The sequence below is a fragment of the Antechinus flavipes genome, chromosome 2 (assembly GCF_016432865.1).
Source record: "Antechinus flavipes isolate AdamAnt ecotype Samford, QLD, Australia chromosome 2, AdamAnt_v2, whole genome shotgun sequence".
Taxonomy (NCBI): Eukaryota; Metazoa; Chordata; class Mammalia; order Dasyuromorphia; family Dasyuridae; genus Antechinus; species Antechinus flavipes.
The window spans coordinates 76,369,245-76,657,602 of record NC_067399.1 but is presented as its reverse complement, the minus strand read 5'-3'; the positions used below and the strand labels follow the sequence as shown (position 1 = coordinate 76,657,602).

At 36.3% G+C, this 288,358-nt stretch overlaps 1 protein-coding gene across 1 annotated transcript; it reads right to left on the bottom strand.

Annotated features, from left to right (window-relative positions):
* Positions 1–70,272: 70,272 nt before the first annotated feature.
* Positions 70,273–200,187, bottom strand: ADAMTS18 (ADAM metallopeptidase with thrombospondin type 1 motif 18). Its single transcript, XM_051975103.1, is given in 20 exon segments — positions 70,273–70,800; positions 74,979–75,126; positions 88,624–88,836; positions 89,581–89,766; positions 93,099–93,303; positions 96,594–96,720; positions 98,454–98,595; positions 128,166–128,410; positions 131,402–131,525; positions 131,869–131,999; positions 143,313–143,485; positions 151,726–151,874; positions 158,379–158,474; positions 168,705–168,858; positions 172,294–172,431; positions 179,472–179,577; positions 185,469–185,628; positions 194,933–195,016; positions 196,967–197,160; positions 199,932–200,187. Coding segments are annotated over 20 exon segments (3,150 nt in total). The 3' UTR covers positions 70,273–70,681.
* Between the last annotated feature and the right edge of the window lie 88,171 nt (positions 200,188–288,358).

The following is a 288,358-nucleotide window of genomic DNA, read 5'->3' as shown; positions in this document are numbered from 1 at the left end:
TTGACCTACCAGCTAAGCTCTCTTTCTCCACCATGTGCAAATTGCAGGTTCTCCAAGTGGCTGTTTGTCCTTGTACAGGGAATTGCTTTCAGCCCCTCAGTTCCTGCCCGGTTTCCTCATCTTAGTCTGTAACTTAAAATTCAAGGTGATCACACAATGTTTCATAAGTTTATCAAGACTGGGTTACCCTCACACTATTAAAACACATAGCTCCTTTGCAATTTGGAGTTACTCAAAGAAACACACATTCATATTATTGATTCAAATATATTTATTGAATGGAATTAGAATTAAAAGGAAGAATGTACAGATATGAACTTCTTTAGCAATCCCTCCCATTTGGATCTGAGTTTTCAATTTCACTTTTGACAAGTGAGCAGACATTCCCAGAGGCCATTTGTAATACAGAAAAACTTCTCTTTACATCCAAATTACAACCATATAATGGCAAAAGGAACAGTTTCACTTATGGTGAGGGGTAATCCTAATATAACTCCTGTAGAGATGTCAGTCACTTTTGGGATAATCACTGGACAAACTGAAGTTCTCTGATAAATCAGTCAGTCAATAAGCATTTATTAAATATCTGTCCTATGCCAAGTGCTGGGAAACAAACAAAGAGACAAAAAAAAAGACAAAAGATAGACTCTGTTTTTAAGGAGTTCATAAGCTAATGGAGAAGAGGCCACAAGGAAACAAATATAAACAAGATGTATACAACAAATAAGACATAATTAACAGGAAAAAGGAGTAAATTTAAGAGGAATTGGGAAAGGCTTCTTAGTTTGGATTCGAAGGAAATTAAAGAAGTTAAGAGGGAGAGATGAGGAGAGCAGGACTCTTGACATGGGGAATAGTGAAACTGTGAAGATGAAGTGCCTTTTTCATGGAACACCCAGGAGGGCAGAATTACAGGCTCAGAGCATATAGGTAGAAAGGCTAGAAGGTATAAGAAGATTGGCAAGGTTCAGTGGGGATAGGGAGAGAGAAGATAGATTATGAAAGGATTTGAATGCCAAATAGGAGATTTTGTTTTTGATCCTGAAAAAGATAGGAGTCACTTGCATTTGTTGAGAATGGAAGGAAAAGGGCAAGAGGATCCCATGATTAGACTTGCTCTTTAGGGAAATCACTTTGGTGGCAGAACGGAGAATAAATTGGAGTGGGGAGAGAATTAGGCAATTTTTGTAGTCTATAATTGAGGGTCTGCACTAGAACAGTGCCAGTATCAGAGGAAAAAAGGACATATTTCAGAGATGTTGCAAAGGTGAAAATTGATAGGCCTTAGACACAGATTGGAGATGGGGAGTGAGAGAAAGGGAGCAGTTAGAGGATTCTACCTAGGCTGCAAATCTGGGAGAGCAGGAAGATAGTGGTAGGAGGAGAAAGGATTTACAAACTCATGCTACAATCTCCTTGTTCATGCTGCACCTCAAGCAGGATTGTAGTTTGTATGGCATGATTACCATAAAGCAATTTAATCTCTTTTCAAAATGTGCACTGATTAAGCAATGTCTGTTGGTCTTATATAAAATAATCTCTGGAGATTTAACGAGCCACAAATGTTTTCCTCCACTGTCCCAACATGTCATTGGATGGCAGGAAGAAATATTAGTCATATCCGCTCTTATTGAAGGGCACACAAACTTATCTTGTCCCCAGTCAACTCTTGTGTGGAGATACCTACTTGTCCACTGGATGCTGACACCTGTTTCCCCACCAGTGAATAGAGTGCCATGCTTGGAGTCAGGAATCTCTGAGTTCAAATATGATTTTAAACACTTACTGTGTGACCCTGAGCATAGTAATTTAACTCAATTTTCCTCAATTTTTCCATCTGTAAAAAGAACTAGAGAAGGAAATGTCAAACCATTTTAATAGCTTTGTCAAGAAAACTCCAAGTGCTTTTAGGAAGAGTTGGACATGACTAAAAAAACAACTGAAAATACGTTGATATTCAAAGACTTCAATGCAAAGGTGGGCAAGAACAAACTAGTGAAAAAATATATGATTCAGGATTAAGAATGAGAGGAAAATTGCAAAAATAGAGTTTATTTCTTTTTCTTTGTAGACAGTTTTCTATAGCAAGACCACATCTTCATAATTGCTTGAAAGGTGCAAAGAATGAAAAATCCCACTGTCATGACTTTTTGTAAATCACAAAAAGTATTTGGCTCAATAAAGTAAAATAATCCATATAGAGTCTTTTCCAACAAAGTTTTTTTTTTGCATTTATTAAGATTTCTGCCATCCTTCCCTTTGCCTACTTTGCATTGAAGTTATTGCATTTTAGATTATAAGTCAATTTGATTTGGCAGATTTTATCAAGATCTTTGTAGAGTTTCTTTACTACTCTAGGCCATAAATAATCAATTATCAGTCAATGACTGTGGAATCTTTGTCTAACGACTGATTAGTTGATGTTACTCCCAAAGAACTGAAGCATATAAGTATCAATCTTCTTAAATGAAACCAAAAAACAAGTCACAGCTCATGACTTCTTTTTGCACAGATAATTAAAGAGGATGATAACATGGTAGGCTTTACCATGTGCACAAAGTAACAAGAAACATCATTTCATACAGATACTGGTCAACTCTGCTCCCTTTCTTGATCTTCTGCAGCCCTATGGCACCCCTCCAACTCTCCTCATTTTTCCATCACTGGCAATGGTTTCAGCATCTTTTCCAGTTCTTTCAGTACTCTTGAAAGTACATTTAGATCTGATAACTTGAACTTGAGTATGTCAAAGTGTCTTTCACTTGCTTTATTAAATTTTCCATTTTTGCTCTGTAATTCCAAATGTAATGAGCATTCTCCTTAATTTTTGAAAGGGAAATGAAATAAAAGCTATGTAGTTTGCTTTTCTCACACTGTAACTACATGTCTCCCAAAGAGTAGACTGATCCCTACTTTGATCCTTCTTCTTTCTCCAAACCTGGCTAAAATCATTTCCTTTGGTTGTCCTTATCATCCATAGCCAGGGTCATTTAGGACTTTAGCTTTCCTGACAATGTTCTTACAAACTTTGTTAATTCTTCCATATAAATTCCATATAATTCTTCAGCTACTTGATGTTGTTTCACTTTTATATTCATGTCATTAAAAATCTGAGTTCTCTCTTCATACAAATGACTCTCTTTAGATGGTTCTCCTTTTCTTCTTCACTGAAAGTTTCTTTTTTTATATTTTCAGAATTTTGTTTTTGAAAATAAGTCATTCCTCTTTGGCCAACCTGTCCTATAGAAATTTTTAATATGCTAGCACTAACACTATGTTTAATATCTTTAGAGCATTTCCAGAGCTCTAACTTTCTTTGTTCCATTCTCAAAGGACCTTTAAAATTCTAGATCTTACATTCTGAGGGCTTATGCTCTAAGGTTCCAACTTCAAACTATATGCTCTAATATGTCTTCTGATTCTGACATTCTATGGTCTGTGTTTTAACATCCCTCTCATTTGAAATATGCTGTGATGCAATAATTCATTTCTTGTAGCACAAGGATACCCACTGGGAGTCTGCCTCAAAGCAAAATATATATTTTGGTTTCATTGTAACTTATTTCCAAGAGCATAGCACTTCCCACAGAGTTAGCTATGATAACAGCTCTGATGGGAAGCCAAAGTTGTAGGCTGGGTCTTTGCCCTCCAATGTCTAATTCAAGGGTGCCCTGTTGACCACACTGGAGGGAAGTATGTGGTTGAAAGCTGGCTAACATCTTGGTTCCACAGTTGGTTGCCTCAGTATGTAACTGTTTTCATAGACTAGGCTCTGCTGTAGGTCTCAGAATGATGGGAGCATTATTGTCCGTTGCTTCAAAGGAATCCCTGTGGTTTTCTAGCTTCTGGGCAAGGAGGAGACTGGCAAGAATAAGCTAGTTGGTGAGAAGAGGGAAAAGAGGCTATTCAGAGACAAAAAGCCAAGGGAATATGAATCCCTGGAGACAGGGAAATGTCAGTGATTAAAGGTATAATACAATACAAGTAACTTTTTGGTAAAAGAAGGTGTGGTACAAGTTGAAATCCTAATCAAACTTGGATTTGAAACCAGTCACTGACATTTATTAGCTTTTTGATCATGGGCAAATTGCTTGGCTTTTTTGATTGAATAGTTTTCGAGTACATAAAATGAGCGTGGTAATCCCTGTGGCAAATAAATCTAAGGGATTAAATTCCCATTATATATATATATATATATAAATTGCTTAGCAAACTTTCAAGTGCTCTATAATGCCAGTTACAATTATAAAAATGACCAAAAATATGGTTGATTATGGATTTCACTTAGGTTGTATATAAGTTAGACAGTGGGAAAATGCAAACTAAAATTTCTAAATATGAAAATTCTTATTCTAAAATCATAGGATCTCAGTATTAGAATATGTTTTAGATATAATATTATCTTCACCCATACATGATAAGAAATCTCTGTAAAATTCCTGAGAGATATTCATCTTTGTTTTTGCTTGTACACAATTAGAGTTGAAGAGCTTATTATTTTCCAGGACACTTCCATCCCACCTTTGTACTACTCTAATTATTAGGAAAGTTCTGCTTATTGAAGGTCTAAATCTGCCTTTCTGTTACTTTTATCCACTCCTCCCAGTTCACCCCTCTGGGAACAAATGGGATAAGCCTGCCCTTTCTTTCCCATGACATTCTTTCAAATACTTGAAGATAACTTTCATGTACTCCATAAATTTTTTCTCCAGGATGAATAATTCCAATCTTTCAAATCATTCTCATATGGTATGGATGTCAATTCTCTCATTATCCTTGGTTGCTTTCACTCTTGTCAATATTTTCCTTAAAATTTGGATCTCAGAATTGAACACAATCCTCCAGATGTAGTTGAGTAGGCCTATCATCTCCCTGAAGTTGGACACTGTTTCTCTTTTAATATAGCCCTAGAGGGACAGTGTGACCTAAAAGTGGAGAGTTTCAGGACTTGGGTTCAAGATCTGCCTTTAACCCATGTTAATTGTGTGACCATGGGCAAATCACTTCATCTCTTCCCGCCCCAGACAATGTTCTCAGATTATAAATTAGAGAGAAATTGCTATTTTGCATGTGTAGAAGTTCCCCATACTAATTAAAACCACAGGTTTAGATCTTTCAGTTCCCTGCTCCCCAAAGGATCACATTTACTTTTTTGATTGTCATATCACATTGTTAATTCTTTGTGAGCTTGCAGTCAATTAACCACCACCATCCCTCAATCTTTTTCATAGATATTGTGTAGTTTTGTTACATCCTTTATTTGTGATTTTAAATGCTTTTTTAAAAACCCAAGTGAAGGACTTTACATTTATACCAATTGTGATAGTACAAAAAAGACTTCTCTCTATCTCTATCCTTGTTTCTTTTCTCCTTTTAGTATGTTTCTGATTCTTTCTGTTTCTCTCCATTTCTGTCTCTCTCTCTTCCCTGCTTCCCATCTTTGAAGTCCATAAAAGTCCTGAGTGACAGGCTTTATCTGCTTTAACAGGTTCTGTTCTTCTCTTTAGCACCCTATCCTACTCCGCTGAAAATATCCATGATAGAAAGCTAGTACTAAAGTGCATATATATATATATACACACAGACACACACACACACACATATATATAGTATATTCAGTTGTATTTCATCAATCCTAATGCTTCCCAACCAGTAAGAACAGAGATGAGAACCAATCAGATCTGGCAGAATATGACTCTGGATAAGATGGAGAATAGGAAAGAGGGAAGAGAATAAGCTTTTATATAACAACTATTATGTGACAATAAAAGTGCTTTTTAAAGCACTTTTTACAACTATAATTTCATTTGATAATGAAGCCCCTTCCTATACAGACATTGGCCCTTTCCAATGTTGCTAAACAGTTCTGGTGTGGAAGATAGAATGCACTAATCCCTATATTGAACCAGGAGTAATGAGATCTTGCCATAACCTAGGGATGTCAAGTCCAGAGGCAGCCTCTTATAGGATCATTGATCTTATTCTTTTTTTTTGCAGGTTGAAGATCTTGTACCTGAGACCAAAAATGTTTTAGTGAATGAAATTTATATATGTTCTATGCTCTGAACCTTTCCCTGCTCCCTCATTCCACTGAGCGACTTAAGGTTTTCTTTGTGTTAGTCAAGATACATTCAAAGTCTTGTTGTTTTGAGCATTATTGAGCATTCACTTCTATAAAAGTCCAAGGTAGCTACAAGAACATGAAACATCTACTAAAGTGACATGACCACACCTGGATTTTAGGAAGATTGTTTCTGGCATCTTTGTTAAGGAAGGATGGAGAGTTGAGGCAGGGACTCATTTAGGAAGTGATTATATAAAACAGGGGAGAGGTTGATGAAGGGAGAAACTAGAATGATGGCAGTTTGAGATGAAAAGAGGAAATACATTATTAGATTCACTTTATTAATCCACTCTGCTGAACTCTTTGGATTCTGATTTTATTGTTCAAAGCAATAGTTATCCCTTTTTAGTGTTGTTTCATTTGCCAATTTCATGTCATCCAGTAGAATATAAACTCTTCAAGGGCAGGGGTTTGATTTTTCAGTCCTGTCTCACTGACCTGTTTGGAGTTTTCTTGGCAACCAATATTGAGTTGCTTTTCCATTTTCTTCTCTATCTCATTTTACAAATGCGGAACTGAGGCAAACAGAATTAAGTGATTTGTCCAGAGTTACATAGCTAAGAAGTGTTTAAGACTAGATTTGAACTCAGGAAGATGAGTTTTCCTGATTACAAGCCCAGCAATCTATCCCCTGTCCCATCTGGCTGCCCAGCTAGTTTTTCACTTTTATCAATGTCTGGAAAGTAATAGGTATTAAATCAGTTTGTTAAATCAAATTGAAGGTGCACTTTAATCTATCTAAGTCTTTTGATAGAAACATTGAATAGGAAAAAAAAATCCAAGTTTTTATCCCTGGGGATACTCTACTACAGCCCTCCTTCTAAGTTAACATTGAGTCCTTGGATTTGATTCTGAATGCACCTCTTGCCCATATATCTCCACCTATGTAATCCTAGTGATTCTATCTTGTCATAAATCATGGGACACTGTGATCTAAAATTAGAATTGACCTAAAGGACAATGGAAAGATGAATAGCTAGGTCAAGAAAGTTGCAACATGTTACTAATGATAACTTGTACATAAGAACTCCATTCTACTCAATAAAGATATACTACATGATTCCCATGTACAAGGCTCTGTAATCTGGATATTAGACATGTATATAGATGAATATAATAGATGGTAGATTGTGACGGAGCAAGCAAGAGTTATAGACAAATTTCTCTAAGAAAATATGAAGAAGGGAAGACCATGTTCAATTAGGCAGAACATGAGAGAAGACTTCATAGAAGGTGAGTCATCCTAGCTGAGGCTTGAAGGAAGAGAAATGTCTGGATGGGAAGAGATGAGAGGAAAATGCATTCCAGGAAGGGAGGACAGCCTGCAGGCTGGTACAAAGACAGTAGAGGGCAGAAGGAGATTGGGGAAGAATGAGTGATTCTGATTAGACTGCATTAAGAGAAATCATGTGAAATAAGGCTAGAAAATGAGTAGAAGTAAAGATTTAATGATAGAATAAAGAGTTTGTAGTTTGCCCTAGAGGCTTTTAATCAAGGTAGTGACATGACCACACCTGGGTTTTAGGAAGATTGTTTCTGGCATCTTTAAGAAGGAAGGATGGCAGAGAGGAGAGCTGGAGGCAGGGACCTATTTAGGATGTGATTATGTAATGTAGGTGAAAGGTTGATGAAGGGAGAAACTAGAATGATAGCAGTTTGAGAAGAGAAGAAGAAATGCATATCAGAGTTTCTATGAAGGTGGAAGGGACAAGACTGAGCAGCTGTTAGATGTATAGGATGAATGGGAGGGAAAAATGTAAGATGTCTGAACTTTTTGAACCTTTGTGACCTTGATTAACTCTAACTGGGAGAATGGTCATACTACCAATGGGAATACCAACATTGGAAGAGGTGGTAGACTTAACAATGAAGGTGATAAGTTTGATTTTGAATACCTGGAGTGAGGTACTTGTAAAACTTGTACCGATCCAGCCAGCAGTTAGAAATGAAGACCTGGGGCTCAAATGAGCTATTGGGACTTGCATGTAGATTTGGAAGTTATGTGTAGAGAGACAATAATTTAACCCAAAAAAGTGAATGAGAAAACCAAAAGAGGGATGGTAGAAAAAGAAGAGGGCCTAGAATGGAACAATGGTGGGGATGAGGGAGATGGGGTAATCAGCCTTAAAGGACAAAAAGAAGATAATGAACCAAGAAGGAACAGCAAAACAGGTAAATGGAGAGCTAGTGTTGATCAGTGTTTCTTGGAAACTAAGAGAGAGAATAGTGTGTGTGTGGGGGGGAGGGGTTGGAGAGAATACTGTTAAAGCAGTGAAGTGAAAAGGAGAAAGGGAAGAAGAAGCAGAAAGAGGAAGATGGTTGAGAAAAAGAATTTTTCTTTAAGAGTAGTTTCATTCTGATAGCATAGACTATTCTATAGGAATTTAATACTGAAAGAGAAAAAAAATATAGGATGCTTACTTGAGGGTAACTTGTTTTCCCTTCCCAGGTAGAACCTGGGAACTTCAGAATCTGTCACTATTCCAGCGATTCCCCAAAATTTCTCTCAAGGCCTTATTTAATCTACTTCATATTTATCTTTTATATACCTATTTTTCTACCTGTTGTCTCCCCCATTAGAATGTAAACACCTTGAGGTCAGGGACCTCTGTTTTTGTATGTCCAGTGCTCAGTGAGTACATGGCACAGAGTAAGGGTAATTTAATAAATGCTTGTGGACTGGTTGACCTGACAGGTGAAGAAAATGAGCTCTATACAAGATCTGTAGCTGGAGCCTACAAAAGTGGATTATTAGATTTTCAGTGTGAGCATTTATCTTTTTGGACAGATGGTCACTATTTACCAGCACACCACTGATAATAGCTAATATTCACATACACCTTAATATACTTCCCAAACTAACTCTTTGGTGCTCTTAAAAGTCCTCATCAAGAGGATACTGAGGTGACCTAGGATTACTGAAGGCCATGCTAGCAGACCTGGCAGGTTCTACTATGTAGCAAAGACTTGGAGAATGGTTCTGGTAACAGTATCTTCCTAGGACCAACATGGAGAGGCACATCCTTGATACCTAGGATAGTCTGGATACCTAGGAATGAAATTCTTTTGGCCATCGCAATGCATACAACAGGGAAAAATAAAAAACATCCTTCAATTCAGTTTTGGTTATTTGTGCACCCCATCTCACTTATACAATGGGGGTGAGAGAAGAAAAGGAAAGGAAGGGAATAAATATTTAAATAACATCTATTATGCACTAGGTACTGTCCTAAGCATCTTTTCCTTTTTTAAATAAATATTTTCTTATTTGATCCTCAAGAGTCCTGCAGAATAGATGTTATTATTATTCCCATTTTACAGTTGAAGAAACTGAAGCAAACAGCAGTTAAATCTATCCTGTCACCTGAAGAAGTTGGATTAGATTTTTATGGTCCCTTTCATCTTTAATGTTCTCAGTATTCTTTTCACATATATCAAGGAAATTCTATCTAATTCTTTCACTGATATGCTATGGAACTGACATTGGTTTTTAAAAATTTATGCCCATAGAGCAGTCAGGCAATAAGGATTAGTTTAAGCCCCTCCTATATGCTAGACCGTGCTAAGTACTAGAGCTGTAACATGCAAACAACCTAAAATATACAAAGTAGATAGAAGATTTTGAAAGAAATTGGAGTAGGGTGCAGATGGTGAAGAATGTTTCCATGCAGAAGACAAGAGCACAGAATTGGTAGCCAGGATCTATCAAGGTGGAAAATCTTTGATTTCAGGTCTGCTACTATCTCCCATACTTGTCAACTCCAATGAGTAAAGGTGTGAACACAAGCATTGTATCAATTAGTTCTACTTAGTATCTTGTTTCAGGTTTTGGCCCAAAACATCTTGTAAGATCAGATCAATAATCTATCAACTCTAATGAGTTAGGAGTTTGTAAAGATTCCAACATCTCCCCATTTCTTTTGTTTTAGAACATAGAGTGGTCATGACCTCCCTGACTTCTCAAGGAGGTGAGAATCCCCCCCCCAAAAAAAAAGGTGATCACACCTTCCCTGACACCTCAAGAAGGGAGATGAAAACACCAAAGGAAATAGGAAATCAAATCAGATTAGCGGGTTTCTGAAGGGGCTCACTTGAAACAGGTACACATTAATCCATCACTATGGGCCAGAACTTTGAAACAGATATACATGGTATACATAAATCTATCAATATGGGAGGCATTGCACATAATTTACATGAGCACATAATCAATATAACACAGGCTAGTAGTAATGTAACAAATAACATGAATCAACATGAAAATTTTAGTACTGCAATAGTCTCATCAACAATTTTTCATCTCAAGAAATCCAATGATTCTTGCAATTACATAAAATACATAAGCACATAACAATATAACACAGGCTAGTAGTAATGTAACAAATAACATGAATCATCCTGAAAATTTACACATGTCCATAAGTCCTAGAAATAGTCCATAAGGAATCCATTGTCCATTAGTTTATGTGCCAGGAATCTAATAATTCCTGTAAGCTCTGAAGTACTGCAAAAAGTCTCATTGTCAGCCATGCTCTTTCAATGGTGAGCACAATCAGCAACAGAACTACCCGATATTTCTTGGGTCTTCTCCTTTGTTTCAAGGGTCTGCTCCATCTCTTTGCAATGGACAAGGCGAATGCGGCTCATTGGCACCCCTCTGATTCCTTCTCCACATGTAGAGATGCAAGCAAACCCTCTCCCCCAAGCAGTTAGCCTATCTGGTCCCTTCCATTCACCACTTTCTGGATCTCTCCACATCACCTGGCAATTATCTAAAGATAGTGGAGCTGCTCGCACTGGACACTGCTCTTCTGATAGGTTATAAAACCTGTCTGCTGGAGCCAGTGCATCTTTATCAAAGATTAAAAAATTAATGGTATAGAGAACTAAATTTAGAAGTTCTATAGGGTTACTCATGGCTCCCCCTTTCTTTTGTTTTTGGAGGAGTGTCTTAATGTCCCTGTTTCTTCTTTCTATGATTGCTTGACCTTGAGGATTAAAGGGTATGCCAGTAGTGTATAAAATCTTATACTGTGCACAAAAGTGTGCAAAATGTCTGGAGGTATATGCTTTGTGAATCTCCTATACTTGTGAACTCCAATGAGTAAAGGTGTGAACACAAGCATTGTATCAATTAGTTCTACTTAGTACTTTGTTTCAGGTTCTGGCCCAAAACATCTTCTTGTAAGATCAGATCAATAATCTATCAACTCTAATGAGTTAGCAGTTTGTAAAGATTCCAACACTGCTGGATTATATGTTTATTGTGCACACTTTTGTTTATTTAAAAACATTATGGCATGGTAAAAAGCAAGCAAAAAAATTGCACATACATACTAAAGTTCCACCATACTCAATAGAGACAATGTCTCATGGAAAACTTTGTCTCCTATTCGTGTCCCTGCACAGGGTCGAGGCCATAAGATGGGTGGGCTTGGGCAGGCCTCTGCTCCCACTATTGTCACAGAAAGGCTGGTTTGATCTGATTGGAACTTTTCACCCAAAGTCCCTGCTTGCTTTTCACTGGGGGTGACCACAGGAATTTTTGAAATCATTTCCTAAGGTAAAGAGGGGTTGCAATGAGAATAATTGAATGAAGTTCTCACATCATAGTATCTTCTAAATGATCAACATGTAAATTTTATCACAATAGAGTTAAATTAATTTTATGAATGGCTGTTTCCTCATAATTTTAACTTGTACTAATGTAGCAATGAAGAGAATAATAGGTTAAGGGAGCATTATGCAGAGATGTTCCTAAAGACATTGGCTCGAAGAATCTGTCCCATAAGACAAATTTCACTGATTCCTAGAAATTTTTTTTTATTTCTAAATTACTAGTCTAAGTTTCAAGTTTTAAAATTTATGAGATTATGAAATTCCTTTTCCTTCTAGCCAGATTTCTATGAAGACTGAAATGTTTTCCTAATTTTCCTTAGTATTTAGTCCAATGTAAAAGAGGGATTAAAGCTAGAAGGAGTCTTAGAGGTCTTCTAAATCACATTTACTTGTTTTACAGATGGGTTAATTGAGGCTCAGAGAGAGAAAATGACCACGGTGCCCAAGGTTGTATGGATAAATGTGGCAGAGTAGGAATCTTAATTCATCTTCTGACTTCAAGTTCAGCCTTCCCTTTAGACATTTTCTGCTTAGTCTTGGCCAACATAACTAGGAGCCAGATAGGGAAGATGACTGAAGTAAGCATGGATAAATAGAAAGAAGCAACAAATAGGCAGATTTCAGTCCAACTTAAGGCAAAGTTTTCTGACAGTAAGCAATGATGGAATGGGCTGCCTTAAGAGTTCTTTTCTGAAGTTCTTCATGTGGATGCTATAGGAAAGATCCCTGTTTCCAGATAAATTGGACCAGAAGCCTTTCTTTAGAAGTTCCTTCCATCAGATTCCATAATGCTGTGTGGAAAAAATGGTTCTATGTGAATAGCTATTATGTTCCAAATAAAAATTTATATGATTTTAAAAAATCTTATTCAAAGCTTATAACTGAAAGGCAGCATGGTTTAGTGGAGGGAGTTAAATTTGCAATCAGAAGGATCTGAATTTAAGCCCTATCTCATATTTTACTATGTGACCATGGTCAAGTCAATTAACCTGAGTCTCAATTTCCTCATCTATAAAGTAGGGATTGTAATATTTATAAATCCTATCTCAGAGAATGTTGTGAAGCTTACATGAGATAATATATATGAGATAAGTGTGTTTAATGCATGTCAGCTTTTATTTTTATTATTTTCATCATAGGAAATAACCCAACCCTTCAAAGGATCTGCAGATTTTTGTGTATTCCCTCCATGCTTTTACAGTCTTTGTTAGTATTTTGGTGTTTTTTGTTTTTTGTTTTTAAATTATCCCTTGGTGGTCAACCATCTGGGAATTTTAAAGTTATTTTGGTGTGAGATGCCTTGACTACCAAGCCAAGATGGCAGCCAATGGAAAATTCCTTCTGTGGGAGTAGCTGGGAGATAGAGTCTGGGTATGCATGATGGTAAATAAGTTGTAGCTTCATAGAAATATCTCCCAAGTATAATCCAGGGAAAATGGATGCTGCTCTGTCCAGGAGAATGGAGAAGATGGATTCCTCCAGCTGTTTCTAGGAGATAGTTATGCGTCCTGGAGAAACTATTTAACCTTCTTAGGCCTTAGTTTCTACATATATATATATATATATATATAATGAGGATAATAATATTTGCATTATAGAAATGGGAGCTATTTCAGTACTACTACTACTATTACTATCTCTACCATATGGCTGTTGTTACTATCACTACTTCTCTTCTTCTTCCTTCTCCTGGAAATTTTTTAATTCATGAGTTAATTAACTTTTCCATGAAGCCTTCCCTGATATACTTATCCCCCCAAATCCCTTAGCCTTTCTATTCTTGGAATCTCTCTCTCTTCTCTCTCTGTCTCTCTGTCTCTGTCTCTGTCTCTGTCTCTGTCTCTCTGTCTCTCAGCATTCATCATCTGTCACTTTGCCTCTATAACATTTCTTCTCACATCATACTGATCTTGTTGTTGTTCAGTCACTTGATTTTTGCTATTGTTCATTTGTGTCTGACTCTACATGTGACGCATGTACCATACTGTCTATGGAGTTTTCATGACAAAGACACTGGAGTTGTTGGTCAATTCCTTTTCCACTGGATTAAGGCAAACAGAAATTGTGTCATACAGCTAGTAAATGTCTATGGCTGGATTTGAACTCAGCTCTTCCTGACTTCAGGCCCAGCATTCTGCTCACTGAGCCATCAAATTGCCCTTCAATTTCCAGCACACCATAAATGCTTACTAATATTAATGAAGTGAGAGTAGAAAGAGCACAGGACTCAGGGAACAGGTTTCAAATCTTGCCTCTAATTGTTTACTCCATGGGCTAATTACTTAACATTCTTAGAGCTCATTTTCCTCATTTGCAAAATAAAAGAGTTGGATTAGACAGTATCCAAAGTCTCTTCCATCTTTAGATCTTGATAGAAAGGAGAAGTGACTTGTCCATGTTCATACAGCTCAGTGTGGAGGTGAAGGTTGAACCTAGTTACTCTGATGCTAAATCCTGGATTCTTTTCCTGCAATATATTATCTCTGATACAAGTTGAATTAAACCCTAAATTCAGATGTGAGATATGGAATAAAGATGCAGATAAACTAGGCTGAACTCCTCAGGCATTAATCAGGCCAAGGGAAAATTGGAAAGAGAGGTCTGCTCGTGGAGACAGGGTAGGATAAATGACTCAGAGTGGATCAGGCTGACACAGACAGTATGTGGTGCCCATCTGAGTGAGTGGAAGTTCCACATTTATGGATCTGTCTGCCCTACTCCTTTGTAATGTGGGTATTCAGCTATGGGCATTCCTGTCCTAGAAAAACGTTGCCCATTCCCTAACTTCCTGAGTATACTCTATATTTAAGCTATGAAATATCTCCTTACAACATGATTACAGATTTCAATGGGTGCTGTCCAAAGAGACATAAATTCTAAAACCAACATCTAAAAGTTTTCCCTAATGTTGAAATAGTTATAATAAAAGATGCTTTAAAAAAACAGACAATAGAAAACACATGTCTTATTGGACAAAATTGATTGCACATGTTCCTTAATCGGTCTACAGGATCACTTAAAACCAATCAGTTCCATCCAATACCTTTCCTATTTCTTTCACGTATTGACCTTTTTTTCTTAAACTATGTATTTTATGGAGATTATTAGAATCTGGATCAGTTGAGGAAAGTGAAGCACCAAGAAGGGTGTATATGTTAGAGGCAGCAGAAATAACACTGGAATTGGAGCTGAGATCTGGGTTTGAATACTAGCTATGTGTGTCACTTACTATCTGTGTTATAGGGATAGCAATATTTGCATTTCCTACCTTGCAAGTGTAAGGAAATGCTTTGTTATTCTTATTATCATGACACGTTAAAGACAATTAGATGCTTCTCTTTCTAGTTAGTAGTAAGTTTGTGATTCAGAAGCAAGATCTCCATCAATAATCAAACATTTCTTATGTGACTTCTCTCATATTGTGCTCATACAGAGCAGGCTGTCTGCCTTCTGACTACATGGAAATTAATATAAAAATCTGTAGTTCAAGGAACTCGTCTACCAAATTAGCATCCCTTTGGCTCCTGTTTACTGAAGTAAAACTAGAATGTCAGGGAACTATTACAAAGAAATGCAGAAGGTTAATGGAGAGTTTTAAGGGAAACAGTTTTGACCACAAGGACATCTTGAAGATGAAGCATCCCTAGATCACACTCTTAGGGTGTTTATAGAGTCTTGATGGACAACTTGGTGGTCCAGAGGAAACTTGTGTTCATTTCTTCAATATTTTTTCAATAGGAGGGATGAAAGGCTTCAAATTTTGTGTCAGATGTAGAAAGTCTTTTCCAAAGTGTGTTAATCAAAGGACTAATGACTTCAAAGTTGTTGGAATACCAAAGCCTGACCCAAGAATTCAAAAGGTTGGCATTTGATAAAAAGGATATGTTAGTAACTCTCGCTAAGTGAACATCCCTTTCCTATCTAAAACTCAATCTATAGACACTTCTCAAATGAAAAGTTCATCTGTAAAGTCTGACTAATTGAGAAATAGACTGATAATTGAGGAGGACAATTGCAATGGATAGAGTGGAGCCTGGAGTCTGAAAAACTTGAGTTCAAATCCATCCTCTGACACATACTAACCGAGAGACCCTGAAGAAGTCACTAAATTAATATTTGTCTCAATTTGTTTATCTGAAAAATGGAGATAATAATAGCATCTTCCCCACGAGGTTGTTCTAAAGATCAAATGAGTTAAAATTTGTAAAGCACAGTGCCTGACACATAGTAGGAACTTAAATGCTTTCTCTTTCTTCATTCACAAATTCAAATTTTGAGGCTGAAGGCCAGAGGGCTTTAGAGCACCAAGGTGTTGTTAGCCATTTCTGTCCTGTCTGACTCTTTGTGACTCCATTTAGTCTTGGCAGAGATACTGGAGTGATTTTCCATTTTCTTTTCTAATTCATGAGATGAGGAAACTGAGGCAAGCAGGATAAAGTGTCTTGCTCAGGTTAAAGCATTTGGTAAATATCTGAGGCTGAATTTGAACTCAGGTCCTCCAGACCTTGCGTTCTAACCATTGTGCCACCTCACTGCCCCCAAGATTATTAAGTTACTCACTGTTGATTTTTTTTTTTAATTGTTTTTCCCAGTTTCATGTGAAAACTCTTTTTTTATCAAGCCATTCTCCAATTGATAAATGGTCAAAGGATATGAACAGACAATTTTCAGATGAAGAAATTGAAACTATTACCACTCACATGAAAGAGTGTTCCAAATCACTTTTGATCAGAGAAATGCAAATTAAGACAACTCTGAGATATCACTACACACCTGTCAGATTGGCTAAGATGACAGGAGAAAATAATGATGAATGTTGGAGGGGATGCGGGAAAACGGGGACACTGATGCATTGTTGGTGGAGTTGTGAACGAATCCAACCATTCTGGAGAGCAATCTGGAATTATGCCCAAAAAGTTATCAAACTGTGCATACCCTTTGATCCAGCAGTGTTTCTATTGGGCTTATACCCCAAAGAGATACTAAAAAAGGGAAGGGGACCTGTATGTGCCAAAATGTTTGTAGCAGCCCTGTTTGTAGTGGCTAGAAACTGGCAAATGAATGGATGCCCATCAATTGGAGAATGGCTGGATAAATTGTGGTATATGAATGTTATGGAATATTATTGCTCTGTAAGGAATGACCAGCAGGATGAATACAGAGAGGCTTGGAGAGACCTACATGGACTGATGCTAAGTGAGATGAGCAGAACCAGGAGATCATTATACACTTCGACAACGATATTGTATGAGGATGTATTCTGATGGAAGTGGACTTATCTGACAAAGAGACTTAACTGAGTTTCATTGGAGAAATGATGGACAGAAACAGCTACACCCAAAGAAGGAATACTGGGAAATGAATGTGAACTATTTGCATTTTTGATTTTCTTCCCGAGTTATTTCTCCCTTCTGAATCCAATTCTCCCTGTGCAGCAGGAGAACTGTTCGGTTCTGCAAATATGTATTGTATCTAGGATATACTGCAACATATTTAACATATATAGGACTGCTTGCCATCTTGGGGGGGGGAGGAGGGAGGGAGGGGAAAAAACGAAACATAAGTGATTGCAAGGGATAATGTCGTGTAAAAATTATCCTGGCATGGATTCTGTAAAAACAAAGTTATTATTAAATAAAATTAAATTAAAAAAAAAAAAGAAAAAGAAAACTCTTTTTTTTTTTTTGGTTATACATGTACATTCATTTTCTTACATATTTCTTTATGAATCATGTTGGGAGAGAAAAATCAGAACAAAAGAGGAAAACCACAAGAGAAAAAAAAGAAAAAGAAAAAAGTGAACACAGCCTGTGTTGATTTACATTCAATTTCTCTGGCTGTGGATGGCATTTCCATCCAAAGTTTATTAAGATTGCCTTGGATCACTGAACCATGTAGAAAAACCATGTCTTTCACAGTTGATCATTGGACAATCTTGCTGTTACTGTGTACAATGTATTCCTGGTCTTGCTTATCTCACTTGGCATCAGGTCATGTAAATCTTCCCAGGCCTTTCCAAAATCAACCTGTTTTTCATTTCTATGTTGACTTCTGAAGCTCCAAGAATTAGGATAGAATTATAGGTTATACACGTAGTCAGACAGACACCATTAAGAAAGTCAGTTAATGTATATTTGGGATGTAACCTTTACTTGTGATATTTCATATACCATAATTCTTCTGTATTTGTTCCTTGTGTGTGATGCTGTATATTATGAAATACACACCCCTCATGGATTTGCTCCCTGGGGTGCAATTTTGCTATATGTTCTTATATACTATATGTTTACATGCAATGAGTTGTTTTTTCCTATGCTTTATGTCTGATGCATGCAATTCCCATGTGAATTACATGTCTTAGTGACATGTATGACTGCTGTGCAGTCAGGATTTCATGCAAATCGGTCAATATAAAGTGTAGGTTTAAAGCTATTCTAATGTGCCTGATTTAATTTGCATCTACTTTACATTTTTCATTTAGGGGGCCTTAAAAGGTCAGGAATTCTGCATTCTCTTTAGGAACTTCATTTCCTAGAAATTGTGTGATATTCTAAAACATGGAAGTTTCCCCAACATGCAAAATGATGAGCGCTCCCAGAGTAGGAATTTTAAAAGCAGATGAAAAAAGCTAGTGGACAAGAGCCAGGCTGGAGAGAAAATAGCAGGGAGGAGGGGGAAAGATCAGGATCTGAGTCTAGCTCCCGCTGGTGCTGGAACATGAATTATTTTCTTGCATTAGTGTCTTGCTCCTACCATTTCTGGTATTGGGGTGGAAACATCAAAAGGAGGCATTTACACATAAATAGATGCACACCACACATGCAGACACAGCAGAGAATGCTTCTGAGGAGGAAGAAACAAGATCTTTGCAATGCTTTAAGGTTCAGTGTTCTGTTGGCAAGAAGCAGCACTTTGCAGGATTCTGAGGCTTGTTTTCATGCATTAAGAGGCGGTATCTCTCATAGACATTGAGACTTCAGTATGGATCTGATGGAAAATTTTTCCTGTTTCCTGGATTATTTCTTGTTGTTTGTCCTTTGTTCTCAATAAGGATTATGGCACCAGGGAGGAGATACCATGACATGTGAATTGGATTTAAATTGGGAAGGACTGGGCAAGGTCATCAGTCTCACTTTCCCCTCCAGAGCCTTCTGGGTTTAGTGGCCAGACAAAGATTAGGACAATTGGAGATGGCCCTGGATGTCAAGATTTTTAACAGGTCTCAGTTTGTCTGCGGCCCCGTCCATTCATTGATTAAGGCTAGTAGCAATTAAGGCAAAGAAAGACCTGTTTCACCTATTCAAAAATAAAAATAAAATAAAATAAAGAAATAAAGAAATCTGGGAGGGGAAGACTTAGGGTTTCTGTTTGCAGTAGTGTTTTGGAAAACAGAGCATAGAGATGAGTGAACTTGTAGCATCCAATCCCAAAATAGTTTAGGAGATGTTAATGTGGAGAAATGAGTGGGGAGAATGTCTGCTGCTTGATGTAACCCTTTGTTATTTACCTTGCTTAGTGTTTTAAGTACATTTATTTGGCTTTACTATGGTATTGAGTGCAACATTCTGCGTTGGTCTGGAAGATTCAGTGGGAAGGGGGGCTTTTGCTCTGTGGCCTGAGATAAGCCTTGGAGCTAGAAGTAACTGATAGGAGGTCACATCAGGTTGCTGCTACCTCCATTTCTGTCAGGCCAGCTATCACATGTGGTGGATAGGGAAAAGGGCCAGAATGAGGCTACTCCATAACTGAAACGCAGCCAGAAGATTCAATTAACACATAAAATTTCAGTTTGAAACACTTTCTCCTGATAGATTCCTGATTATTTCTGTACAATTTTGTGAAAGAAAATTTATGGTCTAACCCCATCAGAGGAGTCTTTTCATTCCTGTCCCTTCTGCAAAATGAAAGGGCTTACTCTGGATTCTAATATTTCAGCCCTCCCTGCACAGACTCTGGGAAGAACTCTGGGTAGCTGATAAACTATAATTGTTTTTAAAAGAATATCTAAAAGAAAAATGAAAACATGTCATGTGTTTGTGTGTATGTATGTAATTTATATGTGTATATTTATATACTTATATTTATGTAATATATTTAAATTTTATCCATATATTTAAATTAAAAGACTAAGGAAAGAGTTAAGATTAAAAACAACAACCAGATGAAGATGGCAGGACAAAATGGCTCAGTGGTACAATTTAAGATTAAGAGGTACACACTACTTAGTAAACTAATGAAAGCTCATTGTTAAATATAGGGTTAAAGTTAGGGTATGCATTTAGGATTAGGGTTAGGGTTTAAATTATACACATATATTTAAATTAGTACAAATATCTAGATTTAATTATATACATATATTTCATTTCCATGTAGTCAGGAGGCTTCAAAGCCTGCCCTTTATGAGCACATTTGAAGTAGGATTCACTGCTGAGGGAAGTGTAAGAACCCCATTACTGTTTCAGAGCTTAACCCAGTCCCTAGCACAGAGCAGGCACATAGGATATATTTATTCACTGACTGATTGTTGAGGATGATATCAAATCTGAATCACAAATTTACTGATGATGTTTCTCTTAAATCAAGAACTACTGAAAACATGGTGTTACTTTTAGCTCCTCTGGTGAGACTTCTCACTTATGTAATGTTTTAAGATTTGAAAAGTGCTTTATAGGTATTATCTCACTTGATCCTGTGAAGTAGGTATTATTATTATCTCCAACTTGCAGATGAGGGGAATAATACTAAGAGTGTTCAAGTAACTTGGTCAGACTTCCATAGTCTTTAAGGGTCTTAGGTAAGTTTTGAATTCCGGTCTTCCTGACTTCAAGTCCAATACAATTCAATGCGCCACCAAGACGCCATTAGATCATTCACAGTATAATTTTTTTTTCTCATAGGGACAGTTTTAAATTTCCTCATCATCTCCTCGACAATGGCAAAGGCTTTAATAACTGGTTTTTAGTCAGCTCCATCTAAAATTATTATTTCTGAGATGTTGGAATGTACCTGCATTTCAGGCTGTTTACACAATTACTTTTTCACTTTATCACTATATATTTAGTACTTAACATTTTCCCAAAATAGTAGCCTCAAGTAAAGTATTTTTTTTGTTATGAATTTGAAAAACATCAGCAAACATACATATATGTTTATATGTACATATACACACATATATACATATATATACAAAGAATAGAAAACGATAACTGTCATATAATTTCTATCATGTATAGTTCATTTGAAAAAGTATATGTTAAATTTAATAAGGTAGTATCAATATTAACAAGAAGTAGGAAATGTTTAAAGCTGTTAGCACCAATACAAGCTAGACTCAGCTCCCATTTTCCACTCCTCTCTTCCACTTTATAGCTTGATTCTTTTACATCACCAGCTTTTTAGAGGTCATCTCCAGTATTTTTGAAATTCCTACTCTGGGAGCATTTATTACTCAGTATGTTAGTGATTACTCCATATTATGGAGCCCCACAAAAGTTTTTGAGGAGTGATGTTCTTAATGAGAGCATGGAATTCCTATCTCTGTCTAAACATGTCCTTTATCTCCTTTTCTGTCCTTCCTTTCTTTTCCCTTTTGAGTATTTTTTTTTTTGGCTGAGGCAATTGGGGTTAAGTGACTTGCCCAGGATCACACAACTAGAAAGTCACACAGCTAGGAAGATGCTTTTGGGTTTTTTAAAGGTTTCATTGATTTTCTTTTTTCTTTTTTTTTTGGCATAATTATCACTGCCTTCCCAATTTCTGCCTCACTTTCTCCCAAACAATCCCCCACAATTTTTTAAAAAGCCTCTTTGTATTGAATGTGTATAATGAATCCAAAATATTTCTTGGTATTATCATTCTGGGGTTTCTTTCAGGAGGTGATCAGTGAATTCTTTTTATTTTTACTTTTTCTAATGATTCTAATAGTAATGGGCAATTTTCTTCTATGATTTCATGAAATACAGTCTCCAGGATTTTTCCTAGGTCATGATTTTTAGGGATTCTGATAATTCTTAAATCATTTCTTCTTAAATCTATTTTCCATGTCAGTTGTTTAGGATAGTGTGTAGAAGAAATCATTAGGATAGCTTTACATGTCCTTTTATTTTTTCAGGCCTTTGACTTCCACTTTTTAAAAAATTGTCTCAGACCATTCCTAGCAAAGGTTGTTCATGATTTCCTTACAATATTTTATGTTTTCTTCTGTTTGCTCATGTCTTCAAACTCTGTATCTGTATTGAGACTTTGTGCTAAGGACAGAATCCTCTTCCTGCTGTGTATGGGATGGCTTGGTCTTGTGCTACAATCCCTGTTTGTGGTGGTCCAAAGCATTGGTCTTTATCTTTTTCTCTTTGCACAGACCTTAACAGGGAATTGGTTCCAACTCTTGCTGTGGCCATGATAGATCCTAATTCTATGTTGGAGACTGAGTTAGTTTCTTTCCTTCTATAAAGTTCCACTTGCAAGTGTATCTGGTTTAGGGATTAGTTCTGGCTTCTAGTATTCCTAGCACAATTCTAAGGTCTGCTTCTATTCTTTGCTTCTGTTCCACTCCTCTGACTTCAGGCCCCTATTTTTGGAGCTTATTCTTGCTTTTATCTTACTTGGCACATCTTCACTCAGAGCATCCAACACTTCAGGCTCTGTGGGATCCGGTGAGGTTCAAGTCCCAATAAAAAATCCCCATTTGGAGAGGCTGCAGGTTTCAGGCTATTTGCTAGAGTTTGGGCTGGCTGCAACTTCCTCTGTTGTAAATTCTCTTCAAGTGCCTGCAGGCTTCTTGTGGCTCTTGGTTGCTCTTGATAATTCAAATAATATGATATAGTCTGATAGTTTTGTAATGCCATTCTTAACCATCATCTATGACATTTCAACACAAATTAAGATTAATATTGATTTTTAAATCAACTGTTGTATTCTACAAAAATCAGATCTGAAAACTTTGATAACCTTGTCCTTGATAGGACAAAAAATAAGAAAAATATCTTAAATGATCTCTTGATGAAGAAAATCCCAAATAAGTACCAATAACTTTAACCTAAATCACCTGAAAAACTCTACCTATTGTCCATAAAATTCAAAGAACAAGCATGAATAAATGAATAGGGAATCACTGAAAAAGCATCTATCAAGTATTTACTATGAGCTAAGCATTGTGCTAAGTGCTGGAGATACAAATAAAAACAAACCTGTACCTTTTCTCAAAAAAAGATCATACTCTAATGGGGGAAGACAACACATAAAACATGAAAAGACCTGAAAATCCTAAGGGCTCAGCAGTAGGGAGGAAGTCAAGATCTAGGTCTTTAAGTTATATAAATAGGTAAGATCACAGTGCCAAAAGACTATAGGGGATAAAGGTAAGGCTTTTGGAATGGATGGAGTTGTTGATTCTATTCTCATTTAAGCCTTCTGCAACACAGATGAAAGTGGAAGGATGTCCCCGGTGTTGGAGGCTTTTCCTATTGACTGGCTATTTTGGATGGGTTCTAGGATGGTCTGGAGTCAGGAGAGAGGGTAAACTAGGCTATTTTAATTTACTATTCACAGACTCCAAATTCCACCATATCTCCCCCAATTAAGACAGAATGAGAAAAATGACATGGATGAATAAATGAGAAAACATTTATTAAACACTTATTATGTGTAAAACATTTTTTGGGGGATGAGGCAATTGGGGTTAAGTTACTTGCTTAGGGCCACACAGTTGAGGCTGAATTTAAACTCAAGTCCTCTTGATTCTAGGGTTGATGCTCTATCCACTATATCTAGCTACACTCCCTGAACCCTGCCTTCAAACATTTTATAAAATACAAAAGCAAAGATAGTTCCTGACTTCAGGGAGCTTACATGCTAAAGGGGAAACCAGAACATACAGGTGACCAAGGTGGGACTTTGGAGGGAAAGTCTGGAGAACAAACAAAGAATATTTACAAAAAGCAAATAACAAAGATCTAAATCAAGCACCAAGCTTGACATCTCTATTTCCCAGTCTACCACCTCCTAAACTCTAAGAACTGGAAGCTACTACAAGTCCACTCTTTTTTTTTTCTATGTTGTTTCTCCCTAATCTAAAGGAGGAGAAAGGGCATTCGAAATGTCAATGCTAGAGTTTCCATGGCTGAAGGAGTTCCTTGTTGTAATACAAACACTGAACAATACAACTTCATAGTTCTTGCTTCTTAGTTTCAAACTGTGGGGTGAGATATGGGAGAAGAAATATCTTCTTTTACTGCTTTTTCAGGGAGTTCTAGCAAAAACACGAGTTTGAAATAACTGAGGGAAAATATTTTGTGCTGCTTGCACTGGCCTGATGTAGGGATTCCATTGTCATCATTCTGCTGTTTTTCTTTCCAGTTTGCCTACCATCCACTACCTTTACAACAACAACAAAATACTTATTTAGCACTTATTTTGTGCCAAAGACTGTGCTGAGCATTTTACAATTATTATTATTATTATTTTTGTGTGTGAGGTTATTGGGGTTAAGTGATTTGCCCAGAGTTACACACTAGTATTAAGTGTCTTATTTGAACTCCTGACTCCTGGACTGGTAATCTATTCACTAGATGCCATCTAACTGTCCTGTACTTTATAATTATAATTTCACTTAACCCTCATAATTACCCTGAAAGGTAATTGCTATTATTATCCCCATTTTCAGATGAGGAAACTGAGGCAAACTGAAATTAAGTGACTTGTTCAGGATCAAACAGATAGTAAGTTAGCGGAGGTTGGATATGAATCTGGGTTTTCTTGATTTCAGGTCAGTTCCATCCACTGTGTTATCTAGCTGCTCCACAAAATCCTTGCTCCAGATTTTAAAATTTTTCTGTTAGGAATTTTATTACCTTCAATTAGGGTAATATCTTCCAGTTCAGGGCTTACTTTACTTTACCATATACTTTCCGCAAGTCTCAGATCTGATTAGGATAATTATAGAAGGGAGTTGGGAAAGCTGTCAGGAATCAAGAGCACCAGCAGTTGGCAACATGGTTTGATACTAGAGTGAGAAAAGCATTTTATTATCTTTAAAAAGCTATAAAAACATGAGTGTTGTAAGCTTAGAAAAGTAAGAAAATTAAATTTTTTTAGTGAATTGAGATATTGTATTTTAGGAAAATCCATCTGATGCTTTGGGCAGATTGGGTTTGTTGGAGGGCAGGGATGGAGAATGAGGTCTGACATAGCATCTTCTAAATGTGATATCTTAGAGATTTTTGTCTCGTCTATGAGAAAATTGGGCAACTGAGAAGGGTATATGTCAAAAAACTTGAGTTCTGCTAGATTAATCTGTAAACTTTAAATCCTTTTTTTTTGAGACAGTTGGGGTTATATAAGGTCACACAGCTACTAAATATCTGAGACCACATTTGAACTCAGGTTCTCCTGATTCCAGACCTAGTGCTCTATCCACTGCTCTACTGAGCTGACCCATAAACCTCAAATTCTTTAAGCCAAATCTGACAGTAAGAAATGGATCTGAATATCTGTAGAGTAGAGTAATAGTCCACAATCAGTTTCTTTCAATCAGTCTAATTCTAGACAGACCATGGTATTTTTCCCCATGAACTGAACCATGATCTAAATATGATATGCTATCATTTTAATGGCTGTGGTTGAACTCTTGAATATAGTGATGAAAACCCCATGTCACGTGACAAATTGTCTATGGTCAAGGACTATATTGAGAACATGGCTAGAAATAGATTACACTAATTGGATCCAGGGTAATGTGGCATATGAAGTATTTCTGTCAAGTTCCCAGTTGTATTTACAGCATTCATCCAGAATGTAGTTTTTATGTGACATGGACTAAAGGGATTTATATTAATTTTCTAAGGTAATGACATAATTGACAGAAAAAATCAAGAGAAATTTATGTCAAGAGTGATGATAGCAACAGATGTATTCATAGATTAATAGAATTTAAAGCTGGAAGAAACCTTAGAACATAGTATGCTATAACATCGAACAACAACCAATCAATTAATCTCCTCTTCAGAACATCTATGACACAGCTGGAAAAGTGACATCCCTAAATGTAGGTCTGACTGTCATTTCTCTGCTTAGTAAACATCACTGGTTCTCCATTTCCTCTGTGACAAGCAAACTCCTTTGTTTGGCATTTAAATTGTGGTCTATTTATTCTTCACAACTTTGCATCAAGAGACCTTTCTAGATTTAATGTACATTACTCCAATTACTCCGTGAGAGACCAGACAGACTAGCTACCTGGTCTTCTTCACATATTCCATCGTCCTCCATGCCTAGAATGTAATCCCTTCTCACCTCCACCTTTTAGAATCTGTTGTTTCCTTTAAAGTTCAGCTCACCTACATGGGATCTTTCTTAATGCTCTTTGTCCTTAGTTTTTCTCACAAATTTTCTTGTGTTTATTTTTTCTATATTTATTTACATACATGCTGTCTCTCCTAATGGATTATAAATTCTTTGAAGATAGGAACTGTTTATATCCCCAGCATCTAGAACTATGTTTAAAACATATTAGGTGCTTAATATATTCTTCTGGATTGATTAGCCTAGCATCAATGAGTAAAAGTTGTAGAGAGGCAGATTATTTTTTCTTGATAAAAGGGTGAGGAGAATTTCCTAATGATTAGAGCTGTTCAGAATTGGAATGGACTAATTCAGTAGGTAATGAGTTTCTCATCAAACTCAGCAAGTAAAGTTAACAACCATTTATTAAATACCTAGCATGTTCCAGGCTCTATGCTAAGAGATAAGTCAAGCACTTAGATACCTAAGTGTTGGAAATGTTAAGGGGATCATTCTTATTCCATGCAAGATTAGGACTAGATTCACATTCAAATCCAAATTCAATAAATATTTATTAAACATCTACTGTTTGTAGAGTTTGATTGAGCTAGCAATTAAATGACCTCTGAGGTTTCTTCCAAATCAGAGTTTCTAGGACTGCATGATTCTGTTGCTATAGGTAATTATGATTAAATGTCTTGTCACTAGATTGATACTATGACATAAAGAAATTCTTGAGGAAAGAGGAAAGATAATGGATAGGAAGGACGATTTTCAGTTTTTATCAACAAATCATGACTTGCCATAGACAATGATTATGGACACAAAATAAGGATACATGCTCACCAAAGGTGTCGGCTATCTTTTAGAATGTCCTATGCAAAATCCAAATGTTATGATTCCTTATAGAGTAAGATGCTCCAGATGCTCCAGTTTTTATGTTACATTAGGCCAATCAATATTAGAAGTAAGAAATGAAAAAGATCAAAGGCTTGTAAACTATGCAGAAACCTCATACTTAGGAATCATGAATAATTTTTTAAGAAAAAAAACAGGAAGGTAATGAATATGGCAAAGACTAAAAAAAAAGTAACACACATCCAAATGAGATTGATTATATCTTAACAAACAAGAAACGATTTGCTTTGGTTTGCATTCCTGAGGCAGCTGAATGCTAAACCACCAATTTGGTAGCACACAGATCAAAATCAACACAGTGGGTGAAAAAATGATAAAAATGGGTGAAATTTGTGTAATTAAAACAGTTCCCATTTCATCTATGTAAACAAATTATTAACGAATAAAAAAATGGGATCTGGTAAGGAGAAAGGACATAGACACAGATGACAATAATTTCATAAGAAGTTTAACTGACATAAAACAAATGTATTAGCAGTAAGGCCAAAAGAGCCTCCAAGCCATCTATTCAGCAAACATTGACTAACTTGCCAAATAGGAAAATATGAAAGCTAACTTTAGAATATAAACTTGTTTGTAAAATCTTGTGGATAATTATAATGAAAGACTATATGCAATATAGTAAATAGAAAGATTATGTAAGACTATATATATATGTATATATATATATATATATACATATATATATAGTACATATGTATAGTAAAATACAATGAAACAGTGGAGTGTAAAGCCAATTTTAGGAAAGAGTGTAAAGACTCTAAGCAAAGTTATCCTTAAGCTTTTAAAAATTAAAATGGAAGGAGAATAATAATCAGGAAAAAACAGAAAAGATCTGCAAAGATTTTTATAACAAATTTTTTTTTCACCAATATGGACATAGACTAAGTCTCCAATGCAAGAACATTAACATTACAGTTCTAGATAAAAGATAGAGGAGACAGCATAGTCCTTAAAAAGAACAAAGGTGGTGAAAGCACTGGATTCTACCAATAAGAATTTTCTGGAAGCAATATATAATTAAGAAGAGGTTGAAAAGTCAATTCACAAGTTATCTAAAGGCATGGAAGAGGAAAAAAACGCTTCAGAAATTATATTAGTTTCAAAAATTGTTATTGAGACAATTTCTAACTTCTTTGTCTATTTAAAATCTACATAATTTTTATAAGAATAGTCTTCATAGGTGTTGAGGGATATTCTTAATGAAGTTATTATCAGAAAAGGGCAGGCTTTCAAACTGACATTCCATTGCTAACTATGTTTTCACTAAAAGATTAAGAATATAAGATTTCATTATGCTTATTTTTTTGTTGACTGCTGATTAATATCAAATCCTAGAATGTTTCAGGGCTTCCTCAATAAGTCCATAAGCACTCAAAATAATTACATGTAATTACATGTAAAGATAGTTTTGAACACTCATTTTAATAAGATTTTGAGCTCTGAATTTTTCTGCCTCTCTCCTTTCCTTTTCCCCTTCTCAAGACAGCAATTATCACTTATGTTAAACATATTGGCACATTAGTCATGTTGTAAATGAAGCATCAGAACAAAAGGGGAAAACCACAAGAAAGAAAAGAAACAAAAAAAGGGAAAGTAATATGTTTCGATCTGCATTCAGACTCCATAGTTCTTTCTCTAGATGTGGTCAGCATTTTCCATCATGAGTCTTTTGGAATTGTTTTGGATCATTGCGTTGCTGAGAAGAGTTGTCTACCATAGATGATCATAAGGCAAAGTTGCTATTACTATGTACAATGTTTTCCTGGTTCTGTTCACTTTGCTCAGCTCATGTAAATCTTTCTAGATTTTTCTGAAATTAGCAGTCTCATCATTTCTCCATTATGTTCTTATGTCACAATTTTTTCAACCATTCCCCCAATTGATGGGTATACCCTCAATTTTTAATTCTTTGCCCCCACAAAATATTAATATAATTATATATATTTATATGTTATTCATATATTGACATAATCAATACATTAATTATACAAAGTAATTACTTTACTATATTAATATAATTAACATAATTATACATTATATATATGAGGGTCCTTTTCACATTTTTATAGTCTAACAGGGGTCCTCAAACTAAGGCCCGCGGCCAGATACGGCAGCTAAGGATGATTATCCCCCTCACCCAGGGCTATGAAGTTTCTTTATTTAAAGGCCCACAAAACAAAGTTTTTGTTTTTACTATAGTCTGGCCCTCCAACAGTCTGAGGGACAGTGAACTGGCCCCCTATTTAAAAAGTTTGAGGACCCCTGGACTATGGTATACAGACCTGGCAATAGTATTGCTGAATCAAAGGGGATATGAGACTGACCTCAGCTGGATGAAAGAAAATAGTACATTTTATACGAGAAATGTAATAGTGGTAATAATAATAATAATAATGAGGAGGAGGAGGAAAAAGAGGAGGAGGAGGAGTCCATACATTTTTGTGGTTAAGTTTTATAAAAGACTTTTCTCACAAAATCCCCATGAAAAAGATAACATATGACTTATTATTTCCATTTTTTACACAGAGGAAGTCTCCTTTTACACAGGGAAACTGATGTTCAGAGAAATTTAACTCACATAGCTAGGAACTGGTTGAGCCTGGATTTGAACCCAAGCCACCTGAATTCCAGAGAGACCTTTCTACTACATCAGGCTGAAACTGGTCTGGCTGGAAAATGGTCCCAATTTTTCAATCAGGCTTCGTTAGAAAGAGGAAACTGAGCATTGTAGTGGCAAAGAGATCCCATTGCCAAGGTCAGATATTTCTCTGCCTGCAAAGCATGCAAATTGTGGAATGGAGTTTTTGAAATTGTACACATTCATAAATATTGATAGACTCACAAAGAATTTTAATTTTTAGATGTCTGCCTCTGATTATTCTGGATTGTGAACACCTTTTTGTTCTCCCCTCAGGCCAAAGATCAAACTTCTTCTGTCATCTACCAGATAAGGCACCTGGTTTTAGGATGTATCCTTGATTTAAAGGCATTTAGGCTCACAGAAATTAACCATTCCTCTGGCAAAGAAAGGAAAACTGAGCTTTGCATAGAGGAATGTCCCTGTTTCTTTCCTTGTTTGTGTTCCACAGCTATGGTGTCTAGAGAGCACTGTATTTTTCAAAGCATATTCACATCTCTAATTTCAGTTAGCCTTTACAAAGGTAGGCAAGGAAGGAATTATTAACCACACTTTATGCAACCATAATGGAAAGATCACCAAAGTTGGAATTGGAACTGAATTCAAGATCCTTTGCCCTTATTTACTTGCTGTAAAACTTTGAGGAAGGCATTTCCTCTTTCTGCTTCTAAGAGGACCATAGAAATAAGTGATGATTGATTTTTCTTTTCAGTATGAATAACAGTGACAACAGCTCACAACTAAACAGCATTTATGGTTATAAAACCCTTTGTCTTCTTTTGCTCCTTACAAGAACCTTGTGACTAGATAATACAAATATTAATTCCTCTTGATAAATAAGAAAACACAAAGAAATTATCCACTGTCAGTTATCCTCAAATATTACTTGCCACCGATACTTAAAGTCATCTCTGGTTACTTCCTCTCTCACATGCCATCAGTCAACTCATGTTGATACTATCTCTACAAGGATTCTTGTAATGGCCCCCTCTTTATCATCCCCTGACTGGATTCCTATCACCTCTTGCCCGGACTGTCATAGTGGCCAACTAATGGTTTTTTTCCTTCTATTTCCCCTAGTACATACATCAAATTAATTTCCCTGCAGCATGTGCTTTTCCCCAGCTCAAAAAATATTTCATGGCTTCCTTTTGCTGAGGATGAAGTTTGTAAACTCCCGTGTCTGTCTTTCAAGGCAGAACTCAGCCATTTCTGTATTTGAGGTCAGCGTTCTACATTGCCTCTCTCTGCCTTACATGGTTATGTCTTTAATGATATATTCTGAGGTATGCTGGTAAATGTTTAACAAACTCTCCTTTCCCCCTTCTCCCAAAAGGAACCATAACACATTTTTAAGTTTCATTTGCATTTCTAACATTTTCTTCATCACTTAAGTTTAGAAATAATACAATAAATCAATCCCTGATTTTTTGAATTTGCTGATTTCTGAAATATAAGTGTTCACACCAGCTGTGTGACCAGTTTTCTCAACCATAAAATAAAGAAAATAATATCACCTCTCTCAGGATTGTTTTGACTATCAAATTAGATAGTATTTATAAAGCTCTTAATATAGTGCTTGACACATAGCTCTACATAAATGCTAGTTATTATCATTATTATTTATTACATTGAAAATTTAACAATCATCTCTCATGAGTTGTTTCAAGCTGCCTCCACCACCCTCCAGGATATGCCCCTCATATTCCTACCTAGACTTTAAACTCTTTGAAGACATGGAACCATGTGTTCTATTTTAGCATCCTTCATAAGCCTAGCAGGATCATATTTGTGATTAATTTGTGTTCAACGAGAAGAATAATAGCTTAACAACCGTGTTATGCCCCTGATTTTAAAAAAAAAAAATCTTCTGAGATTCCCTATTGCCCAAGGATATAATATAAGTCCTTATATCTGACTTTCAAGATCCTCAGGCAGAAATTGCCCTTCCTCCTCCCCAGTTTATGAATAAAGTACCAAGTGCTACAGTGCTTAATAATCAAGTGTTTATTTGAATGGAAGTCCATAATTTTGAAACACTTACCATAGTGCTTTTTTTCACAACTATTCCTACAAGGGCTATGGTAGAAGTATTGGTAAGCCCATTTATGAAGGCAATGTCATACATCGAACCCAAATCTTGGTATTTTAGCTCAATTTCCAGGGCTCTTTCCAATTTACCATGGATATACATCAGCTACTTCGAATTTCCATTGTGGTAGAGTAGAAAATGAATTGGTTTTAGAGGCAGAGGCTGGGTTTAAATATTGCTTCTGCTACAGGAGCAAGTCATTTAACTTATCCAGATCTGTTTGCTCATTTGTGGAAGGAAATGAGTGGGCTAAGTGACCCTTATGGAGCCTTTCAGCTCTACATCTGGGATTTCCAAAGTGCTTTATATATTACTTGTTAATACCACAGATATGAAAGGGTTCTTTTCTTGATTCATTAATCTAGACTAGATTGATTCATCTATCTAGATTTGTTGATCTTATGACTAGAGTTGACTTCCTTAATGAACCATACAACATTTTATGCTAAACATAACTCATACTCAAACTTCACCTCAACATTATCAAAGCAATTGTTATGTCCCCAACATGGATTGTTGTTGTTTAATTATTTTAGTCACTTAAGATTTCTTTTCCCACTAAACTCCTCTAGCACTCTTCCCAGATCATTCATAATATTTTAAGGGTGGTTTCATTTATTTAGGGAACTCAGATGTGAAGAACCTCTCACTAAGACAGATTATCACCTTCTCTACAATTTATGATCTTAGAAATTTGCTAAGGGGATTTGGTATATGTCCAAACTACCCTAAAATGGAGGCATTCATGTGGGAAACGCCAGGAACCTGTTCTGAGAGATGGGAGAACTGGTTGATATTGATATTTTAAAACTTTTTCCCAATTATATGTAAAAACAATTTTAACATTATTTTTTTAATTTGCATTCCAAATTATCTCCCTCCCTTCCCCTATCCTTGGTAAGATAAACAATTTGCCATAGATTATACATGTGCTGTCACGCAAAACATATTTCCATATTTGTCAGGTTGTAAAAGAAAACACAGGTTAAAAAACACCAAGAAAAAAATTTTTTAAAGAAATTAAAGTTCTTTTTTAAAAATATGGTTTGATTTGCCTTCAAATTCTATTAGTTCATTTTCTGGAGGTAAATAGCATTTTTCATCATGAGTCCTTTGGAATTGTCTTAGATCATTGTATTGCTGAGAATAGCTAAGTCATTCACAGTTGATCAAGGAACAATATTGATTTTTCTGTATACAATGTTCTCCTGGTTCTGTTCACTTCACGTTCCAATAGTTCATGTAATCTTTTCAGGTTTTCCTGAAATTTTTCTGCTTTACACTATAGTATTCCATCACAATCATACTACAGCTTGTTTAGTCATTCCCCAAATAGTGGGCATTCCCTAAATTTTCAATTCTTTGCCAACACAAAAAAAGCTTTTATGTGAACAAAGTGAGCAGAATCAAAAGAGCATTGTATACAGTAATAACGAGAATATGTGACGATCAACTGTGATGGACTTGGTTCTTCTCAACAATGCGATGATTCAAGGCAATTCCAATAGACTTGGGATGGAAAATGCCATTCACATACAAAACTATGGAGACCGCATATGGATCAAAGCATAGTATTTTCACCTTTTTGTTTGTTTTTTTCTTTCTCATAGTTATTTTCCCTTTTGGTCTGATTTTTCTTATACAATATGACAAATATGGAAATAAGTTTAAAAGAACTACACATATTAAATCTATAACAAATTGCTTGCTATCTTGGGGAGAGGGAAGTAAGGGAGGGAGGGAGAAAATTTTGGAATATAAGTTTACAAAAATGAATGTTAAAATTTATCTTTACATGTATTTGGAAAAATGAAATATGATTTTAGAAGTTACTATAAATATTTTTGTATATATAGACACTTTTCCTTTTTTAAAAATGTCTTTGGCATACAAACTTAGTAGTGGTATTTCTGGGTCAAAGGATAAATATATAGTTCAAAATTATTTTCCAGAATTGTTAGATCAGTTCACAACTCTACCAGAAGTATATTAGTTTTTCATTTTTTTTACAATCCTTCTAACATTTATTGTTTTTCTTTTTTTTGTCATATCAGCAAATCTGATAGGTGTGAGGTGGTACCTCAGAATTCTCTCTCTCTCTCTCTCTCTCTCTCTCTCTCTCTCTCTCTCTCTCTCTCTCTCTCTCTCTCTCTCTCTCTCTCTCTCTCTCTCTCTCTCTCTCTCTCTCTCTCTCTCTCTCTCTCTCTCTTTTCCCTTCTAGTATCCGGGGGTGAAGGACTCAGAAACTCACAACAGATAAAATCTTTTGGTAACGGGAGACAGGGCTGAAAGGATCTGATAGTCACTACCCTCCCAGGTTACATATGTGTGCTTTTAGTTCTATATACATAGAAAGGAGTTCCTGCCATAGTACTTCCTTGGAATTCAGGAGTCTGGGCCCAATAGATGTTGCTGAGAAATTAGGGTTTCAAACAGAGTTGGGGGATGGAGTGTGATTGAATTTGAACTTGGTGCTATATAGGAAGTAGGTTAAACTATAATTCTAATATTTCTCCCCTTTCAGAGACTGGTATAAGGTAAGGAAGATTAGACTCAGCCCCAAGCTGTTAGGGAAAATATTTGTATGTTTAACCCTGTGATATTTTTGAAGCCAGTATAACTTTATAAAAATTAATCTATCAAATAGTTAAAGGGAATTGGGGTGTTTGGAACCTTAAAAGTGAAGGAACAAAATCAATAGGGGTTCTGGCCAATGGCAGAGAAGAGAGATCCCCTTCTAATTCCACTTTAGGTGTTGAAGAATCCTAGAGGAGGGGTAACACACTGGCTATTATGTAGTGGGGAGAGTAGAGAAAACATCTTATACTTAGATCACTAAGGGGCTAAGTGACTTGAGCAGTGTTACATACCTAATATAGTCAGAGGTGAGACTTGAAAACAGAACTTCCTGACCTAGAAGTTAGCTCTCTATCCATCATACCATTGCTCTGTTAATTAATGATAAGCAGTAGCATTGTAAGGTTGCAAAGTGCTATAAAATTAATGACATTATCTCATGTGAGCCTCACAACGATCCAGTGTAATAAATACTACAGAAGTTATTGTTTGTGAGGAAACTAAAATTGGGAACATTTAAATGACCCAGTGGTCACAGGGCTAACATCTAAGCCAGAACCTCTACACACTTCCTCTAACTTCCTCTCTAGGCAATTTACTACCACAACTGTCTCATTTCACACTAATTTTTCCACACTCATTTCTTATTTGAGCTTTTAGTGCCTCTATTAGGGTATTTGCAGAAATCAGAACCACAGATGACAATTATGTAGACTGGCTGATTTGGACTGCTACTTATCATCTCATTGATGTAATAAAGCTTTCTTAGATAGAAGCAGCTCCTTATTGTTATTTTTAAAAATTGGTTTTATTGATATTTTTGCAAGGAGGCATATTTCAGCTTGAAATAAGGAAAGACTTCCTCCCATTTAGAGCTGTCTGGAAGTGGAATGGCCTGCTTCAGGGAGCCAATGTATCTTCTCTAACTTCAAGGACATTGGAGGACTTTCCAGAAAAAGTTGTAGAGAACTCCTGCTGAACCAGGAGTTAAGACTGGATGGCATCTGAGCTGCCCCTTCATTCCAAGAAAATTTATTTCTGGAATAGTGGAAAAAAAGCACTCAGGACATGGGCTCCAATTCTGGCTCGGCCTCTCATAAGGAAATCTCTTGGGTCTTAATCTCTTTGGGTCTCAGTTTCATTATTTGTAAATGAGAAAATGGAATTATATGAATTTTAGGTCCCTTGCAGATTTAAAGGCAATATTATGTGCGTATGGGCTAGTAGGGGCATAAGAGTGTCTGTGCAATATGCTACATATTATATGTAAGGGTCTATGGATTGTCAGGAGGACTGGGGGGGCTTGCTGAGCTCTTTTCAGGCTGCTCACCTCTGTTGCCCACCCCTGCTGTCCACCTGTCTCCCACGTTTCACCTGTGGTTCCAAGAATCTGGAACAGACACCACAGACACATCCTGGTAGAAACCATCTCAGCAGACTGGCTAAACTAAGTTGAGGGTAACCAACAGACCAAAACCAGTCAATTTTTTTAGGGGGAATGTCTACACTAATCATGTGAAGGCTTCTCCTGGCAGAATGGGTGGATGAGAACAATTTGTTTCAGTGGCTGAAGCAGGTGCTGGGAAACACTTAGAACTTGTCAGACGTCATCTGTTGCATCCTGAGCCATCACCAGTCATCCTGGATTTTGTCTCACTGAAATCACTGGATTTCAATGACTCTGGAAGACAGAATGAGGCTGACAATTTTGTGCAACTCTACCTTACTTAAATCCAATTGCTGAGCAAGCAAAGAAATCATCCATGATATCATTAATCCTCATAGAAACAAAGGATGAACTCTCTCTCTCTCTCTCTCTCTCTCTCTCTCTCTCTCTCTCTCTCTCTCTCTCTCTCTCTCTCTCTCTCCATATATGTGTATATATAAAAATACACACACATAATACATACACGTGTGTCTGTATATACACACATATATATACATATACACATATATGTATGTTTCTATATGATAAGATATTAGAATAAATAGCATTTCATTTATGCTATCTCTGCCCTCTTCCCCCATTTGTGAGTTCTTCAAGAGCAAGGACTGTCTTACTTTTCTATTTGTGTATCCAATGCTTTTCGTGCTTCTTTGTACCTACTAAGCACTTAATACTTCATTTGCTTTATTTCTCATAGGAGATTATAGAATATAGAACCAAAAAAGAGATTATAGAATATAGAACCAAAAAAGATATGCTCACTGTTTGGTTTTGAGAAGTTCTACTGAGTGGAACTATCACAGTGGGTGAAAGTGCCTTTGTGTTGCTGCATGTAATTCAAGGCTAATTTTCCTCCCTGAACAATGGCTTTGGAGAGTCACTAACAACAGCTTCCATTTCTGTACAAAGTGCTTTCACCACCACATCCTGATGGTGGAGGGAGTGGAAGAATTATTATCCCCATTTTGCAGATGGGGAGACTCTCCCTTAGAAAGGTCATTCTCTTTTCCCAGATGGCTTTATTCCACTGATTTCCCACTTTTCAAATTGCTATTCCCCCACCCTCTTAAGCTGGCTTGTGTGAGGAGAAAAACAATCAAGCCATCACCAAGAGAGTGAATAATTAGAGGTCAGAGCCAGCAGGTTACAGCTCAGTGTGGTCTGGTTTATTATTACATTCAAGCCCCAGACTTATTTTACTGAGGAATAAGTAGTAAGCAATGAGGTCAGATCCCATCCATTATCCCAAACATGGCTGGTCTTGGCTCTGAGGGCTCCTCTTTATTATCTTTTCTTGCAGTAAGCTAATGAGGCCTCTGAAAAAAGGTCGGATAAGTGTGTTTGTGGAAGGCAAGAAAATTAAGCAAACTCTCCTTCTTCTCTCTCTCTCTCTCTTTCTCTCTCTCTCTTTCTCTCTCTCTGGGTGTCTGTCTCTCTCTTTCTCTCTCTCTCTCTCTCTCTCTCTCTCTCTCTCTCTCTCTCTCTCTCTCTCTCTCTCTCTCTCTCTCTCTCTCTCTCTCATTTCCCTCTCTCCAGTCAGACGCCTTTCCCATCCAAGCCTGGCTACATATTCTTACAGAGAAGCTGCCAACAGAGAGAGAATTTTTTTTTCTTAACCTCTTACTCTGTTGTTTTCCTTTTAGGTTTGGATGTAGTCAGGACCTTAATTGCACAGAACAAATGGACCCAAAAGACTTGGGGTTTGAGCTGATCATGATTCCATTGTGTCACCACCTCCTGGAACAAGGCTTTTTCATCTCTGGGGGAAGGTAGTCATAGGCTTTTTGGAAAGAAGCCACGCTTGGCTGGCCTTATTCCATTTAGGATTTTAAAGGAAGTTGGCAACCAGGTGATGAATTTGTTTCAGCTGAAGCGTGAGAAAGGCCACAAAATGTAGGAACATGGCTACATCTGGTATCAGAAGACCTCGATTAGAATCCACTTTCTACCATGTGTTAGCTGGGTGACACGGCCAAGTAGCTGTCTCTCTTGGAGCCTTAGTTTTCTCGTTGGTTAGATTAGATTCCCTCTAGCTCTAATATTTTGCAATATACTGTTTGGTATTGATTGATTGTAAACTCAGAAAGATTGTCTACAAGAGTCTAGGGTCATAGATTTAAAGCTTAAAGTGATCTCAGATTCTATCTGATCCAACTCTTTGATTTTGCAGAGAAGAAATCTGAGATTTAAGGAGGTTGTGATTTTCTTAAGTGTCAGAAGTGGACTCTTCATAGTGTGTGTGTATGTGTGTGCATGTGAAATTCCCTCACCCCCCACTCATAGGAGGATAGCAACTTTCACCTTACAAAGCACAACTCAGCCTCCCCTCTTCCCAACTACACAAAGTAGTATTATTTTTATTTTTACAGAGGACAGAACTAAACCCCTACGGCAAAAAGATCTGACAAAGACTTCATAGTTGGCAAGTATTAGCTAGAGCATTGGATCTAATCTAAGAAGATGAAATTTAGTAAAAAGCTCATAGGAACTTAATATATAAGGTCTTACACTTGTGTTCCAAAAATCAACTTCAAAAGTACAAGATATGGTCCATTTCTCTTTTTCCTCTAAACTATTTTGCTTGATGCTCTCATCCTCTCTTGTGGTTTGTTTCAGTTATCATCTCTGTGCTGAATGATTTCCCCAATGGATATATTCAGCCCTAAGCTCTCTCCTGAGCTCCATTTGTAAAGTATCAGTCTCGTAGTTGATACTCCATAGATATCTCAAACTCATGATGTCCAAAACTACTTCCTTTAGCCCACATTACTTCCTTCTTCCAAATTTCTCTGTCACTGTTGAGAGCACCACTATTTTCCCAGTCACCTGGGCATACAATTTCAGTGTTGTTCTCAACTTTTCTCACACTTGACACACACTCTCTCTCTCTCCTTCTCCCTCCCTTCCTCCCCCCTCTCTCTTTCTCTCTGTCTGTCTGTCTGTCTCTCTCTCTCATACACACACACACACACACACACACACACACCCCTACAGAGTTGTCAGTTCTCATTTTTGCTACTTCCATAGCATTTTTCTTATATATCCCCTTCTCTACATTCATAGTTGTCTCCCTGGTAGAGGCCCTTATCACATCATTCCTGGATTGTTGCCATATCCTTCTAATTGGTCACTTTTCCCAGCCTATTCTGATTCAAATCTATTCCCTACTGAGCTACAAAAGTAATTTTCTTAAAGCTCAAGTCTGACCATGTTTCTTTTCAGCTCTGTAAATCCCAGAGGCACTCTATTACCTCCAGGACCAAGTATTGAACCCTCTGTCTATCTTTTAAAGTCTCTCACAATTTTATCCTTCCCTATCTTTCCAGTCTTGGATTTTTTAAGACTACTTCTTAGTCCTTTTCAAGTACTCTACTGGCAATGACACTGGCCCCCTTTTCATCTCTTGAACTCAATACTCCATCTCCCAACTTCTGGCACTTTCATTGGCTGTCCAGCAAGCTTAGAATACTCTCCCAAGTTCCTTCCATATACTGGCTTGTTTGATTTCTTTCAAGACTCGGTATGGATGCTACTTTGTACAGATGTCCTTTCTCCACTGAATATGTCCCAATCACACACATATATCTGGTGCCTTCCCTCTGCCACTTTTCATCTGCTCTGTATAATCTTATTTGTGAATAGCTATTTGCCTAATATCTCTATTAGACCGTGAATTTCTTGAAGGAAGAGACTTTGTTTTGCTTTTTTTTAAATACCCCTAGCACTTAGCACTGTGTCTGGCATATAATAAGTGCTAATAAATGCTTGTTTATGAATTGAATGATAGGGGAAGTATAGTAACATAATCATATTTATCTGAAAAAAATCTAAGGATGTTAATGACCACTAAGTCCACGTATCACCTATGAATCAAATTAAGAAAACATTGTTGTACCCTATTCTGAACTCATCTGGGCTATTGTTTTCAGATCTGATTCACCACATTTTAGGAAAAACTCTGATAGAAAACATCCAGAGGAAGGTAAACAACACAGTGAAGGACTCACAATTAGAGATCACTGAAGTTCTGATTCTTATATCAACTGATACTAATTTGGACCAATTTATTCCACACTTTGAGCCTCAGTGGTGTAGCTAAGTGGTACAAGGGAGAGAGCACTGGACTTGGAATCAGGAGACTTCTTGACTTCAAATCCAATCTCATAAATGTATTAACTGTGTGACTCTGGGCAAGTCACTTAACCCTGTTTGCCTATTTTTGTAAAATCATCTGGAAAAAGAAATGGCAAACCACTCCAATATCTTTGTGAAGAAAACTCCGTGTCAGATACAACTGAAAAACGACTGAACAACATGAACCTTAGTCTCCTCTATAAAATTAGAGGCTCACGCTAGAGTCTCTAAGGGTCTAAATCTTTTAATCTGATGATTTTCATTTACTGTTCATGTGCTGTCAGGAAGCAGGGGAAGGAAGAGATCGGCCCATTCAATAGACAGAAATGGCAAATGACTTCCTCCCATTTTGTGATTTAACCAAGTATGTCTAGGAAAGCAGTCAGAGAGAGGTCATTGCATATGAGGCTCAATTGAAGGAACTGAAGATGATTAGCTCAAAAAAGAGTGACATGCTATTTTGAAGTAGTTGGAAGAGGTTATTCAGTTTGGCTCCAGAGGGCAGAACCAGGAGTAAAGCATGAAAATTATAAAAAAGAAATTGAGGCTTAATGTCAGGAAAAGTTTCCCAATAATTAGAATTACCCTAAAACGGAAGGGGCTACTTTGTAAATCAATGGGTTCTTTCCAGGGAAGTAGGTTAATCAATGTTTAACAAGCAGCTCCCTAACTACCACTTAGGAAAAAAATACTTTTTCAAAGTTTAATCTATATTATTTTTTCATAATTATAATTTTTTATTGACATAACCCATGCCAGGGTAATTTTTTACAACATTATCCCTTGCACTCACTTCTGTTTTGATTTTTCCCCTCCCTCCCTCCACCCCCTCCCTTAGATGGCAAGCAGTCTTATATATGTTAAATATGTCATAGTATATCCTAGATACAATATATGTGTGCAGAACCAAACAGTTCTCTTGTTGCACAGGAAGAATTAGGATTCAGAAGGTAAAAATAACCCAGGAAGAAAAACAAAAATGCAAATAATTTACATTCATTTCGCAGTGTTTTTCTTCGGGTGTAGCTGCTTCTGTCCATCCTTGAGCAATTGAAACTGAGTTAGATTTTCTCTTTGTCTAAGAAATCCACTTCCATCAGAGTACATCTTCATACAGTATTGTTGTTGAAGTACAAAATGATCTCCTGGTTCTGCTCATTTCACTTAGCATCAGTTCATGTAAGTCTTTCCAAGCCTCTCTGTATTCATCCTGCTGGTCATTTCTTACAGAACAATAGTATTCTATAACATTCATATACCACAAATTACCCATCCATTCTCCAATTAATGGGCATGCATTCAATTTCCAGCTTCTAGCCACTACAAAGAGGGCTGCCATAAACATTCATGCACATACAGGTCCCTTTTCCTTCTTTATTATCTCTTTGGGGTATAAGCCCAGTAGAAACACTTCTGGATCAAAGAATATGCACAGTTTGATAACTTTTTGAGCATAGTTCCAAATTGCTCTCCAGAATGGCTGGATGTGTTCACAATTCCACCAACAAGTATCAGTGTCCCTGTTTTCCCACATCCCCTCCAATATTCATCATTATCTTTCCCTGTCACTCTGGCCAATCTGACAGGTGTGTAGTGGTATCTCAGAGTTGTCTTAATTTGCATTTCTCTGATTAATAATGACTTGGAGCATCTTTTCATATGGCTAGAAATAGTTTCAATTTCTTCATCTGAGAATTCTCTGTTCATATCCTTTGACCATTTATCAATTGGAGAATGGCTTGATTTCTTATAAATTAGAGTCAATTCTCTATATTTTTTGGAAATGAGGCCTTTATCAGAACCTTTAACTGTAAAAATGTTTTCCCAGTTTATTGCTTCCCTTCTAATCTTGTCTGTATTTGTTAGTACAAAAACTTTTCAATTTGATATAATCAAAATTTTCTATTTTGTGATTAATAATGATCTCTAGTTCTTCTTTGGTCATAAATTCCTTCCTCTTCCACAGGTCTGAGGGGTAAACTATCCTATGCTCTTCCAATTTATTTATAATCTCATTTTTTATGCCTAGGTCATGAACCCATTTTGACCTTATCTTGGTGTACAGTGTTAGATGTAGGTTGATGTCTAGTTTCTTCCATACTAATTTCCAATTTTCCCAGCAATTTTTGTCGAATACTGTGTTCTTATCCCCAAAACTGGGGTCTTTGGGTTTGTCAAACACTAGATTATTAAAGTTATTGGCTGTTTTGTCCTTTGAATCTAACCTATTCCATTGATCAACTAGTCTATTTCTTAACCAATACCAAATGATTTTGGTGACCTAATATATATTCTTGATAATTTCTCCATCACTTTCTGAAATCTAAGTCAAAGCTTCTTAAACTATGGGTCCCATATGGGGTTGTGTAAATGAAAGTGGGGGTCATGAAATTATTATTTATTATCAGTAAATGTTTAATTTATATATCTATTTTATATACTAGTTTATCTGGGGTAGTGTAAAAATTTCTCAGGTAAAAAAGGGTCATTAATGGAAAAAGTTTAAGAACTTGGTCCAACCATGGTTTGTAGCATTTGATGATTTCCATTTCCAAATTCCAAAATTCCAAAATTCCAAAATTGATTCCAAAAATTGGAATACTGAAATTTTCAGTTGCCTTTCAGAAGCTTCTATGAACTGTCTCCAGAACAATACAGATTTTTTCCCTCATTTAAAATGCTAAGCAGAGGCTGAGTGAATCCATTGTCATATATCAATATTCTATCCATAGTAGGCACTTAAATGCCTATTGATGTATTGTTATTTGAGGGACATGGTTTGCTCTATTGGTCTCTGAGATTCCTTTCATCTTTGAGATGATACAATTCTGTGATCTAGGCCTGAGAGAAGAAGGAATCTCATACCTCTTCTTCCCAACATTTCCCCCCTCCACATCCATTTACTCCTTTCTGTAGAAAAGGGGTGTGTTGGAGTCACCTGTGACTGATTCACGAGCATCAATTGTTTGACTTTCAATATGAGTCTTTCTACCTTGAAAACCAGCAAATACTACACATCAGGGCTTGATTTAGCGTGCTGTTGACTGTCTAGACTTAAGAAAGTGATGAAGACAATTGAAATATTGCAGATTAAGATGAAAAATATATCTTGAGTACATTGTTTGGGGGAGGAGAGCTATTGTTAAATATTTATCAGTATAAATATATGCTGTGGGCATAAGATAGCCCATTTCTACTGAGTCATCTCTAAAGTTTTGACCCTTAGATGGACTCCAGATATGTCCAACATTATACCTGTCATAAAATTCTGGCTTTGCTTATTACTGCAATTATGTGACAATTTGAGTTAGTTTCTTTCCTTCTCTAAACCTCGGATTTCATTGCTAACAGAACAAGAGGATTACATGTGATGATCTATAAAAGTCCTTTTCAAAATAATGATGAATGTTGGAGGGGATGCGGGAAAACTGGGACACTGATGCATTGTTGGTAGAATTGTGAACGAATCCAACCATTCTGGAGAGCAATCTGGAATTGTGCCCCAAAAGTTATCAAACTGTGCATACCCTTTGATCCCGTAGTGCTACTACTGAGCTTATATTCCAAAGAGATCATAAAGAAGGGAAAGGGACCTGTAAGTGCATGAATATTTGTGGCAGCCCTGTTTGTAGTGGCTAGAAGCTGGAAAACGAATGGATGCCCATCAATTGGAGAATGGCTGGGTAAATTATGGTATACAAATGTTATAGAATATTATTGTTGTGTAAGAAATGACCAGAAAGATGAATACAGAGTGAAATGAGCAGAACCAGGAGATCATTATATATCTCAACAACGATACTATATGAGGATATATTCTGATGGAAGTGGATTTCTTTGACAAAGAGATCTAACTCAGTTTCAGTTGATTAATGATGGACAGAAGCAGCTACACCCAAAGAAAGAACACTGGGAAATGAATGTAAACTGTTTGCATTTTTGTTTTTCTTCCCGGGTTATTTCTACCTTCTGAATCCAATTCTTCCTGTGCAACAAGAGAACTGTTTGGTTCTGCAAACATATATTGTATCTAGGATATACCGCAACATATTTAACATATATAGGACTGCTTGCCATCTAGGGGAGGGGGTAGAGGGAGGGAGGGGAAAAATCAGAACAGAAGTGAGTGCAAGGGATAATGTTGTAAAAAATTACCCTGGCATGGATTCTGTCAATAAAAAGTTATTATTTAAAAAAAAGTCCTTTTCAGCTCTGACTCTTTCTTCCGAGGTGATTTCAGGTACTGATCATTTGCTGTCAGGAAGATGAGGAAGGGATGTATTGGCTCAGTCAATTGATGGAAGTGGCAGATGACTTCCTCCCATTTTGTAATTTACCCTGGAATGCCTCAGAAGGCAGTCAGAGGCAGGATCCAATTAATGCTGGTGTGGCCTGTTGCTTCCTATGTCTGTGCACAGAAGCAGAAAGGTAGAATAAGAGAAATTTCTGGACTGGAAATCAGGAGCCTTTAGTTATGGGCCTGGCGCTGCTCCTTATCAGCATTGAGACCTTCAGCAAGATGATGAATTTTGTACTCTTCCCCACTGCCTCAGTAGTACTAATTGACAGATAACAACTCCATAAAAGGAAGATGAACTCTTCTAAATGCTAATTGTGTTTCCTTCTTTTTGACCTTTCAGATGGCGACAGAAAATAACAGCCTTGTTGCTCATTAGTGAATAAGAAAACATTCTTTCATTGTTCTTGGGGACAGCTTTGTTATTTTCAAATATCTGAAGACTTGTCATGTGGAAGCAGGACTGGGCTTGTTTTGCTCCGAAGGGATGCCCATTTCAAGTCACAATTGGAACAGAATTACATGATAAAGTTCCTTGCCACTAGAGGTATCTAAGCAAAGTCTCCACTTGTCAAAATTTTTATGTGATAGTGAGTTCCCTGTCACTGGAGTTATTTGAGCAAGCAGAATTGCTACAGAAGGATTCTTGCATTGAACAGGGGTTTTATTCTTAACTACCGGATTCCATGATTAGCTTTTGAGCTCACTCTTACTTTTCTTCTTGTCCTTATTTGATTTGACAATTAAATCCTTAGGTTATCACAGTATGGCATAGTGCCATTTCAAATCTGGAAAGATCCTTAAAAATAATTGAGTCCAGCTCCCTAATTTTACAGATTACCTACCCAGGAAAAAAAGGAGTATGTTTATGGTCTTAGAATATTAGTAACAGGAAGTAGACACAAATCTAGTTCTCCAGCACTTTGGTCATGTTTGTCACCTACCCATCACAAATTAGAGGGACTTTCAGGGAGAGCATAAAGGTGGTCAGAAATGAATGTTTGTGACTAATAAATTATGATCAGTCTGTCAAAGCCATGAAGCTTCATTGATGCTATTGCTTCTTGCCCCCATGCAGAGGGGCTCCCTAGTCTCTTTTTCTAGTTGTAGAAGGTTCACATAATGTGCTGTGGCCTAAAACACACTAGCCTAGGAGCCAAACTTCTGCCAATAGAGAGAAAGAATACTAAAATGGCAAAGTGACTTTAGTAGGCCCTTCTACCTCTGATAAGATACCTTCTAATAGACTAGGTAAATATAATGGATGGAGAATTGGATGTGGAGTATGGAAGACCTAATTTCAAATCCAGTCTCAGAGACATACTAGCTAGCTATATGACCACAGGCAAATCCACTGTTTGCCTCACTTTCCCCATCTGTAAGACTAGAATAATAATAGCATCTACCTCCCACAGTTGGGAAGACCAACTGAATTAGTCATTGGAAAGCACTTAGTACAAGGCCAGGCACATAGTAAAATTCCATATAAATTTTAGTTATTATTATTTTTAATGTCACTCTTGATCACAAGGCTTTTCATACTTAGCTAGGCTTATTTTTTGTTTTGTTTTGTTGTTGAGGCAATTGGGGTTAAGTGACTTGCCCAGGGTCACACAGCTAGTAAGTGTTAAGTATCTGAGAGCAGATTTGAACTCAAATCCTCCTGACTTCAGGGCTGGTGCTCTATCCACTGTGCCACCTAGCTGACCCTTAGGCTTATTTTAAAATAATAGATATAGAACTTTTCAGAGTGAGAGGACATACCAAAAAAAAAAAAAGTTTTTTGGCAGAGCCAGTAGCTGTCTAACACCTTTAAGAGACCTTTATTTTTTTAGCACTATACCTCACTCCCTAAAATTATTTTCAATAAAAAATCATGAAATGAATAATATTAATAATAACCTAAAATCAGAATGTCATTTTAAATAAATAATTTATGTAACATATAAATGTTACATATTTATATATGTATAAATAATTTATATAAATAAATAAATATCAATTTAAATAAAAATATTTTAAATAAAATAATCATTATTACACAAGAGGAAAACAGTAATGGATTGAAGAATATTTTAATTTCAAAAAAGTTTCTTCACATGAAGCAATAGACATACCAGTAGGAAAAAATCTTAAACATAAAGATGTTTGACAGATTTATAAAAATTCCCTGTCATTTATGAATTTTAATAAAATTGAAATGTTGGCAAAAAGTACAATTTAGGCAACTATAAATGATACTAGTTAGGTAATCTTTTATCAGTTCTTTCACTTTAAAACAATAATTAAAAATAAATATCACTTTAAAGATTCCCACATTCAGCAAAGTATTTAATGTATAAACTAAAATTTGTGCTTATCAAATAAAAGTATCATACTTCCCACTTCATATTGTTTGTATTTTAAATTATAAATACAATTAAAAACTCCACGTGGTTGGTTATATAGAATGACAGAATTGAAATAATCCAAGTTTTCATTTCCAATCACTGTGCTATCTTTGTTTATTTTGAATCTACTTTTTAAACCTCAGAATATGTAATATCTTAGAGGTTGGAGACATCAAACTGTGTTCTAAGTGAGCTTGAATAGTCCTAAAGGTTTTGAATTTACTCTCCAAACAAAAGGTGTCTGAATATATGGAGACTAACTGTGTAACTGGAAGTTTTCTAAATTGAATTCCATCAGAATACAATGTTTATTAAAGGATGAGTAATAAAAATTGCTAATTTGCAGCTTATATGTATGTATGTATATATGTATGTGTGTATACATATATATATATATATTATTATTATTATTAAAACTCAAGAAGAATTACAGAAATACTTAGAACTTAGCCCAGCAAAAGATTTTTTGGGGGAAGACTATTTTATCACTGACATTGTTTAGAATAGTCAATGCATGGTGATAATAAAAAGCAGACCAAGTTTTAGTCGTTTTTATTATTGTTGTTCAATTCTCTAGACAATGCACCTCCTCATTTCCTTTGTAGAGATGGACCAACTGCCCCACCCATGGTACACCAGAATAATGAGCAGCATTCCATATATCATGCTTACCCTTCCCATGCTCTCCTTCCTTAGCTCTTGCAATCTACAGTTCCTTTCCAGGTTCCATTCAAGGGCCATTTCCTACATATCTTGGTACCCCCCCCCCTCAATTCATTCATGTTCTTCCCCTGAAATTACTTTGGATTCATTTTGTACTCATTTCTGTAAATGTTGTTAGCTCAGTGCCTGGAACATATCAGGAACTTATTGAATGCTCTTTGAATTGAATTGAGGAGTACTTTAGTGATGGTATAATTAAAAGAAAAGAATATTTTTTTGTTTTCAGTAATAATGATAATATGAGTTTATAATAGATTTAGAGCTGAAAGGGAACTTTGTCATCTGGTCCGCTCCCTTTTCCCTCACCTAGTTTTAAGGGAACTGAGGTCAAGGGATTTCCCTAAGGTCACATAGATAATAAAGAACAAAGCTGGGATCTGTACCAGATTATCTGATTCTAAATCCAGTTTTGTTGTTGTTATTATTTCTATTACACCAGACAGCTGCTTCAATGATGGAATCATTCTTTCTGTTGGCAATGCTTGGCTATCAATCATGAAGCTATAAAAGATTTTCTTCAAATTGTTTCCAACAGTGTGCCAAGGCCAATGGTAAATAGCAAGATTATATATGGAATTGGACTTTTTATATTATGAAGCACCCAGTAGGATGGTTCTACCTGTTGATTCTTGTAGTGGATGGAAAGGCAGAAGGCTTTAATTACCAAGCACCCAAGGGGAAAGAATCTCCTTGTAAGACAACTTGACAAATGGAAAGCTTTGAAAAATAGCCAGGCATAATATGTCCTAGGGATAGGTTATCACCTCAAGAGAAATGGCCAGTCAAATAGTCAGGATAATAGATGATAGATAAATAATCCTATTTCAAAGAGGACCATGACATTCAGAAAAGTGCTGCCATGACATGCAAGTGATTTGGATTGAAGCTAGGAGGGCTGTGCAAGGTCACCAGCCTCACTATTTTCTCCAGATCCACCTGAATCCAGTGGCCAGATGTAGATCAGGAAGATGGAGATGGCCCTGGATGCAGTGGGAGAACTTGGCTTTTATAAATTCAGGTCTTTAATAGGTGACTGAAGCCACATCTTGGTAATTAATCTCAGTCAATTAATTAATCTCAGTTTCTTCAGTAAAACGGAGAGATTGTGTTAAAAGTCCCTTTTAGCTCTGACATTGTGTGATCCCTTGCTTTCCTCAGCCAGTTCTAATTAGAAAGAAAAGTTGCCAATGTTTATTTATTTGTACAAATCCAATGTAGGAAAACCTATTAATTCTGGATTATGTTGGTCTGGCTGATGAAATGATAAAAGCAACCTTGCCTCTGGACTACTCTCAGGCTCATACTCAACCATGTGTGTGACAGTATAAAAGCAAATGGTATTTTTCTCTAAGCTTTCTATTTATAATTTAAACCAAATATGGGCCCTCTTCCCAAACCCTTTCTACCCATATGAATTTGGCTCAAGTAGTCACGCCCTTTACAATTGAGCAAAGAAATAAATATGAATAACATGTATTTCCAGAGCACTTCAGGGCTTACAAAGCACTTTCCTCTAACCATCTCTGTAGATCACACAAGTATTATCATTATTTTTTCAAGGAGAATGTATGATTCAGGAAAGGGGTATTACATGGGTCACACAACTAGTAAATGTCAGGAGCCATACCTTGAGCTGAGGTCTCTTGATTCTAAGATAAGCATTATTGCTCTCCTGTTCATTTCCTTGACACCTCTTGAAGGTAATTATTTCCTTACAAATGATTTGTTGCTCAATTGTTTATCATTATTGTTCTTACTTATGAATTTGCCCTCTCTCCCTATCTACATATATCAATGAAAAAAAATGTAGTAATTGACAAATTCTTGCTGGATATAATGGGCAGACATACAGGAAGAGGTTTTTATCTTTACAGAGATATTGTAGATACATCTCAGATTCTGAGAAATGAAGAAGGAATGGATATTGATCTTATAAGGAAATTCCACAAGCAAAAGAAGTATATTAATGTCATAACTTTAAGATAGTGTGGGTTTTGATAAACAAGAACACCTATAGAAAAAATTTTATTTATATAAATAACCACACAGACACAGACACAGACACAGACACAGACACACACACACACACACACACACACACACACATATATATGTAAGGGTGTATGTTTGTATAGGATGTGTGTTTGTATAGGGTTTTATCTCTAACAGAAATAATACTGAGAGCCAGAGAGAGTAGAGAGAAATGCTTAGAACACAAAGAACCTTTTTTAAAGAAAGTTTTTACAATTCTGTTATTTTTAGAGAACAGAAAATAACAATAGCAAAGTTTCCATGACACCTTAGGGTAAGTTTATAATCTTGGATTTCCTCATCTTAGTATATATACTTTTATAATATAGTTCTTTTAAAAATTATTGATATGTACTAAGATAATACATTATGACCAAGTGGAATTTATATCAGGAATGCACAGTTAGTTCAATAACAAGGAAAACTATCAGCATAATTGACTATATCAATAACCAAACTAACAGATAACACATGATTATCTCAATAGAAGAAGAAAAAGCACTGAACCAAATATAATACCAATTCATATTAAAAACTCTAAAGAACATAAGAATAAATGGAGTTTTCCTTAAAATGATAAGTAACATCTATCTAAAACCATTAGCAAACATCATATGTAATGAAAATAAGCTAGAAGGGATGAAATAATATTGCCCATCATCACCACTATAATTCACTATTGTACTAGAATGTTAGTGTTAGCAATAAGGAGGAAGAAAATGAAAGTAAGTAAAGTAGGCCATAAGGAAAAAAAAATTAGAGAATCAATTAAAAACTAATAAAAACAATTAACAATCAACTTTAGCAAAGTTTCAGGATATAAAATAAACTCACATAAATCATCAGCATGTCTATGTTACCAACAAAACCCAGCAACAAGATAGAAAGAGAAATTCCATTTAAAATAACTGTAGATGATACAAAATATTTGGGAGTCTACCTGCCAAAACAAAGCCAGGAACTATATGAAGACAATTACAAAACATTTCACAAAAAAAAAAATTAGGTCTAAACAATTGGAAGAATATTAAGTGCTTATGAATAGGCCAACCTAATACAATAATAAAAAATGACAATTCTACCTAAATTAATCTATTTATTCAGTGTCATACCAATCTACTTCATAGAACTAGGAAAATAATAACAAAATTCATCTGGAAGAACAAAAGATCGAGAATTTCAAAGGAATTAATTACAATAAAATTCAAAGGAAGGTGGCTTAGTTATACCAAACCTAAAACTATATTAAAAGTTGCAGTCATCAAAACTATTTGGTACTGTCTAAGAAATGGAGAATGGTAGATCAATAGAATAGAATAGTTAATAACAATAGTAATCTAGTATTTTAGGAACCCAAAGACTCCAATGGAATTAAAGTATTTGCCAGAAATTGTTGGGAGAACTAGGAAATATTATGGCAGAAATTAGGCAATGACCAATACCTAACATCCTATACCAAGATAAGCTCAAAATGGATTCATGATTTAGACATAAAGGGTGATACTACAAAAAAAATTGGAGAACAAGGAATAGTCTACCCCTTAGATCTGAAGAGAAAGGAATAATTTATGGCCAAAGAGGAACTAGAATAAATCATGAAATGCAAAACTGGATAAAATTGATTTTATTAAATTAAAAAGGTTTTGCACAAAACAAATGCAGCTAAGATTAGAAGGGAAACAGAAAGCTGAGAATTTTTTTAATAGCTAGTGTTTCTGATAAAGGCCTCATTTAAAAAAAATTAATAGCTTTTTATTTACAAGTTATATGGGTATTTTTATAGCATTGACAATTATTCCAATTTTTCCCGTCCTTCCCCTCACCCTCTCACCTAGATGGCAGGATTACCAATACATGTTAAATATATTAAAATATAAATTAAATACAAAATAAGTATACATGTCCAAACCGTTATTTTGCTCTACAAAAAGAATTGAACTTTGAAATAGGGTGCAATTAGCCTATGAAGGAAATAAAAAATGCAGGTGGACAAAAATAGAGGGATTAGGAATTCTATGTAATGGTTCTTAGTTATCTGCCAGAGTTCTTTTGCTGGGCGTAGCTGGTTCAGTTCATTACTGCTTCCTTAGAACCGATTTAGTTCATCTCACTGTTGAAGAGAGCCACATCCATCAGAATTGATCATCATATAGTATTATTGTTGAAGTATATAATGATCTCCTGGTCCTGCTCATTTCACTCAGCATCAGTTTGTGTAAGTCTCTCCAGGCCTTTCTGAAATCATCCTGTTGGTCATTTCTTACAGAACAATAATATTTCATAACATTCATATACCACAATTTATTCAGCCATTCTCCAATTGATGGGCATCTACTCATTTCCAGTTTCTGGCCACTACAAACAGGGCTGCCACAAACATTCTTGCACATACAGGTTCCTTTCCCTTCTTTAAGATCTCTTTGGGGTATAAGCCCAGTAGAAACACTTCTGGATCAAAGAATATGCACAGTTTGATAACTTTTTGAGCATAGTTCCAAATTGCTCTCCAGAATGGTTGGATGTATTCACAATTCCACCAACAATGTATTAGTGTCCCAGTTTTCCCACATTAAAGACCTCATTTCTAAAATATATAGAGAATTGGTGCAAATTTATAAGAATACAAACCATTTTCCAATTGATAAATGATCAAAGGATATGAACAGAAAATTTTCAATTGAAGAAATTAAAGCCATTTCTAATTATATGGAAAAATGGTCTAAATCACTATAGATTCCAGAAATGCAAATTTGGACAACACTGAGGAACCACTTCATACCTGTCAGATTAGCTAAGACTACAAGAAAAAATAATGATGAATGTTGGAGCGGATGTGGGAAAACCACATTATTAGTGGAGTTGTGATATGACCCAATTATTTTAGAGTGCAATTTGGAACTATGCCCAAGGGGCTATTAAACTGTGCATACCCTTTGATCCAGTAGTGTATCTACTGGGTCTGTATGCCAAGGCGATTATGAAAAAGGGAAAAGGATCCACATGTGTAAAAATGTTTGTAGCAACTCTTTTTATAGTGACAAGGACTGAAAAATTAAGTGGATGTCCATCATTTCAAGAATGGCTGGACAAATTATGACATATAAATGTAATGGATTATTGTTTCATAAGAAATGAGTATGCTGATTACAGAAAACTGGAAAGACTTACATGAACTGGTATTATTGAACTCACATTTATGTAAAACTTAGAGAGTTGAGAGGCATAATTCTGGTAAGGGAAAACCCCCCTTTGTTTAATTCTTGACTCAATCTAATCTCCTTTGTATTAGACAAAAGTTGAAAAGTAAAGTGTCTAAAACAGTCCTTGAACTGCCTCCTCAGCATTATCTCTAAAAATATTTTTTATTCTGACTTTAACATAAAAACCTCTAATCTGAGCATTTCTACTTACAAAAAAAGGATTGTATATGAAGCAATCTATTGCATACTGCTTTTTAAAAAGTATATAATAAATTCAACCTGTGACTTTCAAAAGTGTTCTGCTTGTCTCTAATTCCTTCTGAACTAAGTCTTAAACTATTTTATATTTACATTTCTGTATATACCACATATACCTCCCAGATCACTGCTAAAGCTATAGTGGAGCTTGTGAAGCTCAATGGAAATTATGGGTTATATCGTGCAGGGTTACCCAAGATAAAAAAGAGAGTTCTGACAAAAGCTCTTATCCACCAGAGAAGGAAATGGCAAATCACTCCAGTATGTTTGCCAAGGATATCCTTTCTGTAGATAACTTTCTCTGGACTATGGGGTCATGAAGAGTCAGATATAACTGAATGATTGAATAAAAATATTATATCATGTAACCCTCAATAGAACATCTTAGTTCAAATGCTACCTTCTGTATAAAGCCTTTGTTGGTCTTTGCTTACTGTCTCCCCCACTCTACTTCCCTTTGATATTATCTCCTATTTACCCCTGCAGTTATCTTCTTGTCATTTTCCACATTAGAATAAACTGTTTTTTTTTCCCCTATGTCCAGTGCTCAGCATAGTACCTTACATGTAGTAAACAATGAATGTTTGTTGATTTGACTTGATAGTAGGAACTTTTTTCATTTTTATCTTTAGATCCCAGTTGCTTTTCACAATGTCTTTGCTCATAATAGGCATCTAATAAAATTTTAATTAAATTAAATTGACTATTTTTTACTGGCCCTTGTTCATTATCCTCTATCCAGTAACTTGCTAATGAAGAAGCTAGTCAAATTACAATTCATTCATGGATATAGTGTTGTTATTCTCTTTAAGATCTGGGCGTGGGGAACTTAATTGGGTAGGGATTCCTATACTTCTCAGCCAAGCTTTGTTTAGAGGGGTTCTGGTGAGAGGCAGCATAGTGTAGCAGAAAAAAAACAAAAAACAAAAAAAAAAAAAACATGGTATCTAGAGTCAGAGAACTTGGGTTCAAATTTCTTTGTAAAATTATATGGGTACCACATATCTTAATTTTCTTAAACTTGTATAATATAGTGCCTGGAATACAATAGGTACTTAATAAGTCCCTATTGGTTTTTGATTGAAGGCCTCTAAGATCCTTAACGCTAAATCCTCTGAGTCTTTTTCAGGTTACTTTTTTTTGGCTGAAGCAATTGGGGTTAAGTGACTTGCCCAGGGTCATGCAGCTAGGAAGTGTTAAGTATCTGAGGCCAGATTTGAACTCAGGTACTTCCTGACTGGGTTGATACTCTATCCACTGTGTCACTTAGATGCCTCTCAGATTATTTCTTGTGAATTGTGACTGTGGTTACTATTTTTCTCTCAGATATTAGCTAATAGACATAGTTATTCTCTGAAAGATCATAGGATCACTGGATTTAGAACAGTAAAGATCATACAATAATGGATTTAGCTATGAAAAGGAATCTAAAGATCCTATATTTTACCCCCACCCATTTTACAGATGAAAAAAATGAGGCACAGAGAAAGTCATTTGCCAATATCACATAAGTTGTAAATAACTGAGCTTAGAATAAGCCTCAAGATTTTAAACTCTAAATCCAGTACCAGTTCCATATTGCTATGATGGAAATAAAAGAGGTAAGAGTTAGCTACAACTAGGTATATGCTGGTAAATTGATGATGGTAAATTTTTGATGTGAGCATTTACATCTTGGAAATTTGCAAACATTACAAATTAGGGCTGAATTTATTGTTTCGATAATTATTTAGAATTAAGAAGGTGATGAAGAAAATGTTAATAATGTAGATTTAACTTAAACATGTGATGATCCTATACAAACATATATATAAACATATATGTAAACAGATATTTTATATAAAAACATGCACTCATGCATAAACATGTATGTGTATATATATATATATATATTTTTTTTTCCCCCCCAGCCAGTTGTCAAACATTTACCAGCACATGTCTACCTATGGCCCCATTAACTTTTGAGAAAGATAAAATAAAATTGTTGCTAAAGAGTAACTGGGCAACAAGATACTCTCTCAGCCCCTTGTCCTTAGCTGGACAAAGGCTCTTTCAAAATTAAAGTGTCAACTCTCTGTAGAGTAAATCCTGTCGATTGGACTCCAGTTGGCAGCCAACCTGAATATGAGCTTTGTCCTCTGAAATTTTGTATAAGAGCAAGAAGAAACATGTTTCAGAGGCAGTAACAGGCACAGGACAAACCCCTTTCATTTATTTAGGGTTTCCTTTGTCTCTTTTACCCAAACAAAGCCAAACAGTGCCATCGTTGGAAGTGCTTGGGGGAGAGAGAAAACATGCCCACATTATGGGACACTATTAGTCAAAAACCTGCCTAACCAGTTCCCTCTGCCTTCTGGACTTGAATCCTCCTAGAGAGACAGCATAGATAATGGGAAAAACACCAGGCCAGAATTTAGAGCACCTGAATGTGTCCCAGCACAGATACTTATCAATAGCCAAGTCATTGACTTTCTGAAGTCTACTTCCTCAACTGTAAAACATTTGCACTACTTATCTCCTGGGGTGTTAGAAAGAAAATATGTTTTAAATCTTCAATATCTATGGATGTGGGAGGCACTATTTTTATTATTATTCCTAATTACTGTTCTGGTCAGCTGGTCAATAAGCATTTATTTAGTGGTTATTATGAGTCCAGTTCTGGGGATTCAGTTCTGTGCAAAAATTAGGTTCCTGGCCTCCAGGAAGTCACATTCTAATTGGGGGTGAAGAGTAACATGCAAATAATTGTACATACAAAATATATACAGCATGGGTGCAAAGTAAGCTCAGAGGGGAGGTTCTAGAAAGAGAAGGGTACCAATAAAGGTCTTTTGCAGGCAGGATTTGAGCTAAGGGAAGGAGTAGAGGTGGGAGGGGTACAATTTCTAAAAGGCAGAGGATACGTCATCACTTTGCTCAAAATCCTTAAGTAAAATCCAAATATAAAAGTCAAAGAATCTGAGTTGTGATTGCTAAGGTTATATATTCCAAAACAAACCTAAGTTCTTATCTACCAAGAAGTATTCAACTTCTTCCTGGAGATCTCTACTAAGGAACACAATAAATGTTTATTAGTTGATTGTGATGAATTAAATATTAAAAAATAAAATTAAAAATAAAAACCTTTTGAGGTTTTTCCTCATATCAAGACTAAATCTGTCTTTTTATAGCTTCAATCTAAGTAGAATCACTCTAATCTATTTCCCTCATGAAAGCCCCTCAAGTAAATATTTGAAAAGAGCTTAGTCTTCTATAATGTATTATCGTGCTAGTCTAATCATTATAGCGCTTAAATCCTATTTATGCAAGAGTTAAAATACATCACCCATACCATTTTGCTATTTCATTTTTTATCCAACATTTTTATTAATTTTCTACTTTATTATTTACAGAAGAATTTTGTCATTTTTTTCCCATTTCTATAAAGTAATTTTTGGCAATTTGATCAATATGGCACTGAGTAAGAAGTTCAATTTGAATAGAATTGTCACTTTTTATTCAACTCTTAGTCTTTCTTGTATGACATGGTCTTAAAGCCTCTCTGTATCCTGATGGCTCTCCTCTGGATGCTCTTGCGCTCTCATGTTGTTCTGGTAAGTTATACTGGGTTTGCAGTTCATCAAGAGTCTCCAGATCATTCTCCAGAAGAGCCACTGTTAGTCTCATCTCACAGTTTGGGATTCATTCATTTTTTGAATCAGCACTTTAAATTCATCTCAATGATAATTTCATCCTGCTCAATGGCCCTCTGCTCTCTGGAAGCAGCCTATCTTTCCAGCCTCATCTCATTTTTATGTCCCCTCAATAGTCTATGGTCCAACCAGTACACTGTTCATTTTTGTTCTTTTCTTAGTCATATATCTTCATTTACAGGGGGGGTCTTGTCCCTGCTATCTTTATATGTTGGATTCTTACCTATCTTTTTAGGTCCAGCAATGGCATTTCTTCTGGAAAGTCTTCCCTGATCAGCTCAGAGATATGTTATGTGAAAGTAATGGTTCTGAACTGTAAAAAATGGTGAACTGGACACCTGAAAGATTTGTGTGAAGTGATGCAGAGTGAAGCAAGCAAAACTGGAAAAACAATTGGCAAAATTATAAGGAAAAATAATTTTGAAAGACCCTGATCAGTTCAATGACCTATCATAATTCCTTAGGACTGATCTCCACAGAGAGATAAGAGATCCAAATAAACATCTTGAAAACACTTACTATGTGCCAGGCACTGTGCTAAATACTGGGGATACAAAAGATGGTCTCTAACTTCAAAGAACTCACAATTTAATGGGGGAGATAACATGAAAACATATGTTTTCATATACATATGTGTGTATATGTAGCTATGTAAAGGATAAATAGGAAATGATTAAGATAGAGATGGCACTGGAATTAAGAAGGATTGAGGAAGACTTCTGTAGAAGTAGGATTTTAGTTGGGAAGCTGAGAAGTTACAAAGCACAGAATGAGACATTTCCACCATATTGCTTCCAGTTCTCCTTGATGTCTTTTGTAAATGTGAATTCAGAGATGAGCAACATGTGCAGTTATATCACCCTATAAATACCCTTTCTGAATCAGAAGAAAATTTTCTATTAAGATGGTCAAGTCTAGGATTACTATCCGAGTATTTACAAGAGGAAAGGAGCAGTACGGAAATAAGCTGCCAGGTGCTGAGGTGAACGAGAGATAAGAGAAGAAAGATACTGGGGGGAAAAGCAAGAAAATCAGGCAATGGAATGAAAAAAACCACTGGTCTTGGATCCAGAAGATGTCAGCTATAGAATCTCAGATAATTCACTGCTCTCAATTTCCTTCTCTGTGAAGTAGATAGACAGACAGACATATAAAGCATTTATTAAGTGAAGATAATAATATCTATTCTACTTCAGAGGTTGTCAGGAAGAAAGCACACTATAAAGTTTAAGGTAGTAATAGACATTTTATGTTGTTCAGTCATTTCAGTTGTGGTCAACTTTTCATGACTATATTAGGGATTTTCTTGACTAAGAAACTGTAATGATTTGACATTTACTTCTCTAGTTCATTTTACAGATGAGGCAAACAGATTTAAATGTGATTTGTTCAAGGTCACACAGCTAGTAAATGTCTGAGGCTAGACTTGAAACTCAGGCCTTCCTGACTTCAGGCCTGGCACTCTAGACATTGTATCACCTGTCTTTTTGTGATGTTATAGCCATGCAAGTTATTAACATTAGGACCATAGGCTTTTGGGCCTTGCAGATGATCTAATCCAATCTTATCATTTTATTATTGAGAAAACTAAGGCTAGAATGGGGAAGCTCCTTTTCCAATATTACCTGGGCAGTAAGTAGCAGGACAGAATTACTGTGTCTGTAACCCTAGAAGGAGCAGGCACATCAATTTATTATAACTTTACTTTGAAATAAAATATATCTATTTTCTTTTTATGGATTAAAAAAAATGCATTGCATTAATTGACACAGCTTGGTCCTTCAAGGTATTCCTCAGTTCCAGTCCTTCTAATAACAAAAGTGATGATAAAGAAAAACTTTGCAAGCCAAGTTTGCTGGGGACCCCAAGGCACTGGTGAATCTGTGCTTAATCCCTGGCCCCTATGCAAAGGACGGCTAGAAATGCCAACATTATAGCCAAAGGCATCAGCCTCTGTTAATTCCTGAGAAGCCAGACTCAAACAGAGGTTGCCTTTTTATAAATCATCATTCCGGAAAGGGCAAAAAACAACAACCCACAATCTTCCTAGCTATTTGCTTGTCTCAACTCGTATTTAAAGAACGTTTTTCTCTGAAAAGCCAAAAGCCCTTCTGAGGCCCCAATGTCAATTCCATTTGGAAGTTGTTAGAGTGTGGGTGAGATAGCAGGACAAAAACCAAACCCAAAGTGACTTTTTTTCTTCACAAGACAGTATTGGGGATATTAGAATCTTGGAGCTAAATAGAATGACCAGAATTGAAGAATACCTTGGAGGACCAAGCTAAGACAATTAATGCAATGCATGTTTTTATCCATAAAAAACAAAATAGATATGTTTGTTTCAAAGCAAAGTTATAATAAATTGTTTGCATGGTTCTTCTAGTGTTTGATGATAACAGTCACAGTAATTCAGTTCTATTACTGCCTGGGTAACCTTGGAAAAGTAACTTCAGGAGGTATTTAGAGATCTTGGGGGCCACTTATTTGAGGAATAGGGTGACTTCCTATTTGGGTATAAGTTAAACTATAACATCTGAGATCCCATTTTAAGATTTTGTGATTCTGTGAGCCTATACATAAATCATGAAATCTTTTTATCCATTTGCATCTTTCCATCCATAATTTTTTAAATACTTCTAGTAATGAACTAGCACTAGTAATAGTAAAAAAATTAACTTAGAATGATGTAGAGATTTAAGGTTTGAAGAATGCTTTAGCTAATCTCATTTGATCCTGACAGTCTCCCTGTATGAGTTAGGTGGTACAGAGATTATAATCCTCATTTCACAAAAGAGGAAAATGAAGGTCAGAGAAGTTAAATGGTTTATCCACATTTAAATAACTAGTAAGTTTCATAGAGAGAATTTGCACTCATGTCTCTCCTGATTCCACATCTAGAATTATTTCCCCTAGAATATTCTGACTCTTGGGGCATCCTGTTCCATGTGGGTCAGACTTAATTGTTAGGATGTCCTTCCTCTATTGAACCTAAAAGAGAATTAAACTTTCACCAGTCTATTATCTTTTACGTTTTGCAACATCAAACTTTCTTATCAAACTCTGTCTCTTGGTTTAACGTTTTGATAACAAATTTGGGAATCATATCATTGTTTCTGTCAGTATCTTTTTGAGCTGGAGCGGAAGCTAGGTGGTAAGCTCCACCTGCTTTTCTTTCAGTCACAAGATGTATTGTTAGTAAATGGCTGCATTCTTTTTGTTCTCAGAGATTCCAAAAACATAAGTCAACACCTAAGTCAAATTCTTATCCAAATACTAACTAACTTGGCATGAAGCCTGTAGCATCATTCCAGGGAGAAATGAATACCTGTCCTAGAAGCAGTACATGTTCACACTCCTGAGAAATCTCTAATGCATTTGGCAGTTTCAATTTGAGTCACCTAGGCTATCGAACAGAGAAAGATTATAGGTCTGGAGCTGGAAAGAAGCTCAGAGACCATCTAGTCCAAGTCTTTTTATAGATGGGAAAAAGTAGGAGCCAGGGAATTTAAATGACTTGCCTGAAGTAACACATAGAGAAAGTATCAGAGATAGATAGTGAACCACAATCCTTTGACTCCAGAAACGTTGTCTCTTTTCCCTTCTTTGAAAGTGATAAAATGACATTGTAGCTTTCTTGTTGCCAATCTAAGCTAAGATCTCTTTCAGTTCTGTGCTTTCAAAGTTTCTGTCCGTGTCTGACTGGATCCTGAAGATTACAATGCTTTTCCTATACCTATATATCTTTAAATATGTGTGTGTGTGTGTGTATTTTATTTATTTATTTGCTGAGGCAATTGGGATTAAGTGATTTGCCCAGAATCACACAGGAAGTGTTAAGTGTCTGAGATCACCTTCGAATCCAGGTCCTCCTGACTTTAGAGCTGGTACTCTATCCACTGCACATCTAGCTGTGGTTATACAACTGTGGAAGCTTTCTCATTTGGGATTGAGTATTCCTGTGAAATTACTACCAAGATAGAATTTATGTTCTTACTCTCTCCTTTCAGAAATAAAAGTCAATACAAACAAGTTTTTTGTTTGTTTGCTTCTTTGTTTGTTTTTATTTTGTATTTTCTATTCAAAGACTATTGGGATTTTCCTTGGATCACTGAACCATTGAGAAGAACCAAATCTTTCATAGTTGAACGTTGCACAATCTTGCTCTTACTGTATACACTATATTCCTGGTTATACTTATTTTGTTCAGCATCAGTTTGTGTAAATCTTTCCAGACCTTTTTAAAAATCAGCCTGCTCATCGTTTTTTTGTGGAACAATAATATTCCATTCAAATACCATAACTTATTCAGCCATTACCCAACTGATAGGCATCTATCCATTTTCCAATTCTTTGCCAATGCAAAAAAAAGTTACTACAAAAAATTTTGCACGTCACAGGTTCTTTTCTCTCTACAAATAAGTTCTAGAGGTTAGTTAGCTCTTATACTCTCCCATTAGTGTCATGAGTTGGCAGGACTTTTATTTATCCCTAAATATGTCTCCTTAGTGATGTCTATAGCATTCCTGGCTTTTTCTTACTAGCTCAAAGGTCCTCTCTTGACCCATATTATTTCCAAAGTCATCATTATGTAAGGCTTGGCTTCTCCATAGTATTTCTGTGTAGCCCCAGCTCTTTGTGCTTCTGTACATGGAATCAGTGACAGTCTGGTATGTATTCTGTTCCACAACTTCAGCTTCTGCCATTGTCTTAATGATAGGTTACCTTTGGGAGACTGGAATTCAAGTTCCCTAACACCACCATCCTGTTTCTGGGCTTTTTAAAACTTTCCTTCATCATCTACCCACTTCTGCAGACAACTAAGGGAAATTTAGGTTAATGAGACAACATTAACAGTAGCTGATATACTATCTGGTGGTATGTAGACTGGCTTCCAGAAGGAGAGGGTTCATCTTCTATTCTAACCTGAGTATATATCTGATAAAGTGCTCCATATTAATATATTCAGTTCAGAATCTCACCAGTGGAAAAAGCCTCTGAGGCCATTTAATTTAACCCATACCAGAGTAAGTTCTTTTTTACAACATGCAACAGTTTCACAACATAGCCAAAGAATGATTAAACTGTCTTTATTTAAAAATAACTGGGGAGGCTATACTCTCTACTGTGAGGCAACCCATTTCACTTTTAATTAAACTGCTGTTAAAGAAGTGTTTTCCTGATATCAGACTTAAATCTGACGCAATTTCTGTTCATTGTTACTATGTATTCTACCCTATGAAACCAGACAAAATCAAGCTACTTCTTTATATGAGAGCTCTTCTAGTCTTCTTTGGGCTAAAAATCCCCAAGTTCTTCAATCAATTTTAGAGGCAATGATTCATCTTATTTGCCTTTTACTAATGTTTTTTGTTTTGTTTTGTTTTGTTTTTTGCTGAGGCAGTTGGGGTTAAGTAACTTGCTCAGGATCATATAACTAGGGAATATTAAGTGTCTGAAGCCATATTTGAACTTGGGTCCTTCTGACTTCAGGGCCAGTGCTCTATCCATTGTGCCATCTAGCTGCCCCTTACCAATGTTTTTCATAGAATGTGGTGAACTCAATATAATTTGGCTATTGTGAGAAATTATTATTTCTATTATATTATTATTTATACTAATTATTTATTTAGAACCTTTCCTACTTCTTTCTCCAGAAATCAACTAGTGTTGGAAATCTTTTTGAAAGATTTCGCCAGGCCAAGATTTAATCAGATAGTAAAAGAAATTCTCATTTAAGACTATTGGGTTCATTCTTTCTCATTCTGTTTACTCAGATAGGTTTGAAAAAGTGTTGATTCTCCCTTTTGTCACATAGGATGATAACAAAAATCATTAAGTCTCTTTGACTAAGATTTGAGTGAACTAAGTCACATAACCAAAGATTCTCATAGTAATATATTCCAACCACTAATTGTAATAGTCATTTTCTCATTTAATTGTTAATCAAACAGAATTGATTACTACCCTCAGAAAGAAACCCTCTTCCAAAGTCATATAAACTATGTGCCCACTGCTGTGAGGAGGCTTTAAACATCTAAAAAAGACATAGCCAAATAACTATCCTTTTATTAAAATTCTGGTATTATTAATAAAATGATTAAATTATCCGGAAATTTTGTCTCTGAGGGCAGCTAGGTGGCACACTGGATAAAGCATCAACTCTGAAGTCAGTAGGACTTGAATTCAAATGTGGTCTCAGACACTTTACACTTCCTAGCTGTATAATCCAGGGCAAATCACTTAACCCCAATTGTGTCAGGAAAAAAAAAGTCACACTATGGAAGAGTACAGCAGACCTGTCACCTTCCTAATTCTGTGTAATGGGCTGAGGCTTGAGTTGATGCACTGAGGTCCCAAGCACATGAGGCTAAATAGTAATTGGACCATACTCTATTAATATATAAGCTTGGAGAAAGAATGGCCCCCACCCACTCTTTGTGCAAGTCCTGATGTGTTGTATAGGAAATGACGATTTTGGTGGGTGGAGGCAGGGGAGTGGAAAAGGAAGGGGAAGGAGAGACTTTTGGTATTGCTTTGCCACGGTTTGCTCAGCTCACATCTCGCTCTGCTAGCTGGCTTCCTGTTTGTTTCTCAAAGCAAAAAGAAGGGGAGGAGATGGTTCAGTGGATAGAGCACCAGCCTTGAAGTCAAGAGGACCTGAGTTCAAATCCAGCCTCAGACACTTAACAATTCCTGGTTGTATGACCATGGGCAAGTCAATTAACCCCAACTACCTCAGCAAAAAAAAGCAAAAAGAAGAAGAGAAACAAACAGGAAGCCAGCTAGCAGAGAGAGATGTGAGCTGAATTCAAATCTGGCCTCAGACATTTACTAGCTGTGTAACCCTGGGCAAGTCTCTTAACCCGGTTTGCCTCAGTTTCCTCATCTGTAAAATGAGCTGGGGGAGGAAAGGGCAAACCGTTCCTGTTGGAATCTTTACAAACTGCTAACTCATTAGAGTTGATAGATTATTGATCTGATCTTACAAGGAGATGTTTTGGGCCAGAACCTGAAACAAGGTACTAAGTAAAACTAATTGATACAATGTTTGTGCTCACATCTTTACTCATTGGAGTTCACATGTTTGGGAGATTTCAGGGTTTAGTATGAGATATCCAAATTCACACCTCTTTTAAAGCTCTTAGGGCCAGAGAGCACGCTGGAAGATATCCCACAATCCCACTCTCTCATACATAAGAAACAGACAGAGGCTCTCGGAGAGAGTTCAGCTGAATTACATGGAGAAGGGAGCATCAGTTCAGTTGAGGAGAAGCACTCTTTCAGAGGCACAAACAGATTCATCTTCATTTCACACCACTGTGGTGGCTGGGTTCTTGCACTTCCCCCACTGAGACTAAGCTGGTCTGAAAGGCTCTCCAGAAAGCTAGCCAAGCCCTAAGTGAAGGAGACAAGAGATCCATTTCCTTTGTGCTGGCTGGAGGCAGAAGAAAGCAGAGGCAAAGGAGAAGCTGCAAGAGTTCTTAGAACCAAGGAGAATGAGAGGCCTCTAAGAAAAACTAACAGGGCTATTTTGGAAGGAGAAAATAAATGTTTGAACTTTTATCACCTGGCTGTGTTTTGAGGTGATTATTACTTTCAACTGCAACTAAGGCTGCCTCCAGAAAACCTCCCCAAGAAACCTGCTCTACCCCAGAGAGAACCATTATATTATAATAAAGAAGAAAAACACAATTCCAATATCTTTCTTTGCTAAAAAAAAAAAAAAAAGCCCAAATGGATCACAAGGAGTTGGACATGACTGAAAAAAAAAGACTGAACAACAAAAATGTTAAGTAGTATAAGATCAAATACAGATCTTCTGTGAATTCTCCTGGAGACCTCCTTCCAAGCTGACCTCCAAGTATTAATCATTCGACCAGTTATGAATCTATATTGCCATTATTTAGCCTTCATTTCTTCATCTTGTCCACAAGAATAATTTGAAAGCTATTTTTAAGTTGGCTATCTACCAGAAATTTAATTTTATGAATAAATAAATCCTTAACTGCTACATCTGCTAGTTTTCTTCTAGGTACTCATCCTCTTTTACTCTCTGCAGCTTTTCACACTTCTGACACACCCTCCTTTATGACACTATCTTTCCTCTTGACTTTCATATCATACTTTTCCCTTAGTTCTCTTTCCACATTTCTCAGTTTTGCTAGGTCATTAACCAATGCCTACTGCTTCCTTCTTCCATTCTGCTCTGTCTTCGATCCTCTTAGCTTTTTTCTATACACTTTTTCCCTCAATGATCTCATTTGCTCAATGAGCTCAATTCTCATTTCTAGTCAGATTGTTCTTAAATCAATATATCTAAACCTAATTTCACTCCTGAATTCAGTTCCTACATCTCTAATCCCCAAATAAACATTTACTCATGGATGCTTTATTGGCATCTCAAATTCATCATTTACAAAACAGAATGAATCATATTTCTCCTTAAACTTATCTCTCTTCCTAAATTTTTCTATTTTCATTGAGACCTCTTCCTCTCTGTCTTACAGTTTTGTAGTCTCAGCGTATTTCTCATCTTCCTTCTCCTTCACCTCCACATTCAATCAATTGCCAACTCTTGTCAATTCTACCTCTGTACCGTTTCTCTATTTTTCCATTATATGTTCATCACCCTAGTTCAGACTCTCAGCACATCTTGTCTGGATTTTCATAATGATATATAATTGGTTGACAATTTACAATCCCTTGCTGGCTACCTGTAGATTATTTAGGGAGCAGGACTCAAATCCTTCTGCTTCTCCCATTCCTTTCCACCTCAATCTAGTTGGTCGATAGGATGGTTCATTTACTTTCCTTCATCCTTACTACATGACCCACATCTCCCAAATCTGTTCCCTAAAACCACATACCTCACGGTGTAGTACAGTACAGTGGGAAAAGCTTTAATCTTGACAATGAGAGAGTTTGGTCTCAGACATAGCACTATTATTTGGGACAAATTATTTTCCCTCTCTGAATTAATTTCTTCCTTTGTAAAAGGAAGGAGTTTGATTCAATAAACTTTATGAGTCTTTCTGACATTCCACACTGAGGAATAACCACACTGAAATTCCATATGGTCCCTTGAAATTTTAATATCTTATGGTCTAAAGTTCCTTTTAGTTCTGATATTGTTTTATTCCTCTATATATCTTGTGTTCTAATTATGCCCTAGTAAGCTAATATACTTGCTTTTCTCATGGATTAATTCTCAAAATAAAATGCTCCGCAATCTAGGGATGTTTCCTTAACCAAAAGGATAGAAGGATGGAAAGAAAGGAAAAGAGGAAGAATTTAATTACTGGGAGAAAGACTGAAGTCTATATGTACACTATGGATATATTTAATGATGGATATTGGAACTACTCCTTATGCCAGGTATAGAGAAATATTCCTCACTTTGAATGCCACAGATTTAGATAAATTTATAGACTTAGAATTGTCAAAACCTTTAGGAACTGTCTGAATAGGAATCTTTTTCTGTATCTTCTGTGACAAGTGATCATTCAACCTTTGATGTGAAACTTCAGTGGCCAATAGCTCATTATCTTCTGAAGAACTTCATTGTACATTTAAAACAATTATAATTGTTAGAAAACTTTTATTTGCACAGAACCTAAAGCTGTCCCCCACTGATTTCTCCTTATCCTACTTTTAGTCTTTGGGGCCAAATCCTGGCTCTTTTCACTAACAAGGTGACCTTCTCACAGAATCTCAGTTTACTTTTCTATAAAATGAGACTAGATTTTGAACCAGATGGTTTCCAACATCTTATTCAGCTCTAAGTCCCTTATGTCCAATATTTCTTTTACATAATATGAAGTACTTGTAGGAAATGATCATGTCTTCATGTAGATTATTTAGGGAGCAGGACTCAAATCCTTCTGCTTCTCCCATCCCTCTCCACCTCAATCTAGTTGGTCGATAGGATGGTTCATTTACTTTCCTTCATCCTTACTACATGATGAATATTCCAATGACGAATCAAAGACCCCCTTTAAGGGAAAATTTGAAAATACAGGGACTATTCATCATTTCTTACAAACAACTTAAATGTACCTAGAATTATAGAATCTAGAAATAACCTAGAAATGAGAAAACTTAGATATCTCTATTCCAACCCTTTCATATAACAGAGGAAGAAATAAGGTCAAGATAAATTCAAGACACAGTATCTCAGACTTCTTAGAGCTTTCTTCACAATCTCATGGCTGCCTCCATGAACCTACTGAATGTATAACTAGTACTGATCAGTTTCCTTTGTCTTTTATGTGGGTATAGCCTTCATTATTCAAATAACTTTAATAAGATTCAAATATAAGGAAACAGAGTCCTTTATTATTAAACTTACAGAAGAATTAAATACCATGCCTTTATGTTGATTTTTTTCGTTCCATAACATAGTTTTATTCAACATTTTTTTTTCTAATTAACATCATCCACTTTAGGAAGCAAGTACAAACATAGGACAGATTATGAGTTAATAAATTATTTTTTACATCAAGTAATAAAATAGTAATTATGAAGACAATTTTACTGGGGGTAGAGAAGAAATACAATGTGAATTGTTTTTGTTTTTAAATAATACAACTATTTGTACTTCAAATCAAGTCAAGGAGATAATTATCATTTCTCGGATAATATGAAAAAAAAACCCAAACCCAGCTCCCATTTGGAGAGCTACAAAAGGAACAGTTCATTTTAAGTGACCACTGTCTAGCTGGCTATGCTGAACTAGCCAGTCTTTATTTGAATCGGTGCCTTTGAGGCAGAGAACTGGGGCAACATTCATTAAAAAAAAAAAGTTGTGGGATGAAGTGGAACAACATAAACACACATCTTTTGAACAAAAACTCCAAAAATTACAGGCGGACACAAGTCTGCCTGCTTTATTGGTTTGGGGAAATAGGCTGGTATGCTTCCAACTAAAAACTATTTTAAGGATAGTCTCTCCACCAAAGCTTCTTCCATCATGGATATCTCCTTTTGGCAAGGAGGAGATACCTCCCTTGCCAACTTGCCAATTTAGATTGGCAAGCCCTGGAAGGTGCCACAAAACTGGAGAGGCATTAAGTGGTGGCAAATGTTATCTAGCTCAGTTCTGAAAGACCCATTAATAGTGGATTTGGTCACCAAGGAATGGATTCCTTGGCTGCAGAGATACACAAAACCACTTACAAAGGTGTGGAAAGGATTGGGACCTTTGATGGTAGAAAAGAACTCCAAGGTAAAACAAACAGACAAATAAACAAAAACATATGTCTAAAGTTTGTATCACCAAAAGCACCAAACCCAGTCCTCTGGGTAAAAGATTCCTAACTAAATGTTTACTGAATTAATTTGAAATTGAATTTAAACTTAGATTGGGTTCCTCTGAAGATGACTACCTCCTGGTACAATCTTCTGAGGGGAATGCTATAAAATTGGAATATTTTCTCTGTTGACATTCATTATTTAAATATAAGTACTTGTGAGTAAGTATGCTGTTAAATAAACTGAATTCAATTGAAATTAGAAGGCCTTAAGACTATATAACATGAATATCAGTTGGAGAAACTGGAAATATTTAAGCTGGAGAAGAAAATACTACAGAACACATAGTAGCCATCTTCAAGTATCTGGTATTTGAAGGGTTGTTATATGGAAAAGAGACTAAATTCATTTTGGTTGGTTGGTCCCAAAAAGATAGAACTAGGAGAAATGGGTGGAAGTTGTAGAGGGGCAGACTTAAGCTGGATTTAAGGGAAAAAAATCTTATCAAGAGCTATTGAAAAGTGGAATTGGTTGCACCAAGCAAGAGCTGGGAGGGATTCATGTAGGCATGACTAAATGGCTCTGAGATCCCTTTCAGCTCTGATATTCTAGGATTCCAAAATTAATGTCATATAGTCCCCTCTAGATCATAATATCCATGAGGGCTGGGATTCTTATATTTAAATTTTCTTTATTTCCCATTGCACAGAACACTGTTTTACACACAAAAAAGTTTATTAATTAAATTATTAGACTTCTGGCTTCTTAAGGCTCAAGACTGCCAAGGAGAGACAAAAGCATAGTAGAAAGAGAGCTGAATTTTTAATCAAGTCACCTGAGTCTGAATCCCAGTTCTGCCATTTATTAACTTTCTGACTTTGGTCAAATTATTCTCACGGGCCTTATTTTATCCCTTAAAAAAAGATCACTAAGGTCCCTTCCAGGAATAAATAGTATAACCTTATTTAAAGAATAGACCTATATAGGAGGGACCAGATTTCTTCTGTGCTACTCTAAAGTCTAGAGCAAACAAGAAGGTTTGAAAGGAGTCAGACATAGCTGGGATCCATAGATGGAAGTTACGAAGAGGCAGATTTTAGCCGATTACATATAAATAAAAATCTAATAATGAGAGCTATTCAAAAATGGGAATGCACTTCCTTGTGAGACAGTGAGTTCCCAGTTATTTGAAGTGGCCAAAGAAACCAAATGACCTTGTTGTAGAGACTGTCAAAGGGAGTCATGCATGGTGCTGGTGACTATATTAGATTGGCTCTGAGATCCCTTCTAACTAATCTTGTTATGATTCCATGACTTGGTTTGCTGTCTTCTTCAGTATTGAATCAGGGCTCTCAAGTAGAAGGTGCTTAATAAATGTCGAATTTAATTGTTTCACATATGGAAGTATCTTGAGATGACATGGGGATACGGGGTAAAGGCTTGCAATTTATAAGTTATTCAAAGTGCAAAATTCAATTGACCAATTGTTCTAAATGGTCTACATACCCTGTTTCCAGAATGTTTTTTTAGAAAATGCTTCCCAGGTTGTTGTTAATATTCTTGAGCCTTGATATAGGCAGAATATATGCTCCAGAACTACCCACACAGTCCAACAGGAAGACCACAAAGAAGTAAAAGGTCCCTTGTCAGTTTTGTGATCATATTCTCTTGGTCCCAATTAGTGGAAGTCTTATATCTAGGGCCCATAAAAGCCTTTTCAAGTTAGGCTGAAGAACTAAAAGGTTCTTATTCCAGCAGAAGGCTGTCATAGCTCTGCTGTTCACTTGCTGTGTGAACTTGAATAAGCCTCTTCATCCTTATATGCCTGAGTTTTTTCAGCTACAAAGAGAAGGAGTTGGAGTTCACCTTGACCCAACAACATTTGGAATCTGTTTAGCCCTGGGTACCACATTTTAGGAAGGATAGTGATAAGCTAGAGAACATCAAAGTCATATGACCAAGATGGAGAGGAGATTGGAGACCAAGCTAAACAAAGATCACCTGAAGGAATCAAAGAAGAAGAAATAATAATATCTGGTTGCTGTTATCAAGTGTCTGAAGGATAGTCATGTGGAGGAGGATTTGGGTTTGTTCTCCCTAGTCTAAAAGAGCAGAACTGGGAGCAAGTACTGTAAGATGCATCAAGGCAGATTTATGCTTGAAGGAAGGAAAAACTTTCTGACAATTTAGAATTGTCCCAAAATAGAAAAGGATGTATTAGGAGGTAGTAAGCTCCCCATCATAGGGAGTCTTCCAAACAGAGACTGGATAATCACATGTGGAAAAAACTGTAGTGTGAATTTCTGCTCAGGTGGGGCTTGGACTACATAACAGCTAAGATCCATTCCAGCTCTGAGATTCTGTAGTTCAATGATTCCTTTCAGCTCTATGTTTTGGTAAATCTACAAGGACAGGAGGTTCCTCAGTTGACTCAATGTGTCCTTTCTACTAATGTTGACATGAATAAATGTTTGTTTTCTGGTTAATAACTCAGCACATCTTCATCTGATAAAGTCCTATGTTCCAAAGGACAGGTGAAGCTGAAAGTATTTCATGAGAGGGGATCCATCCTGGCATCGCATGTCCAAGTGCTCTGAAATGAGCATGATATATCAACAAAAATAATCCCTTGTCCCTTAAGCACTTCACTGTGGCCACACTCCTACAGCACAGGTCTCCACTTGCTTGGTAAGTACTGTGAGTGACCCAGACAAGGGTATTCACTGTAGTTCAAAGAAGAGACCAATCCCACCCCAGTCACCAAGAGGCATTTACAAAAAATTGAGAGGCAGAACAGTGTAGTCATAAAAATAATGGATTTGGAACAGATGACCTGGATTTGAGTCTGCTAGTCTAGAGAGTTCTCTTCTTTAGATCTTAGATTCCTCCTCTCTGAAATGGGGACAATTCTTGCACTACCTTCCTCACAGGGCTATTTTGGGGGAAGCATTGTAAACCTTCAGGTACTAGAAAAATTTGAGTTGTTATCATCATCATCATCATCATCATCATCATCGATTCTTCCTTGAGCACGATTTGCAGCACTGTTTGCCATAAAACTTGTGGTTGCAGACACCATGTTGTGGAACTAGATGGCACCAGCTGAAGAAATCCACACAAGGTGGCTCATCTAAAAAGAAAAAGTCCTGATCAATTTATTGCCAGGGGCCTCTGGTCATTTCCCTCAGTCAAGTTTGTGCCCATAATTACTGGAATCTATTTTTGATTTTAATCCCCAACATCTCCATCTCTTCAGAGAGAGATGCAACTGTGTTCCAGTGGAAATATTTCTGTTCTGAGAATCAGAAATATTGGATTACAATCTCTGACACAAACTTGCTGTGTGAACTTGAGATTTATAATGATTCAGGTACCTTCCATTTTATAGTCTAAGGTTTCTCCTAGTGTGACATTCTACCTTTGATGATGTAAAATTCCAACCTGTGTGGCTCTGTGGTCTCCTATCTCAGATTACTTTATTTCTGATCTTCTCTTATTTAAGTTCTCTTTCAGCTATGAAATTCTAGTTTCTGATGTTTTCTCTACTTCTGATGCATTGGGTTCTCGGTTTTAAGGTTTCTGACAACTTTTTAAACCCTTCATAACTCGACTCTTCTTATCTCTCCTGTCTTCTTATATACTACATGATGCAGCAACATGGCCTTTGCACTGAGTTCATTTTTCAGGGTAATATAGGTATTTGGACATCTATGGTACCACAAAATGTAAGTTGTGATTATTATTATTCCACTAAAGTCTTTCTTTTGTGCCACTTCATGTTAAGGAAGGCACGCTGCACTCTCTAATGCTAAGCCAGATCAAGTGAAGGGTTTTTAACACAGGAGAAAACACAAGCATGTTTATAGGCAACAGGGAAGCAGCCAATAGAGAGGGAGAAATTGAAAATCAGTGAGTAGGGATGATAGAAGAGATAGTCTGTTGGAGAAAGGGTGCAATGGGATAAAGGACACAGGTCTTAGCAAGGAGAAGGGGAACTTCATTATGAAGATAGGAGTGGAGGAGGAAATAGTGAGAAAATGCATCTAAGTGATGTGAAATGAGAAGAGAAGAGGAAACTCTAGGTGAGTAACCTCAGGTTTTTTTCCCATGAATTTTAAGGTAAGATACAGAGTTGAGAGGGAGAGGAAAAGGGATGCCATGGAATATTTGAGGAAGAATGAAAAAGTTTGTAATAGGCACTAGATTGAATAGTGAATTGATGAAGTATGGGAATATTCCCTTTCTTCAGTTAAGGCACAGGTGAGAATATGTAACATAAATTTGTTATTCAGTAAGCATGATTTTCATGATTTTTCTCTAACTCCATACAAGAGTAATAGAAGCAAAAGTGGTGTTTGGTAGGAGAGACTTAAAGTTTTGTCTTGATGGGGTAATATCTTCCATAGGATAAGGGGACAAAGGACTTGAGAGATGAGAACAGTGTAGAGTTAAACAAAATGGGTGGAAATGGGGAAGGGAGAAAATGATAGCTACTGCAGGGGTGATATCCTGGGAAAGAACTAAGGGGCTGAGGGAATGAAAGATGTGATGAGGACAAAGAACAAGTTTAAGAGTTTTACAACAAAAGGAAAAATGGGATTATGAAATCTTATGATCTGATAAGGATGAATATGGAAGTTAATCTTGTGGATAGTAAAGAGACTAAGGCCTTTAGCCATTTCTGTGTTCAACTGAGATGGAGTAGAAGAACTAAGTAGATTTATGAGAAGGGAAGTTGGGGTGTTTGAGGAATCAACATTTATGTTGAAATCCCTTATTATGATAACAGGAGTTAGATGAAGAAAAAGATTGTAAACTAGACATTGAACTCATTGAAGAAGAAAGATGAATGTCCTGGGAGTTCATAGCTAACAGTTGCCAGAACTTTGATTGGGTGATAAATTTGGATTGAATGAATCTCAAAAGAGGGTTACGGTGGCAGTAGAAAACTCTTACAGTGGCAATAAGGAACAAGAAGTATTCTATTCCAATGGTGCACCCGTCATGCCTACTGAGGTGGGGTTATGAGCGAAAGTGCAATCAGTATTTGAAACACATGCAGTGTCATCAGGAGGAAGTCAGGTCTCAGTGAGAACCAGAAGATGGAAGTGGTACCAAAAACATTTTAAAATGATATGAAGTTTGTTAATTATGGAGCAGGCATTCCAAGGAGCACAGTAGAAAGGATGAGTAGATCTGGATTTGAGTCTAACATTGCTATTTAACTTATATATTTTGTTTTCTTTTTTCATGTTTTATCTTCTGCTCCTCTATTTGATGTCTTAGAAACTTCTTGATGGCAGAGTCTGTATCTTACAAACCTTTAGTCTCCACAATACAGGACACATAATAGAATCTGTCTTATTTTTATTTCAAAGTCAACATGTCTAAAATTCACCTCATTATCATCTTCCTCATCCCCCAATACTGACAACTCATCTAACTTCCTTGTCTTCTTGGTCAGTGACATCACTACATCACCATCTTCCCAGTCACTCATACATGAAATCTCTGAGATATTGTAATGAGAAATGGTTCTCGCTCTCAGTAATGCCATTTCCCTACATTCAATCAGTTGCCAATTCCTATAAATTCTACCTCTACAATATTCTACTACCCCCAGTGTCTGCATCCTACTTCAGTCTCTTGCCTGGGCTACCATTATAGCTTCTGGATAGTCTTGCTGCTTCTGGTTTCTCCCCTTTCGGTCTCTCCTTCACACACTCATCTCATTTATGCAGAGGTCAGTTCAAAAACTTTAAAGGTTTCCTAATGTCATCTAATCTCAAAGGGCAAGTTCCTGTGAGGAAAGCAATTTGGAAATCTTAAAGCATTCATGAGAATGTGAGTTATTATTGTTCAGAATCTAACTCTGATATTCAAAGTCCTCTATAACTTTGTACCTTATGAATTTTCAGTCTTATTTCACCTTAGCTCACTGCTTTGTAGTCTATGCGCCAATCAAACTGGACTGCTAATCCTTTTCTCTCTGCCCATATCTTTTCTCACACTGTCCCTTATACCTAGGATCCTTATTTCTTTCCCATTGCACCTATTAAGCTCAGGTCCAGCTCAGGTGCCATTACAGGGCAGAGGATTCAAGTCTCCGAGAAGCTTTGTCTAATTTTCACAAACAGAAATGACATTTTCTTTGTTGTCTCTCAAACCATTCTGTTTGTGCTTCTCTGCACGAGAAGAACTGAAGATATGGCATAGACAAGTCTGAGAAGACAAAATAATATGTTCAAATATCTGAAGGCAATCATAACATAGAAGAAGAATTAGCCTAGTTTGGTTTGTCTCAATGGAAAGAAAGAAGTAACAGGTGAGATTCTAGCTCTACCTAAGGAAAAAATATCCAGAACCGTCCAGAACTCTATGTACCATGCAGTATCACAGAGCTGGGTCTGGGGTCAGAAAGATCCAAATTCAAATCTTAACTCAACCCCTTACAAGCTGTGTGACCTTAGGAAAGTTAAGTCTCAGTTTCTTTATTTATAAAATGGGGATGATAGCACCTACCTCCCAGGGTGGGTATAAGGATCAAGTGAGATTTGTGCAAAACACTTTGCACACCACTGGCAAATAGCAGATGCTATATGAAAGCCAGCGATTGTTTTCATCATTATCATGATGTTTATTATTATCAGATTAGGCTGCTTGCATGAGTAGTGAGTACCTCACCATTAAAAGTTTTTAAGCAGAATTTAAAGGCCCACTTGTTTAATATCCAGAAGGTAGATATCCAAACACAGATTAGCTGAGATGACATCTGAGGTACCTCCAAAATTTGAGATTCTGTGATTATTATAAGTTATCATATTTATTCATTCATTAAACAAGCTCTTTAAAGTGCCTACTTTATGGCAGGAGCTGTAGAAGGTACCTGAAGTACAAAGACCTTATTAAACTTAATGAAAGTTTGTTAAATGAGTGACAAAATAATAGTCTGTCCTCAGGGAGCTTATATTCAATGATAGATCTATAATTTTTATATTCTATTTCTAGCAGTAGAATAGTCACTTCTGTATTGATGTATTTATTTTGTTATAAGATATGTAAAGGCAGAGTTAAAGTCTAGTTTGTTTTCATACCCCCCAGATTTTCTACCTCAGGGTTACACACACACGCACACACACACACACACACACACACACACACACAAAGTATTAAATGTCTGATGAATGAAAAGGGGAAAAATTTAAATAAGTTAACAAAATTCTAGGCCATATTGATACAAATCAAATTATCCTGAGAAATATTTTCTTCCAAAATAAACAAACCCAATTCAAATGCAGGGTTTGTTACCTCTTTTTATAGGTAGAGGGCAAAAATTTGTGTTACAGGCTCTGACTGCTGATGGTTTTTGGTGAACCAGGCAGCTGGCTGTAGGCCGTCCTTGCTGGAGACACTGCACTGTTCGGGTCTGTAGGCCACCTCCACATGTCACTGTACACTGCAGAAAGAGAAAAAAACCATGGAGAATCAGTAGAAATCAAATAATGATTTCTTAAATGATTAGCAGGAGAATGATAAGGAAAAGGAGACAAAGAAGAGGGAAAAGGAAGAGGAAGAAGAGGAGAAGAAAGAGGAAGAGAAGAAAAAGGAGGAGGTGAAAGAAGAGGAGAATGAAGAGGGGAATTAGAAGTAAAGAAAGAAAGAAAAGAAAGAAAAAGAGGTGGAAGAGAAAGAGAAGAAAAAGGAGGAGGTAAAAGAAGAGGAGAATGAAGAGGGAAATAGGAAGTAGAGAAAGAAAAGAGAAGGAAGAAGAAGAGGGAGAAGAGGAAGAGAAGAAAAAAGAGCAGGCACATTTCCAAAATATATAGAGAATGGACTCTAATTTATAAGAAATCAAGCCATTCTCCAATTGATAAATGGTCAAAGGATATGAACAGACAATTTTCAGATGATGAAATTGAAACTATTACCACTCATATGAAAGAGTGTTCCAAATCACTATTGATCAGAGAAATGCAAACTAAGACAACTCTGAGATACCACTACACACCTGACAGATTGGCTAAGATGACAGGAAAAAATAATGATGAATGTTGGAGGGGATGCGGTAAAACTGAGACACTGATGCATTGTTGGTGGAGTTGTGAACGAATCCAACCATTCTGGAGAGCAATCTGGAATTATGCCCAAAAAGTTATCAAACTGTGCATATCCTTTGACCCAGCAGTGTTACTTCTGGGCTTATATCCCAAAGAGATACTAAAGAAGGGAAAGGGATCTGTATGTGCCAAAATGTTTGTGGCAGCCCTGTTTGTAGTGGCTAGAAACTGGAAATTGAATGGATGCTCATCATTTGGAGAATGGTTGGGTAAATTGTGGTATGTGAATATTATGGAATATTATTGTTCTGTAAGAAGTGACCAGCAGGATGAATACAGAGAGGCTTGGAGAGACTTACATGAACTGATGCTAAGTGAAATGAGCAGAACCAGGAGATCATTATATACTTCAACAATGATAACAACAGTTGCCTGCCATCCACTGATGGAAGTGGATTTCTTTGATAAAGAGACCTAACTCAGTTTCAGTTGATCAATGATGGACAGAAGCAGCTACACCCAAAGAAAGAACACTGGGAAATGAATATAAACTATTTGCATTTTTGTTTTTCTTCCTGGGTTATTTTTACCTTCTGAATCCAATTCTCCCTGTGCATCAAGAGAACTGTTCGATTCTGCATACATATATTGTATCTAGGATATATTGTATCTAGATAAATATATCTAGGATATATTTAACATATATAGGACTGCTTGACATTTAGGGGAGGGGTGGACAGAAGGAGGGGAAAAATTGGAACAGAAGTGAGGGCAAGTGATAATGTTGTAAAAAAATTACCCTGGCATGGGTTCTGTCAAAAAAAGTTATTATAAAATAAATTAAAAAAAAAAGAAAAAGGAGGAGGCAAAAGAAGAGGAGAATGAAGAGGAGAATAAGAAGTAGAGAAAGAAAAGAGAAGGAAGAGAAGGAGAAGGAAGAGGAGGAAGAAGAAAAGGGTAAGTAAGAAGAGAAAATTTCTGAAATGCTTAAAACATCAAAATTGAAAACACTCATTGAAGATAAAAACTTAAGAGTTGAAAAGGCAGTGTTGTAGGCCATTATTCTGGTGGAAAGTGGGAGACCTAAGTTAATTTCTCTAACTCCTTCAATATTGGGCAGGATTGTTGTGGGCAAAGAAGTTATGGTGCAGATTCAGGGCAGTTTGAATTAACTTTGTCCTCAGACCTAGCTGTGTGGCCCTTTAGGCAAGTAGGAAATAAAGGCTTTGAGACTCTGGCAATGAGTTCTAGACACTCCAGGGAATTTCCTTTTCCATTGCTCTTCACGTCCTTACCAGAGCCTTGATCTGCTTTTATCTTCATGTGTCCTGCTTTTTAAATGTCTTGGGAACTACTTTTACCTGAGGGCAATTGAATTTGTTTTTATTAAATGGATTATTTATTTAAACCCTCTGAGCCATCTGTGATTGGAAATATTAAACCATAAGGACAGACTCTTAGAACATGGAATATCAGAAATGGTAGGTAAGACTTTTAGAACATAAAACATTACATTTAAGAGCTAGAAGGCAGGCTCTTAAAACATAAAACTGTTAGAGTTTTACAGGCTTTTAGAATAGAAATTTATAATCTATAATATAAATGGGTAGGACCCTAGGGGTCATCTAATTCAATCCCTTCTTTTTATAGAGAAACTGGGGTGCCAACAAGAGAAGTTAATTGTCCAATGTTAGGACTTATTTATTTTTGTACACCCTGGAATTGCTTTGTACATTCCTCTTCCTATTCTATCATTATGCTATAATAAAGTGATGATCTCTTGAAGGACTAAGAAAGAGAAGGAAAAGAAGAATAAATAAGGATGCATTTATTTGTTTATTAGTTTTGAAAGAATTTTTTTTAAGTTCATTGTATCAATTTAGTTACATAAACAAATTACACTTTACTCATAAAATAATACTTTACATTTCCATTTGAATATTAAGGATGTATTTATATGAGAAGTTCTATAATAGCTAGACAATTCTGTTGGATTACTCTTATTCTAAACACAGAATTTTTTTCAAAGATTTATAATCAATTCCACAAGCAGTGTAGTTTAACAAAAAGAATATAGGATTTAGATCCAAAAGACTTGAATTATGTGACCTCAGGCAAGTCATTTTTCCAAGAGTTACAATATCTCTATTAGTAAGATGAGGTATTTAGACTAGATGATTTCTGTCTATTCTAACCCTAAATGAAAGGATAAAAATTTAAATGTCTTGGCCAAATGCATTATGTCTGTTGTCTAGAGGGATGAGCGCCCCAAATATGACTTATAGATGCTAAGCAGCACCAAAGCTGTTCTCAGGAATGTAGAGACAAATGCAGGCACAACTAGTAATTAATCACATGGAATTAAAACTTTTCAGGTAATCCTTGCACATGTAACAGCCTGACTCCTCGCTGAGGAAAAAGCAGGAATGCCTCAAAGCCCACTAGGTGATGAGATGCCCAGACTAATTTTTAAAAAATTATTTTAATAGCTTTTTTATTTTTTTCCAAATATATGCAAAAATGGTTTTCAACATCCACTTTTGCAAAATCTTGTACTCCAAAATTCTCTCTCTCCTTCCCCCACAATCCCTTTTACAGAGAGCAAACAATCCAATAGAGACTAAACATGTGCAATTCTTCTAAACATTTCCATATTCATCATGTTGTGCAAGAAAAATCAGATCAAAAGTTGAAAAAAACAAAAAACAAAAAACAAAAAAACACGAGAAAGGGGAAAAAACAACAACAACAAGCAAACAAACAAAGAAGTGGAAGTACTATGCTTTGATACACATTGTTATCAATGCAAATGGCATTTTCCATTCCAAATGTATTGAAATGGCCTTGAATCACCTCATTGTTGAAAAAAGTTAAATCCATCACAGTTAGTTACAGGAGCTTTCATTTTCTATTTTTTCCCTGAGCATGATAATACTACTACTACTACTAATAAGACACTGAACCTATTAATAAAGAGTTCTCTGCCCTGCCTTCATTTATACCAAAAGATGCTGAGTGAGAATCAACAGTAGTTTTTTTTTTTCATTTCTCTTTTTAAAAATTTGTTTTAATACATATTATTTTATGAATCATGTCAGGAGAAAAAAGGAAAAACCATGAGTGAGAAAAAAAAAGAAAAAAGAAATGAATACAGCATATGTTGATTTGCATTCAATCTCCATTGTTCTTTTTCTTAAGACAGATAGCATTTTCTATCCAAAGTTCATTATAATTGCCTTGGATCACTGAATCAGTGGGAAGACCAAGCATTTCCTAGTTGATCATCATACATTCTTGCTGTTACTATGTATAATGCATTTCCTGGTTCTGCTTATTTAACTTAGCATAAGTTCATGAAAATCTTTCCAAACCATTCTAAAATCAGTTTGTTCATCATTTTTTAATAGAACAATAACATTTTATATACCACAACTTATTGAGCCATTCTCCAATTGATAGGCATCTACTTATTTTCCAATTCTTTGTTACAAAGAGCTACTACAAACATTGCTGCATATATATGAGTCCTTTTTCCTCTTTTATGATTTCCTTGGCATATAAATCCAATAATGGCAATGATGGGTCACAAAGTATGCGATTTTATAGCTCTAAGGGAATAGTTCCAAATTGCTCACCAGAATGATTGGATCATTTCACAACTCCATCAACAATGCATTAGTGTCCCAGTTTTTTCACATCCCCTCCAACATTTATCATTATCTTTTCCTGTCATCTTAGCCAATTTGAGAGATGTGAGGTGGTAATTCAGAGTTGTTTTAATTTGCATTTTTAAAATTAATAGTGATTTAGAGCATTTTTTCATATGACTATAGATGGCTTTAATTTTATCATCTGAAAATTGTCTTTTGACCATTTATCAACTGGGGAATGACTTATATTCTTATAAATTTGACACAATTCTTTATATACTTAGTATGTATCTAATCTTTTCCACTGATCCACCACTTTACTTCTTAGCTAGTACCAAATAGTTTGGAGGACTGCTGTGTTATAATATAGTTTTAGGTCTGATATTACTAAGTCACCATCCTTTATAGTTTTTTCCTTAATTCCCTTGATATTCTTGAGCTTTTGTTCTTCCAGATAAATTTTGTTGTTATTTTTTCTAGTTCTATAAAATAATTTTTTCACAGTTTGATTGGGATGACACTGAGCAAGCAGACCAATTCAGGCATAAATGTCATTTTTATTGTATTAGCTAAGCCTATCTATGAGCAATTGATATTTTCCCAATTGTTTAGATTTGAATTTATTTGTGTGAGAAGTGTTTTGTAATTTTATTCTATAGTTCCTGGGTTTGTCTTGACAGGAAAACGGCCAAATATTTTATTTGGTCTAGTTATTTTAAAGGGAATTTCTCTTTCTATCTTTTGCTGTTGGGCTTTGTCAGTAATATACAGAAATGCTGATGATTTGTGTGGGTTTGTTTTATATCCTGCTACTTTGCTAAAGCTGTTAATTATTTCAAATAGGTTTTGGACAATTTTCTAAGATTCCCTAAGTATATCATATCATAGGCAAAGAGTGATAGCTTTAACTACTCATTGCCTATTTTAATTCCTTTAATTTCTTATTTATTGCTAAAGCCAGCATTTCTGCAACATTAAATAATAGTAGTGATAATGGGCATCCTTGTTTCACCCCTGATCTTACTGGGAATGCATCCAGCTTCTTTCTAATGTAACTGATAATAATGCTATTGTTGGTTTTAGATAGATACTGCTTATTATTTTAAGGAAAACTCCTGGGGACTTCCGGTTAAGATGGCGGAGAGGAGGCTCACAGTTGCATAAGCTCCGCGCTTTCTCTCACTATCCACTTCATTACAAGCCTCTGAATCAATGCTTGACTGAAAAAAACCCACAAATAGTTACCAAGAGAAGCCATCCTTGAGATCCGCCAAGAAAGGTCTGTCTTTACTGGAGGGCTGGGGCGGTTTTAGATCGGGCGCAGGCGGCGGGCAGCGGCAGTGAGAGCACGGGAGCAGACTGGAGAGGGGGTGGGGAGTGATCGCAGCTGTCTCTGCGGGAGAGCTTCGCTACAGGTTTGAAACCTGCAGCAAGTCAACAGCCCAGCAGAGAAGCTAAAAACACCGGGGCTGAAGAACACAACCGCAAACAGCTGGAGTCTCTCAGGACCTGGCCGCCCCCCCCTTCCCCCCCCTCAGTGACTCAGCACGCTTTGGGATCTCAGAGCGCAGGCGCAGCACAGTCCTGCTAGTGCCTCACTGCTGCCCCCTGCAGTCTGTAGAGGAAGCTCGATAACACACCCCCCCCCCCAAAGAAAGACTCCAGTTTTTTCTGTTTTTCTTTGGTAGTTTGTCTCTGATTAATAGACAGAATGAGCAAGAAGCTGAAGAGGACTTTAACCCTAGACAGCTTCTACACAGATAGAGAGCAGACTCTAAATCCTGAGGAGACTAAAAACAGACAGTCCCCAGGTGATTCCCCAAAGGAGGAGATCGTCTGTTCCTCAGCACAGATGAACCTCATAGAAGTGATTAAAAAGGCTCTCACAAGGGAGCTAGAAGAAAAATGGGGAAAGCAGAGTGAGGCTTGGCAAAAGGAGAAGGAAGCTTGGGAAAAGGAGAGGGAGGCTTGGCAAAAGAGCCTGGAGAAGTCAGTTAAAGAGAGAGTGGATAAAGAAGTAAAATCCTTGAAAAATAGGATTAGTGAACTGGAAAACAAAATTGGCGAAATGGAAAAAAATTCCACAGAACAAAAGAACTCAATTGGACAATTAGAGAAAGATTTTAAAAAAGTGAGTGAAGAGAATACTTCACTGAAAATCAGAATTGAACAAGTGGAATTGAATGACTCGAGGAGACAAGAAGAATCAGTCAAGCAAATCCAAAAAAATCAAACAATGGAGAAAAATGTGAAATACCTTCTGGGGAAGACAACAGACCTGGAAAACAGATCCAGGAGAGACAATCTGAGAATCATTGGACTCCCAGAAAAACATGATGAAAAAAAGAGCCTGGACACTGTCTTCCAGGAAATTATCAAAGAGAACTGCCCAGAAGTCATAGGAACAGAGGAAAAAATAAACATTGAAAGGATTCATCGATCACCCACTGAAAGGGATCCTAAAATCAAAACACCAAGGAATATAGTGGCCAAATGCCAGAACCCTCAGATGAAAGAAAAAATATTGCAAGCGGCTAGAAAAACCCAATTCAAGTATCAAGGAGCCACAATAAGGATCACCCAGGATCTGGCAGCATCCACATTAAAAGATCGAAGGGCCTGGAATATGATATTCCGAAAGGCTAAGGAACTTGGTATGCAACCAAAAATAACTTACCCAGCGAGAATGAGCATCTTTTTCCAGGGAAGAAGATGGACATTCAACGAAGTAAGCGAATTTCATCTATTTCTGATGAAAAAACCAGAACTTAACAAAAAGTTTGATCTACAAATATAGAACTCAAGAGAAATCTAAAAAGGTAAAGATTAATCTTGGGAACTATATTTTGACTATATAGATGCATAAAGAATACATGTATACCTTGTTCTAGAAATTGATGTGGAAAGGACATTGTACCAGAAAAAGGGTAAAGTGGGGGTAGTACATCTCATGAAGAGGCATAGGAAACCTATTATATCTGAGAGAAAGAATGGAGGGGGATGAATATAGTGGGTATCTTACTGCCTTCAGAATTGGCTTTAAGTGAAAAATCTTAAGACATATTCAATCTATGGTGAAACTTCTCCCATCTCATTGAAAAGTGAGAAGGGAAAAGTGGAAAGGGAAGGAATAAGCTAAGCGGAAGGGAATACGGGAACTGGGAGGGAAAGGGGTAAGATAGGGGGAGGAACTCTAAGGCAGGGGGAGGGACACTAAAAAGGGAGGGCTGTGAGAAACAAGGGGTGCTCACAAGCTTAATACTTGGAAGGGGGGAAAGGGGAAAGAAGGGAGGAAAGCATAAACCGGGGTTAACAAGATGGCAAGTAATACAGAATTGGTCATTCTAACCATAAACGTGAACGGGGTAAACTCCCCCATAAAGAGGAAGCGGTTAGCAGAATGGATTAAAAGCCAGAATCCTACAATATGTTGTTTACAGGAAACACACCTGAAGCGGGGAGATACATGCAGGTTAAAGGTAAAAGGTTGGAGCAAAATCTACTATGCTTCAGGTGAAGTCAAAAAAGCAGGGGTAGCCATCCTGATCTCAGATCAAGCTAAAGCAAAAATTGACCTAATTAAAAGAGATAAGGAAGGACACTATATCTTGCTAAAGGGTAGCATGGATAATGAAGCACTATCTATATTAAACATATATGCACCAAGTGGGGTAGCATCTAAATTCTTAAAAGAGAAACTAAGAGAGCTGCAAGAAGAAATAGACAGTAAAACTATAATAGTGGGAGATCTTAACCTTGCACTCTCAGAATTAGATAAATCAAACCAGAAAATAAATAAGAAAGAAGTTAAAGAGGTAAACAGAATACTAGAAAAGCTAGATATGATAGATCTCTGGAGAAAATGTAATGGAGACAGAAAGGAATACACTTTCTTTTCAGCAGTTCATGGAACCTATACAAAAATTGACCATATATTAGGACATAAAAACCTCAAACTCAAATGTAGTAAGGCAGAAATAGTAAATGCATCCTTTTCAGACCACGATGCAATGAAAATTACATTCAACAAAAAAGCAGGGGGAAGTAGACCAAAAAATAATTGGAAACTAAATAATCTCATACTAAAGAATGATTGGGTAAAACAGCAAATCATAGACATAATTAATAACTTCACCCAAGAAAACGATAATAATGAGACATCATACCAAAATGTATGGGATGCAGCCAAAGCGGTAATAAGGGGAAATTTCATATCTCTAGAGGCCTATTTGTATAAAATAGAGAAAGAGAAGGTCAATGAATTGGGTTTGCAATTAAAAATGCTAGAAAAGGAACAAATTAAAAACCCCCAGTCAAACACTAAACTTGAAATTCTAAAAGTAAAAGGTGAGATCAATAAAATTGAAAGTAAAAAAACTATTGAATTGATTAATAAAACTAAGAGTTGGTTCTATGAAAAAACCAACAAAATAGACAAACCCTTAGTAAATCTGATTAAAAAAAGGAAAGAGGAAAATCAAATTGTTAGTCTTAAAAATGAAAAGGGAGAACTCACCACTAACGAAGAGGAAATTAGAGCAATAATTAGGAGTTACTTTGCCCAACTTTATGCCAATAAATTCGACAACTTAAATGAAATAGAAAAATACCTCCAAAAATACAGCTTGCCCAAACTAACAGAGGAAGAAGTAAATATCCTAAACAGTCCCATCTCAGAAAAAGAAATAGAACAAACTATCAATCAACTCCCTAAGAAAAAATCCCCAGGACCAGATGGATTTACATGTGAATTCTACCAAACATTTAAAGAACAATTAACTCCAATGTTATATAAACTATTTGAAAAAATAGGGATTGAAGGAGTCCTACCAAACTCCTTTTATGACACAGATATGGTACTGATACCTAAACCAGGTAGGCTGAAAACAGAGAAAGAAAATTATAGACCAATCTCCCTAATGAATATTGATGCTAAAATCTTAAATAAAATATTAGCAAAAAGATTACAGAAAATTGTCACCAGGATAATACACTATGACCAAGTAGGATTTATACCAGGAATGCAGGGCTGGTTCAATATTAGGAAAACTATTAGCATAATTGACTATATCAATAACCAAACAAACAAAAACCACATGATCATCTCAATAGATGCAGAAAAAGCATTTGATAAAATCCAACATCCATTCCTAATAAAAACACTTGAGAGCATAGGAATAAATGGACTTTTCCTTAAAATAGTCAGGAGCATATATTTAAAACCATCAGTAAGCATCATATGCAATGGGGAAAAACTGGAACCTTTCCCAGTAAGATCTGGAGTGAAGCAAGGTTGCCCACTATCACCATTATTATTTAATATCGTATTAGAAACACTAGCCTCGGCAATAAGAGTCGAGAAAGATATAAAAGGAATTAGAGTAGGCAATGAGGAAACCAAACTATCACTCTTTGCAGATGATATGATGGTATACCTAGAGAACCCCAGAGATTCTACCAAAAAGCTATTGGAAATAATTCATAATTTTAGCAAAGTAGCTGGCTACAAAATAAATCCCCATAAATCCTCAGCATTTTTATACATCACCAACAAAACCCAACAGCAAGAGATACAAAGAGAAATTCCATTCAGAATAACTGTTGATACCATAAAATATTTGGGAATCTATCTACCAAAGGAAAGTCAGGAATTATATGAGCAAAATTATAAAAAAAGTCTCCACACAAATAAAGTCAGACTTAAATAATTGGAAAAATATTAAGTGCTCTTGGATCGGCCGAGCGAACATAATAAAGATGACAATACTCCCTAAACTAATCTATTTATTTAGTGCTATACCAATCAGACTTCCAAGAAAATATTTTATTGATCTAGAAAAAATAACAACAAAATTCATATGGAACAATAAAAAGTCGAGAATCTCAAGGGAATTATGAAAAAAAAAATCAAATGAAGGTGGCCTAGCTGTACCTGATCTAAAATTATATTATAAAGCAGCAGTCACCAAAACCATTTGGTATTGGCTAAGAAATAGATTAGTGGATCAGTGGAAAAGGCTAGGCTCACAAGACAGAATAGTCAATTATAGCAATCTAGTGTTTGACAAACCCAAAGCCCCTAACTTCTGGGAAAAGAATTCAATATTTGATAAAAACTGCTGGGATAATTGGAAATTAGTATGGCAGAAATTAGGCATGGACCCACACTTAACACCATATACCAAGATAAGATCAAAATGGGTCTATGACCTAGGCATAAAGAACGAGACTATAAATAAATTAGAGGAACATAGAATAGTTTATCTCTCAGACTTGTGGAGGAGAAAGAAATTTGTGACCAAAGATGAACTAGAGACCATTACTGATCACAGAATAGAAAATTTCGATTACATCAAATTAAAAAGCCTTTGTACAAATAAAACTAATGCAAACAAGATTAGAAGGGAAGCAACAAACTGGGAAAACATTTTCACAGTTAAAGGCTCTGATAAAGGCCTCATTTCCAAAATATATAGAGAACTGACTCAAATTTATAAGAAATCAAGCCATTCTCCAATTGATAAATGGTCAAAGGATATGAACAGACAATTTTCAGAGGATGAGATTGAAACTATTACCACTCATATGAAAGAGTGTTCCAAATCATTATTGATCAGAGAAATGCAAATTAAGACAACTCTGAGATACCACTACACACCTGTCAGATTGGCTAAGATGACAGGAAAAAATAATGATGAATGTTGGAGGGGATGCGGGAAAACTGGGACACTAATGCATTGTTGGTGGAGTTGTGAACGAATCCAACCATTCTGGAGAGCAATCTGGAATTATGCCCAAAAAATTATCAAAATGTGCATATCCTTTGATCCAGCAGTGTTTCTATTGGGCTTATATCCCAAAGAAATACTAAAGAAGGGAAAGGGACCTGTATGTGCCAAAATGTTTGTAGCAGCCCTGTTTGTAGTGGCTAGAAACTGGAAAATGAATGGATGCCCATCAATTGGAGAATGGCTGGGTAAATTGTGGTATATGAATGTTATGGAATATTATTGTTCTGTAAGAAATGACCAGCAGGATGAATACAGAGAGGCTTGGAGAGACCTTCATGAACTGATGCTAAGTGAAATGAGCAGAACCAGGAGATCATTATACACTTCGACAACGATATTGTATGAGGACATATTTTGATGGAAGTGGATTTCTTTGACAAAGAGACCTGAGTTTCAATTGATAAATGACGGACAAAAGCAGCTACACCCAAAGAAAGAACACTGGGAAACGAATGTGAACTATCTGCATTTTTGTTTTTCTTCCCGGATTATTTATACCTTCTGAATCCAATTCTCCCTACGCAACAAGAGAACTGTTCGGTTCTGCAAACATATATTGTATCTAGGATATACTGCAACATATCCAACATATAAAGGACTGCTTGCCATCTAGGGGAGGGGGTGGAGGGAGGGAGGGGAAAAAAATCGGAACAGAAATGAGTGTCAATATAATGTAATTATTAAATAAAAAAACTTAAAATAAAAAAAATTTAAAAAAAAAAAAAAAAAAGGAAAACTCCTTTTATCCCTATGTTCTCTAGTGTTCATAGGAATGGGTGCTGTATTTTGTCAAAAGCTTGTTCTTCATCTCTTGAAATTATCATATAATTTCTATTGATTTTATTATTTATATGGTAGATTATGATAATAGTTTTCCAAATATTGAACCAGCCTTGCATTTTTTATATAAATCACACTTGGTCATAGTTATTATCCTGCTGATAAGTTGCTGTAATCTTTTTGCTAATATTTTATTTTAAAATTGTGCATCAATATTCATTAGGGAGATTGGTTTGTAGTTTTCTTTTTCTCTTTTGGCTCTTCCTGTTTTAGCTATCAGTACCATATTTGTGTCATAGAAGGAATTTGGCAGGATTCCTTCCTTACCTATTTTCCCAAATAGTTTTCCTAGTATTGGAATTAATTGTTCTTTAAATTTTTGATAGAATTCACTAGTAAATCCATCTGGCCTTGGAATGAGCTCTCATTTTCAACTTCCTTCTACAGAGAGCCACAGGCATCCCTGAGAAGGCCCTTCTCAAATGTCAAAGGCTGGAGGTAGAGGCAATGGGAAGAGAGCTATATGTACCAAAATCCAACCTTAGCCCATTTTCTCAGAATAATTTTGTCACATGGAACCAGTGGGTATTTCTAGAAGCAAGTGTAAGCCAGCTGATAGTCTTTCTCTGTCATTGTCAAGTATTCTCAGTGTCATTCAGCACTGTCACTAGCTATACAACTTGAGCCATTGCTTTATGTCTGAGCCACAGGATACAGCCCTAAATCTGTCTCCTCTTCATTCAAATTCAGGGATTAAACCAGATGTTATCTAAGGTCCCATTCAGCTCTAATATCTTCTTATTCTAAAAACTCATTATCCTCAGCCTGGGAAACAAGAGAACTGACATTGGAAGCTGGATTCTCTACTCATGAGAAGTAAGTCAATTCCACTGTCTAAATCTCAGAGTGCTCATTTATAAAATGAGACAGAGGGGTTAGAGCAGAAGTTCCCAACTTTTTCTGTACTATAGACCACTTTGGCAGTCTGTTGAAGCCTATGGATCCCTTCTCAGAAGAACATTTTTAAGTAATTGAAAGAAATGTTAAAGGCTAGTGAAAATAAGAATGTATTTTCCCCCAATCCAAGTTTATAGACCACCTGAAACCTATCCATAGACTACTTATGCATTAAGATATGGATAAGATAACTTCTAAGAACCTTTATAATAATATATAAGAGTCTCATCACAGCTCTCCTTTTTGCACACAGTAGTCACTTAATAAACTAAATAGCTCTTTCTGATATAGGCTTCTCCCAAGTATCCCCAATCTAGCTATATAGCCTTCCCCATAGAGCTGCTGCATGGTCAAGTGACCATTTCTGAGAGAGGAATTTTCATCATTCTAAGATAGAAGAAAGAAATCCTTTGATAGACTTCTAAATGTCCTTTACTATAAGCTAAATTTAACTGAGAAATCCTGAGGAAGTAAAAAGAGGCTTTGAGGGCTAACTTTGCCATTAATTTGCTATATTACCTTCTAGGAGTCTCATCCCCAATCTGAGCCTTAGGTTCCACATCCATAAAATGGGAATAATAATACTTATTCCTGGAATTTAAATCTATATTTATCTTTTAATATCAAGTACCCTACCCTTCCTGTTCCACCATGCTGCCCCTCCAGACAGCATATAAATGAGAATGATGCACTATTAGACAGAGAAAAGGTGACCTACCTGTTGCCAAGGGGAAGAATACCATCGGGCTACCAGTGGGGGCCTAAGGGCCACTGGGCAAGCTCCTTGGTGACAAGCCTCCTCTAGTTCTACCTCTGGTTTCTTGATGTGACGACACCTGCGCTCTGGGAAAGTCATCAGCTTTCCTGGCAGGCCTTTCTCACTGCACTGGACCATCCTTTTCTTTATGCCTGGACCACAGGATGCTGAACACTAGAGAACAAGAGGAAGTGATGAGAAAATATGTTCAACTCACCCCCACTCCCCCGGACTGGGAAAACTTGGTTTCATCAGATATTTGTCCAATTCAAGAAGGGAAAAGATACAGAAAATATTCTGCAGGAAGCCTTTCCTTATCCCTCTCAACTATCAGTGTCCTGTCTCCCAAACTACCCTGCATTTATCCAAGAATATTTATATATTTGTATATATATGTATGTGTGTGTGTATGTGTATATATATATAAAACACAGAGATAGAGATATTTAGATAGATCTTTCTAAATATTACATGTATGTGGTAGACACTTATTTTTAAAATAAATGAATCATAGAAGATTAATGTTTGAGCTAGACTAATCTTAGGAAAAAAACAAATCCAACCTCATCACTTTTCAGATGAGGAAACAGGTTTTAAGAAAGGAGGTAATTTGCTCAGAATTAAATGCCATTAGTAAATAGTATATCTGGGTCTAGAACCCAGATCTCCTAAATCCCAGACCAACAGCTTTCCCATGTTAACTCTATTCTATGTGACATGAGATAGGGTAGAATATATAAGCAAATATTGTAACAGCAAATACAGGATTAGCTTGACCCTGATTGTTGGAGGATAAGAGAGAATAATAGCTTCCTGTCACTTATTGGGACAGTAAGAAGGGAGGTGGAATTTGGGCCTCCAGACCACAAGACTTTTGTAAGCTTTCCCTCAAAATCAAAAAGAAGTCCAAGACCCTACCTCACTCCAAGAGGAAACCACCCACTGAAGCCGGTCATTCCTGGGGCAGCGGCCTAACACACAGCCCTCATGGGTTTCTGGCTTCAGGGATGAGTTGCACATGTTGTCTGGTAGGACATTGCCTTTGGCAGGGCTTTGGCAATAGATTTCTCGCTTCTTCACCCCTCGCCCACAGGTCTTAGAACACTTGGGAGAAAGAAACACACTTCAGATTGAGATTCTAGTGCATATGGGTTAAAATGTTTTCACAGTACATGTGTCCCACCAAAACCCCAATTAAATTAGGAACCCCACACCCAACTGAAGGCTCTTAATCAACAAATTCAATGCTCCTAACAGGATGTTTGTTAGTGGTGGGGATGTAACTCATTTTCTCTAGACTGAGATTTAAAATCAGCATTTCCAAAGATTCATGATTTCTCCAAGACCACAGCAGAACCAGCCCTAAAATCTAGCTCTTCTGATGTTCATTCCAGAGCTTTGGGAGTTACTCGATTCAGAGCCCATGGGAAATGGCTGGGAAATATTTTGAGACCTTGGGATTCTTAAAAAATTGACTGTTTTGAGACTAAAATGGGAATATCTTTAACAAGATCAAATCATCAGACATCAGTGCATGGAGAGGATTTGCCAGCCCACTCAGGAGCTCCTGCAGCTTGGTCTCCTGCCCTTCCCCCAGAGGAATGAGAAGAATTTCAATCAAGGGATTCCTCAGGGTAGGATCAGTCCATGTTGGTGTCTGCTTGCTGGCAAGAAGCCAGTGGAAAGTTGTTTTCTTTTTTCTTGAAGCACAAGCCTTGGTCCCTTCAGTGAAGGGAGCCTTGGCTAAGAGGGTGGGGGGATGCCTAGTTTCCAGACCTGACTTTACCATTTATCAGCTGTGTAACCTGCTTTGAAGTCTTAGCATCCTCCTCTATAAATTGAGATGCATGGATTAAATGATATCTAAGCTTTTTCCCAGTTCTTTATATTCTATATTCTGTGTTGTAATTAATGGCTGGCATTTCCACAGCTTGTAAGTGGTAAAATGTCTAAAGCCCCGGACATCCATTATAGAGCAACCTTTCCCCTGACTTTTCAGGTGCTGTTCTTCATGGCCGGAATACTCTCACTCCTCAGATCTTCCTCATAGCTCTCCTGATTTCCTTTATACCTTAGTTCAAATCTCACCTTCTGCAAGAGATTTATTCACTCACTTTATCTCCCTCCTCATCCACAAGTAGTGTCTTCTTTCTGGGATCTGAGATTACCTTCCATTGACACTGTATATATCTTTTTATGTACTTTTTTTTTTTTGCATGCTGCTTTCCCCTTTAGAATATGGATCACTTGAAAGTAAGTGTTTTTCTTTGCCTATTGTTGTGTTCCCAGCACTTAGCACAGTGCATAGTATATAGTAAGCTCTTAAAAAATACTTCTTGTCTTGATTTGATTGGGCTTTATTTCTTTTCTTTTTTATGCTTTGATTTGTATTCAGACACAATCAGTTCCTTCTCTGGGTATGAATAGGATTGTTCACCATAAGTCGTTGAGAGTAGTCATGGATCATAGTACTGTTGAGAATAGCAATGTCATTCATAGCTGATCATTGCAAAACATTGCTACTACTTTGTACACAGTACATTTCACTTTGTTTAAGTTCATGGAGGACTTTCCAGGGTTTTCTGAGAACATCTTGCTCATCATTTTTCTATTATTCCAATAATATTCCATCATAATCACATACTATAATTTACTCAGCCATTCCCCAATTGATGAGCATCCCCTCAATTTCCAAGTTTTTTGCCCTGAATAGAGAGCTGCTACAAATATTTTTGTACCCATAAGTCCTTTTCCTTTTTTAAGAAATCTCTTTTGGTATTCATTGGGCTCTATTTCTTAAAATTTCTTCCTGTTATGATAGTCTATGAATCTGTGAGATTTAATAAGTTGAGAAGGAATAGGTCATTAATAATTTTATGATGTCTAGGATTTTCAAAAGAATGCCTTTATTACCAATACCATAACCTGATGGTGCATTGTAATATAGCATATGTATGGGTCAATTTTGTTGAAATATTCACAGATCCTATAAAGTTTGATTTAAATGTAGCAGAATTGGCTGACTTTGTGCTGTACACCACTGTGGGGCCCTAGATATGTATGAGGTTACCTGGTAAAGGAAAAGATATCCTGCACTGTCAGGCGATCTGAGTTCTGTTCATGGCTCATCACTGATACACTGTTTGACCTCAGCTCTCCCTTGTATAAAAGGAGCAGGACTAAGGATCACTATGATACAGCAAAAAGGACACTGGCCTTGGAATCAGAAGACATGGCTTCAAATCCTGACTCTCATACTTCTTACCTGTGTATCATGGAAAGTCATATAATCTTCCTGGGCTGCTATTTCCCTCATCTCTAAAATGAGAGGGCTAAACCATCTGCTAACTGAAGTCCCTTTTAAATCTATAATTGTGTGGCTGGAAGATCTCCAAGGATTGTTCTAAGAAGCAGACTTGGGAAGTTCCTTCCTCTTACTGGTGCAGGTAGATTCCTGACTTAGCTTCTCTTTGAGTTGGGATTGCGGTATCATCCACATTTGCTCTGAGTTAATGATTCCCCTGTTCCTGACATTTCCACCACCACCACCACCCCCCAGTTCTCAGAAACATAAAAAAAAAACCTCGTAAATTGGCTGTTGACTCCAGACAAGATATCTTCTCCTCCCTTCAACAAACAGCAACTTGATATACCCTCACCTCTCTCCCCTTTTTACCTTCCTCGAGTTCATACTCCATGTAACTTCCTGTGTGACTTAAAGGACTTTCACTAAATCACAGAATTTAGCAATAGAAAAAATTGTAGAAGTTATCTTGTTCAACTCTTGCATTTTACAGATGAGGAAATTGATCCTTGAAGAAAGGGTATTATCATTTTAGTGATGAATAGAGTTGAGATCCTAAACCTGATCCCCCATTCACCCCAAATCAACTTATTTTTCAATACCATGGTGTCTTTTCCCAGAATTTAAGAGCCAGGAGGAATATTAAAACAAAGGTTAGCATAATTGGAAGGAGCCTTAACCTCTCCCTTACTTGGAGGAATGCTTTCAAGAAGAGGAAAGTGGACTTTTAGTCAACTGATCAACTTCAGTTTTATCTTTATATACAGAGTACATAGTTGGTGTTTATTACATGATGATGATGGTGAGGAGGAGGAGGAGGAGGAGGACGTTGATGATGATAACCACTACTCTCTTCTCCAGTCAAGTCAGTAAGTCAACTAGCATTAATTAACTACCTACTGTGTGTCAGATATCAGGCTACATGCAGTAGAGATACAAAGAAAGGTCAAAAAAAAATCAAATATTCCTCAACATTTTCTTAATCCTCCTTTGGATATATCAAGTCCCAAATCAATTTCCCAAAAAGGAAGTGCCCAAAGCTGACACAATTCTCCCTTCCCTCTTTCCTTACTATCTCCTTGGTGCTTCTGGTGATGGAGAAATATCAGATAACCAATGCATTATTTCTTACCTGAGACCAGGGCCCAAGGCTCCATTCTGGGGGACAGACATGGTTATTACAGACTTGGATCTGGGATGGGGTGCTCACTGGGCACCGAGAATGTACTACAACCTCTTCCTTTTGGAAGCTTCTTTTTTGGACACACTGAATCAGTCGGCTTTGCTGGCCTCCCCCACAGGACCGGCTGCAGGAACTCCATTCACCTGGGGCCCAACTTTCAAGGGAAAAAGGTATTTGGGTATTATGAAATGGAATCTATGAAAAGTCCAACAAAACTCACTTACCATGAACATTTAATTTAACAAAACATGTACAACCAAAAAAGGAAGTGATCCAGACATTTAGCAACAGCAAGCATGAACAAAGTGTTATGATGACACCCAATGAATATTGCAAGATCCAGTGGAAGACGTCTAAAACACTGAAGGGATGCTCCATAGCAGGAATTCTTAAACTGCAGTCGGTGAACTTTTAGTGAAAATATGCTTCTATTCTACATATACGTATCTATCTTTGTCTAATAGAATATAAATTTCTTGGGGTCAGGGATTTTTTTTTTGTCTTTGTTATGTCAAAGTCTAGCACAGTAACTGACCCATAGTAAGTGCTTAATAAATCCTTACTGGTTTACTGATTCCAGGGACTCCACCATGACATTCATCAGGCCAGAAAAGGGAACAAAGAAGGCACATATTGGAGACTATGTTAGCAAGGCTTGAAGAATACCTGAAGGACAAGGTGGCAAAGGTTTGGAGGGACCTGGATTCAAGTGCTATCTCTATCATATAGATATTTGTGGACTTGGACAAGTCACTTAGGCAGACTTTTCAATATTTCAGATGAATCTCAGAGTTGGAGGGATTGCAGAAATCTTAGTTTAACAAGAAATCCCCTGAAATATGTAAAGACCCGGAGGAGGTTTGGCTGATGTTGTGCTCCCATATTGCATAAACAACTTTTATCACCCTAAGATAAAGAGTCTCCCCTCAAGTCCTCCCCTGTTGCCTTGGCTCTCAAAAGCTGTGTCAGTGGGTCCTTAGTTTCCTAATCTGCAATAAAAGGAGGTTGAACTAGATGACCTTTAATCTCAAAATCCAGCTCAAAATCCATGAGTTTATGGCTCAAAAGTCAATTTGCACACAATTGATTTATGGGATCAAGCCTCAAAAGGGACAAAAGTGAGATCATCAACATGGTGTTGAATTAGGAGAACAATGAAGGGGTGCTGAGACTAGAAGCCATGGAGAGGATGAAAAATGGGTTTAGGAGGCATACAACAGGGGAAGAGATGTCAGGGACAGTTTATCAGATAGGGAAATATAAGACTGTGAAGATGTCAAAATTATGGATAATGATGAGACTAAAGAGTGGCTACTCTTTTGTGAGACAAGGTAGAGAAAGTAAGTTCAAGGGGTCAGACAGGATGCTCTGAAAGTCTCTTTCAGCCCTAGATCCTTAAATAGAAAGAAAAAACTGGGGTGGGAGCAGGATTTAAAATAATTTCTTCATTGAGATTTTAATGCTGGTACAAATGGAATTGATATTAAAAATGAAAAAAAAAGTTTCCACATCTTTTAAAAATACATTCTAAAGGCAACAGAAAAATAGATTTCCTGTGTCTCTCTGTTGTTACTTAAAATAAGTTTTTAAAAATCATCCTCTGAGTTCTTAGATTCCCAAAAGGGCTTTCCCCCTTTATACATGTAGATATGATATGTAAGTATGCTATATATATATATATATATATATATATATATATATACACACACACACACACACACACACACACACACACGTCTGTGTGTGTGTGTGTGTGTGTGTGTGTGTGTATCCATTCCTGAAGCATATCTAAAAATGAGGATAATAACAGCATTTACCTCCAAGGATAGCTGTGCTCACAAAATGCAATAATGTTTGTAAAATGCTTTGCAAAGTTCAAAACACCATATAAATGCTATCTATTTACTTAACTTCCCTTGCTTTAATCCTTTGATCATCAAGTAACTCTTTGATGCATAATTTGTGCTCCTATCTAGTACAAAGGAAAGGTCCTTTTCAAAGATTCAGCTGAGTTATTTTTTCACAGTTGAATCAATGTAATCATCTTTCTACATAAATTGGCCCCATATGAGTTTTGGTTTAACTCAGTTCAATTTAGGCACTGTTGTGCTAAGTTGTGCTATTCAGAGATAGCAATGACACAATCCTGTACTCGAGGAGCATACATTCTGTGGCTGACTGGTGAAGGTTGTGGTAGTACAGTATGTCATGTATAGAGATAAATCAATACTAGGCAATTTTAGGAGAGGTTGAGGGCAGAGAAGAAGAAAAAGGAGGAGGGATAGAGAGAAGGAAGAAACAAGAGAGACAGGGACAGAGATAGAGGAGAGAAGGAAGAAGGAGGAAATATTGAGCCTTGAAGGCAAATTAGGATGGAAAGAGTGCCAGACTTGAGTTTGAATTTCAGATTTATCATTGATTCAATGTGTGATTTTAGATAAACCACTTCAGCTTCTTCCTCTGTAAAATTCAGGGTTTGGATTTGCTACTTAAAAAAAAAAAAACAAGAAAAACAAGAAAAACTCAGAGGCCTTTTGAAGTCACTCAGTTATAGGAATTTTTAAATGATAGTACACTCAGACCATGAAACCCAAACTGCAAATTATACAGTAGTAGGATACTCAGACTCCCCAGAAACACACCAGGTTTCGAGGTGGCACTTGGCCCAGGGGATAGGACCACATGCCTCTTTCAGCAGTTTGTCTGAATTGCCCTTAGCCACACTATTGGAGAACTCATGGAGAGTAATTCTTCTAGCCAAGTTGCTACATGACTTTCTCAGCCAACTGTATTTTGATAGAGTTGACAAAGATTCTTATAAGGCAGAGTTGTGTCCTTCACAGCTCTAAATGAATCCTTTCTAAAGAGATGTCTAGAAATTAAGCTGGAAGAGCCTTGAAAACCTAGTATATCATAACATGATATTTAAGATTGAAGCATATGGAACAAGCAATATCCTAACCCTCTTCCATACATACATACATACACATTAGGCCCATTTTCCTTAAAGATAGGGAAGCAATCCTTAAGACCCAGATTATTGACATCATCTCATTATCTGAGTAAAAAGCAGTGATGAAGTTGCTAGATCATAATGAATAACTTCAGCATTACTCAAATGAATCAACTTAAAGTTTCCTTAATATCTATCCTTGTGGAATAGCCTCCTCTTTCTAAGACCTAGTAAATATTTTTGTTAACTATTGAATGACCTATGACATATTCTATTCTGGTATCAAAGCTAAATTATTGGGATTGATCTGAAACAGGACCAGCCCAGAATAGGCCCTTAGAATTTATATATGTTTCTGAGGATAGAAGGGACTTGCCCAAGATCATACAGAAATTTAATGGCAAGTATGAGTTGGAATCAAGATTTTAACTCTGGATCCAGTGTTCTTTCCCTTCCACCATGCAACAATGATAGTTCTGAGTAACACTTACTATGCAGGGCAGGAAAAAACATTACACATTTGGGGTTCAGTCACAGGTTTGGTCTTCATACTACAGAAAGATGAATTCACTTGCTTCAGATGATCTTGTAAACAAATGCTCTTTACCATAATGTGACCTAAAGAAACATTGAGAGTCAAAAAACAAAACAAAACAAAACAAAAAAAAACAAGAAATATCAACAGTTGTTTAACATGGGACATAGAACTGAAAGAGAATGTTGGATCATGCTCTTTACCATAATGTGACCTAAAGAAACATTGAGAGTCAAAAAACAAAACAAAACAAAACAAAAAAACCAAGAAATATCAACAGTTGTTTAACATGGGACATAGAACTGAAAGAGAATGTTGGATCATTTAGTTCCAATCTCTCATTTCATGGATGAGGAAATTGAGGCACAGAGCAGTCAGGTAGTTCAATGGACAGGGTCCTTCCTAGTTAAGAAGACTTAAATTCTAGCTGTGTTCCCTTAAGCAAGTCATTTAACCTCTGATAAACTCAGTTTCCTCAACTTTTAAATGGGAATAAAAACAGCACCTACATAACAGGGCTGTTGTAAGGATCAAATGAGAAAATATTTATAAAGCACTTAGCATAGTTGCTAAACACTAGAGCACATAGTAGGTACTATATAAATATCTATTTCTTTTCTTCTTTCCCATAGAAAGGAGGAATGAATTTATGAGTTTTCCCAGGTTGTCAATAGCTGCATGTTCCAGCCTTAAATTTACAATATATATTTTAAATGCATTGACAACATTTTTAAAAATTGGAAGCACTAAACAAAAATGTAGCAGGGAAATACCTCCCATGGGGAAAACTGAAAGGAATCTAAGACATTTTTCCTCCAACAAAATATTTTCATATTTGTCATATTTGTCTAGTTTCACTTTTCAGTCCTGATTTGAAAACTGGTCAAAATATCCCACTGGGAGAAAGAAATGAAACAAAGCAAATATGTTATGAAACAGATGGCTTTCCTGGGGAAAATAAGTTGCCAATCTCTCGAGATACTAGTCTTCTGAAAATGGAGACGAACAGTGTAGGAAAACTGCCAATCTTAATACATGTTATACTCAATTTGACAGGTATGTTCTTCAAATCTAAATCCTATTGATTTCATAGAAACTCAGAACAATCACGGGCTCCAGGGATCCTTTAAACCAACATATAACTGAATAGGAAATCTGTCTTCCATCTTCAACAAAAATACATACAGATTCCAGTGAGAGGAAGCTCTCTATGAAGGCAGCCCATTCCCCTTAAATACGGCTCTAATTGTTAAGAATAGCTTCTTTATATTAATCCAAAATTTGACTCTCTGCAACTACTCTCCACTATTTCCAGTTCTCCCATCTGGGGCCAACCAAAACAACCAACATGGCTCATGCCCCTTCCCTTCTCCAGTCTTCATGTTTTCCTTCCATCCTTTTGTGGCATAGATGTCAATCCCTTATCTTTCTCTAGATTGGTTTCAGTTTAGCAATTCTTAAAATGTGGCACCTTGTACACAATACCCCAGCAATAGTATTTCTAGAGCAGCTAGCTATGCTGCTTTTTACCAGTGCTACATTTAAAGACTTTTCATCTTGGTAAGACAACATAGTGTCTTTTCAAGACAGTGCAGTCTTTTCAGTGTCAGAGCTTTTCAAGATCAGAGTGTCACTTCCAAACCAAAATGAGGCAACAGAGACCAAACTCTTGATCTTTTTATTGGATTTCTATACCAATAGAGTTCCTATGAAAGACCAGTTTTAACACTGGCTCATTTCACTCTGTCTAAAGAATTGATAGGAAGATGTAATTTTAAGAAGATTCAGGAAAAGATGAATTAGAAAATTTGTCTACCTCCTCCACAGGGGACTGAACAGTCCGAATGCACTATCTTCCATGTGTAGATATGCCCTTGTGTTACTGTCCGTGTTGGGCTCTTGACTTTGGGCAGGGTATATTTCCATGAGACTCCTGGATTTTTGCCTTGCATCAGAATCTGCAGAGGATTAGATGAAAGGAGAGGGATGAAGGACAAATGTTAAATATAGCCCTTAAATTTCCTTCAACATTTTAGACATGGCTACAAAACCCTGGAAGCTTCAAAGATGTTTTGTATTTTGGTTCAGAGAGCACAGATTCACAAAATTTAGGATTCTAAATTTGAAATTCAGATCTAGCATCTTCTAGTGACTTTAAAACACATATGATGAACATGTGATTTCAATTATTAAGAAGTATTACATGGTATTTCCCCAAAGCTTCTCATTATCATGTTATAATGATGATGATGATAATAATGATGATTAGAAATAAAGAGAAGGCACTATGATATCATGGAAAGTGTACTGTGTTGAAAGTGAATTGCTCTGGATTTGATCTGAATTCTACTATCTTTAAATTTGGGGTAAATTCCTTTCTTCAGGATCTGTTTCCTGAATTTTCCAAATGAGGGGTTTGGTCTCTTAATCCTAATAGTTTATACTATCATAGCATAGATTTACAAAGCAGTTAGGAAAAGAACTTCTAATTGATACAACTCAGGAGAGACTAGTTTTAGCTCCAGCTCTGCTACCAATTACTAGCAGTGAAATTTGAAAAAAGTGACTTCCCCCTCTTTGAGCCTCAGTTTCTTCCTAGCAAAATAATGTTGTGAAGGCAAACTCATGGTAATATAGCCTTAAACTATACTTTAATTGTGACTTGAGACTAATAACAAATAACGTTGTAGCTAAAAAAGTTATAAGTGTTTGTTCCCTCCTGTTTCCTACCACCTCTTAATTAGCATGTAAGTACCTCTTTTTTAATTCTCTTATTTTTGGGTTAGATTTCCATGATTAGAATGTAATTAGATTAGATTAGGATATGGACTCCCCCAAACAATGGGAGAAAAGGCCAGGCTGGGAGGATGGGGGCTTCTGCTTTCAAGATATTTAATCTTGGGTTTTACAGTTTTTACTTTGTACTCCTTTTACTGACAAATACCTTGTTAGATGGGAGATGCCCTTCTTGCAAAGTCATAATAAATCCTTTTTTGTTTTTTTCTTACTCTGAGAGTCTCTGATTGTTTTTGTGATTGATACTGTCCCACACAATGTATTGATCATCTTTAAGATCATTTCTCACTTTTAATCCTGTTACCTTCTTTGAGACAATTGATGGTACAGAAGCACTGGATCTTGAGTCAGGAAGACTTGCTTAGCTATATGATCCCGGGTAAGTCTCCATTTGCCTTAGTTTCCTCACTTGTAAAATGAAGATAATTATAACATCTACTTCCCAGGGAGTTTGTGAGTATCAAATGTGATATTATTTGTTTTTTTAAAAAGTGCTTAGCATAATGACTGGGAATCCTCCCAAGGTAAGTTGGGGTTTACTGGCTAGATTTTTTTTCTTAAGATTCATGCCTTAAACCAAAACCAGTTTGATTCTAATTGGCCACCAATACTTCCTAGGCTGATCCCCCTTTGGTCATTATTTGAGTCCTGATTGACTCAGATTGAATGTACATAGCAGTCATTTCTGCTTTGGCCAGAAACCCAAAGGGTCTTCCCCTATCAGATTTATTCATTCATTTATTTATTTAGATTTTTTTTTTTTTGGACTAAATGAAAGAGGAGATTTTTTGTCTCAATTGCTACCTAGCCTTAATCACTGAATGGGTATGGCTTAGGTCAAACTGAGACGTGTTGACAATAGCTTAAAAAGGTCAAGATCTCCCACTGTATCCAGGGTCATCTCTAGTATATCTGGTTACAGGATTCATATGGTTCTGGAAGGGAAAGTGAGGCAGGTGACCTTGCATAGCCCTCCCTCACTCAAATCCAATTCACTTATCATGGCATCACCTGGTGCTCTTATAGAAGGACCTCTGGGACATAAGTACTATAGAAATGCTTATTTCCCTTCCTTCCCTTATCTTATTATCCCATTTAATCCTTCCTATTATTCAGCTGAGTAAAATAAGTTTTAGAGAAAGGAGAATTGCCTAATATCACATGACCATTGAATGGCAGAGCTAAGTTTCTAATCTAGGGCTTTTGACTTTGTCTGATCTTTCCACCAGACTAAAAGAAGGATGTTTACACAGTATACAGAGTAGGAGATTGCAATATCCTGCCTACACTATGCAAGCATTGCCTTGGGTCTTAGCAGAGACTTTAGCAGGTCATAAATAAATATTTGCTTGCTAGTTCAATCAATCAATTAATCAACAAATATTTATAAAGTCCCTCATAGGTGCCAGGCGCTAGTTAGTTAACTAACTGAATAATCGCAACCCTAAGGCAAGTGTCTGATCAGTAACTTGAGAATCCTAAAGTATTAAACAATATATCTTTTCTAATAACTTGTGTCCTAAAACCTAGTATGTGAGGGATTTAATGGGGGAAAAAAAGGATGGCAGGGGATAGAGAAATAGGTAATGCATTTGGTTCAGCTCAGAGGCTATATTGAGAAAAGGTGAGAAAACCTAAGACAAATTCAATTGACATTGCTTATATAACAGTATCTTCTGTCTCTCCTTTTCCTCTTTTACTACTCCAACATTGTTCAGATTCAAATCTGAACAGAACTTGCTGTTTTCTCCTCTTAGGAGTTTTTGAACAGGGAACTCATTCAAGGACCAATCACTAGAGCTGAGGATGAATGTGTACCAAGGAGGTAAGGATGGTTTTGATTAGAAAAATAGAAATCATAGAATCCCTAAGAGATCATTTAGTCCTTCTGCTTGCTAAATAAATTGTCTCTATGACATTTCTGACAATGTTTCTCTTCTAGTCTTTACCTGAACAACTCCAATGAGGGGAAATTACTAGTTCCTGAGGCAGCCCTTTCCATTATTGCACAACTCATAATTGTGTCAAAATCACCTTTCTGCAACTCCCGCAAGACATTAACTTATAGTTCTACCTCCTAGGGCTAAGCAAAGCGAGTCTAATCCCATTTCCCCATAACAGTTTTTTAAATACCACAATTATGATTCTCTCCCTTCCCTGTCCCCCCCCCCCCCAAAAAAAAAAAAAAAAACAAAAAAAAAAAACATCTCTAGTTCCTTCAAATGGTTCTTGTATAGAATAACACTAGTGTCCCCACCAACCTGGCTAACCAATTCAGGGTAATGGTCTAACTTGTCAATGTCTTCTTAAAAACAGAGTGCCCAGAATTGAATACAGTGCCCTAGATGGGATCCAGCTGGGCAAAAGAGAGCAGGACAATTATAGATTAATAGGATTCTGAATTGGAAGGGATCTCATGGAAGAGTCTAACCCCTTCTTTTAAATATAAGATCATACCAAAGATCACATAGAAAATAGGTAGCAGAGCTATATTTAATTCAAAGTCTTCTCCAAATTCAGGATTCTTCCCACCATTCTTGGCTTCTTGTAGGCACTTTCCTTCCTTTAAGTTTTGGTCTTGTCTAAGTCATAGGGCACCTGTCTGTCCCCCATTAAAGAAGGTTGTGGTGCCCATTCTAAGAATATAACTCTAGGCACTACATTACTCCTTGACTACTATAAATAAACTTTAAAGCTTCCCACATCCATACTCTTTTTTATCTTTTGAAGTCTTACATGCTCTGAAATTCAATTCAAAGACTCTTCCCCAACCTCATCAGTTCCAAACATATTTTTTTTGTTTATGCCTTACTAATACACTCACATAATGTTCAGAAAAAGAAATACAAGGACAATCTCAAGGTCTCAAGAATTCTGGAATTAATTGCATGACATGGGAGATTGGCACAGGATTGCCAAGGATAGCATACTCTCATCACAGAAGGTGTTGTTCTCTATGAGCAAAGAGGAATTAAAGTAACTCAAAAGAAATATGAGATATGCAAATTTAAAGAATCCCCTCCAAATATTCACAAGACTATTTCCACTTGACCTGTGGTAAAGCATTTCTAGCTCGTATTGGTATGATTACAGTTGGACATATTGTAACTTGATTCTAACATAGTGATGTAATTTTGGTCCTCTTCAAGAATGGATAATAATCAATCAACCAACTAATGTACTAATCATGTTACTTTTATATGTATTTTCTCCTACTACTGGACTGTGAACTCTATGAAGAGGAAATTATTTCTTATTTAGAATAGTATGAGAATATTTAGTATGAGAGTATTTAGAATAGTAAGAGAATACTCTTATTTAGAGTAGTATGATGGAATCCAAGGGCTAGTGATCTAATACCAACACTTTTCCTTACCAATTGTTAAGACTGAGGAAATCATGCCATCTTATCCAAGCTGGTTTAGCTTAGGAGATTGGTCTAAATGATCTCTAAGTTTCTAAGCCTATAATCTTATGATGTTATCATTGATATTCATGGACATGAGAATGGGAAAGAAGTGTGGCCATATTGAGTAAAGCTGATACTGAAAGAAACAATAGAAAACATCTCAAATGCTATTTGTGAGTGGAATAGGTAAAGACAGGGCCTGGGAGATGCAAGGAAGAATCACATCAGCTAGTGGCTTCCTATTTTCTTTAGATATGATTGCTAAATAATAGATGCCAAATGCAATTGTTTCTAGTCTGACAGAAGAATGGAAATGATGTCAGTATCCTCTCAATCCTGATACTAAAAGGAAATGAATGCTTCAGTCATCCCATGGACCATCTGAGTACTATATTCAAAGAATATTCAAATAACCAGAGAAAGGCCTCCAGTATAGTGAATACAGAATCCTGATGTTCTTGGTGGATTTATGGGAAGGCAAAAACAAGAATAGGATGGGATGAAAAAGCTTGTGATCCCATTGAAGGGAACTTAACACCAACAGAGAACACAGAAACTTCAGTGAAGATAAAATTAGACAATATTTGAAAAGGATTTTGCAAACTTAAAGTATTAACTAGATATATTCTAGCTATTATCATTATCAAAATAAAGATGAAATGGTAAGATGGTGGGGTGGAAGTAGAACTCTCCTTGGCAATGTGAAAACCAGAGTTTGGGTCCCAGCTCTTTTACTATGTTTCTTTTTCTGTAAAGATAGAGCTGAAATGGAGATGGGCTTGTTAATCTTTTAAGAGTCACTTTATGCTTAGAGAGACTTACATGAATTGATGCTGAGTGAAATGAGCAGGACCAGGAGATCATTATATACTTCAACAACAATACTATATGATGATCAGTTCTGATGGATATGACCCTCTTCAACAATGAGATGAACCAAATCAGTTCCAATGGAGCAGTAATGAATTGAACCAGTTACACCCAGCGAAAGAACTCTGGGAGATGACTATGAACCACTACATAGAATTCCCAATCCCTCCATTTTTGTCCTCCTACATTTTTGATTTCCTTCACAGGTTAATTGTACACTATTTCAAAGTCCGAGTCTTTTTGTACAACAAAATAACTGTATGGACATGTATACATCTCTTGTATTTAACTTATATTTTAACATATTTAACATGTATTGGTCACCTACCATATGGGGCGGGGGGGGAAGGGAGGGGAACGAAAGGAAAAATTGGAACAAAGGGTTTTGCAATTGTCAATGCTGAAAAATTACCCATGCATATATCTTGTAAATAAAAAGCTATAATAATTTTAAAAAGATTCACTTCTAAATCTCATGACACCTGACTTCTTACCATACCAGAGAAATAGCTTTTTCTCTACTTGCAAAGTACCCAGAACACAGCAAGCATTTCATAAATGCTTATTCATTCATTCATTCATTCTTTCTTTCATTCATTCTACAGATGAGAGTATGTTTTCTATGGATGACTCCACTAAAACCCCAAATACCATGGTCAGAAATGGAAACCTTTTCAATCAGAGCTCTAATGTCTCAGCTAACTATCTGTGCCCCTTCTCAGAGCTTTTTTTTTCTTTCCTTTCTTTTTTTTTTTCCCCCAGAGCCCATTACTGCAACCAAATCATGCAGACATCCTAACCAAGCCATCTGTTTGGGTTAAGATAACATTTCATACATTTTGAATAAACATTATACTTTCCATATTTAGGATTTTCGCCATGTTTTGGTGACTGTTTTAATGCTCTATTAAGTAAAAACAGGCATTTCAGAGACTTTACATATAATTGAACATGAATTTCCACAGAAGTATTACATTCACAGCATATTCGTTATGGGAGTTAACATGTCACTTCATTTCCCTTATAAATTGAAGATGTATGATAAATTCAGCTGTAGACAAATCCAGGGTAAGCCCCAACCTTTTCCTTCCCCCCCTCCGACCAACAGGGCTGACTTACAGGAATTACAATCAAGCTGAGGAGAAGAAAGGGGGGTAGGAAGGGCTCAACAAGCCTGTACCGTATTACAGAATCACAGCCCTACTTCTTCTGCCTGATTTGAACCATTCTATCCATTGACAAAGGAAGGGGAAATAGGGATGATTTGTGAGAATTAGACTCTTAATGACTCAGCCTTAACATGGAGAGGCCAAAGGGGTGACAATACAGACAAAAAAATCTAAAATGACTTTAGGCTGTATTATTAAAAACATGTAGAGTAGAGAAGAAACAGTTCTATATTTAGTTCTCAAACCTTTTCAGTCCAGCCTCTAAAACATCTATCATACTCATCCTCTTATCTCCATTCACTGCCACCACGCTAGTTCATCACATCTCATTGAATTGTAACATCTTAGCTGGTATCCCTGGCTCCAATCTCTCTTACTTTAGTCTAACCTTAATATCAGTGGAAGTTTCACCATACTTCTGCTACGAAATGTATAATTTTTTTATCTCAATTATGAATTATAAAGTCTTGCACATGTATTCAATCAGTTTCTCAACAAACATTTATTAAACACCTTCATTATGCACTATGATACAGCTGGGGAAGGTAGTTCAGAAAACCATAGTCTTTCTGCTAGGAAATAGACAAAATTCATGGATTTCCCCCAATCATTCAATGAGGAAAGGGCAGGGGTAGTAGAAGATTATCAATATCAACAGATCTAGGACAGCATAGTTACAGCTCCTTCCCCCACAAAGGGTTCATGGGAAACCCAGGCATCAGAATCCTCATGGTGGGACCATGATCCTGGTAGATGCAAGGTGAGAGACTGTGCATCTTGGGCTCACTAGAATGCATTTGTAGAGAAACCATTTAACATCTAATCTTTTTTCTTTCAATTAAAACATTTTTTTCCTAGGTCCTATGTATTGCAGTCACTGATTCCAGAATCAGAGGCCTTGGATTCAAGTCCTCCCTCGGATTTTTAGTACTTATAACTTTGACAGGAATAACCTCCCTGGGTTTTTGTTGCCTTGGTTTCCCCTGAAATCCCTTTCAGCACTACTCTATGATTCTCAGTTATTTAGGAGAGACATTTCGCCAGGATTTGTAAATTATGTCTGTTATCTATGGATCAAACATGGATAGACTCATCATCAGAGGGTTAATAACCAAAGAGGACTTTTTAAGGTGGGAATCTATTAAAAGCAATGATTTGTATAGGTAGAGAGAGGCCCCTTTCCATAAGGAAACCACAGATCTTTGAAGTACAGACATAATTGTAACTCTAAGAACTTGGTCCCTTATGTCTTCTTTTACTGTGGCCTCCCAAAGGCTGTTGGGGCACTTTAGTAGGTTATACGACTCCATGAAAGCTCCCAGCAACCAAAAGGATATCATCTGTAATTTGAGTAACTTTCTAGCTAAGCACTGAGAAAGAGACTTTTGATAGAAGATTGGACATCCGAGTTGAACATCTTTTTAGCCACAGCAACTTATAAAGGCCATATACTAAAACATGGAAGTCAAAGAACTGTATTAACAGAACCTTGAAGTTGTAACATATAATTGTAAACATATAAATGTGAAGTATTATTATCAGTCTAAGCATGAGCTAGTCTAATCTTAGAGGAGAAAATTGAGGTCCATGATCATCACTGAACCAATTAAACAAACATTTATTAACTGCAAAGTTTTATGAGCTAAGCATAGGAGATATGATAAAATTAAAAGTCCTTCCCTCAAGAAACATATATTCTCTTTCCATATATATAATTAAAACAATTCTTCTTTCAAAAAAAAAAAACTATCAATGAAGTAGCTACTTAACTATCAACTACAGTTCAAAAACAATGTAAAAAATTGGATGAATAAAATAGAAAATATCAAAAGAGAATGATATTTAAATAACAGCCACTCATGTTTCTAGGGTACTTTTCAATTTACAAAGTAAACTGTTCAAGAGTGTCAAAAGTAATTCTACAACTTCTTGGTCTATAAGACTGGACCATCATCTACTGAAACTTTGCCTCCTAAACCCTACAAGAGTTATTTAACCATTTCAGTCTTGTCAGATTCTCCATGACCTCATTTGAGGTTTCCTTGATAAAGATACTAGAATGATTTGCTGTTTTCTTCTCTAGGTCATTTTACAGATGAGAAAACTGAGGCAAACAGGGTTAAGTGACTTGTCCAGGGTCCTGAATGTGAGTTTCTCAGGCCAGATATGAACTCAGGAAGATGAGTTTTCTTGATTGTATGTCTGGCTTTCAATCCACTGCACCAACTACTAATGCAAGAGTTTAAAGTAGTATTCTTCTGTCTTTAAATCTTGAGCTGACTCACAGATCTCTACTCTATGTCTCCTTTTTTTCTATGGGCTTTACAATTTCTTGTCCCTATTCAACTGTCTTGGGCATAATAATAAAAAGTGGTATCCACATAGTGCTTAGGAATTACTGTTCCCATTTTACAGAAGAGGAAACTGAGAAGTAAAACTAGTAAATTTCAGTTAAACTAGTAAATATCCAAACCTACATCCAAGTTAACATTCTTTTCACACAGTCTCTCCTAATAAATGAATGAAAAAGCATTTTAAAAATGCTTCCTATGAAGCAACTAGGTGGCTCAGTGGGTAGAGCACTGAGTGGGGAGTCAGGAAGGTCTGAATTCAAATCTGGCCTCACACTCTAGCTGTGTGATCATGAGTAAATCACTTAATCTCTGTTTGCCTTGGTGGCAGCTAGGTGGCTCAGTGGATGAAGTGGAGTCAGGAAGATCTAAATTCAAATCTAGTCTCAAGACACTTACGAGCTGTGTGATCCTCAGCAAGTCAATTAATCTCTTTTTGACTTAATCCATTCGAGAAGGAAATGGTATTTTTATTAAGAAAACCCCATACCAACTCATGAAGAGTCAGACATTTCAGAGTCTGAAATGAAGGAACAATAATAAGGGATTATTATTATTATTATGTGCCCAACACTATCTTAAATCCTGGCAACAACCCCCCCCCAAAAAAAAAACTGAGATATTTTTTGTTCTCAAGGTGCACACACTCTTAAGTTAGAGAACATATATCTAAAATAAGTTTTATTCTTAGTAAATCTAACTTAGAAAATGATAAATTAATCCTCATCTTCCAACCAAATGTAAGTGATCTGCCTCAATCATTTTTGATCTGTTTGTTCCTTTTTTTTTTTTTTTATTCTTTACCCAGCTTGCCCCACTTCATGCTTTTCCATTTCCCTTTTTGGTTTTCTTTCATAGGTGTCAACCCTCTCTTTTCAGAAGGAGGTAGAATTTAAACTCGCTCCTTTGTCTCCTCCCACTACAAGTCCCTCAGGTAGAATTCATGGATCTGGGGATTGAGCAATATGTTTAACTGGCCTCTTAAGCTTACCAAGAACACCCTGACAGGTCACTTTCTAATGTGCAGTCAATAAGTGACTGTTTATTCACTAATATTTACCCCCAAATTTCTAGTGCACTACTAACTTAACAGTACTACTCAATAGTCTTGTCTCTAAGACTTGAGAGCTGGAATATAAAAGGGACAAAGATATCACTGTGCAGTGGTGAAAGAGTAGATGACCTAGGTTCAAGTGCTGCTTCTGCTACTTTCGAAGGTCACCTTTCCCTCTCAGTTACAGTTTTCTCCCCTGAAGGGAGCTGACCCTCAAAGTTTCTACATGCTCTAAATCCTATAATCTGCACATACATGTATATAGATCTATTTTAACATTCACATATATACATATGTGTATATCTAAGCATAAATATAACAAACTGGTTATCCAACTATATGTCGTAGGCTGGACTACAGGAATTTTCATAAGTTAAAATTTTTCTCAAGTGTTAGGCCATCTATCAGGAATCCCTCTTCCATCTGGACACTGCCCAGCTTTCTTCTATCTTCTGGATGAGATGGTTTCTGGGCTCTTTTAGCCTTCCGTAAATGGTTTTATATCAGTTCAACTTTTGCAAGAAACACCAATGATATTAACCATAAAAATCAATGATTTTCTGTCACTCTATGATTGGAAAAGTGCTTTCCTCACAGCAATCTTGTAAAGTAGATGGTACAAGCATGATTCCCCACGTTGCAGGCAAAGAAACCAAGGCTCTTAGAGGTGAAGGTATTAATTATACAATTAGCTACACCCAAAGAAACAACACTGGGAGATGAATATAAACTGCTTGCATTTTTGTTTTTCTTCCCGGATTATTTATACCTTCTGAATTCAATTCTCTCTGTGCAAAAAGAAAACTGTTCGGTTCTGCACACATACATTGTATCCAGGATATACTGTAACCTATTCAACATGTAAAGGACTGCTTGCCATCTGGGGAGGGAGTGGAGGGAGGGAGGGGAAAAATCGGAACAGAAGTGAATGCAAGGGATAATGCTGTAAAAAATTACCCTGGCATGAGTTCTAGCAATAAAAAGTTATTTTTTTTTAAAAAGAGACTTATAACAACATTAATGTACAGATGTGGAAACTAAGTCACAGATTATATCCTACCTATTTGTGCCTACCAGGTAATACGTTTCAGATTGAGATTTGAACCAATTTATACCTTCTGAATCCAATTCTCCCTACGCAACAAGAGAACTGTTCGGTTCTGCAAACATATATTGTATCTAGGATATACTGCAACATATCCAACATATAAAGGACTGCTTGCCATCTAGGGGAGGGGGTGGAGGGAGGGAGGGGAAAAAAAATCGGAACAGAAATGAGTGTAAATATAATGTAATTATTAAATAAAAAAATTTAATTAAAAAAAAAAGAGATTTGAACCAGATCTGAATTTCAGGTCTAGAACTGTCCACTATATATGTGTATGCAAATAAGGATAAATACATAATGTAAAATGAAAAAATATATACAATTAACATGTCTGAAGTAGCATTTAGACCTGAGTTGGCTAGCTCCAAATAATAATAATAATAATAAAACAGCTAACATTTATATAGTGTTTACTATGGGACAAGCATAGTGTTAAATACTCTACAATTATTCTTTTATTTAATTTTTTATTTATTTAATTTATTTAATCATTACAATGATCCTGGGATATGTATTATTATCATCCCCATTTTACAGATGAGGAAACACACATATGGAAGTTAAGTGACTTAAAGTCACACAGCAGTAGGATCACATTTTCCTAACTGCAAACCTGCTATTCTATCCACCGCTCAACTTGGCTGCCCTCCAACCCATCCATCCATCCCAAGTCCCTCAGTATAATTGTCTTTTTCCATTTCCTATTTTTGGCATGGATGGTTCACTTGAAGAAGCCAGGTGAAAACTGTTGTAGCTGTATGCAGTTGTATTCTTATCCTTATTTCCCCTTCTAACTTGATAGTGATTTTGGCATCTTTTCTATGTTGTTGATGATGTGACTACATATATAAAATTAAGTCTTACTGTATGGTCCATGGGGTCACAAAGAATTGGACATGACTGAACAACAACAAAGTATATATATATATATATATATATATATATATATATATATATATATATATATATATACTATATGTTTGGATATATACACACATTTTCCCCCTTAACCCTAAGAAGGCAAGGGAATGTTGGATTTTTATCTTTTTATCCCTAGCATGTGACCCCTTGCCCAGCCCACAGTAGTTGCTGAATAAATGTTGACTGATCAATGCAGGGTACAGATGGGTTACTCATGAGAGCAATTTTCATGAGCCTTATGATGGTCACACATCAATGATCCCCTAGTCACTCCCTCTCTGTGAAGCCATAGTCAATTTCATTTTATGTGATTTTCTTTACTGCTTGCCATAACCAGAACCTCTTCTTTCTTTCTTCTGGAGGACAGTCCTTATGGTATATAGGGTTAAGTCCTCTGAGTAGTTTTCAAATCCTTGGTCTCTTCCTTTACCCAAACTGAGTTTCATTTTCTAGTAATATGGGTTTACCATTCTCCCTTGTGTCCATTTTTATACTGACCACTGAAGCAGATGCTGACTTGGATTGAAGATTCTGTCAGATTCTTCCTACAATTTCTCTCATTTAATCCTGGGTAAAAGATTGATACATTCATTGCAACTGTCTTCCTATTAGACTTTATGTTTATTATGGATAATGCTAGATGAGATGACAAAGCTTCCAGGAAAAATATGTTTCTTACTGTCTTTGGAGACACAATGAAACCGATCCCACTGATCCTATGTTGCACAAAATGTGTCAGAGTTGAGAGGAAACAGCTGAATGTGGGAGCATTTAAAGCAACATGTGAAAGCATGTTAGAACATTTAAAATAACTTAAGCAAAGTGGTATGATGGAAAGAGTACCAGACTAATTCTCAGAAGCCCTAGGTTTTAAATCCTGTGAATTATGTCACTGTGAGCAAATCAGTTAATTTCTCCAAATCTCCATTTCTCTATCTTTCAAATGGGATACTATGGGGTTATCACCAGCAGATTGATACTTAAACCAAAAGCATGATGAAAATGTGAGCTGTTATTATAATGACAACAGTTCTAAGAACAGGCTCCAACCCTCCTGGTACTCTTCTTCATATACAGCACTTTATTTCCTATATCGCTGGCTTTGTCTCCAATGCCTGGAGTGTCCTTCTCTGCTCCTGAGAGAACCTTTAAGGTTCATCTCAACTGCCACTTTCTGCATGCAGCTTTTCCTTATCTCTACCCCAAAGACTAGTGTCTTCCCCCTAAATTCTATTGTATATATGTATCATATATTATATATTCACACCTATGTGTCTCTATGTATGTTCATATATATATATATGTATGGACATTGTACAATGTACATGCACATTGTTCATTTATGTGTATATTTGTGTATGCACATATATTGATGTGCATGTATGTATAAATGCATATATGTACATACATACTCAGTGGAGAAAGCACTTGGTCTGGAGTCAGAAAGACCTTAGATATTTATTAGCTATGTGATCTTAAGTAGGTCATTTAATCTGTTTGTCCTAATCTACTGGAAAAGGAAATGGCAAAACAACTCCACTATCTTTATCAAGAAAATCCCATGGTTCATGGGGTCACAACTAGTCACACTTGACTGAATAATAACAAAATATATATACATACACATGTTTTTCTAGCATATATTCACATATATAATGCATTTTCCTAGTCTATACAAATACATACATACATATATTTATATATATATGTATATACATATATATGTGTATATATATATATATATATATACATACACACACATTTTTCTTCCTAGCAAGATTGTAGGAACTTTTATCTTTTTATCCACAGTATGTAACTCAGTACACAGTAGGTTCTGAATTAAATGTTGATTGACTGATATAGGATACAACATTTGGATATTGCTGAGAACAATATTCATGAGCCTTGTCACTATTGTCCCATGGCCACTTGACATAGATTTGAAGTTGGAACTTCATTAGTTTCTGGTCACCTGCATGACCTTGGCCAGGTTCACTTTCCTGAGTCTCAGTTTCCCTATCTGTATAATGATGTATTTGGACATTCTAAAGACACCTCCAGCTCTAAATCCTATGATCCTGATTTATTTGCAGAATTAATTCAAGAAAATCCATCTTCCCCCATCAAGAAGAACTGCATGTAAGAACAGAACTTCCTACTAATACATTTTGAAACGTATCCCAACAAAACCATTTCTGAACAGTCTCACTCTAAATGTGGAATATTGCAACTGAGTTATTCAGCAGACACATCCAGAAAGAGCTCCAGGGACTCTGTCTACTTAACTGGATGCAAGCCAGAGAATGTCCAGCCCACTGGCATTTGCTCCCAAGTCTACAGCTGGCAGACAGCCCTGTAAATGTTTCCAGGCCCTCAGGAGAGCTGGTTAATGTCTCCCTTTCACACACGAGCCACCTGACTTCAGACGCAACCCTTAGCTGTTCTGACTGCGGGGCACAGAATTATAAAATTTACAGCTTCTTCAGGCTGAAAACCACAGGCTGGGCTGGAATCTCCCAGCCCCATTCAGCAGGGAGGGAGCGTAGGCCTGGCTCTGAGCCCATGGAGTTAAAACAATGGATAAGCAGAATCCTCTGGAGGAAATCACTCCTGTTCTTCTGCTGCTCGTTTTAATGTGAATGTTAAAACAATATATTTTTGAAACTCAGGAGTAGATTAAGATACTCTGGGGAGTCTTGGCACTAAGATTGCGGGTGTTTCTCTTCATTGTTTATAATATTTGGAGGGGGAAAGAAACAAAACTCTGGTATCATATTGAAGAACTTTTTTGAGAGTTACAACACTTTTTTTAATGGAAAACAGGCTCATCATTCTATTACTTTATTTATATTTTATTAAAAAAAGTTTCACTTAAAGAGGCAGCACAGTGTAGATTAATGGCTTTGGAAGTTAGAGGATCTGGATTCAAATCTTATCTTTAATTTTTTTTTTGCATTCATTCATTCCTTTATAAAACTTTAAATATTTATGGTTTATAGAGTACTGTGCTTTTAACTGAGATAGATACAGAACTTAGGTAATTTAATCAACTCAACAAACTTAAGATGATTACTATGTGCAAGACACCTGATGGGACAGTAGATATAGTGACAGGCCTGAGTTCGAAATGTACTTTAGTTATTTACTAGGCTATGTAAGCCTGAGTAAGTTGCTTAATCCTGATTGTCTCAGTTTCCTCATCTATAAAATCAGCAGGTCAATGAAATCACAAGAAACCCCCAAAAGCATTTTAAAGATATGGACAAGTAAAGACATCTGCAAGGAACTATAATAGGTATGGGAGACAGACACATATTTTAAAAATCAGACCCCACACTCAAGGAGGTGATATTCTATGGAATGATATAATCTATGCAATAATAAGACAGTGTCCCTAATTCTATGTAACTCACAGTGTAATAAGGGAATATGATTAAAGTGCAGAGAACTATGATATGTTAAGGACCTGTGATTTCATTGGTTTGAAGCTCATCTGTAACTTTTACCTATAGAAAAGAGAAGACAAAAATTCATCTAGGGGAAGAACAAAAAGTCAGGAATATCAAAGATATTAATGAAAAAAATGCAAAGGAAGGTATACCAAATCTAAAACTGTCTTATAAAGCAGCAGACATCAAGACCATTTGGTACTGGCTAAGAAATAAGAGTAGTAGATCAGTGGAATATGTTAGATACACAAGACACAATAGTCAGTGACAACAGTAATCTACTGTTTGACAAACCCCAAAACTCCAACTTCTGGAACAAGTACTTCACAAAAACTTCTGGGAAAACATGAAACATGAAAATATTATGGCAGATACTAAGCATAGATTAATATCTCATACCACATGCCAAAATAAGGTCAAAATGGGTACATGATTTAGACATAAAAGGTGATGCCATGAGCAAATTTGGAGAGCAAGGAATAGTTTACCTGTCAGATCTATGGAGAAGAGAAGAATTTATAACCAAACAAGAGAGAACATTATGAAATACAAAATAGATAATTTGGATTACATTAAATTTCAAAAGTTTTGCACAAAGCAAGATTAAGAAAGCTGGGAAACAATTTTTAGAACTGAAGGTTTAGATAAAGGTTTCATTATATATATATATATATATATATATATATATATATATATATATATATATATATATATATGAAAACTATATCAAATTAAAAAATACAAGTCATTCCCCAACTGATAAATGGTCAAAGAATATAAACATTCAGTTTTCAGATGAAACTTCTCCTCTAAAATGCTCTAAATCAATACTGATTAAAGAAATAAAAACAATTCTGAGGTACCATCTCACATGTAAAAGATTAGTTAATATGACAAAAAAAAAGAGAAAATGACAAATGTTGAAGAAGATATGAGAAAATTGGAACACTAATTCATTGTTGGTGGAGTTGTGAACTGATCTGAAAAGTAATCCAAAACAATTCCCAAAGGGCTATAAAATTATTCATATCCCCTTTGATCCAGAAATATCATACATTACTAAGTCTAGATTCCAAAGAGATCATAAAAAAGGGAAAGGATCTACTTGTACAAAAATAATCATAGCAGTTCTTTTTGTAGTGGTAAAAAATCGAAAACTGAATAGATGCCTAGGGGAAATGGCTGAACAAATTATGACATGTGGATCTAATGGAATACTATTAAAAGAAATGATGAGCAAGCAGATTTCAGGAAAACATGGAAAGAGTTATATGAACTGATGATGAGTGAAGTGGGCAAACCCAGAAGAACATTGTATACCATAACAGCAACATTTTGTGATTATCAACTATGATAGACTTAGTAATACAATGAAAACTTTGCAAAACAAGTTAGTAATCCAATGATCCAAGACAATTCCAAAAGATTCATGTTGGAAAATGCTATTCACATCCAGAGAAAGAACTGTGGAGTCTGAATATAGATCAAAGCATACTGTTTTCATTTTTTTGCTGTTTTTTCTTTCTCATGTTTTTTTCTTTTTTCTTTTGTTCTGATTCTTTTTTCACAGCATGCCCAATGTGGAAATGTGTTTAATATAATCATATATATATTAAATATATCATATTAAATTGTACATGCATAATCTATATCAGATTGCTTGCTATCTTGGGGAGGGGGGAGAAGAGGAAGGAAGGGGAAAAATTTGAATTCAAATATCTTAAAAGTGAATGTTGAAAACTGCCTTTATATGTAACTGGGGGGAAATACTATTAAGTGAAAATTAAATTAAAAAATTTAAAAAGTAATTAAAGCAAAAAATATATTTTATAAAACATATCAAAGTTGAGATGACTTTAAGTTTACTTGTTTGTGATTATATAGATATGGCTTTAGCCATATGGGTGACTACCATAGATATAAGGAAAGGAGAGCTGAAGTAGGAATAAGAAGGGCTGAATTCAAGTCCTAACTTTACCATTAACCAAATATATGACCTGAAGGAAGTGCTTTATATTCTATAAATTATATTTTATATGCTGGCCTTTCCATTTGGAATGCTACAGTGGGTTCATGGATTCACTGTCATTGACATTCATTCCACTGCCATCCCCATCCATGGATTCATCTCCATGTCTCCCCATAAAGCTCTAGATAAGCTAATAGAAACCTTGCTTTCTGGATTTCAGTGCCACACTCAAAGTATCCAACTACAATACATTCTTTGAGTGTATGATGGGAATGTCCTCTTCTGGTTCTCCATGTTCATGATGAGGTTTCTGCATTTCCCCTCAAAATGTCCTCATTTTGACTTCTCCATCATTTCCCCAGAAACCTCATCTGAAACCTCATTATCATGAAAAAATGGTGCCAGTCTTGGTACTCACTTCTTATCAGTTCCCTCTATACCAATGATTGGAGGGAAGACCAATGAACTCCTCCCAAAACCTCCATTTAAGGAGGGCACCTAGCTCAGTCACCTCTTTATTTCCTTCCTTACTGCAATGTTTATTGACTGAATGATTTTGTTCCACTTTTCATATATGTCATCCCCAGAAATAGTTACCATAAAACTTATCAATCAAATTATATGTCTTCTTTCAGGTTCTCCTCTGATGTCTTGAAATGTAGAGATAACCCTGGATTTTAAAAGGCCCCAGAAAGTGGGAAAGACTGACCTCTTCATTCCCAATTGCTCTCTCAGATGACCTTATCTCCTAGTTTACAAGGATAAATGCCATCCAAAGTGAACTACTACCCGTCTATTCATCCATAACTCAAGATCCCTCCACAACTTCACCCATCATCTCTAATTTTGAACTAGAGTCAAAGAACAAAGCAGTTCTTCTCTTTGCAGATGCTAAATCTTTTACTTGTGTTTATTCATCTTAGGAATCAGTCTCCAATAAGAACATTGTTGAGTCAGTGTGGGAACGTGTGTTTAAACTCTATACAACTTCTGGGTGCCAATGCAAATCATTTAATATCTCTATGCCTCAATTTGCTCCTAGGTAAAATTTTGGGGATAAACAAGCTGGCCTTGAAATTCTTTCTATGATCCTTTAAAAGAGTAGGAATGACCACAAAACTCCATAAAAGTCACAGAATATTTGAGCTAGAAAAGACCTTTAAAATCACTTCATCTAATTCCATAATTTTATAAATAGGTAAATAGGCTCAGGGAGATGAAGTAGTCATTAAATTAGTTAGAAGCTGATCCTGGATTCTAATCATAGTCTTCTAATCTCAAATGCTATTTTCTCTGAGGATCACCCTAAATATTTGTGGAGTTCAGCCTCAGATGGTTGGGGACCAAGGTATGAATAATTTTTAACCAAAACCACTCATGAAACTATCTACTAGGCATGTCAGGCTGAGATCTGTGAACAAAGCCCCTCCTGAAAAAATCAGAATCTTTGATATACTGAAGTACATTATGAATTATTAACTGAACATTGCCCAGAGAGGCAATGCATGCAAAATGGTCATGGTTGGGATTAATTTTATGGGAGAAAATATACATACAAATAAAAACAAAATTATTTCAGGGGGGCACTAGTCACTTGGAGGACTCAGTAAAGATGTCATGCAGGAACACACATTTGTGGTCTTGTCCTGTACCAAAGATTTAGTCACATTTTCATCCTCTAAATAGTTTATGTAATTAGAATCAAAGAATGGCAGAAGCAAGGCGGGGCATGGAACCCAAAACACAACAGTAACCTCCTTGTTCCTCACACACACATTTCATTTCCTGACTCCCATGTCAAATCTGAGAAGACCCTTAGAATAGAAGATATAAACTATCATCCTTGGAAGTGTCAAAGCTGGAATGGTCCCTGGATATAATGTATTCCAACCCCCTTTCTTTTCACAGGAAGCAAATGAGGGATAGGAATCAGATAAAACTAGTGACAAATCTCAGACTCCACTCTAAATTTCCAGTCTCATAGCCCAGGGTTACTTCCCCTTTACTGTACTCCCAGACATTCCATCTTCCCCAAAACTTACTTTTCTATGCCATTTTTTGAACTTAAGAATTCTTCTTAGCTGTTCATTAGTGAATTGGATCAACCTTTTTTTTTTTAATGAGTTAAACATTTTTTTTAATTTTACCTAAGATAGAAAAGGGTTTAACATGTGAAATATACTGGAGGAGGAAAGGGGAGGCAAGAGAGCAACACTAATTAATAAATACAAGAGATTGGATTTCAGTAATAGAACAGCAAGCCTTGCTATCGTCACATCGTTCGTGCTATTTATCAGACAGGCATCCAGTTACTTTATAATGGAACACTCACAGTCAATTTCCTGGCCATCAGCTCACACCTGGAGACAGTCTTGATAAAGAAATTGGCATTCATAGGATCATTTATCGTGGCCCTTACAAGAGGCCACGTATTCTCAAGCCACAGAAGGATGTCCTTCTTCCCAAATGAACCTTCCAGCTAAACTTAAAACCAGTCTGGATCTCTGCATGACCAATCTGATCCCAAACAATGGTTTGCATGTTACTTGAACAAAGAACAAAGTCAACGACCTTAAATTACCTTCATGTCTCTAAAGGGGAAGGCATTAAGCTCTCAAATGGACTCAGATTCCTTACGTCTCCACTTAAGAAGACATGACAGTTTTACCAGAATCATATAGAAAATTAACTCCCAATCCTAGGGGATATTATCCCTTATCATGTTCCCATGGGTTTGAAATTTATCTCCTTACCTGTCCTCAGCCTTCTGGGTATGGGGATATATATATAAAAATTTGAGGTTCAACTAGCAAAAACACATAATGATAATTGAACTTTCATTGTTGTCATTGCTGTGGGTTAGTGAAATAAATTTCAGAGTCTTTTAACCTAACATTCAAGGCCCTCCAAAATCAAATGTTAAAACCCATTTTTCCACATATCTCAAATTGTCCATCCTTGCATACTTCAACTAAACCTGACTACTCATATTTCCCCTGGACACATCTCTAAATAGTAGAACCCTGGACATGAGGATTGGAAGAGATCTAACAGATCACTAATTCAACCCCTTCATTTTTCAATAGAAGAAAATTAACACTTAGACCAGGTACCTAGGTCAAGGATGCATCAAATAAGGGGCAGAGTAAAGATTTAAACCCAGACCTTTGGACTTCAAATTCCACGTTCCTTTCACTCCATCATGTTATCCATTCCACTCACCCATTTACGAGAATCACAAAATCTTAATGCTAGCTTCTGTGTCTACTGAGTCCAACCTGTACATGAGAAGGAATCTTTTTAACATCCTAACAAGTGGTCATCCAGCCTCCACTTGGAGAGTACTGGGTAAAGATCACACACCACGCCTCAAAGCATTGGTCAGCAAGTATTCATTAAATACTTAATATATTCTAGAGGCAGTTAAGTGGTGCAGTGGATAGAGATGCAGGCCTGGAGTCAGAAGGACTTGAGTTCAAATCTAGCCACAGCTAGTATGACCCTGGGCAAATCACTTAACCCTGCTTGTCTCAGTGGAGACGGAAATGGCAAACCATTTCAGTATCTTTGTCAAGAAAACCCTTAAAGGTTCACTCTCCTCATGGAGATTCAGACATGACTGAAGTGACTTAATGACATATGTCAGGTATTATGGATATAAAGAAAAGCAAAAACACAGTCCCTGCCCTCAAAGAGCACTCATTCTAATGAGCAAACAGCATGTTAAAAACTGTATTTAGAAGATTATATGAATGTAAATGAAAGGTAATCCCTTGGAGAGGAAAATATTATGAGGCAGACAAGAAGGAGATTAGACAAGGGCCTCCTGTAGAAATCAGACTCTAATATAAGTTTTATTCATTAGTTTTTTTTGTAATATATCATAGATGTTTGATATGGTAGCACAGGTAGGATCGATCAGAGCCTGGCACACAATCAGTGCTTAATAAATATTTGTAGATTAATTTGTTGAAATGTGTCTCTTCACAACTTCTCTTCAGTACTTCCAGTTCTGTCCTCTGGAGCTAAACAGGACAAATCTGATCCCCCCTGTACAATGTTCAGCTATTATTTGCTTATTATAAAATCTTTCTCTTCTCCAGCCTAAACATGCTCAATTTCTCCAGCCATTCCTTATGTGGTACCTACTCCAGTCCACTTACCATCTCCATCATACTCCTCTTATTGGACTCAAGTTTTTCAGTGTACATCCAATGCTCAAAAGTGATTGTTCTATTCCTGCTACAGTCTCAATGGAACAGGAGATGGTGAGAATCATGGATTCTCTCAGGACAGGAAGAGAACTCTTAAGCTATCCAGCCCAACTTGTATCTAAAGACAATTCATTTTGTTAAGCCAGATAGTTTGTAGAAAGAGTATTAGATCTGGAGTCTGAGGACCTGAATTCAAATCTTGGTATTGACATTTTCGATCTATGTAGCCATCTGTAAGTTAGTCATTCCCTTTGGAACTCAATTTTTACATTATAAAATGAGGGCTTGGGACCATATTAACCACAAATAATAGTTACTGTTTATATAATGTCTATGTGTCAAGTATCTTGCCAAGGACTTCACAAAATATTATCTCATTTGATCCCATCAATCCTGGGAGGTAGGTGCTATTATTATACCCATTTTACAGATAAAGAAATTGAGGCATGAGAAGTTAAGTGATTTGTCCAGGGCCACATATCTAGTAAGTGTAAAATATCTGAGGCCAAATTTGAACTCAGGTCCTCTTGACTCCAGGCGCAATGCTCTATCTACTGTGACACCTAGTAGTCCATCTTTTCAACTCTAAATTTATGATCTTTTCCCCTGAATTGGAACAAATATATTAGAGCTAAGAGGAATCTCATAAAGTGTTTAGCATTTCTCTTACATGTTTATTAGGTATCATGTATTATAACTATTAAATTATTAAATTTACTTGTAGTACTTAAATCTCTTCACAATTTGACTTCAAATTACTTCCCTGATCCTCTTCTCCATGCACACTTGACCTTATTACTTTTCTTCATCAATGATCCTCCACCTTCCATCTCTGGCCTTTTGTACTGTTTGCCTCCCATATCAGGAATGTGCTTCCTTCCCATCTTTTTGTCTCCCAAATCCCAGTTTCCTTTAAGCCTAAACTTAAATACCTTCATGAAGCTTTTCTTGATTCCTCCCAGCTGCTAGTAGTGCCCTCCCTACTAAATTGCCTTGAATATATTTTGTATAAATCTATATATATATATATATGTATAAATTGTCTTCTTTAGCTAGGTTGTAATATCCTCAAAGACAGAAACTTTTTTTTCATTTTTCTTTATATCCCTAACCCCTAACATTATTTCTGGGACATAGCAGATGCTTAACAAATACTTGGTTGCTGTTTGATTGATAGAAACAGAAATATTCCTGTGTCTCAGAATTCTATAAAGGTATAGCCTAACTTTATATCTCCCTTGTAACTAGTTAAATGTTCTCTAGGCTTAATAACTGTTGAATTGGATTAAATAACTTCCATTTTATGCAATCTTGTGGCTTACAAGGTTAATTTCCCTTCCATAACCATATGAGTTTGGTAGCAAAAATTAGGATATTCATATTACAGATAGGGAATCTCTGAGCTTCAGCTCAAGAAAAAATAGTGACTTGCCCTGGTCATCCATCTGCTTAAGGAACAGGATAAGTCATAAACTCAGCTATTTTTGTCTGTGCATCATTCTTAGCACTGGTTTAGCTTGAGTAGATGTATTCACTAGCTACAAGTAGTAAGAGATTGAAAAGATCTGACATATAGAACATAGAATGTCCATCCTAAGAGTGACTTTAGAAAATAACTTTAGAATATAAAATATCTTATCTAGATGATACTATTATCAAGTTATGGAATTACAGGATGTCAGAGTTGGAACGGACCTTGGTGTCGATCTATAAGTGTCTAAAACAAAATTTAAATTCAAGTTTTCCTGATTCCAAGTCCAGAACGCTATAAGCTGTATCACCTAGCTGCCTTCCATTCATACACAAAAAAGAATGTCCATTGTAAAATGATCTGCAAGTAATCATGCTGTCTTTAAACCTGGCCACACTAAGTTGATCTGGCTGAGTCAAATCTAGGTCAACAGCTTAAAAGTATATTTACTACCATTCTCCCCCCCCCAAAAAAAAACGACAACAAGCAGCAGAGATCACTGGTGGACTCTGATTCAATATATAAGAACAAGAGCAACTCCTTACAACACCATATTGCCTTTTTGGCAATTTTTTTTTGCATTTTTTGCATTTTCCCCTGAATATGATATCATAATAAGTAGTCACTGGATGTATGATCATTATACTTCCAGGATCTATGGTTTTATCACATGGGCCAACAGAGATCACAGATTCTCCCTACTTTAGTGTATAGTCTTCATGAAAGACATAAAAGAATTCATCTCTCAATAACTAATCTGATAATGACTGTCTCTCTCCTTTGAAAGGCTGGTCCTTGGGCAATAGCCACATGATCTAATATTGGGGCCAGTCTTTAAAACTTTCAGGTCCAATAGGATTTTTAAGAATATGAATTTTGATAACCTTGAGCTATCGAGTGCCATAAGGAAATGTGAGAGAAGAATAAAGAAAGTCTTAGAGTTTGAGGCGTTATCCATAAATGGCCAAACAGTACAAATTACTATCCCTATAGCTACAATACTTTTAGATTTGCAAATCATTTTCCTTATAAAAATGGTGCTTTGTTAGCTGTTACAAATCTTAACTTCCTCATTTATAGATGAAGACAGCTGCTAAAGGAAGAAAAATTATTTGCCTAAGCCCACAAAACTAGTTAAGGACAGAGATTGCATCTGAACCTTGGTCTCTTGGCTCCTGGTCCCCTGCTTTCTATCATATCACACTTCTAATATGAGAAACACAGAATATCAGCACTAGACAAACTTGTCTCTGAAGTATAACTCCCTTCTCTGAGATCCCTGACTGACATGACCATCCAATTTTCATTTGGACACATCCAACTCATGGTCCCTAAAGCAGTCCATCTATTTCTGGAAAGCTCTAATTATTGAGAAGTTTCTCAGTAATACCTTCCTATGACTCCACCTTCCACCACTATTCCTACTTCTAATGTGCCTAAGCAAAACCATCCTATCCCACCTAGATATGATTATTCAAATACTTAAAAATGCCTAGTTCTTTTAATTGGTTCTCCTAAGGTATGGTCTGCATTCCTCTCTCTCTTTTAGTTGTATTCATATGTTTCATAGTTTTTAGAGAAATTAGGGGGGGTATTAAATACATTTGAAAGACTTAGGAACTCTGATCAACACATTAACTAACCACAGTTCCAAAGGACTCATGATGAAATATGCTATCATCTCCAGAGGGAGAGCTGATGGAGACCTATAGATAGACAGATAGAGCTATATAGTAATAGATATACATATATACATAGATATATAGAGAGATACATATTATATGTTGCCTACATATATATATATGTATGTGTATATATATATATATATATATATATATATATATAGAGAGAGAGAGAGAGAGAGAGAGAGAGAGAGAGAGAGAGAGAGAGAGAGAGAGAGAGAGAGAGAGAGAAGAGAGAGAGAGAGAGAGAGAGAGAGAGAGAGAGAGAGAGAGAGAGAGAGAAGATAGTTAATTAGGGAATTTATTTTACTTATCTACACATATTTGTAATGGACTTTGTTTTTCTTGATTTCTTAATGGGTGAAGAAGGGGTGGGAATCAGAATTTGAAAATAAAATTAAATTGAGTTTTTTTTAATGATGGTATTAGAAAAGATTTGATTAAGAAGGTGATATGTGAATGAAATCTTGAAGAAAGATAATGAATTGGATAGGCAGAGATGAAGAAGGAAAGTATTCATAGGCATGGAAGGTACTAGCTTACCAAATGAACAGGAGAAAGGATGTTGAATTTGTAGAAATAATAATAAGAATCATAATAATTGGCATACTTTAAAGTTTACAAAGTTACTTACAAACACATAATCTTATTTTATCCTCCCAACAACCACAGAAAGTAATAAACTACTATTATTTCCCATTTTATACATGAGGAAACTGAGGCAAATAATTTAAGTGACTTATCCAGGGTGACAGAGCTAGTAAATATCTCAGGCTAATTTGATTTTGAATCTTCTGATTTCAAATCCAGTGTTCTATCCATTGCATTACCTATCCAGAAGTACTATTTGATTAGAACATAGTATTTTTAAAAAAGTGTAATAGAAAATAAGATTCAAAAAATAACTTGGATCCAGGTGGAAAAGAGGCATGAATGTTTGGATGAAGAGCTTTTAATTTTATCTCAGGGACAACAACGAGCTCCTGAAAACCTTTTGGCTTGGAAATGACGTGGTCAAATCTGTGTCTCAAAAAAGATTATTTTGGCATTCGAGCAGAAGATTGATTGAAAAGGAGTGAAATTACAGGCAGAGAAACCAGCTGGCTATTGTAGAGAAGAGAGGATATGATGAGAACCTGAAATTGGGAAGGAGGAAGGATATGCCTTTATCCATAAGGGAGATATTGTACAATCAATAAGATTTGAGAGTTGATTAGTTGAAAAGGTGATGATGGAGGAGATGGAAGCATGAAAAATAATTCAGATTACAAATTCATATTTTTAGATAATAGTAAGTACCTTTGGAAAAAAATAGACAATTTTGAAGGAGGAATTGACTTAAAGGGAAAGATAATTTGTCTCATTTCTATAGTAGTACATTTCTACACACACAAGCAGACATGTGTATACTCCGAGAGAAAAATGAACTACTGATGAGATGATCCCAATCATCTTTCCCTCAAACAGCTTTTTCTCCAAATTTACCAGCTGTATACAATGCATAAATAGAAATACACACAAAGAGAGACACAAAAAGACAGAGAAGTTTTATATAGGACCTTCATATCTCATCTTAGTCTATTTTCAACACTGCTATCAACATCCTTCTAAATACAAATCAGACACTCTAAACACAGAGAAGAGTGTTGGCTCGCAAAGCTTTCATTTTGGTAGCATCCATATTTCTGGTACAGAAAGTCATTTGAGCTTTATTTAGATTGGAAGCCATGGATACCTTAGACATCGATATGCTGTGGTTGGGAAAAATTAGATTTCTGTTTAAAGTCATTTAGACGTTCCCCAAACCTCTCAGACCAAGGAATCTAGGGTGATGTGGGCACTTTAAGGAATTTGTCAACTCCCCCAGAAACAATAATATGTAATTTAAATATTAAAGTGATCAACCAAAGTGATTCCAAGAGATAAAAATAGCCAGACCACTAGACTTCCAAATGCTAGGTCTTTCTGCCCTTCCAAACTGCAACTGTCTGTCTTTATTAATCTAACTTGTGTACATAAATGATCTTATCATTCCTGTGCTCAAACCCTTCAGCAATTCCTTACTGTCTGTGGGATAAAATCCAAGCTTCCCATCTCAGCATTCAAAGCTCTCCACAATTCCATTCTTCCAAAACTTTTTAGTCTCAGCCCATCCTATTCCTTTTCATGTACACAATTCTAGCCAAACTGGAATGCTTTTTTGTTGCCTGTGTACAACAAAATACTTTTCAATCTGTGCCATTGCTCATATTCCCTCTGCTTCAAATGCCATTCTCTTTTTTTCTATTCATCCTTAAGAGTACAGCTTCAATTTTCCTTCTTCCAGGAAGCCTTTCCATTTCCCAAATCAGGAAGGTATGTTATCTTTCATGTCTATAATCAATCTTCAGTTAAGGTAACCAGTGGAAACTAAATCAGCCAAATAATCTCCATTAAGCTATCGGATGAAGCTTTTCTACAGGCTAAAAGCCCCAGTTCTTTATGATCCTCATATAGTCTGATTTCCAATTTACTTAACATTATAATTGTCTTTTGGCTTCAGTAAACAAAATAAAACAAGACAAAAAAACCAAAAAGGTGAGGTAAGGATTCAGACCCTTCTGATGATATTTTCTTCTAGCTGTAACTCAAACAATTAACATGCTTTTGAATGTGATGCTACCAATTTCCCTTCCAACTCTCTGTTTACAACCTTACTCTGCTCATTAGCAGGAGATAATATCATCATTTGCAATATACACACACTTCTAAGGAAGTATCTGTCTATTGTACATAGTTATCTTCATGTTATCTATCTCATTTGTTTTCAATTCTTTGAAAGGATAGATTATCTTTTATTTTTATATCCCCAATTTATATAACTTAGCAGTTAGTCAATAAACACTTAAATTCCCACCATGTGCCAGGCATTGTGCTAAGCACTGGGGATACAAAAAAAGAGGCAAAAAATATAATAGTTGCTATGATCCAGGAGATTATGAACTAAAGGGAGAGTCAAGGAAACAAACATGCACAAACATGTTGCCTGCAGAAGAAATAGGAAATAATTAAAATTGGGGAAACCCTAGAATTAAGAGGGCTTAGAAAAGGCTTCTTGTAGGAGAAGGAATTTTAGTTGAGACTTAAAGGAGCCAGGGAAGTCAGTAGGCAGAAATGAGGAGGAAGAACACTCCAAGAATGGTAGACAACCAAAGAAAATGCTCCGATCTGACAGATATAGTGCATTTTTTCACAGAGGAGGCAGGAGACCAGTGTTACTAAATAGAAGAGAACATATTAGGGAGTAAGGTATAAGAAGACTAAACAGATAGGAAGCAGCAGGTTGTAAAAGACTTTGAACACCAAACGAAGCATTTGTATTTGATCCTGGAGATGATGAGGAGAGAAAGGAGCTGATTGAATGAGGGTGGGATATATGTGTGATAAGATCAGACCTGTGCTTTCAGAAAATCACATTGGTAGCTTAAAGAAGGATGAATTGGAATGGGGATAAAGTTGAGATAGACAGACCACCCACTATCCCCATCATCAGGCTATTTTAATAGTTCAAGAATGAGATGATAAGGGCTACATCAGGATGGTAGTAGTCTCAAAGGAGAGAAAAGGCAATATTTGAGAGATGTTGCAAAGATAAAATCAATAGATGGATTATGGTGGTAAGAGATAGTGAAGAAGTAACAATAACGTGAGCTTTGAACTAATAAACTGGGAGGATAATGTTACGTTTCACAATAATAAGAAAGTTAGGAGTGAGGAAGCTTTAGGGAGAAAGATAATGAGTTCTATTTTGGACTTAAACTGATTTTAAAATAACTACTGAATATCCAAGCAGTTAAAGTCACAAAATTGGCAATCAGCAGAGGATTGGGACATGATAAATAGATTTTAGAATCTCTGCAAAGGGATAGAAATTAAATTCCTGGGACCTGGTGAGAATAACAAATAAAGTCATAACACCTACTATGTGCCAGGTACCCTTTCTAATACTGACTGCATCTTCATTCCTTTCTCTTAAATAACTGGTTGAGGTGAAGAAGTTGGAATACTTCTTTTTTTCCCTATTGATACTTCCAGTTGCCTTATCTCCACCTCTCAAGAACCTTTCCTCCTTTGAGATTTATACAATTCATATCTCCCATTCAATCAAAATCTTTGAGGCTATTGTCTATAGATCTTCAGGCTACCCCTCCTTCCTTCCACAATGAGTTCAGTTCCTGAATTGCAGTTTTTCTCTCTTCCCCTGGATACTTGGGCAACTCAAACACTCCAATTACTCAGTTTCTCAACCTACTCACTTCTCATGACCTATTCTTTCTCCCCACTTCAGTCACAATAAGAAACAACCCTACTCTTAATTTTGCCATAAGCACCAGCTCAATATTCAAGAATTCCAAAATCCTATCTCTTTCAATTACTCTTTGCCTCAAATCCCTTATCTTAAAAATGAGTAGTTGGACTAGATTGCCTCAAGGAACCCCTTCCCCAAGGCTTAAATCCATGATCCCCATAATTCTACATTCATTCCTGTTGAGAGCCAGGACTCTGGATTCCTAGTTCAATTCTCTTTCCTCTGGGGATGTACCATAGTGCCTGATGCCATATTGGCCACTGCCTAAGAAGTATGTACAATTGAGAACCTCATTTAAGGGATACCACATATCAAACACAAACTTTCTAAAGAGTGATCCAAAAATATTCAATATTACTTTCATCATGCAGTATGATGAGAAAGAATTGAAATAACTGTATGAAAGTCACAAAGAATTTTGTGAGGTCCACTCATCATCTAAGGGATACAACTATTACTGTCTCTCTTCCAAACAATGGAACCCTTGCCAATGAATGATGGCATTTATTTGACCAATTTATTATCTCTGACAGAACCTGAGCTCATATAAAGTAATCTGAATTCCAAATGGAATAATGGGAAGCCAGAATAGAATCACAGACCAGTTTTGGTTTTTATTCAACCTTTAACCTGTCTTACAGCCATGATGCAGAATGATAGCTGCCCAGGCTGATGTTGTAACAAACACAAAAATCAGAATTAATAGAAGAAGCTTACTTCAAAGACCAGGGTTTCATTTGTGGGTCCTGCTGCATACAGACGTTCAGGTTGGTTCAGAGGACGCTGGTAATCAAACACAGTCCCAGCAAACTGGAACTCCCCTGGCCAATCAATTGTCCAATCTCCTGTGAGATAATACTTTTTATTCAGGTTGCAAACTGCAAGATAACTTGTGGATATCTGTAATTCCTGTATTTCAATACTGCGTGCTCCCACTGGGATGGTTACAACTGGATAATATTCTAAAAGAAAAAATTAAACATCTTTTTTGTTGTTTTCTGCTGTCATAGTAAAACAAAACAATTCATTCTCACCACCATTTCTACTTAATATTTTAAAGATGGATATCCAATGATGCAATGACAGTTATAATTTATTGTTTAAAAAGTACTGTATGTAAATTATCTCCTGTGAGTCTCACAACAGCCCCATGAAATAGGATAGACATTTTTAACCCCATAATACAGATGAGAAAACTGAGGGTCAGAAGGATCAAGTGATAAGTCACATGAGTAAAGGATCACAAAATCAAAGAATCAAGAGACCTCAGAGGTCATCTAGTCTATTCCCTCTATTTTCCTGAGAAATGTTCATTTAGCCTTCAATTGAAAGCCTTGTCCTTGGATGAGGAACCCAGTTCCTGTGAAGGCAAACTAAGATTTCCTTTGGGAATCTCTAACTGTTAGGCTGCTTTTCTTCACATTGAACCGAAATCTACATCATTGAAACTTTCACTGGTGATTCATAACTTCCTTCTGTCACCAGTTCTGTTATATTCAATGTAATATTCACGAAGTGCCTCCAAATTACGCGGCTCTGTGCCAGGTTCTAATGATCCAAAACCAGAAATGAAAGTCTTTTTTTTTCCCCTGAGGCAGTGGGGTTAAGTGACTTGTCCAGGGTCACACAGCTAGGAACTGTTAAGTGTCTGAGACCAGATTTGAACTCAGGTCCTCCTGACTTCAGGGCTGATGCTCTATCTACTGTATCACCTAGTATTCCTGAGACAGTCTTTGTTCTGAAGTTTACATTCTAATGGGATGAATATCAAGTAGAACAACCCAAATCCCTCTTTCATATGAGGGCTCTTCATATACTTTAAGACAGATACCATGTGCTTCACTGTTCCCCTACCTCCCAGGCCCTCATATACATACATCTTCACAACTTAAGCTAAATACCACCAGTTCTATAAACCAATCATTGTATGGTAAAGCCTCCATTCCTCTTCTTCATCCTGTTTGCTGCTGTGGCTTATTAATGACTTTCTCAAATATGGAAGCCAGAAATAATCACAATTTTTGAGGAATAGTTGGAAGAGAAGAAGCAGAGTGCAAATATCACCTCTCTCATTCTTTCATTAATGCATCTTATTATTAAATTAGATTTTTTAGCTTCTATTTTGGCTTCACACTCTACTTAAGTCCATATTAATTTTCAGAAGAGCTGTTATCTGGTTATATTCATCTTACACTTGAAGCCAGATATAGCAGAAAGAAAGGACTGGTATTCAAATTTCACTTTGGCCTCTTACAATCAATGTGACTTAGGTAAGTCATTCTATTACTCTTGGATTTGGTTTCCTCATCCATAACTTGAACTTCTAAAACTTCTTCTAGTCCTAACTCTATGGTCCCTGTGATTACATACTTCCTTCTATTAAATTCCATCTCATTAATTCTAGATTTTCAGTCTGTCAACAAGTCAAGTCAACAAGTATTTATTAATTGTCTACTATGTGCTAGAAACTACACCCAGGCATTGGCATTACAAAAAAAAAAAAAAAAAAAAAAAGACCTGCTCTCCAGAAGCTCACTTTCTGTGTACAAACAAGATACATACAGGATAAATTGGAGATAATCAATAGGAGGAAGACTCTAACATTAAAAGGGCTTGAGAAAGGTTTCCTGTAGAAGATGAGTTTTTAATTTAGACTTGAAAGTGAGGGAAGCTGGGAAGCAGAGATGAGGAAAGAGAGAATTCCAGGCCTGTAGCACAGCCATTGAAGGTGCCTTTGGTCAGTATATGGAGTGTCTTGTGTAAGGAACACCAGGGAGGCCAAAATCACTAGATCCCAGAATAGATGGAGAGGAAGTAAAATGTAAGAAGATTGAAAAGGTAGAAAGAAGCCAGGTTATGAAAGATCCTTCATAGAGAAGATTTTATATTTAATCCTGAGGATTGTGTAAGACAAAAAAGTAGGAGGGACATGGTTAGATCTTTGCTTTAGGAAGATCAGTTTGACAGGGAGTTTGGCGGAGAATGGAGATTCAAAGCCTACACTAGAGTAGTAGCTTGTTAGTCTCATCTGTCAAGGTCTTTTTAAGATCCCAAAACTGTCTTCCAAAGAATTTACTATTCCATCTGTTATCTGCAAATTAAAAAAAAACTTTTTTACTCCAAATCTAGTGTTCTTTCCACTAAATTCAAGTGCATACACTACTTGTCCACTATTCTCTTTACAATATGCCAAATAAATCAATAAATGATCAATAGTTTTACTTTCTGAAGTGATGGTTATTAGTCCTTTTCCAAGTAAGTGGTAGGACAAGTCAACATTCATTTTACTTACATAATGCTGACATTTTAGCTTCCAGATTTCTTTTAAGCACTGAAAAGCAATAGTCTATGCATAATGATTCATCTCACTTCTAATATTTTATGTTTATTTCCTAAAGTTTCTTCCAGCTTTGATATCCTATGAGCTTCTATTACTGCCTCCACAAAGCTATCATATCCCTACTTATTAATTCCCTCAATAGGCTAGCAAATGATCCCAATTTGTTTTCCAACAAAAAAACAAATACAAGGCTAACTACTGATTGAAATCTTATGATTGAGACCAGTTCCAATGATATTTTGATGAAGAGAGCCATCTATACCCAGAGAGAGAATTGCGGAAACTGAATGTGGCTCAAAACATAGCATTTTTACTCTTTTTGTTGTTGTATGCTTGCATTTTATTTTCTTTCTCACTTTTATCCAGTTTGATTTGATTTTTCTTGTGCAGCAAGATAATTGTATGAATGTGTATGCATATATTGGATTTAACATATATTTTTGGCATGTTTAACATATATTGAACTATTTGACATCTAGGGGAGAGGGTGGTAGAAGGGGCAGAAAAATTGGAACACAAGGTTTTGTAAGAGTTAATGTCAAAGAATTATCCATGCATATGTTTTGAAAAATAAAAAAAGCTTTAATAAAAAAAGAAAGAAATCTTATCTTACCATTTGCTTTATGCTGATCAAGGTACAGGCCTTTATAAAACTTGCAGGTTGAATTATCTCCTTTGCAAATACCACAAGCATCCAGAGTTGCTTGGGAGCCCAGTTTGTAATCACATCCTACTGGCTACAATAAAAAAAATGAGTCAAAATTCAAAGGCTAAAGAAATGATGCATTTGCCAGATATTTTATATTAAATTTTATTTTAAATTTAAATTAAATTTTATATTAAATTTTGGTGAAAATAATAATTGATACATACTGCACTTTATGGTCAAAATGTTCTTTATGTGTCCTTTATCTCATTTGTTCCTCATAAAAATAAGCCTTATCACCTCCATTTTAAACATTAGGAAACTGAGGCTCAGAAATGGGAAGTGGTTTGAACACAGTTTTCCCAACTCCAACTGGGAGAAATAAAGATATACACATAATCCTGTGTATCTCAAGCAAGTTTATGGTCTCTCACCTCACATATGCCATCAATGCAAACATCATTTTTGTTTGGGGAACAAGGAGTGCCATCTTTCACCTTGGAAGACATTGCAAAGAAAAATTCAAAATTTTCAGCCTTGCAGTAAAGCTTGCATCTATCCTTCTCTGAAAGCAAACAGAGAGAGAACAGTCAAGAACAAATGCCATGAGTTTAAGCTCATCAAATCACCTCATGCACTAGGAATTATCAAGACCAAGCTCACACATGCTTCTCTGAAAGTTTTTGGCAGTCTAATAGTTACCCAGAATTCCCATGGCACTTTAAGGTGTGTAAAGCACTTTACACAAGTTACTCATTTGATCCTTACAACTCTGTGAGGTAGATGGTGCTATCTTCATTTTATAGAGAGAAGTCAATGGACTTGTCCAGATTTGCACAAAGGAAATATCCGAGGCAGGATCTGAACTCAAATATTCCTGACTCCAAGTTCAAGATGTTTTATTCACTGCACCTACTAGTGTTTATACAAAATGTCAGAATACAAAGAGTAACTTAAAAATAAAATTATAAGGATAACATGGGTGGAGAATATAGCATGGGAGACCACTCTCACAGGGCCATGTACAGATGTTCTCCACTTGTTTCTAATTCATTATCATAGAAAACTTGAAAAGCATTTTCTGGGCATAAGTGATGATACTGTATAATGAAAAAATGTCTTTTAACTGACTGTTGAGCTAGAACCATTCATATGGGAATTACAGAGTGGGAATTGAATGTACATACAGAAGGTATAATTCTACGATTTCTCACTCTCATTTGTGGCTTCAAGGATACAAGATTGTTTTATGCTTCTGAGGGAGAAGGGAAGCTTGGTCGTAAACTGTAGAAACTGTGAGCACATGGTCATATTCATTGTCTCCATTGCTTGCTCTTTCCTGATTTTAGGTAAATGATCATACCAAGGTCGATTGTATAATTATCAACTTTGTGAATTCAGGAGATCTAGAGGTCTCATCAGAAGTCTAACTAATGACCAAAGGTGATAATGTGGCTACCAGGAGAGTAGTGCTGAAGAGACACAGAATGGCTGCAATAAAGGGGAGAGACAGTCACCTGTGGACAAAGGTAGGTTTAGAGAATGACACCTTCACCCCCAACCCCAAACTGGAAAGAAGTGGCAACTAGGATCTCTTGAAAGGTACCAATCCCTATTTGCTGAGACCTCCATGAAATAGAAAAAAAACATTCCAAGACCAGGAGTCAGGATATATTCCTTTGCTACATACACACGACTATGTGTATTTGTATATACACACATAAAAATGTATGCATGTATGACTACTTCTATACCGTAAGTTTGAGATCATTATTCACAGAAACTCTGTGTTTTTTAAAAGAAAAAGAGTGTCCCCAGTTTGGAATGAATCTTATGCCAAAAGTTCTTGCTATACTTTCCTAGTAGATATCTTTTCTAAAAGCTAATTGATACCTACTGACTAACTTAAAGGAAAGCACATTGGTAGAAGCTTTAGAATAATAATACTAGAAACCTCCAGGATCACACACAAAAAAAACTCAGAGTAGTAGTCAACTGTTCTCTAGGAACTTAGCTCACAACCATAAGTGGGATTTAGGGAAATGACCCCTGAGTGGGACTACATAAATGAAAAATAAATAATTTATAGAGAGTTGTGAGTGAGGAGTCTTGAGATCTTGAGTTCCAGTCTTGATTCTGTCAGAAATAAATGTTTTGACTTTCCATTGACCTTCAATTCCCTCCTCTGTAAAAGATGAAGAATAGATCATATGATTTCTAAAGTTCCTTCCAACCCTAACAATTTATGTTCAATATTCTAAGATAATATTCTAAGAAATCTCTAAGATTTCTTCTTACTCCTCCAGATACCAAGTACCAGGTACACAGGTAAAGTCTTCATTTTGAATGGATGATGCTGATTGGCTTATTATATGAAGAAACTTCAGTCATATATTTCAATTTTAGGAGAAATTTTCCACATCTTCATAAAAACCTTTCTGTTCCCACGCTGTTGGGAATATACTATAAAGGAGTTTGAATTACATGATTTCAAAGGTCCCTTCAACTCTACGTTTCATAAGCCCCTTCTAAGCTCCCCTGCAAGCGGTCATGCAGCTCCTGATTGAGCACACCTCTAGCAATAGAGTATTTAATGCCTCGTGCACCCATTCCATAGCTCTGATTGTTAGAAAGCTTTCCTTTCAATTTAGCCAAAAATAACCTCAGCCATTATTTCTACCACTTGTTCCTTGTTTTGTCCTCTGGGACTTAAACAGAATAAATCGAATTTCTCCTCTAAGGAAAGAAGACAGAAATGTAGTTGCTCTTATGTCTTGCCTTCTTCAGGCAAAAAAACTTTCAATAGATTCCTCATATTCTATATTTTGATTACTCTCACCACCTCACCATCCTTACTACTCTCCAAGGGTTGGTAGCTAATCTCAATGATCTGTCTTCTTCCCCATTAAAGTCTGATGCTAATACCCTAGGGAAAGGTGCTGGGGCTTTGTAAAGACCTACTTATACTTCAGTGACATGGCCTTTAAAAGTAATGATAACATAAATTTCTGTAGTAATTTCAGGTTGATAAAACACCTACCACAACCCTATGAAGTAAGTACTCCAAGTATATTCCTTATTTCACAGATGAGCAAACTGAATCTTTGAGTTACTGAATAACTGGCTCATAGTCACAGCTAATAAAGCATTTGATCCAAAACATAAAACTATGCTTCTTCCAATTCCAAATAGAAAATTATTTACATCATTTCAAGCTATATCCATCATTATCTCCCTGTCAGGAGAAGGCATCAAAGGGGGCTTTAATGAAAGTTGATATTCACCTGTGTAGAAATCCATGAAACTGAGGACATAAAAATGATAGAAAATATTTAAAGAAAGTTAAAATAATAAAAAAATCTTATCCATGTAGAAAGTCATTTCTGTGACTTGTGTATTTATGAAGGAAAGAAGTTTAAAGGAAACCTTGTCTTCAAAAAACTTAGTGCATCATTGGGCTCTTCAGCTATTTTCATATCTTTTCTCCTCATCTCTTACCTTTCTTTCCAGCTCTTGCTTTGGAGTCCTGTGCTCCTGATTGGTAAGTTTGATATAACTTCTCTGACCCAAACCCATCATATTATTTGCTGCTCTCTAGCTATCTTTAAACCATGTTGTCATATGAGCACTCTTTTTCTCTTCCTTTGTCTTCCTGGCTTTCTCCCTCTAGCTCTGGGAACATTCATAATAGCAATTCTACCATTCCTGGAAAGGACATGCCTACTTATTGCTTTCTAGCTCCATTCACCATCCCTGTTACTTTCCAATCCACACACTCTTCTCCCTGACCACTCCACCTTTGTTTGTACTGTTCTCTCTCCTTGAGAGGAGGGGCTCCTTTTTCTTTTTCATCTTTTTATTCAACACAGTGCCTGATGAATAGGCTTTAATAAACACCTTTTAATTCATTTTTTTAAAACACTGACATATCTGATGCTGAGATAAGGAAGTTGCAAAATTTGGTACCAACAGGAAAAGCAAAGACATTTAGAACTCAGAAGATTTTAGCAAAGGAACAATCAAGTTTTTTTTTTTTTAAAGACATTTTATAAATTCCATGAAAAAACATACATACATACATAAGTATACATCTACATAGATATATATCTGTCACTTCTTAATGATCTCATAATCCCCAATGTAACCTTCCAGTATTAAAAAATAATGCAGAAGCAAGCAAAACAAAACAACTACTGGTTGTGTCTACCAATGCATATCTCATTTGGCATCTAGAGCTCATATTAATATTCTGTTTCTAGTTCCATTGCTTCTTTTTTTTTGTTTGTTTCCTTCTATATTGCTATGATCTTTGTCCAAACTTTTCTCTGCTTACTTTGTTCTATATCAATTCACGCAAACCTTCCAAATTTCTCAGAATTCTTCATATTTGTCATTTTATGATCCAGGGACTAAAGTGAAATAGTATTCATGTGCTTGAGTTCAAATCTGACCACAGACACTTACTAATTGTTTGACCTTGGACAAGTCACTCTCTGTTTGCCTCAATTTCCTCAATTGTAAGATAGGGACAATAATTACCTATATCGCAAGGTGGTTGTAAAGATTTTAAGTAAATATTATTTGTAAAATGCTTAGTACAATGTCTAGAACATGGTTGGTGTTATATAAATGCTAGCTGCTATTAATATCATCATTATTATTACCTCAGTTTGTCCAAGTATTCTCCAATTAATAAGCAACTCTAGTTTCCAGTATTTGTGCTACCACAAAAAATCCTGCTACAAACATTGTTGTATGTTTGAGACCCATCCCTCTGTACCGTCTTTGACTGCTAGAATATGAATTGTTGAAACATGTCATCAGGAAACTGAACACTGTGTACCTATAATGACTGAAATTTTGCTCTGAAGAACACATGAAAAAACATTCCTCCCTCTCTGCTAGATCAAGGGAACTACAGGTGTGGAGGATGGCATACACTGTCAAACTGAGTTGAGATACTGATTAGTACAGATTATTTCTGTAAACAGCTTAGCCAAAGCTGTTTCTTTCTTTTATGCTTCAATCTGTATTCAGAAATAATCTGTTTTTTCTCTTGGTATGGACAGGATTTTTCATCATAAGTCCTTCAGAGAAGTCATGGATTATTGTATTGCTGAGAATAGCGAAGTCATTCTCAGCTGATCATCCCATAACATTGCTGTTACTTTGTACATAGTATATTTCACTTTGCTTGAGTTCATGGAGAACTTTCCAGGTTTTCCTGAGAATATCCTACTCCTTGTTTCCCATAGAACAATAATTTTCCATCATAATCACAGACCACAATTTTTTCAGCCATTCTCCAATTGATGGACATCCTCCTAATTTCCAATTTTTTGCCCTGAGAAGAGAGCTGCTATAAATATTTTTCCTCTTTTAAAAATCTTCTTTGAGATTTATGCCTAATAACGATATTATTAGGTCAAAGGATATGGATGAATTTATAGCCTTTTAGGCATAGTTAATATTTTTGATCATTTATAAACTGGGCCATGACTCTTACTTTTTAAAAAAATTGACTGATCTCCCTTTTGAGAAATCAGGCATTATTAATAAAATTTGCTTCAAAATTCTTTTTATAATTACTATGGTTAACTGTATTTCCCCCCATTTATTCTATAGTCTCTCTCCTTTCACCTTGTCCATCCTCAAAAGTGTTTTGCTACTGACCATTCACTCCCCCAATATGCCCTCTCTTCTATCACCCTCCCTCCTTCCTGTATCCCATTCTCCTCCTACTTTACAGTATGGTTAAGATAGATTTCTATATCCATATTGAGTGTGTGTGTTATTTTCCTTTTTGAGCCAATTCTGATGAGAGTAAATTTCACTCATTCCCTCTCTCTCTCCCCTCTTCCCTTTTACTGCAAAACCTTTTTCTATGGCAGATAATTTATTCTAGTTTACTTCTTCCATTCCCTTTCTCCCGGTACATTTCTCTTTCACCCCTCAATTTTATTTTTAGATATTATTTCTTCATATTCAAAAAAAATCAAACACTTGTGCCCTCTGCCCATATAAATTCCTTCTAACTGCCATAATAATGAGAAAGTTCTAATAAGTTAAAATTATCATCCTCCCACATAGGAATGTAAACATTTCAATGTTATTAAGTCCCTTATGATTGAGTTCCCTTTCCTAATTACCTTCTATGCTTTTCTTGAGTCTTATGTTTGAAAATAAAATTTTCTATTCAGTACTGATATTTCATCATGAATGGTTGAAAATCTCCTATTTCACTTAATTTCCATCTTTTTCCCTGAAGGATTATACTCAATTTCCCTGGAGAGGTGATTCTTAGTTGTAATCCTAATCCTATTGATCTCCAGAATATCATATTCTAAGCACTCTGGTCTTTTAATGTAGAAACTGCTAAATCTTGTGTTATCCTGAGTGTGTCTACTATACTGGAATTGTTTCTTTCTGGTTGCTTGCAATATTTTCTCCTTGTCCTGGGAGTTCCAGAATTTGGCTAAAATATTCCTTGTAGTCTTCAATTTGGGATCTCTTTCAAGAGGTGACCTGTAAATTCTTTTAATTTCTATTTTACCTTCTGGTTCTAGAACATCAGGATGTTTTTTTAAAATAATTTCTTGAAAGATGATGTCCATGATCTTTTGTCTGATCATGACTTTCAGGTAGACCAATAATTTTTAAATCATCTCTCCTGGATCTATTTTCTGGTCAGTTATTTTTCCAATGAGATACTTCATTTTTTTTTCATTTTTTTTCTTTTCTTTTTTTTTTTTTTTTGGTTTTGCTTTAATGTATCTTGATTTCTCATAAAATCATTATCTTCCATTTGCTCCATTCTAATTTTTAAGGCATTATTTTCCTCAATGAGCTTCCTTTCCCATTTGGTCAATTTTGCTTTTTAAGGTATTCTTCTCCTCATTAGCTTTTTGTATTTCCTTTTGCACCACTCTCAAATCTCTTCCTAATTTTTCCTCTATCTCTCTTGCTTAATTTTCAGAAGCCATTATGAGCTGTTCCATGTCCTAAGCCCAATTCTTATTTTTCTTAGAGTATTTGGATATAGGAACTTTGACTTTGTTATTTTCTTCTGAATAAGTGTTTGATCCTCCCTGTCACCATAATAACTTTCAATGGTCAGAATCTTTTTTTTTTGGTTTGTTTTCTGCTCATTTTCCTAGCCTATTACTCAGCTTTTAACTCTTTGTAAAAAGTAGGGCTTTGTTCCCAGGGAGGAGGATGCACTATTCCAAGCTTCAGGAAATTTGTACAGCTGTTTTCAGAGATCTTTCTAGGAATGTGACCACAAGCACTCTTTTTTGTCCTGGAATTGTTAGGAGTATCCCCAGCCTGCTTTGGCTATAAGATCTAGTATGCTAAAGCAATAAAGTCCTTCCTCAATGCTTGTAAAGAGACCTGCAAACTGAGGTCTCCAAAACTTGCCAGGACCACCACTGCCTGGGCTCACTCTTTGTATCCTGGTTTCCCAAGGCTCTCTCATCCTATTGACCTTTCCTGCTGACCTTCCAAGTTGTGTTTGGTGTCTCTGGGCTGAGAGGTCTGGAAGCCACTAGTACTGCCACTGATTCTGAAGTCCTAGACCTATTCTTGCTTTGCTGACTCTGGGGCCTGGGCTAGAGTCAGGGATGGGGTTCTGCAGGGAAGGCTTGTACCAGTTCTGCACATTGGACTTCCACCCTGGTGTCCTAGACCTTTCCTGCAGACCTTCTAAGTTACCATTGGCTAGAAAATTGTTCTATTTTGGCTTTTTGTTTAGAATCATTATTTAAGGGCATTTGGAGCAGTTTGGGAGAGAGCAAGGTGAGTTCCTGCCTTTATTCTTCCATCTTGGTTCTGCCTTGACTAAACTATTTCTTCTCTCTTTTCATTCTTTCTTTCAAGAGACAGCTTGCCAGATAGGAGAGAAGGATGGGAAATAGATGATGAAAAAAAAAAAAACATGAACAATGAAGTGTTTTAAAATGTAAAGAATATATGACCTCTATAAAAGTCTGGATGCTCCCAAGCTTCCTCTGAAACAATGGCAAACCCGCACCAGACTCCCAGACTCTGCTTTTTAGATTTGTCATGTATTAATTACAATTTCCTTGGAAGTTGGATTTCACATTCGGCAGATGAGGAAAAACTTTGCATTCATTTACTGTTGTTATTGTTGTTGCTAGAGAGGGTTCTAGCCCTTAGGGTTTTGTTATTTCTTTCACTGTTTTTTCCCATAGTTTTGACTTTTATTCCAAAAACTTTTTTTGTCATATTCTTTCCCCACAGGGTCTTAGATGCTAGTGGGTCTAATTTTGTTAATAACTTTTTATTATTACAATTTATTGAAAAACATTGTTCCCTTAATAAATCTGTGTTGTACACAAGCACACACACATACATACACATAATCCATCTCTGTGGTATAGCCTAGTCATATCTATATTAGTCAACCCAGATTTTACTTTTTAGCATTATGCTGGATATTTATCCTTTTCAGAAGAAGAAAATACCACACAGGATTTCTTCTAGTGGTGTTTTAAGACATTAGGAAGAATGAGAGAAATGCCATAGGACTAGATGTCATGTTTTATGAAAGATATTAACAAAGTAGAGAAGTACCTGAGAGCATGACCAGGAAAAGAAGGAAACTTTAAATCATGCACTCTTACTCTCCCTCCCTCCTTCTCCGGCACTCTCTTATCTCTCTCTCTCTCTTATCTCTCTCTCTCTCTCTTTCTCTCTCTCTCTCTCTCTCTCTCTCTCTCTCTCTCTCTCTCTCTCTCTCTCTCTCTCTCTCTCTCCATGCATCCATCTATTCCAGTCAAATTGGATAACTGTTTGATGAAAAGCTTCCTCCTCCCTTCCTCCCTCTCTTCCTTCCTCCCCCTCTCTCCTTCAATTAAATTGAATAACTCTGATGAAAAGTCCCTTCCCACACCTTTGCCTTAGTTTACATTGTTCTTTGATTCTCAAATATCCTTCTTCCCTTTCTTTTTACTTCATAGTTGCCACTCCATTTTTTACTGTTCAAACTCCATGAGACATCTTTAAAGAAGCCTTCTCCAATCCCCTGATGAGTAAAAACTGTTTTCCTCAGACTTCATGTGACATTCTACATACCTTCACTGCACTTGTCATATACTGTACATCTGTGTTTGTGATTTATCTTCCTACAAGACTATGAGATATGAGTTTCTCTGAACACTGGGAAACTACATCTTCTCAAGTGCCCAGCACAATGCTATGAACACAGTAGACTTAATAAACACTTATTTAATTGAATTAAAGGTGATAATTTTTTACAATTCCCATGATTATTCCCATTACTGTAACTCTCCCCAAGAAAAGTAGGGTATAGAAATAGCTACTTTCCAAAAGTTTATGATTGAATAAAATGTGTATAATAGTCTATTGCATTGAAATGCATGTGGCTCCCCATTACTTCCAGAATTAAATAAAAAAATCATTGTTTTGCTTTTAGAGCCCTTCATGACCTGGCCTCTCCTACCTTTTCAATCTTCTTATACCTTATACCTTCGACATATCCTGCCATCCACTGACACTGATTTCCGTGGTATTCCCCACCTACAATACTCCATCTTCTAATTCAGGGCATTCTCTAACCTCATCTCTCTTCATTATTGTTTCCTTGATTTCTTTCAAGTCTTGGCTAAAGCATAACCTTTTGTAAGAAGCTTTTTCAGTCTTTCTTAATCTCAATGCCTGCCCCCTGAGATTATCTCTAATTTATTTTATATGTATGCATATAGGTTTGAACATAGATGTATGTTTATATATCTCTGTGTATGTGTATGTGTATGTGTATGTATATGAAATCTGGTTTGCAAGTTGTCTTCCCCATTATACTATGAGCAGGGACTGCTTATTTTATGATTTGTTTGTTTTTGTCTTTCTTTGTGTCCTTGGTCTTGAATGCTTACACATACCCAGTGCTGACTTGACTTCACTTGCAGTATGCTGAATATGAAGTTGGAGGATCTGGGTTTGAAATGCAGCTCTGCTACCTGTGTAACTTCAGCTCCTATGGGCCTCAGTTTCTCAACTGTAAAATGGGGGTGAGGATACTTAATGATTTAAGATATAAATCTAAATTTATTTTGATTCATAAGGTGTTTGTACAAATTCCTCATACAAATCATATGGAGCTGATTATAAAGGTAGAGCTGTAGAATTTAGAGGTCACCTTGTCCAATCCCTTCATTTTACAGACAAGGAAATGGAGACCTAAAGAAATAAAGTAACTAATATCATTCAAATGATATTGCCTGATTTCACGCAAGTCCAGGCATATTTCTACTATATCATACTGTCTCATAGGTCTCGACAGAGATGAAATCATGACTCTGTTGAAGCCTTGAAGAATGAGTAATCCACTGACATGTACTTTGTTGAACATGCTGCAGTCACTAGGCATATAGAATTTCATGAAATATTTTGGTTGGATAATTCATAGCAATTCATAATTAACATTCTCAGGAGACTGGTCAGCAGAAATGTCAGCAGTAAGTTTAGACACAAGGACATTCCAAAGGAAATTGTGGTTCAGGGCTATAGGTCTTGAGGGGCATCTTATCAAAAAGAAGTGTAGAAAAGCAAATAAAACCACATGGAATGGGGGAGGGGGAAGCAAAGTCCAAGGGAATAAGAAGCAACTCTGAATGTAGTTACATGGCCAAATGTAGTGGTTTTTTTCTGCTTTGCTCAGCCGTAGCTACTATTCATACATCCTTTACATGCTATGTGGAAATTTCAGGATAGACCCCCAAAAGGAACTCCAAATAACGTTTGTTTGTATCTGTCCACAGTTGACAATGCCAAGGGATGATCATGGCCCAGCATGATGCACAAGAGAAGAAAAGGTAACATCTATGAGGAATCCCATTCAGTGGGGGTAGGAATGAAACACCAGAAAAGCTGTAGCACCAGGTTTCTGGTGATATAAAAACTGTCCATTCTTAATATTCTAGAGTAATAAGACTAATGAAATCAATCTGGTTGGAATTAAAAGTGAAAAATGGCCTCTGGCAGTATGTTGAAGGTACTAGCCTTTATGAAAGAGTTCCTATTTCTCTCTGGAGAATGAATTGGCTCACTTGGACCCCCAAAGCTGTTTTCATGGAATCAGAGAAGTTAGAATTGAAAGGGACTTTAGAAATCAACAAGTGCAGTCATCCTGGCTCCTTTGGGGGTCTGTGGATAGATTTCAGGGCATCCATGAACTTCGGTAAAGAAAAAAAATCATAACCTTAATTTTTACTAATTTCTGGTTTTTTATATGTATTCATATTTATACAATTAACATGCTGCACAAGAAAAATCAGATCAAAAAGAAAAAATGAGAAAGAAAATAAAATGCGAGCAAACTACAAAAAGAATTTTCACTAACTTCTAATGGAAATTTAGTCTTTACAAGTATCAACGTAGGCAATACCATTGCTCGGACAGAGGGCCTATCAGTTTCATTAGACTTCCAAAGGGATACATGACACAAAAAGAATAAGAACCTCTGATCTAGGGCAACTTTCTCATTCAACAGATGAGGAAACTAAATTAAACTGCCCATCCTGGCAAAGAAAAGAACTTGGGCCAAGGCCATACAAGTATTATTATTAAGCCACAAAGTCCAGATGCAAACCTAGGTTTTTTTGCCTCCAAATTCAATATTCTTTCCATCAAGTAGGTACCTGGAGGACCTGTCAAGAGCACCAGCTCACAAACTGGGGAGGGCGGGGGGGTCATCTCCCCTAGAACATGTCAATAAAATAAAATAACGCTTAGGGATCCCCTGCGTTCCAGAAGCACCCTTACTGAGGTATTCACATTTCCATATGGAAGTAACCAAAGCAAAGAAGTCCAGTTCCTGCTATTAAAATCCAATTACCTTCCACTTTAGTATAGGGTTTCCACTGGTAGTACCATCCTCGGAAAGGCTTACTGTTATACTCAGCACACTGCTGGGCACGGAAGTCCACACTATTGGCTGGACAAGGGTGAACATTGCACAGCTGATACAGGCGACTAGACCCTGAACAGAACCTGCCACCATGTTGTGGTCTAGAAATAAAAGGAGAAAAATGAAAACTAATAAATGAAGGGTTTTATCTATAGATTCTCAGATGTAGATGAATCAGACCTGCCTCCCTCCACCTGGACCTCTGCTGGGGGGAGTGCAGATTTGGGGTCTATCCAGCTGTGTGACAGTAACCCTGAGAGTCTGTGCAGCAGCACATAGTTATTAGCCTTCATGCCATTCCTTCCAAGGTCAGGGATATCCACAAGCTTCCTAACCAATCTCAGTGATCACTGGATAAATGAAAAATGGAGCCAGAAGGAAGCTCAGACATTATCTAATTCAATGCCTTTATTTTATGGGTTTTAAAACTGAGGTTCAGACAGGAAAAGCATTTGTCCAAGGCAACACTAAGTAGCAGAACTGGGATTCAAATTCAGGTCCAAAGACCCCACATCAGGGCTCTGACCCACCTTCTCCAGTTCAATTTTTTAATCAGCTACTGAGACTCCCAGCAGACGTCCCCCTAGTGGCTTGATCTTCTGAACTTCACTCGTGGGGACAACCTCTTTCCAGCTCTTGTTCCAACAATTCCCCTATATTCTCTATTCTCCTCCTAATCAGTGCATTCAGAACTCTGGCTTTAACTTCCAAGAACTCTTTCAGAAGATATTTCCCTTTAGGTGTCACCTTAAATTTATCATAAGCATTAGGCAACATTCCCTCATTCCTCCATCCCTAAGGGAATCACTTCAACCATGAACTGCACTTTGTCTGGGAGGAGGTTTCTTCTTAGGTGTATCTAGACTTTTGTTCAAACTTTTGCCCAGGTGCTGACTTTGTCTTCCACTTGATTCTGGCCACATGAATTCCTATTCACTTTTCAAGTCCCAAAACAATGCTGGCACCTCCATGCAACTCTCCCAGATTTCACTAGTCATCCATAATTCTTCTCACCCACCTTCTTTCTAGAACAGCATTGTGCCTATACCCTTTTTATGAAATTATGATGATTTATTTTTGTATACAAGATATGTGTACATGGGTAAGATCATGGGATCATAAGATTTAAAGCTAGAAAGTACTTCAGAGATTATCCAGTCCATCCATTTTCTTTTTCTCCTTTCAAGGAAGGAGTTCCTTCCTTGCCTACAAGAAGGATTTTAGAGCAGTGAATCCTTGTTTAAAGGGTTAAAAAATAGCTGACACTTGACAAGAAAACTTGATGGACCATTCCAGAATTGCTGCCTGACTCACTTGATTTTTGCATAGATATGACCTAGTCCCTGTTGCTTACTAATTAATACTTCTTTGCCTGGCATTCATGACATAACTCTCTTTCACCACACATCGCATTTGGGGTGGTTGTATACCCTTAAAAAAAAAAGCATTAATCTTGGACCTGAGTTCCAGCTCTGACACTAACTGTGATCTCCATCCATATACCCTTTGTTTCTTTCCTTGGCAATCTTCCCTTTGTCCTTCCTTCTTCCCTCCCTCCCTCCCACTCTCCCTTCCTCTGTCCACATAGGGCATTTTCTGAAGATGCTCTTAAAAGCATTTTTTCCTTTTCTTTTGCATTTCAGAACCCTCCCAAAATACTTTGGGGTTTACTGGCTAGATTGTTTTCTTAAGGAACAGACCTTAAAACAAAACCAATCTGATTCTAATTGGCCACCAATATGTTTTAGGTCAAGTCCCATTTGGTCATTGTTAGGATCCTGATTGACTCAGATAGAATGTAAATAGCAGTCATTTCTGCTTTGGCCAGAAATCCTGAGCATCTTCCCCTCCTAGATCATTCATTTATTTATTTAGATTTTTTTTTTTGGACTAGGTGAAAGAGGAGATTGTTTGCTGCGATTACCATCTAGTCTTAATCACTTCATGGGTGCTGCCAGAGTCAAACTGAGACCTGTTAAAGACCTTATCTTAAAAAGGCCAAAGTCTCCCACTGCATCCACGGCCTTCTCCAGGCCTCCTAATGTAAATCTGGCCACTGAACCCAGATGGCTCTGGAGGGGAAAGTGAGGCAGGTGACCTTGTACAGTCCTACCTCACTTCAATCTGATTAACTTGCATGTCATGGCATCTCCTCCCTAATGCCATGGTCTTGGAGAGCAAAGAACAAATCACAATCTCCCAAGCAATCACCTCCACCTTCTCTTCCCTTCCTTCTCTCAGTTTCCTTTTTGTACAATGGGCATAATGATCCCTAGATTACCAGCTTCCTATAGTTGTTGTGAAGCAAGCACTTTATAGACCCAAAATACTCTATAAAAGGAATAAATATCGAGGGCAGAGATGTGGAATGCATATACTGTCAGATAGGGTTTTTGGATTACTCATCATAAGGTAGAATTGAATGATGTAGAACATGGATTAAAGAATATTAACTATATTAACAGACAAAAGACTATAGTAAATATACAAAAAGTTGAAAACAAACGTTTTTGGGGAGAGAGAAAAAGAGAAAGCAATATTAGTGCTGCCACATACTTTATATTCCATCTGAACAGAACAATTTTGTCCTTTGGGACAGCCATGTGGTTGTATCTTTGGTCTCATTTTCTCTATGCCTTGAATGCCCTTGCTTCTGCCCTCACCGTTTGACTTCCAAGGCCATTTCAAAAGATCATTTCCTTCAGGAAGCCTCCCCTTTCATTTAAAATCTTCCCTCAGACTTTATATACTAGTTTGTTTCTATTCTCTATTGTGCTCAACACATATTAATAATAGCATTTATGTAACACTTTAAGGTTCGCACAGCAGTTTACAAAAATCTCATTTTATCCCCATAATAACTCTAGGAGGTAGATGCTATTATTATCCCTAATTTTATAAATGATGAAATTGAAGTAAGGAGTGGTTACGTGACTTGCCCAAGATCATACAGCAAGTAAATGTCTAAGACTAAATTTGAATTTAGGCCTTTCTCATCTTAATTCTGGGGCATTACACACTGCACTAACTAGCTGCCTGTATTATTATATATTACAATTCTCTATGTCTTATTCTTCTCAAACATAAGATCAGGAACCCTGTCTTAATTAAATCTTGGATCCTTCCAATGCCAAGCATAGCACTTTGTATACAGTAGATATTTTAAAAAGAACTAGCACAATAGATAGAATGCTGAACCTGGAGTCAAGAATACTTGAATTCAAATCTGGCCTCAGATACTTAGTAGTTTGAGCCTTCCAGAACGCTCCTTTGGCTCCATCACATTGTACTGTATATTATATAGACCTTTGTCCATATAGATCCATACCCCAACAGCTCTTAATCTCCTTAAGAACAGGAACTATACCAGTTTTTATCTTTGCATCCTCAAAGCTTTGTACAAAATACATATTTATTAAATTTAATAAATATCAAAATTAGTTGAATTCACCACTGATTGTGTGTTGGCTAAGGAAGAATCTCAGGTTTTGAACTTATTTGATTAGGAGGATGATAGTTTCCCCAGTGAAAGTGGAACTATTAGGGAGGGGACAGACTTGGAGGAAAGATAAGGGGTTCTGTTTTAAACATATTGGGTTTGGTCTAAGATGTTTGTTATATAGTCAGGTGGAAATGTCTGGCAAGGAAATGGAATTCTGAAGTTCAAGGTAGAAGATGAGGGTTAGAAATAAGAGTTTGGAAGTTATCTACCTAGATTAACCACTGAAACTATAGAAACAGATTACATCATTAGATGAGAGGGTATTCATGATATTCATAATGAAATATGACATTCAAAGGGTTTGGTAAAATGATTCATTGATCTGGATAAAGTATTGAGATGTGAAAAAGAAAACCCCAAGGATCCTTGTGTGGGAAAAGGAAAATGTTAATGTTGAATGAAGTGGACACAACCAGATGCTGCAGATTTAGTAAGAAGCCAACTAGCAAGTTGACAAGGGAAAAAACATTTTGTGGGAACACAGCCAAATGAGATATGGAGAAGGATTAAGGCAATCACCTTGGAACAGTCAGTCAAAAAAACTAGCTTTATTTGAGCCTCATATGTAAGTTAAAATAAACAATGTCTTGATTAGTTTTCATTCTGTGGGAAAAGATAAGGAATGCCTTTGGTGATTATTTCTATGATTGAGCCATTTTCCAACTACATTATGCTATTTCTCTGAACAATGCCCCATTAGAAGGGAGTGGTTCTCAATCCCCAGATAGGAATTAGACATGAATTTAAATCTCTCTGGTGTCATTCCCTGCTTCTTACCAGCTGAGCTATTAAATTAGATCATCTATTTCTTTCTGGGGAAAATATTGAGACTGCAAAATGCTGGTGTGGATGCAACCAGATCCATGAAATAAACTGCAAAACTGTAGATAAATATAGTGGGATGGTATCATGAAAGGTAGAAAGGGTACTAGATTTAGAGGTAAGAGATTTTAATTTGAGTACTACCAGGGTCACTTGATAGCTACAAAAGCCAGTCACTTTCTTCAAGTCTGAGCCCCTCTCTTTTGTAAAATGTGGGACTGGATCTCCCATATCCCTTCCAGATTTAAATATTATGATTTTAGGACTAAGGTTTAAATCCAGAGTCTACCATTTATACCCATAAAGCTTTGCAGGGGTTCTTTACCTAAGATCCCTAAACTTCTTTGTTATTTTTAAAAAAATATTTTGATGACCAAATTCTATACATAAGGAGGCTTGCCCTGTTCATATCTAACTCACCTAATATGGAGCCACCTTGTTCCCTGCATTCTCCTCCCACATGAGTAGGAGTAGCTGCTTTTGATTGATTGTACAAATGAAATAGAACAAAGAGAGACCCCCAAGTCCATTTCTCAGAGTCAAAGCAAAAAGAAAGTATTTCCCCTTTCAAGTTTAATTCATGGATCCTAAGCTGGGGATAAACTGTGATCTTCATCCTCTGGATGCAATGAGAAAGAACTGCAGGGGAAAAAAGAATTCTTTCAGGCTAGCCAGTTTTAAAAGCTGCAACCTATTCCAGTGATGCAGCCAATTGAAAGAGGCCATTTCCATCCATGTTAGAAGGGAAACAAAGCAAGAAGCTTGCCTCCATGTTAGATGATCTAGATATACATAGAGTAAGACCTCTTAATCCAATACATTTTATTTTATGCATATAAAAACATTATTCTGAGAAGAGGTCCAAAGACATCACCAGACTGCCAAAGGAGTCCACAGTTCAAAAAAGGTTAAGAATCTCTGCCTTAGAGGAATCATTTGATTGAATTTGACAAATATTTCTTAATTGCCAAATACCCCAAAGGATGGAGCATATAGCTTAGATCTTGATATTTAGGAATTAACACTCTTGAAGATAAATATATATATATATATATACTTAAACTTAGACTGGATAGGGATGAGTACATGATAGAGGCAAAGGAAAGTAATGCAGAATGCTCTAGGAAAATTTGAGGACAGAGAGATAATTTCACTTCTTTAAACACCAGTTTTCTCATCTTAAAAAAAAATGATAATATCTTTCCACTATCCACATTAGGATTGTTGTGAGCAGTGCTTTGTAATCCCTAAAACTCTAATGAGATTAGAATTATTTATATATTAATAAATTGAAACAAGTCTCAAAGTAGGGAAAAAAAGATAATTCAACAATTGCTTCATTCAGTGTGCATATAAGTTCCAGATATTCCAACAATCTTTCCTCACAATCATTCTGACAAGTAAGTAGTACAAATATCATTACCCTCAGATTACAAATGTGGAAACTGAGATTCATAGTTTCAGCTAAAAAATGTCCAGTGGAGCTTTGAATTTATCTAAATTTAATTCCCAATCTAATACTTCTTTCACTACATATTACTTCAATATTTAAAAATAATAACACTGATAGTTGACATTTATATGGGGTTGGGAGAGTTTCTTCCTAGGACAATTATAAATCACAGGAAAGAAGTAACAAAGAGACAACTGTTCATGTATCAAATGAAATGGATCCATGTCTTATTATGAAGTAGTTTTCCCTGGTAGCATTTAGAGGAATGGCTTGCCATTGGTGGGCCAAAGATTTTCCCATGTTTATGGCCCTTAAAAAAGCTTGCAAGCTCTGAGAGATGATCAAGATTGGAAACAGTGTTGTGAAATATGATATTATATCTCTAGCAGAGAGCAATAGAAGGAAAGGGTACTTTCTCCTATCCATTCCCTCCCATCCATGGCATCCTACAACAGTTCTACCCACTCAGGAAACACTATATCCAGCAGGAAGAATAATAGAGAGGGGAAGAACTGGGCAGCAGCTTCAAGAAGAATGACTCCTAAAAATAAAGGAGAAGGCCAACAATTAATTCGAGAGAAAATAATCCCCAACAATTGAGAGTAAAGCTGCTGAAAAGAGCAAGGAAAGGAAAACCATCTGTGAGATGCTTCTAACAAAAATTCTATGCCCAGGGAGGAAAATTGTGAGACCCTTATAGGAAAAAGAATATCAAAGCCCTGCGGTACCAGAAGCATGAATAATCTAGTCCACATGCAGTTTCCCATCAATGTGCTACCATTTATTCTAAACTTCTTTCCATTCATTTACATCATGCATATTTGTGGGAAAGTAAGCCCCAGGTTAATGGGGAGGGAGGAATGTTGTATGACAAATATTTCTATTATGTCATCTTAGTAAATACTTTTGCTTTGAGCTAGCATGCTTATTGCTGGACTATTAAAGGGAAGCATATTGATGGGGACTGCAACTACAGGTTTAGGAATAGATTTAAAGTAACCTTAAACCTGAGAATTGTAACACTCCTAGGAATTCAAAATGTAAATCACTAAGTAGCAAGTTGGAGAAGTAGCACAAAGAGGGTAGATTTAAGATTTTAAAGTTCTTCTGAAACATGATTTCATTTGATACTCAATGGGAGATAAGTGGCACAGGTATCCCCATTTTGGTTTTGAGAAAACTAAGATTGAGAGCAATTAAGTCACTTGCCCAAGATCACACAGATAGTAAGTTTCTATGACAAGATTTCAATTCAGTTTTGCAATCTTGTGAGATATTCACTATACTATGTTGCCTAGAGATCCATAATTTAATCAGCATCTATGCTACCTACACCAATGTAGATCCCATCCCTATATATAGTCAATTGTTTCATGAACTTCTGTGAGCAAAAACTTCTTTTAGTTACTAATTCTTTAGTAATGAGCCTCTCTATTTTGATCTAAGTTGATCTTTGAATGACAGAATAAAAATAAATGTTTCGAAACTTTTAAAGCTGCATAAGACTCACTAAAGCTTAAGCTTCACTGTCACCACCTTCAACAGCTCAAGAGCTTTCTCTATAATAAGAATGAGTGAAGAAAATCCTCAAGAACTAACCCCTTGGATGCTCCAACCACACCTGTACACCTTTCTGCTCCATGGAAAGAAAATTTTGTTCCAAAAATTGTTCCTATTGTGCAAGCCCTCTCTCATTCTGAAGCTCATGTATCTTGCAGACTCTAAGTAGGCAAAGATTTCATGCATGATATCAAAACAGAAGCTTGCTGGGGGGAAGTAGTCTGGTATAGTGGAGGCAGCTATGGCTCTGAATGCAGACCTGTGGGCTCATGTCTGATATCTGGTGCTTATGATATGCTTACAGGCAAATCACTCAAAATCCCTTGGTCTTTGTTTTCTCAACCATATTAATACAAGGTGGCTGGACCATTTGGCATCTGAAGATCCTTCCAGATGAAGATCTCTGATCCTCTGTCTTTTCCCTATTTCTCCAGTCCCATGAAGACTAAATCCCAGTTTAGGTCATCACTCCTCAACACCATCATAGAGCCGTGGAGAACCTCTGAAGATGTCAAGTCCAATCCCTAGCTGAGCAGAAAGCCCATCCCTAGAAATGGCCATGTGGACATCTCTTAAATATTCTCTCCAATCCAGATTTTGGAACCCTTTGCCATTTTTGTGAGGTTTACTGACAGTGGGATTTCACTGAAACAAATTATATTCATTGTAATTGTTAAAACAACCTAAGCTGGATCAGCGTTATATGGGAAATGTCTGTGTATATATAGATAAAATGAAGATGATTAAACAGGATATGAAATACTCCCGTTTTTATGGTACTAGAAGGTTCAGAATGCCTTTTTTTCCCCAAAGCCCCATGAGGTGGGTAGAGCAATGGTATTATCACTCTTTTATTGGGGGAAAACTAAATCTCTGAGAGAGGTGACTCTTCTAAAGTCACACAGCTAGTGAGTGATAGAAGGAAGAATAAAGCCCAGATCTCCTGACATTTTCCACAATGCCATCTTTCCTCTGCCTAAGTGCTTTTCCCTCAGCTGTCTTACTTGGGATTAGTGCAGTGCCTCTCTTGCTGAGTGACTCCTCCCCCGCAGGTCCGTGTGCACTCCGACCACGCTGACCATTCCGACCAGTGGCCATGTATGGGCCGGGGTCCGTGCTCACCAAACTTGACACACTGACCTCGCCGACACCACTGTCAAAAAAATAGGGACATGTTTCCCATCAGAAACTGGCAGGTAAAGGATTATGGAGAAAAAGCAGGCAAATGCCCACACAGTAGCTTAAAAGCGCAACTGTAACTAGGGAAAGACAACCTGGGTGATTTTCCAGGAGCCAGTGTCCAGAGAGGATCATTTTCTCTCCTTCATGTCTCCAATCCTTATTCCTTACTAGTCTCCCCTTCACCTAAAATCTAAGGGGATATCATAACACAAACCAGTGGAGAACAGCTTTTGGAACTATCCCTGCTCACCCCACCACAGCCCCTTCCCCCCAACATACTCTATTACTTTCCTCATCTCTCACATACCCACACACTATTTAACTATTTTTACCCCAATTCAAAGAGAAAAGGGTTCACTGTTCCAAAGAGAAGATTCTCCCTATATTTTAGTTTAAAATAAACTTCCCCATGGTTGTGGGGGAGAGAGAGGTAAATACATAGAAGGACTCAGAATTCATGCTGTGCATTCTGAAAGTCTGACACCTAGAGAGGGTTTCTCTCATCAATGGGATCAGGATTACATTTGTGGGAAACTGTCAGGGTAAGATATTCAGATAAAGATACATAAGGCGGCAAATACCGCCAGAGCGTAGCCAAGCTGACAATCTGTCCATACGGATGAATGAAAAATAAAACCACTCTGCTCCACTTTTTTTTTTTTCAAAGTCTCAGCTAAGAAAGGTCATTAATTTTTCCAAGCTTGGCCACCACTTGGGAGGGAATAGATACTGTAAAAGCATTGGAGTCTGGGAGGCAAAACTTTTTCAATTGTTAATTTCCTGCTGAGGGAAAGGATTAAACGATAAATGGTTCTACTGAAAATATGTCCTTTGGCTCTCACTTGTTTTTGCACAAGAGGTGAAGCAGATTGATTACCCAAGGTCATATACTAAATTAGAGGCAGAGCTCAAGACAGACACAGGTCTCAGGACCCCTGGTATGGACTAGTTTTTCAACTGTTACCAGATTACCTTCCAGAAGCTCTTCAATTTGACAATTTTCCAAATTAGGCTACCTCTTTTCAAATCTCAGTTCTGACCCCATCTCAATGGGAATCATGGACAAGGCATTTTTGTTTTCTTGGTCTCAGTTTCCTTGTCTGCAATGGCAAGAATAATCCTTGCACTGCTTCACTTATAGAGTGGTTGGGAGGAAAGCACTTTGCAAGAGTAAGACACTATAAAAACATTATTAATGTTATAGTTATTATTCTTTTCTTCCCTTACCTCTAGAGTTCTATTATCATTAGGGAACACTGTCTTAGACATTTTTATTATGTGAGATTTCTGCATGACTTAGCACAATTCCCTTCTCTTAAAACCTTGTGATCAGATTCTGAAGGCTGAGGTTTAGGATGGGCCAGATTTTGATGATTGGGGCGGGGGTGGAAAGGAAAGGGGGAAGAAGGTTCAGTTACAGAATTATGGGGAGTGGGTTAGGCTGTCAAACACTTGTTTTTCCCCTATGATAACTTTGGCTTCATCACTATTTAGCCTGGAGCTGGTTGCCAATACATATTGTCAACACTAAGATCCTGCTTCTTCTCTTCCAATTTTTGCCATATGTTAATTAATTTTTTGGCTTTTAGTTTTCCTTCCCCAAAGTGCAATTGTCATTTCAGAATCTTTATGAAATCATGAAACAAAATCACGAGATCTCTGAGCCAGTTGGAATTTCAGGTGTCATTTAGCCAAATGAATCCCTACATAAAGATCCCCCTCTATGGCATTTCTAATATGTCATATCTAATCTTCACTTGAAGGTCTCCAGGAAAGGGGAGCTTTCTAGACAGCCCATTCAATTTCTGGAATGTTCAGGAAGGTTTTCCCTAGGTCAAGCTGATAGATTTCTCTCTGGAACTTCATAGACCTAGAACTGTAAGGGGCTATGGAGGCCATCTAATCTCTGAGTGCTTTCCCTCTGAGATGATCTCTAATTTAACCTGTATAATTTACATATATGTAACATATATGTATGTGTGTGTATACACACTTTGGATATTTGTAATTGTTTATACATTGTCTTCCCCATGAGGATGTGAACTTCCTGAGAGCAGAGAACATATTTTTGCTTTTCTTTGTACTTGTGCTTGGCACAATGCCTGGCACAAGGCAAGTGTTTAATAAATGCTTCTTGTTGCTGTTGTCATTACTAATGTTTTTGTTGTCAAGCAAAAGACCATGAATTCCTCTTTCACGTGACTACCCTCCAAATAGGTGAAGGCAGCAATCTTATCCCCAGTGAGTTTCTCTTGTCTGGAATAGGCATCCTTGATTTATCTTTGTGATGTTTCTCTTCTGTATTTATTGTAGTATGTCGATGACCCTCCCCAAATTTGAGACTAAAATCCAATAATCCAGAAGGGATTTGAGTAGGATAGAGAAAAACAGAATTATTCCTAGTCTATTAAACACTAGCTTCTGCTTGGTTGTAATTCTATGTCCAGTTATCACTGGCGCATGGGGTGGCCATATAAATGGAATATGAGAAGGAGAGAAGAAGACAAGTAAAAGTAGCCTATCTGCATTAGGGTCATCAACCAAACTAATCTTTTGTTAGCAATATAATGATGGTAACAACAATAGTTCTCTTTTCAGACATCCATGATTTTCTTCACTGAGCCTCTTCCCTACACCAAAACAGACCCTAATTTCTCCATGCCCTAGCAGATGCCCTTTTTGAATGGTGATACTCAAAATCCTAATAATCCATCCTCAGCTGATGAATCTTGCTACATAGTTAGCTAGGACTCTCCACAGGCAACTGACACATAGTCCATTACTAAGCCCACACTAGAAATCTTTTGCTCTGGATCAGCAGTGCCAAAGCTTACACTCTACTGACATGATTCAGGCTTCCTTCCAAAACACAAGTATCAGAAGTGAAAATCAATAGAAATGATATAAAACTATATGAAACAAATGAACTACAGAAGTGAATACTTTCATTTCCTAACAAGGAGATTCATCACAGGGATGAATATATCTAAAAGACAGAAAGGTACAGATGGATTAAGATTTGGAAGAGACCTTCAACACCATTTAGTTCAAACCCCTCATTGTAAAGATTAAGAAATCAAGGCATAGCAGGGAGATGAGATTCCCCAATGTCATCTCTATAGTAAATTGCAAGACCAGAATTCTAATCCACATCCTCTGAGGCCAAATTTAGAGCTCTTTCAAATAAGCCATAAAAGGCTGAATTAATGAAGGGAAAGTGGATTTGGGGATTACATTGAAATTTGGAGATTAGGTGGTGTAGGAAAATTTTTCTGAAGAACTGGAGCATGAGAATAAAAGAATTATAAGGGGCTTCAGAAGCTAGAGTACAAAAATGCTCTATCCATTATACCCAACAAATGGTCATGCAGTCTTTCTTTTAAGACCTCTCTTGAGGATTAGGAACTCATTTCCTTTATTCCATTCCACTTTTGGATATCTTCAATTCTTAAGGATACTATCTTGTCATAGAAGTAGCTAGGTGACACAATGGAAAGAATATTGGGTCTGGAGTCAGGAAGATCTGAGTATAAATCCAGCCTCAGACATTAACTGTGTGACCTCAGGTAAATTACTTAACTTGTGCCTCAGTTTCTTCAACTGCACAATGAAAATAATAACAATAATAATAGAACTATCTCTCTCTCCCAGGGCTATTGTGAGGACAAGTGAGAAAATATGTGTAAAATGTTCAGCATACTATGCCTTCCTTCCTTCTTTACATCAAGCCTAAATTTAGCTCTTTGAACTTTCACTCATCACTTTAGTTCTGCACATCAGAGTCAAATAAAACAAATCTAATTCCTCTTCCATGTGACAGCTCTTCAAATATTTAAGACAATTATCATCTCTTGCCTAAGTTTTCTCCAACTTATTTATGTCCTGTGTAAAATATGATGCAGAGAACTCCAAGTATGGTATAGCAGGATAGAGTATACCAGGACTACCATCATTCTATGCTGGGACACAATGCCTTTCAATGTGGTTTAAGACTATGTTATCATTCTTCTTCTCTCATTCAGCTTATATCCCCTGAAACTCCCAAATCTTTAAAAAAAAAACACCATTATCTAATTATACTTCCTTTATCTTTATTTTTTAATCCCAAATATAATATTTTACATTTATCCCTATTATATTTCATTTTCTTTCATTCAGTCTGATTATTCACTTTGATATTAAGATCATTTAAATCTCTGTCCAATGTTGTGGTTATTTAAGATGTCTGTTATCTATAAATCTGATAAACATTCCAATTATTCTTTTTCCAACATAGGGCTTACCCTGGGGAAAGCTTCTGGAAATTTGATTCTAATATCAAACCATTGAATATCTACTCTTTAGGTCCAAAATTCAGAGTATATGATTTATCTGTTTATAGTATAGGCAATCCCATATCTTTCCATCTATTTTTAAAAATATCATGACAAACTTTTAAATTCACTAAATATTTTTTATAATATCTAGGTATATTATTTTATCTATAATGTTATTTTAAAATTGGTATTTATTTAGTATTAGCATCTAAAGTATTATGTACACTATTATTTTATCTACCAATTGACCATGCTTTGCATTCTCTTCTAAGAATGAAATAAGAGAAGAGAAAATATTAGTTTCATGGGGGAGGATTTCAGACTTCTAATATGATAACAGGGATATTACAGAAAGAATTTATACTTCATACAGGGATTGACCTGGTCCACCTCTAGATCCCTTTCAGCTCTGAGATTCTAGCATCTTAATTAGGATAGGAATTAAGAGAAAAATTAGATGGAAATCCAGAATCTTACTCAGCCTTAGAGTAGGAATCTTTTTTTTTTTTTTTTTTTTTTTACAAAATCAGTCCTAGAGAAATGGTCATCTAACTTCCATGTGAATAGCTACAGTCAGAGAAATCTCAATACCATGGATAGGCCTTTACTATAATTATTTAAATAGAAGCTAGATGCTCATTTCCAGGAAACTGATTTTATAATATAGATTCCTATAAGGCATGAATATTATTTCTACCTTACAAAAGAGAGAACAGGCTCAGAAAAGCAAATCATTTATCCAAAATCAAATAACTAACAAGTGACAGAGTCAGTACTCAAAGTTAGTGCGTCCAACTCTATGGGGAATCTGGACCTTAGTTTCGTAGTAAAAATATATATATAATTTTGAAACACTCTATCTTTGAACTTGAACTCTGGTAAAATCTTTCACTGATGCCTTCATGGTCTGATATTAGACTATCCCATATACTTAAAAGCTACAACAGAAGAATGAAAGCTATAGGAAATATTAATCCAAGACAGAAAGTATTATAGCATTGGCTCAGTACAAGATTATATATCTGCTAGCCATCCTAACTAAGATAAGTGAAGGATATCACCAGACAGTTGGTCACAAGGGTATGAATATTTAGGAAAAACTCATAACAAAGACAATCTAGAAGCAGTATTCATAAGAATAAAATCACAGATCCTCTAACTCTGAAGTAGATCTTGGCAAAAAGGCCAATTACTAATTACTTTACTCAGTAACTAATAGTAAAGTTTAAGATACAACTATTTAAATTCTCTTATCCCAGGAAGAAAGTTTCTTAAGTCCTATCTACTTAGGGTATTCTATTAATTAAGGAATCTTTAATTTCTTCACTGTGGATTCATGCAGGACCCAATCCCTTCATCTCCTAGTCAAAAATTTATTAATGGTGGTGAGAGATAGTTAATTGTTGGTGATCAACAATAATAATCATAGCTCACATTTAATGATTACACACAGTTCAGTTACAAAATATTTTCTTCACAATCCTGTGAGGTAGTCATCTAGTCAATCAAATATTTATTATATTAACTCCTTATTATTTGCCAAACACTATGCTGAATATGGTCCTTGACTTCAAGAAGCTTACATTTTAATAAGGGGCGACAGTATATAAATGATTATGTATGTATAAGATACATAGAGAGTCAGTAAGAAGTGATCTCAGAGGGAAAGCACTAGCAATAGAAAGAGCAGGAAAAAACTATTACACCTGACATTTGAGTTCAGTATGAAAGAAACTAAGGGAATCAGGAAGCAAAGGTGAGGAAGAAGGGCATGGGAATAGCCAGTGAAAATCCACGAGTGCCTTCAAGGTTGCACAGCTAAGTATTATCCCTATTTTATAGTTGTGGAAACAGAGATTAAGTGACTTGAATAAAGTTCCACAGCTAATAAATATTGCTGGTCTTAGTTGAATCTACAACTTCTCATTCTAAGTCAATGTTCTCTCCAGTACTCCAATAATAAATAGTCTTTCTGATTCTAGACCCAAAGTTTGATCCACTGCATCCCACCAGGCCATTTATCTGTTCAAGTCAGTCCTCTGTTGAATCATGCAATCAATAAGCATTTATTAAGCAACCATGATATACCAGACACTGTGCCAGGCACTGGGAATACAAAGACAAAAATGAAACATAAGACTAAAAATCATGCATTTTACCTTACTCAGACCACAAATGGTGCCTTCTGCTGCTGGCATGAATTTTGTCTCACATCTGTGGCCTGTTCTATGGCACCAAAGTGATTTGCAAATATCCTGAAAAGGAAAGCAAAAAAAGTTACACAAAAGTGACAATTAAGGTATTCAGTATGCTTTTCACACTGGCAGCTCTTAGGGAATGATTCCAGAATCCCTGGATGTTCCAAAAATCCATTAAAGGGGTCTAAAACTATTTTCACAATAATACAAAAAAATTCTAATTTCTCAGGCAATAGACATTGAAGAGACAACTGGGGGGGGGGGCAGGCAATAGTGTTGGAATGCCAGTCCAGGAGTCAGGACAACTCATCTTCCAGAGTTCACATCTTGCCTCAGTCACTTATTAGGTGTATGATTTTGGCAAGTCACTTACCCTTGTCTGCCTCAGTTTCCTCATCTGAGGAGGGGAAGGGACAAAGCAGTCTAATATCTTTGCCAAGGAGATCCCAAATGGGGTTAGGAAGAGTCAAATGTGACTAGAAACAATAAATAACAGATATAAACAAAAGTATTTTGTTGGGGTCCTTAATAATTTTTAAGAATGTAAAGGAGTCTTGAAAACAAAACATTTAAGAACTACTGCCTCATTTTCCAGAAGTACTTTTGACTAAAGAAAACCATAGAGCCAGCAGCTATCAGGAGCTTGGAAAAGTAATGAACACTTGTCAAAAACAACAACTATTTATTAAGCACTCTCTAAGTGACAAACCCAGAGCTAAACATGGGGAAGACAAAGAATTCCTGGCCCCTGTCCTAAGGAACTCACGTTCTAAGGAGAGAAACAACTCTATAGTTACAAGCTATATACAATATAATGGGAGGAAATCTCAAAGGCACCAGGCATGGCAGAGGGGGCTGAAGTGGCAGGAGAGGGCACACCAGGAGAGATTTTCAGAAGACGAGATGTGAGATGAAACTTGAAAGAAGTCAGGGAGACCAAAAAGCAGAGGTAAAGGAGGAAGAAAGTTCAGACATATAGACAGCCAGGAAAAGACTCCAAATACCAACTAGATAGAGCAAATAGAATAATGTCACTGGGTTGTAGAGTATGTGGAAGAGAGAAGTGTGAAAAGACTGAAAGATCAGAAGGAACCAGTTTGTGAAGGCATTTCAAAGCCAAACAGAAAAATCTCATTTTTCTGGACCCTGGAGGAGTGAGAAAGTGAGTGATGCTCCTTGACACAAAAAGTCATGTCTACAAGCTTTCTCTCAGTGAGGTTGCCAAATTTCGAATATCATGATCTCAGAAAAATAAATTTGATCTAAAATGCAGAGGAAAGGCACATGGGATGCTGCACGAACCCAACAATGATTTGTAGCATCAAATAAAGGAATCAAATCACTGAAGGTAGCTACAACTAGAAAGGAAATGGTCTGGTCATGTAACAACAATACAGATAACAGATGACAAATATTAAAATATTTTTTTAAATTTAGATCTATTGATTTGGTAAACATATATGAAATCTCCCTCTACCATTACAGATGTGTAATCTTCTATATTTAATGCTATTGCAGAGGTGTCCGGGGATGCTGAGAATCAAAGAACTTGCCTATGACCTGAGCCTTGGTTGTCTGCCTCCAAGGACAACTTTCTCTCTGCTCTGCTAGGGGGACTGTATTATACTGATATTCATGAAATACTGAAAGAATACAAAACAGAAAAACATCTCCAAGGTTTGAGACAAATACTCTGTGGAGGTTTTATGTTATCACATGGACTAGAATCCTACAGAATGAGAGAATAAAGATGGGTTGTGACCTACTATGGTGGAGAGAGACTAATCACATAATACTTTAAGGTCTGAAAAATATTTAATGCATATCAGATTTGATCTTCAAAACTAACCCATGAGGTATATACTATTATTATCCCCATTTTACAAATGAGGAAACTAAAGCTGGCATAGATTAATAATTTATCCAGAATCAAAAAACCAATAAGTGCCTAAGGTAGGATTAAAATTCAACTCTTCCCAAATTCAGCACTCCATTTAGTATACTACATTATTGCTGATAAAATCAAGGAACTATCAAAATACCAAGAAGTAATTTTAATTCTCAATTTCAAATAATTCAAAGCAAAAAACATCAGATATATTATCATTAGAGAAGATATTAAGATCCAAGAACATAAGTTTGAAAGGACCTTAAAATGTAGAATGTTCTGGAAAAATCCTTAGATTTTTTTTTTTAAATCTATTTCAGACTCTCATTTCACAAAGAGGACATTAAGGCCATGGAGGGGAAAATAACTTGCCTAAAGTTACATAACAAGATTGAAGTGTTTAGAAGCACTATATCTCCTGATACATAGCAGTACCTTTCTGCAACTCTACTTGGTTTTTGTTGTTTGTTTTATGTTCTGTTTTATTATTTAATTGAGGCTGCAATTCTGGAAGAATTTTGATGAAGCTTTTAAAGGAATCATATTGTTTAAAAAAATCATTAGGGATAGAAAATATTTAGAGTTATTAAATTATAATATCTAATTTTTGCTTTTTTAGTGTAAAAAACATTTTTACTAAACATTCTGAAAATCATTCAGGTCCCATTGCCCTCATCCCCATGGCAAGATGAAACTGATTGGCATAATGCCAAAGCAGCTAAGACCAGATAGGGTGGGACCATCTGCAACAATGCTCTCTGAGTTAGTGAAGGGTCAGAGTCAGTAAAGACAGGTTGAACTAAGAGGCAAAGGTTGATTACCAGCTTATTTGTGAAAGAGAGACCCAGCCAAGAAGTCCATCTATAGGGAGCTATGAAATTCAAGTGAGGAGGAAGAAGAAATAATCTAAGACCAAGAAAAGGTTACAAAAGCCAGACACCAGATAGATCAAGGAAACAGATTGAAGCTAATATAATAATATAAAAGCTTTCTCACAATTCCCCCCCCGGAAGTGAAAGTACCCACTATAAGTTTTTTAAATGGAGTGTGGATGGCTAGCCAAACCCAGATATGAATTTCCTATTAGGCCACAGTCATGAATGACTACCACTCATTTCTACCGCACAGAGGGTAACTGCTATTGTTGGATGGGATGGATGATATTATTTTGCAATATAGAACTGGGGCGACAATAAAGGCAACAACTCAATGTGGAGTATTTGGTGAGAATAATTGGTATGAATGAAGAAAGGAAATTCATAAAGACTGGGAATAAACTTCAGTGGCATTCATGCGATTGATCTGGGTCTCCTCTGCATATATATGGATATGTCTCTATTTTGACCTAGGTCAGGTCTCACATTTCTACCGTGTCTACTCAAACATGACTCAGGAGAGCCAAGTGATGATGAGGTTATGAAATAAAATCTAGCCTAATGTTGCCTAATTAAATAATGCCATGTAATGGTATTCATTTTCTCCTGACTTTATAACTAGAGCATCATGGCTTGGAGATATCAAATCACCTAAAAGTCATGACATATTAGTGGTTGAGAACACTGGAATATGAAAATTTCAAAATTCATAGATTAGAATTTTAAGGTAATTCATTGGTTACTTTAGAGATAGAGAAAGTGGCACTCAGAGAAGCTATGTAACATCCTCAGAGTCACACAACTAATAAGTATTGATGTCAAGATCCCAAGATCCTTCTGATTCCATATTGCAGGATTTTTATTACACTAATATGTTCATATTTGAAGATTTAAATATTAAATAAAAATTTAAAAAGCACTATCTAAAAGAATAGTATATGTGAAGAACAATTGAGATTATCATTGTTATAGTTCAATTGAGAGAGGGGAGAATAGAAGATCACCAAAATGATCAATTCACAAAAGAGCAGTAAAAGGAAAAATATCCTTCAGGAAGCTAAACATGATTCTATTATACCAAAAACCCAAGCAAATTCATATAAGTAACACATATAAATTTAACTGGAAAGACAATAAACATGAAAAATACAACAGATCTATCAACATTTCTATAACCAACTATTTTTATCCTTGATAAAAAGTAGAACCACCACATTTAGACTCTCCCATATGTTAAATAAGAAAGTAGAAAAGGCACTAAAGAATATAAATCCACAAAGGGCAATAGATTAAATGTATACTGAAGAAATATGTTCTGGAGGTGACACAATTTTGAAAGCATTGAAAAGTCAATTTTCAAGATGCCTGAAAGATATAAAACAAATGGGAAAAAAATCACGGACAATATTCCTCCTAAGCTACTGAATAAATTTATTGTGGATCAATAACTACTAACCCATATAAGTACTTTCTAATTTCTATAACATTTTTATGAGAAGGACCTACACAATTGCTGAATATCCTTGATGAAAATATAAGACAAAGCAGATTTTTACAATCTCCTTTAGCAAAATACCTCTTCAGTAAGTGAAGCAAGTGAGAGATTTAAAAAATATGCATCCCAAATGTGTCCTTTTTTTAAATTACAAAAATGCTTGACAGTACAGCCAAGGATCTCTTCCAACCAGAAACTCCCATTCATCAAGATCACATAAGAATCCTTGATCAAGGAAAACAAAGTGACAGTTTTGTTCATTGATACTCTGGCAATCCATATGAAACAAAGCATAAAAAGTACCAAACAATATAAATGCTAGGGATATAAAAACAAACATGAAATAGTCTCTGCTCTTAAACCAGAATTTTATCAGGGTAGACAGCACATACATAAACAACACATAAATAATCATATAAGGAACATATACAAATAAGGTCATTTGGGGAGAAAGGTCACCAAGAGTCATGAAGGATCAAAAAGATGTAGAAGGTCATGCTTCAGGCTTGAAGAAAGTAAAGGAATTTACAAAGTAGAGGTGAGAAAGAGGTGAATTTAATGGCCAGTGTAAAGACACAGAAATGAGATGAAGGGTCTTATGTGAAGAAGTTTTTCCACTTTCAGGAATTAAACTAATTTGTAATGAGTGGTACAGGTATATTAGGGCCAGGTTTTAAAGGGCTTTAAAAGCCAAACAGAGAAAATTCTATTTTGTCCTAGAAACAACAGTTGTTGTTTTTCCAGAAAGGGAACTAGGTTAAAGCTAGTCCTTAAAGAAAATCAATGGCAATTGTGTGGAAGATGGATTGGGAGGAACAGAGATAGGGAATTTAATCAGTAGGCAATCGCAAGATTCTGAGCTGAGAGGTGAAAGAGCTGAACAAGAATGGTGACTGCTCGAATAGATGTGAGATGGCTAGAGGTAAAAACAAGACTTATCAACTGATTGGATATGTGGCGTGAGGGAGAGTGAGGAAGTGAGGTTGCCTGAGAAAGGAGAATAATAACTTGGGCTCAGAACTGAACAAGAGAAAAGAAGGGGCTGGGTTGGATGTGGAGAACAGAATATGAATTTCAGTTATCCCAATTAGCTACCTAAAACAAAAATTCAGCTTTTTATTACCAGAAATTTTCTAGTGATGTGATATGACTATGAGTTATGGAATACCATGGCATGCTAAGAATTGACCCAGAGGGCAATAAGCAGATGCATGGTAGTGATAAGTATTTTGGAACATATTATGATGACTTGCATGAAAGAAGTGTCATAAAGGATATCATTCAGGAAATGTATTTGAAAAGAATACTGTTTATGTGGCAATATTGAGCAATCATAATGATAACAGTCCAAGTGCGACATTGCATTCATAGAATGTAAAAAGACCTAAAGCAATTCCTCCAGTGCACCATGGAGATTTTATACAGGAAAACATGGACAACTTCTATATTGGCTGAAGTGACAAAAAGGTGAATTGTATTTACAGCATGGAAATAGTACTTACACTAGTATAGTGCAAAGGAAAAAGAAAGGGCAACCATGTTGCAAAATTATAACAAAAACATGGCTCCAAAGTGATATGAACAAACGTTTCCAACACACTCCTTTGCAGAGGTAAATGCCACAAATGTGATATACTGCATATATTTCCAGACTTTTTTTTAGTACATTGATTGTTTTTTTTCTGCTTTTTGTTCTTTTTTCTCCTCTTTTTTTTTTCTTTAAAAAAATAGTACCTGTTATAAGAGCTGGCTTTTTAAGAGGAAAGAAGAGAATGGAAGAAATTTTGATTGTGTAAAATCAAAAGATATTGACAAAAATGTATTTTCAATAATAATAATAATAATAATACTGGGATTATAGAGCTAAAATTAGAAGGGACCTTAAGGGTCATCTAGTCTAGCTTCTTCACTTTATAAATATGGAAGCTGAGGTGTAGAGGCATGAAATGGTTTGCCCATTATCACACAGGTAATAAATGTTAGGAGCTGAGATTCAAACCCTTTGATTCCAAATTTTGTGTCCTTTCCACTTCACCAAAACGAAAACTCATAAAAAGTAGTAAGAAAGATCTGATATCTGTGAAGTTAATGGAAGATAGGACATAAAACAAGTCGGGTGTATAACAATGCCAAAAGCTTTGAAAAAAGAATGAAGTTTGAAAAAAAGATTTTTGAAGACACTGATGACTTAAATTTTTCAATAGAACACTAAGTGGTAAAAATTCAGCTGCAAGAGATTGAAGAGTGAGCAGCTGATGGTAAAAAAAATGGAAGCCGTGGGTATGAACAATTTTTTAAGAGATTTAGTAGTGAAGAGAAAGTCAGATATTGGGTAATAGCTGGATGAAGCATAAGAGTCAAGGGGAGACTTTGGATAAATGAAAAGAGAGAACTGAGCATGTCTGGCGTATGGGAAGGATTCAAGAAGCACAAGAGGAACCTCACATTCCAGTTGGTACAATTCATCAAACTGAAAGAAATAAGCAACTGGTAAAATTTTGAGTTGGCAACTTTGTCATGGTAAAGAGTGCTAGATTTAGAGTCTGAAGACTTGGGTTTGAATCCCACTGCTGAGGCAGTGGGCAGGAACACTGGTGGCTATGGATACTTGCAGAAGTGGACAGCTTTTGATTCAGAGTTCCAAGTCAAAGGGGATAGTTAAGGTTAAGCTAAAGACACCATTCCCCTCACCCCAGGATTAGAGGTACTTACATTAATGGTTCTCATTTAAAAAAAAATGAACAGACAAAGAATAAAGAACCCAACCATAGAAACTTATTATGGGAACAGGGAAGATGAGGTTCATCTTTAGAGGAGGATATAGAAGTTAAAAAAAAAAAAAAAAAAAAAAACCTCTTTACCTCAAAGAATAATGTTAAATGGCTGACTGCCCAGAAAGAATTTATAGAACTTAAAAAAGAGTTCAAAAAATCAAATGAGATTGATGAAAAACTAAAAAATAAGAAGAACCATTCAAGAAAAACAAGTTTATGGGGGGGGCGGGGTTTAACCAAATAGAAAAGGAGATACAGAATCTTAAAGAAGGAAATAATTCTTTGAAAATTATAATTGAGCAAGGAGAAGTCAGGGAAGCTATAAGATTCCAAGAAATAACAAAACAAAATATAAAGAATGAAAAAAAAGATGACAGAATGTAAAACATCTTCTAAGAAAAACAATAGATCTGGAGATCAAGAAGAAAAAACATAAGAGTAATTGCACTACCTGAAAGCTGTGACCAAAAAAAACACCTTTACATATAATCAAGAAATAATCTTAAAAATTTGATCTCGAGTGATAGAACATTAGGGGAAAGAAAAAAAAATTGAAAAAAGCCACTTATCATCATCTCAAAGATATCCTACAGGGAAAACACAAAGGAATATTATTATTAAATGTCTAAATCCTCAGATCAAAGACAAAATTGTACAAGAAATAAACAAAAAGTTCAAATATGCTGGAGCCACAATTAGAATTGGACAAGATTTATCAGCAGCTACAATAAAAGACTGCAGGTTCTGGAATTATTCACACACACACACACACACACACACACACACACATACACAAAATTTAAAGAAATAATGGACATTAAATGAACCTCCAGATTTTCAGAACTTCATCTCAACCAAACCTGAACTCCATAGAAAATTAAATATATGAGCCAACATCAAAGATTAATTTCAAGGGACTCAACAATGACAAATTGTTTATGTTTTTTACATGGAAATGTAAACCATATGTTTAAGATTGACATCAGTAATTGGGTAGTTCAAAAGAAATATTGGGACAGAGCTGTGTGCCTCTAAAAAGCAAAACTATCTAGGAAAACATAAAAATAGTAATTACATTATACGAATGAGGTGCAGAGGAAGAACCAACATGGGCTTTGGAAGGGGAGGAGAGCTTGTAGTTCTGAAACCTACTCACAGCAGGAATATGTTAAGTAAGAGACAATACACACACACACACACACACACACCACAAATCTTCAAAATCAATAAATAAGAGGCAATGGGAGGTAGAGAGGGAATAGAATAAGTTGGGATAAGGAGTGTGCAGATTTATGGCAATGGGATAAGATGTATAGATTAATGGGAAATGGGTAAAGACGGGGGAGAAGGTGAGAAGAGAAGATAAAGGAAGGGGTCTATGGGTGGGGGAATGTTAAGTAACAGCCAAGCAAGCTAAGAAATAGAATTAAAGTAGAACAGTGAGCAGGGATAGGAAATACAAGATATACACAAACACTACAACTAAGATTAGGAATAAAATTTGTTAGGAAAAAAAAAGTAGGGCTAGTAATCATTGATCTCAGACAAAATCAAATTGAAATATTCAATTCATGAGAGAAATCTACATTGTATGTCAGCCATATTAATTAGTTTTAAATGCATGTCTACATATGTGTAAATGTATATTATATATGTATTATGCATATAGGTGTGTTTATACAGACATGTGTATATTACTGTATGTGTGTGTGTAAATATGCCCATGCTTAACTGTAGCCTGCTGCAGAAAGGAGAGAGGATGAAAGGGGAAAAAGAATAAAGTAAAAAGTGCATAGTAGAGAATAAAACAATAACCTACAAGGAAGCAAAGACTAAAAATCTCCTATTATTATATAAGCTTTCTTGAAATGAACATTTATCATTAACATATTTTGCATCCTTCCTGATATTCTGCTGGACACATGACAATGTTTTGTTTTCCTTTTCAGGATTTTTCTATTTTTTTCTTATTTTGTATTTGGTTTTAAATAAATATTTTTAAAGAGAGAGTTTTTGAGAAAGTTTATCATCCCAGATAAACTCACAATAGCCCTATAAATTATACAAGGTATGTGTTGTTAATAGCATTTAACTAAGAAAGAAGTAGAAATAGAGATATTATTAGACCTATGACACTCATGCACTCCGAAGTTTGTAAATCCATAGCCATCCTCTGAACCATGTGTTGTACTTCTATGAGAAGCCTACACTGCTAACGCACAAAACCCCATAGTTCCTGTTTCTAAAATGCCTTAGGGCTCACAAAGTACTTTCCTCATTCTACTGCTTAAAATTGGCAGTACAAACATATTATCCCCATTTTAGAAAGGGAACTTGAAGTTCTTGTCTAAAATCCATTTGTTGTCACATGTCAGATCCATTCACTTTTTACCAGAAATGAAAAATGAGGTTAAGAATCATAAATTGGCTGAGTATGATGGAACATACCTATCAGGTGGTTCCCTGCTACCAGGGAAGCTGAGGCTATTGGATCTCTGGAACTCAATAGTTCTGAGTGGACTAATTTGATCAGTGTATAATTAAGTCTGGCATCTATATGGTCCACCTTCAGGAGGTGGAAGTTTGAGAATGGGATATAAAACTAGAACAGGTCAGAAACAGAGAAGGTCAAGGTTCCCAAAGAACCTTGGTGGGATCAGGCCCATAAATGTTCCCTGGTGAGATAGAGAGACCAAACTGAGAGAGATAGACAGACAGACAGACACACAGACAGACAGACAGACACACACACACATAGATAAAGACAGAGAGAGACAGAGAGACACACACACACACTGACAGAGACAGAGACAGACACAGAGACAGAGAGAGAGAAAAAAAAGAAAGAGAAGAGACAGAAACAGAAACAGAGACAGAGAGATTGATAGAGATAGAAACAGAGACAGAGACAGAGAGACAGAGAAAGACAAAGAATTATGAAGTAAATTCCAATAGCACACAGTTAGTAACTGGCAGGTTTGGGATACAAGTTCATGTTCTCTGGCTCCAAATGCAACAATCTTTCCTGCTTCATATTTTGCCATACCTTCTATCAGAGGAAAAATTATGATGGTCCATTAGACCAACTTATTCTGGACAGTGACCCAGGCAATTCATGATTATACCAGACACATGGTGCTGACTTGACGTTAGAACACCCAATCTTTGTCAATCTGTGATAGGAACATCATGAACAAGCCTCTTAAGAATCTTAATATAATCTTGAAAGGGCACTCTCACTCCCCCTTTGCCTACCTTCACAAAACTGAGGCTGCAAAGTTTGGCTTTTGCTCCAAATTGCCACTTGCACTGAACATCTGCGTCATAGATCTGCCCTGGGAGTGTGTCTGGGTATTTATACTGTCCTGTTTGCTTTGGTTCATCACTTAGGCAAGAGGCCTGGGCTGTGCTGGAGGAAAAACAGATGTACATTAGTTATTGCATCTAATTTGGGATTTCTATTTTTTTATTTTCTTTTAATAATTATAGCTTTTTATTGACAGAACCCATGCCTGGGTAATTTTTTACAACATTATCTCTTGCACTCACTTCTGTTCAGACTTTTCCCCTCTCTCCCTCCACCCCCTCCCCCAGATGGCAAGCAGTCCTATACATGTTAAATATGTCACAGTATATCCTTGATACAATATATATGTGCAGAACTGAACAGTTCTTTTGTTGCACAGGAAGAATTGGATTCAGAAGGTAAAAATAACCCAGGAAGAAAACAAAAATTCAAACAGTTTACATTCATTTCCCAGTGTTCCTTCTCTGGGTATAGCTGATTCTTTCCATCATTGATCAATTGAAACTGAGTTAGATCTTCTCTTTGTTGAAGAAATTCACTTCCATTAGAATATATCCTCATACAGTATTGTTGTTGAATTTCACTTTGCATCAGTTCATGTAAGTCTTGCCAGTCCTCTCTGTATTCATCTTGCTGGTCATTTCTTACAGAACAATAATATTCCATAACATTCATATACCACAATTTACCCAACTATTCTCCAATTGATGGACATCCATTCATTTTCCAGTTTCTAGCTACTACAAACAAGGCTGCCACAAACATTTTGGCATATACCTTTCCCTTCTTTAGTATCTCTTTGGGGAATAAGCTGAGCAGTAACATTGCTGGATCAAAGGGTATGCACAGTTTGATAACTTTTAGGGCTTAATTCCAGATTGCTCTCCAGAATGGTTGGATTCATTTACAACTCCACCAACAATACATCAGTGTCCCAGTTTTCCCGCATCCCCTCCAACATTCATCATTATTTTTTCCTGTAATCTCAGCCAATCTGTCAGGTGTGTAGTGGTATCTCAGAGTTGTCTTAATTTGCATTTCTCTGATCAATAGTGATTTGGAACACTCTTTCATATGAGTGGAAATAGTTTCAATTTCATCATCTGAAAATTGTCTGTTCATATCCTTTGATCATTTATCAATTGGAGAATGGCTTGATTTCTTATAAATTAGAGTCCATTCTCTATATATTTTGGAAATGAGGCCTTTATCAGAACCTTTAACTGTGAAAATCTTTTCCCAATTTGTTGCTTCCCTTCTAATCTTGTTTGCATTAGTTTTGTTTGTACAAAGGCTTTTTAATTTGATATAATCAAAATTTTCTATTTTGTGATCAATAATGTTCTTTAGTTCATCTTTGGTTACAAATTTCTTCCTCCTCCACAAGTCTGAGAGATAAACTATCCTATGTTCCTCTAATTTATTTATAATCTCATTCTTTATGCCTAAATTATGGACCCATTTTGATCTTATCTTGGTATACAGTGTTAAGTATGGGTCCATGTACTTTTTTTTTTTAAAAAGCTCACACATACTCTACTCATATATTTGAACAATGGTTAATTCAACATTTCAGAGCATATGAGATCTCATTTATCGAATATGCTTTCCAAAGATAGATATTGCATATCATCTACTTCGCTCCATAGCCTGAATGTTTCTTATCCCATGTCCTTCTATAAATTCTTTATTGGGAATTCACCTCATATGCTTAGGGACTTCATGTGGAAACCCAAAGGAAAATGTTATTTCATTTGGGTTCTTGCTATATGACTGCACTACCTTTTTTCTCAGTGGTCTCTCTCTGTAACAGAAGGGGATGGAAAAACTAAAGCTACAGTGATAAGAGGACAACAAAAAATGTATCAGTAGTTCTCAATCTATACTTTATAGAACTCTGGGGTTTTTGCTAAAGTGAATGGAGAATCTGAAAGGGAACATTTCAGTGCTAGCAGTATTCTTTGCAATAGAAAATTAAATATGAAATTATCCAGGCATGGAGTCCAATTCATAGGGTTTAGGATTGGAAAGGAATGTCTAGTAGAGAGATGTCAAATTTCCAGTGGAAGTCTGGAAGAACTCCCAAATGAAGTCCAAACCAGATTAAAATGTAAGATTCATTTCTATTTGAGTTTATTAAGACTAGTGGTGTGGTACAACATTTTAATGTTACAATTGAGAATGAGATTTGCCCATGATCATATCAGTAATCAACAGCAGAACATACTACTGATTACTGATCAGTAATCAGTAGCAGAATACAGTGACCATCACTGTAGAATGAATCAAGTCTCACACTGTGTTTATGTTTTCCAAAGAGCTTTTACACCAATTCCTTGTTTAAAAAAAGACAATCTAACTGTTGAACTGGAATGTCTGTAGGTTACTGAAGTTGAAAGGTCCTTTTTTTTTCCTTAAACATAAGATTTTAGCAAAGATGAGCATGTTTAGAAACTTCAATAATTGATTTAAATTCCAATATGTCTCATGTGATTAGGCTCTTATTTGTTTTTAATTATGATTCTAGGGTTTGAATTCAGCTCAATGATTTGAGGTCTCATCCTTGCTGATGAGGCAGCATGTCATGATGCTTAGAGAGCTGGGTTTGGCATTAGGAAAACTAAAGTTCCAATTTGACCTCTGATGTATCTGTATGACTCAGAGTGTCATTCAATGTCTATATGCCTCAGACAATTTCCCAAGAATTATCTACTAAATCATAATTGGGTTGTCTACATTGGTGGAAGGAATTTCCATACCAGAAAATCTGAGAAAATGACAGATGCTGACCTCTTTATATATTATTTCTATTCACTTTTGTCTTCAGAGAACCCTCTAATGGAAAACTAGGCAGAGTTGAAAATCACAGTTTTCATTCTTTTCATGGTGTTTCCACCCACTTCTGTATGCAAAGAATCCTCCAAGGCAAAATGTAGGTAGGTTTGGATGCCTATTTTGATTGAAATGATAACCAAGAAGACAGATGATCCATTTAGTTAAATGATTGCTTCAGTTCTTGGTTTCTACTTTTTCCTACTCTGTTTGACAAAATTCACTCAATTAATGCTTTTTTTTTTTTTTTTTTTTTTTTTTTTTTTTTTTTTGCTGTTAAGGGCATGGGGTTGTAGTGAAAAGAGAATCAGGTGGTAACAACCAAAAAAGGAAGCAGTTTTCTGCAACAAACCAAAATAATGTGTCTATCCAAGAGGCACCATGCTATATAAGATGAGTGCTGATCTCAAGTCAGATCTAGGTACATATATTGGCTTTGTCCCTGACTCATTGTGTAGTCATAAGCAAATCACTTAACCTCTCCTGAGCCTCTGTTCTCTCATCTGTATATTGGAGATAATATTTGATGTGCCACTGAACCCAAAACTGAGACTAAGAATTGGTGTCTACTCACCTATATCATAAGACTAAGGAAGTCAGTCATTGACAAATGGGGTCATGAACATCAGCCTCCACTTTATTTGTCACTGCTTGCAATACTACCCAAAGAAGAATTCTATTAGACAGTTGCCTTGGTTTCCATACCTGAGGAACTTGGTGAGATATTGCCTACTGCAAGAGGACCAAGAGAACACCCCATTGTTCCCAGTTAGAGTTGGGGACATGATGTTGCCTTCAGCCTTTCTGCACGGATTTCCTTCTCCATCATGTATCATGCCAAAGCTGAAAAAATAAGGATTGTAACAATGAAATTATTGCTCAAAGCCCTATTTATCAGCTACAAATAATAATAGGTATCTATATAGAATATCAATAGAAAATCAAAATGGAAGAAAAAATAAGGCAAGTTATGATTTAATAGAAAGGTGTTAGATAGGGATAAGTAGGTACTAACTGTTCTTTGAACCTGTTTCCCCATCTGCTAAATAGGGGTTTGGATTAGATCAGGGGCTCTTAACCTGGGATCTACAAACCAATGGATTGTGAAGAGACTTCAGGGAGTCCATCAACTTAGATGGGAAAAATTACATCTTTATTTCAATATAATTGATTTCCTTATTAATCCAATGTCTTTTATATATTTTAAAATATTATTTTGAGAAAGGGTCTATAGGCTTCACAAGATTGCCAAATAGGTCTGTGATACAAAAACAGTTGAGAATCCCTTGGACTAGATTTATGTCAAAGATCTCTTTCATTTCTAACATTCCATGTTCTATAGTTTAAAAACCTTCGATCTAATATTCTAAGCCTCAGTCTAAGGTCACTTACAACTAATCGATCAAAAAATTTTCCTTCCATATTCAAGTTAATTCAATAAATTCATTTTAGATGCCTAATGAATAAAGACTACTCTAGTTGGTACTGGATAAAGATAGAGGAGCGGGGCACAAAGATGAAATGTGACAATTATAGTACTCATGAAAGTTTTTATTTTATCACAGGGGATAAGACATGTATTTATATACTATAAAACTTAGAAGAAATCTATGATTTCATCCTTTCATGAATGCAAATGGTGTCCATACCTTAAAAGAGACTCTTCACTGTAACCAAAACAACCTTGATGCAGTGGATCAAGTTCAAGGTGATGAAGTTTAGTCAGTTTGGCCCTTAGGTGATAGATGCATATCTCTAGGGCCACCATTTGAAGCTTTTCCACTTTGGTAAACCTAAGAGCTTCAGTTCCATTGACATGAACTTTGAGAGTCTGTGCCCTTTTTATTTACATCACTATGAGGCTTCTGAGGAGGAAAGGGGTGGAAGCTCACCAACTATTATAATAGAAAGTGAAATGTGATACAATGTGACCCAAGAATGAGGTATGGTCCTAAAAGGGGACTTTGAAAAATGTAAGCAGGGAGAAAGAGCTCAATAAATCTGAATGATTACTATACAGAATCTTCAGGTCCACATAGCTACAGCTATATGAAAGATGAAGACAAATTTCATCAGTGGAGAAAAGTCAATTATACCGGGGCTTATTATGGATGTTCAAAACTATGTTGCTGACAACCACCATCACCACCACAACCACACCAACAATAATCCCTTCTGCTTCCTATTTCCTATTGGGAAGGAATAGTAGATGTGTATCGAAAGATTTAACTAAATAATAAATAATAATAAATCCCTACCTAATCAGAAATCTCCATAGCACCACTATTTTCCCAATCACCAAAGTTCATGATCTTGGAATCATCCCTTATCTCCAGTACCACTCCCTTTTCCTTTGATATCTAATCAAATGTCAGATGTTATTAATTATAGGTCTTCAGCATTCTTGCCACCACCCTATTTTCTCCAGTAATATAACTACTATCCTCGTATTCAAGTCTTTATTACACTTCACCTATAGTACAGCTCTAAATAATCTCTTAGTTTCTAGTTCCTCCCATTTCTATTCTGTATTCCATACAGCTGTCAAAAAAAATTTTCCTACAACCAAGATCTGACAGTAGATTCCTCTATTCTAAAACTATTTATAACTGTCTCTTGCCTTTAGGATAAGATAGAAATTCTTTAACTTGACATTTAAGACCCATTAGTCTTGTTCTTACCTGTCCTTAAATCATTATTCCACACTTTGATCCAGAAAAAGTTAGACTAATTGTTGTTGCCTGAATTCAACAATCTATAGTTTACCTCCATGCATGAGTACAAATCATCTTCCATACTTTCCATTCATTTATTTACCTCTATCTTTCTGAATCTGTAATCTTCTCTAGCAAATTTTGTCTGACTTTTCCCATATGCAGATTATAATGCTATTTCGGCTGAATATAAGGTCCTTCAAGATAAGGGTTTTCATTTTTGTTCTCTCTTCTACATTACACAAAACAAAACCTTATACATTAGTAGGCATCTAATAAATGTTTGCTGAATTGAATCCCTGATAAAGGATCTAATAGCATTTTATTGTGTGATGGTTAGAACACTGTCCTTGGAATTTGGAAGAATTGGATTCTAATCCTATCTTAGCTATTTGTTAATTGTGCATACCCAGCAAGGCATGTAGCTCTCTGAGATTCAGTATTCTTATCTATAAATAGGAGCAATGATTAAATGAGATAACATGTAAAGTGCTTTGAAAACCTCAAAATGCTATACCAATGCTAAGCAATAGAAGCCTTCTAATGATGGAGAATTCCTCAGGCACTTACTCCAGAGGAAGCCAATTCCATTCCATAGTATCAAGGATTTCACTCCTGTATCTATTCTAAGAACTCTAGGCCACACTAGACAGTTTGTATGGCCTTTTGGAAAGATAATTGTTTAGCACATTTTCCTCAGATTGAAATGATTCTTCATATCCAACTTGCATCATTTTTTGTCTGGAGTCAACTAGGATCAACTGGATCCATGTTCCATGGCCTACCCTCCTTCATTTATTTGTCAGCACCTTTAAATTGTAGCATGCTGTAAGGCAAAATAGTGCCGTGGAAAGATCCTTGAACTTAATGTCAGGAGACCTGGATTCAAGATCTGATTCTCCCTGCATGCCCCACGACAAGGGATCACAGTCCTTCCATATCTCAGGATCTGATCTTTGTGAGCTGATGTGAGTGAAATAATTTATCTAGTGATGGCCAACCATCCAATGAGCTACTCCAATTTAAGGGCTAATCAGCAAATGCACTGTCCAAAGTCAGGACCCTACTTGGGGCCACAGGCACAGGACTTGTCAGAGACAAAGGCTGCCAAAGTCTTCCAGATGCCAGGGTCACACACTCCCCAGCAAGGAGAGCTTCCTCTCATGTGACTGAAGTCAGTAGAGCCTTTTTGTGCCCAAAGTCTTGGCCACCTCTCATTACTCTACACAAATGGCACTGGCGTCACTTAGGGCACTTTATTACTTATTTGTCTTTTAGTTGGTAAAGTGAAATAGGTTTGGAGTCCTAGGATCTGGGCTTACAGCCTAACTCTGTAACTCACTATCTGTATGATTCAGACAAATCTCTTCTCAGTGCTTCAGTTTGTAATATTAGAAGACTGGACTGGATAATCCCTAAGGCTTTTCAGCTCTGGATACTACAATTCTCTACCTTGATAGGATGAGGAGACAGATATATGGACAAAACAGCTCATATTTAGAGAGTGCTGGGAGATCCCTGAATAAATGACTAGAAAAATGCAAAATATTCTTCTGAGTATGAGAAAGGTCACAATTTGGATTTCCTGCAGAGATATATGTCAGTATTGTGGTCTCTAAGCAAATTTTAGCATGGAAGTAAGATTTGTGGTTTATGAAAAAAATGAACTTTTTTTTTTGCTAGAAATTAAACTGATGCTTTTATTTAAAAAATCTGGTTAGAAGTCTCTGGGGCTCAGTTTCTACTTTGGTACAATATGGGACTGAACTACATGGTTTCTAACTCTGGTTTCTTCTGTTCAAAGGTCACTTTCAATTCTAACAGTTTATAAATCTTATTTTTATTCAGACATGAGCCATGGTCTCTAGGGTCATCTCTAATCGTCCTGATCTATATCTAGCCACTGGATCCAGATGGCTCTGGAGGGGAAAGTGAGGCAGTTTAACCTTGCACAGCCCTTCCTCACTGAAATCCAATTCCTTTTCATGTCCTGGCATCTCTTCCCTGATGACATGGTCCTCTTAGAGATCAAAGGATAAACAACAACCTCTGGAACTGCATCTGGCTAGGAGCACCAAAGCACATCAGCACTTTCTTTGCAATTGATAGCCTTAAGTTGCCTAGGTAACCTGCCTCGGATTATAAAAGTCATATACATGCCAGGTAGTAACAGAACCTAGGCTTCTCTGACTCCAGGGCCACCTCTCTTATCCACTACAATACACTGCTTTTTAATCTGTGGCTAGAAACCCCATAGAGGGTCTCATAAATGTGGGGGTTCACAAAGTTATACTTAATTATAATTATCAGTAAATGTTTGATTTGTATACCTATTTTATGTATCTATGTAGCCAGAGTCATCTAAAAATTTCTCAGGCAAAAAAGGATCTCAAGTGGAAAAAGTTGAAGAACTATTCTACCTTTCCCCCTTCTTACAAAATCCCTAACAAAATCTGGAAATGTATTTTATGTGTCCAAGGATCCATGATTTCCAAGCTATATTTTTTCTTTCATCAGAATTCTAGCAACATTAAAGGGGACCTCAAAAGAGGTTTAACTATCTAAATCATGAATGATAATAAGTGAAATTCATATGCAGCTTTACAATTTGCAAAGTACTTTACAAACATTATGTCATTTGGCCTTCAAAACAACCTCATGAGTTATGTGCTGTGGTATGAGTTATCTGTCCAAGGTCACAGATTAAACATCCAAAACAGGATTCAAACTCCCTGACTCCAATACCCTCTCCAATGTCCTCTCTACTAATACCATACCTCCTCTCTGACATTTCCAAGTGGTCATCTAGTCTTTACCAGAAGACCTCCCATAGAGAGAATTCCTTAATTCCTAACATAGTCATTATCGTGAGGCAATTGATGTCCACAAATTTATGTGGACCCATTGGCTGTGATTTAGGGACTTGAAGAAAAAAATCTGTTGATTGGAACTAATCAGTAGTTTTGGAAGAAGGAGATTTCTTGGTAAAAAAAAAAAGAAGAAGAAGAAGAAGAAAGAAAGAAAAGAAAAACAAAACAAAAAAAAAAACACTCAATTATCCATTCCAGTGTTATAGCCATAGTGAATGTATACACATTCTCTATGAAAATAAGAAATGATAAGTGAATGAGCCAAATGTAAACCTGGAATTCCTAAGGTACTACTAGAAGAACTATTTAAAAAATTCAAAAACTTTGAGATCTTAGATTTATGTTTTGAAAAGAGCACAGGATTTGAATTCAAGAAACTGGGTTTCATATCCTAATTCTGACACTTTTCAATTCAGTGGCCACAGGCAAATCCTTTGAATTTAATTTAATTCTATTCAAAAAGAATTTATAAAATGCCTCCTAAGTATAAGGCACTTTGATAGGCACTAGGGACATGAATGCCAAATTGAAACAATGGTCCCATTTACCCATCTGTTAAATGTGCAAAATAATATTTAGGCTATCTCTGTCAAAAGGCTATTTTAAAACCATAGAATTGAAGAATTTCAGGTCAGAAAATACTTCAGTAGCTATCTATTACAACTCTTAATTGAAATATATTTCCATTATAACATAGTCAACAAGCAGATATTCAATATCTGCTTGAGAAATTCCTTCAGTAGGGAATAATCCACTACGTTTTAAGACACCACATTCTATTTCTTAAAAACTCTAATTGTTGGGAAGGGCTTTTTTTCCCTGACATTCTGTCTAAAATATCTTTGCACCTTCCATCTATTGTTCCTATTTTTTTTTCCTTTGGGGCCAGACAAAATGACTCTAAACTCTCTTCCATATGACAGTATTTCCAATAACTGAGCATAGTCATCATATTTTGAAAACCTTAAAATGATAACAAATATAACTTATTATTATGACCATAAATCTCAAGCCATAAGGGACCTCAGAGCACAACCTCAGGTCCAACCTTGTACTAAACAAGAATCCCTGACAACTGAGCATCAAAATTCCAAAATGTTGACTTTTATAGACAGGGAGCTCACCTTTTAGAGTCTGAGTTTTGTCTCTCTCTGTGATATTAATCCAACCCACTATACAATAAGTCTTTATTAAACTCTACTATGTGCAAAGTATAGGACTAGATACAAGGGATGTAAAGACAATGTTTAAGTCCCTGAACTTCAGAAGTTTACATTCTACTGAGAAGATACAACATGTAAACAGATAAGTTGGTATAACAAAAGGAGGACTAAATTAAGAGCCAGAGGACCTGGGTTCAAATGCAGGCTCTGCCACTTATTATCTATGTGACCCTGTTCAAATCACTTAGCATTCTGGGTCTCAGTTTTGCCCATCTATAAAATGAGGGTGTTTGACTAAATGTCTTCTAGCAGAAACGTGGAAGAGAAAAGGATTTGTAAATCTTTAAAAGCATCTAGAAATCGTAACTATTATTGTTATTGACTGTTTTCAAAGCAATATATTCAGATATGCTAGGCAATCATTGAGGGATGCTTCATACCTAATAATGACTGTGAAAAACACAGATCTGACCATGTCACTCTTTTCCTCAAGAAACTCCAGTGGCTCCCTCTTACCTTGAGTAGAAAATACAATATGTCCTCCATCCTTCCCCTTTTTGGTTTCTAAATCCCTCTACAAACTGACTCCAGCCTCATTTCACATTAATTTCCTTGGCTTACTCCATACTTTAGATGAACTTTCCAGTCTGTTATTCCCCATACACAGTATTCCAAATCTGATTCCTATCTCTACACTATCTGCTCCCACACACTCATCCCTAACCTCTGCTTCACAGAATGCTCAGGTGTCAGTTCCTGTTCTTGTCCTCCCAGTTTCTAATGCCCTCTCCTAGTCATTTCCTTATGCTTATTTTAAATTTAATTTTTAAGGTGGGGGGAAGGAGGGGAAAAATTGGAACAAAAGGTTTTGCAGTTATCAATGCTGAAAATTTATCCATGCATATATTTTGTAAATAAAAAGCTATAATAAAAAAGAAAAAAAAAGAAATTTAATTACATATATATATATGTTATTTCCTCACAATAGAATAATAAATTCTTAGAGGAAGGGATCTTCATTTTTGTCTCTGCATATTTGACATATTGTACGTACAGTGCCTGGCACATAAGACACATTTAAATGCTTGCTGACTAAATGAATGAACACATGAATGATGACTCAAAGCATCACTTACTTGTGGCCTGACTCATGTGCTATGGTGAACGCCAGACCAAGCCCTGTGTCTTCATTAATGGTACAACTTCGATACTTGCTGCACATTCCACTGATGGGAGCAAAACCTACAGGAAACACCAAAGCCAGATGTTATTCCAATTTTCTATGTATCATCTAAATATAAGTTCTTTTCTTACACTCTAAGGATTGAGGGTAGAGTTAGCTATGTTGAATCTCTCTTCTGTAACTAATATCACCCCAAATTCATGCAATATGAAACTTATACATTATAAAACTCCATTCAAGTAGCCTGATGCTTCCTCATGGCAAACAGAGTTTCCTTCAGTTAATTCTTGAAGGCCATGCCATTAGAACACATGCTTCTAGCAGGCTTTAACTAACTGGAAAGGCTTCAAGTAGGGCCTTTGATGTTGATGATTTGATTCAATCCAACAAGCATTTAATAAACACTTACTGTAAGCCAGCTGTGCACTGGGGATACAGAACCAAAAATGAAAACAACCCCAGTTTTCAAAGAACTTATATTCTATTGGAAGGATGAAATACATACATATAAATAAACATATAATATATACAAAGAAAACATCACATGTCCAAATAGGAGAATTAGCTCCAAATACATTTGCTAAAGAAATTCTAACAAATGGATTTCTCCATACCCAGTCTCTTTTCTGAGCTCCAGTCTCTCATTTCCATCTGCTGTACATCGCCACTTGGATGTCCCATTAATCTCTCTCACTTAACATATCCATCACAGAGCTCATTATTTTCCTCTAAAATTTGCCTCTGCTCCAAACTTATATATCTCTGTTTAAGTGAACATCCTCCCAGTCATCCAGACAATAAACCAGAATCATCTTTGAATCCTTTGTCTTCCTTATGATGCTCCACATCTAATCAGTTGCCAAGTCTTTGCTGTCATTTCTATCTCCACAAAATCTCTCCGACATTCCCTTCTTTATTTTTACATTAACACTACCCTGTTTTAGTCTTCCATAACCTTTTACCTGCATTTATTGTGCCAATCCCACTAAATGGTCTATCTTCAGTATCTCCCCTCTCCAATTCATTCTTTACAAAGCTATTAAAAAATAGTCTTTCTAAGACACATCTCCCCATGTCACATCCATGCTTTAAAACCTTCAGTGGTTGCCTATTGCCACTATGATAAAGTACAAACAATCTAATGTAGTATTTAAGGTCCTCTACAATCTGCTTTCAACTTATTTATCTAATTTTATTTAACATATCTTCATCTCAGATACTCTGAACTCCAAATTGAATTCCAAGTTATTCTTGCCTTTTCCTGCTCCTGTATCCCATACTTGAACAAAATCCCTCTTCATTCCTTTTTCTTTTGAGATTCAGTTCAAGTGCTGCCTTCCTCATGAAGCTTTCCCTGATTCTTCAGCTAAAAGTAATTTCTCCCTTCTCATATCTTCCTGGAGTAAGCTGTCTGGATCTCACCTCTGGTCACCCCCAACTCTTTAAGTCCTTTATGTCATATCCTACCACTTTTATCTAAAAGTTTTTAAGTTTCTCAAGGGCAGAAGATGAGAAAGATAGACAGATAATTGATAAATAGAAAGCTAGATGGACACATGGAGAATGAATACACCATATATGACCTATAAATAAGAAGGTAGGTAGGTACATAAGTAAATGATAGATTGATAGGAAAAAACCTCCTTTTATAATCAATGGCAGTACATAGAAATCCCTGCTTTTTTAGAGATGAGAAGCGATTGTGAATAAAATTATTTTAACTTTATATAATAATTAATCTTAATTGATATCAAAGCATTTTAAGTCAATAACAATTCATATTTTTGTAGCACTTTAGAGCTAACTCTGAACTTTCCTTATAACTCTGCCTGCTATGCAATGAAAATGTTAGAATTCCATTTTGCAGATGAAGCATTTGAGATTAAAAAGTGAAGTCACCTGGCAAGACATAGAGAGTATCTGAGTCAGGACTTAAATTGGGAACATCCATTATAGGAAGTAACACTAACTTTTTAAAAGTTCTAAATATCTAATATATCGATAGGATGTAGTTACATAATTATCAAGAAATACTTGCAGAATACCAAAAGGGTATGAGCAGCTAGCTAAGTATCACCGTAGACAGAATATTGGGCCTGGAGTTAGGGAGACTCATGTTCTGAGTTCAAATCTAGCCTCAGAAACTTATTAGTTGTGGGACCTCGGGCAAGTCATTGTTATTATGATATAAGTCAAAATATTTACCTTTTTTATCACTGATAGATTAAGTGAATTAGCTTTTAACTAACTTGCCCAAGATTGCACTGCTGGATACATAAGAATTTTGATGCCAGCTGAGTCAAGTTCTTCTAGTAGACTGCCCTTCTTTTCATTATGTCAATGGTCAAACTCTGGTTCAGTAAAAAGAGCATTGAACTTGAAAAGATCTGGGTTCAAATGGGTCTCCAATTGTCGCACCTCTTCATAACCCTGAACAAAGTAGTCAATGCATCTGAATCCCAGCTTCCTCTTTAAGGAAGAGGGATAAATCTTGCAATTCATAAGATGTGTATTAAGTACCTACTGTGTGCAAGAGAAGTGGGCTCAGATTAGAGTTACTAAATTTAGAAAAACTGCCTCTTTTTAAATAAGCCTCAGTTTAATGGATGTTGAATCTGGTAGTTGGAAATAATTCGTTATATATAGTAAGTAAGCACTGATTTTAGATTTGAATCCTGAGGGCCTAATTTCATGTCTGGCGTCAGGTACTTACTAGTTGTGTGACCCTGGGAAAGCCATTTGACCTCTGTCTGCCTCAGTTTCCTCCTCTATAAAATGGGGACAATGATAGCATCTACCTCCTAAAGTTATTGGTAGAAAAAAATGAGATAACAATTGTAAAATGCTTAGCACAGTACCTGATACACGGTAAATTATGTAAACATAAGCAGTTGTTTTTATAGGTTATTATTATTTACATACCTATCTGAGCTTAACAAACTTATTTTCTATACCACTACCTCCCCACATCAGACCCCTCCTCCAGCTCCTCATCAGGAAGAAATAGCGGTTGGAATAAATGATCTTGATGGTCATTTCGAGATTTAAGTTTTATGTCCTTCCAACAGCTACAGAACACACTAGGCACAATAAAGAATAGGGGTGATAGAATGGTATAAGAATGTAATAATAAAACCTGTGTGTATGGACCAGCTCTGAAACTGTCATGTTGGGCAAATTGCTTGTTCTGAGCTTCAATTATCTCATCTCAAAATAACTTATGAGAAAATTTAAGAAAATTTGTACTACCTACCTCACAAAAGGTTGTTGTGAGGACAGCAGTTTGTAAACTAAAACATTTATAATCGAATAGATGCTGAATAAATATTTGTTGATAAATATTTGTTGACATGAATCAAAACTTAATTTGATCATCTTTCAGTTTAGAGTGTATTTATTCCAACTTTTTCATTTTGTTATGAGGAAAATGAACCTGAAAGGAAAAGGTTTTCCCAGTCATACAACTGCTACTGCTATTTCTATCACTGTTGCTTCTGCAGCTGTTACTATCATCACTACTGCTGCTGTCTTCGCTGCTAGTAGTATCATTGCTGTTGCTTCTTTCACTGCTGCTGCTACTATCACTATTGCTGCTGGCTTTACTGCTGCAGCTTTTGCTGCTGCTTTCACTACTACTTCTATTACTACTATTGTTGCTACTTTCACTGCTACTGCTGCTTTTACTACTGTTGCTGCTTTCACTGCTACTGCTACTATCACTGCTGGTGCCGCTTTTACTACTGTTGCTGCTCTCACTACTGTTGCTGCTTTCACTGCTACTGCTACTATCACTGCTGGTGCTGCTTTTACTACTGTTGCTGCTTTTACTGCTACTGCTACTATCACTGCTACTGCTACCATCACTGCTGGTGCTGCTTTTACTACTGTTGCTGCTTTCACTGCTACTGCTACTATCACTGCTACTGCTACCATCACTGCTGGTGCTGCTTTTACTACTGTTGCTGCTTTCACTATTACTGCTGCTATCACTGCTACTGCTGCTTTTACTGCTACTGCTACCATCACTGCTGGTGCTGCTTTCACTACTGTTGCTGCTTTCACTGCTACTGCTACTATCACTGCTACTGCTACCATCACTGCTGGTGCTGCTTTTACTACTGTTGCTGCTTTCACTATTACTGCTGCTATCACTGCTACTGCTACCATCACTGCTGGTGCTGCTTTTACTACTGTTGCTGCTTTCACTGCTACTGCTACTATCACTGCTACTGCTACCATCACTGCTGGTGCTGCTTTTACTACTGTTGCTGCTTTTACTACTGTTGCTGCTTTTACTACTGTTGCTGCTTTCACTGCTACTGCTACTATCATTGCTGGTGCTGCTTTTCTACTGTTGCTGCTTTCACTGCTACTGCTACTAGCATTGCTGGTGCTGCTTTTACTACTGTTGCTACTTTCACTGCTACTGCTACCATCACTGCTGGTGCTGCTTTTCTACTGTTGCTGCTTTCACTGCTACTGTTACCATCACTGCTGGTGCTGCTTTTACTACTGTTGCTGCTTTCATTGCTATGCTACTATCACTGCTACTACTGCCTTCACTGCTGCTGCTACTATCACTATTGCTGCTGGCTTTACTGCTGCAGCTTTTGCTGCTGCTTTCACTGCTACCACTACTATGACAGCTGCTGCTGCTGCTGCTTTCACTGTTGTTGCTGCTTTCACTGTTACTGCTACTATCACTGCTGCTGCTTTCCTTCATTGCTACTACACCACTTCTGCTACAACTATTATGGCTGTTCCTGCTGCTTTTATTACTGCTGCCTTTATTTGCTGCTACTACTATCACTGCTACTGCTACTATCACTGCTGCTGCTTCTTTCAGTACTGTTGCTGCTTTTACTACTGTTGCTGCTTTCACTATTACTGCTGCTATCACTGCTACTGCTACTATCACTGCTACTGCTACTATCATTGCTGGTGCTGCTTTTCTACTGTTGCTGCTTTCACTGCTACTGCTACTAGCATTGCTGGTGCTGCTTTTACTACTGTTGCTACTTTCACTGCTACTGCTACCATCACTGCTGGTGCTGCTTTTCTACTGTTGCTGCTTTCACTGCTACTGTTACCATCACTGCTGGTGCTGCTTTTACTACTGTTGCTGCTTTCATTGCTATGCTACTATCACTGCTGCTGCTTCTTTCAGTACTGTTGCTGCTTTCACTGCTACCACTACTATGACAGCTGCTGCTGCTGCTGCTTTCACTGTTGTTGCTGCTTTCACTGTTACTGCTACTATCACTGCTGCTGCTTTCCTTCATTGCTACTACACCACTTCTGCTACAACTATTATGGCTGTTCCTGCTGCTTTTATTACTGCTGCCTTTATTTGCTGCTACTACTATCACTGCTACTACTGCCTTCACTGCTGCTGCTACTACTGCAGCTTTCCTATTATTACAATTGCTAATAATAACAACAACTAACATCTGTTTAACACTTTATGGTTTGCAAAGTATTTTGTAAATGTTATCTCCTTTAATCTCAGAAATTCATGAAGAAGGTGTTTTATTCTCTTCTTGTCACAGATAAAGCTAAGAGGTTATAGGATCAAATAGCAAGTAAGTATCTGAGGCAGAATTACCATTCAGGTCTTTTTGACTGAGCTCCAATATTCTATCCACTATGCCACCATAAGCAACACAGCATTTTAAGGTTTCCTAATTACTTTCTTCACAATAAGCCAGTGAGAAAAACAAGGCAAATATTTATTATTTCCAATTTACAGGTGAGGTAACTCAGTATTGAAAAACTTAAGTAATTTGTTCAAAGTCATATCTCTACCAAAGAGGAACCATCTATACTTAAATCCAACTCATTTGGCTCCTGGTACATGGTGTTTTCCTTTGTTTTCCTATAATACACTAGTTGTTACAAAAGAGAAAGTTCTAATCAACCTTGAAAGTGTGTGACATTTTTGGTACTGTACCTAGTGTGTCACATGGCTCGTTCTTCCAGGAACAGATATCCAGACCTGTTAGTAAAATAGCATGATCATGTCGCTTGTTGTTTTTCCCGACGAGAGCAGACTGCCATTGACAAAAGCTATTCAGAGATTGATCTGCATGGTGATTGATCAGTAATCCACCCTATGGGGAACCCACACCAAATAAAAAATATTAATAAGCAACAAATATATTGTAATCAAATGAAACTCAAACTACATAAATTCGAAAGAAAAAAAGTAAACAAAATGATCAATATCACTCCCCTGCTCAAAAACTCTCCATATCTCCCTACGGACTACAAGATCAAATATAAACTTCCTAATGGAGTTATCTTAAAGTCATTTCTGTTCATTCATCCAATAAATGTGTGTTAAGTACTTACTAAATACTGTACTATGTACTATGTACTAAGTACTATGTACTAAGTACTGCATTTACTAAGGCACAGAGATTAAACAAGGTAATGTCCCAGCTTCCATGAAGCTTACAATATATTGGACTAAATATGACATTCGCAGAGACATAGAATACAAATTAGAATAAGATGTGTACATAAAAAAACCATAAAATGTAAAGTCAGAAAATGTATTCGAAATCTAATTCAAAGGCATTGATTGAAAGAAGAGGATTCCCAAGGGGAACAATGGCATATTTCTAGTTATAGATAATAAGAATCATACCCGGGATTCAAACCCATAGTTGTTTCTAGTATATGGAAGGTATGAGGTCATATGAAGAAGGATCACTTCTTGCAAAGTGCATTCATGATACGCTCACAAAGTGGTGGTATATGAACCATTCCTTGAAGAAAAATACTAGTAATATAATATTTAATATTTGTAAAGTGCTTGAAAGTATATAAAACAATGTCTTTACAAAACTGTGAGAATAGGCAATAGAATGATCATGATGTCCACTTTGTTCATGAGGAAGGTAAGACTCAGAGAGATGAACAGATTTGAGTACAGTAAAGGTTGGAGCAGGGAGGTATTAAGTCAAAAAAAAAGCATCTAATTGCTCTTTATTATTTCAAGACACTAGCTCTAACCAGAATCCATAATAACAATTATAATGATAATAAAGCATCATAACAATTTAGAATAGAGCCAGATTGTACCTCTATGTTGCCCAATCTATTTCTTTGACTCTTAAGGAGCAGTTTCATCACATATTTTCCATCTCTAACCCCTATATATAATGGGTTGAACTTCAAGGAATAAGGGGGTAATGATAAGAATAACAATGAAAATATCTATGAATACCACTTGCATGAGTTCAGCCAATATATCAACAAAGAAATATTAAACAAATGGCTGAGTCAAGGGGATTTCTTTGTGAAAAGTGTAAGATGGCCATTCAGAACTAGATCATTGTCAACAGTAATTAAAAAATCATTATTCTTAAGGAGTCCAGATATAGTGCCTAATGTAGATTATGGAATGAAAGAATAGAAATTGTGCAACACATCACTTCTTCCTATAACAATTTCACTACCTACAAATTTGGTAGCTAGAATTATGTATCAGAAACTAGGTGTCTTTATGGACTCACAAATACAAATCTCAAAAGACTCTAAAGAATTCAACCAATGAATCATAATCATTATCACAGAACAAATTGTAGCTATAATAATCCAAACATAAAAACTTTAGGACAATATTTTAATGGGTATTAATATAACAAATACTTATATAATTGCTATAAGAAATACTCCAAACTATCCTAAAGAAAAACTTTCAAAATATAGAGACCTACAGATTAGCAGATGTGATCAATATCATGGTAAAATGGAATGAGGTACATCTCATCCCTCTTGTCCTGTCTCCTACTAGAGTTATGCTGAGGATATTTTCAATGAGCCTACAGAAGATTTTCTTCCATCCTAATATTTTCATTCAGTATAAATAATTATTTTATTGAACTATACAGTAGTCTGCAAAACATTAAAGAGAAAAGAATAATAATAAAATAGCAATTTATACAAGTACCATTTCTACCTGAACCTCATTGAAAAACTCAACGATGATGATAATGATGATGATGATATAAATACAAAGGCATTTGTAAAAATGATTCAGGGTCAAGTTGTTGCAATCACAAATTATACAATAGTTATCTTTGGGGCTTAGATTAATAGATTAATATGGATTAAATAATATTTTGATGGAAACTATGCAACAAATTACAGCAGGTTACAAAATTTTGATATCTACCAGATTTCTTTTAAAATAAAGTACAATAAAGTGATAAGAATCATATACCAGAATATTACTATCCTTAAAAAAATTAATCTGTACACTACAAATGAAAAATTCAAAATATATTCCACCCAAATAAACTATAATGGAATGAGTATATTAGTATACATAGGACTGTTACCCCCAACCACCAAAACAGAATACTAAATCATGAAAATCTAAAAATATTTTTAAAAGATTATCACTATATTGAATACTCATAAACTCTAAACTACATAGAATGAAAAACTTTCAAAAATAATCCATGTTAATCTCTAAATTAGGGCTCTTTAAAGATAACCTTCTGCAAATTAAAGTCATGTTTAAATAAATTAGACACATATCGTTTCATTTTTCTTGTTTATTTTTATAGTTGTCGCAAAGATATTTCTAGGAAATCTATAAAACCTAATCTCCATCCCAATACTTTGAATTAAATTACAAAAAAGCAGCCAGTCTTATCCACCTTCACAATAATCTATGGAACAGATCATTTCTATCTGAGAAAAGATGAGAACAAGATAACTGATGATGATAATGATGACAGATGATAATTCTATACTGTTTTACGTTTTGCAAAGTGTTTTATACATATTTTTTCATTTGTGCCTGATTTCCAAGTTCCTATAAGGATTTATGAATATTATAACTGAGCTACTGTTGGTGATCTCTGAAAGGTCATTATGAATGGCACAAATGCTGTAGGACTGGAAAAGAGCCCATGTTTCAGTTATCAAAAGACAGAAGAGAAAGGAATGTGCAAACTATAGACCAGTGAACTTGACTTTTGATTTTTGGCAAAATTCTAGGAATAAAAATTCCTAGTTGACAAACCAGTGCTTGAGGACCAATAAATCTTGCCTGCTACTTGCTTTTCTATAGCCAGCCAACTAAGAATAGATTTTACATTTAAAATTGCAAAAGCCATTTTTAGTTTACTAGCCATAAAAGATCAGGCAATAAGACAGATTTGACTCTGGGGCCATAGTTTTCCAATCTCTGTTCTGAAATATACTATAAAGGGATAGTGAAAACCTAGAAAAGGAAATGCAAATAACAAAGAAGTAGTATAGCTTCATTAATAACAGGTCACTGCAGACTAACCTCATTTCCATTTTTGAGATAGAGCTGACCTCATTTCCATTGAGAGAGCTGAAAAATTACTCTCTAACTTTGGTTGTACCCCAAGGCTCTGTCCTATTCTAGCTATGCTTTCTCACTTGATGATTTCATCAGCCTCTGTGAATTTAATTATCTTGTCTGGGCAGATGATTCTCAAATTTTATATCTCCAACCATCTTTTAGACATTTCAAATTGGACATCCCAAGTCAAGGAATAAGCATTTATTAAGTTTCTACTGTTCCAGGTATGATGTTAAACATGGAAGATACAAAGGAAACACCCCCCCACCCCCCACCCCCGCCCAACAAAATTCATTGCCCTCAAGCAGCTCACAGCCTAATAGTGGCAGACAACATATGGACACAAGATAAATTGAGGATAGTCTCAAAAAGAAGATATTAGTATAAGGGGGAATGGTAAAGGCTTCTTGGTAAAGATAGGATTTGAGATGAGACTTTCCAGAAGCCAAGGAACTAAGGAGAGAAGAGTGAGGAGGACAAGCCTTCCAGGAATGTAGGGAAGCCAGTGAAAATGTTCAGAAGTAATAATGAGAGAGTCTTGTGCAAGGAAGAATAAGGAGGTCAGACTCACGGGATTGTAAATCACAGAGTACCTGGAGGGGAGTAAAGTAATAAGAAGCAGGTTATAAAGTATTTTAAAGGCCAAATAAAAGATTTTATATTTGATTCCAAGACAATTGGAAACTATTATAGTTTACTGGAATAGTGAGTGATCTAATGTATACTTTAGAAAATCACTTTGATAGCTGAATGAAGATGGACTGCAATGAGCAAGACTTGAGGCAAGAAAACCAAAACCAATAGGCTATTTTAATAATTCGTTCCTTAAATGACAAGAACCTGCAAAAGAAGACTTGATAAGGCCTTGGTAACAGATTGTCTCTATGAGAGGAGAAATTGAAAAGTCAGGGATGACACCTAGATTGAGAGCTCAGGTGACAGGGATGAAGTTTACAGTGACAGAGAAGTTATGGGTTCAGTCTTGGACTTATTGCTTAATATGTCTGAGACATCCAATAAGCAATTGAAAATAAGAAACCCAAGATCAATAGTAGGACTAGATAAGCATATATGAGTATCATCATTATAGAGACAATAAGTGAATCCATTAGAGTTAATACAAGGAAAACAGAATAAATTCCAAGATAGAACCTTGGAGGACATCCACAGTAAGTGAGCATGACCTTGTTAAGAATCCAACAAGGGAAACTGAGAGTTAGGAGGAAAACCAGGAGATTGTAGCATCACAAAAACCTAGAGAGAAAAAGTATCAAGGAGAAGAAGGTGACCAATTGTTCAAGAGAGGTCAAGAAGGATGAGGCCATTAGATTTTCAGATTAAGAGATTATTAGTGTGGAGCAGGATAAACATGGAAATATGTGTAGAAAGATTGCACATGTTTAATACATATTGAATTATTTGCTGTCTAAGGGAAGGGAGAAGTGAGGAGGTAGGGAGAAAAATATGAACTCACAAGGTTTTGCAAGGGTAAAAATTGAAAACTATCTTTGCATGTATTTTGAAAAATTAAAAAAACCTATATTTTTTAAGATTATTAGTAACTATGGGAGTAGTTTCATTTGGAGGTCAAAAGTCATAGTGTAAAAAATTAAGATATCTGCATTCTGGCCATGTCAGAGTACTTCTATATTATAAAAATTATGCAGTATTTGGGCAGCACAGAAGAGGGAGGACAATAATAAACAAGAGAGTTAAGAAGAGATTGAGGAAGGCATTGAGAGTATTGCACATGAGGATTGGCAAAGGGAAGAAAAAAGAAGAAAAGACTTAGTAAAGAGTGCAAGGATTGATTGCAAGGTGTTCCCTCCCCCAACTTCTTTGCAAAGGTGGGGATGGAACAGTCGGTTCTTGGATATGGAGCATTACCATAGGTATATAACCAGATTTTATAAGGCATTAGAAATTTTTGCTGGTCTTCTTCCTCTTCTTTTTCTTTTTTTTCCTTAAAAAAAGAAACCAAAACTTTGTTATATGGTATGGCACTTTGAGAGAAGAATGGGAAGGAATATAGAAAGAAATTTAGGAAACACACAAAAAAAGATATAAATAAAAAGAATCCCAAAGTTTGTCATATGGGAAAGGGTAACTAAGAACAGACAAGTCAGTCCTATTTGGCTTTAGAAAGTGAAACACTAAGATAATGAGTAGAAGTTGCATTAGAGGCAGACTTAGATTTGATGCAAGGAAGAAGAGAATCAGTATTTGTTAACCAACAGGCATTGTGCTAAATACTTTAATTGTAAGGAAATATAGATATTCAATACACATTATATATACATATAATGTGTATTAAATATAGATATTAAAGATATATATATATAATGTGTATTGAATATCTATATTTCCTATATATAGGAAATCTCCCTAACAGTTAAAACGGTCCCAAAATAGAATGAGTTTCCTCAGGCAGAATGAGTTCTTCCTCATCAGAAGTCAATAAATGACCACTTTCTAGGTATATTGTGGAGAGGTAAGACTAGTTTTATCTGGAGGCTACAATAAGAGATACCTCTAGGACTGGCCCTGTCATTGATATGTCCAAGCATCTGGCCAAAACAGTTCAGGAACTACAATGTGAGACTGTCTGGCATTACTGAAGACTATCTGAAGTCTTGGGTCTAACATTTTCTTCAAATAAATTAGAAGATATTGGACATGGAAGACAATTAAGATCATCACATAAAGCAAAATTAGTAATAAATGATTCATTACCTATGTTGAAGTTATACTTAAATCAGCTATCTGAGTATATGAAAATGAGATGGAACAATGGATAGAATGGCTGAACCTATACTCAGGAAGACCTGAGTTCAAATCCAGCTTCAAACAATTACCAGCTGTGTAATCCTGGTGAACTCCTTAAACTTCCATCTACTTTAGTTTCTTCTTCTTTAAATTGCGTATAATAATAGCACTTGCCTTGAGGATCAAATGATATAACCTTTGTAAAGTATCTGGCACATAGTAGGCACTATATTAATGCTAGCTATCATTATTATGTTCATTGCTAACTTCTTGGAAAAAGACCAGAATTAATAAGATTTTAATAGGAAAGAATAAAAATGAAGAAGTCCTGATATGTAATTTAAAAAATATTAACTTCAAGATGAATTATTCAAAATGAAGTATAAAGAGGCTCGGGCTCACACAGGGTAACACAGGTGGAAAGCAATGCAGCAAAGGCATGAAGTGAACTCAGATCCTATAACTCCAAAGCTAGGGATCTTTGCACAGCTCTCAACTGCATTCTGTACCACTGGACAGCATAACTACTGAAGAGCACAGTAGGTGCTTAATTAATGTGGTTTGCACTGAATGAACTAAATTCAAAGACACTCAACTAAGACTATAAAATGTATTTTTATATAGCTTCCAGAAGAAATCTGTCAGATTTAGTAGGGCCACATTTTAATGTTGCTGACATCTGTTTAGCCAAATGCTATTTCCTAGTTTTACAAAACACATGAAAGGCAGAGTGGGCTCTTTGTGACTTCAAAACTGTTGCTGTTTCCATTACTCCATGCTTCTCACTGATGCCATAAAGCAGAACCACATCCTTTCCCACTCCCCAAATACATAAACCCATAATTTTAAGACAATGTGCTAAAGTTTACACGAGGTTGATAGTTTGACATCTTTTCTGTCCAAAGTAGAATGTGATGCTTTTATTTTGGAGATCTTCAAGAAAAAAACAGATAGACATTTTCTGGGGCTGCCTCTTTACTGTTCCACAAATAAAACACAGCATCTCTTGATTCTGGGCATTTTCTCTGCCTGTTCTCCATACCTGGAATGTCCTCCATCCTTGTCTATACCTATGGACTTCTCTGGTTTCCTTTAAAGCTGAACTACAATCTAATCTTCTATGGAAAAACTTTTCCAATCATTCTTAATTCTAGTATTTTCCCTTGCTTAATAATTTTTTACTTATTCCTTATCTAACTTGTTTGTATAGATTTGTTTGCTAGTTGTTTCCCCTGTTTCTTTGTGAGATCCTCCAGGGGAGGGAAATTTTTATTATTATTTGTTTTTTGTAATCTCAGCATTTAGCATAGTGTCAAGCATATAGTAGGCACTAATAAATATTCGCTGATTGACTAAAAGAAGAAATTCCTTTTAGGTACAAGTTTAATCTGGCGTAATGTTTCTTTACCTTTTTGGTGTCAAGACCCCCATTGTCAGTCTGGTAAAGTCTATGGACTCCCTTCTAAAAATAATGTTTTGAAATAATTGAAGAAATTGATCAATTTCAGTTAGAAAATAAAAGGAAGGGAAAAATGTATTTTATTTCCCTTTCAAGAAACCTATCCACAAATCCCCTCAGAATCCAGGGACTCCAAGTTAGGAACCGCTCATCTAAATAATCTCTAAAACTCCCATTGTGATTCAATGTTTCTATCATATTCTATTTGATGTTATGAATTCTAGAATCTTAAAGTTCAAAGAGGTCTCAGAAATTAACTTATTTTAGCCCATGTCTGAAGTCCTCATCTCTTCTGAGGACAAATTTCCTACTAAAATGTTTCTCTGCTATAAGAAAGAACATCTGAAAATCCATAAACTTCTATCCACCTCTCCTAACCATCTAGTAGTTTAGGGATTTAAGAATTAAGAGCATGCTTCCTTGGGGGAGGAAGTTTCTATCACTCTAGTTGGTTGAGAGACTCAGATTCAATAAATATTTATAAAGGTCTTCCTATCATATACAAGACCCCTGTGACAAGAAGCCAGTGTATAATTGGGAAGTATATATATAATTTATTTGTTTTCCCAGTTAGAGGGTAATAAGGAGATTACACATGCACACACACACACACACACACACACACACACACACACACATTGCCCCTTCCTGAATGCCAATTCAATTGTAAAATAGATTGTAGCAATTTGATGATTTGAAGAAAGGATGAAGAGTCTTTCAAAAAAAAATTCTCTATTGTTTGAGAGTCCCATGACCATTAACACAGACATTCCTAAGAAACAGAGAAGATTCAGAAAAGAGCCTATAAAATGTAGTTGTCACTTATTGACTATGACTCAAAACCACAACTTCCCAGATTTTTTGATGTATTCTGGTTACTTAAAGCATAGTCTAGTAAACATAAGGCTTTCCCTATAATGAATGTGCCACAAAGAAATACAAACAAACACACAGGAAAAGCTATTCAGGGAATCTGACTCCTAACACCCACAATGCTCTGACACAAAAAGGTTTCTGCTCAACTCTCTCACCCTCCTGACAATGAAAGCAGCTGCATAACCACAGTGAGAAGACCAATTTAAGGAAAAATTTCTCAGGCACCTGAATTCTCCCTGTTTTTACTGCTTTTGCAAACACACCCAGCAAAGCAGGAGGATGGGTGATTACATCCTTAGCAGTCCTGGCAATAGCTGCTGTCTTTCTGCTCCCATAAGTTATTTTTTCCATCTCCATGGCTGTGCAAACATATGGTGCTTAGAGCAGTTCTATGGTGCCTAGAGCAAACAATAAATATTCACCAAATTTTAGTGCCTTGGTTATTTATTTTTTTTATCAAACAATAATTTAGTTAACACTTACTGCTACTACTTGGAAGCCATCTCCAGTCATTCTGATCTATTTCTTGCCACTAAATCCAGATGACTCCAAAGGAGCCTTACTTAAATCCAATTTACTTGCAAGTCATGACATGACTTTCCCCATACCATGATCCTCTTTGAGGATGAAGGACAAACTATTACTACTTACTGCTAATAAGAATTTCCTATTTCAAGACAATATCTATGTTAACTGTCATGGAACCTTCATACAATGGAGATTTTTTTAAAGACTATTCATCCTTTCTTCAAATTGTGCTATAATCTATTTTTCAACTGAATTAGAATTCAGAAATAGGAATGGTGTGTGTGTGTGTGTGTGTGTGTGTGTGTGTGTGTGTGTGTACATACAGAGTCTAAGATTATGGAGAGCAGAAGAGAACATAGAAATGTACAAAACAGTCTCTACCAGAAGGAAGCCTACAATCTAGCAGAATGAGATAGGGCTGTATCCCACCACTTACAGGTTCTTGTTCCAGGAGAAGGAGGCTCACCACAACAATGTTTATGTCACTTCCGATGGTCCCATCTTTAAAAAGACTGGAAACCTGATTAAATAATGAAAAAGATAACAAAATCCAATAAGAAAAAACTAACTTTTCTCAAAGAGAAAAGAAAATGTCACCTACTTTATATCAAAATACAATGAGAATAAATTTTATTGCTGAAAATAAAAACTGAAAATATTTGTTGCACTCATTCATTCGCTCATTTACTAAGTGCCTGTGCTAAGCTGCATGTTAAAGGGTGAGGACTTATAAAGAGGGGGATAGAGATGAATAGACAGACAGATGAATATGACATAATTCTTCCCCTCAAGTATCTTAGAGTTTAATAGGGAGTTAATACATATACACAAATAATAATAGCTAGCATTTATAAAGCATTTTGCAAACAATTTGTCCTCACTACAATCTTGGGAGATAGATGCTATTGTTATCTTTCATTTGCAGTTGGGGAACTATGCAACTAAGTATTTGAAGCAAGATTTGAATTCAGGTGCTCCTGACTCCAGGTCCAGTGCTCTATCTACTTGAAACTCTAAATACCTAGAATGATTTCTAACTAGACTCAAGGAAAGAACTAGCACCCAAGTTAAGCCATGAAGCAAGCTTTCATCAGGTGGAGATAGGGCTGAGGCTATTCAGAACCCAGTGAAAAGTGAAGGGTCATTGTAAATAAGATACAAATATGGGACGAGGTAGAATAAGAACAGCAAATACCAAGTAAGTTATTTGACTAGACATAAAATGAATGATGGGAAATAGTAAGAGAAAAAGCTGAGAAGATAGATTGAAGCCAGATTGTAGAAAGCCTTGAAAGCAAAGCTCAGTAGTTTGCATCTCTATCGAAATATAGGCATAAAATGTCAGAACTAGATTGTCCAGAGACTCTCTAGTCCAACATGAACAGGAATCTCATCTAAAACATTTCTGATGAACAACCATTTATTGGGCAAGGTGTTGAAACAATTCTAAAGAGTTTAAGGGATTCTGCTTACTGATTCCTATAAGTTTCACTTCAAATAGGAAATTCATCTCTTCTGGCTTTGCTACTTTGGGACTTCTCTGACTTTTCAACCATGCCCAGGGGAGCTCATTACTGGGGAAAACTACAGCATCCTGTAAGAGCTTATCAGTCTTGGGACTCTGCCTGATCACATTGCTCTCTGCTCCCCTGACTGGAGGGTAGAGCCATGAACTCCAAAAGCTCCATTGAAGAAAAGAGCTTGGTTCTGACACCATTTCTCAGCTGATTGTACTATTTTGGGGCTTTTCTAACTTAACCACATGCTAGTATAGGGCCTTTTCCTTTTCCCTTGTCAGCTTTCTTTTGTGTATTGTCTTCTTCCATTATGCTGTAAACTCTTTGAGATTGGGAACTGTTTTTTTTTTTTAATTAGTATACCCAGTGCCTGGAACATAGGTTCTCAATAAATACATATTGACTTTTGGGGTGGATAATTGTCTCTTTAGCCAGAAATGATTTGGAAATTTGATTAAAGTTAAAATAACTAAAATTCTCTGGAGATTTGTGCCCAAAACAAGAGTACAATATTAACATTTTTTTCATCAATAGTACCCATAGCTTCATCATCTATGACCAGAAAGGCACTTAGACTAATCATGAAGCAAGAATGAAGAATAACTAATGTACAATCCAAGTGTTACACAGATATCCTACCACATATGAAAAAACAAAAGAAGACCTCCAGTTTTTTGGGTTCATAATATTCGAGGAAGTCATGGAAAAATACAGAATCAAAAAGCATTGGGCTACCCCGATCTGCATCCAAATAGATGGATTATAAGCTCCTTGAGAATAGAAATTATATATTTTAGTTGTGGAAACTGAGGCAGTCAGTGGTTAAGTGATGGGCCCAGGATCACACAGCTAGTAAATGTCAGAGGCTAGGTCTGAATGCATATCTTCCTCACTCCAGCATCACTGAGCATCCAGACATTAAAAGTCTGGTATCAGTCCATTCTGGGCCTTACCATATTCATTACAGTTAGGATGTATGTGGTCACATTTTCTTTGCCGTGTTTTTCCACCATTTTTTTATCAGCCACAACAAGCGTCTCCACATTGAGACCTCTCTGGGACTTCCCAGCAGACCTTCTAAGCCGTCCAGTGCTGACATATTCATCCATCCTTATGTAGGTGTCATCTGTGGGAGGCTTGGGGGCATCTGCAAAGAGACAAAACCACTTTGGAAAGGGTCTGGAGGGAGACCATCTCCAAAGGACAGGAAGACTCAAGCCTGATGGCCACCACCACATGCTACTGAATGGCAGCTATAAAAATCCCTCCTCCTTCAGAAAGAATAAAAAAACAAAATGATGAAAATGACTTGAGACAATAGAATTAATCAAGAATCAAGTTTTCAAATGCATAAAGTAAAATATGGGATTACAAAAGAAACTGAAATATAGTTACCAATTTTTAAAAAAAGTTGATAGATCCCAGGTTAAGAACCAGTATTTCCCAAGGATCTGTCCTGGGTCCTCTTCTTTCTTGACACTCTCCCTTAGTGATCTTATTCATTGCCCCATCATCAATGGAGACCTCGAGGAAGTAGGATTGCAAGGAACAAAGAGAGTGCTCAGGCATCAGAGGAATCTGTCCCTGATGCTTCCCCTCAATGTGATCTTGAGCAAGTCTATTAACACTTTGAATTTCAGCAGCTTCATATGAAAAATAAAGGGATTCCATGTTATGGATTCTCTTCTCTTTCATTCTGGAAGCTCTCTTCACCTGGATTCCCTATAAACATCTCAAATTCCATTACATCCCAAAACAACCCCTCCTTACCTGTAATCCTGCTGTTCCTTCTCACTTCATTATTTTTTTTCTTTTTGTTTTTTTGCTGAGGCAATTGGAGTTAAATGACTTGCTCAGGGTCACTGCTAGGAAGTGTTACGTGACTGAGACCAGATTTGAACTCAGGTCCTCCTGACTTCAGGTCTGGTACTCTATCCACTGCACCACCTAGCTGCCTCCTCACTTCATTATTTTTGTATGTGGTGCCAACAAATAGCATCCAGTCTCCCATATTTATTACTTTGGCATTAATACCGCCTCTTCCTTCTACCTTAATTGTCATATGCAATTGTTTATTGGTATAGATAATTCCCTCTCTACTATATCATTTCCTAACTGTCCCCTCCCATATCTGCCTAAACTATTGTAATAACCTCTTTATATGATTTCTCATTTTTCTCCAATCCATCCTTCAGACTAATTTCTGAATACTATTTCTTATATAAAGATTTAGTTATGTCACTCCTTTGCTCAAAAATCTTCAATAGCAACCTCCTTCCTATAGAACAAAAGTTCATATTCCTTTGCCTGGTATTCAAGTCCTTCCACAACCTGATACCACTTAACTTTTATTGCTTCATCTCATATTTCGACCCTCCGTAATTTATAAGCTCCCAGAAAACTTGACCCTATACTTTGTAAGGTACCCATGTCTGTAGCCATCCTATTCTTAATGCCTATGATACTCTCCCCAGTCTCCTTTTTCTCCTATTGAATTACCTGTCATTTATTAAAGCCCAACTCAAAAATAATCTCCTTTATGAAGACTTTCCTCATTCCAGTGACTGAGAATAGCCTGGCTCCTCTTACCTCAACTTTGTCTTGTATCACTATAATGATCCTTACCATACATTGTAAACTAGAGTAACTTAGGTTTGTGTTGCATTCCAAAAGTACACTATATGGTCCATGAGATTAGAGGTTATGTTTTATCTGAACAATATCTCTCCTTTAGTTACCAGCACAAAATCCTGCATAATAGATACTCAAAAAATTGGTTATTATAAATATGAAATCTTCTCTTTGGTACTCAAACCCCCTCATAATCTAGTCCCTTATTACCCTTCAATCTTCTTATACTTATTCCCTACCATGTATTACTCAATCCAGTTTCACTGGCCTCCTGATTGGTCCACAAACAAGACTCTCCATCTCTCAGCTCCAGGAATTTTCTCTCGCTTTTCCCAGTGCCTAGAATGTTCTTCCACCTTAACTTAAGTCCCAAGTAAAATTTCATCTTTTATAAGAATCTTTTCTTACTCTGTCTTACTTGACACCAGTGGCTTCCCTTTTTTAATTATTTCCTTTTGATCTCATATCTTTACATATCTCTTTGCTTCTTGCCTCTCTCACTAGATTTTATACACACACACACACACACACACACACACACACATATTACCTTTAAATATATTCCTTTAAAGAAGGTATTGTCTTTTGCCTCTTTTTTCCCAGCACCTAGCACAGTATCTGGCACATAATGGCATTTATTGACTGACTGCCAGCAGGTCAAATATTTGAAGATAATGAATGTGACTCTGCTAAAGTTTTCTCACATTTTTGTCCAATACACTCATTTTATAGAGACAAAGAGAAGAAACAACTTGCCCCAATTATTTTTGTTCCAAAATAAAATTTAAAAATGAATAAAAAATGATCACCCAAATTTTGTCCCAAAGGGTCAGGTTAGGGGTTTATTTCTGTACTTTGGGCCTGAAGTCTTAACCTTCAATAATAGCCTTTTCCCTCAGAGCACTAAAAATACTTTATTTCAAATTTCTCTAAAGAGACTAATTATGTGACATTTTATATTGTCATATCTGTATTTTATTTTCCAAGTGGATCATTAGTTTAATTAATTACAATTACTACAAGGACTGTGGATTGGTTTTATCTAAATTTTCAAATTATCTCAGGCATGGCCCAGTATTTTTATACAGTAGATACTTGATAAATGTTTGTTATATAGTTGTATTTGTTTGTATTTCCTTCCCAATTTCCCTAGAGTAGAATTAGCCCCATTTTAAACAAGCCTCCCCACTCCCAGCCATGTCAGCACTGCTGTCTGCTCTTAAACAAACACAGACACGTCTGCACAGGGTCCACATTTGAAACTAGAGCAAGAGAATGTTTCCTTACATACATTTCTTGCGCCTTCCACAAAAGTGCTGCTTTTGCAACCTTCGATGCGGAGAAGGCTTCTCCAGAGTTGGAGCTTCCTGAGGGCTGTGACTTCGGGGAGGAGAAGGCACACTGGATCCAGGGAACACCTGAAACTGCTGGATTTTTTCTTCTGCTGTTCTTTTATACAGTACATGAGGATGGTGGCCTGTTGGAGAAGTATAGTTGTGTTCCTGGGCTAGTAGCACTGGCAATGGAGATATGAGGAACTCATTTTCCTGTGTCCTGATTAAACCTGACTGGAAAAAAAGAGTTAATTCTTTACCATGTATCTTATACATAAATATATCATTTTCTCTATCTGTACTTGTCACAGTCAGATTCAATCTAATGCAACTACTTTTTGTTTACATGTTCCTCTGATATATAGAAACTCACAAATATCATTCATTCAACAAATATTTAAGCATTTACCATGTTGTATTTTTCATTTTGTCTCTGTGGGGACAGTTGCAATAGTCATACACACAGACACACACAGAGACACACGCACATATTTTATAAATTTGTGATTTCATTGGCATAGGGAATTCCTGGTGAGTAAGCTCCCTTTTCCATTTCAGATTATCAACTAATATATAAAGTTGCCTGGAACACTGGAGGTTTAAGTCACTTGCCTAGGGTTGCAGTACAAATGGATATCAGAGGAAGAACTTGAGTTCAAGTTTTCTTCACTGCTGGGTCCTGCTGTCTATTAGAAGGTCCTGAGAGTTGTAACCTTAGATATTCACTTGTTATGTGACCCTAGGCAAGTCATTAAAAAAAAAAAAACTCTCTCTGTGTCTCAGTTTCCCCATGTGCAAAATGGAGATTAATGATTTACCAGGCTTGTTTTAGAGACCAAATGAGATAATGCATTTAAAATGTCCAATCTCATGCCTGAGACTGTGAAGTCTTATCACAAAGTCATAGAATTATGCAATGTGGAATTTAAAGAGACTTTAAAGATTATAAAATATAGTCCTCACAACTAGGTTCAGAAATTGAGGCTCATAAAGAAGTTATTGGCTCTTGATCTTGTGATAAATTGGAAGCAAAGCCGGGATTCAAATCCAGATCTCCATTACTTCAGTCCCAAAGTTCTTCTCATTAGATCACACGCATTTCTACTCTTTTTCTAGACAATAGGCAGGATATGCTGGTAAATCAATAACTATTAAAGTACCCATGACATACTTTTTAGGTTAACCTATATTATTAACATTTTCGTAAGTCTAGAAAATCAACAAAACAATAAATAAAACTCCAGTTGGTAACACTGGCTAATTGTAAATGCTCACACTGAAAATTTAACAATCCCTGTCTTCCCCCATCTCCCACTCCCGAATCGACCATCTGCCCAAGCTGGCTGTAGCCCACTCCTAAATTGAGTGTAGATATTGACTACCTTTGTGTCCTTTCCTTCTTCCTGGGCTCCAGTTTCCTCTGTAAAGTGGGGGTTGAACTCAATAAGACATATCTTTTATAAGGCAGTTATTCCTCAGAAGTCATTGGATAGACTTTTCTAGCTAGAAGAGATATTGGAAACCATTTTCACTTCTTTTTGTTTCTTGTGAGGAAACATTTTGCTTTTCTTTATATTCCTAAGGCTTAGCACAGTGCCTGGAATGTGCTAAGCCTTAGGAATATAAATTATCATATTAGGAATATATTATCATATATGTTTCTTGCCCTGACATGAGAAAACTAAGGCCAAATTCAAGGGAGTCTCTTGTCCAAGATCATAAGATTATTAAGGAGAAGTGCAGGGCAGGGATTCAGATCTGGGTCTTCTATCTTCTAAACTATTGCACTCTCAGGTCCCTCCTAATTCATATTCTCTGACTTTTCAGAACATGCTATCTTGGGGGTTTATTGAGTTCTGAAGTTTAATGAGAAAAATCTTATACATTCTATGCTGATATTCCAGACCTGAAAAGTAACACATTAATGAAATCCCTCCCAGATGTCTAAGTCCCTATTAAAAACAGAGAGGTAAACCGCTAATTCCTTCCACACTGAATGGTCTCATTTAACCCAGAACTTCTCAGTTCCTCTCCAGGGTTAGGGCTTTACCTCTCCAAGTGGCTTCTGTTCTTCCATCTGCTACCCCTTCCCCACCTCAACATCCCCTTTTCATTCCCTTCCTTGCCCCAGGCCCCTGTAACTAATTCCACAATCATTGCAGGGTTTAAAAATTAAATGGAAGATTAAAAAGGTCCAGAAGAAGGTCCTATTGGCTTACTCTTTCTCAATGAAACCTAAGCATAATTTTTTAGATTGAGGGGAGGAAGGAACGAGAGAAGAGGGACAATTTCTTTGACCCTTCTCTGGATGACCACTGCTGGTGAAAGGATTAAAAAAAATACTTCCAAAGCTGAGGAAGGCCATTTAGTATCGACAGAATCTAGAGCTCATGAAGCCTTAGAGATCATCTTATCCAGTTTTCTCATTTTACAAAGGAGGAAACTGAGACTAAGGAAATGGAAAGTATTTGATCAATGTCATATGGAGATTATGTGACTGAACTAAGATCTGTTCCAAAAGGTTCTAAAAGAAATTAATTCAGCAGAGAACAATGTAACATTCTGCCTAAATAGAGTACAAGAAGATGCCACTGGAATTCAATTCAACAGATAATTTAGTGCCTATGAGATGCAATACATTTCACAATAAAAAAAGATCTAAAGGTCTTAGTGGGCTACAAAATTAAGTATGAGTTGCCATAATGGACAAAAAAAATAAATGTGCTCTCAGGATACATTCAAAGGAAAAAAAGAAAGATGTTCAGAAGATGTATTTATTTCACTCTCCTCTCTTGTTTAAACCAAAGCTGGAGAAATTTGTGCATTTCTGGGCTTCACATTTAAAGAAAAACATTAACAAGATGGGAAGATGATCAGACTGAAAACCAGACCTTCCGAATACTACTTAAAATAACTGGAGAAATTTAGCCTGGAAAAAGGAAAACTTAGGAGGGATTTCTATGAGAAATTCTCCTGTGTCATCCCAGAGAGCAGAACTCATAATTTCTCAGGCAAATCATGTTAATAATAATAACATTTCTATAATGCTAGCTATGTCCCAAGCACTTTGCTAAGCACTTTACAGTTATTAGGTAGAAAGAAATACAAGAAAAAAACTTTTTAACAATGAAAACTGTCCAAAAGTATAATGAAATGCTTTAAGAAATAGTAAGATCTCTCTCATTTGAGGTCATCAAAGCTGTTTCAGAGGCCATTACTGCTCAAGGATGAATTAGTTTAGGTACCCTCTGTGACCACCACCAATTCTCTGTGATTCTCTGATTTTTGAAGGGTGAGGGGACCAAGGAACACATTTTTCCCCCAGAGGAAAAAATCTATTTGTTTCCAATTCAATTCAGAGTATGAATTCAATTAAATTCAGTTCAACAAACATTTACTAAGCCCCTATAGTGTTCTAGGATTTGCTCTCTGAAACTGGGGGTACAAACACAGAAATGAAAGATTACTTGCCCTCAAAGGACTTACATTCTATGTAATCTTGTCTAGAGTCAGTCACACATTGTTTTCAGCCTCTATCATAGATAAATCCTTAGCACATTTCCTTCCTAGGCTTTATAACTATTGTTTGCCTGACATGGAATATCCACAAGTCCTGTCTACCTCTATAGACTTCAACTATCACCTATGAGATCCTGCATCCTTATCCAGGACCAATCTTCCATCCTGGCCCCATTGGGCCAGACTTATCCTGCAGTTATCAAGCCCCAGATTGCCCCAAAACGCTAACATGCTTACAAAAGACTAATCCATAGTTCAAGGAGACATTCAATCAATAAGCAACTAAATACTTAAAATGAATACTATACTAAGTACCAAGCATATAAAAACAAAAGTAATGTGGCTATTCTTTCTATTACTAAAGATTTCAGACCCTTCAAATTTCCCTATAACATAGTTCTGGCCACTTCTATTACAATGGCCACGCCTTTGGCAATGAGTCTCCCTATACTTAGCTAGGCTAATTCAGGTGGCAGGTACATAACATAATAACAGTCTAATAACAGACTCACACTCCATGTCTTTTCAATTTGGTAGAACCTGCCAAAGCCTGTGCTTCATTGACCAAGCTTTGATACACCCAGAGTCACCTCCATAGCCTATTCATATCAGGGAAGAATTTAAGTGAAGAGGACATAACTCAACAGAAATAAATACCTAGATACCATATAATGAGGATTTTCAAGGCATTCAGAATACACACACTGTCAAAACTTGTGTTGTTCCTTGGATAGGACACTCCAGTTCCTGACTTAATGCATTTTCTCTGTTTCTCTGCATATCTCCACCACCTGGCTTCCCTGGTTTCCTTCAAGACTCAGCCCAAATGCCCCTTTTTGGTAGAAGGCCTTTCCCAATTATTATGGTCATCTCTGGCATAGGAGTTGGCTCAGGGAGAGGACATTAATGGAGACTGTTAATGTGGATTTTGCTATTTATCTAAATAAACACACTATGAGGGACTGGAATCTGAGGGCTATATAACTAATGAAAGCAGGACCTGAGCCATGGGGATTCCAGGAAGATAACAAGCCATTGTTGGAAGTTAACACATTGGTGAGCAATCCTAAAATACTAATGCTTATTCAATCCAACAAATATTAATTAGGCACTTACTATTTTCTATGGGTAAAGTGGCACAGTGGATAGAGTTCTGAGCCTAGAGTCAGGAAAAGTCCACTTCATGAGTTCAAATCTGGCCTCAGACTTAAACTAGTTGTGTAACACTGGGTAAGTCACTTAACACTGTTTGCCTCAGTTTTCTCATCTATAAAACAAGTTGAAGAGAGAAATGACAAATTATCCCTGTATCTTAGCCAAGAAAACTCCAAACAAAGGATCATAAAAAGTCAGACACAAGCAAAAATAACTAAACAACAATTCACTAAAAACAACACAAGATGCTGGGAAAACTAAGAGGAAAACAAAATATTTGCCTTCCTCAAGAAATTTATAGTCTACTGAAAAGATTAAAAGGTAAACAGATAAGTAAATAAAAAATATGCCAAAAACAAAAAATAAAGTATTGGGAGGCAAGAGAAGAACCATTAATAAATGATTAGAAAATGGTTCAAGAAAGGATGGCCATATGCAATACACAGCAGAAAGCAAATCTCCTTTGCTCCCACTATGGTCACCCTTCATCTACCACTCCAGATCTTATGGCAAGGAGACTGAAAACTAAACAGAACAATGAAACTCTTTCCACATGAACACTAACAGTTCAGAGATTGAGGGTTGGAAGGGGCTTTAGAAATGACTTACACACCCTTATTTTATAAAGAAGGAAACCAAAGCCACATAAGTAGGACAGAGCAGAGCCTTATAATAGATTATTCCCTAAGATATCTCACCACCATATGAAGAGTCTGGGAGTACTGCAGAGTCATTCAACAGAGAATTAACTTATCCTGAGCCATACATGCTAGTACTTCTTTTACCACCCTGCCAGCTGTAGGAAACAGGTGCTGTGAGGTAATTCATTGCATTGTACCTCACAGGGGTACATCAGGGTGTCAGAGAGTAGAAGGGGGCTAGCATGTAAGTAGTTTGGCAGATATAACCATTATTTTTGAGGTGTTTAGTAGGTGCAATATATTGTCTTGTATGAGAGAAGCATTAGATGAAAGTTAATGAGGTGAGGAGACGGGAGTTTTGAGAAAGACCAGAAGAGGTTGGAAAGTATAAAGGCAACATGGTCTGTATTTGATCTTGGGTCTTCAGCCTTTGTGTCATTACTGTGGTGATGGCTGGGGAAAGGTGGGTGTTTACTATTGGTATGTGAAGGTACAAAGTAAAAACTGAGCATATACCCTCACTGTGGACTAGAACAGCAAGGAAGCACCACTTATAAAGATGTGGAATCAGATTTTGTTCAACTCTGTTTTTCTAAATGAAGTTATCCGAACCTTTTTTAAAATGTGTATTGCTACATCAGGGAGCTAAGGAGTTAAGAAAATCCATCCTTCTTCTAATCTAATCATTCATTCATTCATTTATTAATTCAGAAAGCATTTATTTAACAGTTTCTCTGTGCCATGACCAGTGCTAAGCACTAAGACGGCAAAGAAAAACAAGATAATTTCTGTCCTCAGAGAATTTATATTCTATTAGAATTTTTCAATAGCTAATTTAGGAGTTCTTTTAACTCAATTTGTCTCAGAGCTCATCCTGAGCTCATGACAAAATGAGAGATATAGGAAAAGAGCAAGTTATACTAATGTTTTATTTAATGTTTAGGGATATTGGTGTGTAGGCTGATAGCACTAGCCTTAAGACCAAGAATCATGGACTTAAGAAGAATCAGGAGGTCCCAATTTAGACAAGAAGACAATTCTCACCTAAGTTCCAATCTTACTATTTCCTTCCATAATGTTCTCTTTGTGGAGAATTTATATCTTTAAATGCTTTCATTATTAAAAGAGGAGCAGGTCAATGAATTGGCATGCAACTAAAAAACAAATCAATAACAACTAGAAAATCAACTAATTTTTTAAAAACTCCAAGTAAATAACAAATTAGAAAATTTAAAAATCAAAGGAGAAACTAACAAAATTAAAAACAAAAATGAAATTAATAAAAAGTTATTATCGTTTTAAAAAGAAAGAGAAGAAATTTAAGTTGCTGATTTGAAAAGTAAAAGAGAGCATTAGCAATTGAAGATAAAACAAAGGAAATCATCAGAAATTATTTTGCCTAGTTATATGTCAATAAAATTGATAACTTAGATAAAATAGCCAAATATTTATAAAAGTATAGGATATTTAAGTTAATAGAACAAAAAATAGACAATTTAAATGAACTAATTTCATAATGAGAAATTGAACAAGTCAGAAATGAGCTCCAAAGGGGGGGAACATAGTGTTAGAAAGATTTACAAATGAATTCTATCAAATATTCAAATACTTAATTCTAATATCATATATTAGTTGCATAAATAGAAATGAAAGAGATCCTACCAAACTAATTCTATGACACAAATATGGTTTTAATATCCAAACTAGAGAGAGATAACATAGAGAAGGAAAACTATACACCAATATCCCTAATGTTTACCAATGCTAAAACATTAAACAAAACATTGGCATAATTTCCTCTTTTCCTACTTCTCTCAATCTGTCATAAGCTCGGGATGGGCTCTAAGTCAGATGAAGTTAAAAGAAACTCCTAAATTAGCTACTGAAAATTCTAAGAGAATATTAGTTCTTTAAGGACAGAAATTATCTTGTTTTGTCTTTGTAGTCCTAGTGTCTAACACTGGTCAAGGCACAGAGAAGCTGTTAAATGCTTTCTGAATTAATAAATGAATGATTAAGAAATTCAAGAAAATATGTAATTAGTTATTTCTCCTTCTTTTTAGGTAACCCAAGAGTCTCCTTTCTTCCTCTTTTCTCTTTAATCTTTAGATTTTTATTATTTCAAAGGAAATTGCAGGATATCATTTGAGATAAAGGTGAGTCATGATCAGCTAAAGGTTAATATATGGCTAGCTTCATTGTCAATTGCTAACCACAAGCAACAAATTGGGGAAAGCCAGAATTTAATGAAAACCAGCCTTTCAATAAACTTCAGCTGGGAGCATATAAACAGCCTTCTTCCCTGGATTACTACAGTCTGTTGGGATGGGCCCGGCTATTAACAGTCCTTTCCATATGTTGGCATGCACGGGATGAAGGGACCCAAAGTGCCCCAGAGAATCACAGGCTATAAAATACCAGCGCTGGAAGGCCTCTCCAAACACAGAAAATAGAATGTAATAGCTGGAAGAGACATTAAATATAGGTATGAAATACCAGATCTGAAAGGGGTCTTAAAGCTCATCTAATGAGCTAAACAGCTCATTTTCTGAATGAGGAATTGGAGACCCAGAGGAAAGGAAGTGACTTGCCCAAATTCACACAATCAATCAGCAGTGGACTTAGAATCCCAAGTCCTATATTCCTTTCATTTGACCACTTATATTTGGAATACAATTAGCTACTTAGTAGTCATCAATCAATAATTATAGGAATAATACTAATGAGTGACATTACCTTGGTATTTCAATTCTCATGAAATTCAATCCAATAAATGTTAATTAAGCTGCTCCTGATTGTGCAGTACAAAATGCTGGGGCTAAGGAAGATGCTGATTATGTAAAACAAGCTCCCTGCCCTCTAAAGCTCAAGATTTCATTGGGGGGATAAGACAAAATCCATAATACACATTATATAATTTAGAGAGGTATAAAAATAATGGTATCTATGTGACCTTTGAAGGTATCAGGGAAAGATTTCTTCAGGGAGATGACATTTGAGTTATAAAATGAAAAGCACAGAATTGTTCAGTTTAGCTGGAGCACAATATATTAAGGGGAATAATATGAGGTAAAGCAGAAAAAGCAAGTCAGTGTCAACCTATGGAAGACTGAAGGCACAAAGGTCTGAACTTTATTGAGAATAATAATAGTAATAATAATAATACAAGGAAGAGGAAGAGGAGGAGAAGGAGAAGGATAGTACTGGGATGGTGGTTGTAGATATAGAGCAGAAGAAACAGATGACAGAAGTGTTAAGAACTTAAAAGAGTTGACAGAACTCTTGACTATGCATATGAGATGAGAGAGGGGCCAGTCAAAAATAAAACCAAAGTTCAACATGAGACAATTGAGCCAATAGTATCGTCACAAAGAGAAAGGGGGAAAAAAGGTGCAATTCTGTCAAAATTCACTCTAATTCCCATGATTTAACTCTGAATAACTTCCATTTCTTTTTTTTCCCTTCTGATCTTATAGAACAGATGCTCTGTCTACTTAACCTTAATTTTAGAACCCCTATAGTCAAGTCTTGGACCCTGTCCCATATCCCTAAACTCATATTCTACTTCTTCTTCATTATACCTGAATCTCTGACTCTGACTTTCTCTTTCCTTCTTCACTTAGTCATCCTGATCTATATCTTGCCACTGGACCCAAATGGCACCAAAGGAGAAGGTGAGACAGCCCTCTCTCACTTAAATCTCATTTACTTGCATGCCATGGCATCACCTCCCTGATGTTATGGTCCCTTTCAAGAATGAGGGACCAACAACATAGTTTTCCATTTGGCTTACTTATGCATCTTCTTCACCTGATCCTGGGCATATTACTGAAAAGGCATGGAAATTTGCATGATGGTTGTAAGCAAGATGACATATATTACTGAAGATACGTGGATGGATAGGTCTTGTAGCAAGAGTGAAAGACAAGAAATGGATAATGTGAATATATTATTGGTACTCTACAGATATGAAAGGAACGATTCAAATACCTACTGGATTTAGAACTGAAAGGGACTTTACAGAACATTTGGTCCAACCTCCTTACTCTACAAATGTAGAAACTGAGGTGTAGAAAGAAATGATTTACCCAAGGTCATACAGGAAATAAGCTGCAGAGCCAGATACCAAACTCAGATTCTGTCTCCAAATTGTTTAAATGAATTGTATGGTTTGTATCATATCTATTCACCCCACCATAAAATTCTTTTAGGACAAGCCCTGTTGTTTTTCCTTTTTTGCATTCCTAGCATCCTGCAGGTGATATAAGTTCAATGGAAACAATACACGATGGTTGGAAGCAGATGAGCTGCTATACAAGCTAAGCTTGTATATATACAAGTGTAAGAATAATAAACTTATCCAAGAAGTAGCCTAAAAAACCTCACTGAGAGACTGGTGTGACAAAGAAAGGAGGCAGAACATTCACATAATTCATGAGAGGCACAGATAGTGTGAGGGATGTGACAATACTCATGAAATGCCCAGGGAACCCAAAGGAGGCTTGTGCCATATTAGGAAGATTTTCTAGAGATCAGGGGTTCTCCACCTTCTCTTGTGCCATGGACTCTTCTGGCAATCTAATGTTGTCTATGGATCCCTGCTCTGAAAAATATTTTTAAGGTTATAAAATTAAATACATAGAATTATACAAAGGAAAATGAATATGTTGAAATACAGTTATAAAAAATTTGAAGTTCATAGACTTCAGATTTAGAATCCTAGGTATGGAGAGTATATAAAAAGACATAGACAAGAACTAGACTGAATAGGAAGATACTAAAGACCTGCAATCTACATCTGTGGAGAGAGTGTTCACACAGATGACCTAATGGATTCATTAAAGTACCATCCCCAATAAATAAGTGTCTGAGGCTTTAAATTTATATTAATATATTATATATTAATAACAACATAGTATTTTCACTTTTTGTTGTTGTTATTTGTTTGCTTGGTTTTTTCTTTCTCATTTTTTTCCACTTCTGATTTTGTTTGTTCAACATGACGAATATGGAAATGTGTTTAGAAGAACTGCACATGTTTAACCTCTATTGGATTGTTTGCTGTCTTGGGAAAGAGGAAGTGGAGCAAAGAAGGAGAAAAATTTAGAACATAGATTTTGCAAAGGTGAATGTTGAAAATTGCCTTTGCATGTATTTGGAAAAATAAAAACCTATTTAAAATTTCTAAATATATTAATAAACTTTTATTTTCAAAAAGACATGTGGGCTTTGGGTTATTTTTAAAGTGGTGCTAGATTGTATAAGGCTAATTCCTTCTCAGGTCCAGCCCCTGAATCCATTAGCATGCATTTGTTAGCTGCCTGGAATTAAAACACAGACACATAACCAGCTATTACAAATTTAATGAAGTAACCCACCACAAGATTCCACTCATTCTGGAATTGCACTGAGAGACAGAAAGATTGACTGTTTCATAAAAAGAAAAACCCTCCCACAGTGTGTGTTTGTGTGTGAATGTGTATGTGGCCAAGTTAGAGATGAAAAGCAGGTCTCCAGCATCCCATCCAGCATCATCTCCATTATATGGGCATCTGATCTAATTAATCACAAGATAAATCATTGGATCTTAGAGTTGGAAGGGACCATAGATCTAGCTCTGAAAAGGACTTTAAAGGCAGAGATCATTCAGGCTGTCCTCATTTTACAAAAGGAAAAAATTGAGAGTCCAAAGACATGAAGTGATGTGACCCAGATCAGATAGTAATGAACTGTCAAAGCCAAGATTTAAAACTCTTTATTCCTCATTTAGTGATTCTTCCTCCACAATATATCACCTTCTGGCTCAACTGCTACAAAAGTTTGTGTTAATGCCTATTCAACTCCACAAGCATTATTAAGCATCTGCTATGTACAAGGAATTTAATTTAATGTGGATCAATTACATGGGACACAGAGTAAGGTTCTTGTCTGAATGAAAAGTAGCATGAGCTTGTCCAGATAGGCCTTCAAAGGAAAGACAGAAAATTATTTGTGTGGAAGGAAGATGGGCTTAGAGGGGACAGATGGAAGACTAACAGCTCCTATTTCTCTTTTGCTTCAAGGTTCATAAAGTACTTTCTTCTAAGTAGCTCTATGAGGCAGAGAACGTAAGGGCAATCTTCCCCATTTGACTAATGGGGATACTAAGGTTAGAAAGAAGTGTCTCCATACAGCCAATAAATGTCAAAGGAGAGACCTGATCCAAGCTCTTAAAATTAAAACCAATGATTTTTCTACTATATTGCAGTAGTTGAAAACCTAAACAAGAATCCCCTTCATACCATTCCTGGCTTAGATGACTCCATTATCGTAGCATGCAACAACTCCTGAGATATCCAGTTCTATTTTTGTGTTTAGTCTGGCTCTCTGTGACCCCACTTAGGGTTTTATTTTGGTAGTGGTGTTTTTGCAGAGATACTGGAGTAGTTTGCCATTTCTTTTTCCAACTCATTTTACAGACGTAGAAACTGAGGAAAATAAGGTGAGATGACTAACCTAGGGTGATGCAGCTAAGTAGTGTCTCAGGTAAGATTTGAACTCAGTTCTTCTTGGCTCCAAGTCCAGTGTTCCAACCATTGTGTAACCTAGCTGCCCCAAATTCTATTTTTATACAGGTCTAATTGTTAGAATGCTTTTCTGTACATTGGCCAAAAATGATCCACTCATTTACTCTTATGTTGGTCTTTTGGGCCAAAGAACACATGTAATCCCTCTTCCATATGTCCCACCACTGAAAACATTTGAATTCAGCTACCATATTTTCTATTCCCACTATTAAATAGTGAATTAATAGAACTTTACGTTCTATGACCTTCAGTCTTCCTGCATCCTGTTCATCTTCTGGCTTTGTTAGCAACTCTCCTACAAAGTGTTACCCAGAAATGGGCTCTAGATGTCAAGTTATTTGTTTGGACATTGGGCTCACTGCCTTGAAGTGACAAAACTTATGAGACAAGATATTGCAATGTGTATTCTATTACCTCCTCCACAGTTCTTCACCATATTAATAAGGCCTTACCTCCACATCTGACTGAGACATTCAGAGTCTACCAGTAACTCCTACCAGTGGGAGCAACTGTTGATTTATTTATTGGTTTTTACACAACCAACACAGCCATTTTTGAAAAGGAAGTTCTAGGAATTACATCTCCACTAGAAAAACAGAAAATAACAATAACATAGTTTAATGGATAGACAGATAAGTAGTAGCTTAAGGCTGAGTTCTGACAGTTACTGTCTGAATGATCGTGGATAAATCACCTACTTCCTTGACTTTGACATTTGTTCATCCATAAACTGGGTATAAAAAAACTGGGTATTGACTACTGAAAAGGATCATATGGTAGGAAAACATATTGTAAACCTTTAAGCCACAGAGAAATAATCTGTCATTATGACTGACTGACCAGGCTATCACCTCTTGAGCTAGACTGTTAGAAAAAGAGGTGGGTTACTTGCATTCAATTAAATAATAACTTCCTGTCTGACTTGTAGAAATACATAACTAAGGCTTTTAGTAAGTAAGGCTTTTAGGTAGGTAGGTAGGTAGGTAGGTAAGTAGATAGATAGATAGTCTTTTGATTTGCAAATATGGAACTTAGGGGTGAGGGAACATGTGGCCTTTATTTCCAAGTCCTTTTTGCAGTTTTTTGAGCTTTGGCTACAGAAACAGTCTTGAAAATTCCCCTAGAACATAAGCGAGAGCAGTGACTTTCTCACCAGATTTTGGATCTCTGCCATCTGGTGTGAATGATTATATCTGAGGCTGCGTAGACCACAGGTCAAGCCCAAATTTGTCAAGACAAATAAAAAATTGTCAAAATAGAAGGTGGCCCAGGCCACCCTTGTTCTGTGAGAAACTATATTGCAAAATCCTAAATTATGCCAAGATTTCCCAACTGCCAATAAGACCTAGTCAGAATTATAAGGAATTTTAGTATATAGAATAAAGAAGGTAAGACCTAGAAGGAACTTTAGAACATGGAATATAGAATATCAAAGCTAAAAGACATTTTAGCACATAGAACAAAGAATGTTAGACCACATGGAATATAGACTATCAAAGCTAAAAGACATTTTAGCACATAGAACAAAGAATGTTAAACCTGGAAGGGATCTTAGAACACAGAATTTAGAAAGGAATACATACTATCAGAGGAAGAGGGAGCTTTAGAGCACATCCAATTCATCCCTTTCATTTTTGAGGAGTAAACTTATAGTCTAGTGACTTTTAGTTATTAATCCAAGGTCACATATAATTTTTAAAGTATTGATTTTCATTTAAAAGTACAATCTTGCCAAAAATTAGGGGGTGGTTCTCTTGCTGTAGATGGATTCTTCTCTTACTATAAGTATTCCTTTAAATAGCAATTTCTTTGTACAGTTAAGTGTTGTTTATTTTTAAGTGAATAACTCTTGGACAGGAGGGTGAATGCAGGAGATGAAAGAGGCAAGTTAAAGAAGTCTATAATTGCTTATCCAGCTAATTGTTAAATTTTCAATGTGAGCATTTACACCTAACAAATCAGAAAACGATATAAATCAGGGTTTGATTTGTTTTGTTAATTGTCTTATGCACTTTAATAATATATTTTTAAAAGTATTAGACAAAATGTTAATCATGCAGATTAAGCTTAAAAGTATGTTGGGAATTTTTAGAAAACTGGTTGTTAAACATTTACTATCACATTCTTAGTGGTTAGGATCCGATCTGAAATTATAATATATATGTATATATGCACATGCATGTACATGCATGTATACACATTTAATCATAGATATATTTATAATAGTGATTTTAGTATACATAAAATTATATATATGAATATATAGTTTACATATGTGATTTATATATAAAGTAAATATAAAATAATTTGGAGGAAGGTACTAACAGCTGTAGAAAGCAGGATTAGACATTCTAATAGGCAAAAAGTGAGTGAAGGAGTGCACTCCTACAAATGGTATGCTTAAATCAATAAAATGTCATGAATAAAGGACATGGATGAACCATAGAGTGCATGAAGGTGATTAATAAACCTAAAAAGGTAAATTAGAGTCAGTTTGTGAAGAAATTTAAATGAACAACAATAATAAAATCTTCAAAGCACTTATTAAGTTCCAGATACTGTGCTAAACACTTTACAGTTATTATCTTCTTTCATCCTTACAACAATTCTAAGAAGTAGTTTCTATTATCATCTTCATTTTACAGAGGAGGAAACTGAGGAATAGGGAGTCACTTGTGCTTATTGAACAGGGGAGTTTCAATCTGACTTGTGACAAATTTTGCATAATAGTTATATATGATATAGTTTGAGAAGGAAGTCATTAACTATTGGAGAATTTGAGAAAGACCTTATGCTTGATGGTACTTGATTGAGTTGCATGCCCCCTTAGGATATATGTTGACAATCGATCTTCCATTGTACAAGACTTGATATGAGGGGTAGGTGGGGGGAAATATGAAGGTGCTGCTTATGAGGGATGGAGACTTTGTTATGTAGATCACCATAGAAAAAAAAAGCATTCTAGTAGCAGCTACACTGAGAGAGTGTGATGAGTCCAACCTTCCAGAAGAAAGAACACAGAATTCAGGGTGTCATAGTGATGGGGACAAATTAAGAGGGATGCTGCAGAAAGGAAATGACAAAGAACTAAACAGAAGGATATAAACAGGAAAAGTTAGAGATGGAACCTGCAAAAGGACTTGCAATTTCCTTCAAGAAGCAGAGAATTAACTGTGATATATATGGAGGGTGCTGATCTTCTGGTGAGGGAAATGGAGGTCCCCATTGCTTTCATAAGAGCTCAGATACAAGATTTTTCTGCATTTGTCACTTCCTTTAATTATAAAACATAAGACATAAATGTGAATTACACCCTCAGAGAAGATGTGTGTGGCAGGACCTTGCTCTATACCAATAGGGATGTGCCCAAGTACATGATTTCATAGAGCCATCAGGATTTAACTACCATTCCCCTTAGTTCTACCTCATCCATGTCCTACCTAGAGTCAGAGGATTCTAATCTGGCAGCATTCCTGTCAATCGAATATCATCATTTCTATGTGACATGTGGGGAAGCCGAATGATTAAGTGAGGGGCTGAATTTGTCATGAAAGAAAATTTTAAATATCAGCAAAAAAAAAAAATTTGCATGGCTTCCAACTGCCCAGATTAAAACCAGATCACAGACTTTCTCCCCTCTACCCCCCACCCCAAAATGATCAGACTTCAGCAGAAAATCATTTGACAATAACTATTTCCAGACAGGCCCATGGGTTATATGCCAGATTCACATGATCAGGGTAATTTTTGTAGGAAGTTGTTATCAGAGCCAGACAGTCAAAATCATTCTATAATATAAGCACAGGAAATGTTCAAAGGTAAAATCATAATACAAAAACAGGTGCATGGGGGTGGCGAGTTCCCTATCACTAGTAGTCTGAGTAGAGACTAGATGAAAATGTTTGCGTTGTTACCAAGAGGGGTCAAGATTCATACAGTGGTCCAGTCTAATTGGCCCCTGAGATTTGGTGTTTCTATTCAATTGTCAGACAAAGAAATGAGAAGGAAAAAAATGTGGAAACTTCAGTATGTCAGTGGAAATTAAACTTATGGGAAAGATGGTGAGAAAATGGAAATGGCTTATTGAGGAAAAAAATCAGGGTTATAGAGATCCAAAGAATTTTAAGAGCAATGTTACTCTGGGAAAGACTCGGACTAAAAGATATCCCAGATTTCCAGCCAATGTCTGCAGCAGTACATAGCACCATTAACCATATTCTCTAAGGCTCAATTTCCTCATCTATAAAATAAAGATAATAACTTCCTGTGTGGTTGTGAGGAAAGAACTTTGTGTGCTCCAATGACCAAATATAAATTGGAGCTGCTACTAGAATTATTATTACCATTACCACCTATGATATTGGTTTTACTTTTACCCCATGACAGTGCCTAGCAACGGTAATCTTTTAAATATTTTATCTATCTAATTCACCCTGAACCCCTCACCACAATTAGGGAATCTATTTCCAAAACAGAAGTGAAGAAATAAGAAGCTCAGAATTCCATGATTCATATACTGTATGAGACACACTCTAATCTTGTAGCCTTTTTTATTTAGCACAGTTCCTTCTTATTGAGTTCCTACTTCAGTAGGGACTGTCCCCATTAGGGTTCTTGGCAAAAATACCACAAACATTGTTTGCTATTTTCTTCTGGAGTTCATTTTACAGATGAGAAAACTGAGATAAATAGAGTGAAGTGACTGGCTTATTTACACACAACTTATTTACATGTCTGAAACTGGATTTGAACTCAGGACAATGGATCTTCTTGATTTCAGGACCAGTACTATATCTACTGTGCTATCTAGCTTTCCTAACACACTTACTCATTTTCTCCCATTCACGGCTGAATCCACCTCTTATGAACCCATTTCCCAAAGCACTGACTTCTCCTTCTCTAATCTCAATGCAACAAGCAATCAGAAAATGTTCTCCCCATAGCCAGTAGCTCCTTTCCCCCATTTCTGTCCTCACATCAGTCTCTTAGCTTCCAACTGAATCACCATCAGCTCTGAGGCAATGTCGTAAAACTTCAAAAATCCTATGAATCTAATGCCATGCCCCCTCATCCATGCATTGATTCTTATTCATGCCTTCCCATAAAGCATCTACCTAACAAGCAGAAGCCTGACATTAGGTCTTCTAACATTCCAAGGGTACCTCCAGGACTATATTCCAGGTGGCCTTTGCTCTACCTATGACCAGGTAACCTCCTGATCATACATTTCCTAGAGGGTATCTTTCATATGGATAAAGAGAATAAAGGGAAGGAGGGAGACAGAGAGAAAAAGAAAGAAACAAAGACATAGAGACAGACAGAAAGAGACAGAGAAACAGAGAGATACAAAGAAATAGAGACAGACATAGAGGGATAATCAGAGGCAGAGAGAGAGACATAAACAGAGAAAGATCTAATTCAGTAAACCATCCATCCAGCTGCATGTAATAAGTAATAGGCTTTCTTTATTCATTTGATTTTTCTTATATTGACAGTTAACTAATCTGTTTTGAGTGATTATGGATCTAACTGATGAGATTCTCTAGTATTGTAGAGCACAATGTCGTTACCATTATAGCCCTTTCTCAAACATTTACTGTTGTTCTTCCAAATTACCCTTCTCACAGATGGCTATATACTGGTAACAACTAATCCCTTAGCTCTCTCTTCCTGACTAAGTATAGCCCCTAGAAAGGATACCCTGTTCCCTAGGGATCTTCCTCCTCTTCACTTGGGAATGCTGCATATATAAATGGATTAATTGTCCTAGGATTGTACAAGTATAGGCTTGGGTAAAACTAGTATGGTTATCCCCTAGGAACTAAAGACTTTTGTCTAATTCCAAGTAACTGATTCTCACCTTTCTTCCAAATCTCCACTATCCTAATCCCAGAAACTTAAGCAAAATTGCTGGCTTCAATGACAAAGGGTTCCATGTGAAAAGTACAGGGTCTGGCTTGGCTTTAGTAACATTATCAACACTATGACATTTGATTGCTCCTAATGGCTGCTAAGACTTATTTATCTGTTCCTGAATCCTTCATTTTCCTATTTCTAGAGCCCTGAACTCTGATAAATGAGTTTTCACTTTATGCTTCCCAGGACCAAATCACACAATGCTTTTTAGGTATTTCAAAACCTTGTCTTCCTCTTTCCCTCAACATTACTTCCATTCCTTTTCTAACTCTAGCTCCCCTTTATTTTTTTTTTAATTTCCTCTATTATATTATAAGCTCCTTGAGGACAGGGAGTATCTTGCTTACTTGTATTTGTAGTTTTCTCCCTTAGTAAAGTGCCTGACACATAATTATAATTTTTATATTTTTTTCATTCATTTAAATTTATCCCTTCTTTTGATATTGTAATCTATCCCCCAGTAGGCCATCATACAAATCAGCTGTCAAGGATAATTTCATAGATGAAATTTGATGCATTCCCCTTTAAAAATCTCTCCCCAAATTGTCTCCTCCCAGCACAAAATGGCACCCAAGTACAAAAATTCATTGCTATGCTCTATCAAGAACCTCATGCCTTATGTGCTGCTATAGCACCTTGCATACCGTGATGATGACCAAACACTTCCTAGAGATCTGCTTTTACATGCTGATTGCTATGGTACCCTTTGCACCATTCCATTTAGTCAGCATAATGTCATCTGCAAACTGAAGCATCTGGAAGAACTCACTATCTATATAAAATCCTTCCCTGCCATGTGTACTAACTTCCTCCCATCCCCACAGTGGTTAATTAACAATAAATGAATATGAAGACTGGTGAGTCCTTTGGGTATGTACAAAAGCATATATGTACAGGAAAATACCTTTCCTCTCTTATTCCTATCCTCTCTCTGCTCACAACAGTTGTGTTATCCACAAGTCTTCATACCTTCTCTTGCCTCCATATCCAGTCTGTTGTCAAGTATCATTGATTCTGTCTTTACCACATTTCTCAGATATGCCTTCTTCTCACTCTAGGGCAGTCCCTTATCACCTCCTGCCCAGACTATTGCAGTAAACTGCTGGTTGCTCTATAGGCTTTCCTCTCTTCCTCTAATCCACTCTGCATTGATCTCAAAGTACAGATCTGATTATGTTCAATCAACTCCCGTGGCATCCTATTTTGTTTCTAGAATTAAACAGAAAATAATTCAAAGTCCTCCATAAATTTGGCCTTTTCTATCTCTTCATTCTGCTTATACTTTTTTCCCCTCCACATATTATGCAGTTTAATGACATTAGTCTCTTTCTTATTCCTTGAACAAGATAGTCTGAACTTAGGTGATTGGGAAGAAGATGGAACTTTAAGAGTAATTAGGAATATAGTATATTCTATTCTATTTAGATTGAGTTAGATGACTTCTGAGTTCCCATCTCTGAGTAGAAGAAGTCTTGCTTCCTGTCTAGTCCCCCAAACTACTGTCTAGGAAAGTGACACCTGTGGAAAAGGGATCTGTCTTCCCCTCCACTATCAGCACCAGCTGCTGATCAACTGTCATCATTAGGGCAAATAGGCCAACCTGGCTAAAGTCACAAAGAATCTTGAGGTAAATACAGGAGACAGTAGGTTCTAGGAATAGCAATGCCACCAGACCACCAGTACCACTTGCATCCTAGCTTCTATAGCTACCATTAATGGGAGTAATGCTCATGGAAATAAGGGTTGTCTTCCCTACTACCATCAAATTAAACTGCCAACCCATGGCCACTGATAGACAACTAAGTGCAAAAGAAACTGATAATGCAACAACCTTCTAGACTACTGGCCTTGTTTCCAGACTGACCACCAAAGCCATCACTCAAGGAATCATGGAGAACAACCTGACATTCGCTGCTTTATTGACATAAGCCTCTACCTCCTAAGCAATACTTAGGATTGAAGCTACTGAAGACCCAGAAAAGAAAGTTCTCCCCACCAAAGCCTTGGTACTGCTAAACATCTCAATGCCAGAAACAAATGGAAACAACAGTAAAAGGAGATGCATACTTTCAGCTTTGCTGCTTCAGCCTAAGGAGCACTGAAACTTTCCATTCACCCTAGAGCTAAAGCCTCATATGCATTATCAACCCCTGTTAAAACATAAGTTCCTTAGGAGCAAGCATTTCTTGCTTTTCTATTTGTATCTCCAGTGCTTTGCACATAGTAAACCCTTAAAAATACTTTTCCATTTATTCATTTCACTTCATTCATTCAGATCTTAATCCAAAGCTTCTTAAACTGTGGGTTGCAAATCTATATGGGGTCATCATGCAACTGAATGTGGGCATTGCAAAACATTTGACAACAGTAAAAGGTTTATAAATGTTCTATGTCCTACAGTATCAAATATTCCACCAAGATTTAATTCTTTGGTAAAAAATAAGCAAGCAGATCCCTCTCATTAGTATGCAAATTTTTTCATCTTTAATATATGGTAAAATTATGCCTACTAAAGAATTGTTTTAAAATATATTTCTTTATGATTTATCAGTAAATGCTTGCTTGTATACCTATTTTATATACCCATATACTTGGGGTCATGCAAAACTTTCTCGAGCAAAAAATATTCATGAGTGGAAAAAAAGTTTAAGAAGCTCTGTCTTAAGCCACACACAGGGGTCCTCAAACTTTTTAAATAGGGGGCCAGTTCACTGTCCCTCAGACTGTTGGAGGGCCATTCTACAGTAAAAACAAAAACTTTGTTTTGTGGGCCTTTAAATAAAGAAACTTCATATCCCTGGGTTAAGGGGATAAACGTCCTCAGCTGCTGCATCTGGCCTGCGGCTGGAGTTTGAGGACCCCTGGATTAAAGGATCTTAAATTGAGGCCCATTAATTTGGATTTTTTTTTAAATTGCTATAGAATTGGTTTCTTTTGTCATACCATGTATTTTATTTTGTTCATTTAAAAACAGTTTTCTGAGAAGGGGTCCTTAGGCTTGACCAACCCATCAGAGGGATCCACGAAACAAACAAAAAAAAAGTTAAGAATCCTTGCAATAGATAAAATAATATAATATCTGGACAAGTTGAAAACTAGCAATATAAAAAAGAGGCACAAGGAAAGATTTGAACTCACAAGAGACAATTCATTCTCTCTCTCCCTCTCTCTCTTCCCCCCACCTCCCTCACAACTCCATGGAAACTTATGTTTCTTACTAACAGCAGGCAGTGAGCTGAATGACCCTTTCTATGCCCAGCCACTCTCCTCTAGGAATTCAGGAAGCCATGATTTCATCAGGATATTTCCCCCACCAAAACAGATCACAGCTGCTACATATCTTAGGAGATGGTTTCATCAGCTACTGTGGTCAAAATAATTCATCCTCTGGTGATGAGCTTCTCCTTCTTAGCCAGGCTGGTCCTGTGACAACAGACACTGTCTGTTGCCCAGTCTCATTCTCAGAGTTTTTCAAGACTCCCAGAATTGTGCTCCACTGACATGGCTTTCAAGAACCCAAGACAATATGTGCCATGATGAGGCATCCAAAGGGGGTCTTAGAGGGATACAACTTCAATATGTAGATAATCTACACAGACAAACACTGACACATCCTGGGTGGGCCTAGAGGTGGGAACAGCTCAACAACAGCATCATGGGTGGCCCTTAAAGTAATTGTGTGTTTTGGGGGGATGGGGAAGTGCCTGGGAAAGGGAAGGACAGGGGGTGGGGTGGGCAGAACTGCCAACAAAGTGGAAAAAAACTAGCAAATCATTTCACCAACTACTGAACAACAAACAACATTCACTGTATTTAATCATCATAAGAAATAAATTGGTTATTAACACTAATTTGGAATACAAAACAGAGGATGGCCCTTTGTCAATAACAATGTATTTAGTATTTATAAAGGATAGATTTTTTAGTATTTATAAAGGATAGTTTTAATCTCCCACAGTAGAATGTGAACTCCTTAAGATCAAGAACTGTTTCATTTTTGTGTTTGCACCCTTGTAACCTAGTAGGGTACCTGGAGCATAGTAGGTTCTCAACATCTCCCTGCTGAACTGAATTTCACTGCCATGGTCCAATGGGAGGCCCAGTTATTCCAGAGGGGGAAGAAGCAGAAGGATTTGTGGGAAGGACAACATGAAGAGGAAAGATGGAGAAAGTGCTATACCAAAAAAGCATTTAAGCAGTCAGTCAGAGAGTCAACAAGCATTTAAGTGCTTACTACTTAATAGGTACTATGTTTACTGGGGATTCAAAGAAAGTCAGGTACAACTCCTCTACTCTCTAGGAGCACACAATCTAATTTGGAAGACAATATGCAAAAAAATCCTGTATATACAAGATATATTATTGATGATAATAATAGTAATAATAATAATAATAATAATAAAGTTGCTATAATAATAGCAGCTAGCATTTCTGTAAAGCCTTCTATGTACCAGGCAGTATGTCAAATGCTTTCCAAATATCCCATATAATCCTTACAATAAATTAGGAAGTATCTCTTATTGTTATTGCCATTTTACAATTGTGGAAAGTGAGGCAGCAGAAGCTAAATGATTTGCCTAGGATCACACAACTAATGAGTGTCAGAGACTGGATTTGAACTCAGATCTTCCAGATTCAAGGCCTGGCACTCTATGTATGTACTTCATACTGAATGTATGAAGGTAGTTTCAGAGGGAAGGGGGTAGAGACATAGAAGGAATAGGGGAAATGAAGCACAGGAAAAGATTTGTCAACTTTGCCTAGCAAAAGTTTGTGTCAGTTCTTTCTCTGAGATTAGAGAAATCAACTTTCCCTGCCTTAGGTCAGGGAAAGTGGAAGAAAAATGAATCTTCAAGAGAGAATAGTAGTACATATTGAAAATATCATGGGTCTAATGGCAAAAAAGTACATTCAACTATCAGTCATTCCCCAGACATGTCAAAGGGAATCAAAACTCAGTGCCAGGGCTAGAGTTGTCATTAACAGTTAGAAGTGACTATCAGGAGTAATAAAGGGGAAAATATGGACTGAATATATTTGTAATCAGTGAGATTTAATATTTGTAAAAATGAGTGAGAGTTGGCTTGGCATGAAAGGGATTCAGTCTGAATACAGAATGGAGAAGTGGAACAGCAATATTGGAAATCTAGAAGAGTAAGTAGAGGATGGGTAAAAATGAGAGGACCAAATATGAAGGAGGGAAGAACTGGGGATTGGGAATGGTCATGAAAGCACATGCCTCCTAAGAACCAAAACAAGTGTTGAACTCTTCAATGATAGCTTTGCACTATGCACTGATGTGAGGAAGACAGTGTCCATGTAGGGATGGGAAGAAATGAAGACAGAAAACTGAAAATTGGGAAGTTAGAATATGAAAAGGTGATGAGTAAAATTCTAATATCTTACTTGCTCCATGCAGAAGTTAGAATAGAATAGAAAAAAATGGTTAGGAGAAGTTGTCTATGCAATATTCTCTTGTGACATACATCTAAATTTAGTCTTTTCTGAGCTCTAAAGCTCCTTTTGTGAAAAAGAATTTCTGGGGGCACTGGGTAAGGGGTAAGTATGACTAAATGACAGTGGTGTGATATGTAAGACTTGTTAAAGTTAAAACTAAACACTCCTCAGAGGATAGGGATCAAGGAATCATAGTATTCAGAACTAAAAGGGCCTTTGGAGGGGATCATCTTGTCAGACCCTGCCCCTCTCCCACTTTACAAAGGAGAAAATAATACTCATAGAGATTAAACATTATGCCCAGTCGCACAGCTGGGATGTGATTACTGACAAACTCTAGATTCAGTATTTGTTTCACTACAGATGGACATTTTTAAAGTTCTGATTCCTTTCAGATTATATGCATTTTTGTAAAGCTCTGATTGAATTTTATTAATTCACGGAACAAAGAAAGAACAATCACCATCTAAAAAAAACCCAGTTTTGATGAAGAACAAAGTGGGAAGATGTCTAAAAGAGGCATGTGGATGCATAGGCAATTCATTGGCCAATTTGAATTTCTAAAAAACACATCAAAAATATGGAGGCTTATAATATAGGAGTCCATATAAGATGGCCAGATCCCTAAAACTTAAAGTGATTTGTACCTGGTAAGGAAAGATAAAAATAAATAAGAGGCTTGTTATATGGGTATGCTTGTTTTAAAACTATAATGTGAGAGAGGAGCATTTTGCTTTGGTTCAAAGAGATGGTGATAGCTATCAGCAAAGAGAAGGCAGAGAGTCTCATCTCTTCTTTTATTCCTTTTTCTTTTGATGAAGAGAATGACCTTTGGTTTTGACAAAACAACCAACTTGGTTAAGAGGGAGTTGAAGATTCAAATCAATTCAGAACTGGTTGAATGGTCAGACCCAAAAACCATTAGTCATTAAATGGTTTGTCAACTTGGAAGGTTGCCTATACTCTCAGTTAAAATCCGTGCCTTCTACAGGAAGCCTTTCCCAATACCCCTTATATCCTAATGCCTTCCATCTGTTGATTACTTACAATTTATCTCATATTATTTAGTATATAACTTGTTTGTACATTGTTGTTTACATATTTCCTCCATTAGACTGAGCTCTTTGAGAATACAGACTGTCTTTTGCCTTTATCTCCAGTACTTAGCTCAGTGCTTGGCACTTAGTGGGAACTTCATAAATGTTTACTGACTGGTAGGTACTCTCTACTGATCAAGCATCTGGAATATTGTATTTGGTACTGGATCATCACAGTAATAGGGCACTGATAAGCTGTAGTTCATCTAGCAAAATATGACCAGGACAGTAAAGGGTCCTAAGATCCTAAAGATGTTTAGCCTGGAGAAGAGAGAGCTTAGGGGAAACATGATATCACTCTTCAAGTATATGAAGTATTATCAGGTGGAAGAGAAATTACAAGTGCTTTGCTTTACCCCCCCAAGACCAGTAAAAAAGGCTGATTTAGGGCTGACATAAAAAGAAAAACATTCCCAAAAAGGAAAGCAGATTCAAGTCAGTGGATTCTCCTTCACTAGAAGTCATCTAATGAAGGTTGGTTGACCAATCATCCTATATTTTCCAAAAGACATTCTTGCTTACATAAGCATTCGAGTAGATAGTCTTTAAGGTCCCTTCCAACTTGGGTATGTTGTAGGTACTTTGAGGCCACAGTCATTCTTTCTTTGTTAGTAGAGCTCTTAACTGGTTTCCCATTCAAGACAAGACTTGTTTCGCAAACTAAACCTGTCATGGAGCCACATACTAAATGCAACACAATGTTGATTTAAGGCTTTGGGTTATCAAGTCTCAAAATGAGCACATGGTTTTTGATCAACCCAGCATTCAGCTCTCCATTGTCAGTCTGTCAGATGCTGCTGGTGAGTCAGCTACTGAGAGCCAAATGTCTGTGATGCTGCTCATCCTGTCAGAGAGGCTTAAGGGAGAGGGATATCTTTTGTCACTGTGCCTGACTAAGCCAGACAATTGTTAAATGCTACATTTTACTCTCATGCATATTTTCAAATGTCCATTTCCTTCCTAGAGTATTTTAATGGTTGGAGACCTAGTGAAAATCACAAAATTCTAGAAAGGGAGGGACCTTGTAGGTCATTTATTCCAATTTATATTCAAAAAAGGAATCTTTAATATATCTGATAGGGGGACATACAGACTCTACAGGAATGCTTCCAGTAAGAAGGATACCACTATCTCTAGAAGCAGCCTATTCCATTTTGGAGTAGCTCTAATTGTTAGAAAGTCTTTACTGACATCAAGCCCAAAGTGGTCTCCTTGCAATTTCCATCCATGGTTCTGGATTCTAACCTTCAGGGTCGGACAGAACAAGTCTAATCCCTGATTCTACTCAAGTTCCACCTTATGATTCTTCCAGGTGGTAGGGCCTTCCCCTCTTAAATTACTTTTCATGTTTTCCAAGTATATCTTGTATGGACCTAGTTAGTACATGTTTCCCTCCACTAAAGTATATGCATCTTAAGGGCAGGAACTGTTTTTTTTCCCTTTTATTTATTTCCTTAGCACTTAGTACATTGCTTGGGCAAGTTCTTAATAGTAAATTCTTAATAAATGCTTGTTAATCAACTGATTGATTTCATATGACAATTCTTCCAAATCTTTGAGGATAGTTTATAATGATGTTCTCTTCTCCAGGCTAAACCTCCCCAGTTCCTTCAATTGCTCTTTATATGTTATGGTTTCAAGGTCCTTCACCAGACTAGTTAGCTTACTCCCAATGTTTTCCAATTTGTCAAGGTCTCACCTAAATTATAGGGTCCTGAACTGAAAACAATTTTTCAGCTGTTGTCTAACCAGGGCAGGTTATAAAGCAAAATTATGTTTTTGATGTTTTTGCCTATTTTCTAGACTCACATATCTAAAAGAAAACCTCACAGGCTCTGGTATGTAAAGGACCTAGATCAGATAGATAAGTAATAAACTTCAGAGGCTGGATGTGAACACAGATCCTTTGATTCCAGAATCAACTGTTTTTCCTTTAAGGAATCTTTAATGCAACCCAAGAACATATTAAGTTTTGTTTAGTTTTGGTTTTGATTTCCACATTACACTGCTGATTTGTTGATCTTGCAGTCTAATAAAATCCCTAAACATTTTTGAAAAAAAAAATATCTTCTATATGACCATGGTTTCCCCATCCTGTATTTGTAAAGTTGTTCTTGTCTTTTTCTTCTAACCCCAACCCATTCTAAGTTTTAGCAGTCCTGACACTGTTTTTACAAGAAGGTGGAAAACTCTTATAACTCATCTTCTGTTACTTGCCCTTACATCTATCTTTCAAATATATATTTTTTCAATTTGAAGTCGGTTAATTAGTTCCATTGTACATCAACACTGATTTTTTCAGACAAGTATTTTTTTTTACTTCTTGATGGAATTTGTGTCTTCAGAATTTCTTCCTTAAGAAATTCCTATTTCTCAAGAATTTTAGTTTATAAGTTCCTGTCTTTCCTTTTCCTGAATCTTTTGAAATCTACCTTCCCAAAATCTAGGGTACATATTAGATTGTGCTCATACTCTTTTTACTTCTCTGACACAAATTTGAGAAGATATGAAAAAACAGAATAAAGACCGTTTTTTGTCCTCATCATGACAGAAACAGTTTCAGGTATAGTTAAGTTTCTGAGTGAGAGCATACTTTTATTTATGATCAGCTGATACAGAATATCAAAGCTGCCCTCAATGGTATTAAGGACATATCATAGAATGCAGAAAGAACTTATGGATGTGATTATTGAACTGATGGGTATGATTTTTTGAAAAATCATAGACATAGGAATAATACAGAGTGAAAAAAGCATAGCCAAATGACTGCAATAAAATAAAGTCAAAATGGAAGACAACAAAAATCTCTCTGATGTCAGTAATATGCTGAAGGAAATGGATTCATCTCTCCTTAAGATTAACAAATGTAACCCCCTTGGGGGTAGAAGTGGTGAACTTTGTTTAAAAGGATTTGTTGGGGTACGTATTGGGAAGAGTTGATGTATCAAAACAAAGGATATCATTAAAGTTCTCTTTAAGGGAGTTTTGGAAGAATTGGAGTTTTATAACTACAAGACTAACCAATTCTTTTCTTCATATAACATGACTCAAAATTTCTCTAAGTAGGGCAATATTTTAGTATTTCCACTGAGTCTATGTGTTTTTAATGTGTTTTATATTAAACATAAATTGTTAAAATCACCCCCCAAAAAACTTCATAACAAAAAGGAAAAGTGCCACATAATTCAACTTGTAGCCAGTGGGACTGATATCAATGTCTGGTAAAATTCTAGAATATATTATTAAAGGAACAATTTATGAATAGTTTAGAAAGGAAAATAAAGAACATTATGAGTCAGCCTGAGCTCATCAAGAACAAGTCATCCCAGGCTAACCTCAATTTTTTTTGATAGGTTACTACATGGTAAGACCACTGCAATACCACATATATAAAATACTTAGGTTTCAAGGGGAAAAAATCTTTTACACAATCATTGCTAGGTACAGTCAGAAACAGTTGAAATGCCAAGATCCAAAGAGTGATGTTTATCAACCTAGAAGGAAATGTCTCATTAAAAGCCACAGTTCTTGGATTTATTGATTCATCCTTTTTATCAAAGAACTTGGATGAAGGAATTGGAGCCTTCATTCTTTCAACCTTTAATTACCATTTTATGACACTAAGAACTTACAAGCATGAGTTGATCATGCTTTAGTGGTAAAAGCATTAGATTCAGAGTCAAGAAACTGGGAGTTGAAAACTCATGTCTAATGATTATTATTTATGTGACCTTTACTTCTCTAAAAAGTATCTTTAGCTCTTAAATGTGAGTATTGGATTAGCAGACCTCTGAGGTCACTTTTAAGCTCAGAGTTTATGATCTTATGTCATCCTGTGTCCTTCAAGTGCTGATATTCATTGACTCTTTGATTCTAAGAAACTGTTAGGGTTTGTGTGATTTGTGTGACAATTCCTTCAGAGTAGATCTCATTTGAATAAAGTTGCTATTTGGTTTCCCCGTGTTTCTACCATTTCCTTTTTATTCTTATTTTTTAGTCTTCAAGTTTAATTTTTACTGAGACATAAATCTTTTTGTTTATTTATTTTTTGCAAGACAATTGAGGATAAGTGACCTGCCCAGAGTCACACAGCTACAAAAGTATTAAGTGTCTGAGGTCAGATTTGAGTTCTCTTGACTCCAGGAATAGTGCTTTATTCACCATAAGTCTTTTTTAGGAGCCATATATGGTAGTGTAGATTAGATTGCTAGGCTTGGAGTCAAGAAGATGTAGTTTCAAATTCTGCCTTTAAGTGTGATCTAATTGACCCTAGGCAAATCATTATATTTCTCAGACAACTCCCAGAACTCTTATTTACTAAATCATAAATGGTTTTAGATCTGGTGGAAGAAGTTCCACAGAAAGAGTTCCCCATCATGACAGCATTGTAAACCTCCAAATATACCCAGATCAATTTTTTTTAATTTTTAACCCGCCCATAAGCTCTCCAAAGCACAAGTCTGCTGCTGTTGTGTGAAAATCATGTGTTCCCAAACAATCTGTAAGATACTTCAAAAGAATCCAGAGTAACTTATAGAAGCAAGTCTAAGTTTTATTCACTTTAGGGAAGCCTAAGTGTGTTTATAAATGTCAATTCTTAGAATATCAACTAAGGTAGCAAATTTCTATTTAAGTTCCAGTCATTGTCTGAGACAGGTCTCAAAAAAAAAGGAAGGGTCTGAAGGGAAAGACTCCCCAAAGAAGAGAAGGATTTCATAGAAGGGGGAAAAAACTTTTGGTGTCATTTTTAAATGCAAATCCATTGCAAACTAAAATTAGATATTTTAAAATAAACCCCTTCAAAGACACAAAATGAAATGCACATGAGCAATGAAACTCATCAATAGGCATTTTTGTTATACAACGTTACCCCCAAATGTCATCACCCAAAACAATCAAAGGAAACAAGTTCAACAAAAAGTGGTGACAGAATGTGAAGTCACCAATGGGAGCCAACCATGTCAATTTCAACCCTGCTCTGATCACTCAGTGACAACCACATAAAGTGGCTGCTTGTGTCTCACCCTTGCATGTCAGCTTGCATTATTGTTGACAGTCATGGAGAGGTGTGTTAACAACAATGCAAGTGACAGGCAGAATTGTAAAATGACAAGATCAATAACATGTGTGGTTCACCAAACCAACACAGGCAGTTGAGAATCCATGATTCTGATTACAACTTCTTCATCTTAGAAGATCAATCCAATGTAATAAGCAATTATTAGGTGCACATCTGTTAAATGTACTAACCATTGGCTATACAAACACAAAATTAAAATCTACCCTCAAGGAGCTTATATTCTAATAATTTTAATTCATTTATTCATATATTTCCTAATATTAATTAACTGAATGCCTAATATGATAGAGTAAGGAATTCTGGACCTGAGAATCAGCAAGACTTATATACAAATTCTAGCTCAAACACTTAATGGCTGAATAAGTCCTTAACTTCTCGGTGTTCTAAACAATTATCTAATGAGATCATAATTTACAAATATAATAATAACCTGCATTAGTAAAGAGAGTTTTCCTCTTCCAGTACTTTTCTGTAGCAATGTCCCAATTTTTTTCTTACTTCAGATATCCATGATGGAAATTACCTCACCATTAGATTGTGAGCAACCTGAGGGCAGGGACTGGTTTTTTTTTTTTGTTTGTTTGTTTGTTTTTTGCTTTTCATGGTTTACTAAGTTAATAAATGCTTATTGACTGATAGATCTCATGCCTTATCATCACTAATAACTTTTTCTCCCTTTCACCAAGATTCTGGATTCTGAAGTCTCTCTCTATCTGTCTCTCTGCATCTCTCTCTTTCTCTCCATGTGTGTTTCTCTTTCTCTATGTCTTTGTGTGTGTCTCTGCCTGGCTGGCTCTATCTGTCTTTGCCTCTGTCTCTCTGTCTATCTGTCTCTCTATGTCTCTCTCTTTTCTGCCCCCCCTCTCTCTTAAGCTTCCTCCCTCCTTACCTCCTCCTCTCTTTCCCTCCCTTCTTCTCCCTCTTCTTTTCCCCAACATTTCCACTTCATTTCCTTATGAACTTGCCTCTTACACTTGTTAGAAACTCTGGTCTTTCCTGGTTCCTTCTTATTTTCAGTCCAACCTCACTTCCATCCTTTCACAGCCACAAATGTAAATTTACCCAGTTCAACAAGGCACTATCTTTATCCTCAAATCTCTTGCCCTGAGTCCAACTGTAGTTACTGCTCTCCTTTTCTCCAATGGCTTGTCAGTACAATGCTCTGCCTTCTTTGTTCTGCACTCTACTGCTTTCTTTTTTAAAATTAATTTTTCAGTTAAAATATTTTATATCTCTTCTACCCTAAACTCACCATTGGAAAAAAGATAAAGAAAATCTATGCAACAAATATGCATAATCAAACTTTTACATGGCTCATGAAAAAAAGGTACATCTTATTCTGTACCTTGAGACCATTGCCTCTCTGCTAGAAGATAGATAGCAGGCTTCATCATCAGTCCTCTGGAATCATAGTGGTTCATTGTATTGATTAGAGTTGTTTTGGTTTTGAAAGTTGTTTATTTTTTATGGAGTTGTTAATATTTGTTTTATAAATTATCCTGGTTCTGCTTACTTTGTTCTACATCACTTCATGTCTTTCTAGGTTTCTCTAAAATGGTTTCCTTCATCATTACTTATGAAACAATAGTAAGATATGATAACTTAGATTTAAAATACATTCATTACATTCATATACCATAATTTTTTCAGCTGTTCTCCAAATGAAGAGCACCCCCTTGATTTACATTCCTTTACAACCACAGAAAAGAGCTGCTATGAATATTTTTGTACATGTGGGACCTTTTCCTCTTTATTTTATCTCTTTGGAGTTAATTGTTTTATAACTCTCACTTTCTCCTTAACACTCAGAAATCTCACTTCTATCTATCCACACTTCTCTACTGACAAAATTCCTTCACCAATGACCTTTTAACTGCTGGATCCAGTGGCATTTTCTCTGCTCTACAAAACTAAACATCTTCCCACAAAAACGTATTCTTTCTCCCAACTCACCACCATTCTCCCATTCCTCCAAACTTTACCTACTAAACCTAATCATTTGCCAAGTTTTGTTAGAGTTAACGCTATAATATCTGTGGCAACTGTCCCATGAAATTGTTAGACTAGATGATTTCTAAATTCTCTTTCTTTTCTAAATCTATAATGGATACTATCACCTTGTGATCTTCTCTTCATTAAATGTAACCACCATATTATTTCAGACTTTTATCACCTCTTTTTAGAACCTATTATAAGTTGCTTCTCTAATTGCAATTTCTCCTCTTTCCCCAAACCATCTTTTAAATGCATGACAAAATAATCTTCCTAAGCCATAGATCTTATCATATTGTTTACCTGCCCAAAAATTTTCAGTAGCTCCCTATTACTTATGGATAAAATACAAAGTTGACCATCCGGCATTTAGGCTTTTTTACAATCTGGCTCCAACTTATCCTTTTATGTGTAACTCACATTATTTGTCTTCACACGTTCTAACACCAAATCAAGTTACTTACTATTCCTCAAACTCAGTATGTCATTGTCCAATTCTGTATATTGACACAGCACATCTCCCATGCTTAATTGTAATCTTTCTATTACTGGTATCCTTCTTTTCTTTCAACCTAAGTACCACTTCCTCCTTGAAATTTTGCCGGATCATCTTCTCCTTCACATGGTGATTTCTTCCTCTTCAAAATTTCTTACACTATTTTCCTGTGTCTCTACCTGAAGCACAATGCACTTTGTCTATTTGTGTTAATGCATATATTCCCTAACAATCTATAAACTTTTTGATTGTGAAACCAAGTCTTTTTTAATCTTTTTGTCCCTTATATTAAGCGGTTACTTTGTACAAAGTAGATACTTAATAAATGCTTATTGAATTGAACTTAAGGGTATCTAATAACGATGTATTTCTATGAATCAAAGTATACATAACAATGTTGCTTAGTACTGAAATTCGAATGTAACTAGCATTGTAGCATATAAAATTAACATGATCAAACTAGGAACAGACTACACAGCTCCAAGGAAGTAGTCCATTCTGTGTCCCCAGACAATGCCACTTCCTCGCTAAGAATTCCAGTGCATTTTCTCATAAATATAGCCTCTTTTTCTAGAAACCCAATTATTTTCAGCAACTTCAGCTGGCATGCTATGGAATTCAAAAGCAAACACACATGTCTTCCAAAATATTTCCAGATGGCCACACATACACAGACACACACACACACACACACACACACACACACACACAGAGTATTTCTGCACAAGTGTTCCAATAATCTCACTATATCAGATCCTCTCTGTTAGTTCCATACCTGAACTATTCCCAGAGGCATTTAGAATGACAATTTTCCCATTCTCCAAAGTGAAACACAAAAACCTCAAATAATAATTCTCCAAAGTGAAAGATATTTTATGGTTACTTTGAAAACAGTTATCATTTGGAAATAATAAGGAGGCAACTAGGCTAGATAGGGCCTAAATACCTACCATTTTTTTTTAAATTCCATGCAATCATAAATGTGGGTTCTCCCACCCTCCACTGAACCAGATTGAAATTTACTAGACAGTTTCAGCTGTTGTTGCAGAAAAAAACAAAAAGCATCCCCTGGTGGCCTGCCCCATGGTAATGAGCTTCTATTCAGTAAGCAAGGCTGATCTTCAAACACTAAACATTGAGTCTGTCCATCACTGGGGCCCTTTTCAAATTTAATAAATATTTATTACGTGTCTTTGTTGTTTTGTTATTCAGTCATTTCCAATTCTTCATGACCCCATTTGGGATCTTCTTGGCAAAAATACTGAAGTGGTTTGCTTTTTTTTTTTCAAATAATTTTTCAGATGAGGAACTAAGGCAAACAGGATTAAGTGACTTGCCAAGGGTCACATAACTAGTAAGAGCCAGAGGCCAGATATGAACTCAGGAAGATGAATCTTCTTGATCCAGGGTAGATATTCTTAACCACTGCGCTAACTAGCTGTCTCATTTCTACTATATAGTACATATGTATGTAGTTATGTGCAAGGTGATATTCTGGATACTATGGATTCAAATATATTAAAAATCATATACTTTGCCTTCTTGTTTTTTACTACATTAGGATTCAATATGTACTCAAATCCATGTTGAGAAAAATGCATTCCCTTCTCAGATTATCTCCCATATATCCTGTAGATAACTTGTATATACCTGGTTATTTATATTGCCTCATTTGTTGGAATGTGAGCTCTTTGAGGGTAGGAACTGTGCCTTTCTTTGCCACCTCCAGAGCTTAGCAAAGAGCCTGGCACAGGCCAAATCCTTAACAAGTACTTGTTGACTTAATGACAAAAAATATATAACACAAAGCAGAATGGGATGAGAAAAATAGGAAAATTCCAAAGAAAATGTCCCAGAAAATTTTGATGACTAGAAACCATTTTTTAAGTGGGAAATCAGCAGAAAGTGAAAAAATAAGCCTTGAAGTCAGTTTTCTGAAACATTGTGATGAAAGGGGACTAGATTTCATACATGGAGGACAGAGTGGGAAAAACTCAGAGGACAATCATTTGTGATCACATAAAAATGATGTGGAATTTGTCTAAATAGATAAGTTGAAGCCAGATTGTAGAGGGGCTTAAATTTAAATGCTGAGAGAAATGATTATTAATAACTAATATCTTGGGGAGATTCAGAGCTTCCCCCTTCTACTTCTTTCATAGTCTTGAATTTTTTTTAAAAAGCAGTCTCTTGAAAGATATTACTGAAAATGAGATTGAATTAATTTTCCTCAATCTTAGATGGATCTACTCAACCTTAAGGAATTAAATCTAAGTGGAAAAGCCAATGCTATTCTTCTCAAGCCAAGATAGAGGTAGATCCTTTTGTCTAGATAGCCCAAGTCCCAGAATGGTCTGAACATAGAGATATTTTCTATGTCCAAGGATGACATAAGGTAATTTAGAGCCTTTCACTGAACATCTATTCTTCAAAGGGAGCCCTGCTCCCATGATTGTCTTTGGTCAGAGAGAGATAGCCAAATTACCAACCTTTTATTAAGAACCTGCTGGTTTTATTAATAAGATGTTTAAATTACCCAGAAACTATGTCTTTCAAACTTTTTTAATTCTCATAATGCCAAAATAAGGAGTTTGTATTTAATCCTGTTAGAAGAGAATCACTGAGCTGGGAATGATATGCTCAGCCTTATTCCTTATAAAGATTATTTTGGAATCTGTGTGAAGGAAGATTGGAGAGGAGAGAATCTAGAAACAGGGAGCTCAGTTAGAATGCTACTGTCCTGCTATAACAATTCAGGTGAGCAGTATTAAGATTCCAAACTAGGGCAGAAGCTTAACAAAAGAAAGAGATATTTCACATCAAAGATTTATGAGATGGAAAAATCAAAGATTTAGACTAGCAGACTAAAATTTAGGTTGGGGTGTCCCTCGCAAAAACAGGGAAGTCTGGAGGATGGGTGGGTTTGGTAGGAAGAAAATGAGTCCCATCTTGGACATTTAGAGTTTGAGATACCTTTAGGACATTCAGATCAATATGTTTAATAGGTAGTTAGAGATATCGGTAAGAGTTCAAGAGTAAGATTTAGGCTGGACAAGTAGATTTTGAAGTTACTGCCTGAAAACAACAATTATAAGCATGAGAGCAGATGAGATCATTGAAAAAAAATTTAGAGAGAAAATAGGACTTAGCCACGGTGGAAATTCATTCCTAAAAGATAGAAAACGGATTATGATCTTATTTTCCATAATACTCTGAAATGTGAACAGGTTTCATACCTTGAAAACCCCTAGAAACTTAATTGTAGAGTTTTCTAATTTGCTTTTTATTTTTCTAAACAATGAGCTAGGAAACTTATAATAAAATTGACTACACAGTAAATCAAGACATAAGAGGTTTTGCCTGAATGTAATGACAAGAAGACTGTAAAGGAGCACTTAGAAAGATATGAGGAGAATTAGCACAGCAAAGCATCATAGAGTATAAGGAAAGAGAGTTTTTAGGAGGAACAGGAGGTCAACAGTTTCAGAAGTTACAAAAGAAAAAAATGAAGATAAAAAGATCAAATAAAATCAGGCCTAAAAGAAACTATCAGATTTCACAGTAAATAGAATGAATAACCTTGAAGCACTTAACACAACACACAACACATGGCATTTAATAAATACTGCCTGACTGACCTAGCAGAAAAAGCAATTTCAGATTAGTGCTAGAGTCAGATGCTAGACATCAAGGGATTGAGATGCAGTGAAAGTTGAGGAAATGACAATAACAAACCAATTGTTTTTTTCTAGGACTTCGGCTATAAGAAGGGGGAAAGGAAAAGAATCTACATGTTCTAAAATATTTATAGCGGTTCTCTTTGTGGTCAAAAAACCCAGAAATTGTGCATATGCCCATCAATTGAAGAATGTCTAAACAAGTTGAGGAATATGATAGTGATGTAATACTACTGTGCTGTAAGAAATAATGAACTCATTCATTATAGAAAAATTTGGATATATTTGCATGAAATAAAGAGTAAAACAAAGTGAATCAAGATAACATTGTATACAGTAACAGCAATATTGTTTTGAAAACAATTTTGAGCAACTAAGTCATTATGACTGTTATAAATTTCCAAGTTAACTACAAAGGACCTATGAAGGAAGTAGCTATCTGCATACAAAGAACTAATAAATAAAAGCATGTATAGAGTGATTTTTTACATGTATATTTATGCCTAATGGTAGCCATCTCTAGGATGGGGTAGAGGGAAAAAAATTACATGACAACTTTATTATATATTTAAAAGGAACAGTAAGTTGTATGTAGATTTGCAGTTTCATGTGCAATCATCTTTTTATTCTATTGTTATGTTTCATAAGTCAAAATTTTAAAAACCTTTAAAAGAAAAGATAGGACAACAATTAAAGAAGAGAAAGCTCTAAAGAAGATTGTTTTTATAGATAGGGAGAGTTTGGGAGATGCTTTCAGCAAAGAAGGATATAGAGAAAAACTGAAGATGAAAAAGAGATAATCATTAAAGACTCAAGCTTAAAATGCATATTATCAGAATTGATGGTTTTTATAAAGAATTGTGTACAGAAAGGTTTATTTATAGCACAAGATAGCAGTTTTTGATGGTCACTCTCAATTTTCCACAGGTTTAATAAACAGGTTTTTTTTTATTTCTACACTGATTTTTAGAAACACTACCCCAGTGAAAGTTGAGGATTGACTGTATGTATGCATGTTATCTATCTACCTGTCTATCTATCTATCTATCTAATTCTCTCTGACGGTTTATCACCAGTCTATGTACTTTTTTCTAAAACAGCAACCATGAAATAACCCCTAAAATGCAGTACACAAAATAAAATTGGTAGCACACAAAACATTTTTTCCACTGGTAATTCCTTAGAATTGTGTTATCTCTTATGCTAACACCTCAATTAAAAAAATTATTTCAGACAATATTCACTATATAATTCATGAAATATTGTGTATCATAAATGCCATATAGCAAATAAAACTCTTAAAACTTAAAAAAAAAAACAAAAAACAAAAAACAAATTTAACCTGAATCTTACTTTCAATTATGACAGATGGCAGTGAGAGAATGTTATACTATATACTGTACTAGTGCAAACTTTTCAATATGAGCAGCCCTCTGAAAACCAAAGGAGAAGCTGATGGAACTTTAGTTGTTACTATTGGAAAACTCCAAGATTAGACAGGCCTTGACATTGTCTTTGACACTCAGTCCTTAAAGGTTGGTAGATGATGTTGGAGATTGTAAAGGACACACAAGATTGAAATAATCTATCCTAATAGGATACTGGCCATTCCACAAACTTATGCACATCTCACCTTTCATTTTTTTCTATATTGCTCATACCCACAAATGTGCATGTGTAGTGTTCTCTTCTCTAAAATATAATCTTCTCTGGGTGCAAGTTTCTTGGGGGGCTTCTGGAGGCAGCTTTAGTTTCAGTTCAAAGTAATAATCACCTCAAATGCAGCCAGGGATTAAAAGTCCAAATCCTTTACTGTCTCTTTCCAAATCTTATCTCCTTCACTTGGGGCTCAGCTGGTTTTCTGGAGGCCTTCCGGATCTTGGTTTCAGTGTTCTCCACAGGACAGCCTGCCACCACTTCTCTGTCTTCCTTCGTTCTGCCCAACTTGTGAATCTCCTCGACTGAATCCTGGCTCTGAATCTCCTGAAGTGCATCCTTGTTGAGGCTTCTAGCTTATATATGCTTTCTTAAAGATGTGAATTCTAATAAGTACTAAGTACATCTAGAGAACTGTTAAGCACCCTGCTAAACAACCATTGTCTCTATCAGTTCCACTGACTTAGTACCTTGTAAGAATTCTAAATACATGTTCTAGTGTGATAGTAAAAATGAAGTTACTAACAAAACCACTTGAATGCTTGAAGTCATAAAAGTTAGATATGTGAATATTGAAGACTGCACATAGGCATCTAGAGATGAATAGGTGATAGATGTTAGAGAAAAATATAGATATATATGAGATTGAGAAATAGAAATAGATGTAAGATGGAGATAGAGAGGTAGATAGTAGGCAGATGGAGGGATGGATGGATGGAGAGAGAGAGAGAGAGAGAGAGAGAGAGAGAGAGAGAGAGAAATAAGAGAGAGAGATAGACATACAGGCAGAGGTAGATAGATAGATGTATGGCAAATATCTTCCTGTGTCACAGAAAGTGCACTAAAGTCAGAGTGAGTTTTGACTCTGCTGTGTGTACAGGAACAAGTCACCTCTCTAAATCTTGGTTTCCTTTTCTCTATAACAAAGTTTGAGTTAAGGTCTCCTACAGTTGTAGCATTCTGTGACTAAAAGTAAAATGCAAAAGGCTTCAAGAAACAAAGGAAAAATTGTGAAACTTCAATTTTTAAATGAAAGATATCTTTTGAAAATGTTTTCTCAATAATAAAAGTAGAAACATTCTAAGGCTTAGCAATGATGATTTTTTTTTAAAAAAAGCTCAACAGAACCCAAGGGAAAACCAAGATTTATTTACATCAAAGGCATCTCCTCACAAGAGGTCAGCTTTCTGTCCAGACAGATCGCTCTTCCCAGGCTCATAGTCTGGTATTTGAGTATAATCTCCCCTATAATTGGATGGAAAAACTGTGGGAACAGACTTTCATGGGAAGTACTGGATATAGTAAAGAAGAACCAAGTTATTTCACAGATACTCAGAAAAAGATAAAGCCCTGAAAAATGTTCTTGGTACTTGTAGACCCATCACTAGATACAATATATTGAAACTTCAACAGGTGTTCACTTGTGAATATGAATAATCCAGAGAAGCATGGGAGAGGTGTATGAAATTGTGTACGTATAAGCCAAGCCAATATGACCACAACAATGCAAAAGATGACAATACTAAAAGGTAATAATACCAGGTCAAACACAATTAACAATGTTAGTGTCAAAAACTTGAAGCTCAAGTGAAATGAGCAGAACCAGGAGATCATTATATACCTCAACAACGATACTGTATGAGGATGTATTCTGCTGGAAGGGATTTCTTTGATAAAGAGAGCTAATTCAGTTTCAATTGATCAAGGATGGACAGAAGCAGCTACACCCAAAGAAAGAATACTGGGAAATGAATATAAACTGCTTGCATTTTTGTTTTTCTTCCCGGGTTATTTCTACCTTCTGAATCCAATTCTCCCTGTGCAACAAGAGAACTATTCGGTTCTGCACACATATATTGTATCTAGGATATACTGTAACCTCTTTAACAAATAAAGGATTGCTTGCCATCTGGGGGAAGGGGTGGAGGGAGGGAGGGGAAAAATCGGAACAGAAGTGAGTGCAAGGGATAATGTTGTAAAAAATTGTCCTGGTATGGGTTGTGTGAATAAAAAGTTATTAAAAAAAAAACTTGAAGCTCAAGACTTTGTTGCTAACAAGCAACAAATGAGTAGAGTAGAAAGTGGCATTTACCACTATTTACAGCTACTTTGATGGCATAGTTTTGCTTAACTTTTTTACTGAATGTACCTTGAGGAGAGTTAGGGTGTTTGGATGACTATAGGATACATCTGATGATTTCATTTTCCAAAAACATTATCGTTCTATCTTCTACAAACTTGTTTATTAGCAGGGGAAGAAACCTAGATCATTTTTATCTATGTAATGATAAAAGTATTATTCTGAAGAAAGTCTCAAGAATTAGGAATTCAGGGCCTAGAATTCGGAGAACTGGGTTCATTTCTCAATTCTTCTACTGATTCATAATGTATCCTAAGGCAAGTTACTTTTCTTTGGGAATTAGATGCTTAGTCTGTAAAATGAGGGAGTTGACCTAGACACATATAGGAAGCATTAGCAATAGGATAGATGGAAAGGTCCCATCATCTTTACAGCTCAGTGGTAGAACAGAGATCCTTGAGAAATGAGCTAGTTTTGCTTTTCTTTTTAGAGTTCCTATGTTTAGCAAAAAACTTACCAGAAATAAACAATTAAGTGCCCTTTTTCATTTGTCATTAGTTAGAATATGTCACTACAGAAAAGCCAGCAAATTTGTCCCATTTTTTAGCTATTTGCTATTCTATCTTCAACAGAAGAGGGTGAGCTAAACTTTATTTGGAAATTGGCCAGCTTTCAATGATTCCAAACTATTCCATAACACAAAAAGCTATCTTTTGACATTAATATTTTATCAATTATGGCATATTCTGTGAATCATGGACCATCATAGTTTCTGAAGAATCAATATGGCAGATGATTCCTATTCTATTTCACCCCTTCCTATTCCATCCCATCCCATTCTATATCATCCTACTCTATATTTTCTTATTCTCTTCTCTTCTCTTCTATTTATTCCACACTTTTTATTAAATGTGTGTTCCATGCAGGGCACTGTACTAAGTGTTTTGGGATTCAAATATAAAATGACATTGTCCCTACTCTTCAAGAATTTATTCTCTGTTGTTGCTAAGTGAAGTGAGCAGAACTAAGAGACTGCTGTACACAGCAACAACAAGATTATGTTATGATCAATTGTGATGGACTTGGCTCTTTTTATCAATGAGATGATTCAAGGCAATTACATTAGACTTGCAATAGAAAGTGCTACCGCATCCGAAGAGAGACTATGAAGAATGAATGTAGATTGCAGAATAGTATGTTCACCTTTGTTGTTGTTCTTATTTGTTTTCTTGTTTATTGGTTTGTTTTATTTTCTTTCTCATGTTTTTTTTTCTCCTTTGATCTGATTTTTCTTGCACAGCATTACAAATATGGAAATATATTTAGAAGAATTGTACATGGTTAACGTACTTCACATTGCTTGCTGTCTTGGAGGGAAGAGAAGAGGGAAAAGAATTTTCAAAACAAAGTTTTGCAAAGGTGAATGTTGAAAACTATCTTTGCATGTATTTGGAAAAATAAAATGCTCTTAATTTTTTTTAGAAAAAGAACTTATGTTTTACTGCACCTAGCACAGAGTGGGTACTTAGCAGCTGTGTCTTGAATTAATTATCCCATAAACAATTGGAAAACAGGGGCTCCATTTTATGAATTTGCATATCCCATAACACAGGGCACAGTAAAAAAAAAAGGCTCTTATTAAAAACTAACTGAAGAAGCTTCTGTAAGAAATAGGTAATGATCTTCTAAAACACTTTTCTAAAATACTTCCACCAGCCCATTGATTCTTTTAAGGGATTAAAGTCAATTCAATAAGTATTTAGTAAGTATCTACTACGCTTCAGGGACTATATTAAGTGTTGGGAATAAGAAAGGCAAATATGGTTCATTCTCTAGGGGAAGCTTACAATTCAAAGTGGGAGACATCATGTAGGCAAGTGGGTAGAAACAAGTTACATACAGGATAAGTTGGAGATCATCACAGGTAGGAAAACACTAGCATAGGGATTTAGGGAATTAACTGAGATCTGAAGGAAGGCAGAGAACCTAGAAGGCAGAAATGAGGGGAGAATATTTCAGGTATGAAGATATGCAAAATCATATTGTTTTGTCCAAGGAAAAGCAGAGTCAGTGTCACTGGAGGATAATGAGCGTGAGACGACAACTCAAATTTGTAGAAACAAGAACTCTTCATACTATAATGAAAAGAAAATGATGATAGCCTCATTTTCATGGTATTATATTGGAAAAACTGTGAGATAAAGAATGAAAAAATTACCTCCATTAAACAGATGAGGAAACTTAAAGGGGTAAAGCAATTAGCCTACAGTCATTCATCTAGGAAATGTCCAAGTCAAGATTAGATTAGAGATCTTCTGATTCCAAATGCAATGTTCTTCCCATGAAAATGGACATTTGTTCAATGTGATGATGACAAAGAATAGTGGACAGTTAATTTACAACTACAAAATAGACTATCATATCTGGAAGGATCCTTCAATTCCAACTCTATTTTATGCAAATGGGGAAACTGAGGCCCAGAGAATTAGGGAAAAAAATAGGACTGAAAAGTATAATGTCTGAGCTCTTGATATGTAGCCTGCTCAAAGGCTCAGTTTCCTCACCTATGAAATCTGAACTCAGTCTTTACTAATGCCAAGTCCAGTATTTTATCCATTGTGCCATCCAGCTACCTTTATAACAGGGAACTCTGGGCAATGAAAGTGAAACAATGAAAACACAGAATGTCACAGCAAAAGGGGATCAGATCCACCACTGTTCTCATTTTACATTTGGGGAAACTGAAGCCCAGATAGTTAGTGGGAGAAGATGACTTAAAGTCATGACACTAGAATTAATAATACCAAGTCCTGCCATTAATTTATTCTGTGACCCTGGACAAACTACTTTACTTCTCTTATAATAAAATCCCCAGTGATCTGCTATGGAGAAAACATCCTAAACTCTAAAGCAACATATAAATGAGAGTTGCTTTTGATATAATATATAGAAATCTTCATGCAGTTTACCTTTCAGGGTTATTGGGAGAAAAAAATCTTTGGAGAGAGGCAGTATGCTTCAGTAGAGAAAGCATCACAACTGGAGTTGGCAGAAACTCTAGGTGGAATCTAGGTGGAATAAGTCCAGTATTCTGTGACTATTAGTAACCCGCTCAACTATTCATAGTTTCATTTGCCTTAAGTACAAAATGAGGATAATGATGCTTGAGATCTCATAGGAGAGTGCTTTGTAAGCCTCATAGTGCTACTGAAATTTAAGCATTTCTTTCCCCCAAGATCCAGCACACTAGTTGCCCATGCAACTAGTAGTAGTAGAGAGTTTTAAGGACCATTTGGTGGAGAAGGGAATCTCACTGGCCCTGTGGAAAACCCTGAAAAGAGCCCCTTTAAACTTAGCTCAGCCAATCCTTGGGCCACAAATGTACAAATGCCTTTGACATCCTCAAAGCACTCCCAGCTTGGTAGCACCTTCCTGAGTTTGTTGGCATGGACTTGCATCCTCACTACCCCCTGTACCTCCACATCACAATGAGACACTTCAGTGAAGCATTTGATGTGCTCTGATCATAGTAGGCACTAAATAAATAAGGAACAAATGAATGAATGAATATGGTTCAGTGTCAGCTGCTCACAGCTTCCCAACAAAGCCACGAACCCCTGCTCCTTTCTGCTATACACTAATGCCTCTCGGTTCAGTAGCCCTTCACAAACGAACTTTTCTCTCCAAGCTCCACTATGGTCATCAACAGAGAACTCAGTGATTGAGTCCTCTGAGGCGTGAAAAAGACAACCCAGCCCAGATCAAAGAGAGTCTAGTGCCTACGGAAATACAAGTGCTTCACAATCTCACTGCCCCTTCCCCACTCCCGGTTTGGCAGAATGAGTGCTTGCCCTTAGAGCACAGAGTGGTCCCTACTAATGAACAGTTCAACTGAAGAAGGAGTGGGGCCAACCCTGGAGAAGGACCACTTAAGACTTAATTACTGGGGAGCAAATCCAGTGATGAGGAGAGGGAGCCTAAACCACAAAATGAGGTCTAAGAGGAATACAAGTATCTGCAGCTTGGCCATGAGATAGCTGTAAGCTGAGTCGATTCTATACAGGATCATTGATAACAGGGCCTGAGTTACAATCCAAGATTATCCTGCTTTCCGCACAAGCAGAAGGTGCCATCAGTGAGGGCACATAATGGAAAGCTCTACGGACCGGGAGCCAAGAGTCCCTTGTTTTAAATTCTGGCTTTGCTGCTTATTACCTGTGTGACTGTGAAATCACTTCAACTACCTCTGTAAAATGCAGGTAGCAATATTTGTCCTTGCTACTTTGTAAGGAACTTTGTAAAGCATAAAGGATTGCCACAGCTCAATGGAAACTACTATAGTCATTAATTAATGAAGATTATTAACTAGTAAGAAGTACCTCTACAGATTAATTCTAGCTAAAAGTTTGTAATCAGACATAATAATGAAAAGAGCCTTATTTTTTGCAGTTGGAACTTTTCTCCACAATAGTCTTGTGAGGTAGGGAAGAGTACTCTCATTTAAAGATGAGACACTAAGGAAAGAGAGAGACAGCTTTGGTATTTTGTCCATGACACACAACTACTAAATGCAGAGCCAGAAGTCAAACACTGGGATTTTGGTCTAATTTGTTTGGGTTTTTTCAGTAGATATTCAATTCGTTTTTATACTTCTTTTCTAATTTGTTAATGTGTCTTATCAGAAATGCCATTTTTCTTCTGAGGACTGCTTTAGCTACATACTCAAAAATTCTATGACCATGAGACATCATACCAAAAGCTACTCATTATTTCTATAATTTGTTCTTTCATGGACTTGTTATTCAGAGTGTCATCCTTAGGCTGCACTTAAACTTCTATCTTTGTTTGGTACAGTTTTCTGCCTCCCTAGTTGAGGGCTCCTTCAGTGTCTTATATATTGCCTTTCAAGGAAATTCTGGGTCACTGGTTCCCAAATACTTCCCCACCCTGCTTTGTTTAATGACAGAATGTTGTTAATTAAGGTTATTAATTTGAAGTGGAAGCCTGGAGAACTGAGTTCAGAATTCAGCTCTGACACTTAATAGCTGTGTGACTACATCTCTCAGGTTATTCTTTAGAAAAAAAAGTTAATAATAATAATTATATTTGTACTACCTACCTGAAAAGTATGTTGGAGGGGAAGCACTTCATAAACCACACAGCACTAGAGAAATGGGAGTAATTATTTTTTTCATTAGCTTTAAGCCCCACATTAGATTTTTTCCAGTTTTCCTTCCACCTGGCCATGATGTTCTGGCCAACACATTTAGCACCTGTATTTCAACATACATTAAAGTCTTCTGCTGATGTATTAAACATTCAGTGGCACTTCAGATTCAAGCCAACCTCAAAAAAATTTTACAGGCTCCTACAGTCAATCAAATCCTACAAGTACTATCCCTCAGCCCAACACTACCTACCTGGGCCCCAAGCAGAATTTACTGCAGAGAGGAAATCTCACTTATTTCAAATGCTTTCAGGTGTACTGACTCCCTCCAGCTGCTACATTGAATGACAGCATCATATCATGACAGCTACCAAGGATTGGAAATAGGCCTTGATCTTTTATCAGAAGACCTGGTCAAGTCCAATCTGCTACTTAATAAATGTATGGGTATATGGATAATTAATATAATGAATATAACATTAAACTAATAAGAAGGAAAATCTGAGTTCAAATTCTACCACCGTGATCATAGACAAGTCATAGCCTCTATGAGCTTCAAACAACTCTGCTAAAGCTATACATTACAGGCAAGTCACAATCTCTGTGGGAGGAAAATGTTCCCATCCTGGGAGCTCCTCACTCCACTGAAATCATTGCTATATTGATAGATATGTCATCATCACTGAGTGTAGTAGTATCATGGATATTTGGATATATCACAGAACATCCCTCAAATCTGACATTCAGTTCAATTCAATCTGATAATTTATTAAATGCCAACTTTGCGCAAGACATTATGCTTGGCCATGGGAGTCCCAGAGTGAAAAATGACAATTCCTGATCTTAAGGAGACCATCTTTTCTTAGAAGGTGACAACATGAATCTAAATAAGTTTGGAACACAACAGAAAAAGTGGAGGCAAAGGATATATGCAGAAAAAGTATCCCAAGGAGGAAAATGAGAAAGGAAAAAATATTTTCTATGGCAAGGAATCAGAAAAAAGCTACACAGAGAAGATAGTACCTAAGCCCGGCCATGAAGGGAAGAAAGATCTTCAGAGAAATATTAAGATTAGACTTCTTGTATTTCTGAATACAATTAATTTTCCCCCTGCCCTTAGCTATGTTCTTTCTTCTGCTTTGAGTGACCTACTTGGATTCCCCCCATTTCTACTTGTCAAAATCCTGACCATTCTTCAATAACTCCAGTGCCACATCTCTAGTGAAACCTCTCCTGAACAACCACCATCTTAATCCCCCCATTGGGAAATTGCCTTCTTTCCTCCAACTTCACATAGTACTTTACAACAGCCTTCCCCTTTCAGAAGACTTTCATCTACTGTGTATATGCCTTCTGTGCAGAGGCACATTAACTTCCATTAACTTGTCTCTTTGAGGGGCAGGAACTGTGCTTCTGGCTTTTTTAGCCAGCATTTAGTACAGTACCTTGCACATAAATGTTTGGTAAGTGCTTATTGATTGACATCTCTCTTAAACTCTTTTGTTCTAGTCCTCATTGTGATGATTAGATAACTGAGAGCAGTAGTTTAGTGTGGTGAAAAGAGTCTCCTTTTTGAAGTCTACGAATCATAAGAGCAAATAGAAAACCCTAGGATTTAGAAGTGGAAGGAACCTTAGAGATCATCTCTTGTCCAAATCTCTCATCTCTTAGATGAGAAAACAGAAAGTTCTAGTAACAGTTCAAGCTCCCAGCTTTCCCTAGCTCCTGCTCTAAGAAGTCTTCCCTGAAGTTGAGCCTACGAAGGGATAATAGGTGCAAAATCTAAGTGAAGAACCGGATTCATTTTGTTTGGTGATTTTTCAGAGTGGTGAAGGGAAAATGGAAAGAGCTTGGTCCAGATTTGTGATTTCATTAACAAAGGGGACTCAGAGCCAATGAAGGATAGGACAATGCATTTGGAAGACTTGATTTTATTCTAATTATGCCTCAGATATATAATGGTTATATGACCCTGCACAAATCATTTGATCTCTTTCACTTCAGTTTCCTCATCTATAATACAGGGATAATAATAGCATTTACCTGGATAGATTACAAAGTGTCCCAAAAGTCTTAGAGCAGTTTTAAACCATACAAAGGACATCCTGTACTGTACAAACTTTAGAGCTAGCATATTGCTATATAAAAGCCAGCTATTGTTGCCAATGAAGATCAGCAACTGTTTTACTACTTATAGTCTAGGCTAGGGGTCCTCAAAAATTTTAAATAGGGGGCTAGTTCACTGTCCCTCAGACTATTGGAGGGCCAGACTACAGTAAAAACAAAAACTTTGTTTTGTGGGTCTTTAAATAAAGAAACTTTATAGTCCTGAGTGAGGGGGATAAATGTCCTCAGTTGTTGCATCTGGCCCATGGGCCGTATTTTGAGGACCCCTGGCTCTAGACACTAAGTGAAGTGACTAAGTGAAGTGACTTAATGAGGGTCACAGACACAGTCACATGTCAAAAGACTTGGGTCAGAGCTTTCTAGCCAGGATGCCAAGGTGCCTCTCACTGCTCTAATATCCACCACATTTTACAAGAATCAGAAGAGTGTCTAAAGGAGAGGGCAGGATTTTCTATTAAGGATGTTTCCAAAGGACATGGACAAAAATCACAAAGTATGAAAATGAGATGTCAGGATCTGGAGCTGGAAAGTATTAGAGATCATTTGGTACAACCCTCTCATCTTACAGATGAGGACATTGAGTCCTCACTATTAATCACACAAATAGCAAAAACAAGATTTGAATAAAGTTCTGACTTCAAATAAGGGACTTTCTACTGCTCCCCACCACTCATAGTAGATTGATTCTCTCATGCAATCCCAGTTGAAGTAGCAACTCCAGTCCCTCTCACAGGAAATTCCAGGCACATGGTAGGTTCCCACTAAATATTTGCTGAACTGAATTTGAAGAGAGGCAGCTTCTGTCATGAAGAGTACTGGATCTGTTGTAGAAGTTCTGAGTTTGAATTCCATCTCAGACACTTACTGAATTGTGTGATTCTGGGCAAGTCATTTACTTTTCTGAGCCTCAGTTTCCCCATCTGCAAAATGAAGAAGTTGACCTCAAAACAACCTCCATGGTTTCTTCTAACTCTAAATCTTTGACCTTTCGGATTGTAATGAGGAAAAAATAGACATGTTCAACTGAGAATGAGATGTATTAAAGCTGCTGAAGAAATGTGCCATATTTAGCAGAAGAGTGTTTATATTACCCACATCTGTTCACCCAATTGCATTTCCTCGTCACACAAAACACATAAAAGCTGGAGCACAATTCCTCCAGCAGCCACACTCACCAGTCCCATGCATGTCGACAGTGCGACCGAGGAGGTGCTGTCATTCCAGATGAATCCCTGATAGAAACATTGCTCAACTGCAAGCTTCCCAGACTCGAGGACTCCATCTTTTCCTAGGACCTGGACAATAAGATCTTGGCTAAGGATGGCAGAAGGTTCAAGTTCTAAATGCAGTTCTTGCCCAAATGCTGCAAATCTATAGTGCAAGGAGCCCGCCGGTCTCTGAGGTGATCGCTTCCGACGTCTACTATGTAAAATATCATGTGAAATGTAGGCCCCTCCAGGATCCACTTCCACAGGTGTCACAAAGACATAATCTGCAGTGGGAAAAGAATATCACCATCAATCCCTTTTGATTCATAATCATTTCTCATAGACAGAGAGCTAGATACTGAAGATGATCATTTGCACTTCTCTGTCTATCTCTTTTTCTGTCACTATTTCTTTCCCTCTCTTACTCAGACACTTTCTTTCTCTCTGCCTCCTTATGTCTTTCTCTATCTCTGTCATGCTTTTCACTCTCTGTGTAAGTGATTTGATTTTGGTGGCACAACTAGAAAGCAAGATGTCTGGAAACAAATCCCAAATCTTCCTGAGACCTAAAATCATTTCATTACATAGAGGAGTTTCATAATACATGCATTTAGCATGAATTTGCTCACCTGCCTCCATATAGTCTCCCTACTCCTCCCACCAAAAAAAAAAGAAAAAAAGAAAAAGAAAAAAGAAAAAAAGAAACAATTTAAATAGTGCAGGCCACCATCCCACTAAATCAGAACATTTTAATCTTTCATGTGTCATGGACTCTGGCAGTATGTGCAACTAAAGGAGTTTTAAGAGAATTTTCCATATACACGGTTAACCTTACAGATTGATATTAAAGCCTAGCCAGACCCCTGCCTTGCCATAGGATTTCCCTAAGAGAACGACTCCATTCTACACTGGTCAGCCACAGGCCAGCAGGATTATTGTATAATACTATATTTACCTCTGTTCATAGACCACTCCAAAATATTGGCTATAAATCCTTAAATAATGTTTCTTTGAAAGGGAAGAAAACATAATAATATAATGAAAAACAACTCCTAATATAAACTATACCCAATGTTTTATAAATATGAGAATTGGAAGAAAAATATATAGTTTATACCTGAATCAATTTAAGAAAATCTCACCTATATAAAGTGACTGGGTATCTCATAGCTATTTCACATGTATTATCTCATTTTAATTGCAGAACAAATGGAGCAAATTTCTTGATGCCACTTTAGTAAACTAAGAATCCCTCTCTCCTTTGAGAGGTAAAAATGTAAACCTGAAATATATTTTGCCTGTATTTTAATTAATTTCATACTTCCTGTTCATGTGAAAAGCATATTATTGGACCATATTAGATAATTTATTTTAAAATAACACTAAATTTAGCAACTTTTCACTTAAATGGCTCTTGGTTCATTTTTCTTTGGCTCTTAATAGGAAAAAAGGTCCCCTATTTCCAACATAAAAAAGTTCTGATTTTGCAAAAAATTTTCCTTGAACTATAGAATCAAAGAATATCAGAAAATTCCAGAAACAACCTTAGAAATAAAAAATCAAAATACAAAACACAACATTAAAGGAATAGTAGAAAAGAAAACATCAGAAAACAGAAAGTTATAATAGAATACATGATGTTAAAGCAGAATACTTTAGAATGGATAGCTCATTGGAGCAAATGGTTAGTACAGTGGACAGAGCACTTGCTTTGAAATGAAGAAAATATGAGTTCAAATTTAACATCAGACATTTACTAGCATATGACTTAGGCAAGTAAGTTTACCCCAATTTTGTGTGCAGTATGTATGCACACAATGGGATATGTGTGTGCATGTACATATGCACACATATATATATATGTGTGTGTGTATGTATAAATATACACAAATGTACATATACATGTATATGTCCATCCCATAGATGGGCCAGACTGGAAGAAACCTTAGAAATCATTTAATTCAAACTCTTAATTTTTGAGAAATCTCAGTCCTGAAAAGAGGAAGGGACTTGTCTAATCTCACAAACCAGTATGGGACATAACTTGAACTAAAACCAAGGTTTCTTGACTCCCTCCTAGACCTTATCGACTATTAAAAAGTAGTAATATTTATAAAATTTTATAAACGTATAAAAAGTATTTATAAAAATACTTTGTATTAAATTCCTTTTGCCAGTCTAGTAAAGTATATGGACTCCTTTTCAGAATAATGTCTTAAAATGCATAAAATGAAATTTGTTTTTTTGGTTTTTTTTTAATTTTTATTTAATAATTACTTTATATTGACAGAATCCATGCCAGGGTAATTTTTTTTTACAACATTATCCTTTGCACTTGTTTCTGTTCCAATTTTTTTCCCTCCCTCCCTCCACCCCCTCCCCTAGATGGCAAGCAGTCCTTTATATGTTGGATATGTTGCAGTATATCCTAGATACAATATATGTTTGCAGAACCAAACAGTTCTCTTGTTGCATAGGGAGAATTGGATTCAGAAGGTATAAATAACCCGGGAAGAAAAACAAAAATGCAGATAATTCACATTCGTTTCCCAGTGATCTTTCTTTGGGTGTAGCTGCTTTTGTCCGTCATTTATCAATTGAAACTCAGGTCTCTTTGTCAAAGAAATCCACTTCCATCAAAATATGTCCTCATACAATATCGTTGTCGAAGTGTATAATGATCTCCTGGTTCTGCTCATTTCACTTAGCATAAGTTCATGTAAGTCTCACCAGTCCTCTCTGTATTCATCCTGCTGGTCATTTCTTACAGAACAATAATATTCCATAACATTCATATACCACAATTTACCCAGCCATTCTCCAATTGATGGGCATCCATTCATTTTCCAGTTTCTAGCCACTACAAATAGGGCTGCTACAAACATTTTGGCACATACAGGTCCCTTTCCCTTCTTTAGTATTTCTTTGGGATATAAGCCCAATAGAAACACTGCTGGATCAAAGGGTATGCACAATTTGATAATTTTTGGGGCATAATTCCAGATTGCTCTCCAGAATGGTTGGATTCGTTCATAACTCCACCAACAATGCATTAGTGTCCCAGTTTTCCCGCATCCCCTCCAACATTCATCCTTATTTTTTCCTGTCATCTTAGCCAATCTGACAGGTGTGTAGTGGTATCTCAGAGTTGTCTTAATTTGCATTTCTCTGATCAATAGTGATTTGGAACACTCTTTCATGTGAGTGGTAATAGTTTCAATTTCATCCTCTGAAAATTGTCTGTTCATATCCTTTGACCATTTATCAATTGGAGAATGGCTTGATTTCTTATAAATTAGAGTCAGTTCTCTATATATTTTGGAAATGAGGCCTTTATCAGAACCTTTAACTGTGAAGATGTTTTCCCAGTTTGTGGCGTCCCTTCTAATCTTGTTTGCATTAGTTTTGTTTGTACAAAGGCTTTTTAATTTGATGTAATCAAAATTTTCTATTTTGTGATCAGTAATGGTCTCTAGTTCATCGTTGGTCACAAATTTCTTTCTCCTCCACAAGTCTGAGAGATAAACTATTCTATGTTCCTCTAATTTATTTATAATCTCGTTCTTTATGCCTAGGTCATGGACCCATTTTGATCTTATCTTGGTATATGGTGTTAAGTGTGGGTCCATGCCTAATTTCTGCCATACTAATTTCCAATTATCCCAGCAGTTTTTATCAAATAATGAATTCTTTTCCCAGAAGTTAGGGGCTTTGGGTTTGTCAAACACTAGATTGTTATAGTTGACTATTCTGTCTTGTGAGCCTAACCTTTTCCACTGATCCACTAATCTATTTCTTAGCCAATACCAAATGGTTTTGGTGACAGCTGCTTTATAATATAATTTTAGATCAGGTACAGCTAGGCCACCTTCATTTGATTTTTTTTTCATTAATTCCCTTGAGATTCTCGATTTTTTATTGTTCCATATGAATTTTGTTGTTATTTTTTCTAGATCATTAAAATATTTTCTTGGAAGTCTGATTGGTATAGCACTAAATAAATAGATTAGTTTAGGGAGTATTGTCATCTTTATTATGTTCGCTCGGCCGATCCAAGAGCACTTAATATTTTTCCAATTATTTAAGTCTGACTTTGTTTGTGTGGAGACTTTTTTATAATTTTGCTCATATAATTCCTGACTTTCCTTTGGTAGATAGATTCCCAAATATTTTATGATATCAACAGTTATTCTGAATGGAATTTCTCTTTGTATCTCTTGCTGTTGGGTTTTGTTGGTGATGTATAAAAATGCTGAGGATTTATGGGGATTTATTTTGTAGCCAGCTACTTTGCTAAAATTATGAATTATTTCTAATAGCTTTTTAGTAGAATCTCTGGGGTTCTCTAGGTATACCATCATATCATCTGCAAAGAGTGATAGTTTGGTTTCCTCATTGCCTACTCTAATTCCTTTAATATCTTTCTCGACTCTTATTGCCGAGGCTAGTGTTTCTAATATGATATTAAATAATAATGGTGATAGTGGGCAACCTTGCTTCACTCCAGATCTTACTGGGAAAGGTTCCAGTTTTTCCCTATTGCATATGATGCTTATTGATGGTTTTAAATATATGCTCCTGACTATTTTAAGGAAAAGTCCATTTATTCCTATGCTCTCAAGTGTTTTTATTAGGAATGGATGTTGGATTTTATCAAATGCTTTTTCTGCATCTATTGAGATGATCATGTGGTTTTTGTTTGTTTGGTTATTGATATAGTCAATTATGCTAATAGTTTTCCTAATATTGAACCAGCCCTGCATTCCTGGTATAAATCCTACTTGGTCATAGTGTATTATCCTGGTGATGATTTTCTGTAATCTTTTTGCTAATATTTTATTTAAGATTTTAGCATCAATATTCATTAGGGAGATTGGTCTATAATTTTCTTTCTCTGTTTTCAGCCTACCTGGTTTAGGTATCAGTACCATGTCTGTGTCATAAAAGGAGTTTGGTAGGACTCCTTCAATCCCTATTTTTTCAAATAGTTTATTTAGCATTGGAGTTAATTGTTCTTTAAATGTTTGGTAGAATTCACATGTAAATCCATCTGGTCCTGGGGATTTTTTCTTAGGGAGTTGATTGATAGTTTGTTCTATTTCTTTTTCTGAGATGGGACTGTTTAGGATATTTACTTCTTCCTCTGTTAGTTTGGGCAAGCTATATTTTTGGAGGTATTTTTCTATTTCATTTAAGTTGTCGAATTTATTGGCATAAAGTTGGGCAAAGTAACTCCTAATTATTGCTCTAATTTCCTCTTCGTTAGTGGCGAGTTCTCCCTTTTTATTTTTAAGGCTAACAATTTGATTTTCCTCTTTCCTTTTTTTAATCAGATTTACTAAGGGTTTGTCTATTTTGTTGGTTTTTTCATAGAACCAACTCTTAGTTTTATTAATTAATTCAATAGTTTTTTTACTTTCAATTTTATTGATCTCTCCTTTTATTTTTAGATTTCAAGTTTAGTGTTTGACTGGGGGTTTTTAATTTGTTCCTTTTCTAGCATTTTTAGTTGCAAACCCAATTCATTGACCTTCTCTTTCTCTATTTTATACAAATAGGCCTCTAGAGATATGAAATTTCCCCTTATTACCGCTTTGGCTGCATCCCATACATTTTGGTATCATAAAATGAAATTTGTAGGATTACCAAGGACACCAACAATGCTGAAATGCAGTTATTAAAATATTTTTTAAAATAAATTCATGTGTCCTAATTTAAGACCCTCTAATCTACTCCAACTCCATGATTTCATAGGAGAACTGAGATTTAGACAAGGGAAAATGAACTTGGCCAAGATTCCAAGGCCACTAAGTGACAAAGGCAGGACTTGAGTAAAATCAGGTGTTCTAACTCCAAATCTGGAGTTCTTATTCCAAAAATGCTAACTTCTTTCTAGAGGCTGTTTTCTGAAGTGTCCTCTGCTCCCTTACTTCATTATCTCCTCATCATCTTCTTTCTTCTCCCTCCATATTATTCCCTTTCCACTGCCTTCAAATATCTGCTCTCTAAACAGAAGTATGATGGAGGTGACTCATCTCTGACTATTAAATTTTTAATATAAGCATTCACATTTCAGAAGTCAGAAAATATTACAAATCAGAATTTAATTTGATATTTTGATTATTGTCTAGACTTAAACTTAGGGAGCAAATGTATCAAGCCTCATTTATTTTTTTCACTACAGAGCTGGATGTTAAACATTTACCAACACACCCCTGACTATTCTAAAGGAATCAGGGGTAAGGCTTTAAGAATGGAAATTCTAGACTTTCTAAGGTCTCCAAATTTGGCTGTCTCCCTTACTAGGTACACAGATATGGAGCTATGTTGTACTCTCCAAAATGCCTCAAACAATGCATCAAAGGTTTTCCTTCTTCCCTAGGGGGGTTAATAAATGACAGAAGTGAAGGATGCTTAAAAAGCTGGTGGTCAGGTCAGCAAATCTCCAAGCTTAGACAAAGAATCTATGCTTATGGCAGAATCTCAGAAAGCCAAAGGCAGAACCTTTATAAAGGGGGAGGGGGAGTCGCTAACTTTATGAAAGATTTTCTTCAGGCTATAGAATCACAGATTTTTAGAACCGGAAAGGTCTTTAGTGCACAGATTGTCAGTGATATGCTGGATCTTAAGCCATAGAAAATAGCATGTCCAAGTAAACAGAGCTATTAAGTTATCCCTTCATATCTAAATTCATATCATGCCTTAAAAAAGAGACTGAAGGCACGATTTCAATTTGTGAGTCCTATGATATAGTTAAATGCCTTCTTTGTAGCTAACCTTACTGGAAAATCCAAGTGAATGAAGAATACATATTGCCCAGATGATGTTGTTCAATTGGATGGGCAACACTTTGAGTTAATCTCCCAGAGCATATCTACAATTAGATAGCTAGGTGAATCAATGGATAAAGTGCTGGGCCTGAAGTCAGGAAGAATTGAATTCAAATTCAGCCTCAGATACTTGCTAGCTATGTGACTGTGGATAAGTCACTCAACACTCTGCCTCAGTTTCCTCATCTATCAAATAAGCTGAAGAAGGAAATAGCAAAGTGCTCCAGTATCTCTGTCAAAAAACTCCAAATGGAGCATAAAGAGTCAAACACAAATGAAAATAACAAAACAGATATAAACTAGACAGCCACCTTACAAATGGAGTTGGACACAGAATTTAATAATAATGAATTCCACAATAGCCTGATTACATTGGGAAAATTGTATGACTTTTCAATGATCTCAAATACTTCCCTGCTGCTCAAGTCTATCTCTTTAAACAATTACATTCTTCTAGGCTTTTGAAAGTGTAGTATTTTAAGGAATACCACACTCTCAAGAGAATTCAAATTGCAACCAACCAATGAGCAATTGAAAGATGCTAAGTAAGCATAAGCATGTTGACAATGATGACAAGCTCTAGAAGTTATCAAGTTATGATCAAATATACAAAAAATGGGCATGCAACAGGACAGCCCAAGTGATTCACTGATACACTGAAGGTACTAAAAGAATCAGAGAAAAGCCTCATTATATGGATTTCCTAAAGTATGGGTCTGAACATGTCATCCCTCTCTCTACACAATAATACCCCTTCAGGGGCTGTCCTATTACTTCAAATATAAAGTTCTCTGTTAGGCATTTTAAATTCTTTTTTTTTTTAAGATGAGAGGGTTGTCCTTCCTACCTTTACAATCTTCTTCTACTTTACTCCCCTTCACTGTATAATAATTTGTCACACAGGACACTCCATCTCTAGTCTAAAGCATGCGCAGCCTGTCCCCATGCTTGGAATGATCTCCTTCCTCTTCTTAATTTCCCTATTTTCCTTCAAGTCTCAACTCATTTCTTCGTTCTTTTGGGACTGAGATGACCTTCCATCTATTCTGTCATTGTTCTTATATGTACTTAGCTATTTACTAGATTGTAAGGAGTCAGCTATTTACTCCATTATAAGGGAGGAACTGTATTTTGTTTTGTTTTTAAACTTTTCTTTGTATCTCCAGCACTTAGCATAACTCTTGGTACAAGCTAAGTTGTTAAATGTTTTCCTGTCTGAGGCGTGAATAGGAACCATACAGACTGGGAAGGCATTGGTAGGTTATGGTGTATACCAGTGGAGAGCGCACCCACAATGCTGAAATATATTTTTACAGAGTGTGATACCCGCAAGTATCACTTTTCTATCGTGTTTCTCAGGTTTTAAAGGAACAGAAGTTCATAGGATTCAAAGTGTTCAGGGGCAGACAACACAGAATGTTAAAAGGGAAAGGGACTTTGGAGATCACCTAGTCACACTCCCCCTCATTTTACAGAGGAGGGAAGAAGTTAAGATTGCATATACACACGCCGGTGGTGCGTAAAGAGGACTTCTGGCTCCATCCAAGTATCAAGTGAGTGGAAAAGCCCCTCAGAGAGAAGGCTGAACACCAACCTTGATTCAAACCGCTGCCGCCGCTGCCGCTGCCGCTGCTGCCACTGGTCCACGCGGCTGCCCAAGCCGCGGAGCAGAGGCTGCACATCTGGAGCGTCTGAAAGAGAAATCGGACAATCGGGCTGAAATTGTTTGGGAGGTACAAGATGAGCGGTGTATCCTCCCCACTCTTTGCCCTCACCCTCCGGCCCGGACAGCCAAAAGAAGGAACCTGCCTTAGCTCCACTCCCGAGCCCCCAAAGGCTCCACAACTGCCCCGGGCCACCGCCGCCGCCCAAGGTCGCCGCCGTCGCCTCGGAGAGCGTCCGGAGGAGGAAGAGGAGGAGGAGGAAAAGAAGGTGGGGGTGGTGGTGATCCATTGTGGCCCGGCAGTTGTGGGAGAGGAGGACAAGGGGGGTTACCTGCCCCTTTTGGGATTCGGACGGGGCGCCAGCATTCTTCCCCCGGGGCAAGGGGACAGCTCCGGCTGAGGGCAGCCAGACCAGGTGTATCAGGTAAGCCCCCAGTCTCCTTTCACTCCCCCCACTCCTCACTCAGTTGCAGCCTCTGGGTCTACAGTAGTCTGGGGGAGACTGACAGTGGCCCCGCCCCGTGCAGGGACAGACCCCCCACCCCAGTGAGGGTGAGAGAGAAGCAACCAATCAAAAGGCTGCGCGGCGGGCTGGCGCTCCCTCTGCAAAGCGCGACCCCAAGAAGTAGGTCTCGTAGCCTTTCTGCTAGTGGGAGAAAGTCCTGCTTGCCTATTTGATGACTGAACAGATCTGAACCCCAGCACCCCCCTCCCTGAGCCAAGGAAGAAATGCCAGCTGGATCACACATACACACCCCCTCCCCCAGCTCTCAGGGGCCACGCCGCTGCCTATTGGCTGCCGATGGGTGGGATTCCCGTTTGGAGTTCTAGGGGAGGAGAAAGGGCGAGCAAGGACTGAGGGAGGTGGACAGGATTCACCGGGTGGTTGAGTTTAAAGCCCAAGACTATGTAGGGACCATCAGGAAACCGCTGGAAGAAGTGCTAAGAGATGAAGATCACACAGGTAGACGTCGACAAAACTGGGATTCAAATATACTGAAGAAGACAAAAGAAATCTTGGGTCTAGCCTGGGAAAAAAGAGAGACGGCGGGACAGGAGAGGAGGAATAAAAGCTCAGAATTGGTTAGAACAGGGACAGTCCTTAGAAGACACCGGATCCAAGTGTTCTGTCCCAACCCTCATTTTACTAGGAAAGTCTCAGAGAGGTGAAGCAACTTTCCTGGGATCAAACAGCCAGGATTCAAAACCAGGTAGCCAGCTTCAGCTATTTCCACCACAACCACAAGGATAGAGTCGGGCAGTGGAAAGAACCCTGTTTTTATAGTCAGAGGAATGAGGCTTAGAATCGACCTAGGATCTCTGTGTGAGCCTGGGTAAGTCATTTGACATTCTTGGGCCTCAGTTTCCTCATCTGTAAAAGCAGGAAATTGGACTAGAAGTCCTTTCCATTTCCACATTTCTGATCCAATGAACTTTCAGCTCAGAATGAAGAGTTGGGGGGAAAGTGAAGAAAATAGGAAGATGGGAGGATCCTAAAATAGAGTGATCTCAGTGATAGAACTTCCTACTGTCAGATGTAAGCATTGTTAGGTGAATGTGTGAGGCTTAGAGACTGGCTAAAAGGCAAAATATAATCAGTGATTCAGTGCTGATCACAGCTAATGAAGCACTTTCACACACTCAGTTCTTAAAGATTTTTCCAGTTTGTCCTGGAACAATCCTGTGTTGCCTTGCTTAACACAGTGTCTGACATAAAGTAGGTGTTTAATAAATGATTATTGATTGATAGATTACCTTTTTCTCTCCCTCAGATGCTGGTTAGCTCTAAGAATAAAAAAGTTTTTCATCCACTCTCTCCCTACTCAGACAAAGAAAACTTTATGGAGTAGAGGCAAAGTTAAGAATCCTATATTTGCATTTACCTGCATAACAGGAACATAAATTAAGACCCTAGAGAGAAGCTTGAGGTGATTTAGTCAAAACTTCTAATTTTAAAGAAACTAGCAGAGGTCCAGAGAAATAAAAGGACATGATCACACAGATACTAAATAGCAAAACCAGAATTTGAATCCAGGTACTCTTAATTACAAATACAGTGAACATTCTTTCTATCTTGCCTTCATTTTCAATCTATTATTTTAATAATCACCTACTCATTCATACCATTTGATGGAAATACAAGGAAATATAAGATGTCTTCCAAAAATTTATTAGTTGGGGAGATTGATTTTTTTTTTTGAGACTGAGTTTCTCTATCTCACCCTCTATCTCCCTCTCTCTCATTACTGATTATCTTGGAACCTTTGACCTAATCTATTTTCCATCATTAGTCAATTTGCCTTTTCTTAGGAATGTAGATATCTCCCAGCTACTGGGAGGATTTACCATATTGATCTGAGACTTAGCATGGACACCCAAAGGACTTAGCACACTACAGCTCAGACAAAACATCTGAACTCGAAGTATATTAGCCTCAATCTTCCTCATAACAGGTATTACAGACATTTGCTAATAGAACAGGTGGTATATATATGATTTTTTTTAAATATCCTAATTAATATCATAAAGCAGCACATAAATAATTGCTAGATGAGAATCTTTTTTTCTGAGTTCAGTAAGTTCTGAGCTGCAGTGAGCAAAGCCCAGGTATCCACATTAAGTTCAATTCAGTTTAGTGAACATTTATGAAAAGACTGAACAAGATGATGTCTGAAGTTTCTCCTACTACTATATTCTGTGAATCATGAATTCATTTTTGATAGATCTGTTCTTTGGGGGATCTTCTAGTCCAGGTACAGATTGGACTAGTTATTTTTCTCGAGTCTCTCCTTCTTTTGAGATTCTGTGATTCTATAAAATGAAATATCCCCAATTTTCATGGCTAGCTCTCTGGAGGACCTTGGGATCAGCTTGAGTTCTTGGTCTTAGTGGAGTAGTGAAGGACGCAGGAGAGCTACCAAGAGCCTGGTCAGAGATGGAGTCTGGTGTCTGATGTCAAATGTCTGAAGTCTGTGTCTATGGCTGAGAACTATGGCTGAGAGAGGTTGTTCACAGTTGTCCCAGCCCTTAAATACTTCAATACAAACACATCACTACACCACACTGAACAGGAAACAACCATTACATCATCACTGAGAACTATTATCTCACATAGAATAGGTACTTAACTATAAGCACCATGCTGACCTAAATTCATGTACACCTTTTCAGAGTTCTGGCCTTCTACATATGGGAGTCAGTATAAGGGTGGATTTGACACCTTTTGCAGGCACATGATAAGCGCAAAGTATGAAATATGATGTAAAGTGGAGAAGATTATTAAACTGCAACAGGAAATGGTCTTATTGGCCCAAATCAACAAGATATCTCAAAGCATCAGTTACATGAAATTCTTTAAAATTATTTTAAGAACAATCTTATTAAACAGAGAGCAGAATTCTTAAACTCAAATCTTGAATTTATTAGAGAACAAAGGAGGTGTTAACTTATTTGATAAGTACAAAGAAAATTGATTTTACTTACTGAAGACTGAGGTTCTCTATTTTCTGTTAGGAAGACCAAAAGATAGCCAATGAAAGAATGATTTTATGCTTCTGTTTTTAAGGTGAATTGATTTCTTTCTTTCTTTTTTTTTTTTAGTAATGTGTATTAGATGCTTTCCTTAGAGGCATCTATACATCAGAGTTAGGAAAGATTCTAACCTTCCAGGGAGGAGATCCCAGCCCTAAGATTATCTAGTCTAACTACCGTACTTTACAGGAGCTCAGGGAGGGAAACTGATTTGCCCAGCATTACACAGCTGATAATAAAAGTTGGGAACCTGAAACCAGGTTTTCTGACTCCAAGTCTAATGATTATTCTGCTATGCCACTTCAAAAGGTTATTTCAGTTCAGCCTCCTGGCTTAAAGTTCAAGACTGAAGTTCAAACATGAAAGACCAAACTTTCTCTTTTGTTAATAGCTCTGATGCGTGACTGTCATTAATTATAAAAAGACATGTAGGTACATAAAAGGAAGTGGGAGACATGGGGTGAGACTAAAATAACAGAGGTACCAGACAAGTGATCCCTTGGCACTCTCAGATATCGAATAAAGGCAGATATCTCATGCATTGGGTAATTTCCTTTAGATGATTTCTGGAAAGGCATGGATGAGAATCTTGAAGATGAGAAGGAATGGGGATAATGAGATCTGTACTGGCAAAAGCTGTACCTACACCAAGGGGGAACTACAATTGTTCTGAGTGTTCCAAGAAAATATCTACAATGGAGACATGATTTGTTACGTAAAAACAGTAGGTCAAACAAACGTTATGCTAAATACTTCTGATTATTGTTCACTAATTTATACATTGCTTAACACCCTGATTTTCAGTCTCATCTATCAATTCCTTAATTCAATTTAAAAAAACATTTATTAAATGCCAACTGTGATTCTGGCATTCTGATAAGTGCTATAGCTATTGTCTGTAATTGAACAAATCTCAAAAGATGTGGTTCATCCCTCACTACAATATATTGTAATTATTATTATGTAATAATCATATATTTCTATATAATAGTTGCATATTATATACAAATATGTAATCATTTTAATTATTCCTGATGAATGGTCATCTAAATTCTAGTCACATATTGTCTCTATTTAGCTTTTACTATTGTGATCAAACAAATATTACCCAGAGAAAGGGAACTTACCACTTCCTAAAGTAACCCACTTCATTTTTGTGTACTATAATTAAAAGAAAGGTTATTTTTCCTTCTTTTATATCAAGCCTAAATCTGCCTCCTTGTAATCTCTCCCTTTATAGTTGATTCTGCCCTTCAGGATCAAAGAAAAGAAATTCATTCCTTTTCCATAGGGCAGCCCTTCAAATATTTGAAAACTGCTCTCAATTTCCCCTCCCCATCCCAAACCCATAAAGCTACTCTTCTCAAGGCTGAATATCATTGTTACTTTAATTGAGAGTCCTATATTGTAATCTTCCATAAATCCACCCTCTTGTTTGCTCTCCTTGTATTCACTTTTGTCCATCAATATTCTTTACCATGAACAACACTCAGAATTTAATAGAATAACTGCTTTTTATGAGGGCACTTTAAAGTTTGCAAATTGTTTTACCTTGTATTATATCATTTGACTCTCACAATACTATTTTCAGGTAGGTGCAAATGAGTATTATCTCCATTTTAAGATGATCAAGAAGAGGTTAAAAGATGTCTCTATAACCTCATAGCTGGTAGAGTGTTTTAGGCAGGATTCTAATTCAAATCATTGCTGATTCTAGATCTAGTGCCCTTTCTTCCATGCCATGCTGCTGTTCTGTAGTATCTGAGCTCCACTGGGGGGAAAAACTCTCTCCTCCCTCCTGCCCTCTATGCCCTTCTAGCACAGATTAGTATCGCATTATCTTTTATACTTGCTGTGACACACTGGTGACAAGTTGAACTTGTACTTGAAGGTTCTACTCCATCCTATTCTTAGAGAGTTGATTTTTTGAACCTGATTGAGAATTTTTACATTTTTTTCTTTAAAATTCCATCTTACGAGGCAACTGGGTAGTTCAGTAGGTAGACTACTGAGCCTCAAGTCAGGAAGACCTGAGTTCAAATTCAATCAATTAGCAGTGATATGACCTTACTTGCTGCCTCAGTTTCTTCAACTAGGAATATTAATAGTGCTTATTTTCCAAAGTTGTGACATTCAAATGAAATAATATTTGTAAAACACATGGAAACTAGCGAATAGAGATCCATCCCTGGAGTCAAGAGGACCTGAATTCAAATCCAGCTTCAGCTATTTAACATGTATTAGTAGTGTAACCCTAGGTAAGTCACAACTTCAATTGCCTCATCAAAACAAATGAACAACAACACTAAAAACCCAACATTTAGCACAATGCCTAACACATATAAGTGCTTAATAAAAATGCTTATTCTCTTTCTTCCCTTATTTGACTCAGCCCTTCTTTCTTACAGATCTCTTTTTTAATCTGGATTTTATCACGAGAGTTAAAAAGTCCCTCTGAACGCCATTTCATCTATACACTTAATATAAACATGTTTTCTATGTCTTTTCTTTCCTTTATGTCATCCATGCAATGGCTTACAGTTTTAAAACATTAATTTCAGCTTTCCTCCATTTATCCGACTTTTTGGACTGGTTTCATATATTTGCTTTATTTTACTCTCTTTGACCAAGTTATTTATAGATGTTTCCCAAGGCCTACTATTATATGGGGCACTTTGCCTAAGAAGTGGTATTAGTATTGTACTGTAATTATTTCAACAAATGAACTCAAGGCTGAAATTTTGGTTTATTCTCTCTCTACATTGGAAAAGTCAACTGTATTCTTTCCAAAAGCTCTTAAAAATACCCTGCTTTCTACAGAGGGAGTTTTGTTTTTTTTGTTTTTGTTTTTTTTTTTTTGCAAGAGGAAGTTCTTCCTCATTTTTCTACTTATCCAGTATCTGGAAAAAACAAAGACTATCGTAGGCTATATGGAAAGAGGCATAGAATCCAGAATAAGAAAGGTCTTAGTTTGATTATATCCTGCCATTATGTTACAGCTGGAGAATTGTTTTCAGTTTTGTGTCACATTTTAGGAAGAACCTTAATAAACTGGAAAATACATAAAGGGTACCCAGGATCAAGCTGATGCCATCCTCACAGGCTTAGTCTAAGGCTGATTGTTTAGAATTGTTTAGCTTGAAATGAAGATTCATGCCTGAAGAACAGTCATGTAAAAGAAGGACCAATCATATTATTTGGAGCCCAAGAAGGAAAAAAAAACAGAAACAATAGGGGTAGATTGGAGAGGATTGTAGGAAGCCAAAGTTGGACTCAATATACAAAGAAACTTAAATAATTAGCATCATTCAAGGGTAGAATGGGCTGCTTTGAGGAAGTTATGAAATTCTTTGTGACAAACAGAAGTTAACTAACCACATGTCAGTAAGAAGATTCCTCCTCAAATATACATAAAAGATAAATAAAAAAATAAAAAATCAAATTGTTAGTCTTAAAAATGAAAAGGGGGAACTCACCACTAACGAAGAGGAAATTAGAGCAATAATTAGAAGTTACTTTGCCCAACTTTATGCCAATAAATTCGACAACTTAAATGAAATAGAAAAATACCTCCAAAAATATAGCTTGCCCAAATTAACAGAGGAAGAAGTAAATATCCTAAACAGTCCCATCTCAGAAAAAGAAATAGAACAAACTATCAATCAACTCCCTAAGAAAAAATCCCCAGGACCAGATGGATTTACATGTGAATTCTACCAAACATTTAAAGAACAATTAACTCCAATGCTAAATAAACTATTTGAAAAAATAGGGATTGAAGGAGTCCTACCAAACTCCTTTTATGACACAGACATGGTACTGATACCTAAACCAGGTAGGCTGAAAGCAGAGAAAGAAAATTATAGACCAATCTCCCTAATGAATATTGATGCTAAAATCTTAAATAAAATATTAGCAAAAAGATTACAGAAAATCATCACCAGGATAATACACTATGACCAAGTAGGATTTATACCAGGAATGCAGGGCTGGTTCAATATTAGGAAAACTATTAGCATAATTGACTATATCAATAACCAAACAAACAAAAACCATATGATCATCTCAATAGATGCAGAAAAAGCATTTGATAAAATCCAACATCCATTCCTAATAAAAACACTTGAGAGCATAGGAATAAATGGACTTTTCCTTAAAATAGTCAGGAGCATATATTTAAAACCATCAGTAAGCACCATACGCAATGGGGAAAAACTGGAACCTTTCCCAGTAAGATCTGGAGTGAAGCAAGGTTGCCCACTATCACCATTATTATTTAATATCGTATTAGAAACACTAGCCTCGGCAATAAGAGTCGAGAAAGATATTAAAGGAATCAGAGTAGGCAATGAGGAAACCAAACTATCACTCTTTGCAGATGATATGATGGTATACCTAGAAAACCCCAGAGATTCTACTAAAAAGCTATTAGAAATAATTCATAATTTTAGCAAAGTAGCTGGCTACCAAATAAATCCCCATAAATCCTCAGCATTTTTATACATCACCAACAAAACCCAACAGCAAGAGATACAAAGAGAAATTCCATTCAGAATAACTGTTGATACCATAAAATATTTGGGAATCTATCTACCAAAGGAAAGTCAGGAATTATATGAGCAAAATTATAAAAAAGTCTCCACACAAATAAAGTCAGACTTAAATAATTGGAAAAATAGTAAGTGCTCTTGGATCGGCCGAGCGAACATAATAAAGATGACAATACTCCCTAAACTAATCTATTTATTTAGTGCTATACCAATCAGACTTCCAAGAAAATATTTTAATGTTCTAGAAAAAATAACAACAAAATTCATATGGAACAATAAAAAGTCGAGAATCTCAAGGGAATTAATGAAAAAAAAAATCAAATGAAGGTGGCCTAGCTGTACCTGATCTAAAATTATATTATAAAGCAGCAGTCACCAAAACCATTTGGTATTGGCTAAGAAATAGATTAGTAGATCAGTGGAGAAGGTTAGGTTCACAAGACAGAATAGTCAACTATAGCAATCTAGTGTTTGACAAACCCAAAGCCCCTAACTTCTGGGAAAAGAATTCATTATTTGATAAAAACTGCTGGGATAATTGGAAATTAGTATGGCAGAAATTAGGCATGGACCCACACTTAACACCATATACCAAGATAAGATCAAAATGGGTCCGTGACCTAGGCATAAAGAACGAGATTATAAATAAATTAGAGGGACATAGAATAGTTTATCTCTCAGACTTGTGGAGGAGAAAGAAATTTGTGACCAACGATGAACTAGAGACCATTACTGATCACAAAATAGAAAATTTTGATTACATCAAATTAAAAAGCCTTTGTACAAACAAAACTAATGCAAACAAGATTAGAAGGGAAGCCACAAACTGGGAAAACATCTTCACAGTTAAAGGTTCTGATAAAGGCCTCATTTCCAAAATATATAGAGAACTGACTCTAATTTATAAGAAATCAAGCCATTCTCCAATTGATAAATGGTCAAAGGATATGAACAGACAATTTTCAGAGGATGAAATTGAAACTATTACCACTCATATGAAAGAGTGTTCCAAATCATTATTGATCAGAGAAATGCAAATTAAGACAACTCTGAGATACCACTACACACCTGTCAGATTGGCTAAGATGACAGGAAAAAATAAGGATGAATGTTGGAGGGGATGCGGGAAAACTGGGACACTAATGCATTGTTGGTGGAGTTGTGAACGAATCCAACCATTCTGGAGAGCAATCTGGAATTATGCCCAAAAAATTATCAAATTGTGCATACCCTTTGATCCAGCAGTGTTTCTATTGGGCTTATATCCCAAAGAAATACTAAAGAAGGGAAAGGGGCCTGTATGTGCCAAAATGTTTGTGGCAGCCCTGTTTGTAGTGGCTAGAAACTGGAAAATGAATGGATGCCCATCAATTGGAGAATGGCTGGGTAAATTGTGGTATATGAATGTTATGGAATATTATTGTTCTGTAAGAAATGACCAGCAGGATGAATACAGAGAGGACTGGCGAGACTTACATGAATTGATGCAAAGTGAAATGAGCAGAACCAGGAGATCTTTATACACTTCGACAACGATATTGTATGAGGACATATTTTGATGGAAGTGGATTTCTTTGACAAAGAGACCTAACTGAGTTTCAATTGATAAATGACGGACAAAAGCAGCTACACCCAAAGAAAGAACACTGGGAAACGAATGTGAACTATTTGCATTTTTGTTTTTCTTCCCGGGTTATTTATACCTTCTGAATCCAATTCTCCCTATGCAACAAGAGAACTGTTCAGTTCTGCAAACATATATTGTATCTAGGATATACTGCAACATATCCAACATATAAAGGACTGCTTGCCATCTAGGGGAGGGGAAAAAAATTGGAACAGAAACGAGTGCAAAGGATAATGTTGTAAAAAAAAATTATCCTGGCATGGATTCTGTCAATATAAAGTAATTATTAAATAAAAATTAAAAAAATAAAAATAAATAAAAAAATAAACAACAATGGAGCAAACACAGCCCTGCTTCACTCCATTGGTAACTGGAAAAGCACAAGCTCATGTTGTTGTGAAACTGATGTACAGTACTGATGAACTTCTCCAAGCAACTGCATTTTGCCATGATCTTCCATAAATCTTCATGATTGAGAGTGTCTGAGGCCTTGATCAGATTGATAAACATTGTGTACAAATCTTTGTTCTGTTCCTAGAATTCATGGAGTTTTGGGGCAAAGTTGTTAAAAACAAAGTGAGTCTCAGATAGAAAAACCATTTGGTATTAGCTAAGAAATAAAGTAGTCAACAATAACTATAGTAATCTAGTGTTTGGTAAATCCAAAGACCCCAGCTTCTGGGATAAGAACTATCTGACAAAAATTTCTGAGAAAATTGTAAATTAGTATGAGAGAAACTAGACACTGACCTACATCTAACAACCATACCAAGATAAAGTCAAAATGGATTCAGAATTTAGACATAAGAATTATACTATAAGCAAATTAGGAGAACAAAATATAGCCTACCTCTCAGATCCATGGAGAAGAAAGGAATTTGTGGCCAAAGAAGAAGTGGAGTGCATTATGGAATGCAACATGGATAAATAAGTTATGGTTTATGAATGTTATAGAATATTATTATTCTGTAAGAAATGATCAGTAGTATGATTTCAGAGACTTATATGAACTGGTGCTAAATGAACTAAAACCAGGAGATCATTGTACACAGCAACAGCAAAATTATACCATAATCAGTTCTGATGGATGTGGCTCTTTTCAACAGCGAGGTGATTCAGGCCAATTCCAATGGACTTGTGATGAAGAGAGCATCTGTATCCAGAGAGGGGATTGTGAGGACTGAATTTAGATCATAACATAGTATTTTTATTTTTTGTTGTTGTCTGCATGCATTTTGTTTTCTTGCTCATTTTTTTTCCTTTTTTATCTGATTTTTCTTGTGCAGCAAGATATTTGTGGAAATATGTATAGAAGAAGTATACATGTTTAATATATTTTGGATTACTTGCAATCTAGGGGAGAGGGTCAAGAGAAAGGAGGGAGGAAAGAATTTGGAAAATAAGATTTTGCAAGGGTGAATGTTGAAAATTATCTATTAAAATATTTTGAAAATAAAAAGCTTTAATACAAGAAAAAAACTAAGTGAAGCTTAGTGAGTTGCAAGATTCTTGGCTAATTAAGAAAGCAGATGAAATTCAGTTTACTGATATTAAAAATCCAAAGTAATTTTTATCATGCCCTGAAAGCTATTATAGGCCAAAGACCTATGGTGCATCTCAGCTATTCAGCACTGACAAATTATCTTGAAGAAACAGACTGAACACTTCCATGATGTTCTCAACAGATTGTCATTAACCAGTGCTGAATCTACTGACTATATCTTAAGGATTTAATTCAAAACCTCTTTAGCCAAACTTCTAACTTGGTGCTGAGTGTATTCCAGCAGGAATTTATGAGGCAGGGGATTCACTGATCATGTAAAAACTGACTGAAATTTTCTGTTATATGGCAGAAGAAGGTTAAGCCCCAGGAGTTCAAGCTTTCCTCTACTGCTCATCTCTATAAAGGGAAAAGAAAAAAGTTGTCCTGTGACAGGCACAGGAAAGTTTCTCAATCATTACTATCAAAATTCTTGCTAGAGTCCTCCTTAATAAGCTGATCCTTCACCTGGAAGATGGTCATCTACCCAAGAGCCAGTATAGCTTCAGAAGACCCAAAGAATAGCTGATATAGTTACATATTTGAAACTTATTCTTAACAGCTTAAAAAACCAAGGGCTGGCATAGAATGATACTCATCTAGGTGCTTTTCATTTCTCTATCTAGGTCATCATTATTGAATCAAACATGGTGTGTACGCAGGGGTATGCTGATAAATGTTTAACAACTAATTTTCTCTGTCTCTGTATCTCTCTTCTCTGTCTCTGCCTCTTTCTTGCCACCTCCTCTTCTCTTTTATTTTCTTCACTCTCTTCTCTATCTCATCTTTCTCCTCTCTTTTCTCCCTTTCTCTCTCTTCCATCCTTTCTCTCTCCTCCTCTCTTCCTTCTTCTCTCTCTCCTCTTTCTGTCCCCTCTCTTTTCTTCTCTATCTTTCTCTCTGTTTTTCTCCTCACATATATGTATTTAAAGTACATTTATAATAGTTCTAACTTTAATCTGCATTTAATCTGCATATTTTCTGTCACCTTCTAAGTCTAGACAATACAATAAATCAAGCCTGATATTTTTAAAGAATTTGCTAATTTCCAAGGCATAAATGCTTACTCTGAAAATTTAATGTTTGGCACTCCGGCCAAATGGAACTGATCCCAGTATACACACTACAAAAATGATTCCTGGACTATGGAAATCAAGGAATTCCTCCTTTGCTGGGTGGAATCTCCTAACCCTCCCCCCCAATAGAAAGTTAGAGTGGCTCCCTCAAAACTTATTTATTCAAGCCTATTTCCTTGGCACTTTATCTTGAATGCATATTTTTAGAATAATTAGGATCCTCTGGAAAGCAAATCATTCATTTATGTCTATTAATGGGCAATATAAAAAATCTAAAGAGGCATCCTACAATTTTTCAATTACAAAGGTCAGCCATCACTGAGAAAACTTCATTCTAGACTAGAACTTCTCAACTTATGTCTGCAAGAATAATTCTGAGAAACCTCTTCCCCCACCTACAACCACTTTTTCTACTCTTTTCCTACAACATGCAAAACAGGAGGAAACAGTCTCAAATTGGCCTTCACTTAAGCTCTGCTCTATCTCCAGTGCCTACAGTATCTCTCCACTTGAATATATAACTATCACTTCAAACTCAACACATTCCAAACCAAATTCATCATCTTTTCTTCCAAACAAGATCTGCTTCTTAATTCTCTCTCAATGGAATTCTAAAAAATTAATTAGGTCTAGAACTTTAATCATCTTTACTCTTCCCTCTTCTTCATCACTATCCCTATCAGGTTTTCATTCACACATTCAATAAGCATGTATAAACTACCTGCTGTATGCAGGGTGTTGTGCCAGATGCTAAGGGAGATGCAAAATTTAGGTTAAGACAAAATGTGGAAGGGTCTGTAGGAAAATCTCTTTGATGGATTAATGGTTGGTTACTGTGAAATGATCAAGTCATTCTGGAAAATAATTTATGAGCTATGTTGGAGAGAGATGGAACTATGCACTGAGATTGGGACTGCCGGGACTGAGAGCGCTTGAGGCTAACTTCTGATTGGACGATACTCTATGGGCATATGGTTGGAAAATGGTCCTTTCCACTATCTGTACTGGCTCAATGATTGGTGTATAGAGAGTTGTAGGAGGGACTAGGGGGTGGAGTAAAGCTAGCCAGAGACACACTCATGTGACATATATTATACACCAAGCTATAACCTTTTTAGAACTATTTTTTTCTCTGTTTGTTTATAATCATGTATTATTTAGCATCCATAATTATGAAGAGTAACGCTAGGTTTCTTTTGCAGACAGTTCACTTGCACTTAACATCATAGCTTATTGTATCCCAAAAAAACACAGAATTATGGGTTACTTTAGAAGCAGCTAGGTAGCACAATAGAGAGATCACTAAGGTCAGTAAACCCTGAATTCAAATTCCACCACCTCACCCATGTATGAGCTATGTGAACTTGGATAGTCATTTAACCCATTTATCTCAGTTTCCTCAATTGTAAGAGAGGATTATAGTGGCACCCACTTTGCTAGGTTGTTGTAAGGAACAGTTGAGATGCCAAGTGCCTGGCACATATTAGGTACTTAACTTACATGCCATACAGAAAGCACTTTACACAACTTAGAGTCCTATAGAAAGGGGAAGACATATTCAGTGGCTAAGGAGGAAGTATGGAATCATTTCACATTCTGCAGGGAGAGATCTATGCAGTGACTGACTCAAAAGAGAGCCTAAATGGGCACATGAGAGAAAAATAGAGAAGAGCAATAAAAGGATGTGAATAAGAGAGTTGTCTTTCGTATAATTGAAAAGGAACGATAATATGGGAGAGAAGAGACCCAGGTTGTAGTCCAAATATTCCAAGTTTTATCACTAATTTGCTATTTCAAATTAAATTAGTTAATGTTTGTCTGTGTTTCATAATTCATAGGGGTCAGAATGAAAATGTTAAAAGAGGACTTTTACTCCTTGTCAAGGAACACTTTCTAGCTATTGCAATCCCAGAAGATGATACTAGTAAGCAATAATTGATGACATTTAGCAGAAGATTACAAAACTAGCAGAAGTACCTGGGAGAAATGATATAATAGAGACCAGAGATCCAATACCCAGAAAAAATACTTCACATAATGGAGAACAGAAATATAGTTGTTGTAGTTTGTCCTTTTTTAAAGAAAAGAACCAATCATGGGTGATTGTGCAAGAATTAGATTTAATTGAGGCAGAGTTACTCAAAGTTATCATCCTCATTCTCTCTTTCTGAGATATTGAAGTCCAGTGGCAAGACAAAAAATTAGGATAATTGGCAATGGCCCAAGGTGCAGAGGGTGACTTTGACATCTTCTTCCTAAATTCCATGTTTTGTTTATAATAATAGCTAACATTATATAATACTTATTCTATGTCAGGCACTGTCTTAAACATATTACAATAATGATCTCATTTGATCCTTACAACAACCCTGGGAAGTTGGTACTATTATTACTCCCATTTTGCAGGTGAGGAAACTGAGATGAAGGGATGGGGTTAAGTGACTTGCCTGATCCCATATTTAAACTCATCTTCCTAGTTATAAGCTTGTCACTCTACTTTACCACCTAGCTGACCTTGATGTCAAACATGTCACCATGTTTCTAGTCACCCAGGCTCTCAATCTAGATGTCATCCTCTACTCCTAATTCTCTCTTCCCTCTTCATTCCCCTAATATCCAAGTCCTATCAATTCTATCTTTAGAACATGTTTTTTCTTGTCTTTTCTCTGACACTACTATCATCTTGGTAAAGGCCTTTATCACCTCCCAAAAGCACTACTGCAACAGTTTCCCGTAGCTCTCCCAGTTTCCAGACCCTCCCAATTCCAATCCATCCTTCACTCGTTGATCAGAATTTTCTTCCTAAACCATAAGTCTAAGCATGTCACTTTTTATTCAATTAACTCTATTGACTTCCCATTGCCTACAAGATCAAATCTAAATTCTTTTGCTTCTTTTTAAAGAGCTTTGTGAACTGGCCTCTGCACACACTTGACTTTCTCTGCCTATTCTACAATCCACTGACTGGCTTCTTTGCTCTTCCCTGCACACACTCCATCTCCCTAGAATGTACATTATCACCGTTGGCTGTCCCTCCCTCCTTTGTCTCTTGATTCCTGGCTTCCTTTACTTCCTTCAAGTCTCAGCAAAAATCCCACCTTCTGCAAGAAATCTGTTTTTAACATTTTATGCCCAACTCCTGAGATTATCTATTTATGGTGGACATATTTTTACATGCCATGTCCCCCATCCTTGTTAAAGTCTAAACTCTTTGAGGACAGAGATTTTTACCTTTGTATCCCTAGCACTTAGCATAGTGTACTGCACATAGTAAGTGATGTATAAATGTTTGTTGACTTGATTTGACATGTAGCTATTAACCAGTATGGCAGAGGTAGCTAGAAATCCATTTCCCAGCTAATGAGAATTCATACCAAGCTGAAGAACAGAGCTCTTTCTCACAGGGTTATGTTTAAAGTTTTCCTCACTCATTGGACCACTAAGACTAATTGAGATGATGCTTTTCAAGGTTGTATTGGATCCAGCTGGTGAAAGCTAATTGTCAAATTTTTCGGTGTGAGCATTTTATATGTTGGCAAGCACTAGAAATAAGGGCTTGATTTATTGTTTATTTTATTTTGTTTTTCTCGAGACTTTAAAAAGTGACAAAGAGGGGAAGCTAGTTCGTATAGTGGATAGAGCACCAGCCCTGAAGTCAGGAGGACCTGAGTTCAAATCTAATCTCAAACACTTAACACTTCCTGGCTGTGTGACTCTGGGCAAGTCATTTAACCCCAGCTGCCTCTGGAAAAAAAAAGTGACAAAGAAAATGTTAATAATGCATATTAAACATAGAAGTGTTTGGGTACATTTCCTACCCACCCCCAGTTACTAAACATTCACCAACACATCTATCAATGGAACAAGATAGTTCATGTGATTTTCCTATAATCAAACTTGTATTTGACCATCAGACCCTATGTTTGAGTCAAAACTAGGAATGATTGAACTTGGAATAAGCACTACAAATGAATCCATCTGATTATAAAGAAAGCCCTAAAAACTTGTATCAGTTAAAAAGAGACAAGTGGTAAGAGACTCAGGTGATCAGAGTAAGGCTGCTACAGTGGAATTGCTACAGAAGAAGAAAATAGGACAGAAGTGCTTGCCCCAGTCTAGCTGTCTAGAAGTTTTCAATTTAAACTTTTTAAGTGCTAAGCTCTATTGTTTCTATACTGTTGAGGGATTGCTCAGACACCTGAAGTAAAGTGTAATAACATGATAGCTCTGTTTTTTTCCTTAAACCCTTTTAAAATCTTGTTACAAATCTGATTTTGATCTTGTTTCCAATGTGGCCACTCATCTGGTCCTTCAAACTTTACATTTCATTTGCCTTGTCTTAACACATTTGCATTGCATTTCTGAACACCACACACACACACACACACACACACACACACACACACACACACACACTTCCTAGCCTCTCCCTTCTGGGTTTAAATAATCCCATGGAGCTGCCAAGACCCTGCTAAGAAAGAAAAATAGTATGCTATTCTACACAAATCGACCCCAGCCCCCACCAACAACAAGGAAACTGTTGGCCTTGTTGAAAGCCAGCAGCTGGCCATCAGAACTACAGATACAGAATCTGATAGTAGACCCTTTGTGATTTGTTTAAATAAATAAATAACTTGCATTTTTATAGTGTTTTCCTCTTTATGGAACATTTTCCTCCAGTAACTCTGAAACAGAGATGAAATTTGAACACAGTTCTCCTGACTCTCAACTCAGTGTCCTTTCCCCTGTAATACAATCACTCATTACTGGTAGAGAGTTTATTCATTAGCTTGTTTCCTATTCCCTAGGACTATTCAATTACAAAAGAATTCCCAAATGCCGGTTCTAAGTACAGAGATGAGCCAGACAACAATTGAGAACATCCAACTCCTCTGGGGGAAGGGGGAAACTCCTTGACTTGAAGCCAAACTGGACACTTCTGGAGGCGGGTCAAACATCTGTGTGAGTGTTCCTGAAAAGTTTTCTGGCTGGACTACGAAACTTCAGTAACTCCCAATTTAATTCAACAAACACTTATTTAGCAGAACAATTGCCATGACACCCTTGTGTGATATTACATGTAGATATTAAATAGTGTCCACTTAACAGAAGAGAAATTAGGTTCAGACAATTGAGCTGATTTTCCCAGGGTCACAAAACTAGTAAGAGACAACATTTTAACCCAGATCTCTCTATTAGAAATCTACCAATCATTGCACTGCTAAAGATTTCCTGAGTTCATTGTCCCAAGGTAGTGTTTGATCTGATTTTATTGGAGAAAAACATTCTGATCATAAACAAATAGATTTCCTAATATTCTGCTGGATGGATAAAGGAAGGAACCAACCAAAAAAATTAAGAAAAAAGAGAGGAGGCTGGACATGGGAAGCATCTGGGACAGAAGGCACTGCATACAAAAGACAGAGTACAACAATCAGATGGGAGCAGAGCAAGAATCTCTTTGGAAAAGAGCAAAATCCTGCCTATGTGTGAGCCTGCTGCTCTTTCATATCATATGCAGTCAGAGAAAAGGAAAATCTCTTTGGTTATTTTGTCCCTGAGTCCTGCCCTTTCTAGTTTGAAAGGAAGAAACATATGGAAAGATTCAGATTTTGCATCTGCTTTACTATAAAGAAGCATGGAGTTGATTGGACAAAGAATAGTCTGCAATTTAAAGCCTAGCTAAAAACTTCTTATTATCTCTTGCCTGAGAAAGAGGACTTTGTTAGTTCCATGACTTTCCTTCAAGACATCCTGTTCCCTTTCCTTCCTCCTTCAAGTCATCTGCCAGCCAGAGGTAGCCAGAAACCATTAATACTGCTTGACCACTTATGCAGCTTGGACAAGATAAATCTGTGATTCCATTCTATTCCTGAGATGAAGGATCACCAGGATTTTCCTGTTTCTATGCCTTGTAGACTCTAACACTATAATTTAACTAACCCTTAAAATTTCTGGGACTTTCTTGTGAAGACCGAATTAGCACCCTGAATACCTTAGAATCAGCAAAAGTCTTTGATCTTTATTCTTGGTCTTTAGAGGTAGGAGTGAACAGGATCTCCACAACCTCTCCTCTTCATCTCCCACCCAGAAGTGACTCTGGCTAGTCTTATTGCACCCCCTAGTACCTCCTACAATTCTCTGTATACACCAATTATTGAGCCAGCACAGAATAATGGGAAGGACCATTTTCCAAGCATATGCTTATAGATTATTGTCCAACTGGTAGTTAGCCTTAAGTGCTCAGTTGTCCGACCTCAGTGCATCAACTCAGAGTTTCAGACCTTTACACTTTCTAATTACCCTGCAATAGAATTTTTTTTAATGTCTTTCTCTCACAGTTGAAATATGAGCTCCATGAGAACAAGGAATATCTCATTTTCTTTTATTTATATCCCCAGTGCTTGATATGGTGATTGGTACATAATAAGTACTTAATAAATTCCATTTCATTCATTCAGAAAATAACATAGTGGAATAGCTGGGGAAAATAATATAGCGAAAAAACCCTAAGTCTGAAGACAGTAGACTTAGATTTGAATCCTTATTAGAAGATTTAAGTACCTGTGTGACTTAAATAAATCGTTTAATTTTTCTCAACTTTGCTCAGCTGTAATGAGGAAAGTACTTTGTAAACCTATTGTTCATACTCAGGCCTTACTCTATATGTTTATTTGATATCCTCTATTTCTAATGGTCCTTGTGGATTAGTTTGGTCTCATCTCAAAGATGAGGATTTTCTTGTTCATTAATTAGTTAGCTAGTTAAATCTCTGTTTCACCTTTTGTCAGCAAAATCACACAGAAGGCCTACTAGAAGTCCCTCTAAATGTTAACCAAATATCAGTAGTACTTAAATGTTTATAGCATGAAGATATTTAGTCCCCTCCCACTCCTTCAACACAAACCCTGGAATTTAGAGAGAGAAGGCTTTCCAGCACAATGGGAACTCAGTAGCAACATATTAAAATTAGAATATTCTGTCCTTTATCACCTATCTATTGGTCTAATAGCATCAGAAGTCTTTTTCATTAAACTGAACCTGAGAAGCTGGGAAGAAAGTATTATAATGAACTGCAATTTGGTAAAGAACTTGAAGAAGAGTTTTTATATCTGTCAAGGAAAATCTCAACAAGGGTCATACTGATTGGGATGATACCACCTTTGCTACTTTTTGGTATTTCGTGGATTCAGTGTTTCAGGGCAAGCTGATTGGGAAGACAGAATTATAGTCTCACAGGCATTGTGATCTACTCATGGGACCTTGGTCTGTATAATGCCTATGTTAGAGAAACATGTTCAAAAAACTGAAGCAAGAAGAACTGGAATTCCTGAGACTCTGAGATCATTATGAGGAGAGAGTTCCAAATGGATTTATGAAAAGTAAAGACATTTCTGCAGTAAGGGAAATCTATAACCAAAAAGAATTACTGCAATTTATAAGGTTTATTGTATTCAATTTTACATTTTTGTCTCCTGACTGCATACAATCACAGATCTTCTCTAACATCCAATAGTTTCTGGTTGGACCCTTATGTCAGAAAATAATTTTAATAGATGAAAAAGGTGGTCCACCACAGACTGGTCCTCACAGGTTTTAAGGCCTTGTTGACTCTTCATTGATCATATTCTTTCTACCAGTCTATTCTGCTACTCTAATTCTCTTTATCAATCTGTGTGGTTCCTGTCTATGTCCTACTGCAAATTCTCCTTAGAGAATCCACCTAATTTCTCAAGGACTTTAGTCTGATTCTCTTATCATTCTGTGTATCTCAGTGCAGGATTTATGCTGTTTATCTCTCACTGCATGGCTAGCCTGTCCCCTTTCTTTGCCATCCACATGCTCAAAGAGAGCTTTTAAATCACATCTTATGTATCCCATTATTAGTGATATGCAATTACCTATTTACATCCAACATATGTTGTATTGTCTTTTGAGGACAATTTTGATTCTCCTAAGATAGTCAAATTTCCTACTTTGAATCCACATAGGGTCCACCAATCTCACCAGTATGTCTGAGTCAAGAGAAAACACAGTGGATCTGACCTGACAGAACAGAGTGGATATGGAATGAACACTCCTGCCGAGTCAAGCATCATGGAGGCATATTACACCAGACAGTCATTTCACTGACACTCTTTGTTGTATGTCTCCTAATCTAGTGCAGATCTCTCTGGCTTGCAATCTATGCTCCAGTTCCTGAAGTGATAACGACTTTCACATCCCTCCTTTGGATTATAACATTCTAAGAAATCCTGGCTCCTAACCTAGGTTGGCATTTGCTTGATAATTGGCAGGACCCCAGTTTGAACCCTCTCCCTCTTTCCATAACAGGGCATTGCTCTCCTCCCCTGTGTTCTGGTTGATTACTCTGATCCTTGGCATGTGTCAGACCCCTCTGGAAGATGGAACCTTTTGAGCATCACCAAGAGAATGTTGGTGTTAGAGATGCCCTTTTATAGCAGTAAGAAGTTTGATATCATTTGGTTGTGCAATGGTAGTGATTGTTGTTCAATTATTTCAGATTCTTCATGACTTTATTTGAGGTATTCTTGGGAAAGATACATGATGATTTTGCTTTTTCCTTTTCCAACTTATTTTATAGATGAAGAAAGGGAGTTAACAGGGTCAAGTGATTTGCCCAGTTAGTAAGTGAAGTTTTATTTGAACTCAGGTCTGGAATCAGACTTGATTCCAGGGTTGAGCAATTTCCCTACTGCAATCCTGAACACAATTTCCTATTCAACTCTAGGGGAAGCTCATTGTCCCTTAGCAATGATATGTTTGCTGCCCAATGATCTGCCCAAGATATGTTTGTTGGTTAGAAGCAAAGTGGAAAGACACTGGATTCAGGGTTCAAATTCTCTCTGATGTTTGCTAGCAATAAGACTTCATGCAAGCCCTATGAATCTCACTGAGACAGTTTCCTTATTTACAAACTAGAAACAATAATATTTGTACTGCCTATCTCACAGAGATGTTATAAGTGTGCAAGAAATGGTCACCCAGAATTCTTAATTTAATCATCCAATCAATCAAAGGTATGATCTAACGGCCTACCCATTTCCAATGAAACAATCACTTCACCCCACTTAAATTAATCCATGTAATCAAGTGAGAACACCTCTATTGAACCAATCACTAATTATTTTGAATAGCAAGCTATTTTGGAGCAGGCAATATTCCTTAAGCCAAGTCTCTGAAAAGGAGTTGCTCAGAATGGAGGAGAGCAATTGTGTCTTCTCCCATACTTGACTAGAGGAAGACTTTTGCCTTCATAGGGTCAGATGATTGAGACTCCTTAATAGTACCCCAGCATTATCCCTAGAATAGCAAAGGACAAATGAGATACCCTGAGAAAAAGCAACTTCTGAACCCTATAAGGAGTGCAGAATGAAACTACATCATTCCTAATGAGAATTTCTTGAGGATCTCACAAAGGGGACAAAAAGGAGCTGTTATATGTGCTCTAGTTCTAACCCTACTATCCCTGGCCTCTCTGTACATACTTGGGAAGATCATGTACCTCAACTTTTTTTTTTAATGGAGGAGAGAATATTTTATACCAACTGTTCAGGGCATGTACTAGGTACATGCCTAGGGTATGTGCGGTAGCTAGGTAGCACAGTGAATGGAGTGCCAGGCCTCTAATCTTTGTGGTCTTAGTAACTTTGAAATCATATATCAACTATACCATGCTATTATCACACTATCGATAAAAAGGTACATTTGACGAAACTTAGCATGAACAGAAAACCATTCTTCTATTTGGATTCTATATGGAATTTACTTTATGTCATACTAGATAGTAAACACCTTAAAAACCTTAAAAATACCAGTAAATTCCTTGGGTTGTCACAGAGAGACAGTAAGATAGAGAGAAATAGAGACAAAAATTGAGACAGAGACAGAGAGAAATGGTACGTGGATAGATGGAAGGAGGAATACATAAACAGATAGCTATCTTTATGTGCTTCACTTAATCATATTCAGTGGCTTGCTGAATAAAGTAATTTGTGTATTTGAGTCTATCATAGAATCATATATTATTTAAACATTTGCATAAGAGATATTTTGAGTAGAGCTTGTAAAGTAGCATATTCTTTTACAGAGTGAAATTGTTTTTTTTTTAATTCAAAAACTGATCTTTATATAGTTTATAGTTTACAAAGTTCTTTCTTTACATTAACTATGAATTGACATAGGGGAACAGCAACATTTCCTGCTGATGAGAATATAATCTAAAAGTCAAGGATTTGGGGGTTGTTATTAGCAGATATTTATAAGAAAGAAAGAGATGTTCTACTAAGGTAGAATGCAATGAACTTACTCTCTTCACTCAACTTTTGTCCTTTTAAACTTTATTTGTATACCAGTTAAGAAATATCATAGGAAAAAGGTGAGACACATAGCTTCACTCTTGACAGAGCTTCTGTGTGCTTGTTTTTCTGACAAATTTCCTCAAATAGGGATCCACTAAGTCAAGCTGGTTAAGAATTTCTCCCCTGTGCACAAATAGAACAAGTCAAATTAACAAACATTTATTAAGTACTTGCTATGTATCAGGAACTATGTTAGGCACTAAAGTGTTTTTTTTTTTAATCAAAACAGTTTCAGTCTTCAAGGAGTTCCCAGTCAAATGGGGGAAGTAACATATAAACAGCTATGTATAAATAAGATAAAATAAATGGGAGAAAATCTCAGAGGGAAGATGTTAGTTAGCATTTAGGAGGATTAGGAAAGGATTTTTGCACAAGGTAAGATTTTAGCTAATACTTACAAAAAGCCAGGGAGGCCAAGAAGTAAGACAAAGGGGGAAAGAATTCCAGGCATGGAGAACAGCTATAATGGAGTACTATGCAACAAGAACAGCAAGGAAACCATTATCACAATCCTATGTAGAGTATGTGGAGGGGAAAAACATATGAGACTGGAATGATGGGGATGGTTCAGGTGAGTAATCTTCTATCTTCTAATCTTTTATAGTATTCCTCTAGCTAGAGCAACTGGATGGCATAGTAAATAGAACATCAAGTCTGTTTCCAGAATTGAGTTCAAATAAAACTACTTACTAGCTGGGCAAGTCACTTGACCCTCTCAACTCCCCTTCCTCATCTGTAAAATAAGTTGGAGAAGGAAAAAGCAAAACTATCATGTATCTTTGCCAAATATACCTCAAATGGAGTCATAAAAAGTCTGAAATAATTGCACAACAATCACTACCATTCCACAACAACATGATTATTTTTTATTTAGATAACTTATCTATTTGTAAGTTACTGTGCCATATAGTGTAAAATTCTGGTGTATAGCTGTTTGCTCCCTCAAATTGCTATCCTTTTTTCCTCAACTGTTTTTTGTTGAATAATGAGGCTTTTGATCAGCAAATTTAGTTCTTAGGTTCATCAGAAATTAGACTTCAGTACATATTTTCTTTAAAATCTTACTTGTTTGATTTACTACACTGATCTTTCTTTTTTAGTCCAAGTAGATTTCATAATTACTTCTTTATAATGTAATTTTAGATCTAATTAATGCTATTTTTCCTAGTCTACTTTTTTCATTGTTTACCCAATATTTTTGACATTTTCTTCTTTCATATAAGTAAACTGCTATATTTTTGCTTAATCTAAAAACTAGCATATTGTCATTTTGATTTGTACAGCATTAAATCTGTAGACCAATTGTACTCCCATTGTCATCTTATATTAGCCCAGTCCCCACATACATTGAAAAACTATTTATTTAGAGTTGTCTTCATTTCTAGAAAAGATATTTTATAATTGGAATTGTGTAAATTTTTTCCATGTATTTATCTTTTCTGTTATAACTATTAAATATTGAAGTTGAAATTAAAGGCTAATCTTAATTCCAAAATTTAAAATTTTCAAATTAAAATTCTAAGTTTAAAAATTAATTTCTTTATACTCCAAAGAGATACTAAAGAAGAGAAAGGGACCTATATGTGGCAAAATGTTTGTGGCAGTCCTGTTTGTAATAGCTAGAAACTGGAAATTGAATGGATGCCCATCAATTGGAGAATGGTTGGGTAAATTGGGGTATATGAATGTTATGGAATATTATTGTTCTGTAAGAAATGACCAGCAGGATAAATACAGAAAGACTTGGAGAGACTTACATGAACTGATGCTAAGTGAAATGAGCAGAACCAGGAGATCATTATATACATCAACAACGATACTGTATGAGGATGTATTCTGACAGAAGTAGATTTCTTCGATAAAGAGAAGATCTAACTCAGTTTCAATTGATCAATGATGGACAGAAGCAACTACCCCCAAAGAAAGAATACTGGGAAATGAATGTAAACTGTTTGCATTTTTGTTTTTCTTCCTGGGTTATTTCTACCCTCTGAATCCAATCCTCCTGTGCAACAAGAGAACTATTTGGTTCTGCACAGATATATTGTATCTAAGATATACTGTAACATATTTAACATGTATAGGACTGCTTGCCATCTGGGGAGGGGGTCAAGAAAGAGAGGGGGTAAAGGGAGGGAGGGGAAAATCAGAACAAAAGTGAGTGCAAGGGATAATATCGTAAAAAATTACCCTGGCATAGGTTCTGTCAATAAAAAGTTATTTTAAAAAATTAATTTCTATTCCAGAAATACAAAGTCTCCTATTATTGGTTGCCTTCTCATCTAGATCTTTCACTTAAACTTTCCTTTGTTTCATTGCTTTGACAACCAGTATATAAATATTCAAAGGATCTATTATTTTGCCAGCATATTATGGCAACATTCCTTCCACTTATACAAATCACTATTCTACAACTTAGTTATTCCTTAGGACACATAGAAGATATCATTAAAAAACCACAAGAAGCAGTAAATAAATATCTTTTTTCAGACTCCAGGTCTAGTATCATCTTCACTGCAGCATGTTATCATTCTATATATACAATTAAAATTATGCTGTTTCATTGTCTACAATTCCCTTAAGCATAAAATTATTTTCCTGATTGTTCTTCTTGATGTAATCTATTTTTACTTTTGACTTATCCCAAATCATGACTACAAACTTGTGTTTTTTTTTTAATTTAGCTAAAGCATAATAGATTTTCTTTTAGCTTCTTGTTTTAAATCTCTATGTGTCTTTATGTTTTAGATGTGTTTCCTGTAGACAAAATATTATTGGATTTTATTTTCTATTTCATCCTATTCCATCCTCTTCCTTTTTATAAATAAATTAAATATAGTTACTTTCAGGGTTATAACTGTTCAGTTTGGTTTCCCTCCATCACATCATTACATTTTTTGTTTTCATTTTCAAAAGATAGAATGTAGATTGTATTGCTGACAACTTATTCCTACACTGTACACATACATACAATTATATTCTCTTTCACCCATACCAAACACAATTCTTGAGATTCTACTTGAGCTGCTATATTCTATTCTAAACTTACCCACCTTTCTTCTAGATCTTTTAGCTAGGGAGTGTAGTTCAGGAATTTTCCTTTCCTCCAACCATCACCCCCTCATTTATTAGTTACGGTTTTTCCTATCTATATCACTGAAATTAATTGAATAATATTTTCCTCCTCTTTTTTTGCTTCTCAAGATTGTTTACATCTATCTATTTTACCTTTGATTTCTAACCAATGTTTCTTCATTGTCTATCTTATAAGGTAAGACTTCAAAAGCAACTGCTTTTGTAAGTCTGATAGTATTAAAAACAACAACAACAACAACAACACTATGATCTATTGCTTATTCATTTTTTGTTTGTTTGTTTGTTTTAACATTTTGCTTGCCTTATAAAGCTTCCACGTCATGGTTGGTCTTCAAATCAAAAACTCTGCAGAGAACCCTGTTAGGAGTTGTTTGTTTTTTTTTTATAGAAAGCTAAGAAAATTGTTGGTTGTAGTTTTAAAACCCTATTTTCCTATTAAGGAATAAATTCAGTTTTTCTGGATAACGAATTTTGAGAAGCAGGATTATTTCCCTTATTTTTCAGCTCATCACATTCTAACTTTTCCTGTCAATTCTCATTCTTGATGAGAAATCTTGAGTAATGTGATACTTTTGTCACATGATTTTTTTCTTCTAAAGACCCATAAGATTCTGTGGCTAATGCTCTAGAGTTTGATGGCTACATTGTAAGAGAGTTATTTGAAATTCTCCTCTGATGGCAATCAGTGAATTCCATAAATCAGCTCCTCACTCATGCTGGGACATTTTCTTGTATGATTTCCCAGAATATGAAATTCTGAATCTTTATTTCATCTTATTTTTCTGGAGACCAATAATTCTCAGATTATTTTCTTGATCTTTGTCCTGTGTTACTGTCACATATGTGAACTTCAAATCTTCCAATCATGCTATTTATTTTGGTTTTGATCTGCTCTGCTATTTCTGTGTTTTTGTTTGGATCATTCTTTTCCTCAGAGAAGCCATCAATTTGTTATAAAATTTCCACCAACCGACCCAAGCTGTCAAGTTTCATTTTTGTTATTTACTATTCTTATTTCATTAAGTTTATATACATCTTTATAAGCTTATTGAGCTTAACTATTTTCACGCATCATGCTATGGATCCAGCTAAGCTAAATTCCCGAGTGTCATCTTGCTGTTGTTTTAATCCTTTCTTCTAAAGACATCTCCTCAATTTCTTTTGCCCTACAAGAATTCTTCCTTTCAAACCTTCTTTTTTCAAATACAGTTCTTCTTTTTTTTAATCAAACAATTTTTCTCTGAGAGGATTTCATTCCATTCTATATTTTTCATTGATATTGCTGGACTCTTACTTTATTAGGCATATTTATTACTTCGTTAGCATGGGAGAAGGGAATGGGCTTAACCACTTAATTTAGTTATCTTCCTAAATTTCTATAGCATTTCATCCTTAATTTTAGAATCTTTTCAATTATGTTTTCAGAAATATTTAAATAACTATTCTGCAGAATGTTATGTGCCACAAGTACAAACCACAACTCAACTTTAAAGAAACAAAGATACCATACAGATCTTGTCTTTAAAAGACTTACAGTCTTATGAGAAGGTAGTGGGAAAAATAAGTACATCAATTAATATTAAAAGCTTTATGACTTAGTGGAAACAATACTGAATTTGGAATGAAAAGACCTGAATTCAAAAATGGATTCAGTCATTTACCATTTATGATTTGGGGTGAGTCAATTTAGTTCAAGAAACAATTATGTGCCCATAATAAACAAAGAACTGTATTTTGCACTGGGAATACAAAAATAAATTTTTTTAAAATAGGCTCCTTTCTCAAGGAACATTTATTCCACTGAGGGGGACAAAGTATATATAGAGAGATAAGTATAATTCAAAATAGAGAATAGTGAGAGAAAGGGATGGGTTCATACAAAGGAATATCTAAGGAAGTGAAAAAAAAATTCTTTAGGTAAAGAGATCATAGTCTGATGGAAGAAAAAGTTCCTGAAATGAGCCTGAAAGGAAAACAAGGGTTCTGAGAGGCTGAGATGAGGAATGCATTCCAAGTACAGGAATCAATCTATGCAAATGCACAGAGGGAAAAACTGGCATTAGTTCAGGCTAGCTGAAATAAATATGTGGATTAAAGTGAGTAGGAAAGTATATTGGAGATGGATCATAAAGGAATAATTAGTAATTAATAAGTTCATATTTTATCCTATAGGTAATTTGGAACTTCTGCAAATTTTTGAGAGATGGTGACCTGACCATACCTGTGCCTTAGAAAGATTTTTTTTTCATTTTCATTTATTTATTAAAACTTTTTCTTTTCAAAATATATACATGGATAATTTTCAACATTCACCCTTACAAAACCTTGTGTTCTAATTCTTTCCCTTCCCTTCCCCTTACCCCCTACCCTAGATGGCAAGTAATCCAATATATGTTAAACATGTGCAATTCTTCTATACATATTTCCACAAATATTCTGCACAAGAAAAATCAGATAAAAAAGAAAATATATGAGAAAGAAAACAAAATGGAGCAAACAACAATAAAAGAATGAAAATACTATGTTGTAATCTACACTCAGTTCCTATAGTCCTCTCTCTGGGTGCAGATGTCTTCATCACAAGATCATTGGAACTGGCCTGAATTATCTCATTGTTTACAAGAGTCATGTCCATCAGAATTGATAGATAAATTTTGATAATTATATAAAGAATGGAAGCAGGGGTACCAATAGATGAATAATTGTGAGTAACTGAACTAAAATAGTCATGGTACGAATGGAGAGAAGAGAATGGGTTTGAGAGATATTGTCGAAATAAAATAGACAGAATAAACAATTGATTGAAAGTAGGTTGGAAAGGACAAGGATGACAAGTTTTTATCTGAATGATTGAGGGATTATCTGAACATCTGAATGTAAGTAACTGATATCAGAAAATGGGAAGTTGGAAGAATAGTAGATTTAAGGGGAAAATGGAACATAAAATATAAAATGTCTAAGGGACTTCAGAAGCCATCTAGTCCAACTATACTGAACCACAATTTCTTTCTATAATGTTACTAACAAATGGTTATTTAGTATCACTGGAAGACCTCTAAAACCATCCCTTCGCTCTTTTTTTTTTTTAATATAAAATAAGGGACTGGCTAATGAGGTCTTAATTCTGGGATCATTGGTAGAGAATCCACATGAGTGTTTGATGAGTCTCTTAGAAATCTGTGATGACATGAAATAAAATAGCGTGGTTCTCTGCTTCAGTATATGCAGAAGTATTCTCTGATTCTTACCCAAGTGTTTTGTGCTAAACAGAAGGATTCAGTTGGTAGCTAAGATAGCAGTGTTCACACAAAATGCACTAACCAAATAGTCTGATCTTTCTCCTGACTGAGACCAAGGCAAGAACTATGATAAGCCTGAGGGGTGCAGAGAGAGGTGTTATCAGTGATTTTTCTTTAATGTTTTTAACACTTGGCAATGAGCATGATGTGGCTTTTTATCTTCCAGTGTTTATTCCTTCCATATTTTAGGTGCAGTTGTATTGAAGACAGCTAAAACCTTGCCAGATTTAAAAGGCTAGAAAAACAGACATCTAATCACAGGAGTCCAAACCACTTGTCCAGCAGGTGAGCTCAATTCACCTATACTGCCCCAAGGAATTGACAAGCTTGTGACTTCAAGATGTTGAGTCCTGCTGTACCAAGGGAATAACTAATCTAGTGACTACAATGCATTCAAAAGTGAACTCAATAAGATTATTGCTTTAGCAACACTACTTTTGAGCCCACTCTCCCCAAGACAGAGATGATAAAAGCCGGATTGTACCTACATCTTGGGTTGTACTTCTTTTCTTGCTATATCTTCTCAATAAATTTGCCTTTTGTAAAAATTAATTGGATGTTATCTGATCAAAATGATGGTAGGGTACTAATCAATGGGTCATATAGAGGTCATGCTAATTATAAATGAAGATTGATATTGGGGAGAACACACCAGGTGAAGACTTGAGCTAATAGTATTAAAGCCCCACTTCTCAAGGATACAAGTTAGAAACTAGGGAGAGGCAGCAATAGCATTCTAGAGAACTGACTTGCCAGTGCAAGGTGGAAACTGAGATAAGAACGATCAGAGATAAGGGCTATCATTAAAAAAAATTATCCCTAACCACAAGGCAATATAAGCCTTTCCATGTTTTCCCTTCTATCTACCTAATTCTATCAACTTGGAAAAAAAACAAAATAATTCCTCTTCTATGTGAAAATCTCCAAATATATGGAGACTTCTGTTGTGTCCCTTATAAATTATATTTTTTGTAGGCTAAACATTCCTTTGGCTGATCTTTGTACCATATTGTCCCTGATGGACCTTTGGTAAACCTGCTCAAGATAGTTTATAGCCTTAAAATGTGATATCCAAAACCATATTTCATTAACACATAGTAGGTTCTTAATAAATGTTTCTAGCACAAATGAATGTAGATATTCAGATAGAGTGTGACCTTGCCAGAGAACTGAGAAGTATACTTTCATTAGTCTCTGCTGAAGTTACACCTTCTGTAAGAACCCTTTCTTAGTCCTCCTTAATCTTAGTGCCTTTTCTCTGAGACTATCTCCCAATTTGGCCTGTACATATCTTGTTGATGCTTTTAGAAGTAAATACTTGGCACAGTATATAGTGTGCTAGACCTAGAGTCAGAAAGACATATTTAAAACCAGGACACTTCCTAGCTGAGTGACTCTAAGTCACTCCACTTCTTTTTGTCTCAGTTTCTTCAACTGTAGGATAATAACAGCATCTATTTCCCAAAGTTGTTGTGAAAATCATATGAGATAATATTTCTAAAGTGCTTAGCACAGTTCTTGCACATAGCAGATTCTCAGTAAATGCTTGTTCCCTCCCCTCCCCACATAGTTATCTGACCATTGTCTCTCCCATTCCACTGTGAGTTCCTTGAGATTGAGAATTATTTTTTACCTTTTTTGTATTCTCAGAGGTACCCTGGCATATAGTAGAAACTTGATAAATGTTTGTTGTCTGATGATTGTCTATTCCTCTCTTAAAATAAAATTGGTTTCTTTTGGGGTTTTTTGGTTGTCATGTCCTACTGCTGACTCATATTATGTTTAGAGCCCACTAATTTTCACAAGAACTGCCATTGAGACACAACTCACCCATTCTATTGTTATGAAGTCAGTTTTTGGTTTTGTTTTCTTTTGATGATGTTGAGTATAATTTGGCACACGTTGAGTTTGTAATGTCAGTTTGTCACAAGGGAAAAAAGGTAATAAAATTGCTAACTCTGAGCTGAGGTCCTATGTTCAGTATTATTTGAATCAGATCCTGTTAAGTCAAAACTGGTTCCTTAAATTCCATTTTGTTGGTTGGTACTGTTTAGTAGTAGGGATGGGAGGAGGCGAAGAGTCAAAAGACATTGATGAGGAAATACATGAACATACTTCCCACCTCTTGGCAGAGAGATGATAGATGAGAGGTACAGAATGAGAAGTGCATTCTCAGACGTGACCTACACATATTTTTAGAGCTTCTATTTGGAGGCTGGGGGGTATGAAGAGGTTAGTGGATAATTATAGATATGAAAAAGTATCAATAAAATGTCTTTAAAATGCATTGAAGAAAGCCAAAAAAAGTGTAGAAGAGAACAGAATTAGGGCAGAAAACACAATTAGGAAAATTTTATTGCTACCTTTTAAAACATCATATGCATATATGCATATATGTATTTATATATGATTCTTTTTTAAAACTGCACATGCCAGAAATTAGGCATGGACCCACACTTAACACTGTATACCAAGATAAGATCAAAATGGGTCCATGATTTAGGCATAAAGAACGAGACTATAAATAAATCAGAGGAACATAGGATAGTTTATCTCTCAGACTTGTGGAGGAGGAAGAAATTTGTGACCAGAGATGAACTAGAGACCATTACTGATCACAAATTAGAAAATTTTGATTACATCAAATTAAAAAGCCTTTGTACAAACAAAACTAATGCAAACAAGATTAGAAGGGAAGCAATAAACTGGGAAAACATCTTCACCAGTTAAAGGTTCTGATAAAGGCCTCATTTCCAAAATATATAGAGAACTGACTCTAATTTATAAGAAATCAAGCCATTCTCCAATTGATAAATGGTCAAAGGATATGAACAGACAATTTTCAGATGATGAAATTGCAACTATTTCCACTCATATGAAAGAGTGTTCCAAATTACTATTGATCAGAGAAATGCAAATTAAGACAACTCTGAGATACCACTACACACCTGT